General features: G+C 39.9%; 1 protein-coding gene, 1 long non-coding RNA gene and 1 pseudogene across 40 annotated transcripts; 2 read left to right on the top strand and 1 right to left on the bottom strand.

Moving 5' to 3' along the window:
* The first annotated feature begins 45,491 nt into the window (after positions 1-45,491).
* SLMAP (sarcolemma associated protein) lies at positions 45,492-195,309 on the top strand. Of its 39 annotated transcripts, none has more exons than XM_070777155.1 (24): positions 45,492-45,689; positions 109,081-109,228; positions 128,671-128,743; positions 135,893-135,929; positions 137,840-137,902; positions 142,084-142,179; positions 142,443-142,514; positions 144,038-144,178; positions 145,123-145,260; positions 146,520-146,688; positions 146,778-146,828; positions 147,322-147,372; positions 151,834-151,896; positions 166,466-166,525; positions 171,769-171,849; positions 172,144-172,203; positions 177,823-177,945; positions 178,964-179,038; positions 181,274-181,594; positions 182,003-182,120; positions 185,628-185,799; positions 189,705-189,839; positions 191,951-192,040; positions 193,405-195,309. In XM_070777155.1, the coding sequence occupies exons 1-23, from the start codon at positions 45,492-45,494 to the stop codon at positions 192,032-192,034; spliced, it is 2,529 nt and encodes an 842-aa protein (XP_070633256.1). In that variant the 3' UTR covers positions 192,035-192,040; positions 193,405-195,309. The 39 variants fall into 39 exon arrangements, with proteins under 39 accessions (XP_070633256.1, XP_070633255.1, XP_070633263.1 ...); XM_070777154.1 differs by having other exon boundaries at positions 109,081-109,234; XM_070777162.1 differs by lacking the exon at positions 146,778-146,828.
* LOC109576098 (large ribosomal subunit protein eL21-like) lies at positions 122,135-122,698 on the bottom strand (annotated as a pseudogene).
* Positions 195,310-234,231: 38,922 nt separating the features above from the next.
* LOC139178613 (uncharacterized) lies at positions 234,232-239,154 on the top strand. Its single transcript, XR_011563003.1, has 3 exons — positions 234,232-234,322; positions 234,495-235,658; positions 237,959-239,154. It is a non-coding gene; the product is annotated as an uncharacterized lncRNA (long non-coding RNA).
* Positions 239,155-241,978: the final 2,824 nt, after the last annotated feature.

The following is a 241,978-nucleotide window of genomic DNA, read 5'->3' as shown; positions in this document are numbered from 1 at the left end:
TGACCTGGGGAGTTTCTCTTTCAGTATCCTATCATTTTGCCTTTTCATACTGTTCATTGGGTTCTCAAGGCAAGAATACTGAAGTGGTTTGCCATTCCCTTCTCCAGTGGACCACATTCTGTCAGACCTCTCCACCATGCCCGCCTGTCTTGGGTGGCCCCACAGGGCATGGCTTAGTTTCATTGAGTTAGACAAGGCTGTGGTCCTAGTGTGATTAGATTGACTAGTTTTCTGTGATTATGTTTTCAGTGTGTCTGCCCTCTGATGCCCTCTTGCAACACCTACCGTCTTACTTGGGTTTCTCTTACCTTGGACGTGGGGTATCTCTTCATGGCTGCTCTAGCAAAGCACAGCCGCTGCTCCTTACCTTGGACGAGGGGTATCTCCTCACCGCTGCCCTTCCTGACCGTCAACGTGGGATAGCTCCTCTAGGCCCTCCTGTGCCCGTGTTTTCTATACCTACTATACCTACCTAACATTGCCTCACCTGGCTCTCCAGCTTGCCGCTGCAGATCATGGTATTTCTCAGCCTAAACAACCACATGAGCCAATTCCATATAAGTCTCTCCCTCTCCCTCTCTCTCTGTAGTCATATCTGACTCTTTGTGATGCCACGGACTGTAACACACCTAGCTTCTCTGTCCTCCACTGTTTCCCAGAATTTGCTCAAAATCATGTCCATTGAGTTGGTGACGCTATCCAACCATCTCATCCTCCATACGTGTATTTCCATCCAATTGGATCTTTTTCTCTGGAGACTAATGAATACAGATTTCAGAACTGAGAGTGGGGTGCTACTGTAACAAATACCAAAAAACATTGAAGTGGCTTTGAATTGTGCAAAGGGTTGAGGCTGGAGAAATTGTGACGTGCATGCTAGAAATATGGCCATTAAGGGCAATGATTCTGGTGAGGATTCACAAAGAAAAGGGGTGAGCTGGAGGGAAATCTTCCCTCTATTTATAGAATATGTAAATCATCCATGCTGCTGCTGCTAAGTCGCTTCAGTCGTGTCCAACTCTTTTCGACCCCACAGACAGTAGCCCACCAGGCTCCCCCGTCTCTGGGATTCTCCAGGCAAGAACACTGGAGTGGGTCGCCATTTCCTTCTCCAATGCATGAAACTGAAAAGTGAAAGTGAAGCCACTCAGTCATGTCCGACTCTTAGCGACCCCATGGACTGCAGCCTACCAGGCTCCTCCCATGGGATTTTCCAGGCAAAAGTACATAGACCATTAATAAATATATGGGTGGCAAAGGCTATTCTGGTGAGATCTTAGATGGAAATGAGGAACACGTTACTGAACAGTGGGGAAAAGGTGATCCTTGTTATAAACTCGCAAAAGAACCTGGCTGAAATATATTCTAATGTTTTACGAAAGGTAAATCTTTCAAGTTGTGAAACTGGATAGTTAACTGAGGAGATTACTAAGCGAAGTGATGAAAGAGCAAGTTTGGTTCCTTCTGACTGCTTAGCATTAAAGGCAAAAGAGAGAAATGAGTCAAAGCAATGAATTGTTAAGCAAAAATTGACTAGAACTTTAAAAGTTGGAAAAATCTCACCCTGTTTATACTAAGGGTGTGGCTCACAGTTTGATTAGAAGCATAGCCTGGGTGTGAACCACAGACCTGATCAGCCACCCTAGCACAGAAGGAAGGAAGGCTGTCAGACCTGTATAGACCCTATACAGAACTGGACTGTGGAGCTAGGTAGCTGCACACATGTGCTGTTCTTCAAGGCAAAGGAAGAAGGATGCCCACAAAGGTGATTCAGAGATCACTGGGGCTGCCTCCTCAGTTTCAAGGGTGGGAAGTTTGTTGCTTCTGATTCAATAGGCTAGACAGCAGCCATCTGGAGCTTGGAAGGTGGGACCCCTCATAATTTTGGGACTGTGACCTCCCCCACCTGTCATAGCGGCAGAGGTGGGACCACCCCATTGGGTCTGGAAAGCAAAGGATTGAACCAAAAAGGACTATTCTCAAGCCTCGAGATCTAATATTATTTACCTTATGAGGTTTTGGAATTACTTGGGATCTGATACCCTCTTCTTCCTTCCAGTTTCTCTCTTTGGAGAAGTCTATCCTGTACATGTCTCACCACTGTATTCTGGAAGCACTTAACTTATCTGATGTCATAGGTTCAAAGATAGAGAAGAATTTTGCCTCAGGGTGAATTATACCTCCTGTCTCACTCATACCTGATTGAGATGAGATTTTGAACTTTTAGACTTTAAAGTTGAAGCTAGAATGAATTAAGACTTTGGGGACCATTAGGACTGAATGAATGTATCTTGCATGGAAGAGGGATGTAAACTTAGGGAGGGGTCAGGAGTGGCATGTTCTGACCTGAATATTCCTGTGCTGATGCTCTAACTCCCTATGTGATGGTATTTGGAGCTGGAAGATGATTACATTTATATGAGGTCATGAGGGTGAGGCCCCTTGATATGATTAATGTCCTTGTAAGAAGAAACCAGAACTCTCTTTCTGCCATGTGAGGACACAGCATGAGGGGGGGGACATCTACAAGCCAGAGTGCCCTTACCAGGGAACTGAGTTAGCCAGCACTAGAACTGTGATGGCACCCAATCCAGTATTCTTGCCTGGAGAATCCCAGGGACAGAGGAGCCTGGTCGGCTGCTGTCTATGGGGTCGCACAGAGTCGGACATGACTGAAGCGACTTAGCAGTAGCAGCAGCAGCAGAACTGTGAGAAGGAAATATGTGTGGTTTAAGTCACCCAGTTTTGTTATAGCTGCCCCAGCTGACCGAGACAGTCCCCTGATATTCATTATCCCCCTTTTCCTTAGTTATGCAGCCTGGTTTAATTTGGGGTGGCACTGAGCCCATCTAACAGATTATTTCTTAACCTCCACAGAAGATACATGTGACCATAAGATGAATAAGATGTATGCAAGAGTATTGATTAGAACATTTGGTTATACTCTTTTAAAAGTACACAGAAAAAAAGGAGATATATAAATATAGATAGATAGCAAGCAGCTCTTGCTCTTTTGTACTCCTCTGCTTCCTTCCACTGCCAACCTGAACATGAAGCCCCAAACTGCAGCAGCCATTTGGAACCATAAAGAAAATATTAAGAGACTCACATCCATAAGGCACAAAACTAATGTCTGCAACAATGTGCCTCTGAACTTCATAAAAATTAACCTTTATCTGTTCCAGTCACTGTAGTTAGATCAAATTGTAAGCAATAAATGACGTGAGTCAGCTTTTGCATTAAAGCTTTAACAGTGTACAGGAGCTGCATCAGAAAGCTTTAGGAGTTAGATGCTAGAAACAATTTTGTCTTTAGAGTTGACTTCTCAGTTCATTACTTTTATATAAAAACAAAATTATCAGATCAGATCAGATCAGTCACTCAGTCGTGTCCAACTCTTTGCGATCCCATGAATCGCAGCACACCAGGCCTCCCTGTCCATCACCAACTCCCGGAGTTCATTCGGACTCACGTCCATCGAGTCAGTGATGCCATCCAGCCATCTCATCCACTGGCGTCCCCTTCTCCTCCTGCCCCCAATCCCTCCCAGCATCAGAGTCTTTTCCAATAAGTCAACTCTTCACATGAGGTGGCCAAAGTACTGGAGTTTCAGCTTTAGCATCATTCCTTCCAAAGAAATCCCAGGGCTGATCTCCTTCAGAATGGACTGGTTGGATCTCCTTGCAGTCCAAGGGACTCTCAAGAGTCTTCTCCAACACCACAGTTCAAAAGCATCAATTCTTTGTCGCTCAGCCTTCTTCACAGTCCAACTCTCACATCCATACACAACCACAGGAAAAACCATAGTCTTGACTAGACAAACCTTTGTTGGCAAAGTAATGTCTCTGCTTTTGAACATGCTATCTAGGTTGGTCATAACTTTCCTTCCAAGGAGTGTCTTTTAATTCCATGGCTGCAGTCACCATCTGCAGTGATTTTGGAGCCCAGAAAAAGAAAGTCTGACACTGTTTCCGCTGTTTCCCCATCTATTTCCCATGAAGTGATGGGACCAGATGCTATGATCTTCGTTTTCTGAATGTTGAACTTTAAGCCAACTTTTTCACTCTCCACTTTCACTTTCATCAACAGCCTTTTGAGTTCCTCTTCACTTTCTGCCATAAGGGTGGTGTCATCTGCATATCTGAGGTTATTGATATTTCTCCCAGCAATCTTGATTCCAGCTTGTGTTTCTTCCAGTCCAGCGTTTCTCATGATGTACTCTGCATAGAAGTTAAATAAGCAGGGTGACAATATACAGCCTTGACATACTCCTTTTCCTATTTGGAACCAGTCTGTTGTTCCATGTCCAGTTCTAACTGTTGCTTCCTGACCTGCATACAGATTTCTCAAGAGGCAGGTCAGGTGGTCTGGTATTCCCTTCTCTTTCAGAATTTTCCACAGTTTATTGGGATCCACACAGTCAAAGGCTTGGCATAGTCAATAAAGCAGAAATAGATGTTTTTCTGGAACTCTCTTGCTTTTTCCATGATCCAGTGGATGTTGGCAATTTGATCTCTGGTTCCTCTGCCTTTTCTAAAACCAGCTTGAACATCTGGAAGTTCGTGGTTCACATGTTGCTGAAGCCTGGCTTGGAGAATTTTGAGCATTACTTTACTAGCGTGTGAGATGAGTGCAATTGTGCGGTAGTTTGAGCATTCTTTGGCTTTGGCATTGCCTTTCTTTGGGATTGGAATGAAAACTGACCTTTTCCAGTCCTGTGGCCATTATACTTTTATATAAAAACAATTATTAAACAAAAAATAGTTTATTTTGAAGAGCTAGGATTTGTTGTTTGTTGTGAATTCCCACTGCTCCTACTTGCCTATCACCCATTTTTCTTCTGTTTAAGACTCCCCAGTTTTCTAGGCACCCCACTCCAGTGCTCTTGCCTGGAAAATCCCATGGACGGAGGAGCCTGGTGGGCTATAGTCCATGGGGTCGCTAAGAGTCAGACACAACTGAGTGACTTCACTTTCACTTTTCACTTTCATGCATTGGAGAAGGAGATGGCAACCCACTCCAGTGTTCTTGCCTGGAGAACCCCAGGGACGGGGGAGCCTGGTGGGCTGCTGTCTATGGGGTCAAACAGAGTCGGACACGACTGAAGTGACTTAGCAGTTTTCTAGGAATTTCCTAGGGGTCTAGGGGTTAGGACTCCACAATTTCACTGCATGCTGAGGGTTCAGTCCCTGATCCAGGAACTAAAATCCCACAAGCTTCGTGGATAGCCTAAAAAAAAAAGTCTCTAATTTCCCAAGAAGCTACCCCATGATCATATTCTTACCCCATGAGGTTCAGCAGGAGGTAACTGCTACCTCTGAACTCCTGTGTGGGCATACAACGCAATCCTAGGCAATCACTGTATTCCATAAATCTAGAACAATGATGAATGCCTGACTCAAGCAATGCAATCAACTCTGAGAGTCATTACAACGGTTCTGAAAGAGGCACTGTCCTAACACCAGCATTATTGGGAGACTAACTTGAAGCTGTTAGCAGCCTTACCACCATAAATGGAGAAACAACCCCAGAATGAAGACAACAGGAAAAGAAAAAGAAAAAAAAAAAAAAAAACAAGAAATGGAAAGAGCAGGACTGAATCTTATTGAAACCATTTGGCCCTGGTTTTAGACAAGCCTGAACTTTTCAGATACATGTCAAATAAAATTTCCTTTTTGATTGGACTAGTTTGAGCTAGATCTTCTGACACTAGCAACTTATAGGAACCTTGACTAATATAGTTACACATGGTAAATAATCCTCACTCATTCCATTAGCCTTTTGTCACATTAAGTTGCTCATAGGAAATCTTCCCTGTGAATTTATTTACCAAAAAAAGCAGTATAGTAGAACACTAGTTCACATAGTGCATTGGTTCTGGTGTTTTATATTATAAAATAATCCACAAATTAATTTTTAACTGGAAAAAACAGGAGAAATACCATTCAGTTAAATTCAGTCACTCAGTTGTGTCCGACTCTTTGTGACCCCATGAATCGCAGCACACCAGCCCTCCCTGTCCATCACAAACTCCTGGAGTTCACTCAGACTCATGTCCATCAAGTCAGTGATGCCATCCAGCCATCTCATCCTCTGTCTTCCCCTTCTCCTCCTGCCCCCAATCCCTCCCAGCATCAGAGTCTTTTCCAGTGAGTCAACTCTTCGCATGAGGTGCCCAAAGTACTGGAGTTTCAGCTTTAACATCATTCCTTCCAAAGAAATCCCAGGGCTGATCTCCTTCAGAATGGACTGGTTGGATCTCCTTGCAGTCCAAGGGACTCTCAAGAGTCTTCTCCAACACCACACTTCAAAAGCATCAATTCTTTGGTGCTCAGCCATCTTCACAGTCCAACTCTTACATCCAAACACGACTACAGGGAAAACCATAGCCTTGACTAGACAAACCTTTGTTGGCAAAATGATGTCTCTGCTTTTCAATATGCTATCTAGGTTGGTCATAACTTTCCTTCCAAGGAATAAGCGTCTTTTAATTTCATGGCTGCAGTCACCATCTACAGTGATTTCGAAGCCCAAGAAAATAAAGTCTGACACTGTTTCCGCTGTTTCCCCATCTATTTCCCATGAAGTGATGGGACCGGATGCCATGATCTTCGTTTTCTGAATGTTGAGCTTTAAGACAATTCTCCATTTTCACTTTCAAAAAGAGGCTTTTTAGCTCCTCTTCACTTTCTGCCATAAGGGTGGTGTCATCTGCATATCTGAGGTGTTTGATATTTCTCCCAGCAATCTTGATTCCAGCTTGTGTTTCTTCCAGTCCAGCGTTTCTCATGATGTACTCTGCATAGAAGTTAAATAAGCAGGGTGACAATATACAGCCTTGACATACTCCTTTTCCTATTTGGAACCAGTCTGTTGTTCCATGTCCAGTTCTAACTGTTGCTTCCTGACCTGCATACAGATTTCTCAAGAGGCAGGTCAGGTGGTCTGGTATTCCCATCTCTTTCAGAATTTTCCACAGTTTATTGGGATCCACACAGTCAAAGGCTTTGGCATAGTCAATAAAGCAGAAATAAATGTTTTTCTGGAACTCTCTTGCTTTTTCCATGATCCAGTGGATGTTGGCAATTTGATCTCTGGTTCCTCTGCCTTTTCTAAAACCAGCTTGAACAAATTCAAACTGAAATTGAAGAAAGTAGGGAAAACCACTAGACCATTCAGGTATGACCTAAATCAAATCCCTTATGATTATACAGTGGAAGTGAGAAATAGATTTAAGGGCCTGGATCTGATAGATCAAGCGCCTGATGAACTATGGAATGAGGTTCATGACATTGTGCAGGAGACAGGGATCAAGACCATTCCCATGGGAAAAAAAAATGCAAAAAAGCAAAATGGCTGTCTGGGGAGGCCTTACAAATAGCTGTGAAAAGATGAGAAGCAAAAAGCAAAGGAGAAAAGGAAAGATATAAGCATCTGAATGCAGAGTTCCAAAGAATAGCAAGAAGAGATAAGAAAGCCTTCCTCAGCGACCAATGCAAAGAAATAGAGGAAAACAACAGAATGGGAAAGACTAGAGATCTCTTCCAGAAAATTAGAGATACCAAGGGAACATTTCATGCAAAGGTGGGCTCGATAAAGGACAGAAATGGTATGGACCTAACAGAAGCAGGAGATATTAAGAAGAGGTGGCAAGAATACACAGAAGAACTGTACAAAAAAGATCTTCACGACCCAGACAGTCACAATGGTGTGATCACTGACCTAGAGCCAGACATCCTGGAATGTGAAGTCAAGTGGGCCTTAGAAAGCATCACTACGAACAAAGCTAGTGGAGGTGATGGAATTCCAGTGGAGCTATTCCAAATCCTGAAAGATGATCCTGTGAAAGTGCTGCACTCAATATGCCAGCAAATGTGGAAAACTCAGCAGTGGCCACAGGACTGGAAAAGGTCAGTTTTCATTCCAATCCCAAAGAAAGGCAATGCCAAAGAATGCTCAAACTACCGCACAATTGCACTCATCTCACACGCTAGTAAAGTAATGCTCAAAATTCTCCAAGCCAGGCTTCAGCAATATGTGAACCGTGAACTTCCTGATGTTCAAGAAATACCATTACTGTCATATAATCATATAATCACCACCACCACCTACCTAAAAGATAGGTATATATATATATATCGTGGAGAAGGAAATGGCAACCCACTCCAGTATTCTTGCCTGGAGAATCCCATGGACAGAGGACCGTGATAGGCTATAGTCCATGGGGCTGCAAAGAGTCGGACACGACTGAGTGACTTCACTTTCACTTTCATATATATATCGACAAAGTTAGGAAGCAATTATCATTGAAAAATAATCTTCAGAAAAAAGATAGTTCAATTCATTCTCCCTTCCTTCTTCAAATATTTAACTTATAAAAGATATAGTCTTAAAGTTTGAGGGATAGCAAGCTGAATATGATGTTTTCTAGGAGTCTATAATTTAGCAGAGCAGACCAAGCATGAATGCTATTAACAGTTACGCACCATTTTCTAAGAATTAGAGAATAATAGGAAAAATATCTGGGGGAAGTAAAAAAAATTCTCTCATATTATTATAGCTATTAGAGTTCTTAGAGACACAACAGTTCTTTCAGCACATGGTTGAGGAAATTGTAGCTCAGAGAGCCAGTGACTTGTTTCCCATAGCAAGTCCATGGCAAAATCGTGCTGGGAGCCAGACCTCCTTAGATACAGTCCAACATTCCTTCTTACTACCCCACCCTACCTCTGTTCGGAGAAAAGCAAAATACCAAGAAGTTTTTCAAACTATAATTTTTCCTCCACACAATCTGAAGTGGAGAGGAAAATCTCAAAGACCACAATAAAATAAGCCTGATTCTCTTTTTATCATGTACAGAAGCATTCCAGAAAGGCTGTGCCTCAGCTTTGAGACTTTGTCTTTGACTTCCTGTCATGATTTTTCTCTCACTGAATTTTTTTATTTTTAAGTCTAATCTTGACTGTGCAGCAACCCTGCCTCATAAAAATCCAATCCAACCAGCTTGTTTTGAAAATGTTTGTTCTCTTCTGCATTATGGGCAAACTAATGGAGTCTGACAGCAAAACTAAAATTACCTAAGTTAAACTTAATCCAGAAAGTCTTCTTTGATATCCCAACTGGGCAGTGCCAGCTTGCACAAAAGACTAAGTACACTGCAAGCTCTAATTCTTGTGTGAGTAAGAGTTTCTTCTAAGGAAAGTAAGAGAAATAAAGAGACTCCAAACTAGAACTGCCGTTCCTAGACACCTTCTAGTGAAGAACTTACAAAGAAACCAGTTCTTCTTAAAAAGAATTGCTGTGAAGTGTGTATTTTTGCAGTGTTGCTGAGATGGCAACCCCTACAAATAATTTTTTATGGAAAATAATTTTCAAGAGCCAGGATTGCTGATTTATGGGTTTGTTTGTTTGTTGTCAGATAATAATATGTCACATCCTTTGGAGTCACATCCTCTCAGTTTTAAATATGTGCTTTGAAGTTTCATTCATAAATATTCAGTGACAACTTGCTGAGCTTACAAAATGAGCAAAGCAGATGTAGTTGCAGCATGGCAGAGCTTTTAGTTTATTGGGGGAAACAGGTAAAAAAGAAAAAAGAAAGTAAACAAGCAAATAACTAAAATGATGACAAATTACATATGAAGAAGTAAATACTGTGATAAGATACAGATTAATGGGGGTGGGCAAGACCTACTTTAGAAGGGCTCAATTAGTCTACTAGGGCTGAGTGATATGATAAAAATAAATATTTGATTTTTGTTCCAGTTTGCTGGCACACAGCCCCCGAAACCCTTGGAATCTCTGGAGAGATAAGCGGGACTTTTGTATGTTAATGAGATGACTGGTAGCTGGGAGCCCCAAAATGACTGGTGACTGGTGCTGGTTGCCAGAAAGATCAAGGCATAATTAGAGGGTTGCGACTTTCAGTTCCACTGAAGGGGAGGGGAGGGGTGCTGGAGATTGCCCTAATCACTGATTGCTGATGATTTAATCAGTTATGCCTTCATAATGAAACCCCCATTAAAACCCCTGAATGATGGGATTCAGAAAGTTTTTTGGGTTGGTGAATACATGGAGGTGCTAGGGGAGACCATGGACACGCTGCTCTTCTTCCCCCCTTACCTTGCCTTGTGCATCTCTTCCATTTGGCTATTCTTGAGTTGTATCTTTTATAATGAACTACCAAGTTGGAGACGGAGAAGGCAATGGCACCCCACTCTAGTACTCTTGCCTGGAAAATCCCATGGACGGAGGAGCCTGGTAGGCTGCAGTCCATGAGGTTGCTGAGTCAGACATGACTGAGCGACTTCACTTTGACATTTCACTTTCATGCATTGGAGAAGGAAATGGCAGCCCACTCCAGTATTCTTGCCTGGAGAATCCCAGGGATGGGGGAGCCTGGTGGGCTGCCACCTGTGGGGTCGCACAGAGTCAGACACGACTGAAGCTACTTAGCAGCAGCAGCAGCAGTAAATTAGAGAAGGAAATGGCAACCCACTCCAGTATTCTTGCCTGGGAAATCCCATGGACAGAGGAGCCTGGCTGGCTACAGTCCATGGGGTCACAAAAGAGTCAGACACGACTTAGCAACTAAAACAACAAAACAAGAAACAATAATGGTAAGTAAAGTATTTCCCTGAGTTCTGTGTGCTGTCCTGGCAAATCACAAACCTGAGGAGAGAATCGTGGAAACTCCTGATTTCCAACCAGTTGATCAAAAGTACCTGGGACTGGGACTGGTGTCTGAAGTGGGGGCAGTTTTGTGGAACTGAATCCTTTACCTTGTGGGATCTGATGCAAACTCAAGGTATATGGTGTTAGAACTGAATTGTTGAACACCCATGTGGTGTCTGAAGAGTTGGCAAATTGGTTTAGCGTGAGGAAATATTCATACCTTCGGTATTAGAAGTATCATGAGTAAAAGCTGTTCAGAGGCTGCCATAACGAAATACCACAGACTGGGTGGTGGTGCTAGTGGTAAAGAACCTCCTGCCAGTGCAGGAGGCATGAGAGACTGGGGCCCATCCCTGGGTCAGGAAGATGCCTTGGAGGAGGGCACGACAACCCACTCCAGTATTCTTACCTGGAGAATCCCATGGATAGAGGAGTGTGGCAGGCTATAGTAGGGTCGCTGAGAGTCCGACACGACTGAAGCAACTTAGCACACATGGGTGGCTTGAAACCTGAAATTTATTTTCTCACAGTTCTGGAGACCAAAAGTGCAAGATCACAGTGCCATAGGGTTTGCTTCTGGTGAGGCCTCTCTTCCTGACATGTCTTTTTGCTGTGTCTTCACATGGCCTTTGCTTAGTGTGTCCAAGGAAAGAGAGAGAGAGATCTCTGGTGCCTCTTTCTCTTTCATAAGAACACAAATCCTATCAGATTAGGGCTCCATCCTTAGGAACTCATTTAATCTCCCTAAAAGCCCCAATTCAGTCATATTTGGGTTAGGGCTTTAACTATGAATTTGGTAGTGGACACAATTCATTCTATAATGGAAGATAATCAGAGAAGGCCTTTCAGAGGAGGTGACATTTCCACTGAGATTTAAAGGCTATAGGAACTTGTTATGGGATGAGCCAGAGGAGGGTCACAGAGAAGAAATAGGTGCAGAGGTACAATGTGCATTCGTTATACTATTTTGAGAATGTTGAGTTATAATAGAGAAGAAAAGAAAAAGCAAATGGGATAAATGAAACTCCTAAGATGTGCTACGTATAGATAAGTCATTAGTGGGTAGAACATATATGTTAAATGTAAATAGAAAGCAATTAAAAGATCAAGAGTAATATCCAAAATGTTCTAAGTATACATAAGGCATGTAAGCACTAAATAAATATTCATGACACGTTAAATATATATGAGATATTTAATGTCCAGGATACACTAAATATACATGAGCACTTAATATTTATGAGGTCTTAATCCAGCCACCCATGGGTAATAACTATTCTGGTCCATGTGTCCTCTGCCCAAAATACAAAAGTTCATAGCTGTTCAGCAGGGTAGTTGGCAAAGTATAGCTCTTGGTCAGGTGTACTTGTCCCTATGTCTTTCTTGTAAAGCAAGTGAATACCATTGGCCCAGGGCACCTTCTGTCTGTGGGCCCTCTTGTTGGGCCCTCTTGCTTGAACTTCAACTCTGGCTCATGAACAGAGAAGGCTGACACAGCAGAGAGTTGAAAGATGTAAAAAAATTCCATAACCCATAACATTTTTATAGGTATTGTTATGATTTTAATGGGGCTTCCCTGGTGGCTCAGACGGTAAAGAATCTGCCTGCAATTTGGGAGACCTGAGTTTGATCCTTGGGTTGGGAAGATCCCCTGGAGGAGGGCATGGCAACTCACTGCAGTATTCTTGCCTGAAGAATCCCCAAGGACAGAGGAGCCTGGCGGGCTACAGTCCATAGGGTCGCAAAGAGTCGAACATGACTGAACAGCTAAGCACATTATTTTAATATTTGTGTATTTGCACAGGGTCTTAGCTGCATGCAGAATCTTCATGGCAGCAAGCAGGATCTTTAGGTATGGCATGTGAACTCCTAGTTGCAGCATCTGGGATCTAGTCCCCTAACCAGGGATTGAGCCTGGGCCCCCTGCATTAGGAGAGTGGATTTTTAGCCACAAGACGACCAGGGAAGTCCCTACATAGCCCAGGATTTAAGCAGTGTGATCCTTCTGCCTTTCTCGCATCCTTTCCTAATAGTGTGTTAACTTACCATTTCTCTTTTCCTCTACCTCATGCTGTGTGTTTTAAATTGATTTGATGAACTATGTGATTTGAGCATTTAGTTTTATCTGTAAATTGAAATTAATTAGAATTAATTAAAATTAAAATTCATGTCATCAGTTACACTGGCCATATTTCAGGTGCTCAGAAGTTATGTGTGTTTGGTGGACAGTGCAGAAGAACATTTCTGTTATTGTGGAAAGTTCTATTGAGCAGTGATATTTTCAAAACTTAGAGGAAGCCATTATGGCTGGAGGGTGATGCCGAGGAGAGTGATAAGAAATAAGTTTGAGGGGAAGGAGTTGTTGAGGGACTTGTGGACGATGGTAAAGAGTTTGCATTTTAGTCCAAAATACAATACACATAATTAGCTTTATATTTTAAGAAGATCCCTTGTGGTATTGCCTGGAGAATGGGTTAGAAGATGTGCAGAAGTGAGTTAACATAGAAGGCCTGACTACTGTCCTCTGAAAGCGTGACTGGTGTCTGGAAACTTGGATTTTGGGAGAATTCCCACAACCCAGTTGTTAAGAGTGGTTCACTTTGCTTAAACTGTTTGTATAAAAGAAATGTGCTGTCTGCTGAAGGCCTGCTTTCCTTTGAGGAATATGGAATTTTGGTACCTGTGAAACAGAACATTGGAGAAAGAAGTGAGAACGCATTTCAGGATTCTTGCCTGGGAAATTCCATGAACAGAGAAGCCTGGCAGGCTACAGTCCATGGAGTCACAATGAGTCGGACATGACCGAGTGACTAAACAGCAGGTAGAACATGTCTGTGTGATTTGCCCCCAGTCTCTGGTTACCAAGGTGTTGTTGTTTTTTTTTAATTATGTATTTATTTGCCTGCATCTAGTCTTAGTTTCTGGAGAAGGCGATGGCACCCCACTCCTGCAGTCCATGGGGTCGTGAAGAGTCGGACACAACTGAGGGACTTCCCTTTCACTTTTCACTTTCATGCATTGGAGAAGGAAATGACAACTCACTCCAGTGTTCTTGCTTGGAGAATCCCATGGACGGAGGAGCCTGGTGGGCTGCCGTCTATGGAGTCACAGAGTCGGGCACGACTAACGTGATTTAGCAGCAGCAGTCTTAGATTCAGCACCTGGGATCTTTGCATTGCATCATATGGGATCATTCATAGTGGTGTGTGGGCTCAGTGGTTGTGACTCACATGCTTAGTTGCCCCATGCTATGTGGGATTGAACCCACATCTCTTGCATTGCAAGGCGGATTCATAACCACTGGACCACCAGGGAAGTCCCTGGATGCTGAGTTTTAAACAAGCATCCCTGGTTGGCAACAATTTTGTTGTCACAACTTTTGCCAGGGTAATTAAGTATATACTGTGTAATTCTAGTGGGATAAGACTCCTGGAAGTTGGCTGATTTTGCTTAGAACCCCTTTTCTGTAACATGAATATGATTATATGTATTCTGCGTCCTGTTAAGTCTTCCTAGCAAATTATTAAACATGGGAGGTGGTCATGGGGACCCCTGACACAGAAGATGACGAGATTAACAATGAAGTGGAAAAACCATTTAAGAAACAATTTCAATCATCCATGCAGGTGAGAGATAATGACTTGACTAGAATGGTCAAGAATCAATTTGGCTGATGTTAATGATCAATCTTCAGGTGCTCCTTACCCTTTGATGCTTACATAAATCCTGACAATTATGGAATCCAGAAAAACTGAACCAAGAACTGTGACTCTAACTCATGGTAGGTTGGAGATATTCACTGCACTCATTTTCTCCTTGAATCTGCGAAGCTCTCACTGAGGGCATCTATCCTCTCTAAACCACTGGGATTTTTACTGTAGATCCTAAGGCTAAATTTGCTTAGTGTTGAGAGACCAGGCTTCCATACTCAACTTCTTATCTCCCATGACAGAACTGTATATGGCATCAAGGCTCATGTCTCTGTTAGTCATATACTAATATATTCTCTTATAGTAAGTGCTACAGTTTTACATGGGTAAGATTTTTCTTCCAAGCTAAACTGTTTGCTTTATAATTTATACTTTTATAGGCCTCACTTTGCTGAGCATAAAGAATGCAATAAATATTGTAGATAGGTATAAAAAAGAGATTACACAGTTTCTGCCTAAGGAAATTATTTACAACTTTCCAAGGAGGTATAACCAAGAAGGAGAGACCCAGATATGACCACAAATCAAAGAAGGGTAATAAAACTGGAAATGAGAAAACGAAGTGCTATAGGTGATCTAAAAGATTAAATCTTGCTGAGAGTTCCGAATAAGATACATAGAGACTTCCTTGGTGGCCCAGTGGTTAAGAATTTGGGCTTCTACAGCAGGGGGCTTGAGTTCAATCTCTGGCTGGGGAACTAAGATCCTGCATGCCATGCAGTACAGCCAAAAAAAAAGGATGCATAGAGATAGACTCATTAAAGAATGCCCTTGAAGTCTTGAAACCCTTTGAGAGAGAAAAGAGATTTTTAGTTTTGATTTTCTAGTTTTTTGAAGGAAGGCTTTTAAGATCTAAAACAGCACTGTTGGGAGTGGATGCAGAAGTCCCACCTAGATCCCTGATCAGGGGTCAAACTTATGTCCCCTGCAGTGGCAGGATGCAGTCCTAACCACTGGACCACCAGGAAGTCCCTTATTCTCTCTTGATCCCTTTGCATTATGATTCAGACTTTGTTTAAATGTTATTTGCAAGAGGTGTCATTTTATTACTGTAACATTTAATAACTGTTAATGTGGATTCACAGTGTGCAGTTTCATTTCATAATTGCTATGCAACTAGCACTGCCATTCTTTCACTCCATCTTCTCACCTTTCATGTCCGCGGTAGAAACCCTTGAGGTAGTCTGTAGCGATGAAGAGGTAGACCAGCAAACTGCAGGCACCAAGTGCCTGTTTCAGCACTTGTCTCTGTCCCTCAACTCTTAGACCCTAGAGAATGGTATAATAAAGTCATGTTTAACTATGTAATATCAAAAACTGGTAAATACTATATCTACCATTTCCCCCTTCCTCTTCCCAGGTACTTTTCCAAAAGGACTGACTATGAAACTAGCTGTCCTGATATAAGACATGGGTGAAGAGGAACACAGTGACTTTAAAGAAACATCAGACATAAGAAAAATAATTTTTTCTATTGCGTTAAGAAAATACTCTGAAGCAGAGAAATAAACATTATTTGATAGAAATATTTACATTTCATTTGTATGTTAAGACAAGTAACTAGCAAAACAAGAAATTCTGGAATGCTATTTACATAGTTTTGAAAAAGAGGTACCAGAACAGCATGTGTATGGGCTGTCTTGCAAAAAGAGCACTAACAATAGGATCAGAACTAAATTGCTATATTTCAAATAAAACAGTGCATGGCTGGATAAGGGCGTGGAGTCCAAGTTGGAAAAGGGATTCAATACCAAGAAGGGGGAACTATTCAAGCTGCATTAGTTTCTGCAGCCAGGAGTTCTCTGATGGTTCTTTGACCCACATGGACTGGGCCCATGTGCTACAACTACTGAAGCCATGCAGCTAGAGTCCATGCTCCGCCAGGAAGACACTGGCCACTGCAGTGAGAAGCCCACTCGATGAGAAGCCCACATATATACCTAGAGAGCAGCCTCCACTTGCCACAACTAGAGAAAGCCCATGTGCAGTAACAAAGACTCACTACAGCCAAAAAATAAAAATAAATCTTAAAAAAAAAATCCTATGATGTTAATACCCCAAGAGGGCACCCACTGTGAAAGAGAACTAGACAACCAGAAAAAAAAAGAAAAAGCGGTTTGCAGTGCTTTTCCCTCAAAGAGTCAGATTTGGTAGATATAGGTAGGATGCGGGGGACGGGTGGGGTGGGGGCAGGGCTCGGTGGTAAAGAATCCACCTTCCAGTGCAGGAGACGCAAAAGATGCTGGTTCCATCCCTGGATTGAGAAGATTCTTCTGGAGGAGGAAATCACAACCCACTCCAGTATTCTTGCCTGCAGAAGAATCCCATCGACAGGAGCCCGGTGGGCTATAGTCCATGAATTGGGCACAAACTGAGCAACTGAGCACACACACACACAGGCAGGATGGGGAGTCTGCATTTTTAACAAACTCTAAGTTATTCAGATGCAGGTGATCTGAGGATTGTACCTTGAGAAATGCTGAACATTTAGAGCATCGCTGCTTCAGATTTTCTATACAGAAGGTAGAGTGTGGAAAGCTCTCCAGTTGGAAACGGGGGCTAAGGGGACTTTTCTAGAGGTCTGTTTATAAAACAAACATCCTTGAGGTAATGAGGGCCCCCTGGGGGCCACTGGTTCAGCCATTGGTTAAGGGATGCTTAAGTGGGATACTTCTTAAACATGAATGTGCATATATATCACCAAGGATCTTGCTAAAATACAGATTCTATTTCAGAGGGGCTGGGTGGGTCCTGGAAATTCTGTATTTCTAAAAAGCTCTAAGGTGATGCCAATGCTGCTGGTCCCAGGACCGCTCTATGGATGGCAAAATTTTAAGTGAAAGTGGGGTTATATAATGTAAAGAGATATAGTCAGAAATTGCACGTGAAGTGGAAAACCAATACATGAAATACAGCCATAGTCAGAAGACTTAATCCAAAGGTTGAGCAAATTAGAATCATGAAAGGGGACATAACTAAGAGTGAATCACCAAGGCTCTGGCTCTTAGCCTTTTTCTTCACATGGAGCATCTTTGGTGTCTGCATGAAAAGAGTGAGTGGGTGTGGGTGATCATAGATAAGGTTACAGGCCAGGTTCCAACAGACAGAAAGGTCCAACAGTTTCCTAAGAAACACAGTTTTCTCTGATTAACAAACACACCTCCCACAAACTAGAAAAATGCAGCTTTGCAATACAGGATAACTGATTATCACCACAGAAGTTTCAGAAACCAAGATCTTATCATATCTTCCTCTGCTGAAAATCCTGGATGGTTCCCCACTGTTAGGGACAAATCTAGACTTCTGACCCTTGAATTCAATTCACTCCACATTTATCCGTACATTTCCAATACTGTCTCTTACCAATATCTAGGTTTCTCACACTTTTTTTGGTGCAGGTCACACCTAACTACAGGTATAGTAAGCCTCTGCTCTAGTCAATTCTTTGCTGAAATATCCTTTTTCTAATATAGTCTTCAAAGTCTTATATAAATATAATAATGATATAACAACTATCTGTATTTACAAAGTCCTTACTGTTCAATAAGTACTACATTATCAGAATGAATAATTCTGAAAAAAGAATGTTTATTATGATTGTCCATTCATTTGTTCAGCAAATATTTATTGAGCCCCTGATGTTGGCTTCCTTGGTGGCTCAGCTGTAAAGAATCCGCCTGCCAATGCAGGAGACGTGGGTTGCATCCTTGGATAAGGAAGATCTCCAGGAGAAGGCGATGGCAGCCACTCCAGTATTCTTGCCTGGGAAATCCCATGAACAGGGGAGCCTGGTTGGGCTACAGTCCATGGGGTCACAAAGAGTTGGATATGACTGAGCGACTAAAAACAGCAATGTGTGCTTGATACTGTCTAGGCACTGAAAATCTAAATAGACAAATCCCTTCCTTCAATAGGCTTTTATTCCAGCTGTGAAAGTGAAAGTTGCTTTGTTGTGTCCAACTTTTTGTGACTCCATGGACCGTATAATCCATGTTATTCTCCAGGCCAGAATACTGCACTGGGTAGCCATTCCCTCCTCCAAAGGATCTTCCCAACCCAGGGATTGAACCCAGGTCTCCCGGGTTGCAGGAGGATTCTTTACCAGCTGTGCCACTAGGGAACCCAATATTCCAGGTTTATCCAGAGATAAAGAAGTAAACATACTATATGTCAGTGATAAGTGCTGTGGAGAAAAATGAGGCAGACTTGGGATAGTGATAAAGGTAATTGGGGAAATACTTGCCTGGAGATAACAGTCATCCTGAGGATAGAGACAGAGGAAACATCTAATGCAAAAGGCGTGCTTGTCATGCTACGGCAAGGGGAGTGTGAATGAAGAAGAGGGTGGCTGGAACTGAGAAGTGGTCAGAGAAGTGGGGGAGGTGGTGCTAAATCATATAAGAGGGCTTTCTAGGTTAGTCTAAGAATTTTGCCTTTTCTTCAAAGTCAGATGGAAAGCCATCATCCTTTTCAAACGACTCATGGGCTATTGCCTTAAAAATTGATGACAGGGGAACAGGGGCAGAATCAAGGAGACCTATTAGGCAACTACTGCAGAGATCCAGGTGAGACATGATGGAGGCTTGGCCCAAGGTGAAAGCTCGGGAGCTGCAGAGAAGTGGTCAGGTTCTCAGTCTATTTTGAAAGGGGCAGAATATGAGTAGGAGTTAATGAATGAGAGGAGCTAAAGACAAAGTTTCTGGGCTCTTTTAACTGGCAGGACAGAGTTGCTGTTTGTTATCTTATAGATAAAGAATTTGGGGTTTCGGGAGATTACCTAACTCCTCCAAAGTCAACTGTCTAGTCGTCTGTTAAAAGGTTCATGTGGAGAGATTGAGTGGTAGTTCTTCCTTTTACCCATGTCCTCAGGAAAATAGCTTTCATTAGTATAAAGATAACACAAAGGCTGGGGAGGAGTTGTGGAATTTTAGGATTTCCGAGTGTCTCCCACTCTCAGAGACTCAGGAAAGAACAGACCCAGGTTGGGATGGCTGCAGGATGCCTCAGTGTCATGTCGTCAAGCACTGAGACCCTGAAAGCAGCTTTAAAAGTGCTGGGGGTCATCTTGCCTGCCTGCCTGGAATGGAAAAGACCTCTGGAGAGGGCTTTCTCTGGCCAGACGAAGGAGGATCAACAGCATAATCCCAATCCAGTTTCCTAGGACCACTCATACCCTAGAGGTCTTTGTTGTTGTATTGTTCAGTTGCTAACTCTTTGCAACCCTATAGACTGCAACACGTTAGGCTTCTCTGTCCCTCACTATCTCCTGGAGTTTGCTCAAACTCATGTCCATTAAGTCAATGATCCTTTCCAGCCATCTCATCATGGTATGATATGAGGACCACTCATACCCTAGAAGTCTTGCATGGTCCATTGTAGTGGGAAAAAGAATCCCAGTAATAATTCTTGTCCACCTTGATAAGTGGGGGTTCTGAGCCATGTTTTATTTGAATGAATGAATTCATAAACATATAAACAAACAAAAGAAATATGACAGAGATGTTTACTATAGCATTGCTAATTAAAGGAAAGCCTTGGGGCAACCCAAATGTTCAACAGTGTGGGAATGGTTAATTAAATTTTGGTATTTAGAGAGAGTGTGACACTGTGTCTCTGTTTAGAAAACTGGACCAGATCTATGTTTATGGGTATGGAAAGGTATCCACAACCTGTTTCAAAATGAAAGGATCAGTAGAACATTATGCAGGGTATGAGTCTGTATAAATCACACTCTGGGTATACATATGCATACACAAAAATGTGTATGAAGGGATGATTGGAAGCTGGTTCACAAAATTGTAATAATACTTATCTGTGGCTGGTGAGGTTTATGTAATTTAGTTTATTTCCTGCTTTTCTGGATCAACTGAATTTTTTAAAATAAGCGTGTCTCAATTATGCAATCAAAAAGAACTTTTTCATCTTAGAAAAAAAAAATCTATTACCCAGGATTTTGCAGTTTTACCTTTAACTGTGCTGTAGAACTCTTTTATCTAAAGCTAAATTTAAAATATTCAATAGACATTTTGCGCCTTAGAAAATTTTTATTAAGTCTCCATTTCATCAGTTAAATGATGAAAAGTTAAGTGCATTAAGTGACGCCTCTTGATGCTAACCACTAAGCACTCAGCTCCATTTACTTATTTTTAACATTACTTTTCTTGAGCTTTCTTGCTAACAAAAATTAAGTGGTAAATTTTAAAAACCACAGTTATTTCCACAAATAGGATGACACGAATTCCACTGATGATAATTTTTAAAATGTATTTACTGATGTTTGGCTGTGCTAGGTCTTCCCTGCTGCACGGGCTTTGCTCTAGTCGCAGCGAGTGGGGGCTTCTCTCTAGTTGTGGTGCTCAGGCTTCTCATTTCTGTGGCTTCTCTTGTTGTGGAACATGGGCTCTTGGGCACGAAGGCTTCAGTGGTTGCAGCACATGGGCTCGGTCATTGCGGTTTCTGGGCTCTAGAGCACAGAATCAGTAGCTGTGGTGCACAGGCTTAGTTGCTCCACGGCATGTGGAATCTTCCTAGACCAGAGATTGAACCCATGTCTCCTGCATTGGTAGGCAGATTCTTTACCACTCAGTGAGCCACCAGGGAGGCCCTGATAATAATGTTTGCTGAGGGAGAAATAATTTTGAAACAGCCAAAAGAAAAAGTAGGGTGTGTTTGAAGTCTGGGATTTTAGCACATTTATCACAGTGATCCTTCTTCTCAACTTGATTACAAAACTATATGACCTGCAAGTTGCTGCTGCTGCTGCTAAGTCGCTTCAGTCATGTCTGACTCTGTGTGACCCCATAGACGGCAGCCACCAGGCTCCCCTGTCCCTGGGATTCTCCAGGCAAGAACACTGGAGTGGGTTGCCATTTCCTTCTCCAATGCATGAAAGTGAAAAGAGAAAGTGAAATCGCTCAGTTGTGTCTGACTCTTAGCGACCCCATGGACTGCAGCCTACCAGGCTCCTCCGCCCATGGGCTTTTCCAGGCAGGAGTACTGGAGTGGGGTGCCACCTGCAAGTTACTTTTTCTTTAATCCTTGAAATTCTAGTGCTATGGACACTGCATTTATCTGTGTGATATTTCTAAATACGTAGTTCTTGGATAAGTAGACCAGGTCAAATCAGGTGAACTGGTTGAATTCCAGCTCTTGGAGTATTAGGTACTAGGTCAAACTTAGGTCTTAGAGATGAAAATCACTATTAGTTGAAAAAAATTTTTTCAAAGACAGACGGCTATTGACAGTGAAATCAAGAACAGCACCATGGCTATAAAATGTTCAAATAAAAACTCAAGAACTCTGCTACACCTGTTATTTAGTCACTAAAGGGAGAGGTTTTATTTTCTTTTGTTCACAGAAAGCAGGAAGAGGAGAAAGGGGGAAAAGGGAGGAAGTAAAAGATCATGAAACTGATACAGATTTACTGGAAAATAGATGAAAACAGAAGCAAATGTTAATTCATAAAAATTTAAAGTCAGTGATGCAGAAATGGAGCATACATCATATGATGTTTTACATGATGAAAAAAGTAAATGTAAAAAGGAAACTTTTGGGGAGGGACAGAATATTTTTTTAGACTCTTCTCTCTCCTTCAGTCTCTTTATTAGTCACCAGATTCTGCTGATGGTTGAATTCCCAGCAAAACTGTAAGATATTACAGGAGGTTCTTCAGGTTGTCCTCACTACCTGTACCTGGTTCTAACTTCATTCCTCTAATCCTATCCTAGGTTATTACTGTAAATCTTATTTCTTTTAAAACTTATTATTTATTTTTGGCTGCACTGGGTCTTTGTTGCTGCCCATGGGCTTTCTCTAGTTGCAGCAAGCATGGGGCTACTCTCTACTTGCAGTGTGTGGGCTTCTCATTGCGGTGGCTTCTCTTGTTGCAGAGCACTGGCTCGAGGGTGCTCTAGGGTGTGTGGGCTTCAGGAGCTGCAGCACTCGGGCTCAGTAGTTGTGGCACGTGGACTTAGTTGCCAGCATGTGGAATCTTCCTGGACCAGGGATCAAACCTGTGTCTCTTGCATTGGGACATGGATTCTTACCACCAGACCACCAGAGGAGTCCTAAAAATCTTATTTTCAAATGGCTCTGTTTCAGTGAAAGACAAATCTAAAACTCCAAATTGTATTTTGATTTCATTTCACCCATGGAATTACTCACATTTTAGTGAGGAATAATTGTATGAAAAAGCCTTCAAAATTTAAGTGTCCATCTTCAGCCTGAGTTTGTTCCCTCTTGGATTCCATGCCAGACCAGTGTTTCTAGTTGGCCACTGTACATGTTTACCTGGACGTCCTACCCACCATTCAGACTCACCCCTTCAAGGCTTGCTCTTCCTTCTGGATCCCACATCTTCCCTTTTTCTCATCCCTCACATTCTGAAAATTATACCTCCTAAAAGCCCTCTTGGACTGCAAGGAGATCCAACCAGTCCATTCTAGAGGAGATCAGCCCTGGGTGTTCTTTCGAAGGAATGATGCTGAAGCTGAAACTCCAGTACTTTGGCCACCTCATGCGAAGAGTTTACTCATTGGAAAAGACTCTGATGCTGGGAGGGATTGGAGGCAAGAGGAGAAGGGGACGACAGAGGATGAGATGGCTGGATGGCATCACCGACTTGATGGACGTGAGTTTGAGTGAACTCCGGGAGATGGTGATGGACAGGGAGGGCTAGCGTGCTGCGATTCATGGGGTTGCAAAGAGTCAGACATGACTGAGTGACTGAACTGAACTGAAAAGCCCTCTGAATCCATTCCCCCTCCTGTGTTCACAAGCTAAGACCTCCATACAGGCGGTAACCATTTCTCATCTGGACCTGCAAGTTGCTTCTGAATGGTCTTTCTGCCTCCAACCCATCTTCCATTTGGCCATGATTCTAAAATGTACAATTGATCATGTCCATTGCCTGCTTAAAAATTCTTCAGTGGCTCCTCATTGCATTCAGGATAAAAAACAAATACATGAACATGGCACTTGGGGTCCTTTGAAAGCTTGTTCCTGTCTCCTCCTCTAATCTCTCTCTACCTCATTCTTTAAACATACTGCACCGCAGTCATGCTGAACTAATTGTTGTTTTTTCAAACAAGCCATGCCTCTTACTTCTGTCAAGCTGCTCCTTCAGCCTGAAATGTTTCCCCTTTCTCTACTTTACCTCTACCTGTAAGCTCCTTCTTATCTTTGAAGACTCACCTCATGTCCCCCTCTTTTCTTTCTGAAGACATTGGTGATCTATTTAGGCAGAGTTTCATGTAGACATTTATTCTGTAGAGTCTATAGTATAGTTTTTGGTTTTTTTTTTGATTCATAACAAATTGTCTCAAGACTTAGAGGCTTAGAACAATAATAAACATTTATTACCTCTTATAGTTTCTATGGGTTGGGAATATGGAAGCCACTTGCCTGGGAAGTTCTGAATAGGCTTTTCTCATGAAACTCAGTCAAATGTCAGCTGGGCTGCAGTCATCTGAAGGCTTGAATGGGGCTGGAAGATCCACCTTCAATGGCTTATTCACCTGGCTGGCAAGTTGGTCCTGGATGTTGGGCAAGGCCTCAGTTCCTACTCTTGTGGGCCTTTCCACAGAGCGGCTTTCAAGTCTTCATGAGATGGCTGCTGGCCTACCCCAAAGCAAGCAATTTAAGAGACCAAAGCAGAAGTTGCAAATCTTTTACAAACTACCCATGGGAGTCACCCACTGTAACCTCTGCTATATGCTGTTGTTCACATGGACTGGCCCTGGTTCATTGTAGAAGAAGACTACACAAAGACATAAATATATATTAAAAAAGATAAGGCTCTTTAGGAACCTTCTTGGAGACTGGCTATGGCATACAGAGTAACAAATAAAGTTCATGATACCTTACTAGCCAGTGACTACCAAATAAGATCATATTTACCTTTATTGTTCAAATTATCATGGCTTAAGCACTCATGGCCTATTTCCTGGAATAAGGAACCTCCTACTCTATATTTCTTTTCTTTTTAAAATTTATTTCTTTTGGCTGCACCAGGTCTTTATTGTGGCATGTGGGAACTTTAGTTGCAACATGCACTCTCTTAATTGTTGCATGTGGGATCAAGTTCCCTGAGAAGGGATCAAACCCAGGCCCCGGGCATTGGGAGTGTGGACCACTGGGGAAGTCCCTCTTCATATTTCTGATGTAGCTCTTCTGTTCTCAGGAACAGCCCTTCCTGTACTTCTGCCCCAACTTTCTGGACCTGCTGCAGCTAAACTGTCTCTCACCTTTATGAGGACAGTGGGCACGGCTGTCTTAGACAATTGACTGTGCCCATGGCTTCTACCATGGACTTTGAGAAGTGCTTGATATTCTTCCAGGAAAATAAAACAAGATCAAGAACGCAACTGAGGCCAGGTTGTAACAGTTAGCAAGTCTTTTCAGAAGGCTTGAGAATATCAGAAAAGAAGTGAAATAGACCAGGTGACATACTGCTATTAGTAGCGGCTACTCTGAGAGGTCCACAATCTAAACTTATCCTCAGAATGGTACGAACCAAGGTCCTCTGGAAAACACCATCAGCAGGTGCCCTATGTCCTCCAAAAAACAAAGTGCCACACAGCCTGTCATTAGTCTAATTTCTCAGGTCTGGGATTTTCAGTCTGTAAATACCACCACAGGTAGAATGCCACGATCCATGCCATGGCATGCTGGGCCAGGCACTCTGTTCTTGTTGACAGCCTGCTCTCCAGCACTGGCTGAAGAGAATAAGCCTGTTTGCTCTTCCAGCATTCCTTTTCTTCCTACTTCTATGACCCTCCCAAACAAAGAATAATCCAAAGAATAGTCCTCTGTATTCTACAAGGGTATGTGGTAATGTTTAAGCACAGGGTAGTCTAAATCCATACTTAGGGAAAAACATTTCCTTATAGAAATCATAACTTATCATTAAAGCATAAAACTACTGAGAGAGAAAGTAGCATTGACATACATACACCACCCTGTGTAAAACAGACAGCTGGTGAGAAGTTCCAGTATAACACAGGGAGCCCAGCCTGGAGCTCTGTGATGACCTAGTGGGGTGGGGTGGGGTGGGAGGAGGGGAGGGCAGCTTAAGGGAGAGGTGATATATGTAAATTATGGCTGATTCACGTTGTTGTATGGCAGAAGCCAACGCAATGTTGTAAAGCAATTTTCCTCCAATTAAAAAACAGAAACAAAAACTACTAAGAGACGTCTTGTTAACAGCCTGAAACATCTACATTTGCTTTACCTTTAATTATTTCAGGCTTTCTTCAAGAGCTAGACTCGGGTGGATTGCTTTATATTTACATGTAGAGACTCCATCAGGATGTTTCCCAGCACTTAGGGAGAGTTAGTACCCAGGGGAAATTAGATCCTATGCTTTTAGAAGGTAGTTTTCCCAGCTGCTTTACTCATCAAGGTTAAAAAATAAAATCCTGGCTTCTGCCAGCCTGGTTATATCACCTGCCGTATTTACTTCTTGGAAAGCATGTCTCCCCTGCATTAGAGAGCCCAGAGGTCAGGGAGCAAAAATAGGAGCTGAAGGGAATAAATAATGCCTGGAAATAGAAAATAATGTCCAGCAGATTGTTATGTGGAAACAGTGGGCTGTCGTGAAATGGCAAGAGATTTTGATGTAAGTCTACTTTATGGTGGATGCTTCCCTTATGGTGGGGTAACTCAGACTGAACTTCCCTGAGCCTTGTAAATGATGTAAAATGATGGTAATAATCTCTACCTTACAGAGTCTAGTATTAAATGAAAAAAAATATATATGATCAAGTCCCGGCAGGCAGGTCATGCTCCAGCTACAGCACTGGATGGTAGGAATAGAATGGTGAACAAATGAAAATGAGTCACTGTCTTCATTGAGATTTCAGTCCAGAAGGGAAGACAGGCATTAAACAAAGAACTATCTAATTATTATTTGTAATGACTTGACCTATTTTAGGCTGGCATGGAATGTGGTCTTGACATAGTGATGCCAAAGGTGGAGAGTCAGGGTTAGGGAGAATGTGTCAGGCTTCCGTCAGAGCATTCTAGGCTGCTGGAAGGTGCTCAATAAATGGGAGCTGCTGTAATAATTACTATTATTATCATTATTAATTTCGTAAATATTTATTGAGTATCTACCATGTGTACTATGCTACTGTGCCTACTGAGGATATGCTAAATGTGTGAATTTAAGCAAATATCTTAACTTCTTTGGGCCTCATTATGTTCTCTGTAAATTGGGGACATTAACAGTACCTACCTCTTTAGTCTTCTTTGAGGATCCAAATGAAATAGTGTATACAAAGTGTTTAACAAATTGCCTGGCAAAAAGAGAAGATAATGTATGTTAGTAATATTACTATTCCTCAGTAGTCAGGGCCAGCTACAGAATTTGCAGGGCTCAGTGTAAAATGAAAGTACAGGGCTCTTTGTTTAAAAAGTAATAAGAATTTCAGGACAGCAACAGCAAAGCATTAAACCAAGTGAGGGGCCCTGTAAGACTGCATAGTAAACACAATCATGAAGACAGCCCTGTCACTAGTTATGTCATATATATGTATTTATATGCTTAACTATCCAAGAAGCTTGAATTTTTTTGTGGGGGATGGGGGCAGACACAACTTCTATAACTGTCAGCTGAATTTAGTTTATAAGAAGCATATATATTCAGCATATCAATATATCAATAGATAATTGGTGATATTTTCCTCAAATTTTTATTATGAAAATTGTTAAAGTGCAAAATTATAAGAATTTCATAATGAACACATGTATATATACATCAACTAGGTTGTACAATTAGCATTTTATTATATTTGCTTTATTATATATTCATCTATCTATTCCTCAAAACTTCTGTTAATCTATATTGTTTTTGGTGCCTTTCAAAGTAAATTCCAGACATCAATATCACTTACTGAAATCCATTTTTTTTCCTTTTGATGTAATATTGACATATAGAGGAGCATGCTAAATGTGTTGAGTTTTGACAAATACATATACCTCTGTGACCTTTAGAACATTACCCGTCACCCTAAAACCTTCCTTCATACCTTTTCCAAGTTAATCTCCATCTCCAACTTCCATAAGAGACAACTGCTGTTCTGATTTTTTTTCCTGGAGCTTATAATCTTCAAAAGTACTTCATAAGTACTTAGCTTCAGTGCTGTCTCAAATGGGTGCACAGAAAATTCTGTAGACTGTAAAACAGGAAAGACAATTCTAGAATACTGTGTTGCAATCAACGAATATTTGTTGAGTCAAAGAGTAAAACTATTGAAATCACTTGAATGCTTTTTCTTTTTCTTTATTTATTTTTCTTTTCGGCCACGCTGGCGGCTTGTTGGATCTTAGTTCCCCAACCAGGGATCAAACCCAAGCCCTTGGCAGTGAAAGCACAGTCCTAACCACTGGACTGCCAGAGAATTCCCACCTTTTTCTTTTTAATAGTTTAATCTTCTGGTAAAAATTATAATAATGTATACTCCAGAAAAGTGTAAATAATATGGAAAAATAAAGAGAGGACATTAAAAACCACCCATCATGGAGGAATAAACATTTAAAAATATTCTATGAAATTTCTCCCAGATATCTGTGCATATATACATATAGTGATCTGTGGATGAAATTTAATAAAAATGGATACACATGTATGATCCATTTCTATCACTGACAAGTGCTGCACTGAGTTACAACATGAGCACATTTTACAAGCTGATTTATGATTCCAAAATGCCATCCAAAGAGGAGGGACGGATTTACATCCACTGACTGGTTATGTTTTAAATTCTTAAGGATGGAAAATAAATGTTTGTTTTATATTTTTTTCTTGAGGGTAGAAGAGAGAAACAGGTGAAGGGCTAGTAAGTGCCCCCAAAAGCACATCAGTCCAGTTGAACTCAGTTCAATAAGTAATTACTAAGCAAAGATAAGAGGGCTTCCTAGGTTGGTGCTAGTTGTAAAGAACCTGCCTACAAATGCAGGAGACATAAGAGACACGGATTCAATCCTTCAGTTGGGAAGATCCCCTGGAGGAGGGCATGGCAACCCACTCCAGTATTCTTGTTTGGAGAATTCCATGACAGAGGAGCCAGGTGGGCTAGAGTCCATAGCATCGCGGTTGGACACAACTGAAGTGACTTAGCATGCATGCATGCAAAGTTAAGACTAGCTGCTGGGAACAGAAAAGATAAGGCATGAACCCAATATGTAGAATGCTCATACCCTAACCAGAGAAGGCAATGGCACCCCACTCCAGTACTTTTGCCTGGAAAATCCTATGGACGGAGGAGTCTGCAGTCCATGGGGTCGCGAAGAGTCGGGACACGACTGAGTGACTTCACTTTCACTTTTCACTTTCATGCATTGGAGAAGGAAATGGCAACCCACTCCAGTATTCTTGCCTGGAGAATCCCAGGGACGGGGGAGCCTGGTGGGCTGCCGTCTATGGGGTCGCACAGAGTCAGACACGACTGAAGTGACTTAGCAGCAGCAGCAGCATACCCTAACAGGACAATTTCTTTGACTACAGGGATTTATCCTTACTTGAGCCTACATAATGAGGGAGGATCATAAGGATCTCCTCCCAAAAGAGCACTGAGTCCTACATTAAATTTGGTACAAAACTCAAAAGATATAAGTGAAAAGCAAGTCTCCCTCCTGTCCTTCTTTCCTACATCTCTCACCCAGTGTTTGATTCTTTAGGGTTTACCACTGTTACTGATTTCCTGTATCTCTTCCCAGAAAACGCTCTGCATATATATACAGGCATATGCCAAGCAAGCAAAAATATTAGTTGTCCACTCATTGCTTACTCATTCAAGCAATTTAAAAATACAATTGTGTGATACCTACACATAATTTTGCATGTTGCTCTTAACATTATACCTTGGAGATTGCTCCATATTTATTTATATGGAGGTGCTTCATTTATTTTTAGCTTGGAAATCATTACATAGCCACTCTTAGAGTGTCTTCATTCTTTTGTTTTCTTTAACTATCTCCACAATATACCACTTTGTGAATGTAATTTATTTAACTGGTACATTATTGATGGACCCCAAGTTTAGTCCCGATATTTTGCTAATATGATCCTGCAGTGACTGAAAAGATAAGGCATGAACCCAATGATTTACATGAATCATCTGGCTTTGAATCGAGTTAGTAAGTACTTGGTAGAGGCATTTGTTGGGTTATAGATGAATATTTAGAAGTACAAAACATTAAATATATATGCCGTGTCTGAAGTATGTTCCCCTAAAACCACTGTTAAAACAAAACAAAAGCCTAAGAGCCAACAGGAAATCTCCACCCACTTAGTCAGACTCCTCAGGAGCAGTAAATAGACAGGCCTATCCAGTGTCTTCCAGGTTCACAGAGGAGCTTTGTCACACTAGTAGTAGCTCATTGTAGAGTCCATGCTTTGGCACTAAGAACTTCCCCTAGAGAGTTTGGATCTAGCAATATAGCATACAAATATTCACTTGTCACACAAATAATTCATCAAAAGGCCTTGGGAAACGCAAACGCAGAAACAGATTTCCTCTTGCCCTTCCCATTGATTTTTTTCCCCTTCATTTTGAAATAATTATACTTAGAGAAGAGTTTCAAGAATAGCTCAAAGAACTCCCACACACTTTTTATTCAACTTCACCACTTTTTAACATTTGGCCACTTTTTAATATTTGGAGAACCTTTCCATACACACACACACACACACACACACACATGTACATGTGTATTTATGTATGTATTTACATGAGTGTTTTTTAATGGATTAGTTAAGAGTAGGTTGTACATATAATGTTCTTTTATCCCTTAATATATTCCATAAAAATGGGAATAATCTGTTGATTTTGAGGAGAAAGTCTGACCTGGCTACCTTCTGTTCTTTTTTGAGAATCACTGACTTTAAGAGCTAGAAGTAACCTGAAAGTGTCTAGTTCACCTCCTTTACACACAGGGAAACCCAGAATTAGCAAATTAGTCAGTCAAAGTCATATTGCTAATATCTGCCAGGAGATCCTCTCTTCTGGCTCTTTCTTCTGTACAAGCCACTTGGTATCATCTGGTCCAAACCATTCAATAGGTTTTATAAATGAGGAAACTATGGCCCAGAAAGGGTTTATGATTTGTCTAAGATCACACAAGAAGTTACTTTCCTGGATTCCATAGGTAGGTATACCTTTTAGTATGGGGCTCAAGAAGAACACTAATTTTCCTGTATTTGCACTCAATGGATAAGCTGATGAATGGACATCTCATGCTTTTGCCTGCCCAGCAATCCTTCCCCCTCCTCTGTCAACAGCTTTGGGAAACTATCCCTCTCCCATTAGATACAGAGTTAGTGGGACTGTACTTCAAAGTTCTGCACTTTTCTGGCCATGAAATGGGCATGTAACCCGGCCTCAGTCAGTCAGCTTCTCTAGGGCATTTGAATTTTTTTTTTAAATAAACAACAGACTCTTTCCACTTGTTTATTTCTTTTTGGCTGTGCTGGATCTCTGTTGCTGCTCATGGGCTTTCTCTAGTTGCGGTGACCAGGGGCTACTCTTTGCTGCCATGCACAAGCTTCTTATTGTGGTGGTTTCTCTCCTTGCAGAGCACCAGCTCTAGGGTGCTCGGGTGTCAGTAGTTGTGGCACAGGGCCTCACTAGTTGGGGCACACAGGCCCTAGATGAAGTGGCTCCCATAGTTGTGGTTCGCAGGCTTTGTTGCCTTCGGCATACAGAATCTTCCCAGAGCGGGGATTGAACCCTTGTCCCCTGCCTTGGCAAATGGATTCTTATCCACTGCATGGACTGTGCCCACCAGGCTCTTCTGTCCATTGGAGTCTCCAGGCAAGAACACTGGAGTGGGTTGCCATTTCCTTCTCCAGGGATTCTTCCTGACCCAGGAATTGAACCCTGGTCTCTTGCATTGCAGGCAGATTCTTTACCATCTGAGCTACCAGGAAAGCCCTGTATCCACTGCACCTCAAGGGAAATCCAGGCATTTGAATATTGAGCAGAAAGCCTCGGATTGAAAAAGATTGAGTTGATAAGGAGGCTCAGTTCAGTCACTCAGTCATGTCTGACTCTTTATGGCCCCATGGACTGCAGTACGCCAGGCCTCCCTGCCCATCACCAATGCTTGGAGTTTACTCAGACTTATGTCCATTGAGTTGGTGATGCCATCCAACATCTCATCCTCTGTTGTTCCCTTCTCCTCCCACCTTCAATCTTTCCCAGCATCATGGTCTTCTCAAATCAGTCTATTCTTCACATCAGATGGCCAAAGGATTGGAGTTTCAACTTCAGCATCAGTCCTTCCAATGAATATTCAGCACTGATTTCCTTTAGGATGGACTGATTGGATCTCTTTGCTGTCCAAGGGACTCTCAAGAGTCTTCTCCAACACCACACTTCAAAAGCATCAATTTTTCAGCGCTCAGCTTTCTTTGTAGTCCAACTCTCACATCCATACATTACTACTGGAAAAACCATAGCTTTGAGTAGACAGACCTTTCTTGGCAAAGTAATGTTTTTGCTTTTTAATATGCTGTCTAGGTTGGTCATAACTTTTCTTCCAAGGAGCAAGCGTCTTTTAATTTCATGGCTGCAGTCACCATCTGCAGTGATTTTGGAGCCCCCCAAAATAAAGTTTGTCACTGTTTCCATTGTTTCCCCATCTATTTCCCACGAAGTGATGGGACCGGATGCCATGATCTTAGTTTTCTGAATGTTGAGCTTTAAGCCAAATTTATCACTCTCCTCTTTCACTTTCATCAGGAGGCTCTTTAGTTCTTCTTTGCTTTCTGCCATAAGGGTGGTGTCATCTGCATATCTGAGGTTATTGATATTTCTCCCGGCAATCTTGATATCAGCTTGTGCTTCATCCAGTCTAGTATTTCTCATGATATACTCTGCATATAAGTTAAATAAGCAGGGTGACAATATACAGCCTTGATGTACTCCTTTTCCTATTTGGAACCAGTCTGTTGTTCCATGTCCAGTTCTAACTGTTGCTTCCTGACCTGCATACAAATTTATTGGGAGGCAGGTCAGGTGGTCTGCTTTCCCATCTCTTGAAGAATTTTCCACAGTTTTGTGATCCACACAGTCAAAGGCTTTGGCGTAGTCAATAAAGCCAAAGTAGATGTTTTTCTGGAACTCTCTTGCTTTTCTGGTGATCCAACGGATGCTGGCAATTTGATCTCTGGTTTCTCTGCCTTTTCTAAATCCAGCTTGAACATGTGGAAGTTCATGGTTCATGTAGTGTTGAAGCCTGGCTTGGAGAATTTTGGGCATTACTTTGCTAGTGTGTGAGATGAGTGCAATTGTGGGGTAATTTGAAGATAAGGAGGCTACTTACTGGTTTTTGTTGAGCATCAGCTCTGCTTCCCATCCTTCCTGAGACTTGTTTCTTCAATGTTTATTTCTGTTCTCTTAGCTACCCATGTTTTTCTAGTAGTTTTCATAGGCTTATGTTGGCCAGGGGTAGTTTCTGTTGTTTGCAAACAAAGGAGTCTAACCAGTAACAGCTGACTTGAAAAAAGTTTTGCTTTCTGCAACACTTGCTGAAACAGAACTGAGACATAGGTTGCATAGGAAAAAGTTGGACCTGGGTACGCCCTTCCTCAAAGCTTAGCATGAAAGGGCTTTTCAGGCTCATCACTGTGCCATTCAGTCTAACTGATGACATTCCACTTTCCCATTCCCTGAAGTATGTGAATGTGTTCCTTCAAAGAGCAACCTTTCTGTTAGTTGTCATTCTTAGAAATATCTCCAGCAAGGAGGCACCATTTAGTGGTTATTTTAACTCATTGTCCCCAAAGTATCCATCTGGGTAGAGTGGTGAAATACAATCTGATTTGAGAACAGTAGTCAAGGGTGGGCTCCCGGCCTGATTGATTCTAGGGTTTGCCACCAGTAGGAAGTGAAGACACCACTTGTTGTCTTTCCTGACCACCTGAGAGGACTCACTCATATGCAAGAACACATTGGTATCTCCAGAATAACATTCAGACAGTGTAGTCTGAGTCTTCATCCAGGAAGAAAAAAAAAATCTCCAGGAAAGCATGATAGTCTTCAAAGAAATTCACAAGTTCTCATTGAAAACAGCTTTTTCTTCCTTAAAATTTTTAATATTCTTAGAATAATATATATATTACATATAGTTAACATTATATATAGTTTATTATTGTTAATATTATGACATGGAGCAATTTAGCTTCTCATTAGCCACTCAAGAACCATGCTTTTGCATGACTAAAGATCCAGTCATTTAACAAATACTTTTAGGTCAACTCTGTGCTAGGCATCAGAGTTGACCTAACAACTCTTTTATTGACCATCATGGTCAACAAAAGAGTCTGAAATGCAGTACTTGGATGCAGTCTCAAAAACGACAGAATGATCTCTGTTCATTTCCAACGCAAACCATTCAATATCACGGTAATCCAAGTCTATGTCCCAACCAGTAATGCTGAAGAAGCTGAAGTTGAACGGTTCTATGAAGACCTACAAGATCTTTTAGAACTCACACCAAAAAAGATGTCTTTTTCATTATAGGGGACTGGAATGCAAAAGTAGGAAGTCAAGAAACACCTGGAGTAACAGGCAAATTTGGCCTTGGAATACGGAATGAAGCAGGGCGAAGGCTAATAGAGTTTTGCCGAGAAAACGCACTGGTCATAACAAACACCCTCTTCCAACAACACAAGAGAAGACTCTCCACATGGACATCACCAGATGGTCAATACTGAAATCAGATTGATTATATTCTTTGCAGCCAAAGATAGAGAAGCTCTATACAGTCAGCAAAAACAAGACCAGGAGCTGACTGTGGCTCAGACCATGAACTCCTTATGGCCAAATTCAGACTTAAATTGAAGAAAATAGGGAAAACCATTAGACCATTCAGGTATGACCTAAATCAAATCCCTTATGATTATACAGTGGAAGTGAGAAATAGATTTAAGGGCCTAGATCTGATAGATCGAGTGCCTGATGAACTATGGAATGAGGTTTGTGACATTGTACAGGAGACAGGGATCAAGACCATCCCCATGGAAAAGAAATGCAAAAAAGCAAAATGGCTGTCTGGGGAGGCCTTACAAATAGCTGTGAAAAGAAAAGAAGCGAAAAGCAAAGGAGAAAAGGAAATATATAAACATCTGAATGCAGAGTTCCAAAGAATAGCAAGAAGAGATAAGAAAGCCTTCCTCAGCAACCAATGCAAAGAAATAGAGGAAAACAACAGAATGGGAAAGACTAGAGATCTCTTCAAGAAAATCAGAGATACCAAAGGAACATTTCATGCAAAGATGGGCTCAATAAAGGACAGAAATGGTATGGACCTAAGAGAAGCAGAAGATATTAAGAAGAGGTGGCAAGAATACACAGAAGAACTGTACAAAAAAGATCTTCATGACCCAGATAATCACGATGGTGTGATCACTGACCTAGAGCCAGACATCCTGGAATGTGAAGTTAAGTGGGCCTTAGAAAGCATCACTACCAACAAAGCTAGTGGAGGTGATAGAATTCCAGTTAAGCTATTCCAAATCCTGAAAGATGATGCTGTGAAAGTGCTGCACTCAATATGCCAGCAAATTTGGAAAACTCAGCCGTGGCCACAGGACTGGAAAAGGTCAGTTTTCATTCCAATCCCAAAGAAAGGCAATGCAAAAGAATGCTCAAACTACCACACAATTGCACTCATCTCACACGCTAGTAAAGTAATGCTCAAAATTCTCCAAGCCAGGCTTCAGCAATATGTGAACCGTGAACTTCCTGATGTTTAAGCTGGTTTTAGAAAAGGCAGAGGAACCAGAGATCAAATTGCCAACATCCACTGGATCATGGAAAAAGCAAGAGAGTTCCAGAAAAACATCTATTTCTGCTTTATTGACTATGCCAAGCCTTTGACTGTGTGGATCCCAATAAACTGTGGAAAATTCTGAAAGAGATGGGAATACCAGACCACCTGATCTGCCTCTTGAGAAATTTGTATGCAGGTCAGGAAGCAACAGTTAGAACTGGACGTGGAACAACAGACTGGTTCCAAATAGGAGAAGGAGTACGTCAAGGCTGTATATTGTCACCCTGTTTATTTAACTTCTATGCAGAGTACATCATGAGAAACGCTGGGCTGGAAGAAGCACAAGCTGGAATCAAGATTGCCGGGAGAAATATCAATAACCTCAGATATGCAGATGACACCACCCTTATGGCAGAAAGTGACTACTACTATTACTACTACTAAGTCACTTCAGTAGTGTCCGACTCTGTGCGACCCCATAGACGGCAGCCCACCAGGCTCATCCGTCCCTGGGATTCTCCAGGCAAGAACACTGGAGTGGGTTGCCATTTCCTTGTCCAATGCATGAAAAAAGTGAAAGTGAAGTTGCTCAGTTGTGTCCGACTCTTAGCGACCCCATGGACTACAGCCTACCAGGCTCCTCTGCCCATGGGATTTTCCAGGCAAGAGTACTGGAGTGGGGTGCCATTGCCTTCTCTGGGCAGAAAGTGAAGAGGAACTCAAAAGCCTCTTGATGAAAGTGAAAGAGGAGAGTGAAAAAGTTGGCTTAAAGCTCAACATTCAGAGAACGAAGATCATGGCATCCGGTCCTATCACTTCATGGGAAATAGATGGGAAACGGTGGAAACAGTGTCAGACTTTATTTTTCTGGGCTCCAAAATCACTGCAGATGGTGACTGCAGCCATGAAATTAAAGGAGGCTTACTCCTTGGAAGAAAGTTATGACCAACCTAGATAGCATATTCAAAAGCAGAGACATTACTTTGCCAACAAAGGTCTGGCTAGTTAAGGCTATGGTTTTTCCTGTAGTCATGTATGGATGTGAGAGTTGGACTGTGAAGGCTGAGCACTGAAGAATTGATGCTTTTGAAGTGTGGTGTTGGAGAAGACTCTTGAGAGTCCCTTGGACTGCACGGAGATCCAACCAGTCCATTCTGAAGGAGATCAGCCCTGGGATTTCTTTGGAAGGAATGATGCTAAAGCTGAAACTCCAGTACTTTGGCCACCTCATGCAAAGAGTTGACTCATTGGAAAAGATTCTGATGCTGGGAGGGATTGGGGGCAAGAGGAGAAGGGGACGCCAGAGGATGAGATGGCTGGATGGCATCACTGACTCGATGGACGTGAGTCTGAGTGAACTCCGGGAGTTGGTGGTGGACAGGGAGGCCTGGCGTGCTGTGTTTCATGGGGTCGCAAAGAGTCGGACACGACTGAGCTACTGATCTGATCTCATCTCATTTGTGCTAGGCACATAGCAAAAGCAAACAGGTTCCTTACTCTTATAGAGTTTACAGTCCAGAGATTAACACACCTTAATCAGGATGTTATACGTGTACCCCATTACAAACTGTAATAGGTGCTATGAATTGACAAGTACAAAGATCTGTGAGAGATCGAAAGTAAACGGTTTTTCTCAAAACAGATTCCATAATTCCAAGTGAATTTCTTAAAAAGGCTAGAGGACAATCCCTCCCTCTACTCTATGAATCTATAAGTGGTCTGTGAGTATACTAGCCCAGCCCTGGTCAAAACAACCATAAAAAATCTAGTCCCCCTTTCAGAGCAAAACTCAGGTGTTCTGCCTTTATTTTCTCATTGTGTTAATCATTATTGTTTTCAAAACCAAAGAGAAGAAGAAAATCATTCAGTCAAAATGTTTGTTTTAAAGGCAAATATCACTGGGAAGATATATTCATTTTCTATTGCTGCTATAACAAACTACTGTAAGTGGAGTAGCCTAACACAATTTCTTAAAATTCTATAGACTGGCAGTCCAACTGGGTCTCACTAGGATAAAAGCAAGGCATTGGCTTTTCTGAAGTCTCTAGGAGAGTATTGGTTTCTTTGCCTTTTTCCAGCTTCTAGAGGCTTCCTTCATTTCTTGGTTTGTGGCCCCCCTTCCTCCATGTTCAAAGTCAGCAACAGGTTGAGTTCTCAGGTCACATCTCTCTGATTTACTTGCTGCCTCCCTCTTCCACTTTTAAGGACTCATGTGATTAAAAGTAGATTCACCCAGGTAATCCATGATAATCTTCCCAGCTCAAACTCTGCACCCTTAATTATACCTGCAAAGTCTCCTTTGTCTTATATAACCTAATGTACTCTTACTTGTAGGTTCTTTGGATTAGAATATAGACATCTTTGAAAGGCTGTTGTTCTGCCTACCACAGGAGGCATAGAAAATGTTGGTAAGGGTGAAAAAAGGGAGAGATGCTTCATTCTTTGTGGACGAAGAGGTACAAGGTGATGGCATTTTTCTACATATGGTGGTTATCTCCGGGCAGTGGAATTATAGGTAATTTTTTTTTATACTTCTCTGCTTTCCAAGCTTCCTACATTATAAATAAAATACTTTTTAAAAAAGCACTATATTTTAGTTATTTAGAAGAATGTCTATTGTAAGGAAGTAGACATTGAGACATTTCAGAATAGAGTCATGATTGGAACTCACTGTGAAAAGTTTGGTTTGTGTGTGTGTGTCTCACACATACACACACACACAGATACACGGAAAAGGCAAAATGGCCAAATGATGTCAAAGAGGAGTAATATGTGCATTCATTGTAATTGTAGTTTTCCTGTGCATTTGAAGTGTTCTATAGTAAAAAGCAAAACTCGAATGGACAGAGAATGTATTTGATTTCATAGTCTAATTATCATTTTAAAGAATAACAACAAACTCTAAGAGTGAAAAGATAAGTTACAAAATCAAGGCATGTTTTCTCTGGCAACCATCTTTCCTGCTGATACCAAGTTATATAATTCGATTCCAGGAGTTAGAGACATGGACGTGACTGGTTTCACTTGAAAAGTTCTCATTTCTATAGGAATGCTTGTTCACTGTCAGCAGCCTCCTCATTTGTCCTAGCATTTCATATGCTCTCCTTGTTAGCATGCTGGACTTGAACAGAGCAGATTGGATTCTCAAAACAATATGCCCAGTGTGCAACCAGCTCTGTAATTTGACGGGCACAGTACAAAGTAAAAATGAGGGACCTTTTGTTTAAAAAAAGTATTAAGAATTTCGAGACAACAGAGTCCTTCTCAACGCAGACCCTGTGTAAGTTCACACGCTTACGAAATTGGCCCTACACAAAGCCCAGCAGACTCCACCAATGGTCTCCTCCCACCAAACCTTATATGCTGGGCATGCTTGGTGGGAACAGGCGTGGAGGAAGAGCAGGAACTCTAGACTCATTTTACGAGTCTCTTTACTCCATTTCAACCAAATGTCTTAGGAATGCTTGCAATCAAAGATTCCATCTATGAAGTCTGTGAATTATTACCATTCAGTGAGATGCTTTTGACCATTATCAATGACACTGCTGTATAGTTATAGAACAATACATTTATCTGAAACAAAAGCTCTAATGTAGCTTATTAAAAGGAAATAAAAATAATTATATTAATATTAAAAAACAATGATTTAAAATGTTAGTCTTCTCAAAATAAAGAATATACTTTAAATATTTTTTAAAAAATCACTAGATGAACAAAACCACCATGTATAAACAGTCTCTGATATTTTGATTGGTAACTAAGTTATTTAAAAACAAACCCAAATATACCAGTAAAAATTGAGAAAGAAAATGCCTCATGTGGCTTTTTGACCCATCCCTTTTATTCTTAAGCATTTGCTGCATTCCAGCTAACATTCTTAAATTGATTATAAAAAGCAAGAGAACGCTCCCAGTAATCAAAAGAAGACTTACACAAGAGTGACCGAAAAAACACAGTTTCTTATCTTCTTCTTTCTCCCCCTAATCCAAGCTTTTTGCTATTGATATAAAATATTTATCCTATCTAGCAACTGAACAACAGCAACAACAATAGTATTTATCACGTTTAGTAATAAGGCTCCTAGTGTTGATTTTTCTATTTCTGATAATATGATATTTTAAAAAGGGCATGCCTCAAATGGGCTTAGAAAAACATCTGGAAGGATATAGCTAATAAACTGTTAACAGTAGCTTGCCCTGGGCTGAGGATTTGTGATGAGGATAGAGAGAATTTTTACTTTCCTTACTTTTGCTTATATGAATATATGCAATGAATATGTGTTCACTCTATCAATAAAAAAATCAATAAATTTTTCAAAAAGAACAACAAATAAAGCCTATACTTTAGGTCTAGCATGGCGATTTAGAATCAGTCACTTAATCTCTTTAGTCTCAGTTTCCCTACCTATAAAATGGGGTTAGTACCACACAGAGATGTTATGAGGGAAATGTATGGTAAATACACTTTCAATAAATGTTGCTTCTCTGAGCCTCAGGTTCTTTGCCTGCAGAATGAGGGAACTTGATTAGTTGTCCATGATCTTTCTGAAAGTTAATCTTAGGATTCCTTCTTTTTATATTCACAGAAAAAGACTGCTACGTGAAAAATAAATCTCTTTATTTGTGTGCAGGTAATTGTGTTTCTTTTATTTCCTGAAGAACCAGGAAGCCAAAAACCAATGAGCAGCACCTCTGGAATGTTTGGGTAACTCCACCCTGGGCACCTGGGAAATGACAGAGTATTTCCACTCATTAGAATCTCCCTGATCAGAGGGGGATGGGTGGTGCGGGGAGAGCTTTTCTTATTGTGAAGAAGATAAACTTCAGTTTCAAGAAGACAGTGTGTGCCATTAAAAATAGTATATCCTCTCAGTTTTAATCTTTGACTACTCCAGTTCTTCTCTTTAATTAGTTCGCTTACTTATATGTGTTTGCAACTCAGATACTCTCCTTAAGCAGTTATGCAAGTTATTCACTATATCATCTGCCATTGGTTAAAATCCAATTTGATGATTATCGAACGCATATTAAATGAGTTTACAGAGTAAACTCTGTAAGTTGAGTTGTCTCTTACACATCTGAAATGCTAATAATTGCCTATCTTTCATGGTACTTGGGAAATAATTTTGCAGTTCTTCCTTTCTTTTTCTTAGATTGAAAAGTAGCATGGATCATGGCAGTGGTAGTAATGATCAGTTTATTTAAAAAATAAAAATCAAAGAGGAAGAGAAAGCTACTCATTGGGAAATACTATCATTCCACATTTCTCAAAACATAACATGCTTTTTATTTAATTAAAGTATTGTATGGATACAGAATCATAGAGAGCAACACCCACATGGCTTAGAATTCAAAATATCTCATGTTTGAGATGTCTTAATTTAAGCCTTTTTTGTGCCTACCAAATACCAGTGGGTGAAGAACGCCTTCAATGCCATTTTAGCATTTCCAGCACCCTCCATAGCTTCATAAGATTTTTTACCCTTCTAGGTTATAGCAGTCCCAGCTTTTCTTTGGAAAAATACGTGAAAAAGCATATTCTCTTTGTTTAACATTCATTTTAAGAGACTGTAGTAGAATTGAACATAAAGAGATATGTTTTGTTCCCACATTTATGAATACATTTCTCTATATGCAAATTAGAGATAATACAACTTGCCTCTTACTGTATGTGGAAGGCTGGAAGAATTCTTAATATTAGTAATAATAATAGAAACTGACCTTCTTTGAGCATCTACTATTTTCTAGGCATCATTATCTTATTTTATCCTAATGTTATCTTATTTAATCCTAAGGCTCTGTGGGGTACTATCTACTTTTTTTTCCAAATGAGGAAATTGAAACTCAGAGAAGCTAAATCATTTAGAATTTACAGTGCTTTTAATGGTGATGCAATGTCTGATTTTGAAACCTTGATTTTCATGATTTTACTTTGGTCTTTTAGGAGAAAGGTGGCAATATTCTGAAGACCACTGCATTCATTGCCTTCAAGTCCTTCAGCAACTGAAACTACTTTTCTATGTCCTTCTTTCTTGACCACCTCTCCTTATGCTTACGTGAACTCTTGGTTGTGGCATGTGGAATCTAGTTCCCTGACCAGGGATTGAACCCGGGCCCCCCTGCATTGGGACCACAGAATTTTAACCACTGGACCACTAGGGAAATCCTGATTCCTACTCATTTTTCACGTCAGTTTAATTACTCGACCATGCTCCCATTATCCTTGATAAATTCATTACAGCAAGAATCTTATTGTAATGTTTCATCACCTAAATAGTGAACAACTCAAGGGAGTCTTTTTTTTTTCTTTCCATTGTTGTATTTCCAGGACCTATGGCAGTAGCTGTTTCCCACCTTCAAATAAAATATTTATAGAGTGAATGAATGAAAAGACTTTTAAGTTAAGTGACTTATAAGTTCATGCACAGAACTGATTAGGGTTATGTGGAGAGTCCTATATTAGTTTATTCTACAAAAGCCTAAAAGTTACTACAAATGAAAAAAATTTCATCCTCTTATATTAAAACTTTTCAACACATCCTTATTTTTCTCCAGAATACAGTACCAGGAACACAGTAGTAATTCAGTACATATTTGGTGAAATAGTGAAGACTGTTAGAAAAGTATACAAGGTCCTTATAATCTTCTATAATCTAACACATATTCTAATACTTTTAGTTCAGTTCAGTCGCTCAGTCGTGTCCGACTCTTTGCGACCCCATGAATTGCAGCACACCAGCCCTCCCTGTCTATCACCAGCTCCTGGAGTTCACTCAGACTCACGCCCATCGAGTCAGTGATGCCATCCAGCCATCTCATCCTCTGGCGTCCCCTTCTCCTCCTGCCCCCAATCCCTCCCAGCATCAGAGTCTTTTCCAATGAGTCAACTCTTCGTATGAGGTGGCCAAAGTACTGGAGTTTCAGCTGTAGCATCATTCCTTCCAAAGAACACCCAGGACTGATCTCCTTTAGAATGGACTGGTTGGATCTCCTTGCAGTCCAAAGGACTCTCAAGAGTCTTCTCCAACACCACACTTCAAAAGCATCAATTCTTCGGCGCTCAGCTTTCTTCACAGTCCAACTCTCACATCCATACATGATTACTGGAAAAACCATAGCCTTGACTAGACGAACCTTTGTTGGCAAAGTAATGTCTCTGCTTTTGAATATGCTATCTAGGTTGGTCATAACTTTCCTTCCAAGGAGTAAGCGTCTTTTAATTTCATGGCTGCACTCATCATCAGCACTGATTTTGGAGCCCCCAAAAAATAAAGTCTGACACTGTTTCCACTGTTTCCCCATCTATTTGCCATGAAGTGATGGGACCAGATGCCATGATCTTCGTTTTCTGAATGTTGAGCTTTAAGCCAACTTTTTCACTCTCCTCTTTCACTTTCATCAAGAGGCTTTTGAGTTCCTCTTCACTTTCTGCCATAAGGGTGGTGTCATCTGCATATCTGAGGTTATTGATATTTCTCCCGGCAATCTTGATTCCAGCTGTGTTTCTTCCAGCCCAGCGTTTCTCATGATGTACTCTGCATATAAGTTTATTTTGTAATAATTAGTAACAGTATGTACTTTTCAATCATGTATCCAATACTTATTTAGTCACTATTATGTGCTCGGCATATTGGCCCATTGTTTCAAAGAGCCGTATTCTTTTTCTCCTTAGAACCTTATGAAGCCATTCATCAAATACTATATTTATTGTGGTTTTCCTACCAGCCTTCTTTCAGTTCAGTTACCGCATCTCTGACTCCTTTAGTACCCAGTGCTTGCTTAGCCCTGATTACATCAAAGTGAAATTACCTTTGTTTGTCACCCTTCTCTCCCCATCCCTATCTCATAGTACTCAGGTGTAATCCCAAAAGAAAAATATGAGGTTTTATGCACCTATGTGTTTCCAGGGTTCAGGACCAAGCATGGGACCGGGCCTCAATTCTATATATACGAATTGAAATGCACTGTCCGTTACTCTTTTATGAGCAAATGGATTACTACCTTGAATTCTCACAACAGGTGAGTTAAGTATTATCTCCATGTAATTGATGACAAAACGAGGCTTGAAGTGGTTTAGAAATGTGCCCAAGGTCACACAGTGGTGAAGCCTGTTGTTAAAGGAATCTGAAGAATGAAGTCACCACTGATTCTAAATGAGTATGGCTCATTTCTTCTATCTTTTTCTTGAAATTTTCGTTTAGATTTGGCGAAGTCTTTCCCTTTTGAGACTAATGACTCCTTATCTACCTTACTATTTTGAGTGCAGGAAATACCTTTCTTCATATTCGAAATTGTTCGACCTCTTTCTGGAAGCAACGTGATGTTAACTTTTCTGATATAACTAACACTCATTTCGGGGTAGAATCTGAGTTAGGAGCCCTGGGGGACAAGATAGGCCCAGTTTACAGTAAGCTCATTTGAAATGGAATGCAGGGACTAAAAAAATTTTCCTCCGGGCAGGATACCTGGCAAGGGGAGAATGGACCTTAAGATGCACAAATCCTAAGGCTTGTGGGAATTTAATTGCTCACACCTAGGGCAGCTGTGGGGTACTGTGTTGCCCACAGCTAAGATGGATGCTAATAACATCTTCGGATGAGTTTGTCCTCCTTGCTCATTGGTATTTTCATCCAGGACCATAGTGAATAAAATTTAGGAAAAGCAGGCGCCTTCTTACCAAGATGGGAAAGTAGGAAGTTGGCAAGTTGCATTTAGGAAACCTTCAATAAGTCAAAAACATTTTTATTGCCCTTAACCAAAATGGTAGTAAAGGTTGCCCCACGGTTTTGAAGCGTCTAACCCTTAACTAAGATGGCGTTTGGAAGCTTGTTGAAAATTGGCTTGCCCTCTTTTCCGCCCTTGACCAATATGGCTTCAGCGGCTTCGGTCACGTGACCCCGCCGACTACGGCGCGGGAGAAGGGTAGGAGGGCCTTTGAAGGGTGCGCGTTCCCGTGGCGGTGCACCGGGTAGGTTTCAGTCAGAGTCACTATGGCGGCTGGCGCTGGCAAGGTAAGCTGAGGCGGCGGCGGCAAGGGAAGGTGGACCCGTCGTGGCGTCTGGGTTCCCAATCCCCTGAGCCCGTCCGCAGAGAGGTCGGCCGAGGTCGTAGCCAGTCGCGGGGTTTGGCTGGGGTGGGTTGAGAGGGGCGAGGGCTGAGGCGGGCGGGCACCGGCGCCTGACGGCCGTTTGTTTTGATGTTTTCCCCCTCAGGTCGGAAAGTTTCCTGCCTCGTCGGTCACAGCCTGAGCGTGTCCCACCGGCCGCGAGTGGTGAAGGCTGCGGCGGACCCAACCCGGGGCCTCCAGGCCTCTCCCCCAATCTCCGGGCCAGCCTCCCTCCCCCACCTCCTCGTCCGCCTGGAGCTTCGGCTGCTGCCCCTGAGATGCGACCCTCGCGGGGGCGACCCTGAGAAGAGGCGACCGGTGTGCTGAGCACCAGCCGGGAGCCCAGGCGTCCGGGGACCAACTTCCTGCGGCCCAAGACCCCGGAGCCTCCCTCCGGGTCGCGCCTTGCTCGGTTCGCACCCGCCTGCGGAGCCGGATCCCCGCCCTGGTCGCGGGGACGCCCGCCAGGTGCCCGGGAGTCCCGCCTCGGCCGCTGCCCGCGCCCCCGCCGACCCCAGCTCCTCGTGCCAAGGACCCCAGCCACCGCTGCCTGAGCCCGGGCGGTCCGGGCACCCGGTGCCACCTCCCGGGCGGCCTCCGCGCAGCAGGGGCAATGCAGACTGTCCCGCTGGCCGTCTAGAGCCCTCCGCCGCCTCCTCCATCGCCTTGTCCCACCACTCCCGAGGCCCTCGAGGACGGGCGGTGGCCGCCCAGGGGTGCTCAGCTACACCTTTCTTCCGCCCGCAAGGACCCTTCTGGCCGCACCGACCCTTCCTTCATGCTGCAGTGCTGCAACATTTCCGCCACCGAGGGGGAAAAGCGGCCACGATCCCAAACAAAACACAAGAATTGGCGTGTGACTCATCTGCTTGGATACCTCCAGCCCCCAAACTGTCTTCCAGGAGTTTTCTGGGCCGAAGCTGTCCGATGTTTGAGCCTTTACTTCCCAGGGAAGAAGATGGACTGAAAGCCGCCAGTTGGGGACTTCAGGGTGATCAAGGCGCTGCTGGGTTTTCAAGGAGGTGATGGGGCTTGCGCTGGCTTGTCTTCCCACCCAAGTGAAGAGTTGTTGATGTTCACTGGTTATGCTTAGACAATGTACAGTTTGCTTTAATTTAAAATTGTGGGGGGGGATAAGGGGGTCTAGGCTTGTGAAGGGCAGCTCGGATCCGGTGGAACTCCTCTTTGTCCCTGGTAGGAGAGACACCCCCAAGTCTGTCCTCGATGCCGTCAGCCTTGGCCATCTTCACTTGCCGGCCGAACTCACACCCGTTTCAGGAGCGTCATGTCTACCTGGACGAGCCCATTAAAATTGGCCGCTCCGTGGCCCGCTGTCGACCAGCGCAGAATAATGCTACCTTTGATTGCAAAGTGCTGTCCAGGAACCATGCTCTCGTCTGGTTTGATCACAAGACGGGCAAGGTAATGTCACTAAGTTGTCTAACAGTCGTTGCTTTTCGTTTCCCTTTGCGCTTTCTGCGTAAATGTATGCAGGATCCCAGGGTTTGCACCCAGAGGAGACTTTTCAGCCAGGCGGGGAAACCCAACTTTTTGTGTGTCTGGTTCTAGTGACTGAATGGAAAACAGAGAAGGAATTGTAATTAAATGCCTCGAGAGGGCGATGGCATCTTGATAACGTGGTCATTCCCAGTGAAATCCTAAACCCTAATGCATTTTAGAAAACTAGATAGTGAAACTTGGCTTCTTGCTTTCGTTCTTTTCCGAAAGGTGAATTTGCAGTTCAGTGCTTGATGAAGAAAGCAGCACTTCCCAGAGCAATGCAGGGAATCTGGCCAGTACTACCCTGGGGCTCAAGTGTCTCAGTGATGAGATGTAGTTAACACCACAGCTTTTAACTGAGGACCTTTCTAGCAAAGGACAGTGTTTGTGTAAATTTACATTTTTAAAAGATTTGATACGTATTTACCTATGAAGGAGTAATTTGCAGTTATCAAAGCTAATTTAATTAAGCATGAACAACTGTAACTTTATAATTTCAGAGTTTTGTTTGCAAATTGGATGAACATATACCAATTGCTTTTGAAAATCACTGTTGATGTGCCCTTCAGCACTTATTAAAAACAACTAACGCATACTTACAAAGGTGATATTTAGAAATCATTGTTAAAATTATTTTCTGAAATTATATCCAACTCTCGATTATTGCATTACCTAGATGTTATAGGATGAATTTAGTTCTCATTATGTATGAATATTTTAGCATTTTTATATTGGCACCCTAATTAACTGTATATGTAGGTGCTTATGTCTTACGAATACAAGAAAAAAAATTGGGTAAAAAGATCCTTTCAATTTTAAAACTATCTTTGTATGTGGAGAATACACTAAAGAGTTCATCTTTGTGCTTAAATCTCAAGTTTTAGTTAAGCTACTGAATCCGTTCCAACTTAGAATTAAGTTATGTAAGACTAATAATATCTCCGGTTTTACCTCCTGACTTTTTGGATCCTCTTGCTGAGTTTAATGATTAAGTCTGTTTTAAAAAAAGAATTTAAATCTTTTAGAAGAGTTGTGTTTTGAAATGAAGGAAACCTGAGCCTGAAAAGGAAGAGAGAAAGGAATACTCCTGAATCAAGGAATTATTATATAAATTGTTGTTCACAGAAAGGAGGAAAAGATTGCCCAAGTGCTCTGTGCTTGCATAATATCTATATCCTACTCTGTATGTAGAATGAGAACTAAAAAGTATGTTATTTTTCTGTGTAACACCAGATGCTCCTTATCTGTGGAACAGATCCTTTTTTCTCCCTGGGAACTAAAGTTTGGGTGCCTGAAAGACCTCATAGATTACCAATAGTTATTTAAAGAACTCATCTTTCCAGCAGACAAATTCAGACAACAGTTACCAGCTAGTTGCCTTAACCAGCTTTTACATTTTTGTCTTTTTATGTCCCTGGGTAACAATTATGATGCAACGTAATCAGATAATAAGTTTTCTTAAAGTACATTGTACATGCACCATTTTTATTCTGATTCAGTAGTTAGAGGGGGCTCAGATTTTTTCTTTTACTTAGTTGAAAAACAGTGATTACATGAACAGTGCTTTTCATGGTTATACTAAAACCTGCATAATGGGTTATTTTGAGATGACATATCAATAGTAAGTGTTTTTTGTATAAATTGATATGATACGTTAAACTTTTGAATGGAATTTATTAGAAAACCTCATCAGGATCACAGCTTATTTCTACCATTTGAATTTTTTTTTCTTTCTTGCTTTTATTAGCTAAAACATACTCAGAATGTGAGGCCTTGACTTTAGAGTTCGATATAACTATTGATTATTGTACCACCTAATCTAGTTAAGACAAATAACCTGTCAGATCTTGCCATGTGATCAAATTGCTCTAGGAATTAACTACTTAAAATTTAGGTTTGAACAGATGGTAGGTTTTTATTGAGCATCTGTTATGTGCCATATATTGTAAGGTACATAGTTACAAAGAAAACCCACAGTTTGACCAAGTATCACTTACTGTTTTCTCTGTATGAAATTTCTAGTAGAAGGATTTGTTATAATTGTATCATAACAAAAGTCCCCAAAGCCTAATATATATTCTCAGCAAATTTCTTTGGATAATACTAGAATCCCCTCCTTCTGTATGCATTGCCTCAGGTAAGTTTGTTTGTTTTTCCTCAACCTACTTTAAACTTCAGGTTTCTCTTCTGGGGATAATAATAGTCCCTGGTGGCTCAGACAGTAAAGCGTCTGCCTACAATGCGGGAGGCCCGGGTTCGATCCCTGGGTCGGGAAGATCCTCTGGAGAAGGAAATGGCAACCCACTCCAGTACTCTTGCCTGGAAAATCCTATGGACAGAGGAACCTGGTAGGCTACAGTCTGTAGGGTCGCAAAGAGTCAGACGCGACTTCACTCACTTCACTCGTTGTTTTCACGATTCAGGTAATCATGTAAATCACTTAGCAGCCTGTTGCTTGCCCTTACTAAGGGCTCAGTCCTTAGAGAAGAGGGTATTTGGAGTGGAGAGACAAGGGAACTATCTAGGCAGGTCTTTGCAATTTGCTGTAGTGCTGTGGAATCTTAGGAAGGTAGAGTGACATTTTTTTCTTTCATGTGATGGCATGTGTGGAAGTAATTTTTTAAATTGAAACACAAGAAGTTGACCATTTTGTCCAAATTGGCACCTTACCTGGGAAGTGGAGAATTGGGGTAATATGCCCTTTGGTTGACTTTCAATTTATGAGTGTTGCATTCTGCGTTTGCCATTAAGGGAAGACCTTTAAAAGCTGAAAGAAATAATAACCACTTAAAACCTTCTGATTAGTCAAGCCATACATGTTTATTGTAGGAAATCTGCAAAGTGTAGGCAGATGGAGAGCTTGGTGACACTTTTTAATGCTAAGTTCAAGGAATGTTTTAATGGTATTTAAAACCTGGTGACAGGTTTGGCACAAAGTGGAATTTAATAAGCTTCCCCAAATCATCTACTCAGTGATGTAGCAGGTGGATATTGCCCAGCTTGGATTCCGGCCCTGTGTATCATCTTTCACTCCTTTTTGGAGGTCAGACTCTTCAAATTAGATGGCAGATAATAGCATGTTACGATTTTTCTGTTGACTCAAGGTACCACTGAGCAAGCAAATCTGTCCATATGGTGGTTACACAGAAGAGCTAGTAAAGCAGGACTGCCTCCTGATTTGGATGGCCCTGTTTGATTTGAATCTTTGTGAACCAGTAATAGTCTAGTGGCTGACACAGTAGTCTATTTCCAGTCTCACTGTAGTTCACCAAGTAGTAAGTACTAGTGGTAGTTGTCTACTTCCAGTTTCACTTTTTAAATTTAAATTCAACACATTCTTGAGCACCTCTTCTATCATGATCTGTTTTAGTGTAGGGCATAGTGGTGGGTGAGGGAAGGGGGAGAAAAATCATAAGAATTGGTGAGAAATTGTTACCCCTTTTTAGGAGTTTATATTTCAGATCAAGAGGGTGACTAAACACCTTGAGAACAGTTGATTTAAGCTAAGATAGTATTATTTAAGTTTAAATGGCAAGAGAATGATGGTATTTGAGACTTTAAAATAGGAGTAGATAGGTACAGGTAAAGAGAAGATGCTTTTCTGACTTGTGTTTGTGTATAAGAGGATGAAGGTGGAATAAAACAGACACGGAAACTGATCTTGTTGGACTGAAGGGTCCTTTTGGAGAGTTGCTATGATAGTAGCTGTGAGAGAACATTTGCTGTGTGTATGTTTTCATGTTTGTGCCTTGTTTTTGTGATGAGTTGTCAGACCCTGGAGAAGAGGATCTCTGCCTTATGTGTTGTTTTCTTTTATTTCTTATGAAGTAGATGTTGAGTAACTGAAGCTGAGTAGAGAGTGGAGACAAGTTGTGGAGTGCCTTTATTTACTTTTCCAGGACGTGGACCCACGGGCTATGGAAAGACAGGGAGAGTTCTGTGCAGAGCACTGACATACGAAACCATAATATACGAGTGATAAAACAATATGTAGAATGACCTGGAACAAGGAAAACGGATAACCATTAGCTTAAGTTATTTTGTACTCTGTTACCATGCTATTCTAAATACTTTACATGTTAGCTTATTTAATACTTAAGTATCTATTTAAGATAGGTGGGAGTTCCTTGGTTGGTCCAATGGCTAAGACTTTTTGGCCTCTGTCTCACAGGATCTTAGTTCTCTGATCAGGGATGGAACCTGACCCCTGCTGCAGTGGAAGCTCGAAGTCCTAACCACCCGGCCACAAGGGAAGACCTGAATCCAAGCGCTTAACCACTCTGCTATTCCAGGGTTTTGTGAAAGCTTAGATACGATGCCATTTTGTAGGGGTACAGGCCAGGTTCACAGAAGGAATGAAAATGACTAAATGCCAGAAAGTGAAAAAAAGACAAGTGTGTTGTCTGTTAGGACTTCAGCAAATAGAGAAGTGCCATATGGACTGGAGATTGTAGGGAAGGTTTCATGGATGAGATGCAATTTGAGCTAAGACCTTAGGACTTTCTGAATAGGGCAGAAGGTAGACAGCCAGAATCAGTCAGAAAGGAGTTTTGGGTGGGAAGAAATCTAATGCCTCAAGTAAAGGCATAGAAGCAGGAATGATGTGGTATGTTTCAAGGACACTGCAAGAAAGTCACTGCAAGGGAGAAATCTCCAGAATTTGACAACCAGGGTTGTTTTCTTTTGTCTTCTTCCTATATGACTGCTGAGATCCTGGCCTCAGTTTTTGGGGAGAGTGGCAGATCCTATATTCATTGATTTTGTTTATTTGTGTTTTGTTTCAACAGATGCCTATTTTTTTTGTTGTGGTTGTTGACAGAAGTTATAAAGGTCAGAAAGAGCTGATTTTTGTGAGAAAGACATGTATTTGACATGTTTAATACATATTAATGTAAACATGTTTGGAAGGCCCGGTTATATATCCCCAGGACGTAATCATTTCCTTCTGTCTTACTTTTCACAGTAGTGGAAAGTTAATGAAATATTTTATCCATCTTATCCATCCATTGTTTAAAATATGGACTGTGTATACACTTTAAACATTTTTGTTCTACTTATTTGACTTTACTCCCTTGGCTGAATTTACTCTTTACCTTCTCAGGCTCCTATTTGGTTTTCTCAAATGGTATTTATGTTAAAGCTTAGTATCTATTCTTTTTTATAAATAGTGCGGAGGGTATCTGTCATTCAGAGTTTTAAGTGAAAAGATTGTGAGATTGGTTCTTGATATATGTTAGCTACTTGAATTGATAAAAGTGGTGGCATTTGTTAGCTGCAGAAGTGTTCTAAAGACTCCTGCCTATGCTTCTCTCACTGCCACTGCCAGTAGATGAACAGTTGATATACCCCTATTCAAAATCTAGGTTGCTATACCATTAATTTTTTTCCCCCATTGATTTTTAGCATGATATGAGTGAGTGAGTGAAGTCGCTCAGTCGTGTCTGACTCTTTGCAACCCCATGGACTGTAGCCTACCAGGCTCCTCCCTCCATGGGATTCTCCAGGCAAGAGTACTGGAGTGGGTTGCCATTTCCTTCTCCAGGGCATCTTCCTGACCCAGGGATCGAACCCGGGTCTCCCGCATTGCGGGTGGACGCTTTAACCTCTGAGCCACCATGCAAAGCCTTCAAAATCCGTCTCTCATTTCCGTTTTTTTTCCAGCTCTTGTTTTCTGTTACTCTTTTTTTTTTTACCCTTTGCCCCAGACTCTGCAGTAGCTATGTGACAGTCCTCACTGTCCCTTGAAAAAGTGCCTTCCTTTCTTTTTTTTTTTTTTTTTTTAGCTATTTTGTCTTCCAGAATGACTTTTCCCCTTTGTCCCTTGAGGCCCAGTTCCAGTGTGAAACCTTTCCCTACTCCCACTAACTGAAGAATTAATTGCTTCTTCCTCTCTGTTCCCATAGAACTTTGTATATAATTTCATTATGAGACACAAACAAGAAAATAACTGTGATGCAAATGTACTGTTGCTCAGCCAGATGTGTGCTCTTGAGAACAAGGGACTAGACAGTACATAAATGTTTGAATGAGTGAAATGAACAATGAAGCAGTCTCTGTTTCTGCGAACCCTGAGGGTCAAAAAGCAGAAGGTCATTCGAGTTAGTTCTCAATTTGAGATCACAGACTCAATTTCCAATAGGTAGTGTTTGTATAAATCATTACGTATAGAGCAGTTGCAGTGTCCAAGGCACTTTGCCAGGTGTTTTGGTATCTTAGATAATCTTGTGGTTGGTGATATAATTTTGAGCCATTATATTTATATCCATTCTCATGCAAAATAATACTTTTAAGGATTTAATAATATTCAGCATACTTTCTTATTTCACTTGATCTGTATAACACGTAGGAGGTAGGTAGAGCAACCGAAGACTGGCTCCATTTTATGAAAAAAGAGTTTGCTCTTTAGAGGTTATTTGCCCAAGGTCACCTCTTAGTAGCTATGGAGAGGTGGAACCAGAATCTAGATTGTTTCCCTCTGAAATAAAAGCTAGCTGCTACATTTATTCTAAACTATCTTATTATGGAATTAACAATTATAATGAAAATCTGTCTTTTGCTCTCTTTAAGGGTAATCTAATCTATTATTTTCTGGGAGTATGACTGAAAAACTTGTATGACAAACTTCCAAAGACTGAGAGAATCTGAGTTAATTATTTTTCTGAGTCAGCTAGCATTTTTTAAACATACCCCTACTACTCCTAGCAATAAATGTATTTTTTCCTAAGTTTGCATTCAGGCAACTGATTTGGATTTGAGTGTTTATGCAAATAAATGAAACGGCCTTGGAAAAACTTGTTTGCCATGTAAATTTTTAATCCTTTATAAAGAGAACAACTGACAGGTGTAGAGGAAAAAGGAAAGTTTGTGTAGGTATTTAAAAGCATGGAAGACTTTGGTGATTCTACTGAATCCTTTGTAAAATGTATAATCTGGATTAGATTTTAATTTAAAAATGTAGGAAAGTTTGTTTTCTTATTTATTTGCTTTAAGGTTTTATCTATACTTTCAGGCTTATGGTTTTATCTACATTTATAACTACTGACTTATTCTAGCTGAGCCAGGTAGAAATGAATTTCAAATATGGATTTTCAAGCTATTATTTATTTTCTTATTTTTTATTTGCACAAGTAACAGGAATACATTCTTATAAAAATTGAAGCAATAGGGAAGTATGTGGAGTATATGTACATCATCTTTCACATAGGTACCTTTTACCTTCTTCCCTTCTAATACCATTGTTATTAGTTTGGTATGTAATTTTCAGAATTTCTACTGTGCATTTGTCTACTTGGTTATATAGATAAATAGTTTTTTGTTTTTTTTTTCATAAGCAATTGGATCATAATTCTGTATGTACCTGTTAGCTGATGATATCAAGTGAATTGTAATAAGCTTATCTAAAATGTGTTGATATGCTCTGAGTTAAGACCAGCATCTAGACTGCTGTAAAATTAATATCACTTCATTGAGTGCTTACCAGGTAGTATACTGAGTTCTATATACGTTATCTCATTTAATCCTCACAACAGACTTATGCAGTAGGTACTATTATTATCCTCACAGTGAGAAAACGTACGTTTCAGGGAGGCGAAGGAATTTTTTGTTCAGGGTAACACAGGTAGTGGTGAAGTCAGGGTTCGAACCCCAGTCATTTGATTGCAAAATGCATACTCTTGATCACTCTGTTGCTTGCTTCCTCAGCACCTCTACACAATTAGTCATCGTTAATCTCATCACCAACCAGTTAGTGAGCAATAGACTGAAAGAAAAAAATTGAAATAAAAACCTTATTGTCTATTAACTCATAGATATTTTTTTTTCATAGATATTTTTTGTAGTAAATCTGTATAGAGTTTTAATTGAAGGTCAGTTCCTCAAACAGTATTTATTCATCACTTAAATTTTTACAATTTGAAAAAGAAAACAACTCTACATGTAAAGATATTGTAGTATCACTGTTCAGATAGTATAATATACTATAAAAAGGTACATTATATAGTATATAATATGCTAAAAAAATACTCTTTTTTCATTAGATAATTTATAAACATACTTTATATTTATTGAGGTATAGTTGATTTGCAAAATGTGTTTCACGTATATAACAGTAGATCACGATTTTTAAAGATTATTCTCCATTTAAAGTTGTTATAAAAAATGGACTATATTCCTTGTGCTGTACAATTTATCCTTATAGCTTATATATTTCATAGATAGTGAAGTGAAGTCGCTCAGTCGTGTCCGACTCTTTGCGACCCCGTGGACTGTAGCCCACTAGGCTCCTCCGTCCATGGGATTCTCCAGGCAAGAATACTGGAGTGGGCTGCATTCATAGATAGTAGTTTGTACCTTTTAATCTCCTACTCCAGTCCTTTCCTTCTCCCCACTGGTAACCACTATTTTCTTCTCTGTATCTGTGTGTCTATTTGTTATATTCAATGGTTTGCTTTATTTCTTAGATTCTACGTATAAGGGTTAACATACAGTATTGGTCTTTCTCTTTCTGACTTATTTCACGAAGCATAGTACCATCCTGGTCCATTCATGTTGTTGCATATGGAAAAATGTCATTCTTTTTTGTGGCTTAGTAGTATTTCATTGTATATATGTACCAAATCTTCTTTACGCATTCATTCGTTGATGGACACTTAAGTTGGTTCCCTATCTTGGCTATTGTAAATAATGTTGCTATGAACATTGGGGTGCATGTTTCTTTTTGAATTAGTCTTTTTTGCTTTTTTTGGCTATATACCAAGGAGTGGAATTGCTGAATCATATGGTAGTCCTATTCTTAGTTTTTTGAATAATATTCATACTGTTTTCCACAGTGGCTACACCAATTTACAGTCCCACCAAAAGTGTATGAGTTCCCTTCTCTCTACATCCTTCACTGGATAATTTCTAAGTATAATATGTTTGGGGTTGTATTTTAAATTATATATATGAACCTCCCCCTATAAGTAAATCTAATTTAGAAAACAATGAATTAATTTGTTTTTTAACTATTTAAATGTAGAAATATTAACTATATTATTAGATGCCAATTATATGAGGTTTCCCCCAAGAAGGAATTCTGCCTTTAGAGGGCCATCATATTCCAGGCTGCAATAGCAGCTCTTCCTTCTCTAGCTTGCTGGCCTACCCTGGAGATTTCAGACTTGTTGGCCCCTAGCATGTTACGGGAGCTAATTCCTTAAAATAAATCTTTATCTCTGTATGTATATATGTATATGGTGTGTGTGTGTGTGTGCGTGCACGCACACCTACATCCCCTTAGCTCTGTTCTAGACAACCCTGGCTGATAAATACATGGAGTGACTGCTAAATTGGTACAGGTTTCTTTTTGGGATGATCAAAATGTTATAAAATTGTGATTGATGGTTGCACAGCTCTGAACTGTATACTTTAAATTGGTAAATTGTATGGTATGTGAATTAAATCTCAAAAAAAAAAACTCCTATGGAAAAAAGAGATATTAGATGCTGAAATAGACTTGTGAAACCAAGTAGTATGTAAGGAAGTGGAAGAGTGTAGAGTTCAAAGTGGGTAGGACCAGCAGAGCAGCTTTTGAAGTACGGTGTGGCGTAATTTTTGTCACTCGTTTCTTAGTGTGAATACCTTATACTCTTGGTTAGACTTTTGTTTATTAAATTTAGTAGACAGAGAGTGTGTTTCGAAACTTTACATTTGTTGAAACAAAAGTCTAACCAAGAGTAAGATATTGATACTAAGGAAGTAGTGACAAAATTTTGGTATTACTGAGAAGTTTTAATGCCAAAGTCTTCATGTGGGAGTTGAGAAATGGTTGGAAAGGTGCATTGTATAAGTCTCAGTCTGAACCTGGAGATCTTAAGATAATAATTTTACTCACCAGTGACTCTCTTGTATATTCAGGCTCATAGAGCATGGTAAAATATTGGTGGAATGAATGATGTTGTCTTGACTAAGGAAGTATTCATAGTTGTGCTTAAACTGGGACTGTTTCTGGTCTTTAACAAGTATCTCAGTGTCTTGTGTGCAGACAGAGCAGTGTAGCGCCCAGTTGTTAGTTGCTAAGTTGTGTCTGATTCCTTTGTGACCCCATGAACTGTAGCCTGCCGGTCTCCTCTGTCCATGGGATTTCCCAGGCATGAATACTGAAGTAGGTTGCCATTTCCTTCTCCAGGGCATCTTCTCGACCCAGGGATCAAACCTGAGTCTCCTGCATTGGCAGGTGGGTTCTTCACCACTAAGCCACCAGATAGTGCCCAGTATGTAGTACTGAAGAATACAGTTACAATACAAGTAAGTCCAACAATAGAAGTATTTATGAATTACTGTTTCCAAGGAGCTAAGGGAGTGATGTATTCCTTATCCTAGTATTGGGGGTAGAAAATATGGAAGGAGTGAAGAGAACTTCCCAGAGAAAGTTGTTTTTAAGCTACTGTTTGAAGAATGAGTTTTTTACTCTGTATAAAAAAGAGCAGGACTTTCCAGCCCCAGGGAATCGTGTGTATTTAAGGCAGAAAAGCCTAAAGAGAATGATGTAATCTGGGAAATGCAAACACAGAAGTTAGCAGAATTGAGGAGGGTAGAATAAAACTGCTGTCAAATCTTTGGACTAGTCAAACACTGCTGGTAGAAGTTCTAGGGTTGGGCTACCTTAGTTGGAATCCTGGCTCCACTGCTTGCCAGACGTGTGACCTTGGGGAGTCTCTGTGTCTCCTTTTCCCTCATCTGTAAAAGGAGGCTAATAGTGGGATTTGCCCTAAGGATCATTGTAGAGACCATGAGAATTCACATAAAGCAGTTAGCAGAATGCTTGGCATGGAATAAGCACAAACAGTCTCTGCCTTAGAGTAGTTCAATTTAGGATTTTTTTACTTCATGATGGTATGAAAGTGATAATAGATTCAGTAGAACAGTACTTCAGGTTTTGGATTTTGATCTTTTCCTGCAATGTGTGGTATGGTACTCCCTTGGGGTACAGGGTTAGTGACAGCAAGCCACAGCTCCTCGTCAACTGTGCAGTCACAAGGGTAAACAGCTTATACACTTACAACCGTCTGTGCCCACACAACCCTTCTGTTTTTCATTTTTAGTATAGTATTCAATCGGAGAAGGCAATGGCAACCCACTCCAGTCACTACTAAGCGACTTCACTTTCACTTTTCACTTTCATGCATTGGAGAAGGAAATGGCAACCCACTCCAGTGTTCTTGCCTGGAGAATCCCAGGGACAGAGGAGCCTGTTGGGCTGCCGTCTGTGGGGTCGCACAGAGTCAGACATGACTGACGCGACTTAGCAGCAGCATAGTATTCAATAAATTACATGAGGTATTCAGCACTTCATTATAAAATAGGCTTTGTGTTAGATGTTTTTTCCCAACTGTAGGCTAACTTAAGTGTTGTGAAGATGTTTAAGGTAGGCTAGACTGAGCTACGAGAAGGCAATGGCACCCCACTCCAGCACTGTTGCCTGGAAAATCCCATGGATAGAGGAGCCTGGTGGGCTGCAGTCTGTGGGGTCATGAAGAGTCGGACACGACTGAGGACTTCCCTTTCACTTTTTACTTTCCTGCATTGGAGAAGGAAATGGCAACCCACTCCAGTGTTCTTGCCTGGAGAATCCCAGGGACAGGGGAGCCTGGTGGGCTGCCGTCTCTGGGGTCGCATACAGTCCGACACGACTGAAGCGACTTAGCAGCAGCAGTAGCAGACTGAGCTATGATGTTGAGTATGTTAGATGGATGAAATGCGTTTTCAGCTTACAATAGGTTTATTGGGACGTAACATCATTGTAAGTCTAGGGAGATCTGTACTCAATAACTTGTATCTATTTTAATTTTTCTTTGTATTTTTAGTTGATGTGTTTCCAGAGTAAAACCTATAAGCTTATTTTTCATAAGTATGCTTTTTCATGATTAAAAACGTTTTCTCTCCTTTGAATATCATGTCTTTAGAGTCTCCTCAACTAAGTAAATTATTTGATACCTTGGAACTTTTTTGAATGTGTTAAAGAAGTAGTGTGACACAGTAAAAAAATATTTGGTCTTTGTCCGAGGTTCCTGGCACACAACTAAAACTCTTGGAATCTCCTGAATTTATCATTCTTATCGAGTGTCTTTTGTATGTTAATAAGGTAACTGGTGGGTGGCAGACCCTGGATAGCTGGTGCTGGTCAGGATGATGTTGGTCACCAGAAAGACAAAGTGATTGGAGGGCTGGAACTGTGAGACCTGCTTACCATCTCTGGGAAGAGGAGGGGTAGCAGGTTGAATGAAGTCTGAATTCTATAAAGACTCTTGAACAGTGAGGTTCTGGGAGCTTTCGGTTTGGTGATCACATCAAGGTCCTGGAAGGGTGACTCAGTTGAAAAGACATGGAACCTTCTTGCCCTTTCCCCCATATCTTATTCTTTGCAGCTGTTTCATTTGACCGTTCCTAAATTATATCCTTGTTGGAGGTGTCAGTGACAACCTGGGACTTTGACTGGCATTAGAAATGGGGGCAGTCTTGTGGGAATGAGCCCTTAACTTTTTGAATGTGGAATCCACTCCAGGCAGATAATGTCAGAATTGAATTGTAGGACACTCAGCTTGTATTGGGGCTCCCCTGATAGCTCAGCTGCTAAAGAATCCACCTGCAATGCAGAAGACCCTGGTTTGATTCCTGGGTTAGGAAGATACCCTGGAGAGGGAAATGGCAACCCACTCCAGTGTTCTCAACTGAATAATCCCAATGACAGAGGAGCTTGGTGGGCTACAGTCCATAGGGTCGCAAAGAGTCAGACATGACTCAGCAACTAAGCACAAACACGAATGAACAGCTTGTATTAGAAAGTTGGAAAAGTAGTGTTGGAAAAGACAACCACACATTTAGTAACACAAGTATTGTGAGTATAAACAGTTCAGATAGTCTTATTAATATCCATTATCCAGCACTACCAAGTTTGTATGGTTTCCCTTTAAAAGGAACAAAAAATCATTAGCATACTTGGCCTACGATGCTTGATATGGAATTAAAGCAGTTGAATAAGTTATATGATGAAAATCTAGTTAATCAGGAAATGTAAAAGAGTGTATATGCTATATTAGGCAACATGGGGCATAATGAAAGTATTAGGATGTTACTTTGATCTTCGAGGAGCTTATTGTAGTTTAATTGGGAAGCCAAAGCTAACTCCATAAACAACTAGGGAAGAATTAAGTTCTAAATGGAATTAAGAGCTCTATGTGGTTAAGGTGGAGAAAGCTTGAATTGGACCCTGAAGATTTAGGGTAGAAAATAACAGGTGTACTTGGTGTATAAAAGTCTTGGTGAAAAGGCATGAAGCCAGAGGGATAGTCTAGTGGCAGTTGTGTGTTCAGTTCAGTTCAGTTCAGTTCAGTAGCTCAGTCGTGTCCAACTCTTTGCGACCCCATGAATCACAGCACGCCAGGCCTCCCTGTCCATCACCAACTCCCGGAGTTCACTCAAACTCACATCCATCGAGTCAGTGATGCCATCCAGCCATCTCATCCTCTGGCGTCCCCTTCTCCTCCTGCCCCCAATCCCTCCCAGCATCAGAGTCTTTTCCAGTGAGTCAACTCTTCGTATGAGGTGGCCAAAGTACTGGAGTTTCAGCTTTAGCATCATTCCTTCCAAAGAAATCCCAGGGCTGATCTCCTTTAGAATGGACTGGTTGGATCTCCTTGCAGTCCAAGGGACTCTCAAGAGTCTTCTCCAACACCACAGATCAAAAGCATCGATTCTTTGGTGCTCAGCCTTCTTCACAGTCCAACTCTCACATCCATACGTGACCACTGGAAAAACCATAGCCTTAACTAGACGGACCTTTGTTGGCAAAGTAATGTCTCTGCTTTTGAATATGCTATCTAGGTTGGTCATAACTTTCCTTCCAAGGAGCTGTAATACTGGATGGACCAGGCAGTTGGGGTTAGGTGGAGGCGAACTTGTCAGGTTCCATTTCTGGAAGACTGTGAAGGTATAAGCGTTGATGGGGCAATAGGGCAGAAATCTTGAAGGAACCAAGGCCCAAGCCCTGGGATTAAGAATCTTGGTTTGTAATTTAGGGGAAAGTCATGCCTCCCATTAATCCAACCAAATAACCCTGATAACTAGGCTGATATGTTCTACAGTGGGTTATGAAATACCCATCTGATTTATTAAGGTGGACTTAATAATAAAGTGATAGGAAAATGGTGAGGACTTGATTCATAATGAGTAGACAAAATTCGAAGTTTCCCAAGTATGATTTCTTATTTTCAAGATTCTTTTTCTCTTGGCATATTACAGAATTCCACTTCTGTGCCTCATTTCAAGGTATTTTTTGGTCAGTTACTCTGAATTCTGGAATAAACTTAAATGCCATTTGTGACATTGTCAGAAGTATAGATTTACTGTTTTGAATGAAAAATGAAAGAAGTTACAAGGATAATGAAGAGAATATTGTATACGAATGTCCAAGTCAGAGGCAAATATTAAGTGACAGCACTTACTTCAGTAGATGTAGATTTTAAAGCATAAAATTTATGTAGTAGTACTGCTCTTGCCATTTTAAATTGATGCTGTAAGCTGAGGTTTTTGTTCATAATTGTCAGTTGTATGGAGGCAGAGTTTTCAGATAAGCATCAGTGAAGTTTATTGACATTATTGTGGTTTTTCTTTTTCATTTTTTTTAGCTTTATTATTCCTATTGTTCTTGGTTTTAATAGTTCATTTATTCCTGCCCCTCCTTACCTGATTTGAGAATTGTATCAGAATTTTATCCTTTGTTTTAGCTGCATCTGTTTTGAAACCTGATGTAACAATAAGTAAACTTTTTGAACAGTGTGTGAGAAACTGATTAAAAGGCATTTTCCATTGTTAGGTGGTTCCATTATAAAAGTTAGTCATTATTGCTTCCTAGTTTTACTATTTACTATCTGTATTACTACTGCTCTGTCATTGCAACATGGAAGTACAGGTAAGAAAATTACAGATTTCATTGTAGCTCTACTGATTACTGTTGCCATGTTTCATGTGTGTGTGTGTGTGTGTGTGTGTAGAAAATATATATGTATTTAATTCTGATATTTGACTCTTGCTGCCAAAATATTATTCCCCAGAACAAGATATTTGGAGTGTAGGTATCTGAATGTTGGGACTAGAGGAAAAAAAAACTGTTTTTTTTTAAAAGCCACTTTAAAAAAGATTTGTTAAAGGGAAATACTCTTTTTCTTTTCTGATTTTTCTGTTATTAGTGTCATAGCTCCAGGTTTATGACTATGTAAAACCCTGATGCTAACTGCTAAGTCGCTTCAGTCGTGTCCGACTCTGTGCGACCCCACAGACAGCAGCCCACCTGGCTCCCCCGTCCCTGGGATTCTTCAGGCAAGAACACTGGAGTGGGTTGCCATTGCCTTCTCCAATAACCCTGATAGTAGCAGTTAATACTGTTACTCAGCTCACCTAAGCTTTCTTTTGCTTTTGAATTTTCTGATTATCTGCAGAGTTGGGCTGGGTAAGTCTGAGTTTTATATATAGCTTTAAGCAGTGCAGGTGCACAAAATAAAAAACTGATATAATTTTTATGTATGTTTTACATTGTTACTTTTATTATATTTTCCATTTTCTATTGCTGTCACTTGAAAATTTTTCATTAATTCCTACTTTGTGGTTTTTAATCTCTCGGCTGTTTTAAGTATAGATATATTTTGGATAAATTCTGGATTTTCTTATTCTAAATTAGAATTTATTAGATGAAAGTTTAAAGCTGTTGTGACAACATTTTGCTGATTGCCACAATTCTCACTAGTTTACCCCTTGTCTTCATAAAATGAACTTGGATCATGTTTATGACAAAGCTTACCCCTTGATTATATATTATTCTGGAAATTATATTATTCTTGATTATATATTGTCAACTCCTTAATTATTATTGCCCTAAGAAATTTGCAATCTCTAGAAAAGACAGTGGCCTGTGCTGCCTTGTATCCCTTCAGCGTAGGTACAGTGCCTTGTTCTTGGTATGTAGTTGAAAAAGTTATTGCCAGTACAGTACCTTTCTTCAAAGAGATTGTAGAAATACTAACTTAAGAAATTTGTCTTTTTTTTTTTTTTAAGACTTTGTAAGGGAATCTAGACTATTTTTTTCCTTGGAGTAGGAAAGAATACCAGAAATAATTCACAGAAACAACACATTGAAGTAAAATATCAATAAATTGAAATGTTAAAATTAATTGTTTTCATTCAATAGAATTAAAAAAATGAAGACAAAAAAAAAAAGAGATAATTATAGTACACATCACTTGTAAAGGATTGATATCCAGAATGTAAAAAGAACTTTGTCCAAATTAGTACCAGATACAACCCAACGGAAACAGTGGTCAAAAGAGACTCCCAGAAGAAGTAAAAATGGCTAATAAGATGTTCAGTGTAACTAGGGAACTGTAAATGGAGACCTTGAGGCACCATACATACTCATCTTAAAGTTAGATAGTATCGAGTGTGGGTGACACTAGAGCAATAGGCCTCTGATGCTGTGTTCTTGATATGATGAGTTACACTGATTGAGTTTTGAATATGAAATTAGCTTCATATTCCTGGGATAAAATCCACTTGATTGTACGTGTTATCCTTTTTTACATTGCTGGATTTGATTTACTTATATTTAGTTCAGGCTTTTTGCTTCTCTGTTCATGAAAGATTAGTCTTAAATGCATGTTAAGAGTTTACTAGTGAAGTCATCTGGATCCGTCTTTTTTGTTGTTGTTGGAATGTTTTAAACTGTAAGTTTAATTTCTTTGTTAGCTATATAGCTTTTCAGGTCTTTTTCTTCTCTGTTAACTTCATTAGGTTGTGTCTTTCAAGTAATTTGTCTGTTTCACTTAATTTGTTACATTTATTGGCATAACATAACATTACCTCATTATCCTTTTAATGTCTATAGAATCAGTAGTGATGTTACTTGTCTCATTCTCAATACTGATAATTTGTATCTTTTCTGTTTTCATTATTTTGGCTAGACATATATCAGCTTTATTTCTTTCTTAAAGAATCAAGTATTTAAAATAGATTTTTTCTTTATTATTTTTTCTACTTTCTGTTCTATAGCTTTCTGCCCTCATCTTTATTGTATCCATTTTTCTACCTTCCTCAGGTTTAATTTCCTCTTCTGTTTGCCAGTTTCTTAAATTGGAAGCTTAGATCACTGATTTAAAACCTCTTCTAATAAAAGCATGTGATGCTATAATATAACCATTTTAATGAACAAGTTGACATTATTACAATGTTAAACTTGTATATATCTAGTGACCCAGCAGTTTTTCACCTAGATATATATGCTAGAAAAATTTTCTTTCTATAAATCTGTATCAGGAGACATGCTCAAGCATGTTGGTAGTAGCATTTTTCACAATAGCAAAAACTGGAAACAGTTTAGATGCCCATTGACAGAAATACATATACATTTCTTCTAATTTACACTATGGAATACTGTACAGAAGTGAACAGGAATGTACAACAGCTGTGTATGTCAGTGTAGTGAACTGAGAAATTTTGAATGAAAAAAGCAAGTTAAAAGAATACTTAGACTATGATGCCAGTTAGTATAAAGTTTAAAAATCACAACACTCATTCATACATCCATTTTACTACATATATAGTAATAGAATGGTAAACATATTTCCTCTTGAGGGTGGCAGAGAGAGAATATAAAAATAGCTAAATTTTACATAATATATACTGTAAAGTGTTAAATAATTTACATATGTATATACTTATTTAATTCTCATAATTAAAGAGTACTTGCTATAAAGCAGGCATTATTATTATTCTCATTTATAAGTAAAAGGGGTTATAAATAAAAATGCAGAAAACTTTAACTTCCCCAAATCCTACTGCTAGTAAGTGGTAAACTTATATTCAGACTCCAGCACAGTTTGGCTGTAGAGTCTGTACTCTTAACCCTTAAACATACTGCTTGAGCCATGGGATGGGTAGGGAATGGGTTCTAAAGATGGGTGTTAAGGACATGGATATTTCTTTTATTATTTTTTTAGTTGTTATTCATGTTTATTTTTATATGTATCAACTATTTAATTAAACATTTAAAAGAAAAATAACAAAAATCAAGCTATGTGAAATGGAATGTAAGAAGCATATGCACCCAAACTGTACCCCCAATGAAAGTTTAGGAATTCAACACTTTTAATTTTCTCTGACATATTTCCTAGATACTAGTAGATCATGAAATGTCAGCAGTCATATAGATGATGTGTTATTAATGTTTTATGTCCTGATCTTGGTGATAATTACATGAGTATGTTGGCTTAGTAGTGATTCATCAGGCTGTACAGTTTTTATTTGTTCACTTTGTAGGTATTCCATACTTTAATAAATTCTTTATAATAAAAAAATCACAATGAAGATTTTTCTAAATTCCAGGGATTTCTTATTGTAGCTACATTATGTATGTGTTTGTTGAGATGATCACAAGAGCATTATAGGATGAGTGATGAAGTAAAGGGGCTGACTTTTTGAGATTCTACTTCATCATAAAGTCTATAAAAAGAATGAGGGAGATGTCTTTGTACTGAAAGAGAGAATTTTCCAAGATATGTATTGTCAGATGATAAAACAACACGATAAATGAGGCACAAAACAGTGTATATAATAATCTACCTTTTGTGCAAAGGAGGGAAAATCTATATTTATTGTTTATGTGTTCATGCATAAAGATATCTGGAAGGATACAAAGGAATCAGTAACTGTGGTTACTTGAGAGTAGGATGAGGGGTGAAGACTGAGTTGACCTGAGATAAGGTGGCAGAAAGACTTTTCAGTGTATGTCCCTTTCTGGTTCTTTTGAAACTATACCACCTATTCTAAATAAATCAACAAAATAATTTATTAATTTGAAAAGAAAATATGGTTAGCTTGGCTCTTTTAGGTAGATTCATATGTTTCCATTTCCAGGAGATTTGGTTTTATAATCTCTTGAAATGGAGAAATTTGGGGAATACTATACCATTAATTAATAAAGATTTATGGTCAAAAAGGACTGTTTCAGTTAGATTCTCACTCTTTCCAGAATCTCCCCTTTTCTAGTGTTACTTCACTTCTTGGATTACCTTCAGCAGCCTCTTTTGGGTATTGTGCATTTATAGGGAGAACTTACCTTTTAATGATGAGGGTTTTTAAAATAACACAACCTTATTTTAAACAGTTTTATAATTTATAAACTGCTTTGGCACTGTGACTTTGACATTTCTGACGTCATTTAACTTTAAAAGTAGGAAAAGTTAGTGTTTAGATGGCCAAAATATTCCTTTTTTTCTTTTAAAACGTGTCTTTTAAAGACACATTTTATAAGCATGATAAAAATTACTCTTTAAATCAAAATCTGCAGAAGTTGAAATGGAGAAGTTGAAATGGAGATTAATAATATAAATCTATGTACTGTTTTAGGGATATATTTAAAACCACTCCCTTAAAAACTGATCCAGAATTAAGGTGAAAGAAAAAGTTGTTATTTTTTTGTAGGGACATAGAAAGAAATATAATATGCATCCTAGGCTGCATATTAGAATCATCCAGCGCTTTTAAAATACACCAGGGCCTAGGCCTAGTCCCCTAGAGATTATGGTTTAATACTTATAAATTATTCATATTTTAAAAATCTGTACATTGTTAATATCTATGCAGATCATGTTGGCAGTATGAATATACTATTTTGATGGAATACTGAGAAGTGAAAATATATTAACCTAACCACACATTTCTGTAGTAAGTGGAATAAAGTATCAATTTTTTTCCTAGGCATTTATTTTCCTGTTTAGACTGCTGATATCAGCTAACAGATAAAAAATAAAACCTTACCTTAAAAAAAAAAAGATAAAGAGAAAAGAAACACATAGAAAATATCCTGTGTGATGTTTTTGGTTAGTGATTTTTATAAACTGCCCATATGCCCATACAGGTGTTATAATGAAGTTTACTTATAAAATGAGTGTGAAACTCAGTTGAAGTGCTGTTATGGTTTTAGATGCTTTGAATAAAAATAGTACCAATGTGTAGGAAAATGAGAAAGATTAAGTATTAACTTACTGTGAAAATTTCCATTTCAGCACCTTATGTAATTTTTAGTGCATGTACTCCAGTATGGAATAAAATGCTAGCAAGATTTAGCAAACATGAACATTTACTTACTTTTAGACATTTTGAAGTACATCTCTTAGTCTGTATAGATTAGGAATTATATCAGTCATAATTAAACCATAATTTCCTGACATCCTGAGAGAATGAGTCATTTTAGAAGATTGGATTTTCTGATGAGTTGAAAATTATGCCTTTTGCTTCCATATAATTTTTGGGTCATGGAAATTTTTCTAAAGTGATTGGACATTTCTCTATCACTTTGAATCATGTAAAAGATATAACCTTTTCTTTTTTTAATTTAATTTTAAAATAATTAAAAAAATTAAACTACAGTTGATTTACAATGTGCTTATTACTACTGTACAGCAAAGTGATTCAGTTGTGTTAATACATATATAATATAGATACACACACATTCTTTTCTATATTCTTTTCCATTATGGTTTATCACAGAATATTGAATATAGTTCCCTGTGTGCTATACAGTAGGATCTTGTTGTTTATCCATTCTGTATATAATAGTTTGCATCTACTAACCCCAAACTCCCAATCCACCACCCCACCCTGGCACCACAAGTCTTTTCTGTGCGTGTATGAGCCTGTTTCTGTTTGATAAACAGGTTCATTTGTGTCACATTTTAGATTCCACATGTAAGTAGTGCCATATGATATTGGACGTAAACTTTTCATAATGACTTAGGTTGTATTTACTGATACTTAGAGGCGTTAGAGGTTATACATTTTTTTTTTTAACCCGGGTGCTGAGTGACTTTTCATAATGACTTAGTTACTTTTTGTAATGACTTAGTTGTATTTACTAATACTTAGAACCCACTCCAGTGTTCTTGCCTGGAGAATCCCAGGGACGGGGGAGCCTGGTGGGCTGCCGTCTGTGGGGTCGCACAGAAGTCGGACACGACTGAAGCGACTTAGCAGCAGCAGCAGCAGAGGCATTAGAGGTTATTCATTTTTTTAACCCTGGTGCTGAGTGACTTTAGATTAGCAGTTTTAAAATGACTGAATTACGCATTTTTATGTGTTGGTTCTTCTTATGGGTTGTTATTTGTCAGTTTTCTGGGTCAGCCATTCCTATAGGAACTGTTTAGAAACAAAATAATTAAACATATGTAAATATGAACCTGTGAGGGAGCATGTGAACTTTCCAGTGCGTCAGCTTGGACATCTGCTCCCACAGTTCTCTTCTTTCCTTTCTGGGTATCAAGTGAATGTGTTGAGAGCAAAATGGTATTGTTGGAATCTTTGATATGTATGTTGTTGAAAACTTTTAGAAAAATGTTGATACTTTACCTAAGATCAGATAACAGATGGTCATCAGATCTCTTCAACTTTTCTTTACAGAATAAGCAATTTTTGATTTCCTCAGCTTTTTTTTTTTAATAATATGAAATACTTTTGTATTATAGTTTCAAAATTTTCAGTCACTTTATTTATTGGCAAATAAAATGTAGATGGTACTTTTATAGTTCTTTCAGCAAACTGTCAGTCAGATTTAACAGTTCTACTATCAAGTGTTAGAGATTAAAAAATAACAACAACAAATGTTTGCCTTCTTAAAGGTCTCTTTGAATAAGGTAATAAGAAATCTTTAGTACAGTTTTTTTTTTTTTAATTTGTATTTTTAATTTGTAATTGGAGGATAACTGCTTTACAATATTGTGTTGGTTTCGGCCATACAACATCGTGAATCAGCCACAAGTATCCATATGCCCCCTCCCTCTTGAACCTCCCTCCCCACTCCCCCCGTCCCACCCCTGTAGGTTGTTACAGAGCCCTGGGTTGAGCTCCCCATGTTCTACAGCAACTTCCCACTAGCTGTCTATTTTACATACGGAGTTTGTCCCACCCTCTCCTTCCCCTGCTGTGTCCTCAAGTCTGTGCTGTGTAGTATAGTATTTTTATAGTGGCATATGCCTGAGTATTATTATATTATAAAGGAAGAACAACTAACTCAGTGTGTTGGCTAGTTTATGCTAGTTATGCTGTGGTGATAAACAGCCCCAAGATCTCAGTGACTTATAACAAAAAATATTTATTGTTTGTTCATGTTAAATGTTTAGGAAGGTGGCACCTCCACCCACTTTTGTTCTCCTTTCTGGAATGCAGGGTGAAGGGACAACACCTATCTCATACATGGTTTGATAGTAAGTAGTAGAAGCAGAAGAGCTATGGAGAGCCATGGACTTACAATTAAAGTTTCTGCCCAGAAGTGGATCATGTGACTTGCTCTCACATTTCATTGGCTAGAGTAAGTCACATGGCTAAACATGACACAGCTAGGCAGGGAAATGTAGTTAGTATTCATTTAGGTAAAATCAGTGGAATAATTGAGTCCAATCATATGTTTTACTATACTCAGCTTACTTCCGAACTCAGAGTGAAAATTATGTAGCCTTGAGAGCTAAGAAGAATATGTTTTAGCAAAAATGAAGTTTCCTACTCCCTTAAGAGTATTCCAGTATGCATAAGTGAAATGGCTTGTATCTCTCTCAGAGATGAGAAAATTAAGGCATAAAGAAATTATAATTTAAAGTAATGTTCTTTTTATGAGAGACTATCATTGATACACTACCTAATACCTTTTGTGAATAACTCTGACAGTGAGTTATGGAGTTTAGTCCTAAGTGATTTTTTTTCCCAAACAGCTATTCATCAGCTTTATTTTGCCTATTCATCTGCCTTGTCATGAACTAAATCTGTATTGATCATATTTTAAAATAAAACAGTGGGATATATTGGTTCATAGAGTTGAACATTACAGTGTTTATTATTGAGATATTATTGATTTACAGTATTAGTTTCAGGTATATGATGTATTGATTCATATTTTTTATAGATTATACTACACTCAAAGTTACTATAAAATATTGGCTCTGTTGCTGGTGCTGATAATATATCCTTGAAGCTTATTAATTAATTAATTAATATTTATACATAGTTTAGTTTGTACCTCTTAAGCCCCTATCCCAGTTTTGCCCATCTCTCCTCACCTTTCCCCTCTGGTAACTATTAGTCCTCTATATCGGAGAAGGCAATGGCAACCCACTCCAGTACTCTTGCCTGGAAAATCCCATGGACGGAGGAGCCTGGGTCGAGAAGAGTCGGACACGACTGAGCAACTTCACTTTCACTTTTCACTTTCATGCATTGGAGGAAGAAATGGCAACCCACTCCAGTGTTCTTGCCTGGAGAATTCCAGGGACGGCAGGGCCTGGTGGGCTGCCGTCTATGGGGTCGCACAGAGTTGGACATGACTGAAGCGACTTTGCAGCAGCAGCAGCAGTCCTCTATATCTGTGAATCTGTTTCTGTTTGTTATATTCATTTAATTTTTTTTTTAGATTCCACATATCAATGATATGTGGAATATTTGTAATATTTGTCTTTCTCTATCTGACATTTCAGTAAACATAATAACCTCTAGGTCTATTCATGTTGTTGCAAATGGAAATTTTCCCATTCCTTTTTATGACTGAGTACTATGCCAGTGTGTGTATGTATCTGTATCTATATACACTATATCTTTACCCATTCATCTATTGATGAAGACTTAAGTTTGCTTCCATATCTTGGCTATTGTAAATAATGCTATTATGAACATTGGAGTGCATGTATCATCTTGGCTATTGTAAATAATACTATTGTGAAAATTGCAGAGCATGTATCTTTTTGATTTAGTGTTTTCATTTTCTTTGTCTATATACCCAGAAGTGGAATTGCTGGATCATATGGTAGTTCTCTGTTTAGTTTTTTGAGGAACCTCCATACTGTTTCGGAGAAAGCAATGGCAACCCACTCCAGTACTCTTGCCTGGAAAATCAGATGGACGGAGGAGCCTGGTGGGCTGTAGTCCATGGGGTTGCACAGAGTCGGACACGACTGACGCGACTTAGCAGCAGCAGCAGCATACTGTTTTACACAGTGACTACATCAATTTACATTTCTACCAATGATGTACAAATATTTCCTTTTCTTTACATCCTTGGCACATTTATTATTTGTGGTCTATTTGATGATAACCATTCTTACAGGTGTGAAATGATAGCTCATTCTGGTTTTGATTTGCATGTCTCTGATGATTGCTGATGTTGAGCATCTTTTCATGTACCTGTTGACCATCTATGAAACAGTAGAGTATTTAAAATAGAGAGTGACATAAACTACATAACATTTGTTTATTGGGCATCTCTGTTGCCTAGGTCCGTCTAGTCAAAGCTATGGTTTTTCCAGTAGTCATAGATGGATGTGAGAGTTGGACTATAAAGAAAGCTGAGCGCCAAAGAGTAGATGCTTTTAAACTGAGGTGTTGGAGAAGATTCTTGAGTCCCTTGGACTGCAAGAAGATAAAAGCAGTCCATCCTAAAGGAGTTCAGTCCTAAATTTTCATTGGAAGGACTGATGCTGAAGCTGAAATGCCAATACTTTGGCTACCTGATGCGAAGAACTGATTCATTGGAAAAGACCCCGATGCTGGGCAAGATCAAAGGCAGGAGGAGAAGGGGATGACAGGATGAGATGGTTGGATGACATCACTGAATTGGTGGACATAAGTTTGAGCAAACTCTGGGAGTTGGTGATGGACAGGGAAGCCTGGTGTGTTGCAGTCCATGGGGTCACAACGAGTTGGACACGACTGAGTGATTGAACTGAACTGATGTGACATGCTTGCTAGCTAACAAGGATACAAGGGTGAAAGGATACAACCCCTATTTTCAGGGATTCTGTTTAAGTGGACATGTCTACCAAAACTTAACAATTCAGGGAAATAATTGCTTGGAGAGGTATTATTCAGACGAACTGCTGTAAGAATGCTGGAATTGAGTGGAATGACCAATTGACAAGGCCGTGAAGGCAGAATAGCATGGCTTCTCTGGAGGTGATTGATATCTGAAACACCTCTTAAAAGAAGAATGTGTTTTAGCTTGCAAATGTGTGGGAGGTACATTTTAGGCAGCCTGAGTGATAGATTTATTAGTACTGATAGGAGTAAAAATAGGTGGCTTGTTTGAGAATCTGACTTTGTGTGGTATTATTGGGGGAAGGAACAAAAGATGAGGCAGAAAAGGTAGTTCAGAACCAAGCTGTGAAGGATTTTAAAGTCATGCTACTTTTTCCTTTAGAACAAGTGGTGAGGCATTCCAAAAGATTTTAATAGAATTATACGGTTAAATCTTTGTTTTTAAGAGTTGCAGTCTTGGTGATAATGTGAAAGGCATTGAAATTGTGCTTAGAGGCAAGGAGACCAGGTAGAGTGTTAGAGTAAAAAGGACAGTTAGAGAGAAATTGCTGGAGTGCAACCAAACCATCTGGATGGAGTGAAACAAATTTGGGAGTCATCAGCTGATACAGTGAAGGCTGTAGGAAGTATTCGCAAGAAAGTGTATACATCTCTAGTAAGGTAGAAGCTAGGAGGGAACCCTGGGGTGATCAACATTTGAACCAATGTAAGTGAAAAAGAAAACAGACTTGGAAGGACAACCAGAGAAGCTGAAGAACCAGGAAAGAGTGGATTAGTGAGGTACAAGGCAGGGAAGAGTTTCTGATAGAACACTCAACTGTCACCTTGTAACAGCTGAAAATATTCCTTGGATTTGGCAGGTAGCAGTCTCATCGGTCGGAGAATGCAATGGCACCCCACTCCAGTACTCTTGCCTGGAAAATCCCATGGACAGAGGAGCCTGGTAGGCTGCCATCCATGGGGTCGCTAAGAGTCGGGCACGACTTCACTTTCACTTTTCACTTTCATGCATTGGAGAAGGAAATGGCAGCCCACTCCAGTGTTCTTGCCTGGAGAATCCCAGGGACGGGGGAGCCTGGTGGGCTGCCGTCTGTGGGGTCACACAGAGTCGGACACGACTGAAGCGACTTAGCAACAGCAGCAGCAGCAGTCTCATCAGTGACATGAGGGCTGTTCAGTGGGGTGGTGGGTATGGAAACTTACTGACAGTGGATTAAGAAGACTGAGTTAGTCAGTGTGACAGCTCTCAAAGCGCTTGACTGAGTGGATGCAGAAGGTTATTCAGGGTTTTTCCATATGAAAGATAAGTGTGTGTATACTTCAATGATGGTTCCCCGCCGCGACCTCAGTTTTAATTTTTGCTAATTCCAAGGAGACTGTGGTGGTTTCCCACATGCTTGAGGAGAAAATCTGGAATGAGAAAAGCCATACAGGCACCCCTTGTCCACATTAATTTCTAAATAGACTTAAATGTAAACTGAAATCTTAGTGAGTTAAATATACTTGTACAAATGGGACATGAGTCACAGAGGTCAAAGTATATGTTAAAAGTTTGTAATTCCAGGGCTTCCCTGGTGGGCCCGTGGTTAAGAATCCACCTGCCAAAACAAACAAAAAAAAGAATCCACCTGCCAGTGCAGGGGACGTGGGTTCCATCCCTGGTTCAGGAAGAGCCCGCATGCAACAAGTCAGCTCAGCCCGTGTGCTACAACTCCTGAGCCCATGCTCTGGAGCCGCCACCACAACGAGAAGCCTGAGTACCACGAGGAAGAGCGGCTGCTGCTCGCTGCAACTAGAGAAAGCCTGCCCACAGCTCTGAAGACCGAGCACAGCCAAAAATAAATAAGTAAATAAATCTTAAAAAAAAACCCCACAGACTTCGTAATTCCATACATACTAGAAATTAGGTAGTCATAAATGATATTCCCTACTACTTTTTTGATATTAAGTTTTTTAAGCTATGAATTTATCTATACATTTCTGTTGGTAGAAAAAAAGTACTTCTATACAGAGTTTGTGTGTGTGTGTGTGTATGGTGGGGGGATGTTTGTGTGTAACTGGATACATATCCAGCTTTTACTCTGTCCAAAATATGTGAATGTCTCTGCAGACAGTTTAATGTGGGGATGATTGAGAGTTACAGTTGGCCAGAATTAACCTTTTAGCATACATTTTATAATCATCAAAAAAGGTTAAATATTTTAGTATTCACCCTGACAAACACACACCTATTAAAGAACAACAAACTGTGGAAAATTCTGAAAGAGATGGGAATACCAGACCACCTCACCTGCCTCCTGAGAAATCTGTATGCAGGTCAAGAAGCAACAGTTAGAACTGGCCATGGAACAACAGACTGGTTCCTAATTGGGAAAGGAGTACGTCAAGGCTGTATTTTGTCACTCTGCTTATTTAACTTATATGCAGAGTACATCACGTGAAATGCCAGGCTGGATGAAGCACAAGCTGGAATCAAGATTGCCAGGAGAAATATCAATAACCTCAGATATGCAGATGACACCACACTTATGGCAGGAAGTGAAGAAGAACTAAAGAGCCTCTTGATGAAAATAAAAGAAGAGAATGAAAAAGTTGGCTTAAAACTCAACATTCAGAAAACTAAGATCATGGCATCTGGTCCCATCACTTCATGGGAAATAGATGGGGAAACAGTGACAGACTTTATTTTTTTGGGCTCCAAAGTCACTGCAGATGGTGACTGCAGCTGTGAAATTAAAAGACGCTTACTCCTTGGAAGGAAAGTTATGACCAACCTAGACAGCATATTAAAAAGCAGAGACATTACTTTGCCAACAAAGGTCTGTCTAGTCAAGGCTATGGTTTTTCCAGTGGTCATGTATGGATGTGAGAGTTGGACTATAAAGAAAGCTGAGTGCTGAAGAATGATGCTTTTGAACTGTGGTGTTGGAGAAGACTCTTGAGAGTCCCTTGCACCGCAAGGAGATCCAGCCAGTCCATCTTAAATCAGTCCTGAATATTCATTGGAAGGACTGATGCTGAACCTGGAACTTCAGTACTTTGGCCACCTGATGCAAAAAACTGACTCACTGGAAAAGACCCTGATGCTGGGAAGGATTAAAGGCAGGAGGAGAAGGGGACAACAGAGGATGAGATGGTTGGATAGCATCACCAGCTCAATGGACCTGAGTATGAGTAGGCTCTGGGAGTTGGTGATGGACAGGGAAGCCTGGCGTGCTGCAGTCCATGGAGTCACAAAGAGTCGGACGTGACTGACAACTGAACTTACTAACTAAACTGATGGGAATTTATATGTTAAGGTTGAAAAAAAGATGAAATACTATGGTAAAATTTGAATATTTTTGTTTTAGAGATATGTTTTGTGAGTAATCAAATTCTGTTTCTTCATTTTTATAGTACTTTGGTAGCTTATTATCTATTTATATAATTTTATGATAGTTTTGCTGTTGTTAATTCTTCTTGTTCTGGTAGTTCATTGCTGAATATGTAACTGTTTATTAAAATGTACTTCAGCATTAAGTAGACATGAAGATATCAAGCAGTTATTAAACATGTATGACTAATAATTTTCTGAATTTATACTATGTAAACTGAAGTCATGTATGTAGAACTCTTTTATAAACAGAGTAGTTAGAAATTAAGGTAGTTAACACTACAGTTTTTAAAGGGCTTCTCTGGTGGCTCAGATGGTAAAGAATCTGCCTGCAATGCAGGAGACCCGGGTTTGATTCTTGGTTGGGTACAACCCCTGGAGAAGAGAATGGCAACCCACTCCAGTATTCTTGCCTGGAGAATTCCACGGACAGAGCAGCCTGGCGGGCTGTGGTCCATGGGGTCGCAAAGAACAACACGACTGAGCTTTCACTTTCACTGTATTTAAAACAGATAACCAGCAAGGACCTACTGTATAGCACAGCAAACTCTGCTCATTATTCTTGTATAACCTAAATGGAAAAAAGATTTTGAAAAAGAGTAGATTTAAAAAGAGTTAAGTAGTTAATTTTACATATAAGGTGGTGGTTGTGTGTGTGTGCTAAGTCGTCTGACTCTTTGTGCCCCTGTGAACTGTAGCCTGCCCAGGCTCCTTTGTCCATGGGATTTTCCAGACAATAGTACTCAAGTGTGTTGCCATTTCCTTCTCCAAGGGATCTTCCCAATTAAGGGATCAAACCCATGTCTCCTTCATCTCTTGCATTGCAGGCGGAGTCCTTACCTCTTGAGCCTAGAGATATGTGTAAAATTCACTCTAAAGTTCATGGAAAACATAATTAAGTTACTCTAGAGCAAAGAAGTCAAATAAAATCTTTTCAGTTTCAGAGAGTTATATCTATTAATGTAAAGATAATAAAGATGTACTGAAATATGTATTTTGAATATATTTTATGAGTTCTAGGGTGAAAAAAATTATTTTGAGCAGACATAAGGGAAGGAAATTTTGGAGGAATGGCTTTTTAGGAATTTGAGCCCAGCATAAGTATATAGCAACAGTCTTATTTTTTTTTTAAATGTAGTTTTATTTAGCAGGTGTTGCAGTTTTCAACCTTCATACTTTTTTTACTTGCACAATGTTTTCTATTGTAAAGCATGTATGTCAAAACCCAGAATCTGCACTGTCACTTCCTTAGTGTAAATCCGGCTTTGCTACTAAGATAATGTGCCTCAAACACAGTGTAAATCTCTCAGGGTCTTGAAAAACAACTTGAGAACGAGACAAAAAGTTTAAGGTATGATTAATTTTCTAATTTATGATTATTTAGGAGTTCATTCGGTATTTTCAGCATAGTTTTCAAAAAACCTATCAAGCGAACTCCTATATTAATAGAAAGTGCCCAAAATTGCTTAAGTTTTTTCACATAGCTTCAAGTTTGTTCAGATTAAATATTCAAAAATTGTTAATAATAGAAATCTCTCATACTTGAACCAATTTATTTTCTTTGCTAAACTTTAGAGTTGAAACTGATCCATGTAAAGACATGTTTTCTAATGGAAAGCAAAACACCATTTCATCTCAAAATTTACTTGATATTTTAGATTCTAATAAAGTTCTTAGAGGAAATCTAAAACAGTACTCAAATGTGAGAAATACAGCAAGATGTTCTGGTGGGCTGTTTTTTTAGTGTATTCAAAGGGAATTATTTGACCCTGAACTACAGCTTTAATTGCATGTATATTTCCTTCCAGCATCTTTTTTAAAAAGAAAAGTGAGGTGAACAAGTAATATTTGTCATCATTTTAACAATAGAGTACTTTGATTTAAAGAATAAAAGTTTGTAATAATTGTGTTGATTAAATGCAACCTTCTTAGTGATATTTTAATATAAAACTGTTGGTGTTAATTTTACTGTTTTGTGATAGGTGTAGTAATAATGCCTGCTATGTAGTAATGTTTAAAATAAGATGTGTCTTTTTAAAAATTGAGGTAATTTGGTTTATAACATTATGTATTTTGTGTCTACAACATCATATTTCTGCTTATGTAAACCCTACCCTGTGCTCACCACCAAAGTTTAGCTTGCATCTGTCACTGTACAGTTGACCCCTCTTTATCAGTTTTGCTCCCTCCCTTCCCCTCTGGTCAGCGCTGCTCTGTTTTCTGTGTCCACATGTTTGTTTTTGTTTGGTTTGTTCATTTATTTTATTTGTTTTTATATTCCATACATGACTGAAATCATACGGTATGTGTCTTTTTCCATCAGAAGATGTGTTTGTTTTGATTCTTCATGTCAGTTTATAAATAATTAGCTGAATCAAACATTGTTAGAAATTGTCTTTATCATTAAGATATTTATCACTGTCTATTAGTTTTTTCTTGTCTATTATCCTGAGTCGAATTGCTTTAAGTTGGAGGATTTTGTCTTCTGTGTTCATTGTTCTAAGTGCAGTTAGTGTTGAATAGGTTTTAACAGGTTTTCTCTTTTCTCCTTATATTTCTTAGATATTGGTTTTATTTATTACATTTCACTTAAATTGTATCTTTGTCTTTAGGGGATTTTGTCTTCTGTGTTGTGTATTCCTGTATTTGACCATGATTAATTCTAAGTGTATATAGTTATTTTTACCATTTAAAGAGTTAACTCTTTAGGTTTGTATGGACTCTTACTTTTCATTATAGTGTAAAAAGATAAAAAGAAATTTATGATTATATTTAAGCATTTAGCAATATAAGCAAGTCATATAGGCTTCTTGTCTGTCTCCAGTCAGTGTGGTATTTCAAGGGGAATTCTTTTCTTCCCTGAAACTGTAGTTTTGGAGCTCAGTTTTCTCTGCCTCTTCACAGGATTTTTAGATGTGAAGAATTCCCCAATGTACATGTGAATTTCTAAAATATACACGCAGTATTGTGTAGATTTCAAAGTGTTGTTGGTTCATTTAGCCAGTGTGTTGAGCACTTCCTATGTGCTAAGCACTGTTCTAGTTAAAGAAAACAAGTCCCCGCCCCCACGGAGCTGACATTCTGGCATGCAGTGTGCCATCATCCATCTTTCATCATCACCTCAATCTATTTAGGACAAGAGGGAGTGGTTCTGATTTGTTGACAGGGAATTCAGCATAACTCAGTTCATCTTGTCGTGTAAATTAGCTGTGTAAAAGCAATGCTATTAATATGTCTCAATTGTCCTTGTTTACTCGTGCTCTCCACTTGGTGAAATCTGACCATATCTCCTTCAATTATATAAATGTAGATTGTTTATATATTTTCTTAACTTTTTTTTTATTTACCAACAGATTATTTTTTAAAGTCATCAGGGTCATGATTCACTGAATAATTTTGGTTGTTATTTTTGTTTTCTCTCTACTCTGAAACTTATTTTTCCATTTTACTCGGTATGAATTTAACTTTTTGTGTGTGTGACACTGTACTTTCCTAGTTTTTAATTTTCTTGACAGTTTTGACATTTCCATCTTTGTTTCCATTATTTACCATTCCCGTAAAGGCTTTACCTTTATCCTTCAGATTCACCTCCCCCCTCCATATTCTCAAAATTCATATACTGCTTGCAGTCTTAAAATGCCACTTCTGAGCACTTTATTCCAACATTTATGTCCTTATCATGGATTTCTTAACCATATTTTTTAGCTTACTTTTAGTTTTTTGATACACTTCAGTTGTTTTTAAGTATATTCACAGAATTATACAGTCTTTACTACTGTTTAGTTCCAGGATATTTTCACTGCACCTGAAAGAAACTCTGTACCTGTGAGCAGTCACTCCCCGTTTCCTCTTCTCCCAGCTCCTGGTGACCACTCATCTACTTTCTGTCTCTCGAGATTTGCCTATCTGGAAATTTCATATAAATGGAATCATATAACATGTGATTTCTTGTGTCTGACTTCTTTCCTTCAGCATAAGTTTTGAAGATTTGTCCCTGTTGTACCGTTATTGGCACTTTATACCCTTTATTGACAAATAATATTCCTTTGTAGGGATATATACAGCATTTCATTTATCCATTTACCAGTTGATGGATATTTGGGTCATTTCTGCTTTTTGGCTGTTATGAAAAGTGCCACCGTGAACATACACGTCCAGGTTTTTCTGTAGACATACGTTTTCGGTTCTGTTGGTTGTATCTCTAGGAGTAAGAATGGCTGGGTCATGTGGTATTAACAACTCCACATTTAACATTTTGAGAAACTGCCAAACTGTTTTCCAAAGTGGCTATACTAGTTTACAGTCTTGCCAGCAGTATGTGAAGGTTCAGTGTCTCTGCTTCCTGTTCAAAACTTGTCATTATCTTTTTTATTGTAGCTATTTAGTGAATATGGAATATTTTACTGTGTTTTTGATTTGTGTTTTCCCCAAAACTAACTAATAATATTGAGCATCTTTTTGTGTACTTACTGGCCATTTGTATAGTTTTCTGGGGAAATGTGTTCATGTCCTTTCCCTGTTTAAAAAACTGGATTATTTGTCTTTTAGTGTTGAATTGTATATTCTGCCTCCAGTTTCTTGATCAGATGAATGATTTGCAAATATTTCTCCCATTTTGTAGATTGTTATAAGGGTGCCTTTAAATATTATTATCATAAAATATACATAACATAAAATTTATCATTTTAAGTGTACAAGTTAAATACATTAACAATGTTGTATAGCCATCACCTTCATCTGTTTTCAGAAATTTTCCATCATCCCAAACGGAAATTCTTTACTGATTAAACGATAACTCCCCTCTTTCCCCCCAGCTATTGATAACCTGCTGTTTCTACTTTGTGATTCTATAAGTTTGCCTATCCTAGGTGTCTCATGTAAGTGGAATTACATAATATTTCTTCTTATGATGTCTTTTATAGCACAAAAGTTTTAAATTCTAAAGTTCAATTTATCCTTTATTTTAAAAATAACTTTAATGACTTAAAAGTTTTCAGTTTATACCATGCCTTGTGCTTTTCATATCATATCTAAGAATTCATTGCCTAATCCTAGGTCAGGAAGACTTATTTTAACCATTTTGAGAGTTCTGTTACTTTGCCCTCCCATTTGTATTTTAAACATGAACTGTCAGTGGTTTTATGAGAAGGATTTATAAGATGTCCTATTTAAAATTTTTTAGATTAAGATAGTGGGTTTCAAACCTTAGAATCTCCTGAGACGCTTACTGAAAAGATTTCTCAGATGAGTTTTGTACATTTGAAGTAAATGTAGTAAATGTCCAGGAGACTTGGCCTCAGGTGGCTGAAAAAGTGTGGAATATCCAGCCTAATGATGAAGAGCCTGGATCCTGGATTCTGACTACCTGGCTTTGCCCACTTTCTAGCCGTATGATCTTGGGCTAGTCAGTTGTTCTTGGTAGACATTCATTTCCTCTCTCATAGAATTGTTGCAATGATTAAACTAGCTAATATCTGTGAAGTACTTAGAATAGCTTGGCAATAGTATGCAACACATATGTGTTACCTTTTATTATACCCTTTCACTCAGTAATGTTATTTTTAGGGATTTAATCTAAGAATATTATCAGATATGTTGCATAAAGTTATATGTATAACAGTGTCATCACAGAGATTAATTGTAAGAAGTCTTCCATATGTAGTCAGTAGAATGAACTATGGTTAAATATATTAATGAAATTTATGAAATGTTATATAGCCATTTAGTCATACTCAAAAAAACATTTTAATGCCTTGGGAAAATAATGATTTAAATGAAAAAGTCAAATAATATATAGCTATTTATAAACCAGGTCTATAATGTTCTCTAAGAATATGAGGCAGGGAAGTGGTTTTATATGCAATGTATATAAATAAATTTGTTAAAGTGTTGACACTGGTTATCCTTGGAAGCTCAGAGGAATAATTTTAATTTTCTTTTGTATTTTATTGTACTTTCCTGACTTTGGTGATAAGTATTTTATACTCAAAAAAAGCACATTAACTTCGAAAAAAAAAAAAAACCAAAACAGAAAGCCCAATGTGAAAGAGGTTAATAGGATGATAGAAAAATAGGAAAAGCCTGGTATGAAATAGGAAAGCATAATGTGAATAGGAAAGCTGCATCCTAGTACTGCTGCTGCTGCTGCTGCTGCTGCTAAGTCGCTTCAGTCGTGTCCGACTCTGTGCAACCCCATAGACAGCCCACCAGGCTCCCCCGTCCCTCGGACTCTCCAGGCAAGAACACTGGAGTGGGTTGCCATTTCCTTCTCCAATGCATGAAAGTGAAAAGTGAAAGTGAAGTCACTCAGTCATGCCCGACTCTTAGCAACCCCATGGATTGCAGCCTACCAGGCTCTTCCATCCGTGGGATTTGCCAGGCAAGAGTACTGGAGTGGGTTGCCATTGCCTTCTCTGCATCCTAGTACTAGTACTGTTATTAAATGGTTTTGAACCTTGAATGAATTTTCTCTCTTTCTCAGGGGACAATTTCCTCATCTGTAAAATTGAGGAAATAGACTAACATCTCAAAGGCAGTAGAGTAGAATGGTTAAGACCTGGGAGGTCAGAAGTAGGGAGTTAAGGACTACAGCTGATATCATTACATGAGTTCCCATGCTGTTTCTTATTTACTTGGTGACTTCTGGCAAGTAATTTGCCAGAAACTCTGTCTCAATTTTCTTATTTTTCTTTCTTTTCTTTCTTTGTTTTTTTTTTGGCTGTGCTGGGTCTTCATGGCTGCACGGGCCTTCCTCCAGTTGTGGCGAGCAGGGGCTGGCTACTCTCTAATTGTGGTGTGCAGGCTTCTTGCTGCAGTGACTTCTGTTATGGAGCACAGGCTTTATGGCATGGGCTTCAGTAGTTGCAGCTCCCTGGCTCTGGAGCATGGGCTCAGTAGTTGTGGAGCATGGGCTTAGTTGCTGTGTGGCATGTGGGATCTTCCAAGATACGGGATAGAACCCGTGTCTCTTGCATTGGCAGGTGGATTCTTTTACCACTGAGGCATCAGGGAAGCCCCGGTTTTCTTATTTTTTAAAGTGGGGATCATAACAATACTTCACAGGGGAGTTGTGAGAATTAAGTAAATTAAAAAATGCAAAGAAATTTATAGAGTCTGGCACACGGTAAGAATTCAATAATACTATTTTTACTAGTATGTAGATCCTTTCTAATGCAATTATTTATTGCCATTATTTTTAGTCGAATGATTCTTAAATTTGTCATTTGAAAGTTTAGCCATTTTCTGTTGAGATATTTTTGAGATTGTGGAGGCTATTGATTTGTGTGAAAGCAAAAGTGTTAGTTGCTCCATCGTGGCCAACTCTCTGCGACCTCATGGACTGTAGCCCACCAGGCTTCTCTGTCCATAGAATTCTGCAGGCAAGAATACTGGAGTGGGTTGGCACTTCATTCTCCAGGGATCTTTTGGATCCAGGGATCGAATCTGAGTCTCCTGCACTGCAGGCAGATTCTTTACTGTCTGGGCCACCAGGGAAGCCCATTGATTTGTGAAGCAGAGTGTTTTGGACTCCTTGGCCCCACCCTCAGTTTGCCTTATTTGTTTTGGGTTTTGTGCACGCAGCTTCTTTGAGGTCCTACATTATCTCATCCATGAGGGTATTTTATAGACCATTTCAGCAGTAAAAACCTTGTATTTGATGTTTTTTTTCTGACTCTTTTTTGTTCTGAAGCTAATGTGTGCAGCTTTATTTGTAATCAGGTCACATTGTCTGCTAAACTGTACCTATTTTTCTTCAACTGATGTTTCATTTTAAATTTAGGAAATGTCATAAAGCCCAAGGGAATGTTACAGCTCAATTGACTTGCCCATTCTAGAAAAAGCTAACAATTTATGGTAAACTCAGAAGTTGGTAGATCACCACCTCTGGTGTAACTCCATTGATGCATGGATGTTATTTAACCCCAGAAAAAGAATGTACCCAAATGCTTTAAGAGATAAATTTGTGTATGTGAAAATCCCTTTCAGAATCAGCAACCATATTGAGATTCATTTTTGAATCTCTGAACTCTAAACAGAGGCTACAGAAATAGATGACTTTTATAATGTATCATTTTCTTTCGCTGACTGTATGAGACACTTAATTAAGCCTTCAGTGAATAGTGACTCAGCTGTTCGCTTTGGAAATTTTTGTCTGCGAACAAGTCACTCTGTGATACCTCAGTTTATAATGGCAGTCAAAATGAAGATGAAATTTATATTTTAATACATTTACTCTTAGATTTTTAGACGCTGTCTCCTTTTCTGCATGGAGTAACTGCAGTAGGCAGCCTACTATGGGAGGTCATTATTTCTCTGTTAGAGAATAAATTAGTAGAGTTAACATTGCCAGGAAGCAAAAGGTAGTAGTTTGACTGCCACAGTTAAGTGATACAATTTGTTACTTATAACAAATATAAGATATTTTCCTCTAATGGTACTAGTTCATTAATCATAACTAGCTATAACTCTCATAACAAGAGAGTGGTGTGTCTTTTGGCTTGATGGATAGAATCAGTTTGAGACAGCTTTGTGACTCACTGACAAAAGTGGGAGAGATCTCTGCCTGCCCTCAGAATTGAATTTTATTTTAGGATGAGTTGTTTTTATAAGTATAGATATGAGAAGATTACTATTCTGCATGTCAAATACCTTATTCTGTCTTTTCATGGGTTTAACTCAACGTCTCCCAATTCCCCAAGCCTATACTTTTTGTATCTTCTGCTACTTGGTTTATGTTAATTGCAAAATATTTCTCTTCTTCCCTCCATATTTTTCTTTTGAATGTAAGTTTATGAGCTTTTCCTTTAAACATCTTGAATTGTCTTTTGTGTTCTTGATTTGTTTTGCTTTTTAAGATTTCAGTTTTTTTTTATCAAGAGTAAACTGGTAACGTGTCTGCCTCTATAGAGGGAGGTTACGAAACTGTGGGACGGGGGAGATGCTCTTTTTGCTGCCACTGGACCTTTGGATCCCATTACATTTCCCCCGATCTTTTTAAACTTAATTTTCTAGCATAGCATAAACACATTTACAAACTGCTGGTTTGTTTCATGGGTTCTATTTCTTTTAAAGTTGAGAACACAAAATTTCTTAAAGTTGACCATGAATGTTCTGTTGGAGGCATAATAGAAATGTACAGTCTTCCTTTAAATGATTCACTTGATCCGTAAACTTCAGAAGGTAGTAGAAATGAGTAGAAGTGATGGCCTAGCTCTTCTAACGGTTGTTTGGGGTCAACTGTGGCAAACTAGACTGTGCTTTCAATTCCTTTCTTCATCTCAACATCATTTTCCTTTCATTCATCAACACTGGCAGTATTGCTGTGTGCTCTTCTATTTTGGAAAAGATATTAGAGTCATCGTCTTACTTCTTGTATTTCTTCTTTTGTATGGTAACTGACTCTTCATGATGGTGAGTCTGCAGGTCTATATCAGTATGATCCCCTGTACAGATCTTTAATACGCAGCTGAAATCTTTGTTGCTTCCTGGACACATAAGCAGGTCCATTCCATCTGACTTAAGCCCAGCAATAAAATTGCCTTTCTTGTAGTAATCAGTGCTGGCTGGTGCTCTCAACAGATGCTCCCATTCCATAGTGGTTATTCTCCCAGATGAAAATAAATGGTCATTCCACAAAGCTGCCATATTTTATGTTTCAAATATAAAGTCAAACAGATCTCATTTTTTCCATTATACAGTTGGCCCTCCCTATCCATGGGTTCTGCATCCATGGATTCAGCCAACCACAGATTGAAAATATTTGAGGGGGGGAAAAATTCTGGAAAGTTCTAAAAGCAAAAATTGAATTTGCCATGCACCAGCAGCTGTTTGCATAGCATTTACATTGTATTAGGTATTACTCAAGAGATGATTTAATGGACTTCCCTGGTGGCTCAGCAATAAAGAATCCGCCTGCCAGTGCAGGGGACACAGGTTTGATCCCTGGGTTGGAAAGAGCCCTTGGAGAAGGAAATGACAACCCTCTGCAGTATTCTTCCCTGGGAAATACCATGGATAGAGGAGCCTGGCGGGCTACAGTCCATGGGTTGACAAAAGAGTTGGACATAACTGAGCAACTAAGTAACAACGAGATGATTTAAAGTGTATGTAAGGTTATATGCAAATACAAAACCATTTTATATAAGGAACCAGAGCCTCTGACGATTCTGATAATCGGTGGGAGTTCTGCAACCAGTTTCCATTGATACTGAGGGATGACTGTGTTTACAGGCCAGACCAGTACAAGCTCCCAAGGGGACCTGAACTCTGGCAGTGCCCTGGTCCTCAGAGAGGTCTTGGTGTACATGTGTATTAACATGTGTATTTCATTTAGCACAACCTTCTCTTTGTGCTGTACACTCTGCAAGTTTCTATGACAGAGAATCCAGACGTAAAGCTGAAAATCATGAGCCCAATTGACTGTGATGAGATGGTCTACGATATTTATCCTGACCTCAAGTCCCCCACAAACTACTTGACATAATTATATAAGTGACAGAAACCACGAATAATTTTCAGTTTAATTCCATTGGCAAACAGGCTGTATCATCCTGTAGAATTTGCGTCTCTTCACTGCAGGCACTATTGTGATAAGAGAGCCCTCTTTCTAGCCATGAAGATCACATTTCTGAATTTCAAATGTACCATCATTTACCAAGTTACAGGATGCCACCAGTGCAGTCTTAGCCATGACCCACTGGAAACAGTGAATCTCTTCCTCTAACAGGATCTTCCTCCTGAATGTAATCAGTCTATGGTGTCATGCTCTATGTTGGGCCACAGGCACACAGACATTTTTAAAAAGTACATGATATTCATGAATGGGCTGTAATTTTCTTAACTGTTCTTCCACTGCTGAGTGTTTTAACAGGTTCTGTCATTTAAAACTATTATAAATTTTGCTTTGCTTAGTATGTTTATACCTAGATCTTTACTTACATTTTTTTAATTATTTGTATAGGCTGAGTTCTCAGAAGTGAATCAAAGGGGACATTGGTTTAGAGCTCCCTTGGTATACTTTGCCAAGCTGCTTTCCAGACACATTGTGCCAATTTACGCTCCTACGATCAGTTTGTGAAAAAGTTTTTCTTATATCACTTTTGGAGGCACTGAATATTACTTAAAATACTTTCTGATACTTTTATCAATAACAAGTTGGGTTCCTTTTTTGTCTTTCAGAGCTATTTAATATGTGCTTCTATATATTTATATATTCTTTTCACCCTTTCACTGTTCACTGGCTTTTTAAAAACAGTTCTATTGAAGTATAGTGTATATTCCATAAAATTTACCCATTATAAAAATAAGTTGAGTTTACTTGAAGTTAATTTATGTTATGTTAGTCGCTCAGTCATCTCCAACTCTTTGCGACACCGTGGGTTGTAGCCTGCCAGGCTCCTCTGTCCATGGGGATTCTCCAGGCAAGAATACTGGAGCGGGTTGCCATTTCCTTCTCCAAGGGATCGTCCCAAACCAGGGATCAAACCCAGGTCTCCCACGTTGCAGTCAGATTCTTTACTATCTGAGCCTCCAGAGAAGCCCATTGAAGTTATTGGGTTTTGGTAAATCTATAGTTTTGTAGCCATCACCATAATCTAGCTGTAAAACATTTTCATTACCCCAAAAAATTCTCTTGTACCTGTTCACATTTAGTCCTCAGTCTCACATACAGGCTTAGGCAACCACTGATCTGCTTTCTGCCTCAATAGATTTGCATATTCCAGAATTTCAAATAAGGGAAATCATACTATATGCAGTTACTTGTGTCTGGCTTCTTTCACTGAACATTATGTTTTTGAGGTTCTTCTCTTCTATAGAATATATCAATAGTTCATTTTATTGCTGATGTATCTTCCTCCGTGGTTGGTGGACATTGGGATTACTTCCAACTTTCGATTATTATGAACAATGCTGCTAGGAAATTTGTGTACAGTTCTTTGTGTCTTTTATTTTGTTGACTAGATACCTAGCTGTAGAATTGCTTGGAACCCGTTACATTCTTCACTTTGAATTACTTCACTTTGACTTTCCACTTTCGTGCGTTGGAGAAGGAAATGGCAACCCACTCCAGTGTTCTTGCCTGGAGAACCCCAGGGACGGGGGAGCCTGGTGGGCTGCCGTCTATGGGGTCGCACAGAGTCGGATACGACTGAAGTGACTTAGCAGCATTACATTTTATATCATTGCTGCTAAGTTGCTTCAGTCATGTCCGACTCTGTGCGACCCCATAGACGGCAGCCCACCAGGCTCCCCCGTCCCTGGGGTTCTCCAGGCAAGAACACTGGAGTGGGTTGCCATTTCCTTCTCCAACGCACGAAAGTGGAAACTCAAAGTGAAGTCGCTCAGTCGTGTCCGACTCTTAGCGACACCATGGCCTGCAGCCCACCAGGCTCCGCCGTCCATGGGATTTTCCAAACGAGTACTGGAGTGGGGTGCCATTGCCTTCTCCATTTATATCATTACTTAGCCATAAAAATATGTTTCATTTAAAGAATGGATGATAGCACCATACTTGAGAATAAACACAATTAAATAGAATAAAAGAGTTAAACAAGAATGATTGGGTCAGGTAGGTGAAAGGTTCTAAGACATGTAGTATGTCTGGACAGTACTGGAACTCCCTTCCGGATTCCTTTGTACCTGAGCAACTACTAGAACCTTAAACCAAGTGAAGTCAAAAAAAAAAAAGAAGATCTAAATAAACATTGAAAACTTTAGTTCCATGAAAAATGATAGAAATGGAAATGGAGCATCATTTGCATTGATTATGACAGAAAAATGAATATATATGACACACAAAATGCCCTTTCCAATATAAAAGGTCAACATGATTTTTGTAGATAGACCAAAGAACTGTACAGTTAGTTCATTCAAGATGAAAATACATAATAAACAAACACTGATTGTTGTTAGTAACTACAGAAATAAAGATCTTACAAAATGATTGTTATATTAAATTAGCAAAATCAAAATATGTAGTGGTAGAAAGGTGATAGCGATGTTAGCTTTGGGTTTTGTTCTAGTGCATCTTCAAAGCAATGTAGCATAGCTGTCCACATCCTTCCAGTAGTAAGATTCTGAGTTAACTTTCATTTTAGCTTTTTTGAATGCAATTAACATCTTTTAATAGTAAACTAATGAGGAAATAAACCAAAAGATAACAGCTACAGATTTCTCCTGTGTGCTGAATTCCAGTCTGGTTGTGCTTCTCTGCTGTGTCTCTGTGATTCACAGACTCTGGAGATGCTAACCCAACTCAGTTCTTATTTTCCTCTCTAGCCTAGAGAGCTGCATACGATCCGAATCCTGCTTTTCCAGCTTTGGCTAAATCCTGAATCTGATTGTTCTTTAATCCTATGACTCACATCTTGGGAGTTGCCCCCATCCCACTCCAAGAAAATGCTTTTAACTTTCTCATTGCAAGTAATAATTCTGTCACATCTTTTCTATGCTTTAATGATTTTGTGTTAGATGCTCATCTGAAAATATGCTTCCGTTTGATTTTCTTTTTTCTTTTTTTAAGTTCTTTGCAGAGGTCTTCTGTATGGGTGGGACTGAACACTTATGAGTCATTCCCAGTTAGTACAGTACAGCCATCCAAGAGTAAGTGATGCTTTAGTATGACTGATTGTCTGCCCAAAAGTGATAAAGCACAGCTGAAATCAAGAAACGGAAATTGATCTTTGCTCTGTTTACTTCCCCCTGTATCTTATCTTTTTTTCTTCCAATGTTAGAAATTCTTTCCATTCCTGATAAATTTTTATTGTATTGCTAATATTTTCCCTTAAGTTTTGTAAGGCCATAAGATTTCCTGTTAGTTGAGTTTATGTAAAGTTTTAGGTGAAGTATTATGTAACAATCAAGAAACAGGTATGATAAAAGGCCAACATTTTTTTCTATTTTTCCTGTTCATTTTATTATACTTAACAATGATTTTTTTGCTTATGAAGAAATACATTACCCTTTACTGTTCCCCTGAAACTGTCACAACATTGGTAATACCCCAATACAAAATAAAAAGTTCAAAAAAATAATACATTACAGATTTTCTTTGTATAGGGCAACCATAAATATTCTTCTACTAAAACTGTATATAATCTTCTACAAGAGTTAATGGTACAACTGTATTTAGTTCCTTTAGTCTTTTCCACTCAAATTGACTTGACTACTTAGGACCCTCAGAAGAGATGGCCTGTGGATTGCACTAATACTTGAAAAATTAATACAACAGAATTGGAAAGTCCAGACTGTTAATGTGATTGGATTTTTCTTGATCTCCTCTGATTCCCACCAGCATGTTCAGGTCACTATACTGTCTCTTTATAAATGGATAGAGGTATTAGTCCTTGGTAGTTCCCTGGCCTCTTGGTTACATCTTTTCTTATTTTTTTCTATACCTTTTTGATTGCTCTGTCTGAAATTCCTTCAAGCATTTGCTCCACTAACTCTCCATAAAATGCTAATGTTCCTAAAAAATTAGTCACTGTTTGTCTCATAAATTTTTTTGGATCACATATATTAAGATAATTTTAATTACTACTCAAGTGCTCATGCCTCTCAGATATCTTGAGCTCTAAGGTCTGAGTTTTCTACTCACTGCCTGCTTACATTTATTCATTTGGATGTCCTATAGAGACTCTAAAAACAATATACCCCAAATTAAAATGAATCATTCACCACCCCCTCCCCAGTAGTTCCAGTTAAGGTAATGGCATTATCATCTGCCCAGTAGCTCACACTAGAAACTGCTGCTTTCATCACTGAGCACATAAGATCTGTCACTAAATCCTTTAACTACTTCTAACACCATCCAAATAGGAAAAGGAGTATGTCAAGGCTGTATATTGTCACCCTGCTTATTTAACTTATATGCAGAGTACATCATGAGAAACACTGGGCTGGAAGAAGCACAAGCTGGAATCAAGATTGCCAGGAGAAATATCAAACACCTCAGATAAGCAGATGACACCACCCTTATGGCAGAAAGTGAAGAGGAACTCAAAAGCCTCTTGATGAAAGTGAAAGAGGAGAGTGAAAAAGTTGGCTTAAAGCTCAACATTCAGAAAACTAAGATCATAGCATCTGGTCCCATCACTTCATGGGAAATAGATGGGGAAACAGTGGAAACAGTGTCAGACTTTATTTTTTTGGGCTCCAAAATCACTGCAGATGGTGATTGCAGCCGTGAAATTAAAAGACACTTACTCCTTGGAAGGAAAGTTATGACCAACCTAGATAGCATATTCAAAAGCAGAGACATTACTTTGCCAACAAAGGTTCGTCTAGTCAAGGCTATGGTTTTTCCAGTAGTCATGTATGGATGTGAGAGTTGGACTGTGAAGAAAGCTGAGCGCCGAAGAATTGATGCTTTTGGACTGTGGTGTTGGAGAAGACTCTTGAGAGTCCCTTGGACTGCAAGGAGATCCAACCAGTCCATTCTAAAGGAGATCAGCCCTGGGTGTTCTTTGGAAGGAATGATGCTGAAGGTGAAACTCCAGTACTTTGGGCACCTCATGTGAAGAGTTGACTCATTGGAAAAGACTCTGATGCTGGGAGGGATTGGGGGCAGGAGGAGAAGGGGACGCCAGAGGATGAGATGGCTGGATGGCATCACCGACTTGATGGACGTGAGTCTGAGTGAACTCCAGGAGATGATGATGGATGGGGAGGCCTGGCGTGCTGCGATTCATGGGGTCGCAAAGAGTCGGACACCGCTGAGCGTCTGAACTGAACTGAACACCATCCAGTGTAGGAGCTTGTTATTTCTGTATTCAATAACTGTCACTGGAGTTAATATCTGGTCTCCCTGCTTTCAGTCTAGTACCCCTCCAGCTGTTCCCTCCCTGAGTGAAATGTCGGTTGGATCTTAGTATTTCCCTACCTAAGCCCTAGATTAGGTAGTTGCAAGTCCCCTGTGATTTATATGACAAAGGGTGTACTGCTTGATACATGCTCACCTCTCCAGCCGGTCTTCCTGTCATTCTCAGCCTTCTGCTTCCTGTTCCTACCCCATCCCACCCCCACCCCACTCCCACTATGTTGTTCCTCACCTCTGTTTGCTCATGCTGTTTCGGCCCCTCCTCTCTCATCCTGATTCACTCTTAATCAGCCTTCGTGACTCAGCATGGGACAGTTCCTTCAGGAAGCCTTTTCCGAATCCTCAGGGTTGGGCCGAGTACCCTTCTTCTTTACTGGATTGTTCTTGTTAGTATAAGACGGTGTGGTTTTTCTCTTATTAATAAATAATTATCTTGACCTGACTTTTCTTTCATTAACAAAATTTATTTACTCACCTATTGTTTTTGACTGCTCTGGATCTTCACTACTGTGTGTGGGCTTTCTCTAGATGCAGTGAGTGGGCGCTACTCTTCGTTGTGGTGCACAGGCTCTAGAGCACGTACTTAGTAGTTGTCCACTAAGCACCCGGGCTTCGTTGCTCCAAGGCATGTGAGGTCTTTCTGGACCAGGGATAGAACCCATGTCCCCTGCTTTGGTAGGCGGATTCTTAACCACTGGACCACCAGAGAAGTTCCCACTTTTCTCTCTAGCTACTGCTCATATCTTTGCTTCCATTTAGAGCAGAAATCCTTAAAAAAGATTGTCTGTATGTGTTCTTTCTCATTCCCTTCCTTCCGTTTTCTCTTGAATCACTCTGGCAAGGCTTTCGTTCTCCAGTACATCCACACAGTTCTTGTCAAGGTCGTCGGTGGCTCAGGTTGCTATTTCTGTTGGTCAGTTCTTGTACCTAATCTTCCTTGATCTTTCAGCATCATTTGACATAGTTGATCTCTTCCATGTTTCTGGAAACATCTTTCACAGTGGCTTTCAGGACATGCCCCTTTCCCTTGGTTCTCCTCTACTTCACTGACCATATATTAAGTTTCCTTTGCTTGATCTTCAACTCCCTGCCTAGAAACTTTGGATGGCTCCGAGGTTCTGTCCTTGATCCTCTTGTCTGTTTGTACTTGCTTTCTTGATGATTTCCTCCTATTTCTTGACTTTGAATTTTTAGTATATGCTGATGACAACCAAAATATTATTTCAAGCCCAGACTTTTTCCCTGGACTCTAGGTTCATAACCAACTCCCTTTTTGACATTTCCACCTGATATCTAATACACATCTCAAATTTAATATGTCCAAAGCTGAACTCCTGATAACCTCCCCAGCCTCAATTTAAAAAAAAAACCTTCCCACCTTCAGCCCTTCCAGTTCACATAGGGGCAGTTATAGTTGACTCTTAAATGGCATTAGGTTGAACTGTGTAGGTCCACTTATATGCAGATTTTTTTTCAGTGGTAAATACAACAGTGCTACATGGTTGGTTGAATCCTTGGATATGAACTTGCAGATACAAAGGAACCATGTATAGAGAGGACTGACTATAAGTTAGAAGGTATACTCTGATTTTCAACTGCATGGAAGGTTGGTGCTCCTAACCCCAGAGTTGTTCAAGGGTCACCTGTATACCCTTCTAAGTCACTTGGGTCAAAAACTTTGTTATCCTTCTTGACTTCTTTTTTTTTTCCATATTTTATATACACTATCAGGAAATTTTGTGCTGTACCTATGCTATCATTTTATATGTGTTGTATAAGAGGTTGATGTTAACCCTTTTCCAGTTTTATAACGTTGCTTTATTTTAAGGGCAGGGATCATGGGTAGTACGTATATGCCGATTATACTTCCCAGTGTATAAGATTGCTGTTTCTCCACGTTTTTTGCCAGATCCAGGTATCACTGTTCTTAATCTTTGCCAGACTGATATTGACCACTTTGATGATTGTCCATCTTCCCTGAGCTTTTTGGTCTCTTGAAAGTTTTGGAATTAGATGCTTATTCGCCCTTTCCCGTACATGTCTCTTTCTCTCTCTTGTTTTTAACTAAAAATGAGGAGGTTGTAATGGGAAGCTCTCTGCCCCTGCCATAGTAATTTGTATGCTGCTCGGTGTCCTAAAGAGCATTTTGAGTTTTTTACTGAGTGAGTTATAGTCTTCACTGAGCATTATTCCATTGCTTGACTGGATTTCCAACTCTGTCACTCAGGGCCAGGAGTTTGTAGGTCTCTGGTTTAGAAATGAAACTATGGCATCTGTTAAATATCACTTGCCTAATTTCTTCAGAAGCTGGTTCACATTGTTAAATGACCTGTGGATTGCTAAACTATGCAATATATTCCAAGTGTATTTACATATACCTGAGAGTAGTAATTCCCTTTTGATACAGTTTTGACTAGGGAATTCCTTGATGCATATTGTGATATGTGTTTCATATTTTTATAAATGGTTTCAGTCTATGCTGTGAGATGCAGACTTAGCTGCTTCTTTGCACAGGTTGTGGTTATTTATGGTAATATTTATGTGTAATGGGGCAATGGCATGCTATTTTTAACATCTGTATGTGTTAGAGTTCAGCTGTTACTGATTTATTTTTATCTCTATCAGCTGTTTACTGTTTAAGTAATTAATTGGCAAATTATTTTTAAGAACCTTAGCTTAAGAAAGGTTATAAGGGAAAGGTATAAAGGAAAATCTTGCATCAGTTCTCTGACTGAAAAAAGTCTAAGTGATTAAATATTTAAGCATTTTCTATGAATTTAGTAATAGTAGCTGTCATTTGTTTAGCAGTTTCTTTGTACAAATACTGTACTAAATACTTTACATGCTTAACATCATTTAACCTTTACAACAAACAATCAGGTACATATTGATACTATCCTCAATTTATAAATAGGGATTTATAAATAACTCTATAGCTAAATAAGCAGGGTGACAATATACAGCCTTGAGTACGTCAAGGCTGTATATTGTCACCCTGCTTATTTAACTTATATGCAGAGTACATCATGAGAAACACTGGGCTGGAAGAAGCACAAGCTGGAATCAAGATTGCCGGGAGAAATATCAAACACCTCAGATATGCAGATGACAACACCCTTATGGCAGAAAGTGAAGAGGAACTCAAAAGCCTGTTGATGAAAGTGAAAGAGGAGAGTGAAAAAGTTGGCTTAAAGCTCAACATTCAGAAAATGAAGATCATGGCATCTGGTCCTATCACTTCATGGCAAATAGATGGGGAAACAGTGGCTGACTTTATTTTTTTGGGCTCCAAAATCACTGCAGATGGTGTTTGCAGCCATGAAATAAAAAGATGCTTACTCCTTGGAAGGAAAGTTATGACCAACCTAGATAGCATATTCAAAAGCAGAGACATTACTTTGCCAACAAAGGTTCGTCTAGTCAAGGCTATGGTTTTTCCAGTAGTCATGTATGGATGTGAGAGTTGGACTGTGAAGAAAGCTGAGCGCCGAAGAATTGATGCTTTTGAAGTGTGGTGTTGGAGAAGACTCTTGAGAGTCCCTTGGACTGCAAGGAGATCCAACCAGTCCATTCTAAAGGAGATCAGCCCTGGGATTTCTTTGGAAGGAATGATGCTAAAGGTGAAACTCCAGTACTTTGGGCACCTCATGTGAAGAGTTGACTCATTGGAAAAGACTCTGATGCTGGGAGGGATTGGGGGCAAGAGGAGAAGGGGATGACAGAGGATGAGATGGCTGGATGGCATCACTGACTCGATGGACGTGAGTTTGAGTAAATTCCGGGAGTTGGTGATGGACAGGGAGGCCTGGTGTGCTGCAATTCATGGGGTCGCAAAGAGTTGGACACGACTGAGCGACTGAACTGAACTGACTATAGCTAAAGGATTGCTCAGAGAGGTTAAATCACATGCTCAAGGTCACATAGTATGTTAGGTGATGGAACTTAAACTCACACCTTTAATGTTTTCTCTGTTTAATGTATAGCACATTGTTATTTGGATGTGATACAGTTTGGCCTATCCTATGGTAAATCAAAGCTCAACAGCTTCCATTCTAGAGCATGAATTATTTCATTTATTCATAATATATTTTAAAAAATCATTTATTCCCTATGTCTGTTGGAACTTTCTGACAGGAACTAAATGTTTTAGACTAGAAAAGATGGAATCAGTAGTGCTCTTTAGAGTACGATCTGAACAATTTGGACATAGAGGTTTGGGAATTAGAAACTTAACCCAGAATAAAGCCTTGATCTCTGATTTAGGGGTAGCATTGTTTAATGAGAAATGTTATCAGAAAGAGAAATCTTGTTAAGATGTTTAAATTTGGCTTCAGAAAAAAAAAGAGACTTTTAATAAGTAAGGAGTGTGAGTGGGTGGGTGCAAGCAAGGGCTTCTGGGGTCCAGGCACAGCATATCGAAGCATCAGACCTGGGACTTGGGTAGAAAATTGCTAGTAGTTAAGCAGGGATAGATTGGATGGTACTTTTAGGAAGAGTGGAAAATCCAGTTTGATAGGGTGATTGAGGTCACTTTGAAAGATTTGAAAACTTATTAGAGCTCTTAGATTTAATTATGATGACAGCAAAGGATCAACAGCCATTTTACAAAGGGAGAGAAAATGATCAGGTTTATGTTTTAGGGTGTAGAGGGTGGAGGGTGTGGAGTCATAGCCATCATCTTGGCAACTGTTGTGGACCTGGGTTAGAAGAACAGTGGAGGAGAGGGGGAGGCAGTGTGGAGTCGAGAGCTGTTTCTCAATCAGAACTTGTAGGAATTGGTGGCATGTTGCATGCCCTGTGGGGTTACTGACATGATTACTACCAATAGTATATTTACTGTTTTGTATTTGCTCTAAGTGACTTTGGAAAGTCACATGTTCATTCTATTATTAGAACATGGCTGATGGCTGAATTCCTGTTCAGAGGTGCTCAGGAAATGGTGGGTAAATAATGGAGTGAGTCCGGGCAGCTGTAAATAAAACACTCTTAAAATATTTATTTAAATTACTTGTTTGATATCTCTTCAGCAGGCATTTTGTTAAGGGCTGGGGATAGCACTTAGATAATAGGGATATCACTTACCTTGATCTTCAAGTGATTTGCCATGGGCATGAGGTGTCTGATAGACCTTGTTTGCTGTTCTTACTTTCTGTGTATTCTTTGGGCATATAATTTAACTTCTTTTTTAAAATTTTTTATAAATTTTATTAGAGTTTAGTTGATTTCCAGGTGGTGCAGTGTTAAAGAATCTGCCTGCCAATGCAGGAGACACAAGAGATACAAGTTCAATCCCTGGATCAGGAAGATCCCCTGGAGAAGGAAATGGCATCCCACTCCTATATTCTTGCCTGGAAAATTCCATGACAGAAGAGCCTGAAAGATTACAGTCCATGGGGTCGCAAAGAGTCGGACATGACTGAGCACTTGTGCATAGTTGATTTATGGTGTTGTGTTAACTTCAGATGTACAGCAACGTGAATCTGTTTTACATATACCCGCTGACGAAGGATTCTTTTCCCGTGTAGGCCATTACAGAGTATTGAGTACATTTCCCTATGCTATTCATTCAGTAGGCTATTATATTAGTTACCTATTTTATATATAGCAGTGTGCATAAGGCAGACCCAATCTTAATTTAACTTCTTACCCTGTTCATGTGGAATAATGCTTATTTCATGGTATTCTGAAGTTCAGTTAAGGTCATGTGTGTAAAGTGTCTACCATAATCTCTGCCGTAAGCAAATGCGTGTTCCCTTTTAATCTACCATAGACATGGAAGCTGGGAAACTCAGATTTATTAGGATTTTGTGTCAAACAGGTGTTAGAGTTACTGAATGCATTTCTGAAAGAAATTTTAAAAGGTTACCTTTCCTGATGGTTTGGCATCACAAGATCTGATTGCTGTTTTATTATTTTATTGTGACTGTAGATAGATTACTTAGATAGGTTACTTGTGTTTCAGCCTCAACCTGTTGATCTATAAAATGAGCAAAATCAGTCCTATTTCACATGATTGTTGGTAGAAACATTATACATAGTGGATATGAAAGAATCAGACAAACATGAGTAGCATAGCAGAATGGTTGAGATTAAAAAGTTTGAATGTGTATTTCTTCCCATTACTAGCTTGAGAGGTGGCCCTTTGGCAGATAGTTAACCCATTTAAGCCCTGATTTCTTTATATGTGGTATTGGGATAATAAAACATCTATGCCGTTGTACTATTTTAAAGAGTAAGTGGAAAAAGGCATGAAAAGTAGTTTATACAATCAAATGGTAAGCACTCAAAAGCTATACTTATTGTAAATTATGTGGTGTCCTTTTAATACTATTGAACAATTAACTCTTCTTTGTTAACTTTTCTTTGGTTTTGCTCTGTGACTAAAATTTCCATACACACAGGTGAATTCTGGATATAAGTGATGTTGCCTTTCATGATAGTGAAAGAAAGCGATGATCCTTTTAAAAGAAAACTTCCTAACAGCTTTAACTTTGTCTCTTTAAAACTATGGGAAAAAAAAAATGTTTCAGGCCTGTGTTTAACCATAGGTGGCAGTGGAATTTGAATGTGATACTTTCTATTATTAAATTTCAGTTCAAAATTTAAAAAAGAGTTAGTGACTGTTAGTTGGGGGCATTACCTACATATCCTGAGAAACAGGGGCTGTCATGAGAGATGTTGGGAATAGATTATGTTTGACAGCCTAAATCATGCTTGGGCGGAAAAATGGGAGCCTCTGCACTATTTTCTTTGGTCCCAATAGTCATGTCCCATCTCAGCCAAAAAGATTATTTCATAAATTGCATCACTGTATTTCTATGTATTTACTTATAGCCCTCAGTTACTTTGTTACCTTTTCTCTTTTGAAGTAGAATTATTATAATTTTTAAAGAACTTAACTATGGATGTATGAATTGTCAAAGCCTTGAGGAGACAAATCTCTTGAAGAATTAACTGTCACTAAAGGTGGGAAGACACGAGTAAAGAACAAGGTGCCTTAAACATTAAAATTATATGCCAACCTGAATAGTTGTGCTTAAAGAATGGAAAAGTCCATCATAGTTATTTTCATTACCTTTTAAGCATTTTAAAAAGTTGGGAATGTTCTTTTTGGGGGGCAGATGTGCTATTTGCATCTTTTAACATTTCCATTGAATTTGTTTGCCAAATAAACTGTTTTGTGTGTGAGCAGTTTTTTGGGTTTTTTCCTTTCCCTAAATAAGATCTAGATTCCTGTTTTGTTAATTTTTTCCATCTTTAATGGAAAAAACTTGTGAGTTTCTCCCTCTCCCCTGCCTCCTAATGACTATATAAATCATTATCAACTGTCCTAAGATTGCTCCCATAGTTTGCATTAGTGAACAATATGTGGGGCTACATCCTTTAAATGTAGTTACCTTGTTTTATATTTTACACAGATGTGATCACAATGATTTCATTTTGTGGCAAACAAGACTGTTATTCTTTGGGTGAGGTTTTTTAACTATCAGAAATAGAGTGGAGGTGCAGTTATTTTTTTTATTTCAGCTGATTTCAAGATGGTTTAAGCTAACATTTTGTGAGGAAAATCATGACCTATAAATTTCTTTTAGAGTATTGTGTACTTAGGGTATCACAATATCCCTTTGCGTTATCCTTAATATGCTAAAATATATGGTATTTTAATAAATACGTTTTTATTTTAGGTACTTATATGTTGTTTGAGGTGAAGATCTCTTGGGGTCTAAAAGATTGAGTTTGGGATCGGTATCTGTTCTTTAATTACCTCAGTATGAGCTTCAAAGACAAAGTTGAATGCATCTTGCTGTGGTTAACACAGCAAGAGAGGAGAAAATAATCAGGATTTGTCTTTCAACCCATCAGTTTGGGGATGTAGGAAATAGGTTAATCTCCTCCAAATTAGAATTTGGTGCTGGCTTTCAGTATGGTCATCTGTCAGAACTGTAATGTTCTGATAATGTTTATTTTGTATCTTACTGAGAAATCTAATGTACTTTGTCTTAAATTTTCAATGAAGGACTGTCACAGTTTTGTTTGTCTGTGTTAGAAGGGTGTCATCATTCTAGCTGTGTTTTGTAATGTTCTACAAAAAATTCCTCCTTCCTACCTTCGAAATTTCTTCATAATCTTATCTCTGTTCCTATGTAGAGAGAGAGAAATACTTTTGCTTTCTCTTTCTCCTGTGGGCTGGCTCCACAAGAAAGAATTACTTTACAATGTGTCTTGGATGTCACTTGGAGATGGAAAAAAATCCTGGTGATTTCATAACACTTGTAAGACCTTTGGGTATATGTCAACAAGTTCATTTTAGTTGTACTTGGGAGATTTCATTTTGGTGAGAACATTTTTACCACTTTTGTGTTTCCCTGTAGCATGTGAATAAAACTTTATATTTCCCCCTTCAGTGGTACAGCTTAAAAATTCCAGCCTCTGAAATATGTGGTGCTTTGCTAGTCAGGAAGCCAGGAAAGTTATATAAACAAATCCATATTGAACATGCATATAAACTAAGTTTGTGTACTCTAAGAAATAACTAAATGGTTGGTGGCAAAAAAGTACAAGTTATGGATCTCCCTATTTCTAGTGACTCCCGCTACAGTTCATCCTACACACAGCTGCTCGATTATCAGAGCTGTTGGAATACTCTCCCTAAAACAGTATTTTCATCAAATCCTTCAGCAGTGGCTTCTGTCTGAAGAAATCTGGACTCCTAAGTACAATGCACAAGGCCCCCTCTTATAACTTCACTCTTAAATTTCCCCACTTTTTCCTTTGATTTTGGTTACCCTGTGGGACTGGGTCATATATATATATATATATATATATATATATATATGTATATATATATATATATATGTACTGTAATATCTGTTCTTCCTCCTCCTCCTCCTCCTCCTCCTCCTCACCATTCATTCAGATCACTTCCCTCACTCTTAAGTGCCTCATTAGCAACTTACTGTGTCTAACTTTATTTTCTCACCAACCTCTTAGGATTTTGGTACTTAATTCATACTCTCTGAATTTATTCTCAGTGTAGAGTGGCTCCATATTTGATTTTATGAGTGTGCAGTCTCTCTAGACAGGTGCCAAGTAAACATCAGATAGATTAAGTGATTTGTCTCAATGGTGTAATTAGAGGGGAAATTGACTCTTCCTATTCTGATTGGTTCAGGAAAACTTCATAAAGTGGGATTTCATGAATTTGGACTCAAAGATCAGAGTGTTTAGTCCAAGTAGGAAAGAAGGAAGGCAGTGTGGAGATTTTGAGAGAATAACTGTCAAATCTGCAATATCTCTATGATCATGACAATCTACTTAATATACTCAAGTCTCAGTTTCTTAATCTATAAAATGGAGATGGTGATAGCTATTTGGTTGGATTGTTGTGAAGATCAGAAGTGCCTGCACATAGCAAGCAGTCAACAAATGGTAGCTATTATTACAGATTAGGGACTCATAGAGTGCCGCCATGAAAAATGATGGAGGAGGAAGCTCCAAAAATTGGTTTCTTCCCCAAGATGACTGTTAAGGAGCATGACTGAAGCAATTATTTTGGAATTCTGGAGTCTAGGCAAACACAGCATCCAGGGGAGTGCTTAATGAAGAAAGAGGCTGGCAGATTTTTGAGACCTTCAGTGTTTTGCATAGTGGCTACCACTTTCCATCTCCTAGCTCTGTGGCAGAAAACTGGGTATGGTGGCCCCTGATTCTTGGTGTGGCTTTGCTTGTCTTTCAGAAATTGAGGTTGTTGTTTTTGTTGCTGCTGTTGATTGCTGAGGGTCTGGCCCAGAGGCTGGCCATTGTTTCAAACCCCAAAGACTAAAATGACTTCCCTGGCTTCTGCCAAGGGGATTTAAAGAGACATACCCTTTCCCCCTTTTCTTATTGTATCCTGCTGTATAAGGAAATCTCTGTCAGGCTACTGGATGACCATGGAGATGACAAAACAGAGACTTCAGTGATAATATATGACAAGGAATATACTATTTGCAAAAAAAATAGTTTGGAAAAGTCAATAAATAAACTGTTGACTACAGCCTTCACCACATAATAATAGCAATCTCTAGGGTTGGAGAGAATCTGATTTCTTTAGTTACCACATTACAATATTCAAAATGTCCAATTCTAAAAAAAAAATAACAAAGCATGTGAAGAAATAGGAAATTATGACCCAATCACAGAGAAAAAAGTGCCGATTGACAAAAGCCATCCCTGAGGAAGCCCAGACATTGGACAAAGACTTTAACTATTTCTAATATGCTCAAAATGCTGAAGGAAACCATGGACTACTTAAAGAAAAGCAGGAGAACAGTGTGTGGAGAAGTGCGGAAGATCAGTAGAGAGAAGAAAATCATAAAAGAACAATAGCTGAAATAAAGAAATCAGTAGAACGTTCTTCAATGACAGATTTGAGCAGGTGGAAGAAGGAATTAAAAAAAAAAACCCTTCAGGATAGGGCAGGACTAGAAAGAAAGATGAAGAAAAATGAACAGTACCTAAGGGACCTATGAGACATCATTAACTGTACCAACATATGCATTATGTGGCTCAGCTGGTAAAGAATCTGCCTGCAATGTGGGAGACCTGAGTTTGATCCCTGGGTTGGGAAGATACCCTGGAGAAGGAAAAGGCCACCCACTCCAGTATTGTGGCCTAGAGAATTCCATGGACTGTGTAGTCCATGGGATCTCAAAGAGTCGGACACGACTGAGCAACTTTCACTTCACTATGCATTATGGAAATCTTAGAAGAGAATAAGAAAGGGGCAGAAAAACGTTATTTGAAGAAGTAATGGCGAACTTCCCTGGTGACACAGTGGAGAAGAATCTGCCTGCCAGTGCAGGGGATACGAGTTTGATCCCTGGTCCAGGAAGATCCCACGTGCCAAGAAGTAGCTGAGTTCGTGTGTCGCAACTCCTGAGCCCATGAGCAGCAAGTACTGAGCCTGTATGCCACAACTGCTGAAGCCCATGGGCATAGAGCCTGTGCTCTGAAGCCACCGCAGTGAGAAGCCCAAGCACCACAACGAAGAATAACCCGTACTTGCTGCAACTAGAGAAAGCCCACACAAAGCAACCAAGACCCAGCACAATCTAATAAATAAATAAAAATTTAAAAACAGTATTAAAAATTAATGACTGAGAAGAACTTTATCATTTTAGCTCTTATATTTAGGTCTTTGATTCATTTTGAGCTAATTTTTGTATATAGCGGAAAGTAGGGGTCCAACTTTTGCAAGTAGTTATGCAGCTGTCCCTGCACCATTTGTTGAGGAAAAGGTTCTTTTCCTGTTGGATAGACCCTGTTCTTCTTTTTCAAGGTTGTTTTGGGGTCCTTCGCAATTCCATTAGCATTTGAAGTTTGGCTTTTCCACTTCTCCATAAAAAGGCAGGTGAAATTCTAATTGGGATTGCATTGGATCTGTAGACCACTCTGGGTCCTATTGACACCTTAAGGATATTTAGTCTTACAGCCCATGAACACAGGATGTCCTTCTGTTTATAGGCATATCTCAGAGATGTTGTGGGTTCAGTTGCACACCATTGCAATGAAGCAAGTATCACAATAAAGTGAGTCACACAAATTTTTTGGTTTCCCAGTGCATGTAAAAGTTACATGCTGTATTAAGTGTGCAGTAGCATTACATCTAAAAAAAATAATGTATGTACCTTAATTAAAAAACAATTTTATGGGGGAAATGATGCTAATAGACTAGTTTGGAGAAGGAAATGGCAACCCACTCCAGTGTTCTTGCCTGGAGAATCCCAGGGACGGGGGAGCCTGGTGGGCTGCCGTCTGTGGGGTCGCACAGAGTCGGACACGACTGAAGTGACTTCTTAGCAGCAGACTGCTGCTAAGAAGTCTGAAACAAAAGTTTCCAACTTTTGTTGACCCAGGGTTGCCACAAACTTTCAGTTTGTAAGAAATGAAATATCTGTGAAGCACAGTAAAGCTAAATGCAATAAAACAAGCTGTGCCTGTATTTGTCTTTAATTTCTTTCAGCAGTATTTTATAATTTTCATTGTACAAGTTTTTTATGTCTTTGATTAAATTTATTCCTAGGTATTTTATTTAGATGCTATTATAAATTGAATTTCTTAATTTCCTTTTTGGATTGTTCATTGCTGATGTATACACACATTTGATTTTTGTGTGTTTGTCTTGTAAACTGCAACTTTGCTGAAATTGTTTATTAGCTCTGTAGCTTTCTTGTGGGTTCTGTGGGATTTTCCATATATAGGATCTTGTCATCTGCGAATAGACACGGTTTACTTCTCCCTTTCCAATTTGGATGCCTTTTACTTCTTTCTTCTTGTGTCTGGCTAGAACTTCAGTACAGTATTGTGTAGCTGTGGTAAAAAGCAGGCTTCCTTGCCATGTTCCGGATCTTAGGAAGAAAGCTTTCAGTCTTTCACCACTGAGTATTACGTTAACTGTGAGTTTTCCATAAATGTCCTCTATCATGTTGAGGAAGTTCCTTTCAGTCTCAACTTTCTGTGTGTGTGCGTGCATATTTTAAATATGGAAGGGTGCTGGATTTTGTCAAATATGCCTTTTCTACATCAATTGAGGTGATTTGTGGTTTCTTTTTTTTTTTCCTTTTTTCTATCTCTGTGGTATATTATATTGATTGACTTATGTTGAACCACTTTGAATAAATCCCACTTTTTCAGTAAGCCAAGTCACTGCTTTTCCAGCATGGGTGAGTTCTGAGTTAGTCCTTCAAGAAGCATCCAGACACGTTAGAGTAGATAGACACAATAATTTGCAGTTTAGGTCTGCTCTGCTCTCTCTGAAACCAGGTAGCTGTGTCCCATAGTGGAAATACAGGCTGATATCTTAAAGGCTTCTGCTTTATAGAGGGAGGGATTGGGGCAAGGGTAAGGAATGCTACAGCCATTTCCTACCATTTTTAAGTTGCCTTTTTCTTGATTCAGTGTTCACGTAGTCACTGTACAACTTTTGTTTTCCAGAGTTCTGACATAGTTGGTTCTGACTCTTTCAGCATGTATTTCAAAGTTTGTGTGGAGATGAGAGCTTGGAGCCACCTACTTTGCTATTTTGCTGATTTTACTTTGTTATTTGCTTTTTGATTCAATTTTTCTCCTTTTTTTCTTTCTTCTCTTAAGGCATTATTTGCTTTACTTAGTTTAGTTTAGTTCAGTCACTCAGTCGTGTCTGACTCTTTGCGACCCCATGGACTGCAACATGCCAGGCCTCCCTGTCCGTCACCAACTCCCAGAGTTTACTCAAACTCATGTCCATCGAGTCAGTGATGCCATCCAACCATCTCATCGTCTGTCATCCAGTTCTCCTCCTGCCTTCAATCTTTCCTAGCATCAGGGTCTTTTCCGATGAGTCAGCTCTTCTCATTAGGTGGCCAAAGTATTGGAGTTTCAGCTTCAACATCAGTCCTTTCAATGAACACTCAGGACTGATCTGCTTTAGGATGGACTGGTTGGATCTCCTTGCAGTCCAAGGGACTCTCAAGAGTCTTCACTAACACCACACTTCAAAAGCGTCAATTCTTCAGCGCTCAGCTTTCTTTACAGTCCAACTCTCACATCCATACGTAACTACTGGAAAAACCATAGCCTTGACTAGACGGACCTTTGTTGGCAAAGTAATGTCTCTGCTTTTTAATATGCTGTCTAGGTTGGTCATAACTTTTCTTCCAAGAAATAAGTGTCTTTTAATTTCATGGCTGCAGTCACCATCTGCAGTGATTTTGGAGCCCAAAAATATAAAGTCTGACACTGTTTCCACTGTTTCTCCTGCTATTTGCCGTGAAGTGATGGGACCAGATGCCATGATCTTTGTTTTCTGAATGTTGAGTTTTAAGCCAACTTTTTCACTCTCCTCTTTCACTCATCAAGAGGCTTTTTAGTTCCTCTTCACTTTCTGCCATAAGCGTGGTGTCATCTGCATATCTGAGGTTATGGTATATTTCTCCCAGCAATCTTGATTCCAGCTTGTGCTTCATCCAGAGATTTCTCATGATGTACTCTGCATAGAAGTTAAGTAAGCAGGGTGACAATATACAGCCTTGACGTACTCCTTTTCCTATTTGGAACCAGTCTGTTGTTCCATGTTCAGTTCTAACTGTTGCTTCCTGACCTGCATACAGATTTCTCAAGAGGCAGGTCAGGTATTACTTAGTTACTCATGTCCGAATTTTGTACTCATTCCTGAAATGATTCCCCTTTTTTCCTGTTTCTTTTTTGAGTTCTTTCCTACAGTTTTGTAATTATAATTTATATTTCTTTTCCATGCCTTGAGTTACTTTCTTAATGTCTTTAAGCTTGTTCTGAAATAGTGTAATTTTGATCTGTTCCCAAGGTATGTCTCTCATTATGTGTAGGGAGTGTTGTTTGCTTTTTATTGTTTTTTCTTAAAATAGCTATGAGATGAGACACTGATATTTTTCTGTTACTCATTTTTATGTAAAGTTTGTTTTCCTGAACTTAGAGAAGGGAGTCATGATTCAGGATAACTTTTCTAATGTCACAGAGCTCCCTCTTCTGTTGTTTTTGTAAACTGTTCAAAAATATAATAGCTTCCTTTCCCCTTTTCTACTTTTACCTGGATCTTCCTTTCCTGTCTCTGTTGTCTCTACCCCGCTCAGTTTTGGTTCCAAACCCTACAGCTTTTGAGGGAAAGCCCTATCCTGGAATGCAACTTTGGTTGGTAGGTTGGTTTTAAGGATTTATATGACTCGGACTGCTCCATCCTTTTTCAGAAATTACCTCACACTCACTTGTTAGCGGATTGGGCTAAACTTTTCCCATTTTCAGATTCTCTTTTCAAATTGGCTATCATATTATCCAGTGAGTAGACAGTGACTATTCTGAGGTACTCAAGTCCTTCAAATGTCCATTGCTTCTGCACTGCAGGCAGATTCTCTCCCAGCTGAGCTACCAGGGAAGCCCACTGTCCATTGCTTCTGTATGCATCCTCATGCACAGATGCTGATTTCATGCAGGTCTCGTAACTGTTGATGCTTTTTCCCACTTTTATTTTGAGTTTCATATGGATAATTTCCACTTGTTGTTGTATATGTTCTCCATGGTATTTTGGTTTTGCTGTCTTAGTCACTCTTTTTGATTTTAGGTGGTGATTCAAGTACATTAAAAAAATCTGTAGTGTAGTATCTGCCACCAAGAGTCCAGGATCCACTCTGCATTCATATTTTAAAATTTCCCTGTATGGACTTGGAATTTCTGGCCTCTCGCTGATGACCTGTCTCCTGTGTTTGTGCTTCGTTCTGAAACCTTAAAAAATCTGTTGGTAGTTGGATATTGGAAAACCTGTCAACTTAGAGAAGGCTAGAAAGAAGCAGTTTATCATTATAGTGGAAATGAAAGCATTTACACATTGAGGTGAAGTTGCAAGTGGTACAGAACATGTTTGCTTACGGAATGAACAGCAGAAACTTTCTGAAGACCAAAGAGCAAATTGTGCAACCTGTGAAGTGCTGTGCTTGTGTCTTTGAAAGTAATCATAATAAATGAGAAACAGGTAAGAGTGACTGATAGGGCGAAGACAGCCTTTCAGTTTAATGATCGCCATCAATGCCTGATGTGGGGGAGCTTAACTTTAATTCAGGGGAAGGCATGGGGTTAATTGAGGATAAAGCCTGTTTGAAAACAGTGGGAGATGGACTTTGGCCACAAGCTATGGAGGGTTTTATAAATTCAGAGCTCCTGAGACACCTGCTGAACATCAAAGTGAATGCCCAGTGGCTAATGCAAACACTAGAGACGGATTGGGCATTCCTTAGGCTACTAGGAAATAAAGATGGTTAAAGCTTCAATAGGATTTTTTTTCCCAGCGTAGTAAAATAAAATGGGAGGGGAAAAAAAAAAAAGCCTGATGGAAAAAGGTATCAGCATAGAGGAGAAAGTAATTTCTGGTTGGAAAGTGATAAAGGACCAATTGACATACCTACCAGGGGAAGTACATCCAGGGACTGTTAGCATCGTCACTTCCCAGTCCCTTGCAAACATAGTCACTTCCCAGTCTCTTGACTTTTTTACACCTACCTAGTGAAAGTGTGAAAGTCGCTCAGTCATATCAAACTCTGCAACCCTGTGGACTATACAGTCCATGGAATTCTCCAGGCCAGAATACTGGAGTGGGTAGCCTTTCCCTTCCCCAGGGGATCTTCCCAACCCAGGGATCGAACCCAGGTCTCCCACATTGCAGGCGGATTCTTTACCAACTGAGCCACAAGGGAAGTCCTATACCTACCTAACCTGATAATAAATAGAAGGAATAGCTTTTGTACAGTGTAAACTGAATAGTGGCAGATTGTTTCATTGAAGGTGCAGAAACATTTTTAATATCAATTTTTCACACCACCAAGGGGAGAAGGGTAAATCAATATAAATATTTCTGCAGGGAAGTAAACTATTGCTGTCTAGCTATGCCCAAGTGCAGAGGCTCTGGGGCATGAATGGAGGTTGGTGGGGAAAATAGTGGGAGTTAATGAGATCGGAGAGGGAACCACAAGCCAGGTCATATGGGGTTTTATTGGCTGTAATGGTAAGAACTTTGAACTTTATTACAAGATGTTTGGAAGCTGTTAGCAGATTGAGAGCAGAGGAACAGTGAGCAACTAATGTAAACGGTGTTTTCAAGCTAACTGAATGTCAAAGGTACTATGGGTATGCTTTGGACATAATAATAGACGTGTTAGAATGTAAAGAACCTGGGTTAATATTGATTAAATTCTTTTAATTTGAAAATTTATGGTTTTAGAGTTAAGAGCTACAAATATGAAGTGTTGAGATATATGTGTGCGAATGTGTACAGAAAAACACACACATTTTTTTGTTTTTCAAGTAAAGCTTGCTAAACAGTACTGAACCTCATTTCATATATTCTTACTTCTGTTCTCTTAATTTTTTTTGTTTAAACCACTAGTCACAGCCCAATAAATGGACTTAGTAACACATTATTGTTGTTCCATCCCTAAGTTGTGTCTGACTCTTTGCAACCCCATGGACTGCAGCACACCAGGCTTCCCTGTCCTTCACTATCTTCCAGAGTTGGCTCAAATTCATGTCCACTGAGTCAGTGATGCTATCCAGCCATCTTATCCATTAGTAACACAATAATGGATCAGAATTTGAAGTTTGAAAACCACTGTAAATCTATAATCCCCTTATATGGCTTGCCAAGGCACATACAACTGAAAATGACCAAACCAGAATTCAGATATTGCCACATTGCCCAAGAATATATCTATTAAAAAAACAAAAAAACAAGTTGGTTTATACAATGTTTAAGAGTATGTTCCAGTGTGGAAAAAATCTTGAGGATCATTGTCCCTTCTTGAGCATGTTGCCTATGCTTATCTCTCTGGTGTGAAATGTTAAGCCTTTAAATTTCAAATGGACTTGTAAAATATCAACACAATTTTCTTTCCTAATGGCCTGTAATTAAATATATAAACTGCTAGCCAAAGTAACAGTTGGTCTCTCTTGAATTATAAACAGAATAAGTCATTTATAGCCAGCCTGGTGGCCTTTAAATTGTCGCCTAGGAATTAATGAAAAGAAATGTCATTTTCATATTTTCTGCAAATCGCTTATTCTTTTGTTGTGTTTCATTTTGGAAGAGGGTTTTATGGGAGGAGTGAAGGATAAATGAAACATGAAGGTCAGTATGAAGTAATGGGGGAAAAAATGTCCCTTTTGATTCTGTTATATAAATCCTTGCTTCTGTCTTCCATAGCTCTGTGACCTTTGGAAAGATACTTGCCTGTGCCCTACTTTTCTCATATATAAATGGAAATAATATCTATATCATAGCTTTAACGTTAAGGTTAAATGAGGGCCTGGTGGTACAACATGTATTTTAATAAATATTAGTTTTCTTCTTTCCTTTCTTCTTTAGGAAGGAATTCAGTGAAAATGTGTTGCTAGAATAAGCAGGGCTGGAGAGTGTAGAAAAATGCAAAAAGAAAGGTACATCTTTTTTTATTGGTTGTTCTCTTCCTAGTAAGTCTGTTGTGTGTGATCCCAATTGTTAATAATTTCTTTGGGGATAGATAGGTGATAAATAGGTAGGCTTCCTGTGCCTCCTGCTGTCCCTTCCCTTTGTAGAGACGGGGGATCACCCAAGTGATGAAAGGCAAGTTTAGTGGAGCTAGAAAGTGACACCTTCACAGTTGATTCCAGTATTTTAGTTTCTCGTGTCTTCAATCTGTTTATCACAAAGAATTTACTGAAGACATGTCGGTCCTGATACCAAGTATGTTAGTTCACTAATAGCTGTTCATACAGGTGTTACCTACTACCAATTGTCCTTGCCTGTGGAGTAAATAACACTTCCTTTGATTTAACCCAGAAATTATAGCAGCAGAGTTACAAAGTCAAAGTGAGATAGGAAGATAAAATTAGAGTTTTGTATAATAATCTTTAAAAAGATGTTTTATTGAGATATAATTTATATGCCATAAATTCAGTCTTTTAAAATGAACAATTCAGAGAGTTGTACAGCCATCACCACTATCTAACTTTAGAACCTTTTAATCACCCCAAAATGAAACGTTACACCCATTAGCAGTTATTCACCCCACCCCACCCCTCCCCTCCTCTGCCCTGACACCTCAACCCCTTGCAACCACTAATGTGCTTTTTCTCTCTGTGGATTTGCTTATTCTGGATATTTCATATAAATTGAATTACATATGTCTTTTGTGACTGATTTCTTTTACTTAGCTTAATGTTTAAAAGTTCATTCATGTTATAACATAAATCAGTACTTCATTACTTTTTATTGCCAAATAATTAATTCATATGGATGTACTACATTTTATTTTCCTATTCATCAGTTGATGGACATTTGGGTTCCATTTTTTTGGCTCTAATGAATAATACTGCTGTGAACATTTGTGTACAAGTTTTTGTGAGGACATGTGTTTTCAGTTCTCTTCAGTATATACCTCAGAGTGGAATTGAAGGGTCATATGCTAGCTTTACATTCTAACATTTTGAGGACCTTATAAACTGTTTTCTGAAGTGATATACCATTTTGTCCCAGTGGATTTTAAATCTCCCACTTTTAAAGTTCTGGTTTTATATATAATGGAATAAATAGCTGAAATAAGCAATTTGAATTGATAGGGGGAGAAAATTCACCTGTAGTAGTTTGCAAAGTTGGAAGTACTTTTTTTTAAAGTAGGTTTGAAATTATTACTATTAATCTTTGGCTCTTTTTTTAAATTTTATTTTTGCAGTTTTATCTTCAAGACACTAAAAGTAGTAATGGTACCTTTATAAATAGCCAGAGATTGAGTCGAGGCTCTGAAGAAAGTCCACCATGTGAAATTCTTTCCGGTGACATTATCCAGTTTGGGGTAGATGTGACGGAGAACACACGGAAAGGTACGGGTATGGATCGATTTTTCCTATTATTTGTCTTGTTAAATTTTTTATTCTATTGTTTAATGTTAACAAAACATTTCATGCTTGTAAAAGCAATTTAACTGTGACATTTCATGCAGTGAAATGTTGAATGTCTCACTTTTCCTATTGCTTTTCTAAAATCTTAAATTCTGAAATATTAAATAGTTTATAATCTCTATTACAGTACCAAAACATAGGACACTGCTGTGTCAGTTAAGAAGCAGTTGGCTGAAGTGACACTATATTCAACCAACAAGAGCTTAAACCATAAGGATGAGTGTGAAAACGTTAGTCACTCAGTCATGTCCGACTCTGTGACCCTGTGGACTGTACGCTGCCAGGCTTCTCTGTCCATGGAGTTATCCAGGCAAGAATACTGGAGCCAGTAGCCATTCCCTTCTCCAGGGGATCTTTCCGACCCAGGGATTGAATCTGGGTCTCCCGCATTCTGGGCAGATTCCTTACTTTCGATTCCTTACCTTCTGAGACACCAGGGAAGCCCCAAACCATAAAGATATCTATTATTAACTGATTAACAATAAGCCTGGAAATAGGTTGGTTCAGACTTCGTTCAGTTGGCTCTGTAGTGTTATCAAAGAATCCAGGATCTTACTGTCCTCCCAGTCTGTTATCCTTTATGTGTTAGTTTCTTAAGCTTTTAATTGTCACCTCATGGTTTAAGGGTGATGGCTTCAGCCCCAGGCATGATTTTCCCCACACCAGTGTTCTAGGCAAAAAAGATGAGATGGGGACAAAGTACCTTCTAGTGTGACTTTCTTTTTATGTTTGAAAGAACAATCTTTCATAGACTCCTTCCAGCAGATTCCTTTTGCTCACTGGCTACGTGGGTGGGTCATGTATATAGCTTTAGCTCTAGTTACAGAGAAGCTTGGCAAGGAAGTTACCTGACCAAGGAGAGCAGGAAATCCATGACTAGCATAGATCAATTATGATTTATCCCTTTGGTTGTGCGTTCATTGTTGCCCCAAACAAAATCAGAATTCTGTAGGCAGCTACTACAAGTGTAAAATTTCATGTCTCAGTTTCTGAAATTAGAAGTTCTGTGGCTAAATAAATTTAGATTATTTTTACAATTCTGAGGCTTTTTGGCCTTACCTAGTTCACTGTATAGTTTATGACTGAAATGATAATGACTGAATCATAAAACTAAAAAAATAGGAACCAAAAGTATGCAGTCCCACTTGTCATAGTTTAGTATGCACAGTGGAATGATTGGCAAGTTTTTCCTTTTGCTTCTCTGAGCATCCTCTGATCTGAATACCCTAAGTTGTTAGCCTCTAACATTTTGCACAGTAGACGAGGGAATCCAGGTAGATGGTGATGATGGTGTGTGAATATATGTGTCTTGGTTGCTCTGTCATGCCCAACTCTTTGCGACCCCATGGACTGTAGCCCACCAGGCTCATCTGTCCATGGGGATTCTCCAGGCAAGAATACTGGAGTGGATTGTCATTCCCTTCTCCAGGGGATCTTCCCAACCTAGGGCTCAAACCCAGGCCTCCGCATTGCAGGCGGATTCTTTACCATCTGAGCCACCAGGGAAGCCCTGTATGTATGTATGCGTATACATTTACGTACTGCAACTGCAGTATTATTTTTGTTGGGTTTTGTTGGCCTTCTCAGGGTGTTAGGTTTTGATACATGGATGTGTGCAGGGCCAGCGTCTTAGGAATTTTCATTTACATTTGTAAAATAGAAAAGAAAATTTGTATTTTGATGCAAAATATTGAGTACTTCTTACTAAGAGAACTCTACTTCTGTATAACCATACTGAGAACAGCTGCAGTGGACACTTTGATATCTCCTGTTGCTGTATCACATCTCCTCTGCTACCGAGTCATTCAGCAAACATTTACTGAACCCCAGCTGTGAATAACCCAGAGAAGGCAGAATTTAATTATATTGTCTTTCTCTCCAAGGAATATCTATTTTCTTGTCTTGCATTTCTCAAAGAGAATCAAGAGGTGTTAATTGGCACAAGAATGAGGTAATCAAATACATTTAGGAAATGCTTAGTTAACCAAAGGTAGGCAAGACATCTCAGAGCTTTTAACGTGCTAACATATGTACAGGTCTCTAAGGGGGTGATTGATTGAATGTAGATAACTCCAGACTCATTTCCACTTTTCTTCCCCATCTTGCTGTGTAGGACACTTTAGAAAATACTGTAGAAAGCTAAGAGGAAAACTGAGACTAAGTGTTAGTACAGTATTATTTCAGCAACATCAATTCTTACAGGCTTCTTTGAAAATTTACATATCTTTTATTCCAACTTTAAGGAAATTAAGACAAATTTCTTCATCATTTAAAATGTTATTTCTTTTGGCACTTAATTGGCTTGAAAAAGTTGACTTACATTATGCATGGCCTCTTGGGATTCAGCTATGTCATGAGTTGTGTATTACTATTTAAGCATATGCTTTAAAATTAAAAAAAAAAAAAAAGATGTTGCTCTATGCTAAACATTATACCAGTTGGAAAATCCTGTTGAAATTGTGCAACACTATCGGATATCTGGTGGATCAAAGAAATCAAAAAAGGAACTTCAAACTATGTGGAAAGGAAAGGAGACTTTCCTACAAAAATATGTTAAATCCTTTACTCAGATAAAAACTTACAATCTAAAATTTTCCATTATTAAAAAAGAAAGACAATGAAGGAACTTGGCACTTAGAAGAAATTAGAAAAAGAACAAAAAAAAGAAGTTTGGAAGTAGAAAAATGAAAAGCAGAAATTAATGAAATGAACAAAAAAAATTTAGAAGGGGTGGCTAAGTGGCTAAGTCACATCAGTCGTGTCCGACTCTGTGTAACCCCATAGACGGCAGCCCACCAGGCTCCCCCGTCTCTGGGATTCTCCAGGCAAGAACACTGGAGTGGGTTGCCATTTCCTTCTCTGATGCATGAAAGTGAAAAGTGAAAGGGAAGTCGCTCGTGTCCGACTCTTTGCGACCCCAGGGACTGCAGCCCACCAGGCTCCTCCGACCATGGGATTTTCCATCGCCTTCTCCGTAGAAGGGGTAAACAAACCCAAATGCTGGTCCTTTAAAACAAAACAATAAAATAGGTAGTTCATAAGCCTTGACTCCTTGTATATAAAAAATACAAGGAATGAGAAAGGAGATATAAACAGATATGGGATATACCAAAAGAATTCTTAGAGACTGTTACATGCCAAACTGTGGCAAAAAAAAAATAGAGTAAATTAATGTTTTCCTGGCAAAATTACCCCAAGATGTAGAGAACCTTCAAGTTAATTTTTTTAAGAGACTAAAAAAGTTATTAAAAATTGACTAGAAACGTGCATTCAGAGTTGAATTTTGCCTTATTAAAAAAAAGATAAATCCAGTGTTGTGTAAATAATCCAATATAGGTAAAGGTGAGAAACTCTGAAAATCTTTTAAAGAAGCCAGCAGCCTTTCATTAATGCCAAATTCTGATACAGATAAAGTACAAAGAAAAAAAAACTGTAATTTCATTTGGAACAATAGATAAAAAAATTCTGGTTAGGGTAGTAGTAAATTCAGAAGTGAAGCTAGAATAAACAAAAGTAGGATTTACTCTAAGAATGCAAAAATAATTCAATTTTGGGGAAATATGTCAACATCATGCACAAAATAAAGCTGAGAAATAGGTACTGTAGAACCAGTGGATGTTGAAAAGGCAGTTGATCAAGTTCAGGAGTTGTTCCTAGTAAAAACTGTAAATAAATAGGATGAAAAAAAATTATAATTAAAACAGAAGAAAAATAGCAAAAATGCTACACATCTATAAAAATACATGAACTGTTTGTGTATATCAATAAAGATAAACCTTAAACATTATTTCAAGAAAATTGCAAAAGAATATATGTGGTATAATACCCTTTACACGAAGCATGAATTCATGTACAACAATGCTCTATTGTGCTTTCTTTTATTATATCAATTAATTCTTTAAGATCTTTTAAAATTGAAGTATAATTAATTTACCATCTTGTGTTGTTTCAGGTATATAGCAAAATGATTCAGTTTTCTGTGTGTGTGTATGTATGTGCATTGTTTTTCAGATTCTTTTCCATTATAGGTTATTAAAAGATATTAAATATAGTTCTCTGTGCTATGCAATAGGTCCTTGTTGTTTATTTTCTATATAGTACTGTGTATATATTAATCCCAAGCTCCTAATTCATCCCCCAACTTCCCCTTGCTATCCCATTTGGTAACCATAAGTTTGTTTTCTATGTCTATGAGTCTGTTTTTGCTTTGTAAATGAGTTCATTTACATTATTTTTTAAGATTCCATATATAAGTGGTATATGATATTTGTCTTTCTCTTATCTGACTTACTTCACTTAGTATGATAATCTGTGGGTCCATTGATGTTGCTGCAAGTGACATTATTTCATTCTTTTTTATGACTGAGTAGTCTTTCATTTCGGAGAAGGCACTGGCACCCCACTCCAATACTCTTGCCTGGAAAATCCCATGGACAGAGGAGCCTGGTAGGCTGCAGTCCATGGGGTCGCTGAGAGTCGGACACAACTGAGCGACTTCCCTTTCACTTTTCACTTTCGTGCATTGGTGAAGGAAATGGCAACCCACTCCAGTGTTCTTGCCTGGAGAATCCCAGGAACAGGGGAGCCTGGTGGGCTGCCGTCTCTGGGGTCGCATAGAGTTGGACATGACTGAAGTGACGCAGCAGCAGCAGCAGTCTTTCATTATGTATATATACCACATCTTACGGTTTTCTCCAGATATATGCTCAGGAGTGGGATTGCAGGATCATATGATAACTCCATTTTTAGTTTTTAAAGAAATCTCCATGTTGTTTAGCCTAGTGGCTGCACCAGTTTACATTCCCACCAACAATGTAGGAGGGTTTCCTTTTCTCACACCCTCTTTAGCAATTATTATTTGTGGACTTTTAATGATGTCCATTCTGACCCATGGGAGTTGATATCTCATTGTTACTTTGATTTGCACTCCTTTAATAACCAGCAGTGTTGAGAATCTCTTCATGTGCCTACTGGCCACCTGTATGTCTTCTTTGGAGAAATGTCTATTTAGGTCTTTGGCCCATTTTTTGATTGGGTAGTTTGTTTTTTTATCATTGAATTATATGAGCTGCTTACATATTTTGGAAACTAACTCCTTGTCTGTAGCAAGATGCAGGATGTAGCAAATATTTTCTCCCAGTCTTTTCATTTTGTTTATGGTTTCCTTTGCTGTGCAAAAGCTTGTAAATTTAATTTAATTAGGCACCATTTGTTTATTTTTGTTTTTATTTCCGTTTCTCTACGAGACTCTAATGTTTGCGCTCTAATGCTTTTGAACACATTTATAATAAGGATATAAAATTGGAAAATTGAAATGATAAAAAGTAATGTGTGTGGATCTATGAAAAGGATTTTTTTCATCAGTCTGCATAGGATAAAAAACAGTGGAAGGATAATTTTTAAATTGCCCTTCATGCAGGTATTAAAAAGAATACATTAGGATTGTATGAATTGCAGGGATTTCTGTGAGATGTATTATTAAGTGAGGAAAGGATTACTTTTCATAATTTCATTATTTTTAAAAAGTCTCATCAGTCCCTATACATGTGCCTGTATACATATGTGTTTTATATGCTTATATGAACGTGGGAGGAAAACATAGAAGAATGCATATATATACTAATCATTAGTGTGAATCTTTCTGGAGTATGATTGGAGAGAGGGAGTAAAGGAGCCAAGAACCAGTTAAAAAGGGCAAGGCTGGCAAAACTGCAGTAGACCCCTACAGAACGTGACATATTGTGCATTTGTATAAAACAATATATGTGTAAAAGGAAATTTTTAAAAGGTATGTGCCATATATATATATGTTTTTATATTTGTGTGTGTACATAAATCAGTATTTTTGTTAAAAATGCTATGAGTGTGGTGTGACTAAATGTATTAGTTCATGTTAGTGTCTCTTCTATTCCAGTCTCTCCAAAATAAGCTGATTTTGATGTTTCACTTTCTGCGTAGTGTGGCTTCAGGGAGAAGATCCATTGGTCAGCACTTTAGTAATACTCTGCCCTATAGATATAAGATGTTATTGCCAACAAATAGGATGACTTTGTAATAGATTGAAGGGGTGGGCAGGGAGAGAGGGAGAGAAGGGAGAAAGAGAAAAAGCTAACCTATCAGATCCTCCTGGAATGGGAGCCTTAACAACTTGCCTGCTGGCCACTTCTCTGTTCATAAGGCCACACACTGCCCAGATGGTATGAGTTCTCGGTCGTACATTATAGTAACCCTCTGTTGCAGATCTTGGGACCGTTTAGTCCTATAAAATTCACATATATTACTAACTCCAGTTAGCCCTTCAGTCCAGGTGCCATTTGACCCACTTCTGTTCCTGTGTTAAGGCCCTGTGAGCAAAGGGTCTGTTATGAGTAAAGTCAGTGGTATCTTCCTTTGTTTTCTGCTGCAGTTGCGCTGAATTACTTTTACTCCCCACAGTATATCTTGTCTTTTCTGGCCTTCAAACCTTGCACATGACTTTTTCCTTCCCCCATAAACCTCTGTAGGCTGGACAAGGTGCCCTTCCATGTCCCTGTTGCACAGTGTGCTCATCCCCTCCAAATGTTTGCTTCCTTCACTGACCTGTAAGCTGTACAAGAACAAGCAGTATGGCTGTCTTTATTGCAGAATCTTGCCTGCTTAAACTGGCACATATTGGTTGAGTAAATTTTTAAAATGTGTCATAAATCTTTATCTGCCATTTTACAAGAGTTCCCTCTACCACCTTATCTCAGCTGAGATTTTATTAGCCTTCCTCCTAATCTGGAGGCTTATATGACAATGGGGTATTGGCAACCTTCTTGTTACTCGCTGCCCTTTTTATTCTGTTATGACTCAGTTACTTCTTAACCTGTCTAAGCTTTAATTTCCTCATCTTATAAAGTGGGATTCGTGATACTGTTAACCATCTGAAGGCTTGTGGTATGATACTCAGTGTTCACATTGTGGCACAGCAGTCACTGTGAATGAACACTGAAAGAGTGAACATGAAGTGCTTAACTCAGAATCAGGTGCTTTAATTATCACTGAAACCCTTGCCAATTATTTGTACCATCCTTTTTTTTTTTTTTTTTTTTTGGCCATCTAGTTTGCTTCTCTTTCTCAGTAGCTTCTACTCAGGCTTCTTTACCCATCTGTCCTTTGCAACCCACCAGTGGCATTTCAGAGGCATACTCACCAGCTTCTAGACTACTCCTTGATTTGGGGCTGTGCTGTCTTGCTTGTTTCTAGCTCTTGGAAACTTTCACCGTAAGCTTTACACACTTCCACTTTACAGCTTCTAGGGAAAACACAAAGGTGAGTCAACAAAGAATGTGCCAGATTGACTGAATCTTTCTGATGTCATGGCAGTCTTCTTTTGTTCATTTAAAAAATGTCTTCTCAACCCAGTGTATGCACCAGAATTACCTGCAGAGCTTGGTAAAGCTATAGACATGTGGATCCCACCCTTCAGCCCTAAGAAGGAGACTTGTTAGGTGTGGGGCCTCAACAACCTATTCTAAAAAGCTTTGGGTTGTTCTTTTGGGCAGCTAGGTTTAAGAACTCTGCTCCATTAAGTTTCTGGCAACTATTTTATCTGCTTTCCTTTATCCTCAAGTCCTGAGACTCCCTACTCATGTATGTCTGCTGTGAAGCTATATGTACTGGCTCTGTCCATGTATTTCCAGCTTCTTGCTTGGTTGTTTCCTCTTAAATGTCCTTCTTTCACCTTATAATTGCTCCATACAAAGCTTAATTTCTGCCTTCAAACCAGAGCATTATAATAACTTCCCAGTTTCACTTTTTGCTCATTCATTTTGTAAACCGAATATTGGTATCTATTCTGAATCCCATCTCTTCTTTACCTTCAGCACTTGTCATCTAGACATTTGACTCCTTTCCCTGCTTCTACTTGTTTTTCTAGATGCCAACCTAGAGTGTTACAGTAGCTGTCCACTTCTGGCCACCATATTCTCCCAACCCACTGCCTCCAGAATATTCTTCTGTTACAGCTTTATTGGTGTCATTATCCTGCTTTTAGAAGTCTTAAGTGGCTGTGTCATGCTGTAGAAGAAAATCTGAAATGCTTAACTGTACACTTGAGGCCCTCAAAAATGTGGACTCAATTCAACCTTTTGATTTTTTCCATTACTTCCCTTAATATATGTTAAACAGTGTTACTTAGAGGTAAGAGGAAGAAAAAATTTGTTTGAATCCTAGCGCTGCCATTTGCCATAGATGAGGTCTCAAGCAGGTTACCTTAGCTTCTTTGATTTAAGTTGCTTCAGCTGTAAAATGGAACATAAAAATAACTATTTATCTGGTTTATCATAAATAGTTAGCATATATAGTGTGCTTAGCATGGGACTGGACCCTAAAGATTCTTGAAATATATTTCTTCTCCAGGTGCCCATCTTAGTTGTTCAATTCTCACATCCTTCTTGTTTTCTTTTTCTTTGCTCATGCCATTCTGCCTTTCCTTTTGTTTCCAGCTTTTGAAATTCTATTTTTTCTTTACCCTCTTCATAAATCCTTCTTCTGCCCTTGTCCATTTCAGATTCCATCAGTGCCTTGTAGCATTTATGAATTTTTTCCCCTTTGTTGTTAGATACTTCTAGTTTTCTCTACAAACTATTATAAATTGAAATCTGCTCAAGGGCAAGGAAGTTGGTCATAGTCCTCTTGGTTTTTCCCATCATTCCCAGTGTACTCATTTGTAGCCAGCAGGTTTTCATTGAGTATTGAGTGAACAGATAAAGCCAAAGAACAAACCAAGTCAAAAAATAAACAAGCAATATCACTCCCAAGTATGCTATAGAAATAAAGTAGCAAATTAATCCACATGCCTATAAGAAGGATTCCTCCCAGCAAATAAATAGGTTGAACAGGATTCCTGGGAGAGATAGCTGACTCTCAGTCCAGGGCAGTGTGGGAAATTAACACGATGGTGCCAGTCAGGCTGTCTCACCCCACGCTCTCACTCCCTCTCACCCCGTGTTCTGTAAACAGTGACTGCATGGCTGTGTAACAGCTGAGATCACTTATAGCAGTGCACATGTGCATCGTGAGGTACCCACTTGGTCACGGGCTACTTTGTGTGGTATGCCTGTGTTAGCTTCACCATGAAAACGCTGGCTCCCCCTGCACTGGGGCTTCATTGGAGTGATATCACAGTTATGTTATATGAGGTTACGTTATGGCTACATTATGATTATGTTATGGCTGCTGCTATGGCTACTGCATCAGCCAGGAGAAAGGCTGTGTTAAGGCCACGATGCCAGCCGGGAGAGAAGAAATGTGTCTGCAGTTCCTATGGCTCCTCGTGCCTTCTTCCAGCCTCTTCTAGAGCTAAGAGGCTGAACCCTGGGTTCAGCGAACAGTGTGAACAACAAGGCAGTTGGCATCAAGAACAGGATCAGCAGTACAGCCAGGAAATGTATAAATTGGATTTATAAGATTTTTGTCACATCAGAAAGCAATGGAACTATCTAAGATTGCTAAGGTTGTGTTAGAAAAACTCAAGAATTAACATGGAATTCTGACTGATCAAAGATTAGTCAATTTGAGCATCAAACAATAAATAAAGCAGTAAATTGAAATAGATCCAATATATTTAAATCCATAAACTTACAATATTAAAAAAGAAAAAGATTTGGTCACCTCTGGAATTTATTTCTCATTCTGAAAACAGGTAGATAAAGAGAAAGAAGAAAGCATTTGTGCTATCTTTACTATAGAAATTATACCTGAGATAAATAAATAGTAAAAGAGAATTTTCTTCTTTTTTTTTTTTTAATCACTGAACTCAAGCTGATAGATGAAGAGAGGGTGATAGAATATCAATTCAAAAAAAAAGTTTATTTTAAGACAGTCTCTTCTGCAAAGGTTGTTGGAAAGCTGGACAGCCACATGTAAATCAATGAAGTTAGAACACATCCTCCACCATACATAAAAATAAACTCCAAATGACGAAGGCTTAAATACAAGATGTCACCATAAAACTCCTAGAAAAGAAAATGGACAAAACATTCTCTGACATAAATTGTACCAGTTTTTTTTAGGTCAGTCTCCCAAGGCAATAGCAAAAGCAAAAATAAAAGCAAAATAAACAGGTGAAATCTTATCAAACTTACAAGTTTTTGCACAGCAAAGAAAACCATAAACAAAAGGAAGGGCAGCCTATTACTGGGAGAAAATATTTACAAGTGATTCTACCGACAAGGGCTTAATTTCCAAGATATACAAACAGTTCATACAAATCAATTATAAAAAAGCAAACAACTCTTACAGTGGTCAGAATGGTCATCATTATAAAGTTTATAAATAACCAATGCTAGAGAGGGTATGGAGAAAAGGGAACTTTGCTACACTGTTGACGGGAATATAAATCTGTGCAGCTAGTATGGAAAACAGTATGACAGTTCCTTAAAAAAATCAGTTGTCATATGGATGTAGCAATCCCACTCCAATTTATATCTGGATAAAAGTTATAATTTGAAAATATATATGCATACCAGTGTTCATAGCAACACTATTTACAATAGCCAAGGCTTGGAAGCTGTCTTAAATGACCATTTGCAGATGAATAAAGATGTGGTATATATACACAGTGGAATACTACTCAGTCATGAAAAGGAATTAAATCCTGCCATTTTCAGTAACATGGATGGACTAGAGATTATCATATGAGGCGAAGTTAGAGAAAGACAAATATCACATGGTATCACTTGTATGTGGAATCTAAACTATGACACACCACTACAATATTGTAAAGTAATAAAGCCTCCAATTAAATAAATTTATATTAAAAAAATAAAATATGACACAGATGAATTTATGAAACAGAAACAGACTCACAGAAAAACTTTGGTTACCAAAAGGGAAAAGGGATGTTGCAGGGATAAATTAGGAGTTTGGGATTAGCAGATACAAATTACTGTGTATGAAATAGACAACAAGGTCATATTATATTGCAGTACTATATTTGATACCCTATAATAAACTATAATGGAAAAGAATATGAAAAAGAATATGTATATAATTGTATAGCTAAATCACTTTGCTATACACCAGAAATTAAGACAACATTTTAACTCAACTATACTTCAGTTTTTAAAATTAAAAAAAATATATTTTTTAATCTGATAAGTACTTGTCTAGCTCTATCTCTTTTTTAACCTTTAAAAAAAAAAGTCTGGGAATCAGAAGCTTTATGTAGCAAAAAGTACCAGAATGAGCATTTGGTAACTTTCATCTTAGGTTGCAGTCACATGGCAATTAGATGAATAATTTCCCAACCTGGAAATGTTAACACTGCTCATTTGTTTGTTTGTTTGTTTTTTAATGTTTTTTGAGCTTTTACTTCCTATTACTGCTGATCATTTCAAGTGATCCTTCAAACCACTCCAGTGGAGTATAGTATTGACCTTCCTATCAATGCAGAAAAGGAGATAGAACCAGACTCCAGTATACCCCAGGAGTTTCAGTCTCCCAATCAAGTATTATAAAGAGTCTTTAAACTTATCAAAGTCAACGTTGGTCCTTTAAGTAGTGTATGTGTGAAGAGGTAATAGAAAGAGCTGATTGTATATCATAAAGTAAATATAATAACTCAAAAGCAAAATAATCTGTATAAAAGAGAAAGAACTCATGTAATGGTAGGTTGTATAGTCTTAATTCTAATTTGTAATAAAATATTGTAATTACAGCAGGCAATTGTGGATTTTTCTCTTGCATGCACCTTGTTTTCCTCACCACATCTGCTTTGCAGGTTTTAGCATTTCTGAAAGTTTGCCTTTAGCTTACAATACATGTGTACATTTAGCATGGCAGTCTTCCTGCAGCCACATTACCCTGCCCAAAAAACTCTAAAATTGTGTCTTATCATTAATTTTGTCTTTGATTCATGGCAGTATGACAGTAATAATGTTTCTGGATGAATTTTGAGAGGACAGTTTGTTTTAAAGTGCTTCATAGAAGGCTTTACAGCAGCATTTTCCAAAGTAGTTTCTTCATATGGACACAAAATCTACTAAGCTCTGAGAAAGACTGTGGTTTAAAAAGATAAAAACTCTTTCAGTGTCTCTTAACCAAGTATTTTCCAAACTTTTCTGACCCCCAAATCCTTTTTTGTATACCTGCTAGCACTCTATTTTAGGAAATGATGCTATCAGTTCAGTTTAGTCGCTCAGTCGTGTCTGACTCAGCGACCCATGAACTGCAGTACACCAGGCTTCCCTGTCCATCACCAACTCCCAGAGCTTACTCAGACTCATGATCAGTGAGTCGGTGATCCCATCCAACCATCTCATCCTGTCATCCCCTTCTCCTCCTGCTTACAATCATTCCCAGCAACAGGGTCTTTTCAAATGAGTCAGTTCTTCGCATCAGGTGGCCAAAGTATTGGAGTTTCAGCTTCAGCATCAGTCCTTCCAATGAATATTCAGGACTGATTTTCTTTAGGATGGACTGGTTTGATCTCCTTGCTGTCCAAGGGACTCTCAAGAGTCTTCTCCAACACTACAGTTCAAAAGCATCAATTCTTCGGTGCTCAGCTTTCTTTATTGTCCAACTCTCACATCCATACGTGACTAATTAAAAAAACCAAAACTTTGACTAGACGGATCTTGTTGGCAAAGTAATGTCTCTGCTTTTTAGTATGCTGTCTAGGTTGGTCATAGATTTTCTTCCAAGGAGCAAGCGTCTTTTATTTTCATGGCTGCAGTCACCATCCACAGTGATTTTGGAGCCCCCTAAAATAAAGTCTCTCACTGTTTCCATTGTTTCCCCATCTGTTTGCCATGAAGTGATGGGACCAGATGCTATCTTGGTCTTAGTTTTCTGAATGTTGAGTTGTTTTTTTTTTTTTGCACAGTCCACGTCTTTATTTTTACACCCATCAGGCCATGAATTCATAGGGAATGGGCTCCAACAGTTCGGGTTCCTTTCCATTGGTCCTCACAAAGTGTGCTTCTCTGGGTGGAGCAGGCTGGCGCTTCAGCTGAACCCAAGTCCCTTTCTCTTTGGCTTCCTTCTTTTTCTGATCATTTTCCTTCACACGTTTCAAGAAGCTATCTCAGCTCTTAGAGTGCTTAATATGCTCGATATGCACATTAATTCTCTTGGCAAGAATCTTGCCCTTAACTTGTTTGTTTACAATGATGCCAACAGCATGCTGGGTGACATTGTAGACTCTTCCAGTTTTGCCATGGTAACATTTGTGGGGCATTCCTTTTTGAACAGTACCCATTCCCTTGATATCTACAATATCACACTTCCTGTAGATTCGCATGTATGTGGCCAAAGGAACAACTCCATGTTTTCTGAAAGGCCTGGAGAACATGTAGCGGGTGCCCCGCCTCTTTCCCTTTGTGTTGGTCATCTTGGCGAATCACTGGAAGATGGCGGTTCAGGCCGAAAAGCTGAATGTTGAGTTTTAAGCCAACTTTTTTACTCTGCTCTTTCACTTTCATCAAGAGGCTCTTTAGTTCTTCTTCACTTTCTGCCATAATAATGGTGTCATCTGCATATCTGAGGTTATGGATATTTCTCCCCGCAATCTTGATTCTAGTTTGTGCTTCATCCAGCCTGGCAGTTCTCATGATGTACTCCGCATATAAGTTAAATAAACAAGGGGACACTATACACCCTTGACATACTCCTTTTCTGATTTGGAACCAGTCTGTTGTTCCATGACCAGTTGTAACTGTTGCTTCTTGACCTGCATACAGATTTCTCAAGAGGCAGGTCATGTGGTCTGGTATTCCCATCTCTTGAAGAATTTTCCACAGTTTGTTGTGATCTACAGAGTCAAAGACTTTGGCATAGTCAATAAAGCAAAAGTAGATGTTTTTCTGGAACTCTCTTGCTTTTTCCATGATCCAGCAGATGTTGGCAATTTGATCTCTGGTTCCTCTGCCTTTTCTAAAACCAGCTTGAACATCTGGAAGTTCACAGTTCACATACTGTTGAAACCTGGCCTGGAGAATTTCGAGCATTACTTTGCTAGTGTGTGAGATGAGCGCAATTGTGCAGCAGTTTGAGCATTCTTTGGCATTGCCTTTCTTTGGGATTGGAATGAAAACTGCTGGCATATTGAGTGAAGCACTTTCACAGCATCATCTTTTAGGATTTGAAATAGCTCAACTGGAATTCCATCACCTCCGCTAGTTTTGTTCGTGGTGATGCTTCCTAAGGCTTGCTTGACTTTGCATTCCAGGATGTCTGGCTTTGGGTGAGTAATCAATCACACCATTGTGATTATCTGGGTCATTAAGATCTTTTTTGTATAGTTCTGTGTATTCTTGCCACCTCTTCTTTGCATGAAATGTTCCCTTGGTATCTCTAATTTTCTTGAAGAGATCTCTAAGTCTTTCCCATTCTGTTTCCCATTCCCATCCTCAACTTCTTTGCACTGATCACTGAGGAAGGCTTTCTTATCTCTCCTTGTAATTCTTTGGAACTCTGCATTCAAATGGGTATATCTTTCCTTTTTCCTTGCTTTTCACTTTCTTCTTTTCACAGCTATTTGTAAGGCCTCCTCAGACAGCCGTTTTGCTTTTTTGCATTTCTTTTTCTTGGGGATGGTCTTGATCCCTGTCTCCTGTACAATGTCACGAACCTCTGTCCATAGTTCATCAAGCACTCTGTCTATCGGATCTACACCCTTAAAATCTATTTCTCACTTCCACTGTATAATCGTAAAGGATTTGATTTAGGTCATACCTGAATGCTCTAGTGGTTTTCCCTATTTTCTTCAATATAAATCTGAATTTGGCAATATGGAGTTCATGATCTGAGCCACAGTCTGCTCCTGGTCTTGTTTTTGCTGACTGTATAGAGTTTCTCCATCTTTGGCTGCAAAGAATATAATCAGTCTGATTTCGGTGTTGGCCATCTGGTGATGTCCATGTGTAGAGTCTTCTCTTGTGTTGTTGCAAGAGGGTGTTTGCTACGAGCAGTGTGTTCTCTTGGCAGAACTCTATTAGCCTTTGCCCTGCTTCATTCTGTAGTCCAAGGCCAAATTTGCTGTTACTCCAGGGGTTTCTTGACTTCCTACTTTTGCGTTCCAGTCCCCTATAATGAAAAGGACATCTTTTTTGGGTGTTAGTTCTAGAAGGTCTTGTAGGTCTTCATAGAACCGTTCAACTTCAGCTTCTTCAGCATTCCTGGTCGGGGCATAGACTTGGATTACCGTGATATTGAATGGTTTGCCTAGGAAACGAACAGAGATCATTCTGTCGTTTTTGAGATTGCATCCAAGTACTGCATTTTGGACTCTTTTGTTGACTATGATGGCTACTCCATTTCTTCTAAGGGCTTCTTGCCCACAGTAGTAGATATAATGGTCATCTGAGTTAAATTCACCCATTCCAGTCCATTTTAGTTCGCCGATTCCTAGAATGTCGACATTCACTCTTGCCATCTCCTGTTTGACCACTTCCAATTTGCCTTGTTTCATGAACCTAACATTCCAGGTTCCTGTGCAGTATTGCTCTTTACAGCCTTGGACTTTTCTTCCATCACCAGTCACATCCACACCTGGGTGTTGCTTTTGCTTTGGCTCCATCTCTTCATTCTTTCTTGAGTTATTTCTCCACTGATCTCCAGTAGAATATTGGGCACTTACCGACCTGGGGAGTTCATCTTTCAGTGTCCTGTCTTTTTGCCTTTTCATATTGTTCAGGGGGTTCTCAAGACAAGAATACTGAAGTGGTTTACCATTCCTTTTGCTAGTGGACCATGTTTTATCAGACCTCTCCACCATGACCCGTCCCATCTTGGGTGGCCCTGCCCAGCATGGCTCATAGTTTCATTTAATTAACAAGGCTGTGGTATATACACTCAGTAATATAAGTATTGGAACAAAACATTCTTGTCTGGTTGCTTTAAGTACTTGCCTTTTTCAGATTGAAAAGATAACTAACATTTCTATACATTCGTTTATCTAGTTGACATAAGAACCTTTCCAAAAACAGGATTGGCTAGACTAAACTGTCAGCTTTGTCAGACATGATCTTTAACCGCTTTCAATAATGCACCACCCTTGTACTGCCCAGATAGTATTAGCCCTTGGTTCACCGTACAAATTTGTACATTGTTTCAGTTGCTGGGCTTCATTAGAATGTGTTTGGGCAAAAGAAGTCCTTCGTAACTCTCTGCACCTTTAAAAGCAAAAAACACATTTATTGTCAATTTAAATACATTGGTAAATTGTCAGTATTTCTGGGTCTTCTTGTTTGGTGCTCCTCTGTTGTAGGCTGTTTATAATAAATCTCTGGGGGAGTCAACAAGCTGGGATAAATTCATTCACTCCCTGTCTTCTGCCAAGAAAAGGAGGCAGTTAGGTGCTTTTTGCAAGTGGAGATGAACACTGCTCATCTTCTTCACTGAGTATTGAAAGAGATACCTGAGTATTGAAGTAATGATACCTTTACTCCTGAGTATTGAAAGCTATAAAATATTGAGTTGGCAAAAAAATTCATTTGGGTTTTTCTATATGATATTACAGAAAACCAGGATGAACTTTTTGGCCAACCCAGTATGAATGAGATACGTTTTTTGGAAATATTCATTGAGCATTTATTAAATACTGTCTTTATACCAGATAATTCTGCTAATTACCAGATTTAAAAAGTGAGAAGCAATATTTATTGCTGCCCCCAAAGAGGATTGTGTAAATAGTAGATATTCACAATGCAGTGTATTTAGTTTTATAAGCAGAAATAGGAGGCTCTGAGGATCGCTAACTCAAATACTTTGGCCACCTGATGCGAAGAGCTGACTCATTTGAAAAGACCCTGATGCTGGGAAAGATTGAGGGCAGGAGGAGAAGGGGACGACAGAGGATGAGATGCTTGGATGGCATCACCGACTCAATGGAAATGGGTTTGGGTGGACTCCGGGAGTTGGTGATGGACCGGAAGGCCTGGTGTGCTGTGGTTTATGGGGTCACAAAGAGTCGAACACGACTGAGTGACTGAACTGAACTGAACTGAAGTGGACCGAGTGAAGGAAATAAAAAGTCTGATCCTGGATGATAAATACCCTTTGGTTATGCAGGCAAAGGGATAAATGACATCATAGACAGAGGACAGCTTGTATAAAAGTCATGGTGTTATGAAAAGTAAGAAATTTGGAGATGCAGGTAGCTTGGTTTTGTAAAGCTTACCTATGGTATCAATAGAAGGGACTTCCCTATAGCTCAGATGGTAAAGAATCTGCCTGCAATGCTGGAGGAAAAAAAGAAAGTGAAAATGAAGTCGTGCCCAACTCTTTGTGACTCCATGGATAGTAGCCTTTACCAAGTTCCTCCGTCCATGGGATTTTCAAGGCAAGAGTACTGGAGTGGGTTGCCATTTCCTTCTCCAGGGAATCTTCCCAACCCAAGGATCAAAGCCAGGTCTCTCACATTGTAGACAGATGCTTTACCGTCTGAGCCACCAGGGAAGTCCAACACTGTGAACAAAGAAAGTGAAGTCACTCAGTGCAATCCTAGAGACCTGGGTTCAATCCCTGGGTCAGGAAGATCCCCAGGAGAAGGAAATAGCAATCCACTCCAGTATTCTTGCCTGGAGAATTCCATGGACAGAGGAGGCTGGTGGGCTACAGTCCATGGGGTCACAAAGGGTTGGACACGAATAAGTGATTAACACATACGCACATGGTACCAATAGCAAAACGAGAGGGTGGGCCTGAAATGAAGGTCAGTAGTTTGCAGCGGTAATTGCTATATGTTAGGCAGAGAGTTTAGAAGGATGCTCCATACCATAGATGATTCTCGAATCTGTGCTAGCTAGCACTTTACATATAATAAATTAGTTATTAAAATTAGTATTGAATAAACCATGCTAAATTTCTGAAGCTTACTGTGTGTGCATTTCCAGATAATAGCATAGTCATATTACTTAGTGTTAATAATGTTATCTTCACAATTCATGAACCTGATCACTTAACAGGTTGCCCTCATAATGCGTTAGCTCTCTAAAGTCGGTTTTCCTGAGATGTAATTTACTTACAATACCAATTTTACACGTATAGTTCACTGAGTTTGACAAATATATACAATCACATGTCCACCACTCCTCTAATCAATTCAGTTGCATTCAGTCACACAGTCATGTCTGACTTTTTGCGACTCCACGGACTGCAGCACATCAGGCCTCCCTGTCCATCACCAACTCCCAGAGCTTGCTCAAACTCATATCCATAGAGTCGGTGATGCCATCCAACCATCTCATCCTCTGTCGTCCCCTTCTCCTGCCTTCAACCTTCCCAGCATTAGGGTCTTTTCTAAGAAGTCATTTCTTTGCATCAGTTGGTCAAATCTAATCATGATGTAGTGTATCTTCATCACCCTCCATTAGCTTTTGTTTGTTTTTTTAAAATATTTTTAAATATTTATTTGGCTGTGTGGGATCTTAGTTGCAGCGTGTGGGATCTAGTTACCTGACCAGGGATCAAATCCAAGCTGCCCTACATTAAGAACGCAGAGTCTAAGCCACTGGACTACTAAGGAAGTCCCTCCCTCCATTAGCTTTTTTTTTTTTAATGCTTCTATTAGCATTTAATTAGAGTTTATTAAACTAAATACAAAAACTCTTTGAACCCTGAAGAACATAGTATCTGAATAGAGAATTTTTTTTAAATCAACTTTTAAACTATGGAAATAATTTTTTCTGTAAAATAAAGAGATATTCTGTACAAGTACTGCTTTTAAGAGGTTTTATCTCTTGAAATCTTCAGAAGGAGGAAGGAAGAAGCAAAGCAACTGTCCACTGAGTGACTGGTATAATGTTACATAAAGATGTTTGGAGGTGGAAGAAGAACCACCAAGAAAATAAAACCATAATTTTAAATACTGAGCTGGTAACTTCAGACTGGAGTTCTCACTAACAGCTCTGATACTAAATAGCAGAGAGTTGTAGAAGTCCAAGCTGTTATTATACAGATTTTTAGAGTTTTGTGAGATATGGATAGGAGTTATAGGTTGGGCACAGGAGATTTAGGGGTAAAGACTGGCTAAAATTTAAACTAGGGGAATAGTTGTACTTAGGTTTTTATACTGGCATATAGGGGAGAAGGTACAACCCCCCCACACTCATTTATATATTTCCATATACTCAGATGACTTTATTGATTATTGCTATAGCATTGGAGGTTAGGACACTTTCAAGACAATTGTATGTGATTCTGCCTTTTTTGTTGTGATTCAATATGGATATGAATGAGTTTCTCCAAGGGAATGAATATTGCTGTTAAACCAACAAAATTATTTTCTTTCCCAGAAGTTATTATATTTAAGAATAAAATATGTGTTTAATATGAGAGGTACAGAGATTTATGTTTAACCAATTATTTTATCTGTGTTATTTGTTTGTTTTAACCAGTTACCCATGGGTGTATTGTTTCCACAATAAAACTTTTTCTACCCGATGGTATGGAAGCCCGGCTCCGCTCAGAGTGAGTATAATTTAATGCTATGAAGTTTCTGTATTAATTACATTGGTTAATAATATTCCAGATGATATTATACAGTTAATACTTCAGAATTATTCTAATAATGTTAGAAAATTGATGTAGTGCTTTTGGAATATAATATACTTCTGTTTAATATAATTCAGTTTCACATTAGTTATAATTCTAGTAAATAATATATAAGAAAGCACAGTTATTTTGTTTCCAGAATTAACTTTGCAATGTATATTTTAATGAAAAATTAGTTCTTTAGATTATTTGGAGTATGCCAGTTATTAATGAATGATAATTGTATTCCTTTTAATCTGCGTGTCATATGACTTCTTAAACTATGGTTGCCTGTGAAGTTAATGCCAGTATCATAATCTTACAGGACTTTGAGGATGTTGACACAGTAGTCTATATTGGTGGGAGTTTTTGGAGGGATTTTCCAATTCTGTAGTTTTTTTTTTTTTTTTTCCTTTTTTTAATTGAAGCAGTGGAAAGGTCACTTAGAGGAAGACAACTTGAGAGGGGAATTTTGCTCATAAAATACAGATGTTAAAAGATAAACATATATACATTTTGATCTTGTACTTTTCACGATTATTATTAAGTGTTAGAGGGACTTAAAATAGTCTTTAGACTTGAGGGTTTTTTAATTTTGAGAGGGAAACCTTGAATATGCTACAGGCTTATTTCTATCCCCAACAAAGTATTTTCTGTCCTATAAAAGCAGAAATGAATATCTAAGGGTGGGAGGTTGAGAGCAACAGTGATGAGAAGGTACAGTAGGTGCTGAGTAGGAGAGAGAGAAGGAGAAAGGAGACAAAGAGAAGTCCTCTTGTTACTGTGATGGTGCTTTCATTAGGACTCTAGTGTATTATGCTTCAGTTAGAGACTGCCATTTTTTTTGTTTTTAACCTTTTAGGATATCTGAAGAAAACAAATTTTAAAACATTTTAAATTTAAAACATTAATCTGCTTCCTATTCTAAATTATAGTTTAATTATTAAAATATAATTAACTTTGGGAACATTAATGTGACTTAGTTTTTAATATGACTTAGTCAAGAGTTAAGGTTTTAAAAATAAGAGTAACTGTTAATTGACTAATAATGAATGGCTTCTTAAAGACTTTGATGTTTGTATTTAACGAGATTTTTCTGTCATGGATTTGAGCAGCTTCTTCAAGGGTCATCTCTGTTCTCAGGTTCCATCCAGTAGGGCATGTGAATTTTTTCAAAGTCTGTACTGGTAAATTGTGTTCCTGTCCCTCTTGTTTCCCCAGTGCTTTTCATCTTTGTTCCTGTTGCTTTCTCTTTGTTTGGTTTTTCTTATGTGGTTAAATGTTAGCATCATTTAAAATTTTACTGCCAGTTTCATTGTACATAATCTAGCTGACTTTCTGAAGAAGATGAATTTTTGAACAGACAATTAATTCTCTAGAGTTGCAGGAAGGTCAGAATGGTCTTTAAAAATAAAGTCTGGTTCAGAGCCCAACTCCACCTATTCTGTGACTTGATCAGGCCTCCCTTTTCTCATTTGAAAAAGGAAGTTAATAATGGTACCTATTGAACAGAAATTTTCTAAGGAGGATTAAGCAAGATTGTACACTTAAAGCATTTGGTGTAATACCTGGTTCAGAATGAGCACACGATGAATAGTGTTTCTGTTACTGTAATCTAGTATTTTTTTAGCAATCAAGATGCTTTTAAGTATGCCAGATTGTTTGGAGTTTAAGATACATTATGTAGATATCATATAATTTTTTTTCAGGTTTTTCAGTGGGTATACTATTTTCAAAAAGCTGATTCTTTTTTCTTCTTTGATTGTATTATATTTTACAAATAGTTTTCCAATAATAAAAATGAGAGAAATTGCCTATAATACCACCACCTTGACACTAAATAATAGTTTTTCTTTTCTACAATTCCTTGTTGCATATCAACTCTTTGCATAATTCAAACAAAATACACCTAAGTCCACAATAGTTTTTGTCAAGTACAAAATATATCTTGTGGAATGTTTTGCTAGATTTTTAGACTTCTGTTGATTAAAGAGATTTTCATGAGAACAGAAAATATTCTTATTGGGTCACTAAGAAAACTGTATTAAAAAAAAAAAACTTCCATTAATACCATATGCATCTATTTAGACTTTATTAAGTTCATTTCCTTGTATGTGCATATCTACAGAGAAAAGGATACGTATCCAAAACAGCTATATCTGGGTGCTGGCATTGGGTTCAGTTCAGTTCAGTCACTCAGTCATGTCTGACTCCTTGCGACCCCATGAATTGCAGCACGCCAGGCCTCCCTGTCCATCATCAACTCCTGGAGTCTACCCAAACTCATGTCAATTCAGTCGGTGAGGAGAAGGTGAAGGAGAAGGCAACGGCACCCCACTCCAGCACTCTTGCCTGAAATATCCCATGGACGGAGGAGCCTGGTAGGCTTCAGTCCATGAGGTTGCTGAGTCAGACATGACTGAGCGACTTCATTGTCACTTTTCACTTTCATGCACTGGAGAAGGAAATGGCAACCCACTCCAGTGTTCTTGCCTGGAGAATCCCAGGGACAGGGGAGCCTGGTGGGCTGCCGTCTATGGGGTCGCACAGGGTCAGACATGACTGAAGCGACTTAGCAGCAACCATCCAACCATCTCATCCTCTGTCATCCCCTTCTCCTCCTGCCCTTAATCTTTCCCAACATCAGGGTCTTTTCCAATGAGCCAGCTCTTTATATCAGGTGGCCAAAGTATTAGAGTTTCAGCTTCAACATTAGTCGTTCCATACAACACTCAGGACTGATCTCCTTTAGGATGGACTGGTTGGATCTCCTTGCAGTCCAAGGAACTCTCAAGAGTCTTCTCCAACACCACAGTTCAAAAGCATCAATTCTTCGGTGCTCAGCTTTCTTTATAGTCCAAATCTCACATCCATATATGACTACTGGAAAAATCATAGCCTTGACTAGATGGATCTTTGTTGGCAAAGTAATGTCTCTGCTTTTTAATATGCTGTCTAGGTGGGTCATAACTATTATCTAGGTTGGTCATAAGCGTCTTTTAATTTCATGGCTGCAGTCACCACTTGCAGTGATTTTGGAGCCCCCAAAAATAAAGTCAGCCACTGTTTCCACTGTTTCCCCATCTATTTGCCATGAAGTGATGGGACTGGCTACCATGATCTTAGTTTTCTGAATGTTGAGTTTTAAGCCAACTTTTTCACTCTTTTCTTTCACTTTCATCAAGAGGCTCTTTAGTTCTTCTTCACTTTCTGCCATAAGGGTGGTGTCATCTGCATATCTGAGGTTATTGATATTTCTTCTGGCAATCTTGATTCCAGCTTGTGCTTCATCCAGCCCACCATTTCTCATGATGTACTCTGTGTATAAGTTAAATAAGCAGGGTGACAATATACAGCCTTGATGTACTCCTTTTCCTATTTCGAACCAGTCTGTTGTTCCATGTCCAGTTCTAACTGTTGCTTCCTGACCTGCATGCAGGTTTCTCAAGAGGCAGGTCAGGTGGTCTGGTATTCCCATCTCTTGAAGAATTTCCATAGTTTGTTGTGATCAACAGAGTCAAAGGCTTTGGCATAGTCAATAAAGCCAAAGATGTTTTTCTTGAACTCTGTTGCTTTTTCAGTGATCCAGCAGATGTTGGCAATTTGATCTCTGGTTCCTCTGCCTTTTCTAAAGTCAGCTTGAACATCTGGAAGTTCACGGTCCATGTATTGCTGAAGCCTGACTTGGAGAATTTTGAGCATTAATTTACTAGCGTGTGAGATGAGTGCAATTGTGAGGTAGTTTGAGCATTCCTTGCCTTTCTTTGAGATTGGAATGAAAACTGATCTGTTCTAGTCCTGTGGCCACTGCTGAGTTTTCCACATTTGCTGGCATATTGAGTGCAGCACTTTCACAGCATCATCTTTTAGGATTTGAAATAGCTCAGCTGGAATTCCATCACCTCCATTAGCTTTGTTCGTAGTGATGTTTCCTAAGGCCGACTTGACTTCCCATTCCATGATGTCTGGCTCTAGGTGAGTGATCACACCGTCATGATTATCTGGGTCATGAAGGTCTTTTTTGTATAGTTCTTCTTTGTATTCTTGCCACCTCTTCTTAATATCTAATGCTTCTGTTAGATCCATACCATTTCTGTCCTTTATCGAGCCCATCTTTGCATGAAATGTTCCCTTGGTATCTCTTATTTTCCTGAAGAGATCTCTAGTCTTTCCCATTCTGTTTCCCATTCCCATCCTCAACTTCTTTGCACTGATCACTGAGGAAGGCTTTCTTATCTCTCCTTGTAATTCTTTGGAACTCCGCATTCAAATGGGTATATCTTTCCTTTTTCCTTGCTTTTCACTTTCTTCTTTTCACAGCTATTTGTAAGGCCTCCTCAGACAGCCGTTTTGCTTTTTTGCATTTCTTTTTCTTGGGGATGGTCTTGATCCCTGTCTCCTGTACAATGTCACGAACCTCTGTCCATAGTTCATCAAGCACTCTGTCTATCGGATCTACACCCTTAAAATCTATTTCTCACTTCCACTGTATAATCGTAAAGGATTTGATTTAGGTCATACCTGAATGCTCTAGTGGTTTTCCCTATTTTCTTCAATATAAATCTGAATTTGGCAATATGGAGTTCATGATCTGAGCCACAGTCTGCTCCTGGTCTTGTTTTTGCTGACTGTATAGAGTTTCTCCATCTTTGGCTGCAAAGAATATAATCAGTCTGATTTCGGTGTTGGCCATCTGGTGATGTCCATGTGTAGAGTCTTCTCTTGTGTTGTTGCAAGAGGGTGTTTGCTACGAGCAGTGTGTTCTCTTGGCAGAACTCTATTAGCCTTTGCCCTGCTTCATTCTGTAGTCCAAGGCCAAATTTGCTGTTACTCCAGGGGTTTCTTGACTTCCTACTTTTGCGTTCCAGTCCCCTATAATGAAAAGGACATCTTTTTTGGGTGTTAGTTCTAGAAGGTCTTGTAGGTCTTCATAGAACCGTTCAACTTCAGCTTCTTCAGCATTCCTGGTCGGGGCATAGACTTGGATTACCGTGATATTGAATGGTTTGCCTAGGAAACGAACAGAGATCATTCTGTCGTTTTTGAGATTGCATCCAAGTACTGCATTTTGGACTCTCTTGTTGACTATGATGGCTACTCCATTTCTTCTAAGGGCTTCTTGCCCACAGTAGTAGATATAATGGTCATCTGAGTTAAATTCACCCGTTCCAGTCCATTTTAGTTCACTGATTCCTAGAATGTCAGCATTTACTCTTGCCATCTCCTGTTTGACCACTTCCAGTTTGCCTTGTTTCCTAGACCTAACATTCCAGGTTCCCATTCAAATTGCTCTTTACAACATTGGACCTTGCTTCTGTCATCTGTCACGTCCACAACTGGGTGTTATTTTTGCTTTGACATTAGGTAATTTTTATTTATTTCCTCATGCTTTACTTTACATGTTTTCTATAGTCAATATTTATTATTTGTATAAAATCAAGAAAAAGAAACTAATATTTAAAACATCTGTTCCATTTTTATGGGGCAGAGAAGAAAAACTAAAATAGTATATACCTTTTTAAACCTTCAATAGGCACCACATATGGTTTCTAGAGGTGCAGGGGTGAATTGTTCAGAGTGTCTGAGAACACATGTAAAATCAGAGAAGCAGAGCAGGGGATTAATATGGTCTTGGTGGGAGTCTGTATAGCATACTATGGGGGCTCAGAAGGGAGGTGGGTGATAGTACTTAATATTCCATTTTATTCAGCATCTTAGTGTCCTTGTGACTAATTGAATTGAAATTTTTCTTAGGGGTTTGTAGTTACTACAGTGAAATCAGAATTTCCGTTCCTATTTTTAAGTCCTGCAAGATCAGTTCATCAGGAACTTACCCGATGAACCAGCTGAATCTAAAAACTTTACCTAATCAACCATCAAGCTGACTGTGACTCGATTGGCCTCTTGGATATGGAGTGAGGAACAACTGGTAGGGGGCATGAGTGGCAGCCTTGATTTGTGCTCCATCTGCTCCCATCCCCCCCACCTCCTCATCCCCACCTCTATACACACACACTCACACTCACGTTACAGTATCTTACAGGGCATTTTAAGCAGGAACCCTGGCTTCCATAGCTGCTCTGTTCTCAAGGGAGTGGTAGTACTGATCAAGTGCTACTATGTCTTATTATAAGGTACTGTTATAACAAGTACTGTTTTAACTTTTTATTTATATTAGCACATTAAACGGGGGAGCCTGGTGGGCTGCCATCTATGGGGTCGCACAGTCGGACACGACTGAAGCGACTTAGCAGCAGCAGCAGCAGCACATTAAAATACTCAACAGTAATCCTATGTGGTTAATTTTATGATAATCTCCATTTTATGGATGAGGAAGCTGACACCTATAATGGTTAGATAACTTGCTCAAGATTGTACACCTGGCTAAGTAGAGCCAAAATTTGAACCCAGTCAGTATGGCTTTTGAGCCCCATGTTTAACTTCTCCACAACACTGCCTCTTTTATACTCTACAAGGCCAAAAAGGGTGTTAGTACCAAGTGATAGTGTGTTTAATGTTTAATTTCAAAGTGATATACTGAGTTTAGCCTCATGACTACATACAAACTTGTAAGTGTGTGAGGTAGCTGGGTAGAGAAGAATAGTACTTATGTTTTGATTGCTAAAGTTGTACTCCACTAGAACATATTTCCAGATTCTAACCTTCTTTACTGTAGAGCTTTGCTTTTTAAGACTTTCTGTGTAGGACTACTTAATTTTAAAAGAACTTAATTTACATGTTACAAAATTTTAAATGGATAGTTTAAGGAGTGCTTCTTTTCTGTTTAGTTCCTATAACCAAGGAATTCACCATAGACCTCATTAATAGTAGATCCAGCAAGGGCATTTAATGTATTTTGGATTTTGAATTTGTGTTTAGAAATATATTACTGTGTAAAAGGTTTGTGTATTTATTACCTTATTTTCCAACAATAATGTATGTTTATGAAGGATAACAAATAATGCATTCTTTTAATTAAATGAAAGAAAGTGTAACAACTTCGGGGTTTAAAATATGCTCATACTGTCATACTCTTTTCCTCTGTTGTCAGAAAGTTAGATAAAAATTCTAAATTTTACTTTTCAGTGTCATCCATGCTCCATTACCAAGTCCTGTTGACAAAGTAAGTTGCTAATGATTATTTTTTTCCAAACTGATTCAGCTGTATTGCTTTTGAAAATGTTTTTGTTTGTTTTAAATATGCTTTACCTAGAAATTTAATTCTCTTTTATAACAAAATGTAAGAGTGCATTTGGCTGTATAGTTATTCTAGTCTGATCTTCAGTAACTAGAGAATGTACGATGGATGTTTTTTAAGGAAAAAGCCTTTGTTATCTCAATTAGTGGCTGACTCTTAGCTATAGGGAGGAAGTATTAGTTACTACTTTTTATTCTGAAATATGTTTCTGCCTAGAAATATTTGTTAAAGCTTTGTGTTTAGATAATTTACTCAAAATATACTTACACATGGAAATAAAACAGAAGTACAGGCTTACATAAATTGCTCTTTTATTGTCCTTGAAGATCAATTTACTTGACTTGGACAGAAACTTTGCATTAATTAATTATTAGAAAAAATTTTTTTCTTTTGTTTAGAAATAACAGTGTATTAAACAGTAGGTATTCTTGCTCGATAGCAAAAAAAAAAAAAGTCATTTGTATCTTTTGGCATTAAAGCGGAGCTATTGGGAGAAATATTTTCCTTTTTATTTTCCTTTCCATTTGGATAAAGAATGAAAGCCTACCTGAAACTGAAGTTATCTCTTAGATTCCTTTTTTAGAAGTAAGCGTGGTTAATCATCAACTTCAGCAATACCAAGAATCATTTTAGAAGTAAATAGTGGCCCTGCTTATTCAGGGGAGAGGGCAGTGGCACCCCACTCCAATACTCTTGCCTGGAAAATCCCATGGACGGAGGAGCCTGGTAGGCTTCAGTCCATGCTAAGGGTCAGACATGACTGAGCGACTTCACTTTCACTTTTCACTTTCATGCATTGGAGAGGGAAATGGCAACCAACTCCAGTGTTGTAGCCTGGAGAATCCCAGGGACAGGGGAGCCTGGTGGGCTGCCATCTATGGGGTCGCACAGAGTCGGACACGACTGAAGCGACTTAGCAGCAGCAGCAGCAGCTTATTCAGGACTAACTTTAAAAAAATAATAATAATGTCACCTCTTGTCTTCTATTTAGAATATTAATTTTAAAAATAGACTTTCTGAGCTTAATAAGGAATGATGTTGTTAACATTACTAGTAAGTTAATATACAAGGCTAGGACAGTATTGAAAATGTTACAGCAACCTGTTAGTGCCTTTCTCTTTTTTTTAATAATGCTATGGTTCTGTATTTCACACCCAGGAGAAACCCTTTATAGTTATTTCTTCCCATACTCTTGCATTCTAAGCATTTCTGCTATGACTTATAGTGTTTGAACACCATTATTGAACACCATTATTTCCCATCTTTTTCTTCTTAAAACCTACCTATCATTAAAAGGGAAAAAAAAAGGTAAACCATTTTTCATTGCCTCTGGCCATTGGACAAAGTATTGTATTTCGTGTCCTGCTTCCTCCCCCACAGCCCCCACATACAAATATCATTTTGAAGATGGCTACTTCTAAATGAATTGTGACTTGTTAACATATTGAAGAACTATTTAACAGTGTATTTTAAAGGAAAGACTGTAGATCTGTTGATTTAGCAGGTATTATTTCTGGGTAAAGAAAAGGCTATATTGCCTTTGTGCTATAAGTTTGTGATTTGGTTTATCAAGAATGTTTTCATGGATAGCACTTGTCGTACCATCCGGGTTGTAAATCTCAAACTGATCACTATAATACAATACCATCTATAGGTTCTAGACACAGAGCAGAAATATTTTGAAAACTAAAGGAAATCAATTAGAAAAATAGAATTTGAAAAAATTACTTATTTTGCACGTTTCAGTAAATAGGCATTTCAAGGACTTGGTTTGGCTTTAGTATCTTCTGCAAATATTTTGTGTGACTGTTGATGGTATGTCCTTTTGTTTCTAGGTTGCTGCTAACACTCCAAGTATGTACTCTCAGGAACTATTCCAGCTTTCTCAGTATCTTCAGGTAAAGTAAATCTTGAGATTTCTTTGTCTTTAAAAGCAGAACTTAGATTTGATTTTGCTAGTTGACAAATATGGGCTATAGAAATATTGGCTACATACAAATACAAAGGAAATACATTTTCAAAGTAAAAAAAGGAATTAAAAATAGTTTTTATAAAAAAAATAGGATTTAAAAAGTCAGAATTGTTAAGTCTGGAGAAGATAAGGTTCTATACAAGAGAAGTTTTTTTCCTTCAAATATGAAGAAATTCCACCGTGTTTCTTTATCCAAATGTGAGTTTTATATAAAATTAAACCTGGAGAGATTTTGGGTGCTATTTATAGCTATAATAGCAAATAATATGAACCATTAAAATATTAACTGGGTTTCCCTGGTGGCTCAGATGGTAAAGAATCCACCTGCAGTGCAGGAGACCTGGGTTTGATCACTGGGTTGAAAACATCCCCTGGAGGAGGACATGGCAACCCACTCTAGTACTCTTGTCTGGAGAATCCCCATGGACCGAGGAGCCTGGTGGGCTGCAGTCCATGGGGTTGCAAAGAGTTGGACATGCTGAGCAACTCAGCACACAAAATATTAACTATTAATAGTAAATATATAACACTTACTATATCCCAGACTCTAGTCAAGCACTTTACCTATATTAATTCACTTAATCTTTACAAAAATCCTATAAAATACATATTTTATACCCATTTTTATAGATGGACTTACTGAGGGACAGGAAGTTTAAATAATTTGCACAGTATCACATCCTAGTATGTGAATGAGCTGGGACTTGAACAAAGACAAGTCAGACCTCAGAGTCTCTGCCCATAAATACTGTTCTGTGCTGCTCAGGCTGTAGAAAGATTTCTTGACAGGACAGATACTATTGTAGAATGGGCTCTTGTAGTTAAAGAACATAGAAATCTCGAGAAAAAATATAAGTGATTGTTCTTTCTTTTTTTTCTTTCTTTCTGATTTTGATAGATTTCGACTGAATTATGGTTTTATATCTATAGAACCATATGTATATATATAGATATATATCTATAGAGCATATCTATATATGCTCTTAATATCTGAAGAGCATATCATAGGGAGCGTGATTAAGGAAAACTCCGGATCAGGAGTTTAGAGATTGAGTTTGTATCTTGATGCATACTAAATTAGTTCTGTGACCTTGGGTGATTCATTTTATATATGTACGTCTTCAGTTGCCTTTTGTTTAAAATGATAAGACCAAACCAGTGACCCTGGGTCCCTCCATTCTTCTATAGATCAATCACTAAGAGCAGTCCTACTGCAGTTAAAAATGAACACATATGTGAAAATTATCAGTGTATTAATCAGATCTTGTCTTCCCCCTGATTTGAAAAGTGGTTTCACACACTTTCAGGTTAGAGAACATAGACTCTATCCAGAATTCCCTGGATTTGATCTGTGGCTTTAACTTTGGACCTGTTGGAAAAGTTGTTTAACTCTCGTGTGCCTCACTTTCTTCATCCATGATATATGTATAGTAGCACTTACATCACAAAATTGTAAAGAATAAATGAATTAAAACAGGGAACTCCCTCGGAGTCCAGTGGTTAGAACTCAGTGCTTTCACTGCTAAGGGCCCGAGTTTGATCCCTAGTTGGGGAACTAAGATCCTCTAAGCCAAGTGGTATGGCCAAAAGGAAAAAAAGACAAACATGTCAAGCGCTTAGAACAATGTCTGTCATGTAGAACGTATGCTATACATGTTGGTAGTTGTTTACCATTCAGCAGGAAGTCACATTAATTGACCTGCTGCTGCTGCTGCTAAATCGCTTCAGTCGTGTCCGACTCTATGCGACCCCATAGAAGGCAGCCCAGCAGGCTCCCTCGTCCCTGGGTTTCTCCAGGCAAGAACACTGGAATGGGTTGCCATTTCCTTCTCCAATGCATGAAAGTGAAAAGTGAAAGTGAAGTCGTTCAGTCGTGTTCGACTATTAGCGACCCCGTGGACTGCAGTCTACCAGGCTCCGCTGTCCATGGGATTTTCCAGGCAAGAGTACTGGAGTGGGGTGCTATTGCCTTCTCCCTTAATTGACCTAGCTCTCTCTTATTTTTTGAGGTAGAAGACATTTTTTTTTTCACTTTCTCACCTCTTTTGTTATTTTATTTTTATTTGGAGGATAATTGCTTTACAGTATTGTATTGGTTTCTGCTGTACAACAACTTGAATCAGCCATACGTGTACATACACTCTTCTCGCTTGAGCTTCCCTCCCGACCCCAGTCAGCCACCCACCCACTGAATCCCTGTCCTCTAGGTTGTCACAGAGCACCAGACTGGGCCCTAGCAGCTTACCACTAGCTCTCTGTTTTTACATGATAATGTATATATTTCAGTGCTGCTCTCTTAATTCACACCACCCTCTCCTTCCCTCAGTGTCCACAAGTTCATTCTCGATGTCTTGAGGTAGGAGAAACTTTGAGATTAATCTATTCTAACCTTCATTTTTCATATGAGAAATATGGGGCTTCTATGGGTAAAATGATTCCCAGGGCTATGTACTATAGTTACTATTCATTGTCAACTGTGACTCTAACGCTCTCATTCTAGCTCTCTCATTTCTACCTTTTTGTCAGTTCTTTGAATGTTCATAGTGGCATAATCGTTCACTGTTCTTTTTCTGATTCTTTGAGAGAAAATTATACTGGCTTGTCTTTTCTGTAAACATCTCTTGGAATTGCTGAAGTCCTAATGTGAGTTGTAAACCTTTTGAATAAAAACTGAAATAGATACATTTCGTGTCTCAGAACTAATCAACCATTCCTGGAAGTGTTAGGTATCTGTTAGGATGTGGTTCATGGAGTTATGAAACTCTAAGTGGAATTGAGTAAAAAAGGTTAAATTACACCATCTAGTGGAAGTAATGGTTGTTTGCTGGGTTTTTGGTTTTGTTTTTAAGTAAAACTTTTTGTGTCATTAGTGCAATTTCCTGGATATTAGGAATGTTTTAGAAGCTTAAAATAAACTTAGCACCTAGTCACTTTTAAGTGTAAGCTGTATTTTAATGTGGGTTCTGAGGTGGTATGACTTTTATTAGAGTCCGTAATCTATACTTTCAGAGTTATATTAAAAAGCAGTTCCTCTAACTCTGATTAGGCCAGATTTTCCCTAGTCATTATTTATCAAGGATATGGAGAGCAATAAATGCATGCTTTAAACCTCAAGTGCTATGTTTGAAGTATACACTTCTCAGTTGATGTAGCTCAGAGGTCTTCGGGTAGTAAATCTTCTTCTTTGGATAATGACAGGAATAGAACAAAGTGAAATTTAAAGTTTTGCCAGAACCACAACTGAATGCTGTGTGAGCATTTTCACCTTGGCTTGCAGTAAAGGAGACCTTCTTAACAGCTATCAAATGTTAACAAGTGACCTAGAGATAAGGCTTTGCTTGCCAATGTCTTTCTCTGGAACAATATTCCTTTGGAGCTGCCAAATAGTTATTTAACTCATTGACTCCCAATTACATTGAATTAACACTTGGCCTCGTACTTACGTTTGTGTGTGTATGTATGTGTGTGTGTGTATATATATATATATATATGTATGTATGTATATATGTATATATAATGCAGACTTGTATCATTTGTTGGATTTTTCTATTCTAGATTTTGTTCTTTTAAACTCATTCTTGTGAATGACAGTTAAAGAAACAAAAACAGATGACCTATTTCCTGTTATAGAGGAAGTTGCAGCGAGAGCACCCCTAACAGCACTACTTACAGTACCTCTCAACAAATAGGCTAAAATGATCTGTGTGTGAGTGTGTGTGTGTGTGTGTGCGTGCACCTGTGCGCACTCAATTGTGTCCTATTCTTTGAAACTCCATGGACTCTAGCCTGCCAGGCTTCTCTAACCATGGGATTTTCCAGGCAAGGATACTGGAGTGGGTTGCCATTTCCTTCTCCAGAGGATCTTCCTGACCCAGGGATTGAACCCGTGTCTCTTGCAGTTTCTGCCTTGGCAGGTGGAGTCTTTAACACTGCACCATCTGGGTTAAAATGATGTGGGCTAAATATATTATACTAAGTAGATTTATCAGGTTTGAAAGCAAGATACACTGTAGGATGTGAAACAAGAATGTTTTCAGAATGTGGTAATAATTGTCAAAGGAATCATGCTGAGGTTATTAGAATTTCTTTTGTGATTTATAATATTAGGAGGCCTTACATCGGGAACAGATGTTGGAACAGAAGTTAGCCACGCTTCAGAGGCTGCTAGCCATTACCCAAGAGGCTTCAGATACCAGTTGGCAGGTATTCCAGTTGCCTTTATACTCATAAAGCATTTAAGCACAGCTCAATATCCCTTAGATGGTTATTAAACTGAAACTAAAATTATGTAGCAGACAAAGGCATAGTTATTTCTTAATGAACAAATATTGAAAATTTATCATTTTAAACTGAATGTTGGTCAACTTTGTGATTTTTAGGTCTTTTTTTGTCAGTAGCAACCTTTTGATATATGTTATTTTTTAACTACTCTGGGATTTTATTTATATTTCATTTTTCTTTAACAGGCTTTAATAGATGAAGATAGACTCTTATCACGGTTAGAGGTTATGGGAAACCAATTGCAAGCATGCTCCAAAGTAAGTATCTTTCTCAAGTACCTAAAGAAAAAAATGCATTGGTTTTTACGTAGCTTCATTTCTTTGACTGTTATTTTGAATACATTCAAACACATCTATACATTTTTATCATTTTTAAAATCTTTTACCACTACATGGAATTTCACACATACATGTAAGTAGAAAAAATTGTATATAGTGGAGAAGGCAATGGCACCCCACTCCAGTACTCTTGCCTGGAAAATCCCATGGTCGGAGGAGCCTGGTGGGCTCCTGGGGTCGCTAAGAGTTGTACATGACTGAGCGACTTCACTTTCACTTTTCACTTTGATGCATTGAAGAAGGAAATGGCAACCCACTCCAGTGTTCCTGCCTGGAGAATCCCAGGGACGGGGGAACCTGGTGGGCTGCCATCTATGGGGTCGCACAGAGTCGGACATGACTGAAGCGACTTAGCAGCAGCAGCAGCAGTGAATACCCATATATAATTCTTTTTTCCATCATAGTTGATATTTGTTGGAGAAACTGGGTCTTTCACCCTGTACAATTTCCCTCAATCTGGAATGATACTTAAACCTTCTTGCTCCTCCTCTACACCATAAATTTATACAGTCCATGGAATTCTCCAGGCCAGAATACTAGAGTGGTAGTGACATATTAGTGATCTTTGATTATCCTTTCCTATATTCATTCTTTTATTTTGTAAAAATGGTAATACTGTAATTCTCTTTTTCCTTCATTTACTAGGTGCATTACTTCTGTAAAGAGAAACTTACCCTCATAAACCATTTTATTTTCCTAAAGAACATTTTCTTTAGGAAGGGAAGGATGAGTGATTTTCTCCCTTTATTTACTGGATTTCAAAATAATGTTTTGGCTCCTTTTCATCTGCCAAAGAATGACCAATGAAGTATTTTTTTCCTCCAAATGAGATTTAAATATATATCATGGGTTAAACCTGTTTCGTTTTTCTTATTGATTCCCAGTTCTCCCATCTTTGGGAGACCTTCTTCAGGGACCTTCTTTAGGTTGACACCTGAGTTCTTCTGGTAGCACCCTACCAGACTTGGATAATAGCTTCCTGCTATCATATCAGACAAGGTAGTCCAGATTCATCTTGTACATTTCTTTCCTTAGACTTGGAATTAGCTTTTTCCTCAGGGTACTCTTATTCCTTTTGGTTTAGTTATTGTGTTAAAATGCTTGACACCCTTTAAAGGTTGAGAGATTATTTTTGCCCATAAGTGTAAATATTGTGGCTTTCAGAGAATATGGCAAGTATTAATAGAATAGTTCATTCATTTTGTATACTTGGGAGAAATTTTCAGTTTACTTTGACTTTTTTCTGTTGAAAGTATGAGTTAATATGCTTGTGAGAGCATAATTTACTAATGTAACTTTTATATACAGCTTCAGTTAATACAGAGTTGACATAATTTCTGTTTGGAGGAACCTTAATATAGAACTCAGAACATCACAATGTGTTATTTTTTTCAAATGGTAAATACTTTAAAAAAATAACTATAAGTATTTTTTAATCCTAGAATCAAACAGAAGATAGTTTACGGAAGGAACTTATAGCGTTACAGGAGGATAAACACAACTATGAGACTACAGCCAAAGAGTCCCTGAGGCGGGTTCTTCAGGAGAAAATTGATGTGGTTAGAAAACTTTCGGAAGTTGAGGTATTTCAGCTTAACAGACACTAACCAAGACTATGGTTTTACAATTTTAGCTTAAAAGTGCTAGCATTTCAAGACATTTCAAACCTGGGTATTAGTATATAGCTAGGAAGTTTTTTCTGTCCTATCTGGTGGGAAGGAGCAGTATGCTGTTTTCATTTTAGGAGTTCTTAGCTTAGCCACATGAGTTCTGGTGTTTATGGTCCCTAGTCAGTGATTAAGGAAATAAAAGCCTAACCAGGGAATTTTACTATTTACACTTTGGTTAGATTTCAGCCTCCACACAATGGACCATGATATGTGCCAGGGAATTGATCTCCTTTCATATAATTTTGTTTTTCTTCTGATTGAGGATAGTCGGTCTTAAGGCAGAGAGCTCCAGCACTACTCTTAGCTTCCCCATCTTCCAGAGAGGAAAATTGTGCCTGGATGGGGTTACTGTTTGCTTCTCCAGGGGATCTTCCCAACCCCAGGATCAAACCTGGGTCTCTGGCATCACAGGCAGATCCTTTACCGTCTGAGCCACCAGGGAAGCCCAGTCTCAAAGTGAATGATTCACTGTCATATCATTAATATGATGTGTAAAGAAAGAAGAATGCTAATTGTCCTCTAATTTTGTTGATTGTGTGCACATTATTAAATGTGCTTTTAAGAAGTGATAGGCTTAAAATATTTTCAAGGCCAAAACTCATACCCCGTGACCTTTAAAAAGTGTGATTACATGAAGGATCAGCCTCTCCTTCCATGTTTCGTTTTCCCAGGTTCTTTGTATTTTCTGTTTTAGCATGTACCTGAAGTAGATTGAAATTCTTTTGTTACTTAACTGAACCTTATATAAAGTCAAGAGTAGATTCTGATTAGAACAGTCCATAGAATTATAGTTTGTATAAATTGAATTTAGAATGTGCATTTATTCTAAATCCGTTATCTGTAAACTTGAATTACAGCGAAGTCTTAGTAATACTGAAGATGAATGTACCCATCTGAAAGAAATGAATGAACGGACTCAGGAAGAATTAAGAGAATTAGCCAATAAATATAATGGAGCAGTTAATGAGATTAAAGATTTATCTGATAAATTAAAGGTATGTATTTCTCAAACTGGAAATATATAAATTTATCATCCCTAACATGCTGAATAGCTTAAGAATTTAGATATTGCTGAATAGTTGTTGATGGAAAATTTGGTAATGGTTTTAATTTATAGTATAAATCAGTTGCCATTTAACCCACATCCCATTACCAGTGATAATTAAAAGTTTGTAAAAGCTGACATATTTCCTTTGGATGAAAGTAAATAATGAGTAGTTCATAATAGGCATTTAAAAATATATAACAGTAAGTAGATAAGAATCAGCAAAACCCAAGATACTCAGACTTTTGGAAAACTGCTGCTGCTTCAGTCGTGTCCGACTCTGTGAGACCCCATAGACGGCAGCCCACCAGGCTCCCCCATCCCTGGGATTCTCCAGGCAAGAACACTGGAGCAGGTTGCCATTTTCTTCTCCAATGCATCAAAGTGAAAAGTGAAAGTGAAGTCGCTCAGTCGTGTCTGACCCTCAGCGACCCCATGGACTACAGCCTACCAGGCTCCTCCGTCCATGGGATTTTCCAGGCAAGAGTACTGGAGTGGGGTGCCATAGGACCTGCTTTTCTTTAAGGTGTCCCAAATTCAGGGCCCAGCTATGTTAGTGCTGGAGCAAACCCAGAGAGAACCTTCACGTGATTCCTTCCAGGAGGCCATAGCCTATGCGTGGACTGCAGCTCCCTGTAGCTATAGGATATTTAGGATAAGGACAGACCAGATCACATGTAATGCCATGTTGGTCCTATAAAATGTTAGAACTGAGTTTGTGAAGACCCGTCTTTATGTAATTCACACCATAGATTGAGTGGCCAGAAGATAACCCATTTGTTAACACAAGACCAGAACATAACTCCCATTCGTGTGAATGGTTAACCTATATAGCTTTAAATATTAGACTTGTTAAAAAGAGGTCATTTTAAAAAGAGCTTGATTCCTTTAGCTAAAAGTAATTTTGTTTAAAATTTCAGAATAAGCTACATCGTAGAACTTAAAAACTAATTGAAACAATAGTAATTTCAAGGAAAACCATATTTCCCTCTTGAAATATGTGGTTTTCATTTTGACCCTTATAATCTATGTATGTATCGTGTTTGCTTGCTTGCTACAAGTTTTTCTCTCTAAGTTGATACAGAGGGATGACACCGTGCATATCACTTTTGACATCATTTACATGAATAAAAGGAGTCCTGCTTTAGACATCTTAAAACGAGGTCAGATTTTATTAAATAGCTGGATTTTCTTTTTCATTTTCAACAGATAGCAGAGGGAAAACAAGAAGAAATCCAACAGAAGGGACAAGCTGAGAAAAAAGAATTACAACATAAGATAGATGAAATGGAAGAAAAAGAACAGGAGCTCCAGGCAAAAATAGAAGCTTTGCAAGCTGATAATGACTTTACCAATGAAAGGCTAACAGCTTTACAAGGTAAGTTAGCTAATCCAGAAATTGATCTGATTTAATTTTTTCTTTCTTTTTATCTGTGAAATATCTTTTTCTTGGACTTTTATTTACAGTACGGTTAGAACATCTTCAAGAGAAAACTCTTAAAGAATGCAGCAGCTTAGGTAGGTGTCACCAAATTTCTTACTTAAAGCTGAATTTTTATCATTAAATTTTTGTTTACTATCTCACATTGTGTACTTGGCTTTCTTTAAGAGGGATGTTTTACATATTAGGTGTAAAGTATCTACCCTCTTTCAGAAAATTTCCTTTAAAAATACGCTTGATTGCCACCAGTGGGCACCATTGTGTAGTCTTTGAAAAATGAATGAAATTTATACATCTGAGATGGTCTGCTTAGAGATATTTAAATAAGAAAAACACATGAACAGCAGAATCCTTTTTCTTTTGAGTTTCATTGAAAGGTTACTAAGCAGTTTTAGCTTTTTCTCTAAGATGATAGAAAATGGCAAGTTGAACCCTTCTTATAAAAATAAATTTAAACTGTTCAGTCAGTCTTAATGTCGGTAGGAATACAAAATGCCATGGTTACACTTGAGACCAGTTTTAAAGTAATACTTTCTTTGATCAGGCAATGATACACTGTCTTAATCCTAGGGATACAAGTTGATGACTTCTTACCTAAAATAAATGGGAGCACAGAAAAAGGTAGTGTAAAAAACTTAAATATTTTTCTTTCATGATATCCTTTTTACTATTTAAGCAGGATAGAGAGGTCAGGGATTTTAGATTTTAAGTGTTTGGAGTGAAAAGCATGCTGTTCATAGACTATTAAATCCCATCTTTTAAAAGTCAAGCTTCCTTTTATTTTCTAGTTCTTAATTCTGTGAGCTGTGGTTAGATGTCCCTTGTTATATAGAAATTTCAGTTATTGAAATAGTAAGATTTTAATAATGTTCAACTTTAGTGTTGGTTTATATAACCTAGTATAGCTTCCCCTGCCTTCTACTATATTTTCAAAGATGATACCACCATTTTCTTCCATCAAGTACTGCTTTCTGGGGATAATTGGCCCCTGTTTTTTAATATCTGTGCCCTGCCCCCTTCCTGGCCAAGAGTTTACTTAAAAGTCCAAAAAAGAAACAAAAATAGAAAAAAAAAAAAAAGTCCAGTGAGTCTTTGGATGTGTCATCGAAACTGCTCTCTTTGTCTGTTTCATCAATCAGAGAAAAGGGAGTCAGTCATGTATGCCGTATGAAAAATTATTTTTTGTTCTTGATATCTTATCCTTCTTTCTGGATAGCTTGGGTTATCTCTTGCCACAAATGTATAACCACTGTTGGTTTTCCTACTGCAACATGGGTTTTCTACTCAATGGTTTCTATATTCCTTCAATCATGAAGATTTGTCCTCCCCTCCCCATTCATCCAACATTAACTGAGCACAAGCTATATGCCAGATCCTGCATTAGATGCTTAGAGTACAAAATGAATAAAATTATTTTCTGTGTTTACAAATATATGTGCCTCTCAACTCAGTTTTTATATATAGAAGATGCCAAGGTCAGTACCCGAAACTTCATACTAAATAGTTTTTCCATGTATCAGGGGGTATCTTTATAATTCTTGGGCGGCATCTAAACTCTGATAAAGTTTGGAGGTGCTTTTTTGGTTTGTTTTGGTTTGGTTGGTTGGTTTTTAATCAGGAAGTGGAATAATAGGCTCAGGTAACCATGTATATGTGAGGTGCAAGATTAAGAGCTAATATTCCATGTATAATAAAAATTGAAACCCTAAATTTAAAAAAAAGTTTCATCAGTCGTTATTTGACTATTTTATATATGCTTTGTGAAATAACATTGACACTATAAAATTTCAGTTTGAGTTTCAATTTGAGACTTTTTAAAGGTGTAGTTTATATTCATTGCACCATTATTATTAAAGTATATTTAGTAAACATATGTAAAAAGACTTTATCTTCATCTTCTAAAAGCTTCTCATTCTTAAATGGATTTATATTTTCTGTTGTTATTTTGCTCTTTTTACTCTTTCTGGCATATACACTTCTCATTCAAATCCATCACCCTTTTGACTTGAACGTGTATTTGTTGATAAAGCTAGTGTTAATTCAAGCTGGGAGCAGTCTGTTTCTTTAGTTAACAATCTTTTTATGTACACTGAACCATCATTATGCTATTTAGAGTTGTAAAATTATGGCTTACAATTTTTTGCCAATTCTAGTTTATTTAAATGAGAAAAGCTGTAGACAACTCCTTGATTTAAAACTGAATAAGATATTAATATTTTGGATACCTTAGGGTACTCCTGGCTATGATTATTTTTCCCTTGCAGATGTTAGTGCTAAATTGAGTAGTGTGTGAGTGACTAATAGAATATTTTTAAAGAAACTGAGTAGTAGATACCTGGATAAGCACAGAAGCTTCATATTTAGTTACAGAGTAGATTATGGATAAGATGGGTCTCTTCTGAATCATTTATGATATACTAAGAGACTAATTATCAAGTATTCAAATATTGTCAAAGTCTGTAGTTATAATGTGCTATTAGATATAATTGTAACTAAAATTAGTCTTTAAGCAGTAGAGGAAGAACCAAGTTTAGTTATAAGAGAATATTTCAAAAATGTCTGGAGAAGTTAAGATTAATAATACTTCTCCAGTAAACTCATTTTTAAGATTACTTAAATCTGAAGTAGCTGCTATAAGCACAACTTTGTACTATAATTTTTAAAATGTTACCTAGTAAGCGTATTTTGAATATATCTTAGATGGTGTTTAGAAAAGTGCTGTCTAATAGAACTATCCTGAGTGCCACATACATGATTTAAAATTTTATGGTAGTCACATTAAAAATACAATAAGGAATAGCTAAATTTTTAATAATATATTTAATGATATGTTTACTTTAGCCCACTGTATCTAGAATATTATTTAAATATGTAGTCAATATTAAATGATTACAAATGAGTATTTCATGTTCTTTATTCCTTAGTAAGTTTTTGAGGCCTATAGATATTTAATTTTCGCTGACAACACATCTCAATTCAAACTAGCAACTTTTTTTAAGGGCTCAGTGGTCACATGTGGCTAATGGCTACTGTATTGGACAACACAAGTCTAAAAAATTTAAATACTTAGGTAACCCATGTATAAATAAAACACATTTTGTCTCATGATTCTTATTATGTTTCTGTGTCTACTTTTTCTTTGCATTCCTACAACCCTCTTTAGTATCACAGGACACCATCACCACTCCTCCTGCCCCCACACTTCAGTATCTGATTCGTGACTCCTGGTTTAGATGATCAGTGACATCTTTTATAGCCTTGGCAAAGTGAATTCCCTAGGGCTTGATTTCAAGTAATGAAATACTAAAAGTGTCATGATCCAAATCATTTACATGCACTACCTGAAAGACTTTGCTCTCGCGTCTTAGGAAATAACCTTTGTGAAATTCACATGTATATTTATCTTTTATATTAATCTTGCATTTTATCTAAACTAGTATAGTAGATATTTTAATGTAGAATTATATAGTAAGATCAGAGTAGGTAAAAAGTTTGATTTTTGGCTTGGTGTGTGATGGTGGATTGTCCTGCATTAATAAATTTCATCTGAAGTCTTGTGATGCTAGTTTGAAACTCGGTTTCAAATATGTTTTATACAGTCCTTTAGTTAGGCTAAAATTTAGTTTTACTGAGTTTTCATATTTAACAGTGATATTGTATAGTTTGAATTTTGAAAATGTTGTAGCTTACATAGAAAGTACTTTTTAAATTTCACTTTAGATTTTTTTTTTTTTTTTTTTTAATCTTTGTTGCAGTTAGGCTTATTTTTTCTTCTTGAGGCTTATTTTTTCTTCTTGAGGCTATATTGTATCTCTCTATATTAATAATTTAACTATGCAGCTATACAATTATATAAACTATATATGACTGTGTATATGTATATATATAAATATATATGTGTATATATAAATATATATATATATGAGAGCTGGTCTGACTTGGTGACTGAACAGCAACAACAAATAGAAAAATATATGTTTGCACACCATGTAGCTAGTAAAGGATAATGAGAGATTTAATGATGAATGATGATAAATAAGAAAGCTGTCGGTATAGATGTCAGAAGGGGTTATCCAGTGATCAGAGTAGGAGATGCCTTTGAAGCAAAGTTGAGATGATGTGAGGCCAGGTGGAGAAGAGAAAAGAAGCTTTTACCATCAGTCTGACTCATTGTCTTTAACAGGTTTTTGTGCTTTTACACCTTCAAGATAGTCATCATGTTGGAATGTATTTTTAACTCTTGAACTTCCAATGTCTGTTTGGTAGTTGTGAAAGATATAAATATGTACTTGAAGGATGTTATCCAGATTCAGAAGTCGGCTCTTTGAATCAAAGTAATTAAAAGTTTACTGTAGGAAAAGGGCTGAAACTTTTATTAGACTATGGTTTTGATTCTCTTTACATATTTGGGAGAAAAATGTATTTAATCTGAGCAAAATCATTTACCAAGACCCTTATTTTAAAATGTACAGGCATTGATTTTAATCATTTAGGCAGAGGTAAACAGTGAAGTCATTTGATAGTATATGAAGTATAAATTAAGTGACTGGAGGAAAGACTACTTGTGAAACGAAAGTGTAAAGATTAAAATATTGTATCAGTTTCTTTACAATTGTAAGGCATTATGTTATGGCATTCTTAAAATATTTACTTTTTTGCCTCTTAACTAAGATGAATAACTTTGAATAGGGACTGTTAGGGAACAGTCATCTGAAAACCAATTCAATAAGAAATATAAAAATTTTAAATTAATGGTATTTATTAAGCTCACATGGAAAAAAGATGCATTTTAAAAGTGGGAGAAGCTTTTTAAAGCAATATATGACAATGGTGTTCTTGAACTATTTGGATAGAAACTGCACCTTTAAAAGCTAACCATTTGGGGTACAAATTAAGATTACATAATTACAGTTTTCACTCATTTAACTTCAAAATATGTCTGCTATTAGATATAGTAAACCTTGATTAACTTTATTCAGTTACCCATGTTAGTACAAACGTTTTGATTTTCCTACCTTTGCTGTTGGTTTTCAAAAACAGCAACAAAGACTATATCCTTAAAGGTGTTTCTTTCTTTATTAGAGCACTTGCTTTCAAAGAGTGGCGGGGACTGCACTTTTATTCATCAGTTCATAGAATGCCAAAGTGAGTACAGAGTATTTTTCACATTGATTTTAATTAAGTCAGGGGTCTAAATTGAAAAGTGAGAGGAAAAACGAAGATCTCCATGTGTTTGTTGTGGTAGAAGTGCACAAAGGCCGTCTTCAGACAGCAGTGATTCTTTACATACTGTTTCTGTTTCTCTCTTGTGAGAAAAGTGTTTCTCTTACATTTGCTTTCACAGGTGGAGGTGAGCATTTCATGTTCCTCACAAAAAAAAAAAGATGAAGTTTCAACCTTTTTAATTGAAAATCATTATTGAGTAGTGAATAAAACAGAATGTCAAGGAACTAAATGTCTGGCTGCTTAAGAGACAATAATAACGTTCACCTGTTTTACTGAAGTTCTACTTCTATCGCAGTTTCGGATTTTGAGTTCTCAGACAAATTTCTTAAACGATTAAATGATGTCACAAAAATAGTGATTTCGTTTGGGCATTAGGATAGCAAGAGCTTTCTAAGAGAAGTAGTAATAGATTGTCCTTCAGTGTGCCACCTACTGCCTACCCTGGAGAAGTTGTACAAGGCTAATTTTAATAATATTTTAAAGATAGACTGGTTGGCTTTTGAGGTGATCTATACCTCTGCTGAATTCTGAACAAAAGAATTGTGAAATCCCTCTTACTTGAAAATCATGTGACTGCTTAAATCTGTAACAATCACAAAGTTGTCTTATTCTCTTAGTTCCTTAGTAACAATTAAAGGTCACTATGTGTAGTAAAAATTTATTGATAAAATTTATACTTTCCCCTATCAGACACACACTTTGTCAGACTCTTTTTTTTCTTTCTGTTTGCTCTCTCTCTTTGAAAGGAGTGGTTTTCCAAATATTTCTGAATTCAGTTGATGGGTGTGCATGCATGTATGGTTACTCTCCCACCCTCTGTTCCCACATCGCCAATCTGAAGAGCATTCATGGATTGTAAGAGTCACACCTGGTAATTATAGCAGGCACAAATTCAACAGATCAAATATTACACTCCTTAGAGTTGCTTTAAGGAAACCTGAAATTTCATTGAATTGTTTTAGAAGAACTGTTTGTCCATTGAATATTGAATGTAAGCTTAATACTACTTTAAGCCAGATTTTTAATAAATATGGTGTATTTCTTTGTTCTTTAACAGTTTTTTCATGAAGCGAAGATTAGTGCATCTTTTTGTTACCTTCTGATTACTAACTCTCACTTTTATAGGCAGTTGACACAAGGATTTGGGCAAAATAATTGGTACCCACTGAAACCAACTAAAAGTAGAATATATGATCTAAAATATAAATCTTTAGGAAGATTTTATACTTAATTTTGTTACATGTGACCATTTAAAAATATTTTTATTTTCAACTTTTGGGATTCATATTTGAACCTAAAGAAATAAGAGCAGAGAATTATCAAAATAATGTTTACTAAGGTACAGTTGGCAAAAATAATTTAAAGTATTATTATAAAATGTGTAAAATGTATAGCTTTAGTTTTAACACAGAGTAGTGTTTGTTTTAAATAAAGAAAAAGATGTTTGGATATTTTTTATTGAGTCATAGTTATGGAGATAAACATTCAGAGATTGAACAGAAGTTATATAAATTCTGGATTACAGCTATCCCTTCCAGGGGGATATCAGCCAATAAGGTTATGTTTACAAGGACTATGTAATGGCATGGGAAAATGCTAAATGTGGTAGGTACATAGAGGGGAAAATGAAAATATAAAACCCTGTTTTGTGGACAAAGAATGAACCAAAGAACAGAAAAAATAAAATGCAAGCATTCCTAGACATTTGAACCCACTGAGTTCTTAAATATAAGAAGTTTGGGTTGTGAGTTCAGCTAGTTAGGGGTATAGCATGTTATCTGAATCCATTTGGTTTCTGAGTTTCCGTGGCAAGTAGCAAGAATTTGATTAATGAGAAGGCCCATTGTACCTCAGATTTTCCAAATCTGTTTGGCTCCTTAAATTTGGATAGCTGGAGCTGGCATAGTAAGGGTCACCTCTGGTTTGATTTGTTCTCATTTCCATTATGTTTTGACATTTTTATTGTTTGATGACAAGATGCCATTGTAGAAATTATTGTGCCATAATAAGTATTATAGCAAGCAAAGCAAATTCAGCAAAAATCTTACTGAAGTGAACTTGTGAAACAATTTTGTATGATTTTTTTTACAAGCACACATAACCTTTTTTGCCATTATTTTCTTTAATAGGCATCTTGAACTGATTTATAGTCTTGAACAAGAAGCATTTATTCTGTGAGCAGTAATACTTTATCTTCTTGTTTCCAGTCTTTTAAAAAATGAATATTAAGAACCTGGCTTTCATTATTTACTGTGTTTGTATCCTGTAAATTCACTTGATGTTTTAAAAATTAGAAAGCAAATAGTGTACTTTTGTAGGGGTTATCTTGCCTATTTTAAACATATTGACAGGTTTTTTTCAGTTTATGTGTATGACTCCATAAGAGAACAGTTTGATTGTTGGTTCTCTCTGTTTATAAGGTGATTTTGAGGAAATTAAATGAGTCAAAACACACTTCGATTTGTTTTCCTTTTATGGTAAAACAGACTGTGCTCCTTTTAATTCTCTTGTAGGAGAAAAGCTTTTAATCTCCAGCACAGAGATTGGATTTTGAACAGATTTAAATATAACCTTTTGCATAATTCCAGAACTGTGAAGTAAAATTTCAGTATAAAAATACATCATACAAAATCTAGGATAAGTAACGTTAGTAAAACTTGCTATTAAAGTTCTAGCAAAGTGTCTTCTTTAGAGATTCAGGCATGAAGTTTGGTTTAAGCAGAACTCCACATTGCATGTTCCCTGCAAATTTTAGTCACTCAAGGTTTACCATATAAACTTGTATGAATACATAGAGACCTCTTTGTGCTTGCCAAACATGCTCTCTGGGTTAAAAATTGTGTTCTGTCTCAGTCTGTGTAATACACATCCTGTGAATTCTGCTGCTTGATTAACTTGTGTGCTTAGTGAAAGGATGAAAGGCGAAAGGTAAGCTAAGGATGTAGAGACCCGCCATCAGCTGGTGGGCATGAAGTGAAAACAGCCTTCTCTGGCCTGCTGCCCGCCTATGTGATTTCTCTTGCTACTGTTTGTCACAGCAGCTGGAAGCCAGAGAAACTTTGCTGAGATCTGCTTTATGGAGACAAACTACCCCTTCCCCACAAAGACATCTCCGTTTTGATGATGGAGTTAGAAGTCCCATGACATAAGCCTCATGTCTTTGTATTCTAACAGAATACTTTCTATATGACTTAGTTGTTTTTCTTTTTTCTTTCTTCTTTTTATTTTTTTGCCATGCCTCTTGGCATGTGAAGTTTTAGTTCCCCAACCAGAGATCAAACCTGCGACCCCTATATTGGAAGCATGGTCTTACCACTATACTGAAAGAGAAGTCCCAATAGTTTTTACTATCGTTAGGCAAAAGTCTTATTCTCTTAATATTTCATAGTTTATTTCTACTTGTTTATTTCCTAATTTAAAAAGTTTTTTTATTTCCCTCCTTGCCTCCCATCCCATTTTGACATTGCAGTCACAATCTGTGTATGATTTTCTCATTCCATCCTCCTTTCTCTTAGGGCTTTGCTTTGACTCAGAAATTGCCTTATTTGGAGTAATGCTTTGAATCTCTGATGCTCATGTGATTGTTTACTTTTCATCACTCTATGATATCAGCCTCTCTGAACAATTTCAGGCTTATTCTGATTGGATATTGTACTTGAAACAGTTTTAAAGTTTCTCTAAGCCAAAGCAGTTTATTTATGACAAAGAATAGAAAACGCTTTGTGTGGTTCCCTGCTCTTATTAGTTAATGTTCCCATTACAGGAAAGTCTTGAGTTTAAACTAGCTCATTTTTTATTTCTTTGTTCTCAGAGAAGTTGTTCAACTTAAGATATATTGGAAGGTTTTTATTCGTTGTTTACTTGTACCAACCATTTCCCCAGTCAGCTAGCTTTCCAATATTTCTGCCAGATTTTTTCTCAATATAAGTGCACAGAAGATAGTCTTAAATTCATGCCAGTAATGTTTTAATACATAGAATGTTCCTTTAAAAAAAAAATCTGTTTCTGTATTCTTGAAATTGGTTCATTTAATTTTAAATCTATCCTTGAATTCCAATCTTGTTTCCTCTTTTTTTCTTTATTCTTAGGTTTTAAGACAAATAGCTTTTGGAACTGTTTTTATAGAAAAGCAGACTATCTTCTACAGTGGGACTTGCTTCAAGTAATTTTTGCTGCAGAAAGTAATAACCTTGTGAAAGTCTGTATTATTAAAATTTGCAACCTCTCAGAATCAGTCTTTGCAGTAATAATAAAGCATTCTTTCTACTATGTGAGCTGCTGTTCTCTGAAGGGAAACAAATTATCAGCTTGTTGTTGAATGCTATTTGTTAATTTTTACTTTCTGTCTTTTAAAAAAAATATTTATTTATTTGGCTGCCTTGGGTCTTAGTTGTGGCGGGCAAGCTCAGTAGTTGTTCCATGTGGGCTCTGGAGCACATGGGTTTTAGCTGCTCCATGTGGGATCTCAATTCCCTGACCAGGGATCAAACACGAGTCCCATGTATTGCAAGGTGGATTCTTAACCATTGGACCACCAGAGAAGTCCCCTGGTTATATCTTGATGTTAATTCTAATCTCAGTTCCTAAGCTGTATTTACCTTTAATGACCTTCTAGGTAACTTTAGCTCATTTTTATTTGTGATGTTTAGAGTTGGATCAAAGGAACGTTTATGTATTCTGATTTGATCCCTCATTGGCAGTATGACTGTGGGTGGTATGATCTTTTCAAACCTCAGTTTCCTCTTTTATAAAATGGGATGGTAGCACCTATTTCATAGGATTATGAGAAATGAGACCATATTTACTAAGTGCTCTAAGTAATGCCTGATATGCAGAAATACATGTTACCTAGAAGGTAGAAAACTTTCTAGGGAGCATAAGGCAGGGTTTAGAAGATCATTGTCAGTGGGACCTTTCATGTTGAAAGCTTCATTTTACTCTCATTTTCAAAATAGTGAAAGCTAATTGATGTAGCTTTATTGTTCCTGTTAACGTAATAGGTTTCTGACAATCTAGTATTGTCTAACTGTTAAATTACCAGTATACATACTGTTTAAAAGATTTGGTCCAAGCACATTATTTTGATGCCCTAGTCATAACATTATTTTTTTATAATGAAACCTAACTTTGAGATTTAGAAATATTCTCCAAGTTGGCATTTATTCTTCTACTTTTCTGTTTAAGGTCCCTAGGGAACTGACACCCATATCTGATTGTCAGTGCTGTTTGAGTTTATCTTCTGCTTTCAGTTGGTTGTAGCTGTCATGTGAGGAAAATGGCTCTTGAAGAACTAGGCACAACTGTGCTCCTGTTAAGCTTCTTTTGTTTGCATTGTTTCTCATTTTCATTCTGTGCCACATAGTAATATAGATGCTATGTCATATATTTTTATCAGCCAAGAAATAAATTTGGTTCTGTTCTATTCAGTCTTTGACAATATTTGATGGTTTTTTTACAATTTTATCATGTTTTTTGATTATACAAAGTGCTTTGGTGGTGGTTCTCAAATGTTGTCAAACTTATTAAAACCATCAGTTCTACTTCTTGGTAGGTTCTCTGCAGAAAGGCATGTGTATATGGATCAGGTACAGATTCAAGAATGTTCACAGCAGCATTATTCACAGTAGTTCAGAACTGGGGAAAAAACCCAAAAGATTTTCAGTGTTCAAATAGGTAAAAAAAAAAAAACACTGAGAAATATAGGATGAACAAAGTTCAAAAGCACTAAAATTATATTATTTAGTCACACATATTTGAGTAGTATGACTATAAAGAAATGTGAGAAATTAGGTACCATAAAAGTCGGGATGGTGCTTACCTTTATGGGATTGGAAAAGCAAATGTGGAAGGCTTTGAGGGTGGTGATTAGGTTCCGTTTCTTAATTTGGGCTGTAGTCATTCAGATGTTTTCTCTTTAAAAGAAAAAAAAGACTTTATTCGCCTGTCCATTGTGCTTTATGCACCTTCCTGGATGCTATGTTTTATACTAAATATGGTTTAAAATAGGGAAAAAATGAATAATTACCTCTCTAAAGTAACACTCAAAAAGAGGGAGTTTATTTTAAAAAAAGAACATCTTTATCTTTCAGTTGTGCCAAGGGAAGTAGTTCTTTCAAGACCTGCGGTTATCATTACAAGGAAGTTCTGTTTTGCCTCTGAGGGGTCTCTGACTTGGAGTAATCCTAAAAAGTTGAAGTCTCCACCCCAAGTTTGAGAACTAGTAGTCAGAAACCTTTCTGAAAACAATAATCTTTTCCTTAATATTTTAATTGCAGAGCACTAATGATTCACTGGATTTGATTATATAATCTTAAATAATTTCAGTAGTGATAAGAGCAGCAGGTAATTATTATTTAGCACTTAATGTTCAAAATTTCTTAATGTATTTAATCCTTAGTTTTTTAGAATGAAGAAAATATTCAAATAATTTTTCCAAGTTTGATCTCTTTAAAAATAAACACGTAATTTATTCATCCAGCAAGTATTATTAAGCCTCTTACTATGTGTTTGCTGCTCCTGCTGCTAAGTCGCTTCAGTCGTGTCCTACTCTGTGCAACCCCATAGACGGCAGCCCACCAGGCTCCGCCATCCCTGGGATTCTCCAGGCAAGAACACTGGAGTGGGTTGCCATTTCCTTCTCCAGTGCATGAGAGTGAAAAGTGAAAGTGAAGTCGCTCAGTCGTGTCTGACTCTTAGCGACCCCATGGACTGCAGCCTACCAGGTTTCTCCGTCCATGGGATTCTCCAGGCAAGAGTACTGGAGTGGGGTGCCACTGCCTTCTCCCTACTGTGTGTTTACCTGGCATTATTTTAGCTTTGTGGTGTATAGAAATGAACAAGACACAGCTAGCTTTGCCTTCATGGAATTTACATTGTCTTGAGAAAAAAAAATTAATAGACTAATAATATGTCAAGTAGTGATAAGCCCATTGAAGAAAAAAATGGAAGATTATAAGGCAGTGAAAGTGAAAGTCACTAGTTGTGTCCAACTCTTTGCAACCCCATGGACTATATAGTCCATGGAATTCTCCAGGCCAGAATACTGGAGTGGGTAGCCTTTCCCTTCTCCAGGGGATCTTCCCAACCCAGGAATCGAACTCAGGTCTTCCACATTGCAGGCGGATTCTTTACCAGCTGAGCTACAAAGGAAGCCAAAGAATACTGGGTTGGGTAGCCTGTCCCTTCTCCAGGGGATCTTTCTGACCCAGGAATTGAACCAGGGTCTCCTGCATTGCAGACAGATTGTTTACCAACTAAGCTATCAAGGCAGTTCAGTTCAGTTCAGTCATTCAGTTGTGTCCGATTCTTTGTGACCGCCATGGACTGCAGCACGCCAGGTTTCCCTGTCCATCACTTAAATCCCAGAGCCTACTCAAACTTATGTCCATTGAGTCGGTGATGCCATCCAACCATCTCATCCTCGGTCGTTGCCTTCTCCTCCCACCTTCAATCTTTCCCATCATCAGGGTCTTTTCAAATGAGTCAGTTCTTCGCATCAGGTAGTCTAAGTATTAGCATTTCAGCATCAGTCCTTCCAATGAATATTCAGGACTGATTTCCTTTAGGATGGGCTGGTTGGATCTCCTTGCAGTCCAAGGGACTCTCAAGAGTCTTCTCCAACACCACAGTTCAAAAGCATCATTCTTTGGCGCTCAGCTTTCTTTATAGTCCAACCATTACATCCATTCTTGACTATTGGAAAAACCATAGCTTTGGCTAGACGGACCTTTGTTGGCAAAGTAATATCTCTGCTTTTTAATATGCTGTCTAGGTTGGTCATAGCTTTTCTTCTAAAGAGCAAGTGTCTTTTAATTTCATGGCTGCAATCACCATCTGCAGTAATTTTGGAGACCCCCAAAATAAAATCTGTTATGTTTCCATTATTTCCCCATCTATTTGCCATGAAGTGATGGGACCAGATGCCATGATCTTAATTTTCTGAATGTTGAGTTTTAAGCCAACTTTTCCACTCTCCCCTTTCACTTTCATCAAGAGTTTCTGCCATAAGGGTAGTGTCATCTGCATATCTGAGGTTATTGATATTTCTCCCCGCAATCTTGATTCCAGCTTCTGCTTCATCCAGCCCAGCATTTTTCATGAGGTACTCTGCATTTAAGTTAAATAAGCAGGGTGACAATATACAGCCTTATAGATGTACTCCTTTCCCGATTTGGAACCAGTCTGTTGTTGCATGTCCAGTTCTAACTGTTGCTTCTTGACCTACATACTGATTTCTCAGGAGGCAGGTCAGGTGGTTTGATACTCCCATCTCTTTAAGAATTTTCCACCATTTGTTGTGATTCACATAGTCAAAGACTTTGGCATAGTCAGTAAAGCAGAAGTAGATATCTTTCTGGAACTCTTCTACCTATCAGGGCAGCATGTGGGATTTGAACATATTTGGGATTAAGCTGAGTGAGTTGTACATGTGTCTGGGGAAAGAGTGTGTGAGATGGAGAAAAACCACATGAAAACCCAAGGCAAGCCTAAAGGAGTTTTAAAACAATAAAAATGCCTTGAAGAAATAAACAAAAGGACAGATAGTATTTTAGACTCTGCATGTTAAAGGGTCTCTTTTATAAGTACCAACTCTGCCATTGTGGTGGAAACCAGCCATGGACAATATGTAAATGAATGAACCTGACCATATTCCTATAAAACTTGGTTTACCAAGCAGGCAACAAGCTGAATTTGGCCCTGTGGGGCTGTAGTTGGCTTACAGACCTTGTAGATCGTGGTAGGGACTTAAGATTTTGTTTTAAGGATGATAGAGTTTTGAGCAATAAATTACCCCTAATGTGTGTTTATAATTTTTTGAAGAAGGTGGTACTTCAGTCTTCAACATCCTAGAGAAAGATTGAAGTGGCTTTTAGAACCTGTGTTCATTCTGTTTCATTATTTGCTGTATTAATATAACAAGCATTTGTAGAACCTGTATTATGTGACACAATTGTGTTGAGAAATTATTAATAAGATACCTTGCTGCTTTCACTAGACCTAAAAGATTTATCTTGGTAATCCATGAAAAGTACCTGGCACTGTATCTGATGTATAGTATTTGAAGTAATGAGTATATTCTTCAAAGAGTTTATAGTATGATGGTAAAAATGGACATAAATAAATATATGCAGTATAGCTTAATAGAGACACTCATGAAGAGCTATGGAATGGGAGAGGAGAGATACCAGATTCATCCCAGATAAAGGAAGAGAAGACAAATTCAGTTTTGTGGGATGAGGTAAGCTCCTGTGAGATTTCTGGGTGAAGATGTTTGAGAAGTAATTAGGCATCAGGGTTCTGGAAGAAGAGAGCGAGAATGAGACTAGGCCTCAATATGTAGAAATTATTCAAGTATAGCAGGTAGTTAATGCTATTAAAATTTTTTTGAGCTCTCAGAGACTAATTTCTTTTTTCCTGCTTGGTAGAACTATAAAAATTTGTACTCTGCTTTCCCCCAGTGCAGGCAGTGCTGCATTGGAAAGCTTCGTACAAGCCTCTCTCTTACCAGTGCGATGTGCAGAAGAGAGGTTGTGGCGTCAAAGGGCCTACACTTTCAGCATTGGGATAGTTCCTGCCAAATTGCCCTCTAAACAAAACAATCATACTGACTTACACTTCCCCTGACAGGACAGAAAGCTACTCATTTACCCACCCCCTCTCAGTCAGTACTGAAATTCAGTATATTGCCAGCCTGATGGGCAAATAATGCCGTAGTATTGTGTTAGTGGGTAGACCATGGATTTCTCAGGTTTACTAGACATTTGCATTTCTTGGCCTGTGAGTTCTGTGTTCCTGTTCTTTGCCCTTCTTTCCCCTGTGTTATTTGACTTTCTGTTGTTCGTTTTTGGAAGGTGTCATGTCCTTGTTTGCCTTCTTCACTGGCCCTTTCCTCATTCCTTGCTTTGTTTTTTGCTATGAGTGCCTTCTGACATACTGTTTACTTCTTTATTGCCTGCCCTCCCAGCACCATTAGAATAAGAACCAGGAGGGCAGGGATTTTGTCATTTGTTCATTCTAATGTTTCCAACACCTGGGACAGTGTCTGGCACATAATAGGCACCCCCTAGTTAATGGTTCGATGAATGAATGATTAATAATCTTTATCTGTTATTTGTTTTTCAAATATTTTCCCGTGTTTGCTTCCTCTTTAGCTTTGTTTATGGTGAGTTTGATCATGTAGAAAAATTTAACTTACATCAGATCATACCTATTAGTTTTTTCACACATGACTTTTGAAGTCTACAGTTTGCCTACCCCCTTTTTACCCCTTTGTTCCCTTCATTCACTTCTCCCACCTCCCACTCCCCACCTCTGGCAACCACCAGTCTGTTCTCTGTATCTATGAACTTGTATGTTTGTTTGTTTTAAATTCTACATATGAGAGAGATCATATGGTATTTGTCTTTCCCTGTGTGACTTTTCTTAGCCCTGTGTTAGCACTTAGTGTGCACTTAGCACTTAGTGTTAGCACTTAGCACTGTGCTCTTGAGGTCCATCCGTGTTGTCACAAATGGCAAGACTTCATTCTCTTTTATGGCGGAATGATTCTCCATTATATATACATGTCCATTCATCTGTGGGTGCCTTACCTTGGCTGTTGTAAACAATGCTACAGTGAATGAGGGTGTGCATTATTTTTCTTCCAGTTAGTGTTTTTGTTTTCTTCAAGTAAATACCTAGAAGTGGAATTGCTAGATCATATAGTAGTTCTATTTTGAATATTTTGAAGAATCTCCATACTGTTTTTCATAGTGGCTGCATCAGTGTACATTTCCACCAACAATGTGCAAGGGTTCCCTTTCCTCCACATTCTTATTATTTCTTGTCTTTTTGATGATAGCCGTTTTAACAGATGTGAAATGATTTTATCGTATGGGTTTGGTTTGCATTTCCCTGATGATTAGTGATATTAAGCATCTTTCCATGTGCCTATTGCATTGCCTTTCGCTAAGTTGTGTCTGACTCTTGTGACCCCATGGACTGTAGCTTGCCAGGCTCCTCTGTCCATGGGATTCTCCAGGTAAAGAGTATTGGAGTGGGTTGTCATTTCCTTCTCCAGGGATCTTCCCAACCCAGGAATTGAACCTAGGTCTCCTGAATTGCAGGCAGATTCTTTACCAACTGAGCTACGAGGGAAGACTTCATGTACCTATAGGCCATCTGTATATCTTCTTTGGAAAAATCTCTGTTCAAATATTCTGTCCATTTTTAATGAAATTCTTTTTTGCTTTTTGACTTGTTCATACATATTTAGATCATAATCAGAAGAAAATAAAGTCAATGAAAGCCTGAGAAAAAAGGAATGAGCAAGCACATACAAGAAGTAGGAATGAGTCGTATCCTAGAAGCCAAATGAAAAGAGTTTTAAAAAGGAGGCAGTAAACTTTTGATTAAGTATGATGAATGGGTCCATTCATAGTAAAAGAAAGAAGACATAAAACACAAGAACAGAGAGAATGAGAGTAGAAACTTACTTTAGAAACATAAAACAGACATTAGAGGTAGAGATTTTGAGGTTAGAGATTTTAGAGGATGGAAAGAAAATTCTTAATGAGTATGAAGTTTTCTTTTGAGGTGATTAAGGTATTTTGGAACCAGATAAAGCTGGTGGTTCCATACTGTAGTGAATATACTAAATGCCACTTTATTGTTCACTTTAAAATTGATACACTATGTGAATTTAATCCCAGTTTTTTTTTTAGAAAAGACCATATACTGAGGCTCATGAAATTTAAGAACACCAGGGATAAAAGATTCTGAAAATTGTCAAGGAGAAACAAAGGATCTCATACTGTATTATTAATCATAATAAACTAAATAATAATATAGTGATAAATAAACCCTGAAATCATAACAGCTTCATTCACCATTTACTTTTTTTTCTGCTGTGTCACAGGCTTGTGGGATCTTAATTCCCCAACCAGAAGTTGAACCCAGGGCACGGCAGGGACAGCCCAGAGTCCTAACCTCTAGGCCACCAAAGTGAAAGTAGAAGTGTTAGTTGTTCAGTCCTTTCAGACTCTTCGCGACCCCAGGGACTGTAGCCCACCAGGCTTCTCTGTCCATGGAATTCTCCAAGCAAGAATACTGGAGTGGGTTGCCATTCTCGTCTCCATGGGTCTTCCCCACCCAGGAATCGAACCTAGTCTTCTGCAGTGTGGGCAGATTTTTTACCATTTGAGCCACCCATAAGCCACCAGGGACCTCACAGATAGTTCCTTTTCATTTATGCTACATGTCCATGGTGAGGGAGAATATTCTGTTCCATATTGTTACTCAGGAATGGAGATTAATCTGAACACTTTGTTTCTAGAATGGGAAAGGAACAAGTGTAGAAAAGTCTTGCTCTCTTTTAAATGCTTCCGCCTTGGCTAGAACCAGTCACATGGACCTTCTTCAGTTAGGGACTTGCAATGTGCAGTCTTCTCAGGTGCCCAGAAAGGTTAGGCAAACCAGGCACTGCTGAGCACAGAAGTCTCTACCACGCATACTGAGGACCAAGGGTCTGACTGGCAGTAGACTTACCTTCCAATTTGAAGCTAGAAGACAGTGAAACGATTTTTTTTTAAAATTCTGAATGACAGGTTTTCCTGTGAAGTTGTGTATCTGTCAAACCATCAATCAAATGTGAGCATAGAACAGTAGCATTTTCAGAGGAGCAGAGTTACAAAGTTTTTACCTTCTATCCATCTCTTATCCAGAAATTATCAGAGGCAATGTTACACTAAAATAAAAGAGGAAGAGGAGGACTTTCCTGGTGGCACAGTGGACAATGCCTGTCAGTGCAGGGGACACAGATTCAATCCCTGGTCTGAGAAGATTTCACATGCTTTGGAGCAGCTCAGGCCATGTGCCACAACTACTGAGCCCGAGTGCTGCAACTCCTGAAGCCTGTGTGCCTAGAGCCCATGTTCCACAAGAGAAGCCACCTCAGTGAGAAGCCCATGCACCGCCACTAGAGAGTGGCCCCCACTCTGCAACTAGAGAAAGCCTGCACACAGTTAACAAAAGACCCAGTGCAACCAAAAATAAATAATCAGAAACAATATTTGGAATCTGGGAGCAAGGAATTCTGCATAGGATATAGCTCAGACTAGAGCAGGAAGGTGAAAGGACTAGGGGAAGGGAGAAACAGGAATATATGATAGATTGCCTGGTATGTTTGATGATATTGAGAGTTTTAGGGTTCTGTAAGAACTTGGGCTGTGTTTGAGATATATTTTTTAAAATTAGCAAACAAAAGAGGACATTATAAGTTCTAGAAACAATAAATGTTGTATAAGAAGAAAAATATAATTATGGCATATAACTCAGATGCAAATAATAGTCATAAATTCTGATTGCAGATGGACAAAATGTAACTCTTATTTAGAATATGAGAGCTTACTCATCTGTAAGAGATTATCAGTAAATAATGCCTAAAATGGAAAAGTTAAGAAGTAGCAATATATTACTTAGAAATGTGAATGTAAATACCAAAAGAAATAACTAAAAGTTAAAAGTTGTTGTCTGTGGGAAGTGATTTTTCAGGAATGGAATGGGGTAAAACAGAGGCTGAATAAAACATCCTACATTATGTATCTTGTAAGATTAATGCCTTTTGAAATTATCTAAATTTATGACTTTGTCTTTTCTTTTTATCAAGGAGGTAGGAGCAAACAGTGCCACACGCCACACAGAGCCTATATGAAATGAAAATTATGAGTGATCTCAGAGCTCTTTCAGTGGTTGGGTGATTGCTATAGACCAACTTGCAGTGGGTTGAAGGGGAGAAGAATAGAGAAATTATTTCAAATATTGTAAAAGTGTAAATTGAAGGAGACCAAGTGACATACATCATCAGATAATGGGATATACAGAATTACATGTATTATCCTCCTGACTGGAAAGGTAGAATATGAAAAATCAACTTTAAATAAATGATAAAGAAACTATATTATACAGAGAATGAATGCCCCATAAAATTTTTTTTAATTTATTTAAATAGTTAGCTCTTCTAAAATGATTCCTTTTACTGAAACATGTCATATAGACATCTCTGCTAAATTTTATCAATAGGGAAAAGTAAGCTGTTGGTATGATTTGTATTCTTTATCTAAATGAAATACCTTCCTGGAATTCCTTTATTTCAAGTTAATATTGTTGATTTAAAGAGTGTTGCTTTGTTTTTTCTGAGTCTTTTAAAAAGTGCAAGACTATTACAATAAGGTAAAAAAAAGATTTTTAATAATAAAATAAGGCGAAAATTAATGAAAACTGAAGGCAGATTGTTTCCTTACTCTCGGGTTTCTGCATTAACCGGATTCCTCTAGTACAGTTCAAGTTCTCTTAGTTCCCCCTTCCAGGTTCAAGTTTTTGTTCAAGCCTAGTCATGGGAGTAATGCTATCATCTTTAAATTTGGTCATGGAATGTGTTACACTGCCCTGCTCAGGGAAGTGCTTGCTGCTCAGTTTGGGCTTGGGTAGTAACGTTTATTTTCTTTGGCAGAGAAGCTGATCGTCGAGGGGCACCTAACCAAAGTAGTAGAAGAGACAAAGCTTTCAAAAGGTTCGTTTTCTGTGGGGTTTCTGTGGCATTTTTCTGTGGGTTTTGACAACTCTTGGATAATGAAGGTTAGTGTACATTTCCAAGGTCATAGCACTTTATCCATCAATTTATGTCTTATAGCTCACAATCCAGTAATAGTACCAGATAATAATATAAAACAGTTGGAGTTCTGTCTTAAGAAGGATATGTTCATTGGAAGGTTTCTTTTTAAATGGGTATATACATGTGGGGTTTTTTAAATCTTGGAATAGGTTTCATTAGCTACTAAAGATTTGTTGTGATCTCTGTCTCACTTCCAGCATTATTTTCAGCTTTGATCTAAAATTTTTAATCAAATAGAGTATAAATCTTGTTTGAAACAGATGAAAAATGTTTTCAGTTCTCTTTTTCTAGTTATTGTATGTTTAATATTTGTTATGATATTTAATATTATCTTAATTGCTGGCATCTCAGTTTGGTTTAAACAAAAGTGATTATGTAGAACCTTATATTTTGTGATGAATAGTCCTATAATTGCTTGAAGTAATTTATTCTGTTAATTATTTTCTATAAAAAAATTGTCAGACCTTAGAAAAGAAAAGTAAGTTTTAAAGCATCATGTTGTCAAGTCATTTTTATGTGTAGGGAAATTTGGCAAATAAATTTAGTGGAATATGTTCATTATTCCTTCTAGGACTTTTTATCAGGAGAACATGTCAGTATAAAATTTAAAACTAAATTCAAAATCATTTGGGTCAGTTAAAACAATGAATAATAAAAGGTTGCTGTACTCAGTTTCATTAATTCTGTTTTATGACAGTAACTGGATCCATTTGGCTTTTAAAAATATTTAAAAGGATAGTGTTATCCCAACTATCTGGTGGCTTCCATTTGGAACTTTGTGCACGGCACATGCCATATTTGGGGAAAGAATGCATAAAATATGCATCACTAATATTGTTCTGGCAAACAGGCATTGAGTTTCAGAACAGTGAACTATTTTTAGTACGTATGGCAATTTATTTCATCTTATTAAAGTGAGATGAGAACAGATTTTAAAATAGCTTTTACTTCACCAACTAAATACCTATTCAGATTAGTTGGTTAAATAGCCAACACTTTGATGTAATATAGCCTTAAAAAAATCAGTGTTGCTTTTAATTAAAGAAAAGTATCTTGCTACCTTTGTGCTTCTATTTAATGCATTATGAATTTGAATTTATTTCCTTGAAATAACATGATGTCATTATTGAAAAAGAAAATGTTATGATTTCCTTTTGAAATCTGGCTATAAAATATGTATTGAAAACTTTAAAGAGCATGCTTAACAATTTACTAGCGGTTTCACTTCTGAGTTTTTATCTTAAAAAGGAACAAATTGGACAGATGTACAAGGACGTTTGTATTGTTTAAAAGCAAAAAGAAAACATAAGCATCCAGTAATAAGGACATTTATTAAATAAGTTATAGCAAGTGTGTCCATGCAAGTGAATAGAATACATCCTTTAAGAATGGTAGTACAGAAAGTTCCCTGGCAGCCCAGTGTAAGGACTCAGCACTTTCACTGCCAGGGTCTGGGTTCAGTCCTTGGTTGGACAGCTAAGATTCTGCAAAGCCTAGTGGCACAACCGGAAAAAAAAAAGGGAAAGAATGAATGCTAATACAGATATAAGTTTTATATACCCAGAGATTTTTCTGTCAGCTCTCAGCATTTTACTGGCACTAACCACAGTTGGCATGCAGAGGTATATTAATCCCTGTAACAAACTAACATGGCTGAAATAAATTACATTTAAATGCTTTATATCTGGCTATAAAGTATTTTCTTTTGGATTTGGCTGGATTATTTTATTTTTTAAATACTTTCACTGGTGATGTTTTTAATAGAATTTTCTGCATTGAAAAATATCAATTGCTAGAAATTGCCAGTTACTAGTTGTTACAAATCTTGGTGGTATTAATGTTTCCTTCAGGTATTTCACCTAATGCAAAATGCAGTTGTAGGTTACCCATGCCTTCTATTTAAGCCCTGACTCAACTTGCAGTCATTTTATGTTTATGGTAGATTTGTTATGAAATTAAAAGACGCTTACTCCTTGGAAGGAAAGTTATGACCAACCTAGGTAGCATATTCAAAAGCAGAGACATTACTTTCCAACAAAGGTCAGTCTAGTCAAGGCTATGGTTTCCCAGTAGTCATGTATGGATGTGAGAGTTGGACTGTGAAGAAAGCTGAGTGCCAAAGAATTGATGCTTTTGAACTGTGGTGTTGGAGAAGACTCTTGAGAGTCCCTTGGACTTCAGGGAGATCCAACTAGTCCATTCTAAAGGAGATCAGTCCCGGGTGTTCTTTGGAAGGAATGATGCTAAAGCTGAAACTCCAGTACTTTGGCCACCTCATGCGAAGAGTTGACTCATTGGAAAAGACTTTGATGCTGGGAGGGATTGGGGGCAGGAGGAGAAGGGGACGCCAGAGGATGAGATGGCTGGATGGCATCACCGACTCAATGGACGTGAGTTTGAGTGAACTCTGGGAGTCGGTGATGGACAGGGAGGCCTGGCGTGCTGCAATTCATGGGGTCGCAAAGAATTAGACACGACTGAGTGACTGAACTGAACTGAACTGAAAGATGGCAGTAGAAAAAAAAGAATTTGTCAAACAGCGGATTTAATTTCAGGTTCTACCAGCCACTGGCTTTGTGCCCTTAGGCAATTTACTTTAGTACTTTAAACCTCAGTTTCCTCATTTATAAAATGGGATCAACAGTATATAACTTACAGGGTCTTGTGGAAATTTAATGGCATACTGTTTATAAAGCAGGAAGCACCTTTCTGTTAGCAAATGTTAGTTCTTCTCTCCCCCCTTGATTCTTGATCTTGCTCTCTTTGCAAATAATGGTTCCAGTGGTATAAGAACTGGCCTATGTTTGTTTTGCCCATCCATTGTTATGTCTGCTTGAAGATATAGTGAAAACAGTCACCTTATTGTAGACTTGCCAGTTTGGGAGTAGTTTGGTATTGATGTTGGTAGCTTTCCATTTACCCCTCTTATATATACTATCGCTATGCATTTTAATAAGTAAGTACTACAGAAAAAATCAACTGGTGCTGTGGTTCATGGGGTCGCAAAGAGTCAGACACAACTGAGCAACTGAACTGAACTGAATGAATTTTATTACAGGGAAGTTGGGTGCTGCTTCATAGCTGAAGAGTAGAGGTTTGAAATAGTAGAGTCTCTTGTCACTCATTTGTTGTGTCATATTCGTCTTGAATAGATTTGATTTGCCTCCATATAATAACTGTAGTGTCAAGACACAACAATGATGCCACAGGACTTGACTTGCAGTAAACTGTGTCTTTAATCATCTCTTTTTGGAGCACCTCCTACATACTGTGCCTTGTTTGGACTGAGGATATAGCAGTTAATAAAACAGACAAAGATTCCTGCACTCATGGAGCTTATATTCTACTAAGATCTTAATGGAAACCTCTAAGGCAATTTTAACTTCCTAGCTACTGTTCCAAATAGGAAATAAAAGTTGCTTGTAGGCCAGAAGAATATGTCTGAAAATACATTCCTCTTGGTTTACCTTGATACCTTGATGGTAAAATTGCCGAGAATATTAAAATTAGAAGTCTTTTTGTCTTTTCCGTTCTGTTCCGACAGAATGGTTTCTTTTCTTTCTATATATTGATAAGATGTATTCACCTCCCTTATTTGAGACTGTAACTTTGTGATCAAAACTAGTACATTCAGAACTGTCTAACTAGAACACACTGAATGCACATTAGAGGCCTCAGATTAGATTCCCATGGGCCTCAGCGGTCAGTGACTTCATGTCTAATCCAAGCTCACTGTCTCTCAGCAGCTGGTCTTTGATTAGAAATGGCAGTGAGAAAAGATGCAAAAGACCTCTTACAATCCATCACTCATTACACAAGTTAAGCCACAAATTTAGGCTATTCTTATATGGAATAGCCATAATATGTTATATTTCAATATTGTATTAATTATTTTGACAGTGATAGTTTCAGATATGTTTCTGACTACTTCTCAGATGAAAGATATCTCTTGATTTAGTTGATTATGAAAACAGTGTATATTCACTCTAATTTTTCACACAGTTTATTACAGTGTGAAGTTAGAAAGTAAATGTGCAACCCTACCTTCAGAAATGACCATTGTTATCTCTGTGGTATGTTCAGCTCTTTTCAGTCTAAACAGAGTCACATTATACATAACAGACTTTACTTTTACTTAATAGTAGTGAATCTATCTTGAACATTTTCCATTTGGTAATGAACAATGCTGCAGTGAACATCCTTATGGATATATACTATTGTTGCCTATTATTTCCTTAGGAAAAAGTACTAGAAATGGATATGCACATTTACGTTTTTGATACAGATTACCAAAAACAGTATAGTCAAGTGCATAACATTGTAAAAAGTAATTATATATCTACTGAATTTATAATCTCATTGAGGAAATAAGATATATGTATATACAGAGAATGCTATAAAACAACATGATTAATGATAGAAACATATGTCCCAGAGAAGATACAATAAAAAAGGAGCAACATGCTGGAGAAATGAAGACTTCCTTAGAAGTGATGGGCTTAAGCTATATCTTAGTATAGATTGAATAGGCCAAGTAGTGAGAATGGTCCTTAAGTTTAAGGAAATACCAATTTAAGCAAAGAATTTAAGGCTTGTGGTTCAGGTACTGTTGCGTTTTCTTTAGATATAAAAGGCTGTTAATGTTCTTTTTTCAGTGTTACTTTTAATTTTAAAAAATAATGGTAATTTTTTAAAGAGTTTTTGTTATGAGTATAAATATTACTAAGGCAACCTAACTAGTGTTTTTATATAATAGAATCATTTTCTTTCCTCATCTTCATACAATGTCCACATTGTCCTGGAAATTTTTGCTATATTTGTTGCAGTTCTCTGAATACTTTAGCAAAGCTTGCTTCATTTTTGTTTCCAGTTGGCCAGTGGACAGCCTTGAACAAAAGCCCCAGTCCTCTGCACAGCAGTCATGATCCACATTATAATTTAATCTGAACTCCGTGTAATAAGCAGCATTCCATTTGGGACTAGAGTGGTGAAGAAGTAAGAGCTTCAGTGACCTCAGTTAATTTTAAAAGTATTTTGCATACCAGTAGATTTAGAGCACGCATAGCCTGAAGCAGTTTTACTGATACAAGCTTTTTAATTGTAACATGATTCTACCTTTTGTTTTTTTTCCGACTTGTTAGAAAACCAGGCAAGAGCAAAGGAATCCGACTTGTCAGATACTCTGAGTCCAAGCAAGGAGAAAAGTAGCGACGACACTACAGGTGAGTTTTAACCTAAGGTTTATAACTCTGCAGATGTTATTGTTACTTATTGTTGCCTACCAAGCAGTTTAGGTATGCAGGTTGGTGTGGGTGGAGATTTCAAAATTTGTATTTGGGAAGGAAAAGCAGTGCTTCTATTTATCAAATGAGTCCCTTGATAATTTGGATAAATTTTAAAACTACTTACAATGATCCAAATATAATAGCTGTATAAGTTTCACTTACTTATTTTGAAAAGGATAGCTTGCTGATAGAGTTTACTGTTTATAATTCTCTTTTTTCCCCCCTCTGTAGACGCCCAAATGGATGATCAAGACCTAAATGAGCCCCTTGCGAAAGTGTCCCTATTAAAAGGTACCTTAACATGTTTTTATGACATTTAAACCAGGGCATTGGATTCACCCTTGCCACAAATTCAGTTCCAAGTATTACGTGATGTTTTGAGTTTTAGTTAGAAGAGTAAGATAGCTTGTCTACAGTAGCAGAAACTAAAATTTAAAATGTTGATGTTGGTGCTTAAATACTTTAAAGAAAAATGTTTAGATTGTAAAATAATTTGAGTCAATCAAAATTATTTGTAGGGCAAAGCAGTAAGTGGTAGAATGTGAAATATAGCTGTGGGTTTTTTGTGTTTACCTTGATGTCTCTGACAGGAACTCTATCATTTTTAATGTAAATTAGAAAAAGTTAAAAATATTAACTTTCTTGAAAGAACTACCTATTTAAGTGCCTTAGGGTGTCTTTTTGATAAATCTGTGACTGCCAGCATTTAGTCTCTTTTATAATTGCTTTATTGTACACAAGAAAAGTTGACATATAAGTCCAGCTCAGTAGGTTAAGCATTTTAGTAGGTATGGACCAATACCAGGCAAGTCTCAGAAAACAGCAGCAAAAGCAGCCTGTGGAGGTTTCTTTGTATAGAAATGTTTTTGCATCTGGCTGGGCTCTTAAGGGATCGCCCAGTTCAGACCCTAGGTTTGGGATTATATAAAGGGAGCCTTGGGCTTCCCAGGTGGCACAGTGGTAAAGAATATACCTGCCAAAAAAAAAAAAAGATAAAAGAAAATTTAAAACAACAAAAAAGAATACACCTGCCAGTGCAGAAGCTGCAAGGGATGTGAGTTCAATCCGTGGATCAGGAAGATCCCTCGGAGGAGGAAATGACAACCCACTCCAGTAGTCTTCTCTGAAAAATTGTATGGACAGAGGAGCCTGGTGGGCTGCAGTCCATGGGGTCACAAAGAGTTGAACACGACTGAGTGACTGGATGCATGCATGTGCATAATGCTTTCACACACACACACACACACACACACAGAAGCCTTGATTTCACTCTGCATGATTATGCTGCTCTCCTAGCACATAACAATTAGAATTGGAAGTGGTTAGCAACGAGGTTACCCAGATTCTCTAAGAATTCCTTGGTCTGGGCATCATGGCCTTCTGTTTTCTTCTCCCATGGATCCTGAAGCTGACATAGCTGTTTTGAGCCACCTTTGATTGAATTCCCTTACCAGGAGAAGTCCTGAAGATTACTGGTCCAGGGAACCAGTTGCCAACCTGCATTTAAGTATGATCATAGTTTCCCATATTCTTCCTGATCTATACTCTTCTCAGATGACCTCTAGTGTTTGAGACATGGCTTTTCTTTTCTTTTTTTTTTTTTTTTTGAGGAAAAAAGCAAACAAGTTTAAAATAAGGAAAGTGACAAATCTAGCCAAACCTTGAGAGTTGTAGACAGTAGCCCCTTTATTTTATTCAGTGAAACCCTATGCCTGGCTTCGTGAACTATTATCTTCAAATTTTATTATTTCCCTTTTTAAAAAACAGTCAATCTTTATTTAGAATTATACGCTATCTGTGTGTTAGTCATCCAGGATTAGGAAAGGCATCTAAAGTAGATTAAGCAGTCACCATGAGCTATAAATGAAATGATGAAACAGTAGTAATTTTCCTTGAAATATTATTTTCAGTCAACATATGTCACTTTTGAAAGAGAAATAAAGCTGTGGCTTGATCCACAGGTTTTTATGTACTTGAAATCATTTCCATAAAAAGGGTAAAAAGAAAACTGGAATTCAGACCCAGTAGTATCTAATGCAGTTTTGCTTCCTTTAGGGAGCCATGCCAGAGACCTCAGTGGTTTCAAAGTCTGATAAGACTGTCCTTGGCATTTGAGGAGTTTCTAGTCAAACTGGCAACAGAAGAGGTATAGATGATAAGCTGTTTCTCGTGGTTGTTGCCATTAGGAGTCAAAGAAAGGGAAAAGAATGTCCAGATTATATATTTGTTTCTTTTTGTTTATCTCAGAAGATGGGTAAGAAAGGCATTTCGTGGAAGATGTATCATTTGCAATGACTCTGAAAGTGTCATACCACAAAATAGCTGAACTTGAATCTCGTCAAGATTCTAGATTCAACTGCCAACTTGCAGGACATGTAAAGAACAAGGGACGTAGTGTAAATGATGTGGTAGACAATGTGATGTTTCTGGTTTGGCACATGTTGAACAGTACGGTTTTTTATAGGTCCTGGCTTGCCTGAAACCATTTATACCCATTGTCCCAGCATAATTATTAAAAGCTCTTCCTTCCAAGTTCACATGTGCCCCCAGTTTTGTATTGTCACCCTTGGAACCAGAAGCGGTTGGAGTGTAAGGCAGAAACTAGGACCAGAAAGCCATTTTCACTTAATTCTGTGACATTTATTGAAGCAGGAGATACAGAGATAAGACACATGAGAAGGCTACAGTCTTATGGGAGAAGGAGACATTTTGATAGAGTCATAAATGTTTTAGTAGGTGTGGTGGAAACTTTGGAGAGTGTAGCTAATTTCCTGGCTAGGGGCAGAGATGGGGTAGAGCAGTAGTCAGGATGGGCCTTCCAAATGAGTTGGTTAAAGGTAAGTAAGAGTACCCAAGAGTGAAAAGGGAGGCATACATTTCTTTAAAATAGTGCTGACATTTACAAATAGGACTGTTTAATATAGCAGTAACATTTACCAGTAGGAAAGTGTGGTACAGCACAGGCTGTGTTGGGCAAATGTGGAGAAAAATGACTGGGCCAGAAAGAAATGTTTGGGAATTCTCTGCATACGGATGGACTGTGATAGCAAGGGAAATTTATAGAGAAAGAAGAGCAATAGGAAGATCAAAGGAGCCAACAAAAAATCCAGTTGTCAAGAAGGGAGCCAGCTGGTCAGAAGGACTAGCAAAGTAAGAGGCTGCTCTTTGAGGTCCCCTAATCTACGACAGAGGAGGCAAGAATATACAATGGAGAAAAGACAGCTTCTTCAGTAACTAGAGCCGGGGAAACTGCACAGCTACCCAGAAAAGAATGAAATTAGAACACTCCCTAATACCACATACAAAAGTAAACTCAAAATGGATTGATGGCCTTAATGTAAGGCCAGACACTATAAAACTCTTAGAGGAAAAAAAAAAAAACTCTTAGAGGAAAACATAGGCAGGACACTCTTTGACATAAATCAGCAATATCTTTTTTGATCTACGTCCTAGAGTAATGAAAGTAAAAACAAAAACAAATGAGACCTAATTAAACTTAAAAGTTTTTGCACTATAAAGGAAACCATAAACATGACAAAAAGACAACCCTCACAGTGGGAAAAAGTAGTTTCCCACTGACAAGGGGTTAATCTCCAGAATATACAAACAGCTTATACAGCTCAATATCAAAAATAAATAAATAAACAATTTAAAAATGAGCAGAAAACCTAAATAGAAATTTCTTCAAAAAAGACATCCAGGTGGCCAACAAACACATGAAAAGATGCTCAACATCTCTATTAGAGAAATGTAAATCAAAACTACAGTGAGTTATCACCTCCCACAGTCAGAATGGCCATTGTTTAAAATCTACAAACAATAAATGCTGGAGAGGGTATAGAGAAAAGGGAACCCTCTTACATTTTTGGTGGGAATGTAATTTGATACAGCCACTCTGGAGAACACTGTGTGTGTGTGTGTGTGTGTGGTTAGTCACTAAGTCATGTCCAACTCTTTGTGTCCCTATGGATTGTTGCCCAGCAGGCTCCTCTGCCTGCCTGTTGTGAACAGGGCTGCAATGAACAGTGAGGTGCATATATCTTTTTGAATTATAAATCTCCATTTTTAGTTTTTTAAGGAGAACAGTATAGTGTTCCTTAAAAAACTAAAACTAGAACTACCATATGACCCATCAGTCCCACTCCGGGTCATATCCCTGGAGAAAACCATTATTCAAAAAGATACACACACCCCAGTGTTCATTGTAGCGCTGTTTACAATAGCCAGGACATGGAAGCAAGCTAAATGTTCATCAGCAAAAGAGTGAATAAAGGAGATGTGGTACATATGTACAATAGAATATTACTCAGCCATAAAAAAGAGTGAAATAATGCCATTTGCAGCAACGTGAATGGGCCTAGAGATTATCATTTTAAGCAAAGTAAGTCAGAACGAGAAAGACGAATACCATCTCACTTATATGTGGAATCTGAAATACAGCACAAATGAACATATCTATGAAACAGAAACAGACTCACATAGAGAAGAGACTTGTAGTTACCAAGGGGGAGGTGGAGTGGGGAAGGGAAGGATCAAGGGTTTGGGATTAATCGATGCAAGCTATTATATATAGGATGGATAAATAACGGTGTCCTGCTGGGTAGCACAGGGAACTATAATCAATATCCAGTGATAAACCATAATGGAAAAAATAGGAAAAAGAATATTTGTATAATTGAGTCAGTTTGGTATACACAGAAATTAACACAACATTGTAAATGAACTTATAAAAAAAGATAAAGGCATCATGACACTTCCTATTTAATACTCCTAAAAAATAAGGATGTTATCCTGTATAATGACAAATCCAGAAGTGGGCAGCTAGAACCTGGGCAGACTTCCATATATGATGCTGAAAGAGAAATTTTGTAGTTGCTATGATAATGCATCTGCCACTGGAAAAAATCTCTCTTGCTTTTCCTCCACCCTTACCATGACTTTTCAAAGGAAGAATTGATAGACTGGCTAAAGTAGATGAACCTAGAGTTAGAATTTTTGACAGGGAGAAGATATGAGGATGAAAACACATGTTTATAATATCTGAGACCTATTGTGTTTGTATCATGAAATTTTATTTTTCTTTTCTGATGGATTGAAGTTGTTACGCCTGAGCTATTGTAAACCAAAGTAATAGTCGAATAATAGAATAGTAATAGTAGAATAATAGAATATACTAGAAGAGTATGGCCTACCTGATGATGCATTTATTTCAGGCAGGGTTCAGTAGTAGAAAGTTTTAATACAGTGAAAGACGAGCGGAGTGACTAGAGAGAAAAGAGGGAGGGAGCTTATTTGAGATGTAATGCTGGTTCTGATGTATTTTGATAAAATCACCAAGTTACATTATTTAATAATTAAGAAAATATTTACTTGTTATGTACGTGACATTGAGGAAGCAGTGATGACAGAGTAAGCACAGTGGAGCTTTCAGCTTAGTTTTTATTTTGTATTCCACAACTGGGGAAATCATGCTAAAATGTTTTTTCTTGAGGAAAAGTTTCTTTCTGTTTTTCCATTTCCAGTTATGTTGCAAGTGAAAAATTTCTGACCTGTTATCAAGGAATTTCAAAATTGAATAAGAATAGCATTATGCCCATATTACTAAATATCAAGCCGTGCATAAGTTCTGCATAAGCCTTACATAAGTGAAACATAATTTATTATATACTAGTATATGTTTTATAGTACCATTGCCATTAATTACTAAATATATATTTAATTGTATTTGTGTTCTTTCTCCAGGGTAAAATGACTAAAATGCTTAATATAATTTGCTTCTAAATTTTATTAAACTTAGTTGTGCTGTGTTGTTAACTATGCATGTCTAAACATGAGAAAGATTGCTAATCTTTGGTTGTAGAGATTATATCATACTAACTCTTGCTTTTAAAATAAACATATTTTTGTCAGATGACTTGCAGGGTGCACAGTCAGAAATTGAGGCAAAACAAGAAATTCAGCATCTTCGCAAGGAATTGATTGAAGCCCAGGAACTAGCTAGAGCAAGTAAACAAAAATGCTTTGAACTTCAAGGTGAGATAAAGATTACTTTGACTCTTCAGGGGATGTGAAAGCAACAAGATATTACTGAATGGCCCCAAGTCCAGAGGCATGGTTATCCTCTTCCAAATCCATGACTTTACTAGATATGTGATCTTGGAACTTTACTTATCCTCTCTGAGCTTATGATTCAGATCAGTTAAGTAGAGACAGTTATAGTGGTATGACTTTCTTCTGAAGATCAAGAAGGACCTGTTAGAATGAAAGATTTTAAGAGTTAATTACATATTAAGTACAATAGAAGGAAAAAAACATAGAAATATTAATTTCTAAGTTTTAATTATACCTAATATTAGCTACTCAACATAAGATAAGGGACATTTATATTCCCTGCAGTTTTACAGTGTGTTCTAAAGTAAATGAGAGGAGCCAGGCAAAGTTAAGGTAGAGAATCTTCAAATGTCCCAACCACTTTTTATTCTAGTAGCTTACTTAATTATACAGTCATAGGCCAGTTGAAGTCAGTGCTGTCCCCTAGAGCTAACCTTTTTGTATCATTCACAGTAGTTATCTAGTTGCAGTCGATTAGTACCTTACAAAGTCTTAGAATCCTCATGTTCTCTAAAATGGCCTTCCTCACCAGAAGGAAGATTTGTATCCAACAGGGAACCGTGGACTTCCTGTCAGTAAGTACTTACTATGTACTTGACAGTGAACATAAGGATTCTAAGTCTGGTTTTCAAATTTAAGCTCACAATGTTGATTAACAGCTGTCAAGAAGGCTTCTAAAGTAAAAAACAGCATATATTATCTCAGCCATATAAGATGTAGAAAACTCCTATTCAGTTGATACATTTATTACTTACTTACTACTGTTTTGTGCTCCTAAAAATCTTTAAACTACCTGATTGCTAATACTGCTAATACTTACTGCCTAACTTTTGTTTCCTTCCGTGAGCTTTAGGAGAGAGTTTCTTAGGATTTTCCAGTTGCTCAATTCTGAATATTTTCATTAAATCACAAAATTAGACATACTGTACTTTACTTCTAGCTCTTTTGGAAGAAGAAAGAAAAGCCTATCGAAATCAAGTCGAGGAATCCAGTAAACAAATACAGGTTCTTCAAGGTATGGAACACTTCAGGGCTATTTGGGATTGTTACTGTTTGTTTGTTTGTTTGTAGTAATTCAAAAGAAATGGAAAGTAAGAATGCAAAGGGCTCCCATTTTTCATGGCTTTGATTCTTCTGTAGAATCTGAGACTGTAACTGGCTCTTGGTGGCCTTTTCTTTTTTTTTTAGAGGGGATTCCCTAGTACTGCAATAGTACTTCCCACTTGGAGTGGGGAGAACAAGAGTGAAGATATGAATTTGTAAGACTGTCATTTTCTGGGTTACATAGTGACTTACTATAGAGGAGGCCTTCAGACAGGATATCAGTTTGAGTCGGTCGGTGCATCAGCACTTTTAGCTTGTTGGTGATATTATTTCTAATGCTCCTAGCACACTTGTGTTGCAACAAAAATTGTTTACTGCGTGGAATATAACAGTGGTCCCTGCACTACCTTCATTGGCAAAGGCTGCTCTTCATACCCATCATTTTGCTCTTTGTGTGGGCTGTCACAGAGTCTTTACAGAAACGACCTGAAAGACACCTGTCTGTCCAGGGTTTTCTTTGAAGCAGAGCTTCTGGTACTTTGAGGCTATAATTGTGAGATGCTTCAGGAGATGTCTTTCCCATGCCATTGTAAAATCCCTAAAGTAAAATTAATTTGCCTTCATCGTCAGAGAAGGAACCAATGTTATTTTAAAATATTTGTTTTAGTGGCAGGGTAGAAAGAAATTAAATAGACAGGTAACCCCTGCTGAGATGAAATGGGGAGTCAATGTGAAGCCTAGGGTATTTGCTCTAAAATGCCCAGAGAAAAACCAGTCTTTTGGGTTTTTGTTTCTTCTTTTTGAGTCGGACATTTCAGTTATTTTAAAAATGTAATTGTATTATGGTCAAACAAGAATTTCTGGGGTAGCTGGGTAGATGAATTTTTAAATTCATGAGAGTTCTTCACAGTTTTATTACAGTTTAATGCTATTATCCATTAGTTTACATAAATCTGACTTGTATCTATATTTCCATCCTGTATTGTGTATGGACAGTTATCCCTGAAGGTTCATGTAGTGGTGCCTCTTGTGGTAAAGCTGCCTTACGTGAGCATCATTGAGTGCCCCCTAGTGCCAGCATGTATATTTCATGATTTTATCCACAAATCCATGGTCATGTAATCCCTGGCCATCGTGCCCTTCCAGACTTTGAGGTTGTTAACCTCTTACTGCTTCCCACAAACTTAAATGGTCTAGTATTTAATGTCTATTTATGAGGCAACCTCTTCCTCCCCAAGCCTGAAATCCTCTTATTTTAATTGTTCTTTTCTACCTAACAAATTTTTTTATACTTATAATTTTCTTGTGTTATAGTAACCAAGACCAGTATTCTAGTTCTGAACCCAGTATGATTTTATACAGATTGTTTCCAGTTCACATCAACAAGACCAGAGCTTTAAAAAATATACCTCTGACTGGGCAGTATTCAGTAACTTTTATTAATTCATTAATTCAACTGATAATCCTTGGTTCTTTACTCTTCTAGTCTTGAGGATAGTATACATGAGATGTACAGTGTAGTGAAAAAGATGAACAATAAGCAAATAAGTATATAGTGTGACATCCAATAAGAGCAGAGTAAAGGACTAGAGAATGACAGTGGACTATTTTTAGATAAGCCATGAGAGAAAACTTCTTTAAGGAATTGACAATTCAACAGAAAATTGAGTTAAGAATATCAAAGGTTTTATTAATGTTTGCCATCTAACCAAGTAGTTCTATGTTTATGAATTCACCCTTATGGGGGGAAAAATCAAGATTGCGTTATATTGTCATGAGTAATTAAAAACAGCATAATATATCTGAAATAAAGGATTAGTGAAGAAAGTTAATATAGCTATTTTGTCGTTAAAAAATATTTATCACCCACAGCATAGAGAGCACTGTATTTATTATGATTGCTCCCAATTTTTGTTTTTATATATGTATAAATGCTTAGAAAAAAATCTGGGAAAATAAGTACCAAATGTTAGAAGTAATTTTCTCTGTGTGGGAGAAATAAAGATCACTTTGAGCTTTTTTCCTCTCTTTATGTTTCTGTATTTTGATGTTTCATGCATTAAACATGGATTGCTCGTACAGTTTAATCAAAAGCAACAAACGCTCTGACAGCCTGGGCTGTGCAGTAACTACAGTCCCATATGGACTGTTCTTTTATTCCTGATTACTTGAACTAAGAAAATGATGAGTAACTATACTTTTGTAGCCCAACTACAGAGGTTACACATCAATATTGAGAATCTCCGGGAGGAGAAGGACAGTGAAATCGCAAGTACTCGAGATGAATTGCTTAGTGCCCGAGATGAAATTTTACTCCTTCATCAAGCGGCAGAAAAGGCTGCCTCTGAGCGGGACACTGACATTGCTTCTTTACAAGAAGAGCTTAAGAAAGTGCGAGCTGAGCTTGAGCGGTGGCGGAAAGCAGCATCTGAATATGAGAAAGAAATCATGAGTTTGCAAAATAGCTTTCAGCTTCGGTGTCAACAATGCGAGGACCAGCAGAGGGAAGAAGCAACCAGGCTGCAAGGTGAGAAATGTCCTTTACGTAAAGCTGTTAATGCTTGACACTGATAACTTCATAACTTGTACTGAATAACACAGTCAGGCTAATTTTCTCTTCCATAACGATTGATTGTATAAAAGCAATGTTTTTATATTGGGGCTATATACATTCTTCACATCTATAAGCTCTACAGTGAATTGAAAAAATTTGCAATTTTACATTTATTTATTTAAATACTATTAAGAATTATTTGTCTTGTAAAAGTGAAGTGGGGAAAAAAAATATTACTCAAGTTCAGGGTGATGAGAACTTTGCTGAGGCATAACTGCAAAGTAACAGAAATCAAGGAAAAGCCATATAAAATCTTTGTTTTTTAAGGGGGAAAAATAGTTACGTTTCTGTATTAACAAATGTGTTTTGGGACTATTTTAGGTGAACTAGAGAAGTTGAGAAAGGAATGGAATGTATTGGATACCGAATGCCGTTCTCTAAAAAAGGAAAATGTTTTGCTATCTTCAGAACTGCAGCGGCAAGAAAAAGAACTGCACAAGTATGCACGAACTCTTATTTAGGTTCAAAATATTTCTGTATCTTAGATTTTCATCTAAATTTAATTTAGTTTTGATATTGAAATATCTTTTGGAACAAAATATTCAGCCAGACTCTTTTCTGGCTACTTGGTAGGTTAACCCCACTAAGTGAGTACTGAAGCCCTTTTTTTCTGGCACCACCTCTATGTCCTTTCCTTTGGGTGTACTCATGGAATACAGATTCATTAAATGCCCCTTCCCACCCCCATTCCCGAAAGCTCTAAACAAACAAGCAGCAAATGATCTATGATTAAATTCACCTTTAAGCTAAATGATAATAAATTTCAAATACAAATTTGTTTTTTTCTTTCATGCTAGTGATCCCTTCTGTTTATAAGGTTCATCAGAAGATGACTGTGATAAAATAATTGATATTATTGAAAGACACAGAATCAGCTTTTCCTTATCAAACAGGGATATGTAAAAAATAATAAGATATAAGATCAAAAAATCTCTAAAACCAATTAAATCTGTCATAATATCTAGTACCCTACAGGCAAACCAATGAATGCAATAGATTTGTTTAAGCAAATTTAGTAGAGAGTCTTGTTTTCTTACCAACACTTATTGTATAGTTTAACATTTATTTCTTCCTTTAAAATTTGACCCATTTTGATTCCATATTTTTTATTTAAGCTGTGTTTACATTCTAATTCAGAATATGAAGCTGCAAGTGTTAGTCACTCAGTCGTGTCCAAATCTTTGCAACCCCATGGACTGTAACCTGCCAGGCTCCTCTGTTCATGGAATTCTCCAGGCAAGAATATTGGAGTGGGTAGTCATTCAGCCATTCCCTTCTCGAGGGGATCTTTCCAACCCAGGAATCGAACCCAGGTCTCCTGCACTGCAGTCAGATTCTTTACTGTCTGAGCCACTAGGGAAGCCCAAATATGAAGGTAGTACATGTTTATTGTTGAAGCCATTCTTTAAACTGTCTCCCTCCCCTCAGTACACCAAAAATGTGAGTCATTACTCTCTTGTTAGCCTTGTGCTTATACTCCTGAAGAGTATTAAGGTTAGCAAAAATTCAGTGATCAAGCTCAGTTCTCATAGAAAATAAGCTTTAGGGAAAAATGAATCAGAAAATAGCGTTCCTCATTAATTCTTATGAAAACAAAGACAGTTGCAATATTGGTTATATATTAAAAAAATCAAGAACTAATTGAAGGAGCAAGATGTACTGACTTATTCTGTAAAACTCCTTCCTATACTGTTATGAGCTCAGTATCAGTATCTTTTTTTTTTTTTTTTTTTTAATATCAGTGTTGTTAAAGCACTTTTTTCCCTTCCAGTGTCTTACCATTCCATAATCTTTTCTATGGGTATTCCTCTTTGAATGTTTAGAGTTAATTAACAATAGAGAATAAAACAGATGTTTGTTTTTAACATAAAAGTTTGTAAAAGCAATTTCAAAATATGAATAGGACAAAATAATGGCCCAAAATACAAACAGACAAATAAATGGATGCACTCACAGACACATACACACACATATGTTTATGTGTATTTAATATCAATTGGTCATCAGTTGACAGAACATGTGGGCAAATTATTTGGTATAAAATGTGTGTAAGATGATACAGACACTCAGGTTCTTCCTATTTGGAATACATTTGGATCTTGGTGAATCCATTTAGTTTGGTATTCTATCAAGCAAGAAATATTGATATTTGATTACCAGTATTGAGTATCTTAAATTATTCTTCTTTTGGAATATTTGATATTTTAAAGATTCAGACTCGATCCCTTATTTTTGAGATATGATAAATTGAAATCTAGCAGATTATTAAATGCTATTTTTAAAATTACTTCCAAGTTTTGTTTAAATGTTGAAAAGCAATCCTACAAATTCCTTATGAGTTAGAAGCATATGATTTTAAAATATTAGGCTCCAGACTGTTGGAATATCAGTGGTCAAGTTATCTGTCTAAACTCACATAAACTATTTAAGACATTAATTCTGCTTTTTAAACTTTTTGATTTAATAGTTCTCTTAATTTATTTGTTAAGCCACCCCAGCATTTGAGTAGTATTTAGAAGCTAGTCTTTCTTTACAGTGTCTTACATGCTGTTTAGTTCCTAGCTATATTCCCCTAACAACATCATGCTCACACCTAGTATCTGCCTAGCATCCAATCAGCATGAGATTTATTCTCTATAGTACTTCAGGTACAGTATTGAGTCTGAGACTTATGATCTATCCTGAGAGGCATATAACTTTGATTCTCAAAAACCTTATCTCCTTTAGCTATTTCTGTTGTAGATGGGAACCAAATTCTTTTAACACAGCTACAGTGTACAGGTCTTTTCTTCTTTGTTGTCCATGATGTAGAAGGAATTGAACAAAGAATTTACATTTTTTTGTTTTTTGTGTTTTTTTTTTTTAATTTACTTTTAATTGGAGGATAATTGCTTTACAGAGTTGTGTAGGCTTCTGCCGTACATCAACATGAATCAGCTACAAGTATACATGTGTTCCCTCCCTCTTGAACCTCCTTCCCATCTCCTACCCCATCCCACCCCTCTAGGTCATCACGGAGCACTGAGCTGAGCTTCCTATACTTTATAGCAGCTTTCCACTAGCTATCTGTTTTACATATGGTAATGTATATATTTCAGTGCTCCTCTCTCCATTTGTCCCACCTTCTCCTTCCCCCGCTGTGTCCATAAATCTGTTCCGTATGAACAGAATTTCTATTGAGGCTTGTCAAGAGGTTTTCATAGTGCGTAAATGTGATTTTTTTTTTTTTTTTTTAACATCAAATTGTAACAGTAATCACAGGATTTAAGCTGGAAAACAGCCTCAGAAATTCCTGAGTTCAATCTTCTTGTTTGGCCAAGGAGGAGGCTCTCCTTGTGTATTTGTGTCTGTGCAAACAGCGCCTGGCACAGATCAGAGAGGCCAGGAAAGGCTCACTCAGAGAATGGAATGGTACCAGTGAACTGACTTGCTCAGCATCCCACAGCTAAATAGTGGCAGATCTGAGGTCTACATCTCAACCGTCCCAGTTCTTGGTTTTGTGTTTTCCTCTGATTTTGGTATCTTCTCATTTCAGTAGGTTTATCTTTAGTTAAAGTTGGAAGTGGCTCCTAAACTTTTAAGTTTCTGCTCGCCATCCTATCTGTCAAGTACTTGAAGAAACTAGTTGAAATATGTTTTCTTTTCATGTAGAAGACCTACATATAATGTGTATGACCAAATATACAGCCACCTTCTACTTCTTTTTTTATAATTTCAACCTTTGCATGTATTTGATTATCTGAAAATAAGAAACAGCTTTAAACTCTCATTGTTTTCGTGTTTTAATGCTTTTTTACTTCTTGAAAATATCATTCTTTTTTTTTCCCCCACACTTTTCTTTTCTCTTCTGAAATCCATTCCATCCAGCCTAGTAAAATATAAAAGAAATTGAACTTCCTGCTGTGTCTGGTTTCTGCATGAATAATTGTCAATATTTCTGTTGCAGTTCTCAGAAGCAGAGTTTAGAGCTTACCAGTGATCTCAGCATCCTGCAGGTGACCAGGAAAGAGCTTGAAAATCAAGTGGGATCCTTAAAAGAACAGCATCTTCGGGATTCAGCTGATTTAAAAACTCTTCTCAGTAAGGCTGAAAACCAAGCAAAGGATGTACAGAAAGAGGTAAAGCGAAAAGACATTATGAGCCCAATTATGGTTGGACTTAAAGCCAAAAGCAAATCAGATATTCATGCTAGTTAGAAATAAAGGGAAGCATTACCTGCCACAGAGTTGATACTGGATGTATCTCTGCCTGGTGATTTGTTAGCTATGTATTATGGTCCAAATGTAGAGAATTTATCAGTGAGGTTTGGCTCAAAATATAAATATACAAACTTACATTAAAAGGTTTTCTCTACCAGTTAGTTGACCTTTGTACCAGATTACTCAGTTCATTGTTTATCTTTCCAGACAGTATCACATTTAATTTAGGGGACTTTGGAAAAGTAAATTGGGGCCACCCCATAATGCTATCCAAACCCCTCAGGTAAAACTGGCCTGAAAAGTTGCTTATGAAAAAACTCAGCTCATACCCAGTCAGCCAAACTCATGTTCTGTGGCCTTTTCCTTTCTTTCCCCCCATCTCTTTTTTCCCTTCTTCACAAATAGGCATGCTCACTTTTCATGTCATTTTGCGTAAAATCTCAACTTTGGTGACTTTAAAAAAACAAGTCATACTTAAAATAGTGAGGGTTGGTGTTGGAGCCGCCTCCCCACACACATGGGCATGGTCGAGGTTGACCATGGGGCAGTAAGAGCTGCAGTCAGTCCTCTTGGCCTAATACTACTGCCTGCATTGACTTGTGGCCAGCTAGGGGGTGGAGAAGTCTGTTTCATTTCCACCTACCTGGCAGGGCTCACCCCGGTTGTAGACCCTCTTAAATGAAGGATTGGTTTTAAACAGAAGGAACTTGAAGACAACTCTTTTGTCTTCAATAACAAGTTTCCCCCAGATTGTTTTAGAAGATCTGTTTAATCAATGTAGTTTTTCTTTGCAATTTTCTTCTCTTCTTATAGTATCCTGAATCTGGAAATGATTATTGTTCTTCTGTCTTCATGTTTGTTCCTAAAGGAAAAAAAAACAACACAAAACTGTAACATTTTTTATTTACATGTGGCCATATTGATTTTGTAATATGTTCATTTTTATCTTCTTGCTAAGGATATGTGTTTTTGGAGAAATCTCATTTTATTTGGTTGGAACACAAATTCTGTGCCAAAGTAAATATCCTAGTATTTAATACTGTAAGCACTTTGTGTCCTTCCAGTCCACATGCCATAATTCTTTCAAAATCTGGGAAGAATGCTGTGGTTGGAAGATAAATCTATTGTATGTTATTCTGAATGCATTAGCCATTTTGTTGCATTGCTTGTTTGCCTGTTCTTGGTCACTGAGCGATCAGTGCAGAATGCTTTGACTGTTCCCACAAATGGCAGTGGCATGTTGTCACAGCATCTAAATTGTCGATAGCCTCTGGATTGCATTAAATGCAGCACATTTAAAACTACGTCTGATCTTGTCAATATGTTTCTCTTCTATTTTCTTGTTCAGTGTTTTCATTGTGAAATGATGTGTAGTCATCATGCTCCTTTGTAATGTAAAATTGCTTTTCTTTCCGTTTGTCCTGATGTCAACTCTTGGATACTAGTCTGTAACTACAATGTTCTTAAATGAGATTCTTCTGTCTGTGTAATCCACTGCAAATGAATTATGACCTTTTATTAATGCACGTATATTCCCTTTCAGCATTTCCGCTTTTTCTCCTTTCTCTCATAGAATTATACTTAATGTGCACAGTATAATGATTCTGTATTTCAGCACTGTCACAAGCTAAAATATCACAAACTGAGCAAGCCCAGATATGATTATTTTTAAGAAGAACCAAAGGTGTTGGTAATATTGTGTGATACTTCCATCTTATCTTAATCAGACCTGAGCTCGTTTCTCACCTCTGAGTTAGAAAGCAAGATGGAGCAAAATGATATCCAAGGGAGATGTGAAACTAAGGCTGTAGAAGATGACCTTTGTTTTGACAACTAAATCTTAAATATGTGGCAGCTTTTTTTTTTGAACATTTAACAAAAAGTACGTGAGAAAAGTAAAATTTAATTCTCAATATTTAGAGAAAAATAATGATATACCGTCTTAATATTTGAATTAAGAAAGCATCTGTATATTTTGATTTAGTAGGAATATCTGTAATTTAAGAAACATTGAGCACCCAAGTCCACCCTGCAAAGACTGACTCAGGAAAGTTGTGTAGCTTCACCATCTAACCCTGGGGCCAGAGTCCTTCCCACCCCCTCTCACAAGCTGAAGGTAAACAGCAGGATCTTCCTGACTAAGCTGCCTTCCTGTCTTTCTCCACAACTTCTGGAATGGAGAAATGATGAAGTGCTTTGGTGTACAGGGCAGGCTGGATGTAGGAATGGTGGAAAAGGAAAGTAAGGGAAAATGTGGATCAGCAAAGCACTTTTCACTTAGTCACTTTAGGAATCAGATCATTGAGAATTGATTATGTTCTAAGAGCCTTGGTGCAGAGACTAGTCTAGGTACACTGAATTTGTTTTGGCAGCCTGCCGGTAACCTTCTGCCATCTGGAAGGAAGTACATAGACCCCACAAACTAAAAAAAAAAAACAACCTGTCATAAAATCCATGAATCTTACTCCTTAAGTTTATTCTCTGGCATACAACCCAAACTTTTTCTGGGAATGTGGTTAGGCAACAGGGAGTTCCTTTCATATTTTACCTCCCTCTCTGTACCCGTGTCTTTCTTCCTGCTGTGGTGAATTTGCTGCTGACCCTAAGCCCCTGCCTGCACTACTTCTGACTAATGTTTTTCCACATTTGCATCTATAATATTTATCTTTGGAGTGCATAATGATGAGTGCCTAATATATCCCTCCAAGGTGTTTGCATTATTCAGAAGCACCATATAAAGGTGCACCTTCATTGAGAAATTCCTAGGATACAGCCAGAAAGGAACTGGAGACTTTTCAGCCTCGTGGGCTATGTTTAGGGAAGAGGAGAAATCTTTCTAGTATGCCAGACATGTGGTATATTTATTTTATATTCAGCCCTTGTCTGTCTGCCTGCCTCCTAAAACTTTCAGAAATGACAGAGTGGGGCAGTGGAGGCTGAGACAAAGGCACAGCCAGCAGCAGAACAGTGTTAGCTCTTTGCCGGAGAGCTCAGCTTGCATGGAAGATGCAATATCTCGAAGTGGAACCAGTCTCGAATTCCTGCCTCCTGGGGCATTTAATGTAGGGGCAAACCATCCTCCTTTTTACCTTGATGTCACCCGTGTTCAAGGGCTAGATTGCCTGTCCAAACTTTATTTTATATACAGTGAACTGTTTTCCAGAGCAGAAGGTGGCGTGTTTCACTAAAGAAAAATAGCAGCAGCAGATTTTCTTAAGTTATTTTTCATTGATGCTTCTAAGTCTTAAGTCAAGAGAGAGATATGTCCCAGTCAGTTACCTTAGATAATATTTCTCTGCTTCATTTGCCTAGACATTCCTTATCCAGAACACTTTAATACACAGTGATGCTGGGTAAAGGGAGGTCTAAGGAGAATTAAAAGTTATTACTTCAAGACTAAAATAACTTGGCTGACATTACTTACCAGGATATAAACTCAGACTTCCGAAACTTGCCATTTAATTAGGCTATGGAGGTTTCTCTTCACTTGCTTTCCTTTTGCTCAGTTTGGAATTTTACTTTGCTCCTCTAACTCACTTAGTGGAAAAAGTGACACCTTATATTAGAAACACATGATACAATGGTGACTTCTCTTAATTTTTTTTTTTTTAAACTCCAAGGCCAGAAAAGTCTTACATAGAATCAAGTTAACATTAAAGGCTTCTTATTATCAGTGCAAATGATCCTTATCCTCCTTATAACAAAAACGCTTGACTGTGGTGGTGCAGGTGACTAAACAGGGTCTGGTATTTAAACCTGACTAAACACATAACTTCATACCCATTTTAAGTTGAGTCTGCACACTCTTTTTTCTTTGCCTTTAGTATGAAAAGACACAGACTGTACTCTCAGAACTGAAGTTGAAGTTTGAAATGACTGAGCAGGAAAAACAATCAATCACAGATGAGCTCAAACAATGTAAAGACAACCTGAAGCTGCTCCGAGAGAAAGGAAATAATGTAAGTCTTTGCAAACTTGGCTTAGCTTTGATTGAGAGGCAGGCGAGAGCCCTGAAGCTGATTTTTCAGAAGACTTATAACTGATTTGAGAAACTAAGACCTATAGTACACATGAACCAAGATTTTCATTATGAAATTCCATAATGGAATCATTGTGCTGTCAAATTTTTGAGTAAGAATTTGCCCCTTTAGCCTGTACCCCAAAAAAAGCCTAAGGACTACCTGAAGGAAGAGCCTTGTTTGCAAAAAAAAAAAAAATTTACCTAAGAACTGCCAGCTTTTCCTAGATAAATCTGAAGTTCTGTCACTAAGCTTCATCTAGCTCTTGTTTTCCCCCCTCTGGGAAACAAAGCACTGTACTACCAGGGACCCACTGAAGAAAGGGTAATGCATGGTGACTCCTTACCATTTGATTGTATCAAAAAATGGAGACTTAATGATGGTTTTCATTTTATACTAATCATGTTCTGAGGCACATTCCTAAAAAGCTTAGTGGCTTCTGGGCCTCTTATAAACATTTGGAAGTATTAGTGAGTTTCTGTAGGGCTGTGTGTGAGTGAGTATGTGTTTGTGTGTGTGTATGCAGTTAGAACATTGTGGTATAAGTTGAGTTTAACAATATTAATTTGTATTTCATTTGCTAGAAAGGCAGATGGTCTTTTGAAAGATGTTATACTAAATAAATGTCGTGTTACACGTTTTAGTGATCATTGCCTTTGTGGGCCCTAACTGATGGATGTTCAGTGTGGTTGATTGTGCTCTGACTGATTTCAAACCCCTGTCATGGCTTGGACACAGCAGTGGGTGTGAGTCACACACTTCCCATGGAGGAAGGCACTCTGCTTTAACTTGCAGCACAAGTACCAAAGAGTACTGTTGCATGGCCATCCAGTTGTAGTCACACTCAGAATGCTTATGAGTTGTGCCCAACTGTCCTTTGCTTAAAGAAAGGTTTAGTTTAAAATAAATAAAGACTTGTTGCTCAGGTGGAAGCCTTTCAGAAATTGATGAATTGGTTATGGAGGCTTTATGATAAGCAAAAATGGATTGCATTTATTGTAAAAATGTCAGTTACAGAACTCTTCTGAAATCAGATCATAATGGTTTGGTTACTTCTCTCTCTTATGTTAATTCATCTCTCTCTGATGTTGGAATTTCAGTCTACCTTCTACTAAATTAACCTGTGAAGACATCTAGCATAATCAGAATGGATCCCTCTGTATGATTTAGAACCTTTTTGAAAGTAGCCTTGCTATTAATATTTACAGTTCTACAAGTAATTTACTTTAAGGGTAAATTTCCTCTATTTTTATATTAGAGTTATGGTAATTAAATATTACTCTATAATAACACTCATTGTAGTAATTCCCTTCCAGTTTTAAAAAAAATTTACTGGGAATTCCCTGGCTGTCCAGTGGTTAGGATTCCATGCTTCCACTGCACGGGGCACAAGTTCAGTCCTTGGGCAGGGAACTAAGATCCCACATGCCACAAGGCACGGCCAAAATAATAATAATAGTAAAATAAAAGTTAAAAATTACTTCTTAAAAAAAAACAATACTTCTGTTCTGGTAATGTAACTGAAAGCCCTGAGGCTCAACTGCCTGTCTTTATATACTAAATGCTTCTCATACAGTGTGTCAGATCTCTTGCTTGAGTTAGGAACTGTGTATCACAGAGCATTTATTTTTAAGCTTGAAAGCAGTACTGTCTCAAGCAAAAGAGTTCAGGTTTAAAAAAAAAAGTTTTGATAAAGGGATAAGATAAACCTTAGCAATTTCCAAAGGAGTACATTGTCAAATAATGGATTCCAAGTATGGAACAAAAATACCATACCGTCAAGCAGAGCATCAGTTGGTGAGGCATTTTCATCGCTCTGTCTTAAAGTGCTATGTTTCATTATGTAGTTAGGGACACCCACATTGCCTCCAGCCATTCTTTAAAATGTAGTTTACCAGCTTACTTACCCTGGCCCATCATTCTGGATGATATTAGATGTCTTTAAAATGTCTTTGTACCCTCCCTCCCACCCACCCTGGGTTCTAAATCATCTTATCTGATTTTTTTTTTTTGTAGCATAAAATGATTTTAATATCCCTTCCCTTCTTTAGCCTTCCATATTACAACCCGTCCCAGCCGTATTCATCGGCCTATTCCTGGCTTTCCTGTTTTGGTGTTTCGGTCCATTGTGGTAGAGAAAGGTACAACACTACTGTTGAGTCGTGTCTGTCTGTCCCCGTCACCTGTTTGTGCCATATTTGTAATATAGTGCATGGCAAAACCACGCAGGTATTTTGTTACCTGAAGCAAACCCTTCATTTAGTATGCTACGTGTTGTGTCATACCGAATGAACTGAACTAATCACATAACATTTTGTCTTGTTTCCTTTGTAGTAACGCTAACCATGAATTAATTCCAATCTAACCAGATGTTAATATGCTGCCTTTAACTGAGTCTTTGTCTCTAGCAAACTGGAGTAAACTATGAGTTGCTGCAACTTAGTACCCCCTTCCCAATTATGTTTAATCAGATTTGAATGACAAATGAAGAGTTTGCCTCTTTGAAGTTTTCAGCAAGCTTTCCTCCCCCTCCTCTCTTCCCTCTTTTTTTCTGTAGTGTAGAATTCCGTTGTTTCAACCCTTTGCCTATATACACTGTGGCTAAGAAGATGAAAAAAGATGAGAGAGTAGCATAATGGACAGTGACTCACAATCCCAACCTCAGTATGCACTTCCTTGTGAGAGTATCAACCAATCCCATCTTTCTGAGCCCTGATCTGCAACAATACAACATTTCTTTAAAGGCCAACTTTCCCAATACGACTTAGAACACTAGTGAAAATAAGGTTTCAGACAAAACAAACTGATATTGTAAAGCCCTCTGATAGTTCAGAGAGAACAGCCTATTCATGCTTGCCTCCAACAAACATACAGGTTAGCACAGCATATAAGATGACCATGTGGCATTATTACCCTTGGACATGGTCTTTACCAACAGCATCAGACAGGCAAGGACCTTAATATCACTTTTCTGTTTTGAACCCCTTCTGATTTTGTCTTCTATAATTTCAGATTAGACTATCAAAACTTTGACCGTTTTCTTTCTATCACCTTACCCACCAGCCCCTTGTATAAAACTATGCCAACATGTGAGTCTGGTTTTTATCAAGAAATAAACATTTTAGGCAGAAACATACTCCAGGAATCTCTGTACATCAGTTACCTGAATATGTGGACATCAGAGTAAATAAAACAGGCTGAACTCTGAGAGTTTCTTAGAGAAGTCGCTGTTAGGCTTCAAACAAAACTGAAAACTGCCCAAGACTCTCCCAAAATGTATTATGCTTCCACACAGTGGTCCTCTAAAAGTTCTTGCTGTTCTGGCTCTCCTCACATCCTCACTCCCTCACCTTTTCTTCTTTTCTTTTTAAAATATTCTTATGCAGATATAAGGTTTTTCTAATATTCTGTTAAGTATTCAGGACTCTGTGGAACCAAGGGGTTAATAGGTATGAAAAAAAAGAGGGGAGAATGTGATTTTGACTCTTGGTTTCTTTCCACACAGAAACCCTGGCCCTGGATGCCCATGTTGGCTGCCCTGGTTGCGGTGACAGCCATCGTGCTGTACGTGCCAGGTCTGGCCAGAGCTTCTCCATGAGAGCGTTTCTTGAGTCCGTACACCGTCCTCCCTCTAGAAGCTGGCACCACACTCATGCTGGGGACAAACAGAACCATTTTCTTCCTTTTTACCTCTTAAAACAGCAGAAGTGCAAGAATACAGCTGTAGGGTCATTGCTTTAAAGTATATAAAATGTATCTGTCTATAAAGAGGATATAAAATTGTGACTCTTCTACTGTAAGCAATAATTTGCTTGCAATTTTTCATGTAATTTTTAAATGAGTATGTTTAAATTCTGAATATTACGGTGGCCTAAAGTAGGCTTCTTGGTACACCAAATTATTTATAACATTAAATTTATGGGTATTTTACTCTGAATTCTAATGGCCAGGTAATTCTTTCTTTTTTTTTTTTTTCTTTCTTTGATTCGATAACTACCCAAACCAAACAACTGATACATACATGGGAAGAGAGGCCCTGTGTGCTCAGTGCCTATCGGTTTGAAATATATACACATATATATATTTTTTACATATTTACGCCATTTTTACTTGTTATAAAACCACTGAGCTATTGGGAACAAGACTTAGATACAACTGTTTGCGTGGATTTTTTTTTTTTTTTTTTTTAAAGGAGAAATACACTTGGAAAATATTCTGTTCTAGTGATGATTTGGGGAATATGTGCACGCTTGTTCAGCCTTAATGTGACTTGATGATGTGGAGGACATCAACTTTGAAAAACTTTCCATGAGAGTGCGTATTTTCTTGAGCAAACTGAAGTATTTCTGGGAGCAAAAACATAGTAATTATACAGTTTCAGTGCAGTAAACCAAACTGTTGAGTCAATTGGAATGTAATTTATTAAACCTCATGTATTTAAAGAGATATTTTTCTTTAAAAGCCAAGTTACTTTCTCATATACAGCATTTTAGGAAGCATGATTTTTTTTTTTCATATCATCTCTTCCTCCAAGCATGTTTAATTGAAGAAAGAATTAATATCTCTTTAGATAAGTTTTTACTGACTTAATTTGGTTATGATATTTCAAAGCTAATTCGTGTTCAAGGTGAGCTATTTTACCTACCAACAGATTTCCTGGTTGGGTATATAAATGGTAATTTACTTTTTATTGTTGTTAACTGGGACATTCTGTTAATGAGAAGCACTATCCCCAAGATGAATAGTATTCCATGCACAGTGAAGCACCTAAGCACTGCTTGATGTTGCAAATTTAAAACACGGAAGTGAAGGTTTAGCTATGGTTTTTGTACGGCACCACAGTTATGTCAATAAAGATTATTTAGGTCATAGAATATCCTGAAGTATCACATAGTTAAAATTTTTCAGTCAATGAAAACTGGGAGGGAATGTCAGTGAACTGGCTTGAATGTTCTGTGGCAATCCACAGGCCTAGCCAAATATTGAAGTAGAGTTTAGGATATAATTTGCCTTGTGATGTTTGGCAGTCATTGTTTATACTTTAAAGGTTATATTTTAAGCTCTTTGGGATTTGCTGTTGGGAGGATCACTAGACTTATGGAGGAATTAGTCACAAATTGACTTGTAGAAAATACTGTCATGTAGTTCATTTCATCTTTTTCTGTTGCAGGAAGCCACTCCACCACAGAATGCTAATATGCCAGTGGTACCCAGTACCTCTTGTATATAGGTTATTGCAAATATTGTTCTGAAATGCTTAACTTCAGAATTACATTTTTTAAAGTAAATAATTGTTTAAATCTATTTTGTAAAGATATAAAGTACAATAGAATTTCTGGAGTACAGATTAAACTATTTGCACTAACACACGTGATGTGCATGATTTAATAAAATAACTTTACTCTCCCTATGCATTTTTGAGTTGGATATCATTGAAGTTCTTAGTACTGACTCTGCTATTGTATTATTGGTTTTTCTTGAAATGACTCTTTATGCAACATAATTTACATTTGGTGTTCTTCAGGGTTTAAAAGAAAACGCTGAGCTGTTTCCTCCAGGTTTTATTAGCCTTTTATTTAACTTACTGGTCTTTTTTTCCCCCCCTTTTACTATGGTTATTGTTAAAACATGACTCACTTTCCAGACAAGTCTCTTTAAATGTAAAGTCTAGTATCAATATTTACTTTATTCAAATTGAATAAATGGGTTTTTGTAGTTACTGCCAGTTTTCCTTAAGAATATAAATGAGCCTATTCATAAGCAGTACCCCCAGTTTTGTTCAGTTTGTATTCAGGTTATATAAAGAGTAGGATTATTCACTGGTAGTGATAGAGCCTTTAAGAGATTTTAATCCTAGCAGTCAAGAATTGAACGACCCTGTAACACATTTAAAAATTACAGTAAGGCGCTAGACTGTTGGGTCAGAAAATGAAAAGAAGGTTGTGTTCAAAGCTAAACAGATCCTTATTGGCCTCTGGCTCTGCCTTTTATCAGCTTTTATTGCCTGGCTTTGCCTTAGGCAAATCATTCTGTCTTCTTTGAGTTTTTACTTCATCATTACCTATATTTTTAGTGATGGTATGAAAATGAAAAAGATAATGTATGTGAAGTGTCCTTTGAGTGGTAAATAACACTGCAGATAATTAAGTTTTAGGTGAACCAGTACAGATGTTTAAAATGAACTGAATGACTCATCTGTTGAGACTTTTATGTGTGAATGGGATGGAACTGCAACGGAATGACTCCTGAGAAAGCATCAAGCTCTGTTCATCCCTTTTATAGTTGTGTCTCTAGGAAGTACATACATAGTTTGACAATGAGCCAATTGCTTACAACAGTTTGGAATTCCTGTTGTGACTGCCTTCAAGAGCAGTTCTGAGTCACATATGAAAACCCATCACACTGCTGCATAATCAGAGGCTTTCAACCAAAAATAGTATTGCCTAAACTTGATCACTCACTTTAATCACCAGACTTGACCCCCAGTGACTTTCCGCTGCTGTCAGAAGGATGGAAGTCTGTTACCAAAGGGGAAAAAACTGCATACAAATCAACCATGTTAAAGATGCACAGCCTTCCTCCCAGAAAGTTCATGTCTGGAAGTTTATTCTGAGGATATAATTGTGGGTTTAAAATTTTAACTACCAGGACATTTAGAGAAGCATTTGTCTGTAATAGTGATGGATAAACTACCTAAATATCCAGCAGTGGGTCATTAGTTAAATAAACTAGTATCGCCATCCAGCAGATTGCTGTGCTTACAAAGTCTGCAGGAATATATTCATACTATATTAAGTAATAGAAGGAGTGTAGAATAACCTTGGGGGGGAAAAGTGTAGACGTACAGAATATGTTTATGGCAGGAGGACTCGGAATGATCTCGTACCCGGGCTGCACACTAGCGCTTCTGCCTGTATGATTGAGGGTCAATTCTTTTCTCTTTTTATGATTTCTGATTTATTTTTAGTAGTAAGTGTATGTTGCTTTTGTAAATGAAAAAGCTATTTGGTTTTGCTTTAAATCAGAAACAAAAAGAATTCTGCAGAATTTTAAATTGCTTTTTGTAATTGAATGAGTAACTTGTTATGGTACCTACGTTTAAAGGAGTTGATGTTCATTTGCACTTACAGATTCTGGTGTGTTCATTTAAAAATCAGTCTTACAATTTTAAACATGCTTTGTACAGATGTATGTAGAACTAGAATACTGGAAGAGGTCTTAGTAATTTGTTCTTAGCTTTTTGCCTATCCAGGCGAAAACCGAGAGAATTTTTGACTCACGGTAGGAACTATGGATAAGTTTTAAAGTTAGGATGAAGATGATTCCTTTTTGCTACTCCATATTGTGTCTCCGTGCTTTACTGGTTTTATATCCGTTCATTTAGCAACTACTTTTTGAGTGTCTGATGTGAGGCATTGTGCCGGTCCTGCCGGTACTCAAGTTTCTATTGCCAAAGAGCCTTTGATGTGAAGGAGAAATACAGGCAGGGAGGCTGGCAGTCTCAGTCTAGGGTGCTAGAGGAAGACATAGGAGCCTGTGGAACCATTGAGAGAGGGTGCATTTCCTCTCACCTTCCACGGTCCAGCCCAGGGACATCTGGTCACAGAGTCAAAGTGAGTTTCCCTTCGAGGCAGTCTGGGGAACAGGACTGGTTTCTCTCGAGGTACCTGGATTTACAAACCCCTGAGATCTGAGATTGATTTTCCTAGAATAGGAGAGCATGTTTAAAGTTTTATGTACTATCCTAGAGTTTTGCCCTGTTAAATGGTTTGAACTGTACCTTGCAGCTACTGAAGGATTTAAATTTTAGGTGTGCAGCATTATAATCCAACATCTCTGTACACTAGAAAGTGATGACCACCGCAAGTCGTTACCATCAATCATCGCCATACAGTTAACCCCTTACCCACTTTGCCCAGCCTACCTACCCTCTGGTAACAAGTGACCTGTTCTCTGTATCTGAGACTTTGTTTTTGTTTTACTTTGTTTGTTCATTTGTTTTATTTTTTTTTAGATTCCACGTATGAGTAGTATAGTTTCTCTGTCTGACATTTCATTCACATAATACCTTCAGGGTCCGTCCATGTTGTTGGAAATATTACTGCATGTTGTAACATTCTTTGTTATATCTGAGTATTATTCCACTGCACACACATACCATATCTTTATCCTTTCATCCATCAATGGTGACACTTAGGTTGTTCTCATATCTTGGCTATTCTAAAGAGTGCTGCAATGAACATAGGGGTGCATATATCTTTTTAAATTAGTGTTTTTGTGTTCTTCAAATAAATACCCAGAAGTGGAATAGCTGGGTCATATCAGTTCTAATTTAGATTTAATTTTTTGAAGACATTCCATACTGTTTTCATAGTGGCTACACCAGTTTTTTCAGTACTCCCAACAGTCGACTCTTTGCAACTCCATGGACTGCAGCACGCCAGGTCTCCCTATCCATCACCAACTTCCAGAGTTACCCAAACTCCATTGAGTCGGTGATGCCATCCGATCATCTCATCCCCGTCCCCTTCTCCTTCGGCCTTCAATCTTTCCCAGCATCAGGGTCTTTTCAAATGAGTCAGCTCTTCGCATCAGGTGGCCAAAGTATTGGAGTTTCAGCTTCAACATCAGTCCTTCCAGTGAACACTCAGGACTAATCTGCTTTAGGATGGACTGGTTGGATCTCCTTGCAGTCTAAGGGACTTTGAAGAGTCTTCTCCAACACTACAGTTCAAAAGCATCAATTCTTTGGCACTCAGCTTTCTTTATAGTCCAACTCTCATATCCATATATGACTACTGGAAAAACCATAGCCTTAACTAGATGGACCTTTGTTGGCAGAGTAATGTCTCTGCTTTTTAATATGCTATCTAGGTTGGTCATAAATTTCCATCCAAGGAGCAAGCGTCTGTTAATTTCATGGCTGCAGTGTACAAGGGATCTCTTTTACCTGTATCCTCTCCACGTTCATTATTTCTTTTCAGTAACAGCCATTCTGACAGGTGTGAGGTAGTATCTCACTGTGGTTTTGATTTGCATTTCCATTATAATTAGTAATGTTGAACATCTTTTCATGTTCCTATTGACCGTCTGTAGATCTTTGGGAAAATGTCTGTTCATATCCTCTGCCCACTTTTTAATTGGGTGGTTTGGAGTTGCCTTGTTATAGTTGTTATAGAGGGTATTTTTTCTTAAAAAGGTGAAAGTGTCCTAGTCTGGGCCATGGATTGGATGGAACCAGTAAACCCTGGCACATGAAGGCAATCACCGTATCTTGTTACATGTGTTTACAGTGCTGCTCATTTAGCAGATAGACCAGCTCCATATTTCTTCCAAAAGATTTCAGCCCAGATCATACATGATTTGTTACCCTGTTATGCAAAGACACTGAGATAAAGCCTATGAAAAAGACAAGAGCATTGAGAATAAAAGCAGAAGGGACTGGGGCCTGGGTAGGAGAGAAAAGGAGCTTTTTCTGGATATGCTCCAAACTGTCCACACTTGCTGTCCACTTGACCTTTTCATCTTGACCTCTGGAGTTGGCCAGAGGACACGTAGGTAGCCAGGTTCCGTTTAGCAGAGATTCAGACTTCTGTGAAATTACATCCTAGTGGATTTGTTTCCATCCTAAATTTTTCTGTATTTCTCTGATTTTGTTCCACATAGAATTTGAAGCAGGCATGTGCGCTTGGACAGCATATTTTTCCCTCTTAAATGGCAGGGCTCCATTCCTGCTGGGCTGAGAAGGCTTGCTGGTGGTGGGCTGTTAAAGCAGATGAAGGAGCACCAGTAAGGAAGCAGCACCAAAGGCACTTAAGAAACCTCGGCTGTTTCCACTTCTTGAATCACAGGTTTCCGCTGTAAATTACTTCACTGTTCATAAATCTTTGCGTAGTTATACCATTCCGGTTTTGGTTGAAAACTTGCTCTGAGATAATTAGCCTATGCTTATTTAACCTCCCTCATTCCCGCCATTCCTTAGACTCCATAACTAAATTCAAAGAGTTCATGTGTTTTGGATATTTTTTACTGTCTGAGCCACCAGGGAAGCCCTTTGGGGTATTTTTAACCAAATTTTTCTTTTCCTCCGTGTACATAGAGCTGATCACAGTTTCTTCTACAAACAAAATTTGCTGGAGTTTGAAAGTTGGACATTTCTGATTTATTTCTTTATGTAGCTAATAAAATCACTGACAAAAATCCATGAGAAGAGTTGATTTACTCATGTAATTTTAGTAAAAAAAAAAAAAAAAAGCTTTGTATTTTAAATACTTAAGCCAAAAATTAGGTGATGAGTTATGTATGTGCTGTGTCCACATAAAACCCTTTCTTTGTGAAGTGAGAATGTACTGTGAGGAAGAGTACGAACTGTGATAGTACTCACAGGAAACAGAACCTTTGGCCTGCTTAAATCATCTGTCTTTGAATTTGTTTTTCTGGTCTCATTTTATAGCAAACTCCTCAAAATTTGTTTTAGTTACCCATTTCTATACAACAGTTGACCCCCAAATTTATCAGCTTAAAATAGCAAACATTTATTATCTCACACAGCTTCTGAGGATCCACGAGCAGCTCAGCTGAGTAGATCTAGACCACGGTGTCTCTTGAAGTTGCAGTCAAGGTATTGGCTGGGGCTAGAGGATGCCTGGCTGTTAGCCTAAGGCCTCATTCAGTTCCTTCTCAGGAAGGCATCTCCATAGGGCTGCTTCAGCACAGCAGCTCGCTTCCCCAGAGTGAGTGAATGAAGAGAGCGAAGAGCACACAGAGGAAGGAAGTCTGAGCCTGAAGGGACCTGCTATCACTCTGCCGACGTTCTGTTGGTCACACAGGTATAATAGCAAAAACTTAGAAACAACCTGAATGTCCATCAGTAAGGATAGAGATGAACTGGGACCACACGATGGAACGCTACACAATAATTAACATTAATGAGTCTGAATGTTATAAGTGCTGGTAGAGCTCAAATAACGTTGAATGAAAAACAAAAGCCATTCTGGTGTCTTTGTAGGAAATGTTTAACTACTGTCAGTAGATACTAACTTCATATAGTTATGTAAAGTTATATGAAGTTCTTATGCTTCTGGGATGATGGTGGGAGAGAAATAAGAGACGTGAAGGAGAAACAGAAGGGACACCAGCTTTAACGGACATAAATGCTTTCTTTTTGTTTAAAAGCACATGTGACAGAATTTAATACTTGTTCATTTGGGATGACAGGTGCAAGAGTGTTGCCTATATTATAGTCTTATGTGCTTGTGTTTGAAGAAAAGAGTTCTGATTAAATAGACCATCTCTGTAAGAGTGGTGTATTTTACTTACGCAGGCTCCACTGTGACCAAAGTGTCGGCGGTAGTTGGACAGGTTTCAGTTGAGTAACCTAAAATCACTGTCTTTATTTTGCTCGGTATTGTGCCTTTTTAAAAAAGAGCTGTTTTAAATTCATTAATACCGTTTTATGAAATGCTGTCATTCTTGTGGGCGAAGGGACCATATTACACAGACTTTCAGCAGCTGGGCCTCAGGCAGGCTGACAGTATTCCTGATAATTGCCGCTTTGGCAGGAGTTGCTGTGAAAGTGAGAAGGAATTCTTAATCAAGCAAGCCCTTTTGTGTCATCAGCTAAGGAAGGAGCTTACTGAGTCAAGCAAGTTGCTCTTGGCCTCCCAGAAGCCTCTGCTGCAGCCTTCCCTACAGCTGCAGCCTCCTGATTGTGTGGAGGTATTGGCTAGGGCGGATCGTTTGTGGAGCTGGTGACCGGAAGTCAACGGAGGAAAATCAAGTCTCTGCTAGTCTGTCTGTCCAGCGACAGTGAGCCAAGCTGGGTGTTGCAGAGGAAATTGACTAGAAAGCAGAGAGGGGTACCTGATTCTTGGCTCCAGATGATTACATGCCCGGCATGACTATTGCCATTATCTTCTGAATTGTCAAGAGGACTGGAAACTGGACTTTATGTTCACTTTCCACATAAAAGGGGAGGGGAGAATGCACTCTGTGAAGCAAATAAAACATATCTGCAGGCTTTTTTTTCTTTTGCCAGTGTGACTAACAAGCTGGCAACCTCTGTTCTAATCAGGCCTAGATTTGTAAAGTACCAGAAGTGACTTATGCCAGAGTTGGACTTAGAACAATAAAAATGTTCCAGAAATTTTGGAACTAGACTTAGGGTTGCCAACATTTTATTTTGTCGAGCAGTAACATTTTAAATTTTTATTATAAACAAACCACAGCTACTATTTACTTTGACTCTAAAAAATAGGATGCATCTAATAGTGGTCTGTAATTCCTTATGAAACCCTGGAAGAAGCCAGATTTGTTTTGGGATTGAAAGTTTGTACATTTTGAAAGGTAATGTGGTGCATAGAATACTTCATAATAACATGTAAAATTTTTGCAGTGAACCATATGAATATTCAACTAAGTGGAATACGTGAAAGCTATAAATAACCATGTGTCAGTTCAGGACAGGATTATCTGCCAGATGAGTTTTGATGCCAAACCAAAGACTTGGTTTTCAGAGCTCTTTGGATTCTGGGACCTGTATCAAAAAAAAAAAAAAAAAAAAAAACAGAAGAACAGTCCTTTAAATGGACTAACTCTGTGAAGCCCTCAGCATGCTGCCCTTATGTTTTTCAGGTCACCCTACACCCTCATAGACTGCCCTGAGGATTGGACATTTGGGAGCTTCTTTTGTGGGCCAAGACAAATCTTTATATGCTTCCCCACTTTCACTTGGCTCCCTCTTGCAATGGGAAGCACATAGCCAGCCGCATGTGGCAGCATCTCCTGTAACAGACAGTGTTCCTGCCACCAAGTCCGCAGTCCTTGTGTCTCCTGACTGCACGGGTCCCAGTTCCATCTGTTTGCCCCTAGAACTCACCTCCTCCTTCCATGACTACTCTGCAGCCAGGGAATGCACCCACCCAAGCCAGCCTGAGGTCCAGTGAGCTGGCTCCCCCAAACTGTCCCTGCCATGTGGCAAGGCCACCTCCCAGTCTGAGGCTCCTTCTCCAGCCACCAGTGCTTCGTCAGGATAGTCAGAAATGGCTCTCAGAGGGTCTGCACTGCAAAGAGTGTGGTAGGATTGGTCAGTTCAAAATAGCTTCCTCCATGCCTCCTGAGGAAGTGTCTACTGAACCCTAAGTCATACTGACGCCTCTCCTTTCAGAATCAAATGACTTCCAGGGAACAGCTGGAGACATTGGTAGGGGGAAAGGCTCTGACAGGCTTTGAAGGAAAGATTTGAGCTTTTGGGAGGATGTTACAGGAAGGCAGTGCAAAGGGGAAGGGAGGAAAATGTCAGGTGTGTGAGTGGTTTCGCGCACACTGGAGTGAGGCCTGGAGGAAGAGCCGGGTTTGGGAGGACCCCTGACATTTATTTGAGGTGGAATAAATGATCGAGACAGAGGGAGCAGGGTGTGCAGAGGGTGCCCCTCCACACTGCGCAGAACCAGCAGGCCAGCTTCAGCTGAAAGGGAATTTATCATGAGGCAACATTATATGCAGGGCATTTGTTGCTCTGTCTCTCCCAGTCGCCTTCAAAAATGCCCCAAGCAGCCTCCCTGCCCTCAGCCCCTGGAGGACTTTTTCTGTGACCCTCCTCCTTCCCCAGCACTTTCCATCCCAGGGGTCATCTTTGTGTAGCTTCAACCCCCTATTAAAATGAGCTTCTCCTGGCAGGACTGTCTGCTCGCCGCCCTGCCGCAGCCCCACACTGCCCTGTGAGTTTTCCGATTTTCTCCATGTTGACCGTGCTTTGGCCTCCCTGTGGGGAGATACCAAATTTCCCCTTCCAATCTCCTACAGTCCCTTCCAAAAATTCCGATCTCAGGCTCTGGGCATTTATTGCATTTTTATGATCAAAGCTCTTATCCAAGCGGGATGTTTTCCATACCAGGAAGCTTACGAGGATCCAGAGTGACTGACGGGAAGAGGAGTGAGATGATCAGTTTTCTCCAGTTCCTGGGTGAGTTTAGCTCAAGACAAGGAATTGGACTTTTAGTGTAGCTTCTGTGAACACTAAGCTAAGCACATTAGTTAATTCAGCACACATCTACTTCCTTTTCTTTGTAACTTTTTATTCTGATGTGATTTCAAACCCACAGAGACACTGTAAGAACAACACAGGGAGCTCTTGTTTACCCTTCACCCAGATTCACTGACTGTTTACACTTTGCCCCATTTGCTTTATCATTCACGCACACCTTTTTTTCCCTGAATTGTTTGAGAATGTCAGCTCGTCCATCATGTTCCTTTGCTTTAGTATGTTCCTAAGAACAGACACGTTCTTGGCTTTTTAACTTTACCAGAAGTGCTAGTTTCTTGACCCTACTGTGGTGCTTACTGACAATCAGAGGATTTCGGCCCAGAGTTGTCACAGGGCCTCCTTCCTCCTGACTAGACCCTGCAGGGACAGCAACTCACACCAAGGTGTAGAGGGCTGGGTTGTCTTCTTGGAAAAGTTTTGGATAAAAAATGCAAGCCCTGTGACTTCCCTGAAGGTGCAGGGGCTTGAACTCTGTGGTCCCAATGCAGGGGGCCCAGGCTCGATCCCTGGTCAGGGAACTAGATCCCAAATGCCACAACTGAGAGTTCGTAGCCACAACTAAAGATCCCACATGCAACTAAGGCCTGGTGCAGCCAAATAATTTTTTTTAATGCAAGCCAGGTCACAGCTTCAAAGCCAAGCATAATTTGGGGAAGGTGGCATAGATTAAGCTGGGATCAGACCTTGTAGCATATTTTTGTCTGGCTACGTGTTGCCAGAATCAAAAAGGTAAAAAAGTTGCATGGTTGCACATGCAGCGAGCGGTTTCTCTCCCATCTTACCCCTTGCTGCTTCTGGTAATAGTTGCGGTCCTCACAAGTGACCTAGAAGTTGTCTTTCTTCCACCGCTGTCTATGCAGGAGTCCCTAAATCCCTCCTGCTCTTAACCAGGTTCCCAGAGATTCTGGAATTCAGAGGCTCCCAGAAGGGCAGTGGGCAGTCGTCTTCTTCAGGGTCCCCACTTTGTGGTCAGGCATCATGGACAGATGGGCAAGCAAATCAACCTTTTTCTTTCTCTGATTGTAAAATTCATACCTGCTTATTGGACACTTCCCTGGTAGTCCAGTGGTTAGGATATCACCTTCCAATGTAGGGGGTGGGTGTTTGATCCCTGATCTGGGAGCTGAGATCCCACATGCCTCAGGGCCAAAAACGTAAAACAGAAGCAGCACTGTAACAAGTTCAATAAAGATCTTAAAACTGGTCACATTAAAAAAAAGTCTGTAAAAGATACCTTGTTACTGGGAGAGAAAAGCATACATTTAGAAAAATATGAAAAAGAGTTACAGATTACCTGTAAGCCTACTATAGTTCTTGTGTTTATCTTTTTAGACTTGCTGCCTCAGGAATGAGTGTCGTGTAGCTAGGAATCCACACTCCGGAGTCGTCAAATCTAGACAGTTCTGTCTCTGCCATTATTACCAGAGTTTAGAAACTAACCTCTGAGGTACAGTTTTCTCATCTGCATAATGGGGTAATGATAGTACTTGGTTAAATAAGCTGATGCATGGCAAGGGCTTAGTCCAATGCGTGGTGTAAAGCAACTGCCAACAAATGTCAGTTCTGGGCAACAAAAAGGGGGCTTCCCAGGTAATTCAGTGGTAAATAATCCACCTGCCAATGTGGGCTGGAGACAGATTCGATCCTTAGGTCAGAAAGATCCCCTAGAGGAGGAAATGGCAACCCACTCCAGTGTTCTTGCCTGGAGAATCCCATGAACAGAGGAGCCTGGTGGGCTACAGTCCATGGTGTTGCAAAGAGTCAGACACGACAGCAACACAGCACAGGTAACCGAAAAGGACTCATGCCGGAAAGGAAGCCTGCTGTTTTAACAGTGGTTTATTCATTTCAACAAGTATTTTTTGAGCACCCACTGCACGCTAGGCATCGTGCTAAGCACTAGCAAGCTAACTAAACAAATCCTTATCTTTGTGAAACTTTCATTCTCTTGGAGAGATAACAAACTTGTATATGTGATAAAACATGTCATGATCAGAGGAAAGATCTGCAGGAAAATTCGGCATGATACAGCAGATAGAAACACCATCAGGCAGTTGCCATTCAAAGCAGGAAATTCCCTGGCCATCCAGTGGTTAGCGCCCCAAGATTTCAGGAACTAAGATCCCACAAGCCGAGGGGAGGGGCATGGCAAAGAAAAAATTCAACAAAAGAAGAACCAACAAAGCCGTCAGAGAAGCCCTCTTTGAAAAGCTGATGTTTGAGCCGACGTCTGAAGGAAATGAGGGCTCTGAGTGACTATCTGGGGGAAGGCAGAGAGAGCAGCTTGTGCAAGAGCTTTGAGACAGAAGCATGCTTGTCATGTGTGAGGGCGAGTTAGGAGGCCAGTGCAGCAGGGAGGTCAAGGAGGCATGGGGACCCAAGCTCTATGAGCCACTGAAAGGATTGTAACTATTTCTCTGAATGAGATGAGGACCCGGGAGAGGGTTGAGGAAGAGGAGTGATGTAATCAGACCCTCATTAGATCTCAGTACTTGTGTGTCGCTTTTTTTTTTCACTGTAGTGAAAAGCTACACACCTTAGTCCTCCAGACTGTCAACCAGCACTCCCAACCCTGTGGACGCCCACCCCGCCCCCTGACCTGCAGCATCACTCAATCCACAGCCTGCTTCACACAATGCTCCCCGACAAGACCTCCTCCCCCGGCCCCCGCCTGCAAACCTGGACAGGATTTACATTCCGGAAACATGCCCTGGTGCCTCCAGGCCAGGCCATACCCCCAGCCTTGCTGTAAGCTCCTCACCAGCCAAAACAGCCAGTGGCCAGCATCACCCCGGGTCTCGCCATAAGCCAGGTCCCTTACCTGGGAGCTTGTTCTCCACTCTGATCTGCCCTCGTGCAGCTGGCGTCATGACCGGTTAACCTGCACAAGATAAAGCCAGAGGGCGCAGAAGACAGGACCCCACCCCAACACTCAAGGTTGGGCAAAGCAGCGTGCCCTCAGGGCCACCCAGACAGCCCCCGGGAAGGAACTCTGTTCCTCCCCAAGCTCTCGCTCTGTGGAGAAAAGGGCCGAGAAAGCATTTTACAAGTTTGTGTAGAGCATTATGCAAATAGGAGAGCAGTTAGGGAAATGACTGGAGTTTAAAATCCCAGGTTCTAGTTTAATACCCCATTTTTCTGATAGCTGCCTCCTCCCAGACGTTGGTGATGTCAGCCCCAAACACCTGAACTCCCCCCAAACCCCAGCATATTCCCCAGCTTCTCCTTTGCTGTGCTTGACACAAAGCAGGTCTTGTATAAAGCGAGGTGGGGGCAGGGAGGGGAGGGTGGCCTTGCTTTGGAGCACACACTTTCACCTCCTCGCAGTTCATTGTTTTCATACAGAATTCCAGATGCACAGGGCAGGCAAACAGAAGTCTCATTCATAGCCAGCGGGCCCCTGGGCTGCTGTGTTTCCCCGCCTCCTCCCTCTTGCCTCTCATTTCAGTCCTGTGTGAAAGTTATGAAGGTGGTAGACTTGGGGCAGAGCACGCTGAGGGTGTCCTCCCCGGAGGCTCTGCTGGCCTCTGGACGTGACTGGATTCCAGGCACGTGCTGCTGACCACTAGTGAAATGACCTTGAATGAGTCACCTTTCCCTTCTTTCTTGAAAAGTGTGGTTCTCAGATTCTTTCACAGTCTGGTGCTCCTGACAGCTGTTCATCAAAGTTGACGCGTACTTACTATAATAGTTCATGCCTCCTCCTTCCGTTCAATTCAGTTGGCACAGAGCTGAGCATGAGAGCTCCTGATGGTCCTGGGGAATCTTATCATGGGTTAAAAAGCCTGTCCTTGCATAGGACACACATTTCTGACTTCCCACCACTTTCTCTCTCTTCAGACAAGACCCCACACTTCCCTGTTCTTGTTACCTGAAACTAGTAACACTACAGACTGCACTGCACGTACATTTTTTTGTTTAAAGGCTTACGTCATGGACTCCCTCAGCCCCACACCTTCAGGTCCGCACAAGGCGCCACACTGATGACGGGGCTGGGCAGCAGGGGAGGCTCCAGGCCTGTGGGTCGGGGTGGGGAAGGCATCTGATCACAAAATCCAAATATGCACTGTGTTGCCCTATTTATCAATTTATTTATTTCTTTAGCAGCATCAGATCTTAGTTGCAGCATGTGGGATCTTTGTTGCAGTACACGGGGTCCCCGCAGAGCAGGGGTCCCCAGCCTCCAGGCCATGGACCGGTACCTCCTGTCAGATCAGCAGCAGCATTACATTAGAAATAAAGTGCACACTAAATGTAATGTGCTTGAATTATCCCAAAACCACCCCCTCCACCCTAGCTCCGTGGAAAAATTGTCTTCCACAAAATCGGTCCTTGATGCCAAAAAGTTTGGGGACCACTGTTCTAGAGCACACAGGCTCAGGAGTTGTGGCACAGGCTTAGTTGCAATATGCCGGATCTTAATTTTCTGACCAGGGACAAACCCATGTCCCCTGCACTGTAAGGGGGATCCTTTTTTTCTGGCTGTGCTGGGTGTTTGTTGCTGTGCTGGCTTTTCCGTAGCTGAGGCGAGCAGGGGCTACTCTCTAGTTTCTGTGTGAGGACTTCTTACTGTGGTGGCTTCTCTCGTTGCAGAGCACGGGCTCTAGGGCGTGCAGGCTTCAGTAGCTGCGGTGTGTGGGCTCAGTAGTTGCAGCTCCTGGGCTCTAGAGCACAGGCTCAATAGTTGTGGCACACAGGCTTAGCTGCTGCGTGTGTGGCATGTGGGATCTTCCCAGATCAGGGATCAGACTCGTGTCTCCTGCACTGGCAGGTGGATTCTCTACCACCAAGCCACCAGGGATGTCCCTATGGGTTGCCCTCTTTAGGTGAGCATTAATTTAGCTCTGGCGCACTGGAGGAGGTGTGGGTGACTGGTCCGTGGAGATTTTCTGGGCAGTTAAGAGAATGAAAACTGAAATGTGCAGTCTCACACAAAGTGGGCTGTCTTCAGGGAGTGTGTCTTCAGGGTCTTCTGGAAAGTGGAATTTGGGCAACATTTATCATGTACACTTCCTTGTGTCTAAACGTTATACAGTGAGGATTTATCCATTTTAGACCACATTTCATAAATCTAAGATGCTATTGCTTGAAAGCTACACTACCATGAAGAAAAACAGTTACCAAATTATCCCTTTATGTCACCAATTAGTAAGACATGTCTGGGTTTTTCAGATGTTAAAATGTGTGTGGGGAGGGGAGTGGGGAACATGTTAGAATTCGTGAAATGCAGTAATTATTTTTTTCTGGAGGCTTTTAGAGGGATCTGTTCCCTGCCTCCATCCCAGCTGCTGGTACTTGCTGGCAGTGCTTGGGGTTTCTTGGCTTGTAGACATGTCAGTCCAATCTCTGCCTCTGTCGTCACATGGCCTCCTCCTTGTATTGCATGTATCTGTAGTTTCCAGACCTCCCTCTCCTTATAAGGATGCAGGTCATTGGATTTAGAGCCATCCCTAATCCAGCATGACCTCACTGTAACTTGAGTCCATCTGCAGAGAACCTACTTCCAAATAAGGCAACATTCATAGGTACCGGTGTTTAGCACTTGACCATCTCCTTCTGGGGTACACAGTTCAGCTTGTAACAGCACTTACCTAACTCATTTCCCAGGACTCACCATCACAGACCCCTGGCTTCTTGGGACAGTTTGAAGTGCTGGAAAGAGCAGAAAACTTGATAGTTCTGGTGTCAGCTACCAAAGGTCTCAAGTAGACCTGAGACCTTGATTGGTCTCGGGCATTCTAGGATTCCATGTAGGCCTATTAACAAGCCTCCAGGGAGAGCTAGGCAGCTTCATGGCTGAAGTCAGTACTGCACTGGGTAGAAAAATGGAGCTATCTTGCAGACTTCAGCTCCACTCCTCACTGTGTGTGGCTCTGAACAGTCTTCATCTCTCTGGACCTCAGTTTCCTCATCTGTGAAATGGAGGTGATAATGGTACCTGCTCCATAAGGTACTGTTTAAAACAGAACATATGACGCTGTAAACAAATAAATGTTCATTGTTATTAGTCTAATAGCTCCCACTCACAGACTCACAACTTTGCTCCTTTTTAGCGTGAGAAAGGCTGTCCTACTAAACCATTGGAAAGTTCCCCTTCCTTCCTAGGCCAGTCATTGAAGAAAAAAAAATTTATAAGTCTGTCTTCAATCTCCAGCATACACAGCAAGTTCCTGATTAGGGTGAAGGAGGCCGCTCTGATTTTCACCTGCCCAGGTGATGTGTAGGCAGATGCCAGCCCAGCCCCCAGCCTTGCTTCCAGACTTGCCCTGCTTTTGTGACCGGCCTCTTCTCTGGCTGGTTGCTCTGGGTCTGATGTGGAAGCTGATTTCGCTGGTCCCTTATCAGCTGATGCAGCTGGCAATTTCCTATTCAGACACTGGTGAACCCCGGTGAGTTAGACAGAGGGTTTGGGGCCTAGTAACAAAGGTTGGAAACTAGAGCCTCTCCAGCCAGAAGTAAAACTGACTGGCTAAGCCTGAAAGAGCAAATTAGAGGCCTTGGCCTTTGTGATCCCAGTTGGGTGGGGCGAGACCTCTTTGCACGTAGTGAGCACCTCACACACTGGTCCTTGGGAAGAGAGCAGCTCCTGCCCTCTGCAGACAGATCCACCCTCCCTCCTCATGTAGCCAGCACGGCCAGGCCAGGCCAGCACCCATCACTGCTGCAACTTTGATCATTGTCTGCGACATAAAAGCGCCAGCTGGTAAAGTGCAAAGGTCCCTCCCACCCGGGCCTCTTTGACCCTAAGTTCATCTGGGAGTTCTTTGAGAACATACCTTTTTGCCCTCAAAGTGTCCCCCTTTTCAGCCCTGGGATAGAGCAGGATTCTTTCTGGGCTTTCAACTTTTCTTTTAAGAGAGTGAGGATTTCTAGAAAAGGGAACATTATAGAGAAAGGAAACAGACCAGTAATTGCCTGGGGCTGGGAGTGGAATTGACTGCAGATGAGCAAACTGGGTAATGGAAGTGTTTGAAGACTGGCTTGCACTGGTGAATGAGCCACTGTGTAATTCACTCATCAAACAAGATTCTTCCTGTGGGTGAATTGTACAACACATAATGTACTCTGAGATAAAGGTGTTTAAATGTATGTGTGTGTGTGTGTGTGTGTGTGTGTATGAATGTGTGAAAGTCACTCAGTCATATCCGACTCTTTGTGACCCCATGGACTATACAGTCCATGGAATTCTCCAGACCAGAATACTGGAGTGGGCAGCCTTTCCCTTCTCCAGGGCATCTTCCTAACTCAGGGATTGAATGCAGGTCTCCCGCATTGCAGGTGGATTCTTTACCAGCTGAGCCACAAGGGAAGTCCATATATATAAGCTCATATACATAAAATGGATTCTTTTAACATTAAAAAAATATATATTCTTTGGCTGCATCAGTTATTTCTTCATTTAGTTATTTCTTCAGAGGGAATGGAGATCATAATTTTCTGGGTAAGTGGATGGAGGTTTGAGGAAAGGCTTCCTGGAGGAGGTGGCATTTGAGCTGTCCTGATATTCTGACAAGAATGATGGAGGCAGAGAAAGAAGCAGGTGATTACCATGTGGGCTTCTCTCTAGTTACAGTGCTTAGTTGCCCAGCCAGGGATAAAACCCACAACCCCTGCATTGGAAGGCGGATTCTTAACCACTGGACCACCAGGGAAGTCCCTTGAATGAATTCTTTTAAAACCAGAGTTGGTGAGGGATTGCCATCTTCTAGGTACTTACAGGATGTCCTCAGTCGATAGCTATGAATTTGGTTAAAAGAGTGGAGGAGAAGTAGAATTGGAAGTCTTGATCTTTGTGAAGTGACCAAGGGCAGGTCCACACTCTGTGACATCCTGAGATGATGTTCTTAGATGATGAGGGGTGCTCGGCTGAGGGAGTCTCTGCTGGGAATCCCTTGCCCGGCTCTCGGTGCTGCTGACTCTCCAATCATACCAGGCACCACTGTGAGCTTTGCCTTTGCCACAGAGCTCCTCTGTCTTCCTGTCTTTGTGCAGAGAATTTCCTCCCTCCAGCCCCGAGGAGCAAACGCAGCCAGGAACAATTGGAAAATCCAGATTGGCCTGGCCTTGTTTTCCCCTAAGCCTGGCTTAGTCCTTTGACTTGGACTAGAGAAGCAATCCCGAGAAAACCCCCTCACAGATGGAATGGGTTAAGCACCTACTGGACATTTATATACTTTTTAGGCTTTTCTCTCTCCTGGCAGTTCTGACAAGTGGCCTCACAGGAGATCAGAGATAGACACTTATCTAAGGCCACACTGGTGTTAAGTGCTGAGCTTCCTCCTCTTTGCACTAGAAGCCACCTCCTGGAAGGAGACCAGGCTGCATGTTCAGGTGGAAGGTGATTTGACTTGTTTGGTAATCACCTGCCTCCTTCTCTGCCTCCATCATTTTTGTCAGAATACCAGGAGAGCTCAAATGCCACCTCCTCCAGGAAGTCTTCCCTCAAACCTCCACCCACTCACCCAGAAAATTATGATATCCACTCTCCCTCTGGGTGCCAGCAGCAAAGACCCAGAAGCACGAGAAGTTTCTTTCCAGAAACTGTGAGTAGCTCCATCTGGAGCCTGATAGGAATGAGGCTTTGGGAGTCAGAAGAAAACGTGGTCTCTCCCCCAAGGGCAGTGGGGAGCTACAGCAGGGTTCTCAGCTGGGGTGGTTCAAGCAGATGTGGTTTTAAAGAGGGTGGTTCTAGCTGTTGGGTGGAGACTAGATGGATCAGACTGGGGCCAGGAGGGAGGTTAGGGGACCAATGAGGAGACTGCAGCCGAGACCTGCCCCGGGAATGATTCAGCAGGAGGGCACGGCCCAGCCCTTCCCTTCACCTTTTTCCTCCTTCTTCACCCTGTTCCTGTCCCATGTCCCACTCCAGAGTTTATCTGATGAGCCCCAGGAAGCACTCCATGGCTGCCTGGCTGCTCCTACCAGACTTTTTATCTGGCTCCTTCTGGAAAGAACGCAGAGCGATGAAGGGCAGACCCGCAGGGCAGCATGACTGTGGAGGAGAAGTGGAAGTACAGGGCTCTGAGCTCCCAGGTTGGGCTGGAAACAGGCCGCAGGCCAAGAGAGAGTCATGAAACAACTACTCCTGGCTGACTCAGGCCCTCCTGCCCTTCTTATCAAGCCCAAGGAGCGATAAGGGTGCAGTTACTGGACCGCAGGTTCTAGGTCTTTGTTTGGAGCGGCCAGGAAGTGACTTGTGGGTTTTATCATGCCTTAAGGAGAAGGGCTGACTCATAGGGGTGGGGGTCTGGGTGTGTCGGGTCCACAGGGTGGGGAGTGGGGTGCAAACGCCAGGCCCCGCGCCACCAACCACCAAAGGCCAGGGGAGAGAGGTCCCTGGTGGGAGAGGGTCCAGCTTCCACACCCACCTCCTGACAGCTGGCCACAGGCAGGAGGAGTCCTTGCCCTGCTGGCTTAGGATGGGAGGGGTGGCCCAGGGCGTCTCCTTTCCTTTTCAAACAGAAAATATTTCCAGAATATTATTCTGTTGACTATCTGCTAAGTGCCAGACACTAAGGGCTCTGCTGGCACCCATTTCCTTTCATATTTACTCCAGTAACAACCCTGGGGGGTCAGTGTTACCATTCTCCATGTTTTGCAGGTGAGGAAACAGAGGCTCAGAGAGAGGAAGTGAATCGCTCAGATTGATGCATCTAGGAAGCAGTAGATTCCAGATTCAAGCCCAGCCCAAAATTCACAGACAACTCTCTTGAAAAACCAAAATAGGCAGGAGGAGGGGATGGGCATCAGTTTTGTGAACCCCTGGGAGCCATCCATAGCTTGCATCGAGTTCTCAGGGAGCCACAGAAGACCACAGCCCCAGGGAGCCCTCCTAGTGAGGTGGGCAGGGTTCTTTTCCAGCTCAGTCCCCTCACCTGTATGATGTGGTGACAGACTGGCTCAGGTGTTTTCCACAAGCTAGAAGGGAGGTGATCAACCCCCAGTCATAAATGAGCTGTTGGATGACTGCAGTGGGCGGGCTCCTCTTTCAGGCTTTTAGAAGGGGTGGGAGGCGGGGAGGGGGGGAACGGGTGCGGCGGGGTGCTTGGAGATGAGATAAAAGAACAGGAAATTCCCAACCCAGTGGGAGAGACAAGGCCCTATTAGTCAAGACAGAAAAGCAATTTCCAAAAAAGGGAAGGTTCTGGTCTATGTCACTGAACCATCTATTTGCCAACAGGCCTCTGCCCCCTCAGCATTTCTCAGTCAGGTCTGACATTGATCTCTGCTCGCTTGCTGAATGCCCCAGGCTCATGTCCTCCAGCTCGCTGGCCCTGGGGGAAGGACAGTCTCTGGCCCAAAAGTCCCAGAGCAAATTCTGACTGGTTTATCTAGAGTCACATGCCTCATGGGGTTTTATGATTGGCCAAGCCTGAGAAATCTGTATGTAGGTCAAGAAGCAACAGTTAGAACTGGACATGGAACAACAGACTAGTTCCAAATCAGGAAAGGAGTACATCAAGGCTGTATATTGTCACCCTGCTTATTTAACTTATCTGCAGAGTACATGCGAAATGCTGGGCTGCATGAAGCACAAGCTGGAATCAAGATTGCCGGGAGAAATATCAATAACCTCAATTATGCAGATGACACCTTATGGCAGAAAGCGAAGAAGAACTAAAGAGCCTCTTGATGAAAATGAAAGAGGAAAGTGAAAAAGTTGGGTTAAAATTCAACATTCAGAAAACTAAGATCATGACATCCGGTCCCATCACTTCATAGCAAATAGATGGGGAAACAATGGAAACAGTGACAGACTTTATATTTTGGGGCTCCAATATTACTGCATATGGTGACTGCAGCCACGAAATTAAAAGATGCTTGTTCCTTGGAAGAAAAGCTATGACCAACCTAGACAGCATATTAAAAAGCAGAGACATGGTTCTCTCTCTGTCCTGTGGGAGCATCAGTGTGGCGTGTAGGAAGTGCTCCAGGGGATTCTAAGGGGAGGCCTGGGTTAAAAAAAAAAAAAAAAAGCAGAGACATTACTTTACCAGTTAAGGTCCGTCTAGTCAAAGCTATGGTTTTTCCAGTGGTCATGTATGGATGTGAGAATTGGACTATAAAGAAAGCTGAGCGCTGAAGAATTGATGCTTTTGAACTGTGGTGTTGGAGAAGACTCCTGAGAGTCCCTTGGACTGCAAGGAGATCCAACCAGTCCATCCTAAAGGAAATCAGTCCTGAATATTCATTGGAAGGACTGATGCTGAAGCTGAAACTCCAACACTTTGGCCACCTGATGCGAAGAACCGACTCATTTGAAAAGACCCTGATGCTGGGAAAGATTGAAAGTGGGAGGAGAAGGGGATGACAGAGGATGAGATGGACATGAGTTTGAGTAGGCTCCGGGAGTTGGTGATGGATAGGGAAGCCTGGCATGCTGCAGTCCACGGGATTGCAAAGAGTTGGACATGACTGAGCAACTGAACTGAACTGAAGTTTTGTCTCATATGCCCATCCTTCCTGGGATCTTGTGCAGAAACAGCAGCAGAACCACACAGGATGGATGGGAGGTGGAAGGGGAACAGATGGAGGGAAGCAAAAGCCACAGGATCCCAGGAGCTCTCTCCACCCATCCACCCTTTTCACACCAGGGTTCTGCTTGACCATGCCTGTTTGTATGCTAGAAAGTTATCACCAGGGAGGGGCCACTCTTCATTTTCATTTGTTATTATTGTTCAGTTACTAAGTCATGTCCGACTCTTTGCAACCCCATGGACTGCAGCAAGCCAGGCTTCCCTGTCCTTCACTATCTCCTGGAGTTTGCTCAAATTCATGTTCATTGAGTTGGTGATGCCATCCAGCCATCTCATCCTCCCCTTCTCCTTCTGCCCTCAATCTTTTCCAGCATCAGGGTCTTTTCCAATGACTTGGCTCTTTGCATCAGGTGGCCAAAGTATTGGAGCTTCAGTATCTGTCCTTCCAGTGTATATTCAGAGTTGATTTCCTTTAGGATGGATTGGTTTGATCTCCTTGCTGTCCAAGGGTCAAGAGTCTTCCCCAGGATCACAGTTTGAAAGCATCCATTCTTAGGCACTGCTGCTGCTAAGTCGCTTCTTGTCCGACTCTGTGCGACCCCATAGACGGCAGCACACCAGGCTCCTCCGTCCATGGGAGTTTCTAGGCAAGAGTACTGGAGTGGGTTGCCATTGCCTTCTCCAATCTGTACATGACTCCTGGAAAAACCATAGCTTTGACTATACAGACTTTTGTCGGCAAAGTGATGTCTCTGCTTTTTAATACACTGTCTAGGTTTGCCATAGCTTTCATTCCAAGGAGCAAGCGTCTTCTAATTCCATGGCTGCAGTCACTGTCCGCAGGGATTTTGGAGCCTAAGAACATAAAGTCTGTCACTGTTTCCACTTTTCCCCATCTATTTGCCATGAAGTCATGGGACCAGAATGCCATGATCTTAATTTTTTGTATGTTGAGTTTTAAGCCAGCTGTTTTCACTCTCCTTTTTCACCCTCATCACCCTCATCTTTAGTTCCTCTTCACTTTCTGCCATTAAGAGTGTTTAGTCAAAGATTTTCAGCCTCAGCACTATTGACATTTCAGTTCAGTTCAGTTCAGTCACTCAGTCATGTCTGACTCTTTGCGACCCCATGAATCGCAGCATGCCAGGCCTCCCTGTCCATCACCATCTCCCAGAGTTCACTCAAACTCACATCCATCGAGTCAGTGATGCCATCTAGCCATCTCATCCTCTGTCATCCCCTTCTCCTCCTGCCCCCAATCCCTCCCAGCATCAGAGTCTTTTCCAGTGAGTCAACTCTTCGCATGAGGTGGCCAAAGTACTGGAGTTTCAGCTTTAGCATCATTCCTTCCAAAGAACACCCAGGGCTGATCTCCTTCAGAATGGACTGGTTGGATCTCCTTGCAGTCCAAGGGACTCTCAAGAGTCTTCTCCAACACCACAGTTCAAAAGCATCAATTCTTCAGCGCTCAGCTTTCTTCACAGTCCAACTCTCACATCCATACATGACCACTGGAAAAACCATAGCTAGACGAACCTTTGTTGGCAAAGTAATGTCTCTGCTTTTGAATATGCTATCTAGGTTGGTCATAAGTTTCCTTCCAAGGAGTAAGCGTCTTTTAATTTCATGGCTGCAGTCACCATCTGCAGTGATTTTGGAGCCCAGAAAAATAAAGTCTGACACTGTTTCCACTGTTTCCCTGTCTATTTCCCAAGAAGTGATGGGACCAGATGCCATGATCTTCGTTTCCTGAATGTTGAGCTTTAAGCCAACTTTTTCACCCTCCTCTTTCACTTTCATCAAGAGGTTTTTTTAGTTCCTCTTCGCTTTCTGCCATAAGGGTGGTGTCATCTGCATATCTGAGGTTATTGATATTTCTCCTGGCAATCTTGATTCCAGCTGTGTTTCTTTGAGTCCAGCGTTTCTCATGATGTACTCTGCATATAAGTTAAATAAGCAGGGTGATAATGTACAGCCTTGATGTACGCCTTTTCCTATTTGGAACCAGTCTGTTGTTCCACGTCCAGTTCTAACTGTTGCTTCCTGACCTGCATATAGTTTTCTCAAGAGGCAGATCAGGTGGTCTGGTATTCCCATCTCTTTCAGAATTTTCCACAGTTTATTGTGATCCACACAGTCAAAGGCTTTGGCTTTGACATTTAAGGCCAGATAATTCTTTGTTGCTGGGGACTATTCTGGGCACTGTAGGATGTTTAACAGCATCTTTCCCCTCTGCCGCTTGGACGGTGAAAACTGTCTCCTGCCCATGCCAACTGTCCCCGGGGACAAGATTGCCCCTGGCTGAGAACTACTGGCTTAGATGATCCCAGAAGGCGGTCTTGAGGCAAGGATCTCGGGAAGCAGGGAAGTGGATGGGGAGGAGAAGATATTGGTGCCGCGTGTGTAAATGAGCAGGTTGTCATTGTGGGGCTTGGTCCTGAAGCCAAGTCCCTCTAAAACAGAGTTCTTCTGCTGAGTTTATGACTAACCTGTCTATCGAGAACTTTCTTTTCTTTTTTTTTTTGTCCTCCTCCCTTTCCCCTGAGAATTGAAACACGTCAAAGAAAAGGGGGAACTGAAACCGTGTGTGGTAATATAGAAACGAAGGAAAAACAACTGAGAAAAGCAATACTAGCGTGAGTAATAGATAAAACAGAGTCCTAGTCTCTCCTCGAGGGATATACCTAGCCACCTGACCCATATCTGAACTGCTCTGCAGAAACTTAAGACCCGCACCCACCCACCCTCCCACCCACACAGATGGAGGATGGTGACCACATGCTGAGTACAAGCACTAGACCCCAGATTGATTGGAACCAGAAGGTTGATTTCAGAGAGTCCTGAAACATCACCCTGTTCCCTCACCACCAAACAATCAGAAGAAAGTCCATGAGCTGACCACACACCCTGCAGCCCTCGCCGCTACTGTTGCCTCTGAAAGTCCTTCCCTGAAGCCATCGGGCAGTTTGGCTCTCTTGAGCATGAGCTGCCCATTCTCCTTGCTTGGCCGTGCAACAGACACTGTACTTCTCCTTTACCACAGCCTGTCTCAGTAGACTGGCTTTGCTGCAGACCCGAGTTTGGCTTGGTTACAGCCCCACAGGGGAACTGGGAAATGGTGTGGAATAGGCAGACTCAGGAACCGGGGAGCTGGAGTATTTGGGTGCCATCTCCCATCAGACTCCTTGAGGACCCTGGGAGGGAGGTGCTGTTGGTTCTAGGGCACATGAGACGTGCTGTGTGGCACAGGGTGACCCCTAGCAATGCAGAGAAAGCAGGTGCTGGCAGCTGAGGATTGGGCCAATGGTGAGGGACAAGTGAGAACACACTCAGGAACCCTGAGCAGTGTTCCTGTTGTTTCTTCCTTCCCTTGTTTCTCCCCTTCTGGCAGATGTAACCACGCCAGGATCTGCTTCTCAGCAGGGTCTATGGGCTTCCTTACTCCCAGGTTCCCATGTTTAGCACTGTCTTTCCTAGCACTCCAGCCCCATCAGTCAACTAGAATCCTGATCCTCCTGCGTCCAAGCTGTGTGACCTCAGGCAGATTTCTTAACCTTTCTGGGCTTGAATTTCTCCTATGTAAAATGGGGCTAATGAGCTAATGATAACCTGGTACATGGTTCCAGGTTATGAGGCTGAAAAGAAATAGTGTGTAGACACACAACTAGCTTCACTGTCCGCCTGCCCATTAGGAATCTAGGGGCAAACTTCCCCACAAGGCACTGAAAGCAGGGCTGGCAAGCATGCCTCTGCTCAGGGCAGGGGAGCCATTCGGAGGAGGGCTGAGTCAGCAGACATGCTAGACAGGGAGTCAGGAGCCCTAAGTGATTACAGCAGCCGAGGCAGTCTGAGCATTTGTCATCCGTACCCAGATTCCTCATTCAAGGCCCAGGGAAGCTGGTGATGCAACCTCAGGGCCCTCTGTCGGGCCTTCCCACACTGTCTCTGTGTGTTTTCCTTTCTGAAAAATGGAGACAAATTGGCCAAACCGGAACAATATTATCACAAAACCTGACATTTAGGTGCCTGCTGTATGCATGCTTGGCTTCCCAGGTGGCACATGGGCTCTAGTAGTTGTTGACTCCCAGACTCTGGAGCACGGGCTCCGTAGTTGTGGGACATGGGCTTAGTTGCTCTGAGGCATGTGGGATCTTCCCAGATCAGGGATCAAACCCGCGTCTCCTGCATTGGCAGGCAGATGGATTCTTTTCCACTGAGCCACCAGGGATCCCCGATTTTTATGTTTTGATTCTGGGAAGATATAAGTCAGGCTGGGTACCATTTCTATGTGACAGAGCAAAAATTTACACCATTATACAATGGCTTTTGTTTCTTTTTCTCCAGCTCTTAAAGTTGACCATCGGTTAGGTGTAATCAATAAGATCAGCTCTGCATCTGGAGACCAGTTTCTGGTCCTGGAAAAGGGCCAGAGCAAGTTGGATTTGTCAGGATTTCTGGTCCCAGGCAGATGGCAGGACCAGACACTGTGCCCTAGCCCCAGGCCTGCTTCTGTCATCCCGGGTGGAGAGCCCCGACCTCTCAGCCGGCTTCCCCACCTGTAAAGTGGGAGATCTGTCATCCTGGGTGGAGAGCCCCGACCTCTCAGCCAGCTTCCCCATCTGTAAAGTGGGAGATCTGGCCTATGCCTGTGTCTCACCAAATCCAGTTATTTGTAAACAAACCACCTTTATTCTTTTTGCCATCTCCCATGTCTCTTATTCCATTTTCACTCACCACCCCTCCCCTGCAATTGACTGACTCACTTTTAAAACAAACGTATTTGAAAAGGAGACCTTCTGTCACTGTCACAATGGAAAAGCATTGTCATCAGATAAATGAAGGTAACCATAAATAAACCCCAAACAGTGTCATTAAATCCCAGCTGGTGCTGTTGCCTGTTCTCAGAGGGAGGCCTACTCTTCTGGTTAAAAGGGAAATTAGCCAAAGGTGAAGAGGTGTTCAAAATCACCTACAGCATGCTCGGAGAAGGCAATGGCACCCCACTCCAGTACTGTTGCCCAGAAAATCCCATGGATGGAGGAACCTGGTAGGCTGCAGTCCATGGGGTCGCTAAGAGTCGGACACGACTGAGCGACTTCACTTTCACTTTCCACTTTCATGCACTGGAGAAGGAAATGGCAACCCACTCCAGTGTTCTTGCCTGGAGAATCCCATGGATGGAGAAGCCTGGAGGGCTGCAGTTCATAGGGCTGCACAGAGTCGTACATGACTGAAGCGACTTAGTAGTAGTACAGCACACTCAGCCTTTTCCTTGACCTAATCCAAAGAGTTGAGAAAGAATTGAAAGGAGAATAAAGTTTTCCACCTGTAGCACAGAGTAGTAATATATAGATACCTTGTTCAGTAAAGACTTGTGAAGCTTCGGCTGTGCACCGGGAGCTGTGCTGGAAGCTCGGAGCATAGAGGGGATTGGGGTTTGGAAGAGTGGCCAAGAAAATGATTTTTGTTGTTGTTGTTGTTTTTGAAAATGATTTTTTTAAAAAATCTGAGTGTTTTGAATGAACAATAAACCTCTTTCAGTCCAGAATAATTCTGGGCTTCCCAGGTAGCTCAGTGGTAATGAATCCACCTGCCAATGTAGGAGACGCAAGAGGTGTAGGTTCGATCCCTGGGTTGGCAAGATCCCCTGGAAAAGAGAAAGGCAACCTAGTCCAGTATTCTTGCCTGGAAAACCCCATGGACAGAGGAACCTGGTGGGCTACCATCCATGAGGTTGTAAAAAGTTGGACACGGCTTAGCGACTGAGCACACATGCATATGCACGTTTGTGTTACTGAATCATGAATGTGTTGTCCCCATTCTACATAGGCTCAGCGGAAGTACTCTGTCCAGCTCCTGAGAGTCCATTCTCTGGTCCTGGAAGAACTCCTACCCCGCCCAGCACCAGCACAGTGCCTGGTCCCATCAACCGGCTCCCATTCCCAAGTGCCCACTAGCTGCCAGGTGCTATGCTGAGCACAAGGCCCCCAGGCCTTGTCTCCACGTCCTCCCGGAAAGACTGCAGAGTCAGTACTATTAACACACCCATTCTGGAAAAGAGGAAACTGAGGCTTAGCATGGTGAGCCGACCTCATGCTTGTGAATGACAGATCTAGGGCTTGAACTCAGTGCTACCTGAGTAATCATGAACAGACCAGTCCTGGATCCAGGCCAGCCAAGGAGAAGACGGCGGCAACCTCAGTACGGAGGAGGCACCCTTGCTGGCAGGATCTGAGACTTGGTGGCTGTTCCTGCCCAGACAGAACACAGCAGCTGGGCTGGGTGTCTGCTCTCTAGGAGGCTCCAGGCATCGTGTTCCCCTGACTCGTAGCCTGCCAGGCTCAGGAGAGAGGCCACTGCCAAGATTAGGGCTGAATGCCTCTGTGGTAACCAGGAAGGGTCAAAGCAAACTGTGGGCAAGGGCACCATTTCCCTGCACCATCTGCCTCCTGCTGTCTCAGAGAGCAGCTGCACTGTTAGATCCTGGTTGAAGTCCCAGAAGAGGGTACTGGGTTTACATTACTACCTCTGTGAAGCCCTCCTGGATTGTTCCATGGGCCAAGCCCCTCCAACCTGCTCATGCATGCTAAGTCACTTCAGTCGTGCCTGACTAGCACTTAAAGTTGTGCCACCTGGGAAGCCCCCAGTCTGCTCCTACTATTACTTAAAGGACCTAGTTGGCACTGATATTATCTGTGACCATTATCTCAGGTGGTGCTAGTGGTAAAGAATCCACCTGCCAGTGCAGGAGAGGCAGGAGACATGGGTTCAATCCCTGAGTCAGGAAGATCCCTGGAGAAGGAAGTAGCAACCCACTCCAGTATTCTTGCCTGGATAACCCTATATACAGAGGTACCTGGTGGGCTACAAAGAGTAGCCCACCTAGCTGGTGGTGGGGGGGGGTCGCAAAGAGTCAGATGAGCTGAGCACGTGCACGCTCATACACACACATGGTGGGAGAAAGTTCTATATACCTAGAAAGGCCTGGAGCTTCTTCACCAGGATTCCGCAGTCCCCAGCACAGGGCTGACTCATCACACAGTAAGCGTACAGTAAGTGCTCAGTGAATGCGGGTGCACTGACATCACCCCACGAGGTGTTTAAAAAGGACATGATAACCACAGTGCCACTCTTTGCTCCTGGAGTGGGAGGCAGAATGGGCCAGTGGTTAAGCTCTGGTGTGAAAATTGTTGGTCAGGTCTTGGCTCTGCTTCTCACTAGCTGTGTGACCTTGAGAAAGTTACTTGATCTTTCTGTGTCTCGGTCTCTGCATTCATGAAATGGGAATATAATATTTAGGGAGTGATTATCTAGGTTATTAGGTAGTGTGTGTAGAGCCTGGAAAGAGTGCTGGTTAGCTGTTCTCACTCTTGGTCATCAGAGGCTCCTAACATACTATGTTTCACTGACTCCAAGATGTTATGGATTATAAGAACACATTAGTTCATGTGCCACTAAGAATAAGTCTGCTGATTAAACTGACAGAAAGCTATTATCACTTAGGATGTTTGGGGTTTTTTAGCATTGGGAAGTTTCCTTGATCATACAGTGTATGATCTATGAGTACCTTAAAAGAAAAACAGAGTTGACGTAAGTAGGTCAAGATATTTTTTAGGCAATGACAATTTTACCCTGACTGCCACTGTGTCAACAGCAATGGTGAGATTTATTGACTTGACTGCAGAGGTGGTAAAAATTTGGGGAAATGTGCATCTTATAATCAATGAAATACAAAATTCAGCAATACAAGAGGAAAGGCAGAACAATGTTGAGAGAAAAGGCTGTATCTTTTCATTCTTTGGTTCATGCACTCATCATAATTACTGAGCACATACTCTGTACCAGGAATTGCCCCTGAGGAGACCTAGGGGTGGGTAGGGAGGGGTGTGGGGGGCCTGAAGGAGATAATCCTCATAAAGGGCATGGTAAATGCCAATTGCACGTTAGCCCTCACCAGATTTCCCTTCTGAGGCCCAGGCCCGGATCTCCCCCTGGGTCCAGCTGACAACCACACTCCACCCCAGGCTCTTCTGCTTCTTTCCTGCTGATGGGCACATGCTGTCTTCTGGCTTATTTCACGTGGCTCAGTGGTAAAGAACACGCCTGCCAATGTAGGAGACCCAAGAGACGTGGGTTTGATCCCTAGATCAGGAAGATCCCCTGGAGTAGGAAATGGCAACACACTCCAGTATTCTTGCCTGGAAAATCCCATGGACAGAGGAGGCTGGCAAGGCTACAATCCATGGGGTTGCAGAGAGTCAGACACAACTGAGCACGCATGCAGGCTTCAGGGCCTGTTTAGGGAGTTTCATTAGTTCTCAGGGTGGCAAGGAGGACACTCTGCTCTCTCCTGTTAGGAGAGAGAAGGGTTTGCAGGTTTCCCCTAGGTTCCCCCCTAGGGTTTCAGGAAACCCTAGACAGAATAGACACAATGAGCTCCTTGTGTGACATCTACCATGTGGGTATTGGTTAGACATGACCTCTTGCTCAGACCAGTGGCTGGGGCTCATTAAAGTCTTGATCAGAGTGAGGGCTGTGCCTTCTGGGTCAGTGGGTGGCTCAGGGTCACCCTTGGGGGTTGGTGCCCTCCAGTCTCCCAAGTGGCCCAGAAATCCAACACCTTCGTATCCAAAAGGAATCATCATGACTACCTTGTCCACCAAAAAATGACACCCAACACACACGTGAGACCCTGCTTTGGATGCTCAGATTGGGAACTGTGGTGACCATCAGGGGGAGCTCACCTTGGTTCCTAATGATAATGGGTGTGAGAGGTGGCTGCAACAGGTGCGGGGAACAGGTGCTTCCAGGGCCAGAAGGGCAAAGGGCCAGGCAATGGAGCCCCATCCAGTCTACACCCCTCTCAGTGTTCACATCAACAGACGCCATCGCCCAGTGCAGCAAAAACAATGTCTAAATGAAAAGCTAGGCAAAATCTGAAAACCCTCCCAAACTGAGAAGAGACTGGGTCCTAAACATGAGATGGGATGCCCCACATAGGCAAGGCTAAAGCCATACCCCAGGCTCTGTCAGGTCTTACACCATGAAGGTGGGCAGGCCTGGAGGGGATGATGCCCTGAAGTCATCTGGTCCAGCCCCCTGACTCCAGGCGGGACAACACCCAACACTGACTTCAGGCCCAACCTGACTCACCCTCATCTCGTCACTGGGAAGTGAAGTTGATCCTCCTCATCCTGCCTTCCAGGAAAACCAGGCTTTCCAGAAATCCAGAGCTTGCCTCTTCTAGCCTGGGGGTGCTGGTGAGGGGAGTGGGTAGGGGAATGGTGGTGAGGGGGTGGTAGAGGGAACTGGCTTGGGGCCAGCCCACCCTGACCTCATCACATTCTTAGAGGCAGGGAGGGGCCGGGCCATCCATCGTCCAGCCTCCCAAAGTCTGCTGCTGTGGACTGTCGGCTGGCTTCCAGACAGAAGAGCCCAGTGGGCCCAAGGAGCCAACTGTCTGCTTCCATTTGGGAAGGAGAGCAGCATAAGCCTCAGTTCAAGTCCCCACTCTGCCTGGTCCTCCTGTGCAACCCTGAGCAAGTGATCTAAGCTCTCTGAGCTCAGTTCCCAATTGCGAAATGGAGACAACAGTAATGCCTAACTCCTGGGGTTGCCTTGAGGAATAAAGAAGATCTCTTACTCTTTTGCATAGTTCCTGGGGCATTCTTTTTGCTCAGTAAATATTAGCTACCTGGAAAGCTAAAGTATTTAAAGACAAAGGGCGTTTTCCTGGTGCCCGCACTTCCAGAGGAGTCAGGAGAGCTGGCAATGGCTCAGCCCAGACCCTGGGGATAGGGGGCAGCATGGTGGTGGTGGCCGAGGGCTACCAGAGCTAGTGGGGAGGGCACAGGTTTTGCACCCAGACAGCCTGGATTCAAATCCCAGCTCCACCTGTCACTGTGATGTTGGGCAAACTGCTTAAACAAACAACCTCTGTGCATTTCAGTTTCCCTCTCTATAAAATGGGGGAAATAATAATACCAGCTTCCCAGTTATCATAAGGATAATACAACTCCTACTAAAAAGCACTTAGAACATGGCCTGTAACACACACACTAAGTCTGCCTGGCCATTACTGTCTATATTTTTTGAGTCTGTCCAGAACCCTCTTCATCCACCCCCAGTCATAGCAATAACAATAATAATAACACTGACAGCCACAGTTAATTGTCCTCTCCCTTGTACATTCTCTCAACAAACCCACAACACCATCCGCACCTTCCAGGTGGGGAGACTGAGGCTCAGGGAGTCTGGGTATGGTGGCCAAGATCATACTGGTAGAGACAGGATTTGAACTCAGGTCTCTGAGTGCAGAGCCCACACCCTTAGCCACTGACTAAGCTGTGCTTTTATGGGGACTGCAGGGGAGGTGGAGACCCAACATATAATCCCTCGAAAACCAGCAGCCCTTGAGACGGTGGCCTGGCAAATACTGACTGTCCCAGCATCCAGGTGCTGTCAGTGTCCAGAGAGAGGGGGTGGATGTAACCCTGGCCCTAAGGACTAGGTAGGATTTGAAGTGGAGCTTTGGAGGCTGTGGTTTCAGGTGGGGGCAAAGGTGTGGAGGTGGGGCTGGGCGGGGCGCAGGTGGGGCCACAGCGAGAGGCCTGGTCGGGGATAAAGTCAGGGGCAGGCGAGGGGGCTGGCCACCCTCCAAGTGGACTTCTGGCACCAAGTAAAAGGCTGAGGCCCAGAGCTGCCTCAAAAGCCCAGAACTGGAGACCCAAGAACAAAACAGATCCCCGGCTTGCACTCAGCCTAAAAGCGGGATCAAGGAGAATGGCTGGAGCCCTTCCACCCTGCTTTCTTAGTCTGTATTCCTCTCTGGGCCAACACACCCAACATGGCAGCTAGAATCCAGGGCTCACCCAGCGCACGCCGCCCACCGCACCACGCCCGCATCCCAGTCCTGACACAGGACTCCCTGCGAAAATAGATCCAACCCACCGTCAGCAGTGAAACGTCTATTGGCGGTTTCTTAGGAATATAAAAGGCAAGCTTCCTCGTAGAACAAGAGTTCCCAAAAAACCCGACCTCCCATTCCCAGCTTCTTCTCTAAAGTTGCTTCCCAAGGCCACAGCTTCACGTCTCCTCTCCAGCCCCAGCCACTCCTCTCCTTGCTCGCGAATCCCCAGTCAGCGCGTAGCCGTCACACACGCACACCGAGGGCGGTGAGCAGGACAGGCTACGTAGTGTGCAGGGCCTGGTGGAGAATGAAAACGTAGGGGCCCTCGTTCAGAGGGTATGGAGAATTTCAAGACGGTGACCGCAGAGCATTAAGTCAAGTGTGGGCCCTTCCAAGCAAAGGGGGCATCCCTGTGGAGCTGACCCTGGCCCTTAGAGCGTGCCCTGTATGGACTAGAACGTCAAGTTCCATGACTTTTTTTTTCATTTTTTAAAACAGATTTGGTAACTTTACTCCTGGACTTTTTTTTTAATTGGAGGATAATTGTTTTACAATGTTGTACTGGTTTATGCCATACAGCAACGTGAATCAGCCATATGTGCGCATGTCCCCTCCCTTGTGGACCTCCCTCCCACCCCAAGTTTCATGAATTTTAAAACTGAAATCTGAGATTCCTCTCCTTCCAACCCCTCTCCCCCCAGATAAATGCATATTTTAAAGATAGCTGCCCTGGGCCATGCCCAACTCCCACCCTCAACTCTCAACAGCTCACATGCTGCCCTCAATCCCACAATAGAATTGTTTGAGGTCTCCTATTTGAACTGATCATGCCTTTTGCAAAGTGCTTTTCCATGTTCTTTACAAGAGAGGAGTTTATCATCTCATTTTACAAATCAGGCAAACTGAGATTCAGAAACGCCCACCTGAGCTGGCACCTTGCTGGCCAGTAGATCCATGGCACCGAACCTCTGGCCTCCAGACCCCTCATCCTGAAGCCACTTCCACTGAAGAAAACATCTGGATGCCATATAAGGTGAAAAAACAAGTGCAAGCCTCAATACCAAGGAAATTCATTTTATTTGTCTGGTAACAGCAATTTCTCATGTTGAAAGAGCCTCACCCAACCCAGACACACACCAGGCCTGAATCAGACCTGCATCAGCAGAAGGTCTGATGGAAATGTGGGAAATGTCCCCATCCTTGCCTGACTCATCACACCTGATGCTCCTGCAACCACAGACAGAGAAGGAAAAAGGGGGCCCCAAGCTTCTACTCCAGGTTAGCCACTTTGTTTTACTCCTCTTTAAAACCTGGGAAATCTTTTTTTTTAAGTGGACTGTTACTTTTGGAATCATATTAGATTTACAGAAGAGTTGCAATGATAATATGGAGAGTTCCCTTAGCCAGTTTTAGCCATTAATTTTTTCTTTTAACCTCTAAATTTTCCAGCATTTATTTCCTGAGAAGGAAGCCATTCTCCTATTAATATATAACCATACACCATTATCACCCCATTATTAACATTTATATTTCCGAAGTGGATTTGTCATAGCCAAGAAACTGGCACGCGGCTATTAACTAAACTCCAGGCTTGATTTGGATTTCAGTTGCATTTTTCTACTAATGTCCTCTTTTTGTTCCAAGACTCAGTCCAGGGAAGAGCATGACGTTTACCTGTCACGTCTTCCCTCTAGTCTGCAACAGTTTCTTCCTGTTTCTCAAGACATGGATAGTCTTGGAATTTCCTGGTGGTCCAGTGGTTAGCACTCGGTGTTATCACTGCTGAGGGTCTGGGTTCAGCTCCTGGTCAGGGCACTAAGATCCCGCAATCACATGGCCAAAAAAAGGACATGGACAGTCTTAAGGAGGAATGGCAGGTCTCCTGTCGAGTGCCCACCCATCTGTGTGGTTTTTCTCCCCATTAGACCAGGGTTATACAGTTTTAATGTTTGAGTAATCTCGGGAGATGGTGATGGACAGGGAGGCCTGGCGTGCTGCAGTCCATGGGGTCACAAAGAGTCGGACAAACTGAGCGACTGAACTGAACTGAACTGATACATTTTTAAAAAGAACACCACAGAGATGAGGTGCTCTTCTCATCCCATCCTATCAGGGCTCTGCAGCACCCACACGACACCACTGGTGAGATTCTCCTTGAGCCTATGTGTAAGCTGGTATCTGTCAGGCTTTTCCACTGTGAAATGACTATTTTTCACTTTCCAAACTCGACTTTTGGAAATGAGTCCATAAGTCTAAGCCACCCTCAAGTGGGACAGGGCAGGAAACCTGGATTTTTTTCCTTCTCTTTTTTTGGCATGTAGGATCTTAGTTCCCCAACCAAGGATTGAACCTGAGCCCCTGCAGTGGAAGCTTAGAGTCTTAACCACTGTGAGGTGGACTGTGAGGGAAGTCCCAAAAGCTTGGTATTTTTAATGTTAATTAAAGTAACTTAAAAAAAAAAAATTCTGGTTTAAAGTGCAAAAGGTATCAAAGGATACAAGGCAAAACTTTTTTCCCCATCTCAAACCCCACAAGTAACAATGTTAACCATTTTCTTATGAATCATTCCAGAGGTATTTTATCCACAGACAGGTAAACATACATACTTTGTTCCACCTTTTTTATACAAAGGTGGCACACTGGCCACTATTCTGCACCCAACCACAATGAGACCCTATAAACCACACAAACTGTTTGACATGATGGATGATTAAACAAATCACAATACTGTAGAGCAAGGGCCTGGCCACCACACCAGCGGTTACACAAATAAATAATATCTGTTATCATGAAAAAGTAATATGTCAAATGAAAATAAAATCAAGTGCAGAGCACATATGATTTCTTTTGATGAATGATATCTTTCAGGAGGATAAAGTTCAGAAGTCACAGGAGGCTGTAAATGCCCATGAAAATACAGAAGACTAGTGAGTATAATGTTTTGCAATGTGTGAAGAAAAATAAAACGATGGGGTTGTGAGCTTTAGGGGAATGCAAACTTGAGGATCCTGAAGCCAGCCACTGGTAGATGGCAAGACCTTGTCAGTCTTTTCCTCCTCAGGGAATGAAGGGCTGTTTGACTTTCTAGAATCTGCCTCCTTGGAAGGAGGGTGTTTGCAGTTAACTGCATTGTGGAAATAGGAGTAGAGCAAACACCCCACCCAGGGCAGGGACAGGATATAAATTCCTCAGTCCTGAACTGTCAGGCTCCAGGCCACACATTTGTGGATGCCCCACACCCCAGCATGCCCACAGCCTGCAGGATGAGGTGCTATCTTTCAGCCTGGCATTTCTTCATTCATTCACCCATTTATCCACTCAGCCATCCATCCATTCATCCATCTGTTCATTCATCCATCCATCCACCCACCCACCTATCCATTCATTCATTCATCTGTCTGTCCATCCATTCATTCATCTATCCATCCATTCACCTTTCCACTCATTTGTTTCCTTCTTTAACTCAGCATTTATTATGTGGCTGACCCTTTTCCGGACAGAGGGACACAGCTGTGACTGAGATGGACCCAGGCCCCTCCTCATGGAAGGTACAGTCTGGTAGAGAACTAACCCAGTGTGGGGAGTGCCTCAGCACCTCGGGCATTTTAAGATCACAGAAGGAACTATACCACCTGAGGAGCAGGGCTGCTCCATGGTGGAGATTACAACTAGGCTCACTGGGAGTTAGTCACTGAGCTGAAGGGAGAAAAGGGAAATTCCAGATGAAGGGAGCAAGAAAAGACCCACAGACCAGAACTAGCACCCAGTAACCAAGCCCTTACCCTAGTTTGGACCCTGTGCCAGGCTCTTGGCAGTCAAAACCCCTCAGTTCACCCAGAATAGCCCTGTGCGGAAGACAGTATGATCTCTTTTTTGTCCAGCTTTGTTGAGACATTATTTACATACAATATGTTAGTTTAAGCTATACAATGCACTGACTTGATATATATATATGTATATTATGAAATGACTGTTACAATAAAGTTAGTTAATACCCCCACCCTCTCACATAATTACCATTTTCTTGTAGTTCTAACATTTAGGATCTACTCTCTTAACTTTCAAGTATATAATACAGTACTGTTAATTACAGCCACCATGCTGCATGTTAGATCTCCAGGATTTATTCACTGTGAGTCTGGAAACATGCACCTCTGCACCCAGCACCTCCCCATTTCCCTCACTCCCTGGCCCCTGCAGCCACCAATCTACTTTGTATCTCTATGAGTTCAACTGTTTTACATTCTACCAGTGAGAACATACAGTATTTGTCTTTGTCTGCCTTCTATAGGGGCTTCCCTTGTGGCTCAGTGGTAAAGAATCTGCCTGCAATGCGGGGAGCCACAGGAGACGCGGGTTCGATCCCTGGGTCAGAAAGATGTCCTGGGGGAGGGCATGGCAACCCACTCCCGTGTTCTTGCCTGGAGAATACCATGGACAGAGGAGCCTGGCAGGTTATCCCTATAGTTCATAGGGTCGCAAAGAGTCGGGCATGACTGAAGCGACTTAGCATGCATACGTGATGCCTTATTTTCACTTAGTATAATGCCTTCAAGGTCTATGTATATTGTTGCCAAAGGCTTTTTTGCTTCACAATGTCTTTATCCAGTCATCCAGTGCTGGCATGCAGGTTGTTTCCACATCATGACTATTGTGAATAATGCTGCAGTGAACGTGTGAGCTCCTCTCTCCGAGAAAGTGATTTCATTTCTTTAGGATATATACCCAGAAGTGTGATTGCTGGGTCATATGATAGTTCTATTTTTAATTTTTTTGAAGAACCTCCATACTATTTTCCTGAGTGGCTGCACCAGTTCACCTTCCCACCAAAAGCACACAAGGGTTCCCTCTTCTCCACATTTTGCCAACACTTGTTATCTCTTATTTTTTTTGACGACAGTCATTCTAAAAGGTGTGAGATGATATCTCAGGGTGGTTTTGATATGCATTCCCCTGACGATTAGTGGTGTTGACTATCTTTTCATGTACCTGTTGGCCATTTGGATATCTTTTTTGGAAAAATGTATTATCTCCCTTTTAAAGATAAGGATGCTGAAAGTCAGGCCTGAGGTTTACTTTCTATTCTGTGTCTCTCCCTGGTGCCCAGCCCAAGCCCTGACATACAAAGTGTGCTCAGGAATTGCAGCATGGGCTGGAGTATATCAGATGCCCGCATTACCACGGAACATGCATATGTCCCCAAAACCCTCCACCCATCGCTTCCTGGTCCGTAAAGCAGGGACACTTTCAAAATCAACATTTGTAGAGCACTTGTGTGCTGTGCTGGGAAAAAGAGCGAACGATGCAGAGTTCCTTGCTCCAGGAACTTCTATATGGGAGGATCTGAAAAGTTTGCTGGAAATTATAATTCACCCCTAGGAGCTCACTCAGTAAAGAATCTGACTGCAATGCAGGAGACCCGGTTTTGATTTCTGGATTTAGAAGATCCCCTGGAGAAGGAAATGGCAACCCATTCCAGTATTCTTGCCTGGAGAATCCCATAGACAGAGGAGCCTGGCAGGCTACAGTCCATGGGGTCGCAAGAGTCAGACACGACTTCATGACTAAACCACCACCACCATAATCCACCCCAGTGAGGTTTGCTCTGAGGGGGAATAGAGTGCTCCGTGTGAGCACAGCTTGACTTGCTATCAGAATTAATGAGATGATACACACTAACTAGAGAAGTCAATGGTTATGCTTGGCACTGTGCTGAGTGTTTTCCATGAACTAACTTGCTTAGTCATCACAGTTCTACTAGGTCGGTATGATTATGATCAGCACATATATTGACAGGAAGATAGTGGAGGCTCAGAGGGGTTAGGTAACTTGCCCTAGGTCACACAGCTGGTGAAAGGCAGAGCTGGTATCAGAACCCAGGCTGTCTTGTCCTCAACCGCAGGCTGTCCTGGGTCAGAGAGGCTAACAGGCAGCACTGAATTTTCCTCTTCTGCCTCTTAAAAGACAGATAAGGATCATAGCTACAGATCATGGAGCCAGGGAGAGCCCAGGGTTAGAGGAGTACCTCAAAAAAGGCCTATTTTTTAGAAGCTCAAAAGAAGTCAAGATCTGCCCCAAATCCCAGTTCTCAGCAGTGGGCCACATTCTGTCAGCTGGACTTCTCCAGGGTTTATTTTTTATTATTTATTTATTTTTCTGAAGGTTTTTTTTTTTTTTTTTTGGCCATACCAAACAACATATGGGATACAGTTTCCCAACCAGGGATGGAACCTAGGGCCCCCTACATTGGAAGCATAGAATCTTCACCAAAGGTTCACCAGGGAATTCCCTTCTCCAGGGTCTAGAGCAGAGAGATGCCTGGGAAGATATTGGGGTGCAGTGTCCCATAGCCTCGGCCTGATGTCAGAAACCAACCTTGCTCCTTGGGCTTCAGCCCATGGCCTGAAATACCTGCCAGGCCCTGAAACTGGAAGCAGCCTCACCGCTAAGGGACAGGCCTCCGAGGCTTCAAGTCGCAGTGACTGCAGCCTAGCTGGCCTTTCCCCGTCTCCTAGGACTAATCCCCACTTTCTGCGTCCACCCCCGCAATCCGAGCATTATTCATGCCTGAAACATCTCAGAAAGCCACAACAGCCCTGCCCTCCACCCAGACCCACACAGCCTCATAGATGGTGTTCTTTAAAAGGTCATCTTCCTCCCTGCCCTTACTGACAACCCCCCTCCCCTCCTCCCGCGGCCCTTCACACCTCCCTGTTTCCCTGTGCGGACCAGGGACATGCCTGCCTTTCCAGTTGTGTGGCCCCCATCAGGAGTTCGCCCGCAGACACCACCTTCCTATCTATCTCTAGGGCCCTCTGTGCCGAGCTGGCCTGTCAAGCACCTGCAGTCAAGACCTGTGGAATCTGCTCCTGTTTCCACCCCAGCCTGTCCTGGAGAAAGTATGTGACATTGAGTACAAGCCTGTCCCACCTGCTTCAAGGGACCCAGAAGGCCCTGCCCATTTCCAAAACAGGGAGCCACTTTATTTTATTTATTTACTTAGGCTATGCCTTGAGGCATGCAGGATCTTAGTTCCCGGGACCGAACCCGTGCCTGCCCCCTGCATTGGAAGCATGGAGTCTTAACCACTGGACTACCAGGGGAGTCCCTGAGCGGCACTCTTCAGTCATGGCCACTGCCGCGAGTCCCCAGGATCAAGGCTCCTGGGCGGGATGGTCCCTGTGAGGACAATACCACACACTCAGCGCACACCCAGATCCCTTCAGCCTATGCCAGTTACTTCCAGCTGCCAGTAGCCATGTCCTTCTGCCCGATGACTTTCTGGTCGCTTGCTCACCAGGTGAGTGCTTTCCATAAACTAACTTGTTTAGTCATCATGATAAGTCCCCACTCTGACTGCACAGGAGAGCCAGAAGGGCCTCAAAGGAACACCCCCACCCCCACCCCGATCAGTAGCCCTCCACCAATAACTGATGGCAAAACCCCCAGCTCCTCCCCATTCCACATTCCAGGAGCAGCCCTCTCATTAACTCACCCTTTATGGGCTGCCACCTTGCCTGTCTCACCTCCCACCTCCCCTGCCAGTACTTCCTGGGATCACTTTCCAGATAAATGTCTGGCATTTGAATCCGAGGCTTGGGTCTGCTTGCGAGGAAACCCCAACTAAGACAACACCTAATGTGCAACGTGTGTCGAGCGCTTTATGCCAAGCTCTGTGTTCAACACTTCACACGGCTTGACTCATTCCATCCTATGACAGGCAGGGCTCTGAGGTAGGGACCGTTATTGTCTCCATTTCGCGGATGCAGAAACTGACTCAGAGCTGGGGCTTGAAGCCAATCGACTCCTCCCTGACCCCATCCTCCAGCTGGCCTGAATTGCTTTCAGTTCCTCAAACTGCTCTGCTCACTCTCCTCCTTCCCTCTGCCTTCTGAGGCACAGGGAAGATAAGTCACTTGGTCACAGCAAGTTAGAACCACTTGGACTCAAGAGGAGACCTCCAGGCTGGAAGCCCTTACACTTCACCCTTGTGGTAGGTGAACAATAGCCCCTCGGAGTCCACGTCTGGACGCTGTGACTATAATTGTGCAGACATGATTAAGTGAAGGATCTTGAGGTGGGGAGATGATCCTGGGTTATCAGAATGGGCTGAATGTAATCACAACAGTCATTTTAAGAGGGTGTCCTCCACCCATCTCTTTTAGACAAAAGATGATGTGATGACAAAGCAGAACAGAAAGAAACTTGAAGATGCTACGCTGCTCCCTTTGGAGATGGAAGACAGAGTCTTGGACCAGGAGATGCAGGAAAAGGCGAGGAAACATTCTCCCCTGGAGCCTCTAAAAGGAACCAGCACCTTGACTCTAGCCCAGGGAAACTGACTTTGGATTTCTGGCCTCCAAAACTGAAAGAGAACACATTGGTGTTGAGCTAAGCCACTGCATTTATGGTGGTTTGTTACAGCAGCCACAGGAAATGAATGTAATACTGAATCAGTTCATCCCCGACCATCGGCTCAATAGCTGTGGTTCAGGACAGCTGACACCTGGCGGGCGCTTCACCAAGCCCTGGGCCAACTGCAACCCATCCCTGGGGACGCCTGGGGCCGGGAGCACAGAGAAGGATCAGGGAAGACCCCCTGGGCTTGAGTGCACTTCAGCATAGGCTGGGAGGAAAGGGCAAGGAATGCTGCCGAACAAGGAGCAAGCGAGTGCAGACGCCAGGAGGTGAGAGAAAGCTCAGTCATCTGAGGAACTGAAATGATTCAGCGTGGCCAGACTTTGAGGGAGAAACGGTAGAGGCCCCGTGGTGCGGTAGGTCGGAGGGCGGGCTCCGTGGGTGCCTGGGCGTGAGGCCGTGCCTTGCTGTCTCCCAAGTGTGTGATTTGGGCAAGTAACTTGACCTCTCTGCGCCTAGTTTCCTCACCTGCCTGATGGTATTTTATGTGTCTGTTTATCTTCATTTATTTAAAAAGTTTTATAATTTTTATACAAATTTTAAAGGCTACTTTCCATTTACAGTTACTACAAAATATTGGCTTTATTCTCTGCATTATACAGTATATCCCTGAGCCTATTTTACTGTCGGTCATTTCTACAGCGTCCCCCACCCGCAACCTGATGGTGTTTTCCTCACTGGGTTCTGTGAGGTGTGAGTGCATCTACAGCAGTTGGAACAGTGTCTGGCAGAGGAACTGTAAGTCTGTCATTGACGCCCACCCCTATCAACAGCAAGGTGCCTTCTTTCTCTTTTATTGGGAAGCAGCATGGGATGAAGATTTTCTGGATACTGACGTGATGATGAACATGATGACAGCTACCGCTCCCTGATCACCTGCTGTGCTCAGTCCTCATTACCTACCCGATTTTGTAAGTGTGAGGTGGGCATTACTATTATTCCTGCATAACTCAGATTTGAACGTGGGTCTGAGTCTAGAGGCTTCCCAGGTGGCTCAGTGGTAAAGAATCTGCCTGCCAATGCAGGAAACTCGGATTTGATCCAGGGGTGGGGAAGGTCCCCTGGAGATGGAAGTGGCAACCCACTCAAGTATTCTTGCCTGTAAAGTCTCAAGGACAGAGAAGCCTGGTGGGCTACTGTCCATGGGGTCACAAAGAGCTGGAACACGAGTCTAGAATCTCTGCCTTGCCTGGACTGCCTATGTTTTCCTGGGAGGCAATATGGGGCTGTGACCCAGAGCAGGGGCCCTGGAGTCAGCCCTATTAATAGCATGCTTGGTTAACATCTCAGTTAACCAAGTTCTACTTCATGCGGCCTCAGTTCCTACTTCATGGGGTTGTGTAAGAATTAAATGTGTCAAAATGTGTTAGCACCCTGGTGAGCTGTTGCCATGTTGTCACCAGAGAAGTTTTGCATTCTAGAAAGCCACATGGTCCAGTAGACTCCCTCTGGTCCTAACCAACCTGGGATTGAATGGCTGGTCAACCATCGATGCCAACAGAGGTGCAAATTTCTCACACTTGGAGAACGGGGGCCCCTCAGAGACCTCGTTACGCTGGGCCAGCCATGTTCTGATTGTTCTCTTGTAACTTCTCAATGAGCTTCTGTAGCCAAGAGCTTTCCCTCTGCTTAGCAACACTAAGGAGAATGCTCTGGTTACTGCCAGCCCTTCCCCTCGCCTCAGTACTAAAGATCTATATGGAGCTTTTGAACAGGGGATTGACCTCCAGCTATTTTGGAAGGGCCTGTCTTCTATCTGGACCAATTCTGGTCTGAGCTCAGAGTGTATTTACTGGCCAAAGTCTGCTCCAAAGTAAACACGCCGTCACATTCCTCACAGCCTGTAACCTCCATGGGGAGAAGCTGGGGGCCGTCATGGAGCGAGGAAACCTTATCTGACTTCGTTTCAGCAGGATTCCACTTAGCTTCACTTGGTGGGGTGGGGGACACGGGGAAAAAAAGGGAACAGATAGTCTTAAAATGAGCTGAATTAAAGAGCACATTGGATGCATTCCCTGCAATGACAGGTAGAGACTAGGAGATTTAGAAGTGAAGGAGCACACATTTTAATATGGGTGTGCCTTTGCTTTTTTCTACCCATAAACATAAAACGGATCTGTTTTCTTTCCTTCCTTCCTTCCTTCCTCCATTCTTCCCTTCCCCCTCTCCTTCCTTCCCTTGCTCCTCCCCTCTCGTGTTTCCTTTTTCTCCCTTCTCTATTTCGTTATGATATACTCACAGTACCAGCTACACATACCTGTGCTGTTGTTGTTTAGCCTCTAAGTTGTGTCTGACTCTTCTGTGACCCCATGGACTGTAACCTGCCAGGCTCCTCTGTCCATGGGGATTCTCCAGGCAAGAATACTGGAGTGGGTTGCCATGCCCTCCTCCAGGGGATCTTCCCAACCCAGGGATCGAACCCAGGTCTCCTGCATTGCAGGTGGATCCTTTACCATCTGAACCACCAGGAAACCCATATATATATATATCCATATATATATATATCTCCATATATACACAAATATGTATATTCATGATACCATTACTACAATCAAAATGGAGACTATATCCATCACTCCAAAAATTTTCCTCATACTTTTTTGTAACCTCTCCCTTCCATCCCTTCCCACTTTCCCCCTACATCCCCAGGCACACCCTGATCTGCTTTCTGTCACTATAAATAGCTTGCATTTTCTAGAGGCTTACATAAATGAAATCACACAGCATGTACTCTTTTTTTGTCTAGCTTCTTTCATGGAGGTTACTAATTTTGAGATTTAGCTGCGTTTTGCGCATCAGATCCTTAGTTTCTATTGTTGAGTACTGACTAGTTCATTGTATGGATGCACCACAGTGCATTCGTCAATTCACCTGTTAATGGACCTTTGGGTTGTTTCAGTTCGGGGCAATTACAAATAAAGCTGGTGCAAACACCCAAGTACAAGTCTTTTTTATGGACACATGCTTCTATTTCCCTTGGGTAATTACCTAGGAGTGAAAGAGCTGGATCATAAGTTTAATTTTTCAAGAAATTGCTTTCCAAAATGGGTTTACCATTTTACATTCCCACCAATGATGCATGTTTCAAAACAGAGAAACATTTAAGGTAGAAAGTCCTTAAGGTAGAAAGTAAAACTTCTTATAATTCTACTTCCTAGGTAACTGTTTCCTGTAAGTCCTTCCAAAGTTTCTATTTTTTTTTTTTTTTAAGTACACACAGAACCAGACTGAGACATAGAAGTGCTCCTGCTGCTGCTGCTGCTAAGTCGCTTCAGTTGTGTCCGACTCTGTGTGACCCCATAGACGGCAGCCCACCAGGCTCCCCCGTCCCTGGGATTCTCCAAGCAAGAACACTGGAGTGGGTTGCCATTTCCTTCTCCAATGCAGGAAAGTGAAAAGTGAAAGTGAAGTCTCTCAGTTGTGTCTGACTCTTCACAACCCCATGGACTGCAGCCTAGCAGGCTCCTCCATCCATGGGATTTTCCAGGCAAGAGTACTGGAGTGGGGTGCCATTGCCTTCTCCAAGAAGTGCTCCAGGCAGGCTAATAATCTGGGATCCCCTCAACTTGATATTTTAAAAAGTGTTTCAGAGTGGTTCAAGGATGTGGAGAAACTGACATTTCTGTTCATAAAATAGATAATTTCTTTTTTTAGAAACAAAAAATTTATTACATATACAGAATAAACTGTTGTCTTTTCCTTGGAATTTTCCTGAAATTGCAGTTGTCCAGGCAGTTTTCTGGGAGCTAAAGGGCATATGGTTCAGGTGACGAGTGTTGTGTGCTCAGCCGTGTCTGACTCTTTGCCACCCCATGGACTGCAGCCCGTCAGGCACCTCTGTCCATGGGCTTCTCCAGGCAAGAATACTGGAGTGGGTTGTCATTCCCTTCTCCAGTGGATCTTCCCGACCCAGGGATTGAACCCTCCTGTGGCTCCGGCACTGGCAGGTGGTTCTTTACCACTGAGCCACCTGGGAAGCCCAAGATTCAGGTGATGAATAAACAAACCAGCATGCAGCTCTGACCGGGGACCAAGCTGACAGACCAAGGCTCTGAGAGAGCCATCGCCTAGCTGGACTCTGGCGTGGTGGTGCCAAGGACGGGAATGTTCTAGTTTCCTCCAGAGGAGGCTATTTCCCTCTGAGCGTCGGTTAAGTCTCAGTGAGCGTGAACACTCAAGTTAACCAGCACTGTGTTTTGATCTAGACCAGTGCTATTTGGGTTCCCCTTCTAGTCTTGCACCCTAATAGGCTGCCTGGCTGATCAGTTCTGTGCATATATTCACATGTATTAGTTCTACCTTCATTTAAAAAAAAATGTGTACACAAATTGAATCATATAAAGTCACATTGATCTGTAACTTGCTTTTCTTTTTCCCCACATTACAATAAATTCTGAGATCCTTTCACATCAGCCTATGTGTAGATCCATCACATTCTTGTGTTAAAAAAAAAGAAAAAAGTACCAAGGTGGTCCACCAGATGGATGTACTGTAATGTGGGACTTAGCAACTTTAATGAGCACATGAATTGCCTCGGGGACCTTGTTAAATTGCAGCTTCAGATTCGGCAGGTCCAAGGTGGCACCTGGTGCCGTGGGAGCTGCTGGCAGGATCACACCACGTGACCTCTACCCACAAGCGAGGGACACTTGGCTGTTAGAGACAGTGTGCTGCAGGAAACAGGCTTGACTATCTGAAAGGAGTCCTAGAGAACAGGCTTGAGAGTCAGAAGACATAGTGTTGAACTCTGACCCTGACACTAACCATGTGACCTTAAGCAGGTCACAACCTTTCTGAGTGGCCAGTGACTCCCTCCTCCCCCAGCAATTCAGTAAGTGGTCACAAAGGCCTCCACTCTCTTAGACCCTAGGGATAAAGATAAACAATCGCTGTCCTTGAGTGCTCTGAGTAATACTACTAATCCTGGCCTGAAGAGCAGTGGGGGAGGAGGGAGTCAACAAGATAAGGATGGAAAAGGGCTTTGTCAGTGGTCCAGCCATCCACAAAAGGGCAGTTCTATTCCAGTTGGAAGGCTGACTGGGTTTGCCAGGTGAGAGTGGCTAGACAGGGTTTTCTTTAGCTGAAAAGTACTCTGTGACATTTGTCTGCACTTTAGAAAAGCAGACCAGACTCACATAAATCTTCCAAAAAAGTCAAAGCCAGATGGGATTGAGGAAGAGGGCCCAGTCATCTGCAAACTTTTTTTTTTTTGGTGATTCCAACAAGACTGGGGTGGGGGCTGGGGCAGTGAGTTCCATCTTGGCCTAGGAAATTGCGGGAGGAATCCAAGGCCCTCAGTAGACCCTGACTCCTGCTCCTGCTGAATGAATACCACACGGATGTCCAGTGGATAGTGGCCACTGTCTTCAGTCCTTTGCCACCACTGGGCAAACTGTGCTCCTGGCAGTTGCGCTTAGAGACTCAGAACTGGCCTCTGGAGTTTGTTAGTTCAGGGTCTGCATCCAGGTTCTGACACCTGATTCCCAAGGGACTCTGAGCAAGTGACCTGATTTCTTCTTCTTCTTTTTTTTTTTTCAGCCTCAGTTTCCCTACTTGTAAAATGGGGCTGATAATAACACTTCGAGCATCAAGCTCAAAGTGTTCTTGAGAAGATTAAAAAATTAAGCCCCAGGGCTTCCCTGGTGGGTCAGTGGTGAAGAATCTGCCTGCCAAAGCGGGGGACACAGGTTTGATCCCTGATCTGGGGAGATCCCACATGGAGGAGCTGCTACGCCCGTCAGCCACAACTATTGAGCCTGTGCTCCAGAGCCTGGGAGCTCCAACTACCGAGCCTTATGTGCAGCAACTACTGAAACCCACACACCCAGAGCCTGTGCTCTGCAGCAAGAGAAACCACCACACTGAGAAGCTACTGCAAAGAGAAGTCCGTGCACTGCAACCAGAGAGTAGCCCCCAGCTCTCCGCAGATAGAGGAAAGCCCGGGCAGCAACAAAGACCGAACACAGCCCCCCACCCAAAAAAGTATTAGTAGTGATAAGGATGGTATTAAAAACAAAAAAACAAAAAAACCCTCCCAGACGTGATGCTTAGCTCTGTACCTGGCACTAGGAAGTGGCCAAGTACTACAGCTGTAGGATCAGAGATAAAATCACAATCACGTAGCCCATTGAGTGGCTCCAGTAAAGAATGGCTTTCATGAACACTGCTCTGCCTGTTCTGAGCGTTACCTTAGCCAGTGGGTGAGTGGGAGAGTTGGGGTACCTTTTCGCAGCAACCTGCCTCCTAGCAGCCCCCACCTAATCTTAAAATCTCAGGGTAGGGTTGCCTGGTGGGGCCCCTGGACCTGTAAAACACCTCTGCTGTTGCCACCACTTTAGAGGAAGGCCAGCTCTCCCAACACCCCTCTGTCACCCTCCCCGCCAAAGTAGGCTTCCTCTTAGCACCCGACCCACGTGGCTCCAAGGACCTCTGCAATCAGGGCTGGCAGAGGAGGGTGAACCCTCCCACTTCTCCAGGGAGCTCCTGAGAGAACCAGCTCCTCTTCCTCTAGCGGGTGGAGACAGAGCAAATATTCTCAGTTCTATTTTGCTTCTCTTTCTTTCTGGCAGGGTGTGGACATTGGTGTAAAATTACAACTGAGGAGGCCCCCACCCTAGCAGAGAGGTGCATCTGGTGAGAATGGAAGTTCACCTTGTAAGTCCTGGTTCTTCGTCTCTGTTCCCTTTGGAAAGTGGGCTTCTAAACCTGGAACCTTCAGATTTCACTGTTTGATGTCTGTGACAATAATAGCAGTATCGGCCCTCTCAGCTGACATGTACCGCCAAGTGTTATACACGTGGTTTCTCATTTGTCAGAAATTCCTAGGAGGTACACTGTTAATGTAGGTTACAGCTAAAGAAACAAAATCAGGGTAGCTGTGGGTTCCTGCTCTTAATCATGATTACTGTATTGTCTTTCTTAGCCCTTCCTTAGAATCTAGTTTCTGTCACTCTGTGACCTTAAGTATCTGATTACTCTTCTCAACTTCAGTTTCCTTACCGGTAAAATGGGGATAATAACATCTTCTGGAGTTGCTGTGATAATTAAATGAGAATATCAGCACTTAAGAAGCAGAAGCTTCCATTATTATTTTTACTATTACTACTATTCTTATTATTTCTATTATTTTTTGTTAAATGAGAGCCTTGTCGACATAACTGTGGAATGCATTGGTGAAAATGCTCCCTGCAGAAATGCCTGCCCTCTTCTTTTATCAAATGTTGATGGAGAG

This window comes from Bos indicus, chromosome 22, assembly GCF_029378745.1.
Source record: "Bos indicus isolate NIAB-ARS_2022 breed Sahiwal x Tharparkar chromosome 22, NIAB-ARS_B.indTharparkar_mat_pri_1.0, whole genome shotgun sequence".
NCBI lineage: Eukaryota > Metazoa > Chordata > Mammalia > Artiodactyla > Bovidae > Bos > Bos indicus.
This window is presented reverse-complemented; position numbering and strand designations above follow the sequence as displayed.

Excerpts from the sequence above, each read along its gene's own strand:
- SLMAP (XM_070777151.1), top strand. The coding sequence starts at position 45,492 with ATGCCGTCAGCCTTGGCCATCTTCACTTGCCGGCCGAACTCACACCCG. Across the intron at positions 45,690-109,080 it reads TTGATCACAAGACGGGCAAG|TTTTATCTTCAAGACACTAA; the intron begins GTAATGTCACTA and ends TTATTTTTGCAG. Across the intron at positions 181,595-182,002 it reads AGAAGCAACCAGGCTGCAAG|GTGAACTAGAGAAGTTGAGA; the intron begins GTGAGAAATGTC and ends GGACTATTTTAG.